This window comes from Manis pentadactyla, chromosome 11 (genome assembly GCF_030020395.1).
Source record: "Manis pentadactyla isolate mManPen7 chromosome 11, mManPen7.hap1, whole genome shotgun sequence".
Classification (NCBI taxonomy): Eukaryota; Metazoa; Chordata; class Mammalia; order Pholidota; family Manidae; genus Manis; species Manis pentadactyla.
Window position 1 is genome coordinate 90,317,864 of NC_080029.1, and position 273,806 is coordinate 90,591,669.

General features: G+C 42.3%; 5 protein-coding genes and 1 long non-coding RNA gene across 8 annotated transcripts; 3 read left to right on the forward strand and 3 right to left on the reverse strand.

The window, feature by feature from the left end:
* Positions 1 to 4,943: 4,943 nt before the first annotated feature.
* On the reverse strand, positions 4,944 to 7,034 carry RHOV (ras homolog family member V). Its single transcript, XM_036923824.2, has 3 exons — positions 6,727 to 7,034; positions 6,507 to 6,565; positions 4,944 to 6,315 (listed from the first exon to the last, which is right to left on the reverse strand). Exons 1-3 carry the CDS (start codon positions 6,932 to 6,934, stop codon positions 5,872 to 5,874), a joined length of 711 nt encoding a protein of 236 aa, XP_036779719.1. The 5' UTR covers positions 6,935 to 7,034; the 3' UTR covers positions 4,944 to 5,871.
* A 3,386-nt stretch (positions 7,035 to 10,420) lies between these two features.
* LOC130679566 (uncharacterized) lies at positions 10,421 to 19,561 on the reverse strand. The gene is made up of 3 exons (XR_008992571.1): positions 19,099 to 19,561; positions 11,906 to 12,505; positions 10,421 to 10,577 (listed from the first exon to the last, which is right to left on the reverse strand). It is a non-coding gene; the product is annotated as an uncharacterized LOC130679566 (long non-coding RNA).
* Positions 19,562 to 19,737: 176 nt separating this feature from the next.
* VPS18 (VPS18 core subunit of CORVET and HOPS complexes) lies at positions 19,738 to 28,388 on the forward strand. 2 transcript variants are annotated; one of them, XM_036923821.2, is made up of 5 exons: positions 19,738 to 20,231; positions 21,303 to 21,444; positions 23,424 to 23,515; positions 23,639 to 25,509; positions 26,285 to 28,388. In XM_036923821.2, exons 1-5 carry the CDS (start codon positions 20,141 to 20,143, stop codon positions 27,008 to 27,010), a joined length of 2,922 nt encoding a protein of 973 aa, XP_036779716.2. In that variant the 5' UTR covers positions 19,738 to 20,140; the 3' UTR covers positions 27,011 to 28,388. The 2 variants fall into 2 exon arrangements, with proteins under 2 accessions (XP_036779716.2, XP_036779717.2); XM_036923822.2 differs by lacking the exon at positions 19,738 to 20,231 and having other exon boundaries at positions 21,327 to 21,444; positions 23,377 to 23,515.
* Positions 28,389 to 48,876: 20,488 nt separating this feature from the next.
* On the forward strand, positions 48,877 to 58,087 carry DLL4 (delta like canonical Notch ligand 4). The gene is made up of 11 exons (XM_036923820.2): positions 48,877 to 49,271; positions 49,375 to 49,644; positions 50,168 to 50,225; positions 51,027 to 51,290; positions 51,701 to 51,761; positions 51,848 to 51,978; positions 53,470 to 53,639; positions 53,803 to 54,022; positions 55,194 to 55,896; positions 56,381 to 56,489; positions 57,012 to 58,087. Exons 1-11 carry the CDS (start codon positions 49,206 to 49,208, stop codon positions 57,015 to 57,017), a joined length of 2,058 nt encoding a protein of 685 aa, XP_036779715.2. The 5' UTR covers positions 48,877 to 49,205; the 3' UTR covers positions 57,018 to 58,087.
* Positions 58,088 to 64,244: 6,157 nt separating this feature from the next.
* Positions 64,245 to 70,623, forward strand: CHAC1 (ChaC glutathione specific gamma-glutamylcyclotransferase 1). The gene is made up of 3 exons (XM_036923817.2): positions 64,245 to 68,725; positions 69,154 to 69,189; positions 69,531 to 70,623. Exons 1-3 carry the CDS (start codon positions 68,057 to 68,059, stop codon positions 69,930 to 69,932), a joined length of 1,107 nt encoding a protein of 368 aa, XP_036779712.2. The 5' UTR covers positions 64,245 to 68,056; the 3' UTR covers positions 69,933 to 70,623.
* A 14,710-nt stretch (positions 70,624 to 85,333) lies between these two features.
* On the reverse strand, positions 85,334 to 222,307 carry INO80 (INO80 complex ATPase subunit). Of its 2 annotated transcripts, none has more exons than XM_057488702.1 (36): positions 220,480 to 222,307; positions 196,728 to 196,913; positions 196,303 to 196,472; positions 196,136 to 196,203; positions 194,158 to 194,400; positions 192,099 to 192,219; positions 190,768 to 190,982; positions 186,115 to 186,168; positions 185,089 to 185,292; positions 182,778 to 182,973; positions 181,817 to 181,884; positions 180,895 to 181,104; positions 180,327 to 180,407; positions 179,387 to 179,482; positions 174,252 to 174,311; positions 169,308 to 169,450; positions 168,111 to 168,195; positions 166,988 to 167,105; positions 165,962 to 166,047; positions 157,250 to 157,417; positions 156,879 to 157,012; positions 153,588 to 153,655; positions 152,836 to 152,929; positions 151,936 to 152,107; positions 138,203 to 138,343; positions 132,797 to 133,022; positions 128,467 to 128,594; positions 116,622 to 116,716; positions 110,791 to 110,863; positions 97,295 to 97,453; positions 96,548 to 96,650; positions 92,618 to 92,706; positions 90,365 to 90,517; positions 89,901 to 90,060; positions 88,972 to 89,187; positions 85,334 to 86,946 (listed from the first exon to the last, which is right to left on the reverse strand). In XM_057488702.1, exons 2-36 carry the CDS (start codon positions 196,868 to 196,870, stop codon positions 86,729 to 86,731), a joined length of 4,758 nt encoding a protein of 1,585 aa, XP_057344685.1. In that variant the 5' UTR covers positions 196,871 to 196,913; positions 220,480 to 222,307; the 3' UTR covers positions 85,334 to 86,728. The 2 variants fall into 2 exon arrangements, with proteins under 2 accessions (XP_057344685.1, XP_036779709.2); XM_036923814.2 differs by having other exon boundaries at positions 90,365 to 90,520; positions 220,480 to 222,306.
* Between the last annotated feature and the right edge of the window lie 51,499 nt (positions 222,308 to 273,806).

The window sequence follows — 273,806 nt, forward strand, 5'->3', positions numbered from 1 at the left end:
CCCTATGCCTACACAGGGACAAAAGGGCCCCTGTTCCTCCTGCCAAGAGGCCCAGGAGTCATCTGGACAACCAAGGGGAGAGGCAGATTGGCAAAGGTGAGGGTCAAGGAGGCAAGGGAGATGGTGACAATGGCTGGCGTGGCAAGGAGGGTGACGATAAGCCAGGGTTGTTAACAGAGCTTCTGTTCAAGCTCAGAAAGGTTTGAATCTGACAGTGACTTCCACGGGTCGTTCCAATCACGGGGCAAGTCCTCTGTCCCATGGAGAAAGCCTGAACTTCCCACAAGGGAGGGAGGTCTGGTTCAGCGCTCTCATCTCTGCTCACTACTTGCCCCAGCCCTGCCTCCCTCTGCCCGACTCCTGACCAAGGACAACCTGTCTGTCCCATCAACTGTGCTTCTCAGTCCTGGCCTCTAAGAGAACCACAGTTAGGGGACAGACCAGAAAGAGGCCTGGACCAGGGGTAGGAAACCCAAGTGGGAGGCTGAGCTCCACCTTCTCCTTGGCCATGTGCCTCTGTGCTTTGGTCTCCTCATCTCAAAACTAGAGCTAATAAGAGCCATCTGGCCTATTCTGAAGTTCAGTTGTAAGAACAGGAGGCAATAATGGAGGGGATAAGGCTGCGTAAGCATTGCTGCATGCAGGGACAGAAAACAGCAGTACCCTGGAACAGCCAGCATGGCCCAGAGTCAGGAAGTCACTCCTTGCTGTTGCCACAGGGTGACTAAGTGACCCCTCAGCTGGCCGAGTTCTGCTCACCAGAGGATCTGGCCTAGACCCAAGGAGGGCGCTGACAGTGCAGCCCTGCTGGGAGCTGGGTTTCCTGGCAGCCAGGCACAGTGGGCAGGTCTGACCTGTGGGAGCCTCGGTTACTGCCTGGGGCCTGGGCTGGTTGCAGAAGGGGCTGGTGCTCCTGACGCAGTCTGCTCTCAGTCTCACTCACTCTCTCGCCTGGTTCCCAGGAGAATGGGGAGCTCGGAGAGGGTGCGTCACCTCTGCCCTGGGCACCACTCTACTCCCATGGGGAAAGCAGGCAAGGCACAGCTCCTTCAGATATGCACCCAGCCACCCACCAGCCCAGGCTCGGCACGCACACCCTGCATAAAGATGCCCCCCACCCCTGACCCAGAGATCCTCACAGAACTGAGCCTAGGCACACACAGACACAGCACACAGCCCTCAAGAAACTCGGCCCAACCTAGATGTGCACACACAGGCACCAAGACCAGCATACACACCCAGATGCACACATAGGGCTGTGTATAATATACACTCCTAAGGGCAGCTATCACATGGATACACAGACATACATGTGCAGAGTTACCCACATCTTACAGAAAGAGAGACACCCACATTTACAAACAGATACACAGACTTGAACATATATGGAATTATTCCAAGTTTTGCACAAAGACAATATCCACTTTAAATATGCAAGAGCAAAAACAGGACACAGAGAAATGTACACGAACACAAATATATAGTGTATATATATATATATATATATACCTCATCATCATTTAGTATTTATCGAACACCCACAGTCTGCTAGTCATGCTCCCACAGAAAGAGCCTACCCCCCAATCACACATACATAGAGATCCAAGGTAATCAGAGCCACTCAGGGTTAGACTGGGCCCCTGGCCTCCAAGCCAAAGATGAACTTTATTTCTGTAGATAGTTACCAACTCATAGTGGAAAACTAATCAACTGTCAATGTAGTCTCATTTATTTTTCTTTATTAAGGTATTACTGATATATACTCTTATGAAGGTTTCACATGAAAAAACGTGATTACTACATTCACTCATATTATCATGTCCCCCCCATACCCCATTGCAGTCACTGCCCATCAGTGTAGTAAGATGCCACAGAGTCACTATTTGCCTTCTCTGTGCTACACTGTCTTCCCCATGATCCCCCCGACATCATGTGTACCCCTCAATCCCCTTCTCCCTCCCTCCCTTTTGGTAACCACCAGTCCCTTCTTAGAGTCTGTGAGTCTGCTGCTGTTTTGTTCCTTCAATTTTGCTTCATCATTATACTCCACAAATGAGGGAAATCATTTGGTACTTGTCTTTCTCCACCTGGCTTCTTTCATTGAGCATAATGTCCCCCAGCGCCATCCATGTTATTGCACATGGTAGGATTTGTTTCTTTCTTATGGCGGAATAGTATTCCATTGTATATATGTACCAATCTTCTTTATATATTCATCAGTGTAGTCTCATTTATAATAGGGGAAAAAAGTTAAAACAAAACAAACAACGGGCCCCCAAATGGGGATCTACTTGAAGAAGTTATGGTCAGAGTGAAACAGTAAGTAAACATACACATCTGGTTACAGCCTCCAGTCAGAGTTTATAACATGAAAAAGCACTTCGAATTTTAAATGAAAAACAAAACAAAATTGTATAAAAATCATGATAAAAAATATCTGGTAAATTTTTTATTTTCTAGTTCTTTGGATTTTCTATTTTTTGTATGAGTATTTATTATGGAAAAAACAAACTTTAAAAAATCAACTAAGGGTTGGTTACACAGACATTAAAAAAACAATTTATAACAATAAAGACATATGTAAGAATATATAAGAAACATACCATTTTATCCAGTTAATATAATCAATATTCCTTTAAATTTAGATTCAAGAGTGGAGAAAGCACGAACAAAGAGGCACAGGAAAGAGAGATAAAGAGATAAAAACAGAAAAGTAGAGAGAGACCATATTACACAGAGAGACAGAAGCAGCGTGAGCCAGTGGGTTTGGAAGCAGAGGTAAATCCCGCTTGTCCTGCGCAGGCTTGGGCCCATCGCCTCTGAGGATATTTCCAGCAAACTATTGCTTAGGCCTCTCTCTAGGCTTCGGAAACACAAAACCTGGAGCTGAACTTTATCCTCAGGGTCCCCTCCATGGCTCACTGGTAGGCTTTTATCTTATGTGCTTAAGAACCAGCAGCAAACACTGCCTGAGCCCGGCCCTGTGGGAACAGTATGCTGAATGTGCTGAATGGAATTTTCTATTCAGCTGGGGAGATGCAGCCTGAGTGAGTGACCAAATTCAGATTGCTCTCAAGGGTTCAGAGAGCAGTGTGCACACTAATACAGGTAAGAGATGCTTCCTGGAGAAGGGAAGTATTGGAAATAGAGAAGAAATAGCCTCTGGGGAGTAGGGGGAGGGAGTACTTTCCAAACTAGAGGATTTGGCAAAAGTGAGGAGATGGATGGAGTCAGAAGTCAAGAAATAATTGGGGATCAGAGAGTGGGGATCACTAGGACAAGCTGGCCTGGTTCAGGTTGGTGTTCAATTTCTGAAGGCCCAGAGTGCTGAAATGAGCTGAGAGTTCACTGACCCAGTGAGAGCTAGAAAGAGTCTGCGTTGGGGAGATGCCCGAGGGAAGGCATCACTGGAGGGACTGGAGTGGGGACGGGGGTGGCAGGGCCGTCAGGGTGAGGCTGACGGAGGTGCTGACCAGGCGCAGTGACCCAGCAGGAGAGGAGACATTGTGACATAGATGTGCTGGTACCAGCACAGTTTGGGAAGAAGGTGGAGGTGGGGGTGCCCAGACATCACCTGATTAGTCTTCTTTCCCCTACCATGGCACCTCTAAGGCGCCTTGAAGAAGTTTCAACACCTCTACTCCAGAGTTCCTGAGTCTTTCATTTTGCAAGTAAGGAAACTAAAGCACAGAGGAGGGATAAGATTTGCCTGAGGTCATGGTTGGTGTCAGAGTCTGAACTTGAACCCAGTGTCTGCCCCAGAAGGGAGTGTGTCGGGCTGGGCTGAGGTACAGGGGGTAGACTTGGGATGTGAGAGCCCTCTGGACCTGGCTGCAACAGTGCAGCTCAGTACCTCTACCTGAGGGGGCGAGGGGACTAAGGGAGATGAGGCTGGAGATCTGGGGATGGGCTCTCATGGGGCAAGAGCCAGTCTTAGCTAAAACCCAACTTGGGGATTATGTGAGGTTTCACTTCGTTAGGATTTCTGTCCCTTAGCCATGTTCTTTCCCACACACAAGCAGAGCTTAACTTCCTGTACAGGGAGCTGGGCTGGGACAGGCTAAGTGCTCACTTGCCTGGCAGGTGTCCCAGGTGTGCCTTAGAAATACCTCTCCATAGGAATAACACCCGAGTACTCAACTCTGGAGTTTGCAAAGTGCTCTTACTGCTACTTGGTGATATTTTCAACTTTTTTCTTTGGGCCTCACTTTCCTTATGGGTAAAATAAAGTGGCTCCCCCTCAAGTTGCCCTTCAAAGTTCCTTCCAGATCCAGTTTCAAGGAGTGTTCTTTAGATCTCTGCTCCTCCAAGCCCTCACCCAATGAACTCTCACTCCCACAGGATTTCTAGGACCAAACATCTATTTAAATTGTTGGCAACCAGCACCTTGACCTTCCCTAGTCATATGTGGGTTTTGAGTGCCAAGACTGAAACCTGGGTCCAATTAACCCAAGTTCAAGAAGTTTGGCTAGTGGCTGAGGATGAGGCTGTATGGGGCCCCTTTGTGCTCAGGCTCTGAGCCAGGGGGCCCCCCAACCTGAAACCTTGGACCCTGTGGTCAGCTGGAAGGAGCAGAAGAGGAGGGGTAGAAGGCTCAGGATTGCCCCAGAGCCCCAGTGCTGAGAGCAGTGCTCTAGAAAGTCTGGGGGGAGGGGCACCACTCACCAGGTGAGGTCATGGGAAAGGAGCTCTGGCGATGACACCTGGGGAAACCCGTTTCCAAGCTGCTTCCCACGCTAGCTCTCCTGAGAACCAGCTAAGCCCCAAGTGGGGAGCCCCACACCTGCCTCCCCAGTCCAGTTCCCATCACTGTCCTGTCTAGTCCAGCCACCACCTTTCAACCTAGCCTCAGTCCCTAGCCTGCCTATCCATGCTGTTGGGCATTAAGGAGGGACAGGAGAGTGATGGGATGGCCACTCCAGGAAATGACGCAGAGACAGCAGTTTCAGAAACTTAAGGCTTTATTTGCAGACTCTGCACTGCCCTGCCTACTAGGCTGTGGCCTTGGAAAAAGTTGTGACGCCCCCCACCCCTCAGCCCCTTCTTCCTTCAGGTTCTAGTTTGCAGCTCCTGCCCCTCCTCCCGCTGGGCTTTGCCTCTCACTTCCTGCCCCACTCCTGGCCCAGCCAGTTTGGGCAGTGCCTAGGGAGCCCTGAGACCCAGTTCTTCCCAGGCACCAGCCCCGCCCTCCCTGGCCTTGGGGGTTGAGGGCAGCCCAGGTGTCAGCCTGGCTTCTCAGCTGCCCCACTCCTCTGCTTTCCTCGTCCTTGCTCTTCCTCCTTCCAGGCCTAGCCCTCTGATCTGCCTCCTCCTTCTTAGCTTGCCTCTAGTCCCAAAACTCTAAGGCCTCACTTTCTGCTCCCTCTTAATCTCTCACTGTCCTGTCTTACCCAGTCCATCCCATACTTCTTTCCAAATCGGAGCTGGACACCTTATAGGCCTCCAAGATGCTCCATTGTTCCTGGATCTCTTTCTTAGCCCTGTGCCGAGGAGGGGGTTGGGACCACCACAAGGGGTCCTAATTCAGCCAGGCTGACCTAAGGGCCTATTATAATAAACTGGGAATTGGATCCCAAACTGCTTGGAGGTGGTTGACACTGTTAGGACTATCCCATAAAATCAAAGTGCTAGAATTTCTCTGTGAGCCTTGAACACAGAAATCCAAGTCAGAACCTTCCCTCTTCTAGGCCCTAGGCTCACCTGGCATGTAAGACTGGGCAGTCAGAGACCCACGTCCTCACAGTGTTCAGAAGGGAACGGTCCCACAGGGTGGCCTGGCCCTGCCAGTAGCCCCTTCTAAGGCCCCGCCATACCCCAGGTTGCAGTAGTCTGTGGCTTTATGCCTGCTACTCCCTGCACTGGCATTGCCATTCAAACAAAGCAGAAGAACTTCTTCCAGCGGCAGCGGGAAAGGGTACGCACACCTTTGGCATTCAGTTTCTTCTCCAGCCGGGCTTTGTGCTCGATGGCACTGAGAATGGCCGAGTCAAACACCTCCTTCAAGTTCTTCTGGGTCAGGGCAGAGCACTCGAGGTAGCAGCAGGCCCGGATCTTCTCTGCCAGACCCTGAGCCTGGGGTTGGGGCACGGGGCCCTCCCGACCCCCCTGGTCCAGCTGAATCAGTACATTGACATCATCCCTCAAGTCGGCCTGGGTGCCCACTAGCAGCACAGGCGCCTGGGGGTTGTGAGTGCGGATCTCTGGCAGCCATTTCTCTGTGATGTTTTGGAAGGAGCTGGGCTGCACCACGCTGAAGCAGGCCAGGAAGACATCAGTATCCGGGTAGCAGAGGGAGCGAAGGCGGTCAAAGTCTTCCTGGAATGGGAAGGCCAGGTCATTAGTGGGGCCGTTCACAGGGGGCAGGAATCCGATTGTCACCTGAGGCTGGAAGCCTGAGACTCATAACCAAGGGCCCAAGGCTTTCTTCATTCCTGATGGATCCAGGTCCTCCCAGCCTCCAGCCCACCTTCCCCCAAGACCAGTAGAGGCCGCTCCCAGATTCTCACCTGTCCTGCCGTGTCCCAGAGCTCAATGCGCACCGGGGCTCCATCCACCAAGACTTGCACTGTGTAGGGTAGGGGGGAAGCCGGGGTTAGGAAGAGCCGTTAGGGCCCCACCAGCGCCACCTCGGAGCCCACGCCCCCCTCCGTCCTACCGGGGGGCCTCCGCACCCGTCGTACACAACCCCATCTCCAGCCACGCGGCCGCCCGGGCCGCTGGGCGTACCAGAGAAGGTGTCCAGTGCTGTCGGCCGGTAGCGCGCGGGGTACCCATTGCAGGTATAGCTGACGATGAGGCTGCTCTTGCCCACGGCGCCGTCGCCCACCAGCACGCACTTGATTCCCAGCTCCGGGGACGCGCTGCCCCGTCGCGGGGGAGGAGTCGGGGCCCGGAGAGGAGACGACTCGGCCTCGCTCAATTCTCGCGGGGGCATGGCCCGCTCCGGGGACAGTCCGGGACCAGGCGCCGCTGTGCTCGGTGAAGCAGGTTCTGCGGCTGCCTCTGAGTCAGCGGGCCTGGCGCGCAGGCCAGCCGGCCGCTACACGTGGGTATATATGGAGACCCCGCCCACCTCATCTACATATCCCCAGCAGCCCCCTGACCCCGCCCACTCCCCTGGCCACCTCCGGGATCTCCCTCTGCAGCGCATCCCACCACGCCTAAAGATCTCTTAACATCGGAGTAAGAGTGCCTGCCTAGCCGAAAACACGCTCAGAGAAGCACACAGGTACAAGGACAAAGAATCACCAAAATGAGGCAGATATAAGTATCTTGGCAGAGAAAGAAATCGAGGATTTATTGTTAGGAGGTTCTGTTGCATGTTCAAATTAAAACAGAAAAACTAGACATATGTTGTATGAGTATATAAAAGCCTGGAAAATAATTTTGTTAATTAAAAAATGGTTTTTTAAAGTATACATATCATGAAGAGGCAGAAGGTAACTCAAGAGTGAGCAGCACAGGCAGGAATGTTTGGTACTCCCCTCCGTGGAAGAGCTTCCTTTAAACTGGGGCCTTTAACACCTTCACTCTGCTCTGCTTAAAGGAGCTCAGAGTGCTGGAGAAGCTAGCTGGGGAAGACCTTCAAGGACAATTCTCCATTTGAATATAATTCACCAAGTCTCTAATATTGTCTTCATCAGCATGGTCAAAAGCACATAGTAATTAACTATTTGCTGGTGTGCTCTGGGCCACCCACTGTTCTTGCCCCAGAAGGAGTTTACAGAGGAGACAAGATATCTCGGGTAGTTCTAGGAAGGTCACCAAGAGAGCCAGGGAAGAGTAGGTAATTTCATCTTTTTGTTGCAGCCACACCAAGTGACGCCAGGCCTGAATTCTTTTACTGACCTCCAAGGAGATCTTTCATCTCAGTCTATACAAAGATCATTGAAAATACTTCTGTTCAAGAGTTGTTGCAGGGAGTGTTGGAAGAGGGAGAGAGCAGTGAGTATTAAAGGAAAGAGATAATCCTATTCTCAAGTAGTTGGTAGTATAAAAATCTGTAAATCCACATCTCTACATCTCTTGGAAAGTCTCAGGACCCCAATTTTTTTTGTTTCCCTCTCTCTCTGCCTCCCTCCTTCCTTCTTCTTCCCTTCCCTTCTTTCTTGTCAAAAGTTGAATAAATAGCTAGTAAGTTGCTGATTTAACCATTAAAATCTTGTCTGTGGAGAAACAGTAGGATCTCCAGTACTCGGTTCTACACCCCAATGTATTCCCTGCATCTGAATGTCTGGGGATGCTAATCACACCTCGATGATAGCCTTAAAGACTTTTCAGACACATCTACATAAGTTTATTCATCTAGCAAGTGAAAGAGGTCCTGAAGTATTGTCTTGCCGTTATATCCCCCAGAAGGCCCAAAAGCTGTTCTTTTTGCTCTCCTAGAAAGACCTGTCCCAATATTCCTAGTTCTTCAGCTCATTAGCCGTGTGACTCCTGAGAAGTCCCTCGAGACATCTCAGCACTGTAAAATGACAGGTGAAGCATGTTTATTGATAAAAGCCCTGTGATGCTAGCAATCTGATTCAGGGAATCTAGGAAGGCTACCCCATCCCAGGTGCCTGGGACAAAGTAACTTCACACACATTCAGGCTCTTCTTCCCAGTGCTCTTGTCCTTTTGCCCAAGTTTTAGTAATAGTATTATTATGGCTGTAAATTTTAGGGTAATCCTGTTTAATCCTTTCTGCAGGCAGGAAGGGTCATAAACAATACACAAATGTGGGGAGGTGTCTGGTGGGCATGGGTAAAAGCCCAAACTTGCCCTGCAACTGGTCGTTTTTGCAGGCCCCATGGGTGGGAACACGTTCTTGACCTAGGGCCCCCTGTCTGAGCTGGTTTAGGGACAGTCTTGTCAGCAAGAGGGGTTGGGAGGAGACAACCTGGGGAGCTGGTGAGTCACCTATTTCTCAGCTAAGGATTTGCAATTCTGGCTGCTACTGCTGGGAAAGTCCCCTCCTAAGGGTGGGTTGAGTCTAATCCTGCCCACCTGACAGACTATCCCAACTTCCAGGCTGACACATATTTGCTAAGATTAAAACTTGGCCCTGACATTCTTCTTGGAGAAATGATTGCTTCGAGGACCCGGGCAGGAAATATAGAAGATGAGCCTGGAGCATTCTGTAGTACAAAAAGTAAGGAAATGCTAAACAAACAAACAAAACAACAGGAAGATGGAAGTACATCAAATGGACACAGCTGCCAAGTTAGTGAGCTTCCAATGGCCAAATCTGGAACAATTTTGAGCAACAAAATAAAGAAATATTGGATTATAACCCAAAATATAAAATAAATATCCACAAATGTATTCTGATATAAATAAATGACTGAATACACTAAATAAGTAGGGGATAACAGACAAATCTCCCATTAGAGAATTACAAATGATGTATGCTGATACTCCACCCTCAAGAAGGAGTGTAAACCCCCATTCCTTAAATGTGCCTTGTGCATAGTGACTTCCTTCCAAAGAGGACAGTATATGAAAAAGATGGGGGAATAAAGAAAGTAACTTTAAGGTGGAGAATTCTGACAAACATTCCTTCAACCAGGTGATCAAGATTAAGATCAACATCAATTAATCAAACTGATAGTCTGTACCTTTGATATGATGTGATGAGAATGGCATTTTACTTCTGTGGTCTTCCTCCCAAGAACCCCAGTCTAATGAGAAAAACATCAAAAAAGTTCCAACCAGAAGACATTCTACAAAATGCCTGCCCAGTACTCCTCAAAACTGTCAAGGTCATTAAAAGCACAAAAGTCTGAAAAACTGCCACAGTCAAGAGAAGGTTAAGGAGACAGAATGACTAAAAGTAATGTCATGTCCTGGACTGGATCTTGTAACAGAAAGAGCATATTAGGCAAAAACTAAGGAATTCTGAATAAAATGTGAACTTTAGTTAATAGCGTATTAATGCCAATTCATGAATTGTGACAACCATATAGTAAGATGTTTATAATAGGGGAATCTGGGTGTAAGGTATATGGAAATTCTCAGTGCTATCATCTCAATATTTCTGTAAATCTAAACTGTTCTAAAATGAAGTTTATTAAAATAAAATACTAAGACATGGCCCTGACATTGACTCATGGCAGTGATAACATTTTGTTTCCAGAATGTCCAATACAGTTGTATAGGGCCTTAACTTGTAGAAGTGCATTAGCTTGCCCTGTTTTTTTGGAACCTGAGTGAGATTGCTGGGGTGGAGTTTCGGGGTGGGGGTTAGTACACAGGGACCCAGACGAGTTACGGTACTTGCCCCAAGATTGAAGAAACTAGTAAGCACCGTCCCAGAACCAGCAGTCCACAGGTTCACCCTCAGGGGTGGTCAAATTCTTAGGCACTCTGTTAATCCCTTATTTTATTTTAAATTACTGCAGACATTGGGATACCTACAGTAAAGGGAGTTAACAAAACAATACCAGTTGTGAGGAGGAATTTACTCAAAGATTTCAGTGCAAAGGCTGTGAGTGAAATGCACCTCATGCGGTCTTTCTTTCCTCACTGCAGTGCCCCCAGATCAGGCTTGCTGTTCAGTCCAAGCCCAGAGGCCCAGATGAGCAGGTCAGAAAGCTTGGAAACAAAAAAGGATGCAAGAAAAAGAATTTTATATTTAACCCTTAATTTCTTTGTCAATCATACCTCAATAAAGCCAGTAAAAAAACACCACTTATTTACCAACACACTAATGATAATAATGATACAATAATTATACTGCACACTTTCCAAGCTTTCCAGTTAATTGGGTTACCAGAGGTTTTTCTCTACTGGGTGTACTGGTGTCCTGGGAGGGAGTTGGTGGCAAACTCAGTGGCCTGAGCAGAGTTGCCCTCTCAGTGCCCCTCTGGAAATGGATCTTTCTTGCTAGCCAGCCGTCTGGTCCCCACAGTCCCAACATCCCCCATCTCATCCCAAGGCTCAGTTCACCTCCTGGGCTTCTGTCCTGTCCTGCCCCCTACCCCATACTTGGCTTCAGCCTCTGCTGCTGCCTTTTTCTCCACCTCCTCTCCATCCCCCTGATGCCAACTGCTTCTGCCCTCTTCAAACCTTTCTCTCCTGCCTGGAGCTTGCACTCAAGCTCTGGCCAGTATTTTTTAAATGCCCTGCAGGAGTAGCCACCTAGTTCGTCTAAAGGACTCTCCTTTCATCAGCTGTGCTGCCCTCCTAACTTCCTGATTTCTGACAATGGTAGCACAATTCTCTCAAGCTAACTGGAAGGAGTTGGAGCTGAAAAGTCTCCGAACCTTGTAATGCACTTGGACTTCTTCCTTTCCTCCCTCCTGTCAGCCCTTTGACACCTTTGACTCCCCTCTTTCTTTTGGCATATTTTGCCGATAATCATCTCCATACCTGCCTCCCTGTCTTCATTGTGTTCATTTCTAATGCACCCAAGATTCCTAAGTCAACAAATCTACTCTGTCACAGTCCTACAGTGAATCTGTTAGCTGCTAAACAGAGCGTCAGAGTCTCTGGCAGGCATTCCTCATTCTCCAATTAGAGAACACTCCCAAGATGGGATCAACAGCCACCGAATATGATTAAGAGAATTTTCAATGGCATGGGAAAATATTAAAAGATAGTGTGAAATGATACAGAATATATAAACAGTTTGAGTCGAAGGATTTTAAAAAATGTGCAGTTAGAATGAAAGACAGTCCTACATGAAGGACATATACCAAAATGTGGTACATCATAACCTCTAGGTAGGAAGCTTCTTTTGCCTGATATGTAATGAGCGATAAGCACATTAACTCATCATCATGTTGCTTATTAGCATTTTCTCCTTTTTCTACAAGGAACATGTTGCTTTTGCACAGAAAAAAGTTACTGAAATTTTAAAAATGTCATTATTGTATATTCAGAAAAAAAGAGGAAAGGCACTAACATGTCAACAAGGTTACCTCTGAAGGGCAGGATTATGAATAGTTTGTTTCCATTCGTTTACTCATTCCAGGAGGTTCTTTGCAAACTCACTCTGGGCCAGCACTGAGAGCTCAGTGGGGAAGATGGAGTTCTTCTGCTCCTCACCCTTGTCTACCTTACTTAACCACCCTTTCTCTGAACTCATTGTCTGTTTCACTAATGTTGAAAACACTTCATGTTTCCTGCGTGCACATATCATGCTTCAGGCGGCTACTGGCCAGCGAAGATCCTTTACAGCTCTGGCTGATAGAGCCTCAGCCCAGTGGCGTCCTGCGCGGTAGGAGCTCATTAACCATTTGTGGAATGAACAGATGAATAGTGAGGCATGGTGCCAAATGGTGAAAAGACTGGTGGGCAGCCCCACCTTCCCTGATGCCACAAGCACTTGTCCAAAAGGCCAAGCCCAGGTCCAGACAAATCCTTAGTTGCTTTTCCCAAACGACTGGCTCAACTGGCCCAAAGCCTCCTCTTAAATGGAAATTGGGGCCCCATCCCATTGAGGTCCACTCTGGCTCGGGTTCATCTGACAGCAGCATCCCGTGATGATGGTCATGATGATGATGAAGAATATCAGCAACCTTAAAAAAGGAGGACCCAATAAACAAGCATTCAATTAATAATCAAATCACTCCATGAATAAAGCTGCTATAAACATTCATGTACAAATCTTCGTGTGTGGATATGTTTTCTTTCTCTTGGGTAAATACCCAGATGGGGAATTTCTGGTTCATACAGTAAAGGCATGCTAAGTGGCTATTAATAATTGCATCATTTTATATTCTCACCAGCAATGAGTTCCATCCCCTTCACAAACCTCACAACACTAAGTATTGGTGGTCTTTTAAAACATTTTGTATTTTATTGTTGTTGTGTTGTTGCTATTGTTTTTAAGACAAAAATCTCATTTTTAAAAGCTTGAAAACAGTTCCTGCAAGAGGCTGTGTAGGTGAGTATCTAGGCAAGTTTAATTCAGAGATATGCAATATGAAGTAGTATGTGTGTGTAAATGTATATAACATGTCAAGTCATGTGTTAATTCAGCAGGCACTTCCTAAGTACTGACAGTGTGTCAGGTCTTATGATCTAAAAGGCTGGAGGCAGGATGAGAGCTGGTTGTTAGATTTTATTGGGTTTCACATTAATCAGAGAAGGCTTCCTGGCTGAGGCATCTTTTGAAATGTATCCTAGACTAAGGGATAGGGATAGATAAGCATAGCAACCGACTCTGAGGCAGTGCCCTGACAATCATTATTCTCTTGGCACTGTCCCCAAATGTCACTAAATGGACTGTGACAAGGGTTCGTCTTTCGGAGAATCACAGAATATTAGAGATGGTCTTCTACCCTCACAGTTTACAGCTGAGGAAAGGAGAGGAGCTCAGAGGGACTAGGTGACTTGTCCAACAGCATCTGGCCAAGTTAGGTTCCATATCCTGAAAAGAAGGGGGACCCGGAGAGCCAACACAGAGGGAGGTGGTAGGAAGAGCACAGGGAAGCCTGGGAGACTCTCCTGAGAGAGGCGGTGCTGGTAGGGAGCATGGGCCCCATACTCCCTAAGACCCCCGTGCTCCTTCAAAGAAGGTAATAACATTATACTGACTACTAGAACTTTTCATCTTAGGACCAAATAGTCAGAAAGGACGTCACTTATAGCATGTGTGAATATTGATGTCTAAATAAAACTATTGCCTCACTCTTAACTGTTGCTTTGGAATCTGAATATCAAAGCGGTTAGATACCCTCCCTTATCCACTGAAAAAAATATGTGAACAAGCTCTACTTTAACAGTTGGAAATGTTACATTATCCATTTTATTTTTCAATGTTTCCAATCTTATTGTAGTGTATGTTACAATTGAAAGTTTTTATTGATACCCTACTCTAATTATTTGTACTTAGTATATATATATATATATATAGAGAGAGAGAGAGAGAACATTATGTTTTATTTCTTTTTACTATAAGCTCTAAGTCTTAATACTGTTTCATTTTGAATCAAGTTATCGTTACAATTACTATTCAACTGCTCAAAACACAGATATATTACATATTTTGATAAAAATAATTACACATAAAAAGTTAAATTTTATTATTTGGTGCCCTGTGCCTCTTGGGAGAGACTGTCATATCCCTAATGACACATGAACCCCAGTTTGAGGACTGCAGATCTGATGCTTTCATTTCATTTTCCAGTTAGACAAGTGAAAAAAGTCTTATTCTCTCCCACCCAGTGGTTTATCTGGGACCACTGGGCCTACAATCCTAGAAGGTCATGGGGTAGAAAGAGGGAAGGCTGGCTCAATACATGCCTTGGGCAGGGCTCTGACATTCACTCAGTAAGAGAAAGGATGACAGTAACTGGAGTAGAAAAAGCTTTTTGAGAACTGAGGTAATTCAGGTAGGTTTGGAAACATCTGGAAGGGTAGTACATAAGAAGAGATTGACAACTTCTTGTAAAGGGTCATGAAGAGGAGCTTTGAGTGGGCAGAGACCCTTCCTTCCTTCAACATATTTTAACAGGAGCCAGCAATGTGCTAGGCCCTGACCCTGGAGGGGGTATGCAAGAGACCTGTCCTTGCCCCCAGGGTCCAGGGAGGGAGAAAGAGGGAGGAGGAGGAGGAAAGGGAGGGAAAGGGAGAGAGATGGGGAGCAGAGAGTAGAAAGAGGGGTTGGGGAGAGAGAGAGAGAGAGAGAAGTTACCCAGGCAGCTGTAATGCAGGGTGATCATCATGTGGGTGATCAGCACAGGGGACTGGGGGAGCACCCAGGAGGGTCCCTGATCCTGGAAAGGGGAAGAGTGTCAGGGAAGCCTTCCCAGAGGTGCACACCCCAAGACCAAATACTCAACTGTCTGGGTGGTGCTTTCTGGGAACGCCCTTAGATCAACACACTGGGACAGTAACAGATAAGTACAGACAGACTGGATGGAGTTTAACTGGGTTCCTTAATAAGTTTTGTAGCTCTATTTAAAAATTGTATACCTATATTATGACGGTTAAAATAAAAGTTAAATTTAAATACAAATTCCTAAATCTCCCATGCAGAAGAATTCCAAATGATGTATACTTCATCCTCAAGGAAGCATCAACCCCCATTCCCTAAGTGCAGGCTATGTGTAGTGCTTTCCTTCCAAAGAAGACAGTATGGTGGGGAAAGAGTAACTTTACAGTGGAGAAACCTGACACTTTCTCAGTCAGACGATCAAGATCACCATCAACAGTGATAAGTCATGTGGATGGTATGTACCCTTGACAGGATGTGAGGAGAATGGTATTTCACCTCCCCAAAACCCATAGCCCCAGTCTAATCATGAAAAAAGATATCAAATTCCAGTAGGAGAGCATCCTACAAAATGCCTGCCCAGTACTCCTCAAAACTGCCAGGGTCATCAAAAACACAGAAAGTCCAAAAAACTGCCATAGTCAAGAAGTGCCTGAGGAGTCACCACGACCTAGTGTAAGGTGATATCCTGGATGGATCCTAGAACCAGAAGAAGATATTTGGTAAAAACTAAGGAAATCTTCCATCAACAGATGGATGGATAAAGAAGATGTGGTACATATACACAATGGAACATTATTCAGCTGTAAAAAGAAAAGAAATCCTACCATTTGCAATAATATGGATGGAGCTAGAGGGTATTATGCTCGGTGAAATAAGCCAGGCGGAGAAAGACAAACACCGTATGATTTAACTTATTTGTGGAGTATAAAAACAAAGCAAAACAGAAGGAACAAAATAGCATTAGACTCACAGACACTGAGAAGTGACTAGTGGTTACCAAGGGGGACGGAGGAGGACTGTTGAACCACTGTAATGTACATTTCATTAAAAAAAGTTCTATGTAGTATCTCATGGAATTAACATCCAACTGATTCATATACTTCTAAATAAATATATTTTTTTCATATCACAAAATCTACACAAGCTTATCATAGGAAAAATAGGCTAGAAACTGCTATTTTACTCTATGTCATTCAAAATGTAAAATGAGATGTTTATTTTTATGACTCACTTTTCACTTAACATTATACATCTTTCCACATTGTTAAATGGCATGACTTTAAATACAATTTGCAACATCATTTCATTGTCTATATAATACTTATTTCATCATTCTCTTATAATGAGCATTAAGATGATTTCTCATTTTTTGCTATTATGATGAAATCTGTGAATACAGTATTCAGTTTATAGGATGTTCTCAATAAAAATGTTATGGAATGAATGAAACAAAAAAACTAAGGAAATCTGAATAAAGTGTAGACTTCAGTTCACAATAGTGTATGAATATTGGTTCATTTGTTTTAACAAATGTACCATACTAATTGTAAGATGTTCATAATGAGGGAAACTAGATCTGAGGTATATGGAAACTGTCTTTTCACTTGTGTACATCTAAAACTGTTCTAAAAAAGAAAGTCTACTTAAAAAAAATTACTCTTTGGTCAATTAATCAATTAAATCACTCCTTTTGGTCTAGGTCTTCATTCAGTCAACAGTTACTACTAATAGTTAATTTGTATTAAGCATTTTCTTGATATGGGCACAGTGCTGAGTGATTTGCATAATATCCTACAACACAGTGCTATAATGTAGACTTTCTCATTTTTACAAATTTAGAAAGCAGAGCATAAGAAAGCTCATTCATGCAATTGTTTAATAAATATTTATTAGTGAATTAGTGACTGCCCCACCACTCTGGGTCTCTTCAAGTAAGTGTCCTGCAGGGGCCTCATGTGCAGCTGTCCGGATTGAGCTCAAGCATGTGACCTCCACTCCACCCCCCCCACCCCCCACCCCCGCCCCAGCTCTTCCTCCTGCTGGACAATGGTGACACTGTACCATCTGCAGGGGCTCCCCAGGAGTCATCCTGCACTCTTCCTGCACTCCCCACATCTAACTTGATGCTAAGTCCAGTGGGTCCTTCCTCAGAAATGTCTCCCCATTCTGCTGTCTTTCCAGGTTGGGCACTAACTGCTTATCCTGTTCTGCCTCAGGTCTCATCCTCTCTGATGTGGACTCCACCCAAGCCACCACCCAAGCCCAAAACCACATCAGATGATCTCATCCCCAACCAAAGCCTTCTGATGGGCCATTCAACAGCTTTCACAGTCTGGTCACAGCTGGTTCCATGTCCTTCACTGCCCTGCTCCCTACTGCTTACTGCTTCAACTTTTCCCCCAAACTTCACACTGCTTGCAGGCCTTTGTTCTTGGTTTTCTTGAGGCTGCTTAATGCCTTCCTGTGGAAATCATACATGCACTTCAAGACTTGGCTCAAATTCACCTGCTTTCATACACTACTCCTCTCTCTTCCTGGACCAGCAGTCAGCTCAGCGCAACCACTACATGGATTCTGAGGTGTAGGAGCTGGCTGGCGGATCTGTATCTCCATCTGTGAGTTCCCTGAGGTGCTTCTGAGTTCCTGTGCTTAGGAATATTTGGGTTATTCCCCACAATCAGCCACATTTACAGTTTATTGAGCACATGCTCTATATTGAACATTATCCTATAGCAACGAGCTTTCACCCAGATCACTTCATTTACTCTTCAGCACAGACTATTGTGTAAATATCATTATATCTACTTCTGTAGAGGAGGAAACTGAAGCTAAGAACATTAAATGTGCACAGTATCACAGCTAGTGAGTGATTGGGCCCAGATAAGAAGGCTGATCTCTGGCTCTGGCTCCAAAGTCCAGCCTAAGGATTGAAGAATGAGAATGTACAGGACTACTGCTGTAATCAACTCAAAAAGATGGATGTACCACATCTGTAGCGAGTGAGACCAGTACCTCCCAGAGTGCTGTGGAACACAAGAGAAAGGCTTTGGGGACAGTTAGGAGTGACTGGAAGGACTCTGTCCCTCAGATGCCCCTCCTGTGCTGACTGGGCTCCATGAAGGGAAGACACTGTCCCTGCATAGCCCAGGCCTAAGGAATCAACTGTGCACCCTTCCCTCAGCTTGCCCTGAGAGTGTGAACAGTGTGGGGGTGAACTCTTCAGCATCCGCTTGGATCTGAATATTGCCTCCTGCTTCAGCATTTCTTGGCTACATAACCTTGGGCAAATGGCTCCATCATTCTGAATTTCAGTTTCTGCTTTTGTAATGTGGGGGAAAGAGCAGTGCTCTTTGCTCCTACTATTTCACAGCATTAGTAGGAGGGTAAAAGGAAATAACAGTGAATATTAGGAATTTAGTGTGGTGCTTGGCACATCGTTGGTGCTCAGTATATGTACCTTTTATGATTATTTGACCTTTGGCTAGACTTACTTGTGTTGCCTTAATGCAGGTGGCAGGTGATCTGGGGTGGAGCACAGAGCAGGGCAGCTCCAGGACTGGGATCACTTTTCCCACGGCAGGAACCTCCTGCTTTCCCGCCCACCTTTGGCACCTTCCCTCCTTCGACCTAGCCTGCGGGGCAGCGCCCCTGCTGGAAGAGTGGCGTCGCCACAGCTGATTTCAGGCGGGAGAAGTGAGACCCGGGCGTGACGGGAAGGTGTTTGTACTGCGTAACCTGTCTCCCCGACTGCGTAACCTGTCTCCCCGTCCGGGGACAGGGCCACTCAGGTTCAGAGGGCCCTCGGTGGGGGCTTAGGAGGGTTCAGTGCTCTGCGCCTGGTACGAACGTTTGGAAAGAGTAGTTTAAGCACACAGTGCACAGTGCAACCCAGGATGCTTTTGCGAGTAAAGGAGGAGCTCTTAGTCATTACCTTCGGGCTACCCTTTAAAGCCGGGACCGCGGTGACCATGGCCAAGAGCCTACCACTTTAGCAAGGTACAGTCCACGGGCCCTAGAAAGGAACAGACTTCTAATCGGTGGGAAAGAGAAAACCTCAGTCGCACTCGAACCCTCGAATTTCCGCAGCTTAAGACTCCCCAGCCGCCTCCAACTTCACTTGTCCCTGGTTCCTGCCTGGCTTTGCAGGTATTTGTTCCCCGCTCCTCAGTGCTTCCAGAGAGCTGTGGCCACGTCCCTGGGAAAGCTGCCATTTGTCCGTGTTGTTCTCTGCCGTATCCCCAGAGCCTGGAACGCTGCCTGGCAGAATGTGCACTCAGATGGAACGAGTAAACTTCTGAACAAATCCATCACTCTACTAGCATTAATGACCTATTTACTGGCCCATCGCCCCTGCTGTATTATGACCTTCAAGGACGGTACTGTACTTACCTGTGACCCCTGCTTCTAACCCAAAGCCTGGCAGAGTACATGCTCAATACCGTTTTGTGGAATGAGTGAATGGAAGCTGCCAGGCCCCCTTCTGCCGCTCCTTCCGACTCCCCCTACACCGAAGAGCCACTGTGGAACAGGTTAGGTAGAACATAGCTTCCCGCACGCATAGGGCCACCTGCTCTGCCACTTCCCGGAAAGTGGTGGCGCTTGAATGCGGCAGAAGCCAGGACTGTTGCCTGTGCCCTGTGAAAGTAGTACCAAGACACAGATAAGACTGAGGAACGGGAGGCTCTCCTGGGGACCTAGGGCAGCGGGCTGTTTAGAGAGGTGAGTGAGGCCGCTGGACAGGCAGGCTACGTCGTCCATCTGAAGGAGAAAAACTTGGGTTTGCCTCCGAAGCTGCGGCTGGACGGCGCTGGGAGGGTCGGCAAGGGGCTAAAAAAGCCGGGATTGCCTCCTAGTGCCAAAGCCTGGAGCTGCAGCAGGGGCCTGGCGGGAGGGGCCGGCTCACCACTCCGCTGGTCACCAGCTCTGACGCGTCCCGGGCTCCGCCCGCAGCCAGCTCGGGCCTTAGAGAGCGGGCTGGGCCTCGGCCCCGCCCTGTCCCCGCAGCCCTCGCCGCGCCTCCCGGTGGCTGGCGGGCCCCGTTCCCGAGCTAGCCGCCGAGGGGACGCTGAGAACCCGGAAGTGACGTTAGAGGCCCGCGTCCCGGGGGCGAGAGTCAGCTGAGCGGCCGCGGTGAGGTTGGGATCGCCTGGGTTCGGCTCCTGAGGGCCGGTGAACCCTTGAGGGCGGGATTGGTGCGCAGGACTGAGCCAGATTCAAGGGGGAGGGCTCCTCTGTCTTCTCGCTCTATAAGGCGAGATCGAGATCTTAAGTCTTTTAAATAAGAGGAGTGGACGGCGGATTGCCAGGATCTGGTAGATTTCTGTGGAAGCTGGGGAGTCGTAGCTTCCAATCCGTGGCGACGGGGATCCCCTGGGGGGAAGCCCTGTTGTAATCCCTGGGCCCGGGACGGAGGGCCCAGAGGCCGGGTACCATGGCGTCCATCCTGGATGAATACGAGGATTCCCTGTCCCGGTCGGCAGTCTTGCAGCCCGGCTGCCCTAGCGTGGGCATTCCCCACTCAGGTAAGGGAGAGGGCTCCGGTGATCCTCTCGGTTCCCCTAGCACCTTTGGAGAAGGAGCAGGGAGGGTGCCTCCAAGAGCTCCGGTTCTCCTCCTAGATGTGCATCCAGGTCTAGGCCCCAGATTCTCCTCGGGCTCTCTTGGCCCCCAGCTGTTGGATGGTCGAAATTTGAAAGAGCAGACCCCGCGTGATCTAGGCAATGTTATAGGGTCCTTCTAAGAGGGAACTGGGACCCAGATAAAGAAGCCACTTGCCTACAGGGCTGCAGTTGGGAGAACTGAGAATAGGCTCCATGCTTCGTCTGGTTCTGTGCTTTCCTCATCAGGTCTCTTTTAGAGGTGGGAGGAAAAGAATGGGCAAAGAAACTGGTGAAAGGGGAATTGTTGTAGGGGAAGGAACTTTGTCACTGAACATGGAAAAACAAGTTCTTTTAAGCCTTTGCCAGAGCTGGGTGCAGCCTGGAGTTGACAGGAAATTTTTGTATAAAGTAGTATAGAGTTGGCAGAGGGGTCTGAAGTGATGGATATTTTGAGCAGTAGTAAAAGAGAAAGTAAAGGCTAGAGAGGAAGCAGCTGCAGTTTGTTAACCAACTGATTGGAACAGTTCCGCAGGGCTCTCGGCCTCATTCTTCTGGAGACTCTGAGCGCATTATTACATGGGCAGTGAGCAGGGGACAGAGTGGAACTACACTAGTTGAGTTGAGATTCCCACAGAGTGGAACTAAACTAGTTGAGTTGGGATTCCTGGGTCAAAGATTGATAAGGGAGAATGCCAACCCTTTCCCCCCATTACCACTGGAGCAGGTACATCATGGTGTAACAGAATCTCAACGGTTCAAAGAATCAATCCCTGACTGCTGTCAGAAGTGTGGGAAGAGCCCAGGACTCCTAATGTAGAAGAGGTGATTAGCAAACTACTTGATATTATTGATATTAACTGTTAAGTAAAAGTCCTGGAGTAGGAATATGTTGGGAAAGTAGAGAGGAGCATTGTTTTTTTTGTTGTTGTTGCCTCTTTTTTCCCTTCCTCCATCTCTTCCATAGCTAACCTTTTCTTTGCTCCTTACCTGTAGGGTATGTGAACGCCCAGCTAGAGAAGGAGGTGCCCATCTTCACAAAGCAGCGCATTGACTTTACCCCATCTGAGCGTATCACCAGTCTTGTTGTCTCCTGCAATCAGCTCTGCATGAGCCTGGGCAAGGATACACTGCTCCGGTAAGCGGGGGCCCAAAAGTTCAGGAGTAGGGAGTGGATTGATGGTGTTTGGGGACTATTAACTGACTGGGGCTTTTCTTCCACCCTAGGCAGATGAAACAGTGGATTTGGAATTTTCAGGAAATACCCCTTCCCAAAGGGAACGAATGAAATATAGTAGAGAATCAGGTAGACCTGGATTCACATCCTAGCTTTCCCATTTACCAGCTATGGAATGTTGAGCAAGTCACCCAGTTTCTCTAAATAAGTCCCTTCATCTATTAAAAATAGTACCACCTACAGGTTAGTCACATAGATCAGTGGAACTGTTTAGTGGATTTAAAATAAATCCACTACAGATGGAAATAACATACCTCAGTAAAACTGGAAATAATTAGGTAAATAAATGGAAGTAATATATGACAAAGGGGTCAGCAAGATTGTTTATCTATTTGAAATAACCATCTAGGATAAAATAGCTAAGCCTCTGTATCACAAAAATGAATTCTAGGTGGAATAATTATTTAAATATAAAAAGTAAACAATCTGACTGTTAAAAGAATATTTACTAAATTTCTATGTTCTTGGGCTGAAGGGAGACTTTCTTACTCAAGCTAGAAAAATTCAGATGCCACAAGGAAAAAGAAAGATATATTTGACTACATAATAATTGCTGTTATGCAAAATAAAAACAAAAGAGCATATGAATCAGGCCAAGACAAAGAATGGTGGGAAAATGTTTTTTCACGTATGACTAAGGATTTACATTGCTGTGCCTCAGAAACCTCTTACAGATTCCCCTCACCCGTCACACAAATTGAAAGTCAGCCCTTAACACAAGGATTTGTGGTTTTTGTTTTTTTTTTTAAGATATAAATTAATAAGAAAAAGACAATTCAGTAGAAAGGGAAGGGCAAAGAATATAAACAAGCAGTTCACATAAGAGGAACTCCAAATTTCTAGTAAACATCTGAAAATTTTTTTCAACCTCTGGGAAATGCAAATTAAAGTAACAGTAAGACACCTTTTTTTTTTAACTTATCAGATTGGCAGAAATTAAAAACATTAATATATGGTGCCGATGAAGATAGACAGAAATAAACTCTCATACATTGCTGCTGAGAGTAAAATTGCCACATCATTTTGAAAAGTAATCTGGCAATGTCTATTAAAACTTAAAATATCTACAACTTTGACCAAGGAATCCCAGGTTGAGGAATACATAACCATAGAAAGAAAAGTACCAGTTTGCAAGGACATAGATACAAGGATATTGATTGCAGCACCACTTGTGATAGGAAAAACTGGACCCAAGCTGAATCTGTTGACCCAGTGGGATATGTTCATTAAATACCACTAAGTGAGAAAAGCAAGTGATAACTTAATATGCATACACACACATATACACACTATGAAGGCATTTTTGTAAAAACAGTGACAAAACCATCCTTTTTTATGTTACATGTGGAGAAAGATGTTAACATCAGTTTTCTCTGTTGGGAATGACAGGTTTGAGAAGAAAACCATTAACTTTTTCTTTATACATATTTATATTGATTATTTAGAATGAGCGTATAATTTGAAAATAATATAATAAAGGAGATGTAATTTAAATAGGAGTGTCCCTCAAGGTTATTGTGAAGATTGACTGAGATAATACTAGATTGGTATGGTGCCTAGTATACCTGCTCAGGAACCATTAGCCACTATTTGTTTTTCCCTTTTTACTCCAGCAATCTGGCACACCCCTGACCATCTTTCCAGATGCACTGCAGATCTGTTGAGGAGAGGGAAAATATTTCTGCTCACTGACTTCTCAAAAGGAGGTCAGGGAATTCTCAGAGCTGAGGTTAAGCAGGACCCTGTATGTGTTTCAGAGTTCCCTTAGGATTATATTCAGAATTTTATGTGTATGTGTAGATTTCAGGGAATAAAGGCCATGTCTTTCATAAGGTGGTAGAGAGGTCCCTGGAGTGATGCTGTGACTCTTGTCCCAACAGCATTGACTTGGGCAAGGCAAATGAGCCCAACCATGTGGAGCTGGGGCGGAAGGATGATGCCAGAGTTCACAAAATGTTCCTGGACCACACTGGTAGGTGGTGAGAGATGTCCGCGGTGTGGGAGGCAGGGAGATCTGAGGGTGGTGGAGGCAAGGTGGAGGCTGAGGGTGGGAATGGCAGCGTCCTCTAGGGTGCCATGCTCTCCCCTACTCCAGGCTCTCACCTGCTGATTGCTCTGAGCAGCACTGAGGTCCTCTATGTGAACCGTAATGGACAGAAGGTACGGCCACTGGCACGCTGGAAGGGGCAGCTGGTGGAGAGTGTGGGCTGGAACAAGGCCCTGGGCACCGAGAGCAGCACAGGCCCCATCCTGGTCGGCACTGCCCAAGGCCAGATCTTCGAAGCAGAGCTCTCAGCCAGCGAGGGTGGGCTTTTCGGCCCTGCCCCGGATCTCTACTTTCGTCCACTGTATGTGCTAAATGAAGAAGGGGGTCCAGCTCCTGTGTGTTCCCTTGAGGCTGAGCGTGGCCTGGATGGGCGTGGCTTCGTAATTGCCACCACTCGGCAACGCCTCTTCCAGTTCATAGGCCGAGCAGCAGAGGGAACTGAGGCCCAGGGCTTCTCGGGGCTCTTTGCTGCCTACGCTGACCACCCACCCCCATTCCGTGAGTTCCCCAGCAGTCTGGGCTATAGCGAGTTGGCTTTCCATACTCCTAAGTTGCGCTCTGCACCCCGGGCCTTTGCCTGGATGATGGGGGATGGCGTGTTGTACGGAGCGTTGGACTGCGGGCGGCCTGACTCCCTCCTAAGTGAGGAGCGAGTCTGGGAGTACCCAGAAGGGGTAGGTCCTGGGGCCAGCCCACCCCTGGCCATCGTCTTGACCCAGTTCCACTTCCTGCTGCTACTGGCAGACCGGGTGGAGGCAGTGTGCACACTGACGGGACAGGTGGTGCTGCGGGATCACTTCCTGGAGAAATTTGGACCACTGAAGCACATGGTAAAGGACTCCTCCACGGGCCACGTGTGGGCCTACACAGAGCGGGCTGTCTTCCGCTACCATGTGCAGCGAGAGGCCCGGGATGTCTGGCGCACTTACCTGGACATGAACCGTTTTGACTTGGCCAAAGAGTATTGTCGAGAGCGGCCTGACTGCCTGGACACTGTCCTTGCCCGGGAGGCTGATTTTTGCTTTCGCCAGCGTCGTTACCTGGAAAGCGCCCGCTGCTATGCCCTTACCCAGAGCTACTTTGAGGAGATTGCCCTCAAGTTCTTGGAGGCCCGACAGGAGGAGGCTCTGGCTGAGTTCTTGCAGCGAAAACTGGCCAGTTTGAAGCCAGCCGAGCGTACCCAGGCCACACTGCTTACCACCTGGCTGACAGAGCTCTATCTGAGCAGGCTCGGAGCTCTGCAGGGTGACCCAGAGGCCCTGAACCTCTACCGGGAAACACGGGAGCGCTTCCGTGCCTTCCTCAGCAGCCCCCGCCACAAGGAGTGGCTCTTTGCCAGTCGGGCCTCCATCCATGAGCTGCTTGCCAGCCACGGGGACACGGAACACATGGTGTACTTTGCTGTGATCATGCAGGACTATGAACGGGTGGTGGCGTACCACTGCCAGCATGAAGCCTATGAGGAGGCCCTGGCTGTTCTTGCCCGCCACCGTGACCCCCAGCTCTTCTACAAGTTTTCACCCATCCTCATCCGTCACATCCCATGTGAGCTGGTGGATGCTTGGATTGAGCTGGGTAGCCGGCTGGATGCTCGGCAGCTCATTCCTGCCCTGGTGAACTATAGTCAGGGGGGTGAGGCCCAGCAGGTGAGCCATGCCATCCGCTACATGGAGTTCTGTGTGAATGTGCTGGGCGAGACTGAGCAGGCTATTCACAATTACCTGCTATCGCTGTATGCTCGAGGCCAGCCAGCCTCATTGCTGGCCTACCTTGAGCAGGCTGGTGCCAGCCCACACCGTGTGCATTATGACCTCAAGTATGCGCTGCGGCTCTGTGCTGAACATGGCCACCACCGTGCTTGTGTCCATGTTTATAAGGTCCTGGAGCTGTATGAGGAGGCTGTGGACTTGGCCTTGCAGGTGAGCCAAAGAACCTTAACACTGTCCAGAAGAGGGGCTTGGAGAGCAGTAGCTTAGATGCCGAAGGAGTGGGCGTGTGGCCAGGGGATGCTACTTCCCTTGCATAGAGGTTAAGAACATGGACTCTGAAGTCAGGTTCTGCCACTTATTAAGTTGTGTGACCTTGGGCTGGTTTCTGCACTTCTCTGTGCCTCAGGTTTTTTAGCTGCAGAATGGGTTAACATAGTACTTACCTCGTAGGGTTGATTAAAGTACCACATCTGAAAAGGACTCAGAACAGTGCTTGGTACATAGGTGAGTTCTACATACATACTAGCTTTGCATTTTATGGGCACAATTGCAAAAGGGAATGGTGCTGAGTTACATTTCTCAAATCATGAATTATCATGATTTGTGTCTTAGGATCGCATGAAGTGCTATTTAAAATGCAAATTCCTGGGTCTGAATTCAGGACTTACTGAATCAAAATGTCTGAGGGTAGGGCCAAAAATACTGTATTTTGAATATGTTTTCAAGGTGATTTTTAAATTCACTAAAATTAAAGCCCTATCATCCTAAATAGCTTTTACTTGGCTGTGACAGAGACAGACCCATTGCTAAGAAAGGTTCCTATTCCAACCTCCAGGAGTCCCATCTCCCTTGATGCTAGGAATGCTAGGAATCCTGTCTTGCAGCCTCTCCTTGGGCCCATGTTCTCCCTGGGCATCTGTCTCTCCCACAGTCTCCATCCTGGGTTATGGGGAGGGGTCTGACCTAACACCTTGTTCCTCCACAGGTGGATGTGGACCTGGCCAAGCAGTGTGCTGACTTGCCTGAGGAAGATGAGGAACTGCGCAAGAAGCTGTGGTTGAAGATTGCCCGGCATGTGGTGCAGGAGGAGGAAGATGTGCAAACAGCCATGGCCTGCCTGGCCAGCTGCCCCCTGCTCAAGATTGAGGATGTCCTGCCCTTCTTTCCTGACTTTGTCACAATAGACCACTTCAAGGAGGCGATCTGCAGCTCACTTAAGGCCTACAACCACCATATCCAGGAGCTACAGCGGGAGATGGAAGAGGCCACAGCCAGTGCCCAGCGCATCCGACGGGACCTGCAGGAGCTGCGGGGCCGCTATGGCACCGTGGAGCCCCAAGACAAATGTGCTACCTGCGACTTCCCCCTGCTCAATCGCCCTTTTTACCTTTTTCTCTGTGGCCACATGTTCCATGCTGACTGTTTGCTGCAGGCTGTGAGGCCTGGTCTGCCGGCCTATAAGCAGGCCCGGCTGGAGGAGCTGCAGCGGAAGCTGGGGGCTGCTCCACCCCCTGCTAAGGGCTCTGCCCGGGCAAAGGAGGCTGAGGGTGGGGCTGCTGCTGGGGGTCCCAGCCGGGAGCAGCTCAAGGCTGACCTAGATGAACTGGTGGCAGCTGAGTGTGTGTACTGTGGGGAACTGATGATCCGCTCTATCGACAGACCCTTCATTGACCCCCAGCGCTACAAGGAGGAGCATCTCAGCTGGCTGTAGGAGGGTATTGTGCCTGACGGGTGGGCAGGCGGTTGGAGGCAGCTACTTGCCCCCTCTTGGGAAGGCTACACCATAGACCGCTGGGCTGTGACTGGGGCATGGGGGGCAGTGGTGGAGTTTTAGCTGTGGCCTGCAAGGTGTTTAGCTGTGAGTGCATCCTGCTAGCTGCCTGTGCTGTTCTTTAGAGATGCTTTAGAGCTGCTGTTTGCCAGACCATCAGCTGCCTCCCATTAGAGGGTGTTAGCCTAAAGAAGTCAATTCTGACCCCATACCATCCCTGCTACATCTGACAGCTCTTTTTTCCTTTTCATTCCCCACACACATCCTGTTCATCTAGAGTGAGCGCACATTCTTTGTTTTTACTCTGGCTCATTTTCCTCAGAGGCAGCCTTCTCTTATGTCTGCCTCTGCGCATCCAGGCACTGGCGGTGGGAAAGGTGCTGGTGGTGGGCATACTCCTGCACACTGCCTGGGGCTCTAGTGTGAGGGACAGAGGGCCTCATGGAGGACAGCAGGGGATGGCGCTGAGGGTGGAGAGCATTAAACTCCCTGCAGTGCTCTGGCGGTGCTGGAGTTGATGGCTTTGTGTTGATGCTGGGCTGAGGGGTCTGTGAGTGATCCAGGAGGGGCTGGGCTGCCAGGGCCTGCATGCTTTCAAGTTTTGGCGCTTACCCCTTCACCTGGAGATGTGATGGGACCATTGCGCCATTTTCTGCTCTCTCCCTTCTCCCTCCCCTCTAACCTCTGACTCCAAGCTTCAGTTGGGAACTCCAGCCCACATCGCTCTCTTGGAGCAGAGACTGTTCTTCCCTTTGGCCAGCAGGTGGTAATGCTTCCCACAGAGTCCTTTACACTCAGGCAGCTGAGTGCTCTAATTTCTCACTTTGTCCATTGTGCTTTCTCAGTCTGTTTTCTCCCTCGTTGACCCAAGAATTTTCTGGGAGTCTGCACTGCCTAACCATGAATTTAAGCCCCTCATTCTTTCTCCCTCTACCAGCCCTTATGCATGCTAGATTTTCTTGCTCCTGTCTTTGCCAGCCTGGATCTCTGCATTCCAGCTTTGGTACCAGCCTTCCACGGTATTTAACCATCATGTTGGGGTCCTGCCTGGAGGTGAGACTGCCACCTTCACCGCCACCATCCCTAGCATTTGGCAGATGTGTTTTCTGCCTGTCTAGCTCCTGGGACCTGCTCCTCCCGCTAGATTACACTTCTTTGGTTGGAGGGTAAGCCCTAGGGAGTCCTGGAACAGGACTTTACTGTGACATCACCTGAGCACCCTTTGCCCCATGGACTGGTGTTCATAGTCCACTGCCTGGCTCTGTGGGTGTGGTCTATCAGCTGCTGACTGAAATAAAATAAGTGAGTGTTCCTGGAATCAGGCTGGGGTCTGGCTACCTGGCCCGTGACTGCAGGCTTCTCTCTATCCCCTACAGCCTTATCCTCTTCAAAGGTATTTATCTCCTTTAGTCCTGGTGGAATCTTACCCTGCTTAGTTCCCCAAATACTAGAATAGGGCCAATTGAGAAGGCTGGAAGTTGCCTGTCTTTGATGAGCCTCAGACTTCCCCATCTTCCCCCGGAAGAAAGAGTGGGAGCAAATGAAGTGGGGTTCCACGTGGGTGGAGAGCATCCTAATCCTGTCCCCTTTCCCTGTTGCAGGAAGATTTGGAGGACTCCTGTTCCCTTTCTCTCCCCTAGTGACCCAAGGCTCTCCTCATACCTAGACTTCCCCAGTAGAGGGCTCAGGAGTACTATTCCCCCGTATTAGGTACAAACCTCAGCCTGCTCCTGGCATGGTCACTTGCCTACTTAGAACAGCTTGGAGCTGCTGTCTTTGCACATAATGGGTGCCTAATACATGTTATTTAAACAAACACTGCCCTATTGCTCCCTCCTCCCAGAGGACTTGGCTAACAGGGCCTGGGACGCCTCTGCCCCTTCTGTCCTCTCTTAAGCCTGCCCATCTGGTCACAGGCTGCTTCCTCCTTTCTGGAAAAAGGCCCTGGGCTTCTCTGGCACTGACAGAATGGGGTTCCGTTGAGTCAGAGCAATGGGAAACCAGCTCTTAGGTCCCTGGAAACCAAGCAAGGCCTAGAATAGAGGGGAGATTGAAGGCCCTCAGGGCCTTGGCCCTAAGCCTGGGTGGGGGGAGGAGCAGCTGTGTGGGTAGAGGCCAAGATGAATGAGCTGCTCCTGGAGAGGTCACTGGAAATAGGAGGAGTGGCCACAGACAGTGACGCTGGGATCAGGGCAGGAGGCCTGTAAACAAGGAAGCCACCTGGGGGAGACACAGGGCGGCCACTAGTCCTGGGGAGCAGGTGCTTCCTGAGGCCCGCCCTTGAGAGGGCCCTAGGGGGCTGGACGGCCAAGCCGGCAGAGGGCACCAGGGGGCGCTGACTACTGGTTTCCTGAGCCCCGGGCTCCGTCCACAGCCACATGGGGTGTGGCTATCGGAGGGTGTGCTAAACCAGCGTCCTGGCCTGCTAGCTGGCCTGGCCACTCTCCCTTCTGTCGCCAAGACAGACTGGCCAACAGCAACAGGCCTTGCAGAGATGGTGCGGGGCTCAGAGCCTGGCCACCCTGGGTGTGAGCTCATTCCCCTGGGGCCACCAATTCTCGAAGTTCCTACCCAAGGGCTTGGGTCGCAGACCGGGCCCTCACCACCTCCACTGGTTGGGAGGGGGCTCCGAAGCCACTAGGCTCCAGGCCGCCATTGGCGCTGCCACCCTGGCTCCAGGGAAAATAAAAGGTTAGGGGGCCCAGAGGGAGTTATCTGGCCCCACCACCACCACCGGGGAAAGGGGGAGGGTCCAAGAGGGGCACACCTCCTTACACTCCCCAAGTTGTGCAGATTCTTCCAGACACTTTCACAGGCGGAAATTCCCAGAGGTCAGAGGAGGGAAATGGTTAATTCCTTTTATTCAATGGGTCCCCCTACACTCCTCCCCCCAACTTCCTCCCTCCACTTCCCGCCCCCCCCTGTGTGAACAGGAAGTGGAGAGGAAAAGGCTCTGAGCAGAGCAGCTGGGAGCAGGAGGCAGGGAGTAGGAGGCAGGCTTGGTGCCAGCCCTGCCCCTCACGGAGGGCCAGACCCACGGAGGCCTGGGAAAGAACCTGCAGCCCCACTGGTGAGTGGCAGCAGAGCCAGGAAACAGCCTAGTGTCCAAGTCCCCTTCCCTTAGCTTACTCCGAAGTGAGAGGCTACTGCCCTGAGGGTGCAGGACAGCCTCTGTCCAAAGACCCAGCTGTCTTTGCCTCTGAAGCCCCACCCCCACTGCAGTCTGGGCATCCCAGGCTGGCGGGCATCTCTTCAGGCAGCCGCCAATCCTGGCACTGGCTAGCTGACCCTGCCAGTTCTTTGAAGCTCATGCAGCACTTCCTGTTTGGGGCAGGCCATGCCAGGGTCCCACCCCCACCATTGTTCTGCAGAGACCATACGTCCATCTGCTGCCCCATGGTGAGGCCCCTCGGCAGTGCCACACGGGAACAGCACCACAAAGGACCCTGCTGGCAGCTTTGCTTATATGGAGCAAGGCTGGGCCCTGCAGCACGTTGAGGGTGATGGGTGGTCAGAGGCAGGCCTGGGGTGGGCAGTGAGATAGAAGGAGGATGCTAGATAGTTCTAGTTCTTGGGCAGCTGGAGCCCTCAGTTTTCTCCACCTGGAGCATGGAGAGGGACACGATTCTTACGCACAGATTCCAAAAGCCTAGATTACCACTGTCAGAAGATCAGAGCAGCAGAGATCTCAGATAAAGGCCATAGAATGCTGTGGGACCTTTGTTCAAATAAAAACCTTCATGGATATCCAATACCTGAAATTGATATGCTGAGCTTCCCTGGTGGAATCTGGGCTGGAGGGTCCACACCTTTATTTACTGTTGATTCCTCTACCATTCCAATCTTTATGGGATGCTAGGATGCCCAGGAACCCAGTTTGAAAACCATTGAGCTGGTAATCCCACTCCTGAATTTGCAGATGGTGAATCTAAGAGGAGAAATCGGTGGCTGACACAAGGCTCCATCCAGGATCCTCTCCCCTTTCCATGAGATTCAGCATCAGTCAACAGTGATCCCGTGCCCACTGGGGCCAAGCCCTTCATTATGCTCGCTGTCCATCTCCAGCCAAAACGAGCTGAGGGACGGGTTGATCTGGAAAGAGCAAGTGCAAGTCTCTGCTCTGCCATTTACTAGCTGTCAGTTTAACCACGCTCTCAGAACCTCAATTTCCTCATCTATAAAATATGAATAATTATAACAGAGGGTATAGCATAGACAAGAGCAGGGCAGCACCTCTGCAAGGTTAGCCCAGGGCCTGACCCCTGAGCAGTTCCTGTTGGCTTGTTTCTCTTCCACTTTACTCCTCCACTCCCCTTACTCCTCTAGGATTGGGACCCTGTGAGCCTATCCTGGCTCTTCCCTCACAAATCCCTCTGATCTCTGGGAATCAGAGTGGAATAGGAAGAAAGAGGCTTACTTAAGGCTTTTCTGGTTTCTGATTCTGGGGAAGAGAGGTTCAGGATGAATACTAGATACAAAGCCCTCTGGCATGCATATAGAATATAGCCACTGAGGGGATAGAAATGCTGCCTTGGGGGACTGGGTCCTGGTTTCCTGGAGGTAAGAGGGCAGGGAATGGATAGGATAGGCTGAGGGGGCTGGATGTGGCTCCACTGCCAGCCTGCCCTCATGGTCCAGCCCAGAGCTTGCACAACAGCCTGGCTGGCTGGCACTCCCCTGGGAGCCTCAGGAAGTTCCCCTTGCCCCCCCTTGACCTTTGACCTTTCAGGCCTGCTGTAGGCCAGAATTCCAGGCAGCTGTCCTCTCTTTTACCTTCTGTTCCTGACCATTTCCCTTTAAGGCTGGAAGTCAGAGACACCCCAACCCCCCACCATATAGCTCATCTTTTCACAAGCTCTTGGGTACAGACCAGCTGGAGCCTTCCCTGGGGCAGCAACTCCCCTGAGCCAGCAGGGAGCCTCAGCCACAGGCCAGCAGGACCCATGGAGTCCTAGCTATCTAAAGGGTCCAAGGCCATACAGGAGAGCCCCCAAAAAGTGCTTCTCAACTCCCAGGTTCCCTGCTCAACTCCATTCCTGTCCCAGAGCCCAGTGGGTGAAGTCAGGAAGAGCACACAGAACTTCTTTCTCTTCCACCATCCTTTGAGCAGTCGGAATGGGGTTCCACGTCAAACCATGCTGCACCTCACAGCATGCAGTTTCACAATCAAATAATTCCCTTTGATTTTCTGGCGGAATTTTTGCTTTTATTTTTTAGGGTTTCTTGGCCTTTTTTTTAAAGCAATCAGTCTAAATTTGTCATCGCACATCCCCCATTTCCGCCCTAAGGGCCTCCTTTTTATCCCCTGGAATCTGGAAACCGTATGTGTGGGCAGAAACCCCCCAGCATCCCCTAGGGCACCCTGGCCCAGCCTGGCCTCCACAGGAGCAGCTCTTTAGCTGGGAAAGAGCCTTCGCTCCAGCCTGGGGCTGGAAAGGGAGTTTCTCTTTGGACCTTCCCAGTTCAAGCCATGGAGAAGACATGTGGTCTAGTGGTTAGGACTGGAACACATGGGTTTTATCCCCAGCAATTGCTTTGACTAACCCCAGCAGCCTGGGAAAGTCCCCTTGGTACTCAAGGGACTCAGTTTCCCCACTGGCTGAGGGGCTTGGAGCTTCATCAGCTAGCTCATCTCCTACTTGCCTTGGTAAAAGGAGTTTTTGATCCAAATTTTTGCTCTGTCCTTTACAAGCTGTGTGACCTTGACAAACATCTTAATCTTTCCTAACCTCAATTTCCTCATCTGTAAATGACTTTAGAGACTATTATTGTACCTTCTTCCTGGTTGTTGTTAGGGTTAAATGAGAAAACATATTCTCAAGGGTCTAGTGCTAGACGTGCTATAAAAGTTCAATAAACAGTAGTTATTGTTAATAAGTAGAAATACACAATGCGGTGGGAGTGTGTTCTTGGCGGGCATTGCTCTGAGGCTCAGCCTGTCTGCCCCTGCCTCTCCTACTTAGGCTGCCCTACCCAGACCTTCCCTCCTCCATCTCTAGAAGGGGCAGGGATGTGTTACCAGTTGTGGATCAGGGCTGAGGCCCTGCTGCTCGTCCCTGTCTCCATGGTGACCCCAGCCCCTCCCCTCCTTCCTTCCTCAGGAGCTTTCTGTTTACTGTAAACAGCTGCCCCAGCTCAGCTCTAGCTGATCCCACCCAGGGCAGCCAGACCCTCTCTGAACTGGGGACTGGCTTTATGTGTGAAGATATGGGCATAGTGTCCTGGGCCTCGACATGGCCTTGAACAGGCTCTTTTTTGCCACCTTGACTGGAGGGGAGGGGATAAGAAGAGGGAAGGGCCTGTCACCTCAGAACAGGGCAGCCAGGGCCTCAGAGACAAGGAGCAGATGGAGCTTAAATGAGGCAGACCACATTGGGGAACCTGGTAGAGAGATCTCTGGTTTGGGCTTAGAGTGACCTGGGTTCAAATCCTGCCCTGGATTTGCTCACTATATGAACCCAAGCTGGTCATTTAACTTCTCTAAGCTTTACTCAGTTTACTGATCTGTAAAATGGAGATAATAACACCTTCCTCAGAAGATTCATTGCTATACAGCTTGGTGATAATACATGTGCATGATCATGGCATGTAGCTAGCCTGCGCTGACAGTGGCTGGATTTATTGTTTCATCTCTCAGAAGCTTGACTGCTCAGGGACTTTGCATGCATCCCTGCTTATTCCTCCACCTGGCATGCCTCCATCACACAGGCCTTTGAGCATGTCTGTGTGCACACACACACATGCACACAGCAAACACATAGAAGCCAGGTAGTGAAATGAAACTTGTAAGGGTAGGAGGCACAGAAGATTCTTCATGAAGGCAGAGGAAGAGTCCAGCTGTTTCCTAAGCCTGTATACCTGGCCTGAGTGGGCCAACATTGGAGCTGGGACATCTGTGATACCACCATCACCAGGTCCCACAACTGCCTACCTCTCCCTCCACTTAGCCCCTCAGATTTTCCCCACCCTTCCTGCCCTGTGGACCACATTGCAGGAATACAGGGAATTCTGTTAGGGGATGGCCCCCCTTTCCTAAGGGCCAGGGTTTCAGGACGAGATGCCTGGGCTGTAAGACTCCTTGTCCAGCTGCCACAGGGCCCATGTGGCTCCTCGGACTCTCCAGCATGCTTGGAAGCGCCAGCCAATTACGGGAGCCCTAGAAGATGAGGTTTAGACCTGCCATTCTCCTTACCATAAGAAGCAGGGCGGGCTGGAGTTAAGCAGGGGCACTCATCAATCTGAGTCATTCCCCACAGGCCCATGAGTAAGTGTGGCTCTGGATTACCAGACCTCCTCCCCACCAAGAAGCCTGTTGGGGTCTTCCAGAGCTGGGTCCCTGTTGGTCTCAGGTGCAGCCCTTGGGCTTAGCTCTCTCTGGAGCAGGCAGTAGCAGCTGGAGGCTTTGTGGGCTTAGCTGACTCTGCTGTCCCCACGCCACCTTGCCAACACTGGGCCTAACTCTGGAGTTTCTGTCATCTCCCCAGCCTGGGCTGCATGAGAAAGGAGAGGAGCCCCTAGTACTAAGGTCAGCCCCGTGGACAGGGCTGGAAATCCCCCACTTCTTACCTTGGCCAGTTGAGGAAACAGCCTCCCGGCAGAGGGCCGCCTCCCGCCAGGGACTTTTCTCCTGGGGGTGACATAGCATACAGGGCAGCTACAGGGACCCCAGCCACACTTTAGCAAGCCTGGGGTGCAGGGAGGGTCACACAGGACCATTCTCTCTGTTGCAGGGAGCATGGGAGCCAAAGGTCCGAGAACCCACCTGGGCTTAAGCAGGCTGGAGAGAGTAGGCTGGGGACAGGGGGCCATGAGGAGTGACGGTGGCCAGGAAGGCCCACACTGCTGCTGAAATCCTGGAGTCCAGCCAGGCCCAAGCAGGTCTGCACCCAGAGCTTGCCATCTCCTCCTCCGGGGCTCCTTTCCGTCACCCAGTGCCCAGTCTGAAACAGGCTTCTGATTGGACATAAAGCCCTCACTAATCTCCCAGAGTGGCGGTCTCCAAACTCTTTTGACTATGAATTTTTATGTATAGATTATACACTACAGTCAAAACACATATTAAATATTCAATTTATTTTTGGATAAAAAATAAGCCAAAATAGGAGTCCTCCTATTTCCTCCCACCCCCAACAGATGGCCTTGCTTGCTCCTGCACAGCCCACGGTGCAGCCCACCACACTGATACGCAAAAGTAGGTGAGCCTCTCGCAGAACAGACTGTCCACCTCACAGGGGAGTACAATGCATGGGGGGCAGCTAGTTTTCTCAATACACTGCACACCACAATTGAGTGACACACATCGGAAGCCCCTCTGTTTGTTACCTGGAAAAGAACCACGGCCGGCACAGGTAAGGCCCACCTGCTGCAGTGGTGGCTATGCTGCAGTTCCCCACCCCAAAGGGCCAGGCACCCTATCCTGAGGACCAAAGCACTCTGATGCAGAAGGTGAGCATTTACCACGGCCTGGGTGTAAAGCCTGTGTAAGGTGTGTTTTGTGTGTGTGCACACACCCAGGGTGTGCCATTCTAACAGAACCTGCTCAGTGACAGCCTCCATTTTCTGGTCTGCTGGTTGTGGAGGGCCGAATGCCAGTCACACGGTACTGAGACACCTGCCACTAACCCTTCTGACCCCAGACCTAAGAACCCCTGACTGAACCAGATACATTATCTCATCTATCCTCACCATGTAACCACTTAGGTAAGTGAGGCAGGTATCAGTATGTCCCTGTCAGAGGCAAGGAGCCCAAGGAACCAGGAGTTAAGGGAAATGCTCTCAGCCTCTCCGCAGTTTGGCACAGCTGGGTCTTCGGTATGCCCCCTGTCATTCCCAGGATGTCTCTCCTCATGACCTGTCACCCTGCAGCTGTGGGGTCACCTACACTCTCTGCCCCACTAGAAGGCAGGCAAGCCCAGGACTCAGTCTCTCCCCATCTTTGGAAGTGTGGCCCAGCCCATAGGTAAACCCCCTTAGCAGGGAGCAGGGCACCCCAGGCAGAAGCTAGGGGTCTGACTTTTCTGCTGAGGCCTGGCTCCAACTGGCCTGGCTGGCTCTGGGGCCAGGCCTTCCGCCCTCACTCAAAAGCTCAGCCCTGTAAGGGTGGCAGAGCAGGAGGGTGAAGGGAGGGCTCAACCTCCAGCCCCCTCCCCCCCCACTGACAGCTGTAATCTGCTTGGGAAAATCTTTTTTTTTTCTGCACAGGAAAAAATATTAGTTGTCCCGATAACAAGGAAAACAAAATCCAGCGCAGGGCATCAGAGACTTCCTGAGGCGGGAAACAATGTCCAGGGAGTTCAGTGGAGAAGCCCGAGCAAGGAGGCTGAGGGGGAGCTGAGAGAGGACACTGGTCCAGGCCTATCCGGCCAGCGGGGGAGGGGGATGACAGATCGAGGAACTTGGAAAAAAGATTTCCCCCAAAAAACCTTGAAGTCTGAGCTGTTGAGCTATATCCGGGAAATGATTCAGGACCCTTTGCACGTCCCTGATTGGGGTCAGGCCCCATCAGCTCAGGTGCTCTAAGTCTACCTCTCTTCCCTCCTGGTCCCCAGCCTGTTCTCCCAGGTGCTGTCTCCCAGCCTGGGGGGCTGGTGGTGAGGCAGGAGGGTCCCTTGGGTGGGCGCCTGGAGAGGCCATGGGCACCCCACGGGCACACCTTCCCTAGGCTTCTTGGCTTGTCTGTCCACAGCTGCTTCCCTGGGTAACTTTCCACTGGAGGGTGTCAAAAAGGGGAGGACTTCTCCAAAGGCCCCACACCCAGGCCTAGGGGCTCTATTGCCCATTTCCCTCAGTCCAGGGCTCTTGTGCTGTTTAGTCCAGCGGGTGTGGCCTTTGAGCACCACGGCCCTTGGGAGAGGCAAGTGAGGTAAAAAAAGGCCCTTGTGCTCCCAGTGAGCAGCAGTTCTCAACCCTGGCTGCACAGCGGATCATTTACGGAGCTTTTAGAGAACACCAGTGCCTCGGTGGCCACATCCCAGACCAAAATTATATCAGCATCTGTAGGGAGCGACTCAGGTGATTCTTGTGCATAGTCAGGGCTGAGAACTCCTGCTCCATGACCCTGTGACCCTTTGGTCACTTACTGGCTGGTCTCCTCCACCTCTATGTCAGCACAGGCCCCTCAGTTCCAGATTGGAACCCCTCAGAAATTACCACCTAGCTGGCATCCCCCAGAGGGACCTGCAGAGTTCCCTGCCCAGCTGGAGGCCAGCTGCCCAACCCAATAGCAGGTTCTGGGTTATCCGCAACTCCTCCCTCTGCTCCTTCCCCTTCCCCCTTGGGCAATGATGCCTGGGGCCTTTGTTCTCAGACAAGAGTATGACCAGAAATCTACCCACAGCTTAATTATAGCCCTATTCACTGGCCACAGGCTGGCCACTGACCACAGTCAACCTGCCCAGCTTTCCTTCTCAGCATCCCCCTTTCCCCCAGGCAACCCACATCTCAGGGCCATCACCAGCTTTGTCAGGAGGACCTGGCAGAGTCTGCTACTGTGACCCTGCTGTGTCATGCCAAATACTAGGTTTACATGGTAAACTCTTTGAAGTCAGAGAGCATTCCTGCCTCATTTTTTATTGTTCATCAGCATGCACCAGTCACCTAAGTACTAGATCTGTGAGGGGATAAACACACGGAGCAAGCCACACAGTTCCTCCTCTCAAAGGCCTTCTCAAGACACAGGAAAGGACTGTAATGAGCTATCACAAGGTAGTACCATTTGAATTTCCCGAAACCTTCCCAGGAACTCCCCAACAGCATAGTGTAGGGAGTACTGCAACTACTACATAAATGTTTGTTGAATGAATATTTGTTTCTTAAGTGGAACATAGTATGTCCCTCCCTTAGCAGTACAAATAAAGGGAGACATCTCAGAGATCAGGGACAAGGTGAGGTTCCAGTTGCATCACATGGGGACAGTGGTGGGGGTCGGGTGGCTGAGGATAGAATGAGCTGGGTCCTGCAGCCTGGCTGAAGAGGACTCACTAGGGTCCCCTTTTGTTCCCAGCTAGGCTTTTACCAACTGAGGGGGTCTGCAAGTCCCTAGAGGATGTCCAGACAGAGGATTACCACCATCAACTGCCCAAATGGTCTTGCCCACTTGAAGAATCACCAGAGATCTTGAGAGGTAGGACCTCACAGCAGGCTTTTCCCTTTTCCTAAGGACGTCTTGTTGGCCTGGGATTCCCAAGGGTCTCCCCATTCTCTCTGAGGAGTCCAACCCAGCTCCCAGCCCCCATCACAGCATTTTCCAAACAGGTGAAGGATGCTGTGGACAAGTGGCCACCTGGCTGCAGGAGAGGGGAAGCCCCAGCACATGTCCCTGGGGCTTCAGTCACTCCAGGGAGAAATGGTGGTTGGCTCAGAAGCCACTGGCTGCTCCCCAGACGCTTAGGCTCTCTACCCCTTGGCCTGGGCAGGGGGCAGCCAGCTTCAGGAGCTTGGGGTGAGGGGTTTAGAAGGGAGCGGCTCCAATCCCAGCTGCCTAGCTCTGGGTACTAACAGGCTATGCTGGGGCAGCCGAGATTGAGGGGGGGGCACCACCACCTGCTTTTCCTTGTTTTGTTTTCAGGGCACTAATTACTGTGCTGAGCTCCGAGCTGCCTAATGAGGCCGTTTGGATTTCCTGTTGTTCTGGCTTCCCAAGACCCTTAAAGGGCCAGCATCACACTAGACTTGTGCCCAGGGGAGACACCAACTGCTCTGGCGAGGGTGAGCACAGAGGGGCTATCCCTAGGCTCAGCCTGAATGAAAAGGGCAGTGGCAAGGGGCTGGTCCAGTGCTCCCTGGCCCACTCTCACCCTCCATGAGGACCTGCTCAGAAGTGCCCGCGACGGAAGCAGGAGCGTCAGAACTATGTAGCCTGGCCAGAGCATGAGGCTGGGGAAGGAGGAGGCAAGGAGACCTGGGCTGAGAGGAAAGGCTGATGATGTCACTAATGCCCAGACTGTGAGAACCACTGCAGCACCAGGCAGGAGGGAAACGCCATGACGTCCTGTCCCCCTCCCCTGCTGGAAAATAAACACTTTGAGTGGCCAGCGCCACTTCCGAAGGAGCAGGCTGGCTGGGCTAGAGCTCCAGAAATGGGCCTGAGCCCAGCTCTGAGCAAAGACCTTTGCCCAAGGTGGATGCAGAAAGGCCTGCGGTCAGGCTGCCCATAACTCAGCCCCTCTATGGCACACCACCCAACGGGGCTTACAGGATGCATTTGTTCCTTCTGTACATTTAGGGCTTTGTCTCTGCACATGGAAGAGCTGAGTATATGGCTGGGGATGCCAGGGAGACCCCTTGTCACAGGCTGCAGATGGACTGGCAGAGCAGGTGGGAGAGCACCCATCTGCCTCCTGAGCCTCCCTCAGATTTGAGGCACAGCTTCAGCCCTAGGACCTGTCCCAAGTACCACTCTGCCTGGGACCCAGAGGGCCTGGCCTACAGCGCCCTTCCCCCGGCCCTCCAAGACGGGGTGACGACATTGTTGTTCTTATACAGGGCCTTCCGCCTAGAGTTCCGGCTCTGCTAAATGGTGGGAATGAGGGTCCCAGGGACAAAGCCAGCCTGGTTCCCGCAGCCACCTCAGAATGGACGGAATCCCCATTGTGTGCGGGCGCCCTGTGCCCACCCTCCCCTTGCCCGCGCCGGACATGCCAACAAACAGCTCATTGAGCCCGGGGGAGGGGCCCGAGAGACAACAATGTTCCCCAGCGGGCCAGGGCAGTGAGCTCAGCTGGGGGTGGGGGCTGCCTGGGAGGCCAGAGGGCGATGATCTCAGCCTGGGGAGGGCTGGCCTCTGCGACAGGCTGACCTGAGCCTGGCCTCCCTGGTGAGGCTGAGAAGGGCTGACCCGGGCTGGCCTCGCCTTGGCCGCCCCACCCCCAGGGCCAAGCTGGGGACCAACCGGTGCTTCTCACGCTTAGAAGGCCCCAGCCCAGCGCATCAAGCTGGCACAGCAGGGGAGCCCACAGGACCCAGCAGAGCCACCTCAGTCCCAAGAGGCTAGTGGACCATTCCTCTGGTGGTGCCATTCCAGAAGCCTCACAGTGATGCCCGGGCCAAATAGAGATTTCCACACCACAGCCCACACTGACCACAGCAGGACTTTCAGATCACCAGAGGTTGGACTTTCTATACCCAGAACCATCTAAAAAAGGCAGGGATCAGTCTGGGGAGGGGTAAGCATCCTGCCCCTTGAGGTAGTCAAGCCTTTGGCTATAGAATAAGAGGTTAGTGTAGGTGGCCTTGAGAACTCACCTCGCCCCGAGCTTCTAGATATCTTTAGGGAATGAGCTGGGGCCCTGTAACTCTGGACATCTTTTGTTGCTTCCAGGCCTGAGGTTGGATGAGATCTTTATCCTTTTCCCAGCAAGTCTGAGTTGCCAGGCAGGGCCTCAGGTTTCTGAGGGAAAAAGGAGGATGGGGGAGGACTGGTTGGGAGGGTGGCACGGCCAAAGCGGCCCCCCACTCTCAGGGTAGAATTCAGGGAGCTCTGATGCTGGCCATGCTTACAGGACTCCAACTGAAAAGCAGGAGAGAGCAGCTACCTGTAACAAAAACGTGGGGCCTGTCGCAGCGGGTCACCAGGGGTCTGGCATTCTTCAGTGCCCAGCCATCTAGGGGCAGGACCCAGGCATCAATGCATGCATGGCTACCAGCCACAGATGTAGAAAGTCTAGCTGCCTCTGGCCTCCCCTTTGCACCTCCCTGCTCCAGACCACTCTGCATACCACTGCCAGGTGGCGGCTGAACAGCCTCCTCTGCTCAAGAACCCACAGGTTCCCTAATGCCTATTAATCAAGTCCAAATTCATCTGGTGGATCTCCATACCCTAGCTATCTAGCCTCACAAGGAACACCCCACATGACCCAGTCATCTCCAGTTCTACCTACTTCATTTCCCCTCGGATCCTTTTCCTCTCTCCATTCCCTTACTAGGAATGCCCTCTCTTCTCTTTATCTAAGTTCTGCTCTTTTCTCCAGGCCCGGTGTAATCCCCCTCCCCCACACAGCCTCCTTTGACCTTTGGGGCCCTAGTCCCTCTCTCAACCCTGGTTCCAAAGGTCACCACATGCCTTTTTCATGGGCCTTACCTTCATCTCCACGTCCCATAGGCGCCCATCAGGAGCTGAATTTAAAGTTCCTTTTGGCCTCACTGACCTTAGCTGAGTGGTAGGCACATGGTAGGTCTCATCCACAACTGGCTGGCCAAGGGGACCAAACCCTGTGTACAACATGTGTGCATACAGAGGCTCCAGAAAAACTGATGGGCTTGCACAGGGCTGCACCTCAGAGGGAATGCATCTTTTGCCTACATTCTTTTTGATGGCAGTTTGATGGACCATCCCAAGTCTCCCAGCTTTCTCCTTACCTGGAGATGGGCTGTGGAAATGGGGGTAGGGGATCAAGCAACTCAGGAGAGGAGGGGAAGCCAGAGATGGGGAACTGGCCACAGGGCAAAACAAGGATCTTGGTGGCAGAATGACTCCAACAAGGGCAGTGTTCATGCTGCCCAAACAGGACTTGTGAGATCGGGATGAGTGGAGAGGGTTGACAGCCTATCTATTTCTAAATTTATAGAGTTAGTGGTGGCTGTTACTGAAAGCCCTGGTTTTGGAGACACTGTGTATTCACCATTGCCTGGAAATTCTCTATGAGCTCCCAGACCTGAAACCCAGCCTGCCCTGTGCTGCAAAGTGCCCGTAGCTGGACAGCTCCATAGGGCTTGTTTTTCCGAGAGTGACAGCCAGAGGGCTGGGGGCAGGAGAGGCAGTGACATTCACTCACAGTGGTCTAGTGTTGTCCAAAATACTCCTTTGGGCAGAGAGGAAGCCCATGTCACCTGGTACCTCCCAGGCCTCCCTGGGGACAGTCTAGACAGAAGGAGAATTATTTAGGCTGGAGGTTCATTGCTATCACAGGCAAGGCAAGTTACTCATTAGCAAGCCTCAACATGGAATTCTCATCAACTCCAGGGGAGAGTTCAACCTGGATTAACAACTGAGATACATAGGATAGACACTGTCACAGGAAGTTCTCCCATATGCCTAACCTCAATCCTTCCTGCCACAACTGAAGCCCATTTCCTCTCATTCTGGTTGTGGTGGGAGAAGGAGACAGCTGGTCACCATCTTCTGCTTAAGACCCATCACCTACTTAACCACTGCAGTCAGATTCCTCCTCAGCCTTCTCCGGGGAGCAGTGATCTGCCTGCTCAGGCAGCTGTTCACAGACTTGGCACCTGTCCCCGATTTCTGTGTATGAGAGTATTTGAGACAAAGCACTTCCTGGTTCAGGCCTGACCTTCCTTTGCAGAGAGGCTGCAGGAGACCATGGCCTCTCTGAGTAACCCTCACTCCCAGGTTCCTGCAGCAGCAGAGAAAGGGAGGTGTACCCCATCCCCCTATCTCTTGCCTGCTTCTAGTCCTGATGGCAGCTGGGATCAGAGATCAGAGGTTGTGTGGAGAAATAAGGAGAGGTCAGAGTTTCTTCCAGATGAGTTGTTGTTCAGCAGAGGAAGATGAAGGGCACACAAGGACCTAGGGACACCAAGAGGTCAGGGATAATACCGGATCTTGATGCTACTGGAAGGCTGGAGCTAGAAGAAAGGAATGAACACTGAGTAGGAGGATGGAGCTAGGGAGAAAGTGCCACCTCTCAAAGTTTACAGAGAAGAGAGGTTTTTGGGACAGGTGAGCTGTACTCTGGGGAGGGGGCAAGAGGAGAGTAGAGGCTGGCACTGACAGGTCGGGGCGAGTGGGTGAGGAGGCTTCTACAGGCGAAGAAAACTTTTGGAGTAGGGAAGCTGGTCCGAGATCTGGGGCGGAAAGGGTGCTGGACCTGTGCCTTCAGCTCAGGCTCTGCTCCCTCATCCCACTCTATCCTTCAGCACAAGTTGGCAGAAGGTTCCCTTTGGACCACATCACTCTCCACAATGCCACTGTCCTATGTCCTCAGTTCTCCAGCCCTGTAAGCCCCCTCTCAGAGTCCTCTGTGCTCTGAGGGACCCAGGCAGGAGGCAAGTGCAGGCTGGGGCCAGGCCTGCAGCCTGAGGGTCACCATGCAGGGGCCTCCCTGAGCCTCCCCTCCTTTCCCCTGTGCCTCTCTGCTCCCTTGCTCGGGTGGGGACAGGAAGGAGCTAGGGAAGGGGAAGCCAGGGGCTCTGGGAAAGTTGCTGTGGAGGCTGCCCAACCCCGGACTCCTCCGTCGCTGGAAATACCCGCTGCGTGGCTCCTGGCCCTAGCTTTCCAGGCATCCCCTGAGTTTGGCAAATGAAGCTGGGGCAACTGCCGGGTCACCACTAGTGAGGGCCCTGCCTCCAGCCAGGAGGCCCCACCATGCCCCTCTTCTCTTTCCTTCTTTCCTCCTGACCAGTACGCAGGAGGCCTGGGGGGAGCTCCCTTCATACACAGTGAAAAGGGGCTTCTCAGGTCAGGGCCCTCAGCTTCTCCTCTCTTGGGCCCATTGTCTCTGCAGGCCAAAGCTGTTCTCATAAAAAAGGAGGGCCTGAAAACAAAAACAAGAAATAGACCCATAAATACTGACAACAGAGTGCTGGTTACCATTGGGAGGGGTATGGAGGGAATGGGTGAAATAGACGAAGGGGGTGAAGAAGCACAAACTGCAAATTATAAAATAAGTTACTCATAGGAATTGAAGTACAACACAGAGAATATAACCAATAATACTGCAATATCTTGGTATGGTAATAGGGTAACTACACTTATGTGGCAAGCATCTGGTAATGTATATAATTATCAATTCACTATGTTATACATCTGAAACCAATATAATATTGTATATCAACTTTATTCCAAAAAGAAAGAAAGAAACAGGGCCTGGTCAACACCAGTTAACCCAGCTCCAGCCACCACCTTCCCTGGTCTTCTGAGAAGGCAAGGGGAGACAGAGAATGGGGCTGGCCTAGGCCCCCAGTGTAGGCCCTGAACCTGGCAGAGAGAAGGTGGGAGAGCTCCTGGTCTCATGAGAAGCAGAGCAGGGACTCTGATTCAAGTTCAATGGTCTCACCCACTGGGGCATCCTTTCCTTGAGACATCTGGGTCAGTGGTCATGAACCGTCAGTCAGCGGACAGTCCAGCCGAATCTGTGTGCCCTCTTGATCACATGAGGAGAGCGGAGTCCTCTGAGCTGCCAGGAGCCTCAATGACCAGGACGGTTCAGCAGTTGGCTTCTCCTTTTGCTTACACGCCTCTGCTCTGAGACACCACTGTGAAGGAAGAGGGGTGCCAGTGGAGACCTACACTTGACCCTGGCTGGAGGATCATCTCTGAAAGGTTAAGGCCATGGGCAATGACTGGTTCTTTCAAGACTTCATCCCTTCTCCAAACCCGTTCTCGGAGCTCGTCTTCCTCTAGTCAAGAACTTTGTCAGGTCCTCTTCCTGCAAAAGCCCTCAGAACAGAGGTTAGCACAGGGTCCATCTTCTTTCCATGCCCCACTTGACTTTCTTCTCTTTTTCCCACCCTCTGCTCTTCTTGCCTCATCCTTTAGAACTATTTGCCTTTGGCTCTCCTTTCCTCCTGGAACTCATTTGCTGTCAGGGATCTTCCCTTTACTCCAAGTCTGCCCCTGACTGTGACCTGAAGGAAAGAAAATTAATATTTATTGGGCTCTGCAAATGCATAATCAGATATAGTCCCTTAGTCATCCTCCCAGATCACTATCATTATTATCCTCATTGCACAGATAAGAAAACTGAGGCATAGAATTAAAGTTAAATTATAAGCCCAAGAACACATGGTTGGGAAGTGCCAAAAGCTACCACCTCCAAGTTACACTGTTCACCAGATTCAGAGTTTGGGGAGAGGCCCCATTCCATCTTGTCCCTACCCAACCCTGTCCTGTAGATTCTTCAGAACTCAGCCTCTCTCGGTGCCCATTCTCAAGGTCCTATTCATTCCTCCTTCTCACTGGGGCTTTTACATCTTATCACCAGCCACTGCATCCTGTTCACCCTAGTGACGTGCCCAAATGAGACCTCAAGGCCACCACCAAGTCAACATCTCCCTCTCACTTCCACCAGCCTCAGGCCTGTCCTATGGGGACTCCACTCTGTCCCGCGGGAAAGACCCGGAGCTGGCAGTTCCTTGTAGGGACTCGAGAGAGAGGTGAATGCGGCCCCGCGGGGCGCCGCCTGCAGAGCGGGAATCCCGGCCCTAACCGCTGGCGCCCCTCGAGGGGAGGGGCGAGGGCGGAGGTAGTTCTGCGGCGGCATCTGTCTCAGACGGGCGGGAAGCTGCTGCATTAAATTGTAAAATCGATTTATTGACCGGCAGGTGCGAGCAGCGGCAGATGGAGAGTAGCGCTGCCGGGCCGCATCTGCGGGGAGCGGCGGCATCGATCCCGGCCCCCCTCCAAAACCCGTCGGTCCTGGTCCTTTCTCGTCGGCTCGCTCCCCAATTGCAGGGCCAAGGTCTGCGAAACTGCGGCGCCTGAGTGGCTGGGGTAACTCGGCCCCCTCCGCCTTACCCCTCCCGACCCCAGGGCCTGGAATACGCCCCCAAGGCTGGCAGGCCCTGCCAGCCCCACTGCCCCAGTTGGCACGCGGCGGGCCGGGCTGACGCGTGGCAGGGCCCTGCGGCAGATGAGGCACGCGCCGGCCTCATTTCAATGTGAATGGATCGACTGGAGCAGCCATGTGGCAGCAACAGTTTGCAAATCTCTCCGCCTTCTGTGCAGCTCCCCGGCCGCCGCTCCCTGCACGTGGCCTCTTCTCCGCAGCGACCGCAGCAGCGCCCCTCAAGGCTTAAGCGCCCCGCCCAAGCCAGGGCTGCTCCCCCGCCCCTGGTCCTCACGACCAGCGCTTGGCCCAGCCCCCACCGCGCTGCTACCTAGGTGCAGTTTGCCCGGTGGAGAACGCTGTCCTAGGGGTGGCGGGGTGGGGTGGGCACACCGGCCCCGGAGGCCTCGGAGCAGCGCCGCCGACTGGGAGGGCGCTTGGTTTACCAAGTCGGGGAGGGATCTTGAGGCTCCACGCTGCCTCCGCCGCACCCCAGTAGCCCAGGGTCAACTTGGGGGCACGGCTGCAAGACAACCTTGGCACCTCCCGGCTCCAAGTGCGGGTTCTGCCCCCTGGGGGGTTATGTGCAGCGGCCCAGCAGAGAGGAAAACACAAGTAGAAGGCCCCTTGGGCGGAGGCTGTGGGCCTTGAGTGAAACTAGGCCTTGACTCTGCTCCGGATCCGGGCGCTGGGCAGTGTTGCGGGTTGCAGGTAGGTCTGTGTGAGGAACCGTGGACCCTCAGAGGGCCCACAGTCAGTCCGCCAAGGCCCTTGCTTGCATCCATGCCTCCTCTCCAGGGCGTAGCGGAGCGACTGCAGAAGGGCAGGGGCAGCAGACGCCCACGGCCACGTGTGTCCAATCCCCCTGTGATTTGCGGCCTCCGATCGCCTCACAAGCCTTCTGCTCCTGGAAGACCCCAGGACAGTGTTGGGTTCTTCTTCCCAAAAGTCACGAGTGGGAGAAAAAGGGAGGAGTCCCAGCTGTAGAGTCATCGCGTTTCGGTTTCCTGCCCGTAGTGCTTCACAACCCTGTCCTGTTTGGCAAATATGGGCAAAGCTGGACCCCCGCAGACTGGAGTACTAGTGGGTACTCAGGGTCTAGGGCTGCGTCCTATTGGCCATAATGAGCTTCTGGGATGGCGCCAGACTCGCAAATAGGTGCTTCATAAATGCCTTTTGGTGATGAGGAAAATTTAACCCTTACCTCCTCAGTCAGATGATTTCTAGGTCTCCAGGATACCTTGCATTTCGTGTGTCTGAGGATAATGATGATACTTTGTTTAGTCCTTGACTGTTTGCAAAGTGCTTTTGGGAACATTAGTCCGGATGTGTATGAGGGTAGAGAGTGTCCAGGTCTACCAATATTAAGTCACATGTCTCCTGTGGGACTGGATGTCTCCCTTGAGGGTTAGGCAAGTGACAGCGCCAGAAAAGGAGAGTTTTTACTCCTCCTATGCCAGAACTTGGGGGTGGAAGCAGACAGCACTAAGTAGGGTGGATGCCAGCCAGCTCAGAGGAGAGTGAGAGCACTCCTTGGCAACCTGGGCAGGTTTAGGGATCCTTAGAGAAAGGGTGGAAAGAGGATGAGGAACCCACTTGTCGGGATTGCTGGAAGGCAAGCCCCAGGCTCCTCCTCCCTCAGGCCTGGGGACTCGCTTGCCCATAACCTACATTAACTCTGGAGCGCAGCCTGGGCCCATCTGCCGGCCCCTGCCCCACCTCGGTTCCCCACGCCAACCCGCTCGCGCCAGATGGTGGCTGGGAGGGGTGACCGTGCGTGGGGGACCCCGGAGCCCGTCTCCTAACCTCCCCCCTCCCCCAACCCACGCTCCCAACCTCTTGTTTCTCATCCTTACCCCCAGCCCTTCACCACCAGCCCCAAGTAAAAAAAATCAGACCATGCTCGGCATAGGCAGGTGTTGGGCTCCGCGCCCCCATCCCCCGCAAGCCTCCCGGGGGCCCGGCGGCGTCCCTGCTCCCCCCGCGCCGATCTTATCGTCCGACGACAGCCATCGCTGTGCGGGCGGGCTGACAGCTGAAGCCACAGGGCCCCCGCTACCCTCAGCGTCGCAGAGAGAGAGCTCCCCGGCACCCCGGAGACTGGGAGAAACCGGCCTTCCCCGTTCTAAGGTCTCCGGGGATCACGCAGGGTTCCGGGAAAGCAGCTGCACTGCCGCAGCTCGGAGAAGTGGGGCCACCCGGGGGAACCGCGTAGGCAGGATGGGTGAAGCAGCCTGAAACTCAAAGCGAGTCCGCTCTCTTCCAATTCCACCCCACATCTCCCCTGTGAGGAGAGGGCCTGGGCCTGCCCGACCTCAGCCCCTCACCTTGGCTCTCTAGTGGCGTGAGCCAGCTCTGGAGCCAGGAGAGTTCCTCTCTGCCCCAAGAGAGCGACGGGATGCGGGCGGGTGCCTGGGGCTGCTGGGGTGGGCACAGAAGCTGGAGCTGAACCCAGGTGAGGGGAGGCGCAGGAGTTGGGGCCAGGTCCTCATTACCATACAGCTGAGGACGCGCCCCCCCTTCTTCCACCTCGGGGACCACGCTCCCCTCCCCCACCGCCCGGATCACGCGTCGAGGGGCTGGCACGCACTGAGCCCTAGCTTGGGGCTGAAGGGAGTTGGCACGCGCTGGACCCGCCCCCTGTCCGCTACTAGGGTGGAGGGAGGGAACCCCTGAGTCTTAGACGCTTGGCCCCGCGCCCTGTCCCGAGTGCCCACAGAGAAGTTAATGCGTCCGCTGGCTTCCCTGCTGCGCCGGGAACGCCTGGTGGGTGGGCTCTCCAGGCTAGGGGCCGAGGAGGCAAGGGCTCCTGAAGCTCTAGGAAAAAGACCTAGTTCGGAGTTCTTTGGTGCTGCTTTCGCTTTCTGGGCTCAAGTTCTTTTTACCTGTTCGAGGGCTGCAGGTAACCAGCGCCGGCTGTGGACACACCACCCTCAGGGACTCTCCAGAGTCTCCACCCCTACGACCATCCGGGAACCACTCGTTCACCTCCCCCCGGCTCTCCCCCTGACCTCCAACTGTCGGGGTCTCTGCTGGTAACCCCGCAATTGCGAAGAACTGGTCACCTCGGCAAGAGCATAGCTGGGGGACCCAGGGGTTGAGAGCGGCACGGAGGGGCGGAGACCTGTGCCTGACTGGCTGGCGGGGACAAGGATGGCGGGGGCGGAGGCCCCCATCGGGCGGCGCTGGGGCTATAGCTGCTAGAGACCCGGAGGGGAGGGGAGAGTGACCATGGGTCTGAGTGACAGGCGGCGAGGAGAGGAGCCAATATATATAAGGAAGGCTCCCCAGCGCACAGGTTTCAGTAGCGGCGCTGAGCGCAGGCTGGGAATAGGAGGCCAAGGGCCGCAGCTCGAGCCGTCTCAGTACAGTGTACCGGAGCATTAGCCTGCTTGAAGCCCCGGGATTGGCCCGAGGACACGTCCTGAGCGCGGCCACCGCCCAGCCGCCCTCACCTGGATTATCTACCGCAGCAGTTGGAGCGGAGCTAGAGAGCAGGCGAGGCCAGAGGAAAGCCCCGAGCAGAGCCTGGCTTTTCAGGGACCCCTCCGCGGGGTGGACGCTCGGGAAAGCGAGGTCCTGAACGGAGCCAGCTTCAGAGCCGGCGGGTGGAGAGAGAGACGCCCTAGGGGATGGCAGCCGCGTCCTGTAGCCCCTCCGGCTGGGCGCTACTGCTGCTGGTGGCACTTTGGCAGCAGGTAACGTCCCGCGCCCCTCCACCCCCTTCCACCGCGCCTCAGCCCCGGGCGTCGGCCAGGCTGACCGCTCCCCTCTCTCCTTCCCTCGGTCCCTGTGAAACAGCGCGCCGCCGGCTCGGGAGTCTTCCAGCTGCAGCTGCAGGAGTTTGCCAACGAGCGAGGCGTATTGGCTAGTGGGCGGCCGTGCGAATCCGGCTGCCGGACCTTCTTCCGCGTCTGCCTTAAGCACTTTCAGGCTGTCGTCTCTCCCGGACCCTGCACCTTCGGCAGTGTTTCTACTCCTGTGCTGGGCACTAACTCCTTCGCCGTCGGGGATAACAGTAGCGGCGGGGGACGCAACCCTCTCCAACTGCCTTTCAATTTTACCTGGCCGGTGAGCACAGCCTGGGCTCACTGGGAGGTCACGAAAGACGAAAGAAGGGGCCCCCTGGGACCAAAGCTCTCGCCTCAGATTTCCTCGCTTCCCTCAAAAAACAAAACAGAACCACCAAACAAAACCAGGGCTCTCTCTTCTGATCCTTTCTTCCCTACTATCTCCTGGGACCTCATCTTCGGGAAGGTTTTCACCAGTGTCCTTCTTCCCAGTTCCACGCCCTCACTTCTCCCAGCTTTTGGGATACAATTTTCATCACCTACCACCCCGGCCCGACCCCCACCTCCGAATGGCCCTCGCATACATTCCCCCATATCTTAACCCTCCTCCTGCCTGGGGTTCTCTTCTCGCCTTCCTGGCTCGCGCGCGATGGCGGCACGCAGACCCGTTATGTTGACCCGGGCGCCGTAACTGTATCCTGCAATTAGATTGATTAAACGGGCTGCCGCAAGGCACCCCCGCCCCCGCGCCTACTCATCTCGCTATCTTCTGTCTTACCCCGGCCCCTCCTTTCGCTTCCCAGGGTACCTTCTCACTCATCATCGAAGCTTGGCACGCGCCAGGAGACGACCTGCGACCAGGTGAGTAGCTCGCTCTGCCGCCACAGGGGGGCGACAGGGCACAGCGCCGAAAGAGTTAACCTGTAAAAGGCGGGGGAAGTGCGGGGTGGGAGGTGGGGGGCGGGGGGCAGGACGCTTAGCTAGGCCTGGAGCTGCGCCCCGCGCTGGACGCTCGGATTCCGCCCGCTGCCTGGACTCTGAGCACAATTGCGTTTCCTGCGGGTTATTTTTGGCGTGGGAACGCGGGGAGCACAGCGGTGAGAAAGGCCGAAGCTGCCAGCGCCGCTGACGGGCCCCTTCCTGTATTTTACACCTTTCGCGAATTCCGCTCCTTTGGAAAGGGAATAATGGCTTTGGGATGTTGTTCTGACACAGAGGAAAAGGATATTTCAGCAGAACAACAATTCTCACTTTGAAAAGGAAAAAAGCATTACCTATCTTCGAGGGAAGAACCCCTGAATGCGCACCAGAGGACCCCTTGCTTTCAGGGTCCCCCCAGGCCCGGAGAGCTTTTCTTTTTCTTTCCCTTTTATTTTATTTTTTCCATTTTGACCTCTTTTCCTCTTCCCCCTGCCTATCTGCCTCCAGAACAGTGGGATATCTTAACATCCTTCTATTGTCCCCTTTTTGAATGGTATCAGGCCCCCTGCACATGCATACGTACAGGGCAACTAACTAGTGGGACCCTTGTGTTCCTCTGGCCTGTACTTGCTGGCAGGGTTGGGGGGTGGTCATGTGGACAACTACCTAGTTTGATCCAGCAGTTGCTAGGACTACTGGGGACTGGCTGCCCTTCCTTGACCTGGACCTCTGCCCCTTTAGAGGCCTTGCCACCAGACGCACTCATCAGCAAGATCGCCATCCAGGGCTCTCTAGCTGTGGGCCAGAATTGGTTACTGGATGAGCAGACCAGCCCCCTCACAAGGCTGCGCTACTCTTACCGGGTCATCTGCAGTGACAACTACTATGGGGACAGCTGCTCACGCCTGTGCAAGAAGCGCAATGACCACTTCGGCCACTACGTATGCCAGCCAGATGGCAGCCTGTCCTGCCTGCCTGGCTGGACTGGGGAGTACTGCGACCAGCGTAAGCAGCCAAGCTCTCACCTGCCTGAAGGGGGGTCCCCTGAGCAAACACAGAGGTGTCTTTTCGGCCACAGCCTGCCTCCCTTACAGCACAGGTCTGGGCTGCCCACTGGTTGGGCCTCAGGACCAGCTGGGAATGCTTACAACAGGCTCAGACTCTACCCTCTCTTTGCTCAGCACTCCTCTCTGTTCTGCCAAAGCCCACAGGACCCCATTACTGCATCCCACCCAGTCTGCATTCTCCTCCCCCGGGCCATTGTTGCCCTTTAAGACACCCAGGGCTCCTATGGAAGGCCAAGAGTGGGAAGTGGGCCCAGGAAAGCTGGGGTACCCCTCAGGCCAGGAGAAGGAGAGTGGGGCTTCTGGGTTGTTGGCATTCCCACCTTACTCAGGCCTGCTTTCTTTCCTCAGCTGTCTGTCTTTCTGGCTGTCATGAGCAGAATGGCTACTGCAGCAAGCCAGCAGAATGCATGTGAGTAGGTGATGGGAAGTGGAGTAGGGGGAGCTGTCCCCTGGCCAGGCCCTCACTTCATCCTCAGCCTCCTTTCTGTTCAACAGCTGCCGCCCAGGCTGGCAGGGCCGCCTCTGCAATGAATGCATCCCCCACAACGGCTGTCGCCATGGTACCTGCAGCACCCCCTGGCAGTGCACCTGTGAGGAGGGCTGGGGAGGCCTGTTCTGTGACCAAGGTGAGTCAGGGCCAAGAGGGGACAGGAGATGGAAGAGATGGACAGACACGGGAACCAGAGTACCCGAGTTGTCACCGGGACGCTTCTTACTTGGTTTCTGCTGAGTTGGTTTTCGCACTAGAACCTTTAAGAGTCATTGTAATTGGCCTAGAGTGCGATAGTGGGTCCTTCTTCCTCAGGTGCTGGGGAGGCAGGGTAGCTGGAGAAGCCAGGAGAGTGACAAATGAGCAGTCTGGAGGTTACATTCACAAATTCCAGCAAGGCCAGAGAGGGATGCCAAGCTCAGTTCCTCTTTCAACTTTGTAGTTACCTATTAACCCCCTAGGTGTTTGCTTACCTGCCAAGGCTGTTTGAGCAGCTCTCCCCTAAACAGCTGTCCTGTAGGGTGTGCCCACCAGCTGCCCGAGGCTGTGGGTGAGCTGGGCCTCTGGGCAAAGTGACATCTAACCGACTCCTCGGTGTGAGCAGAAACGGCCTCCCTTGTTCTTCCCCAGGGCACTTGCCAGGCAGCTGCCTGAGCCCAGCCGGCTCTTCCTGGTGCCTGCGGGGGCGTGGGGGGGCCTGGTCCCTCTTCTGACTATACAGGGGTCTGCCAGTCCTAACCGTGGGGGAGGGAGCCTTTTCTCCTTCCTCCTGGTAGCCAGCTGCAGCATGTGCCTCCCATTTTTCAGGGTCAAATGGAGTGGCTGCTACCATGGAGACAGCAGCACAGACCTGGGGAGGATGGGCAGGGGCTTGCCAGGATAGACAGAACTTGCCTAGGCCCTGACTCACTGGCACAGAGACTTCGAATTCAGCCCCTGTGTGTGAGTGTGTGTGTGTATGATTCTTCCCTCTCCCTTACAAAGACACACACACACCTGGTTCCTGCCCATTCTCTTTCCTCTCCCCACATTTGTTCCCGTGACACAGTCATATATTCATCATATGCAAACACAGCCCTTACAGTGCCTGTATTTGCTCTGTCTGGCTCTCTCTTCTAGTCCTCCCCAAATAAGAAAACAAATACTGACATTCAGAATGCCCTCATAACACATTCCCCTTTAACAAAAATACCTGGTCACTACTTGTGGTGGCTCTCGCCTCCCCTCTGCCATTTCCACCTGTTAAAATATCATCCTGCCTATCAGGCTTATCTCAGCGGCCCCTTCCCCCACAATGGAGACTTTCTGACTTCCTCCTCAACACCTGCCTTGCCATCCACTTCTCTTCTTTACTTTTATTCTACCCTGACTGCCAGTGTTTGTGGGCTGACCTGGCAGGCAGCTGTCCAGCTGTGTTTTTCAACTTCGATTGATTGTACTGGTCAGATGTGGTTCAAGAAGCTTCGATATACATGATTTCACTGGGGAAGAAGGAAGGATATTTGGGTCTAGAAGACTTTGAGTTGAAGCCTCTGGGCCAAACATGGGCAGTGAACTTGCATTACAAGGAGCCTGGATGTAGGAACCATTCTTGGCTCTGCTCAGTGGGTGGTTCCTGTCTCCACAGATCTCAACTACTGCACCCATCACTCCCCGTGCAGGAATGGGGCAACGTGCTCCAACAGTGGGCAGCGGAGCTACACCTGCACCTGTCGCCCAGGCTACACTGGTGTTGACTGTGAGCTGGAGCTCAGCGAGTGTGACAGCAACCCCTGTCGCAATGGAGGCAGCTGTAAGGTGAGGCCCAGGCCAGTGCAGGAAGCTCTAACCAGGCATCCCTACCCCAAGTGGCCAGTGGATGCACAGCCATGGACAGTGAGCAGGTAGGGCCTAGCCACTACCTAGCCCTGCATCTTTTCCTCCAGGGTCTGACTTTGGTCCCTTTCTGGTCTCTCTCCAGGACCAGGACGATGGCTACCGCTGCCTTTGTCCCCCTGGCTACTATGGCCTGCACTGTGAACACAGCACTTTGACCTGTACTGACTCCCCCTGCTTCAATGGTGGCTCCTGCCGGGAGCACAGCCAGGGGGCCAGCTATGCCTGTGAATGCCCCCCCAACTTTACTGGCTCCAACTGTGAGAAGAAAGTAGACAGATGTACCAGCAACCCGTGCGCCAATGGTACGTCCTGTTGCCTTGCTAACCTGGTGGACCAGCCCTGGAGCCAGGAGAGCCTTCTGGTGAGGGAGGGTCAGGAGAGGAGAGGCCTCGTTTGTCACTCTGAGCAGGCTGATGCGGGTTCCCATTCTGCTCTGGACAGTGAAGAGCTTTGCTTGATCAGTTGGACAGCTTTGGGAGAGGAACAGAGTAGCAGTGGGTACAGACCTAGGGAGAAGGGGTGGTGCACACCCTGCATGGCTTCCATTCCTATTCCCATGTCAGAGCCCTGACCTGGCTGGAGTGGCCTCTGATCCTCCCCAGGAAGTCCTGGGCTGGAGAGAGGGATTTTGGAGGTGTTATATCCCTCCTTGAGGGAGGCTGGCACAGTCAGAGCCCTGCTTGTGAAGACGTCACCTTGCCCCATGGCCACGTGGAGCCCACCAAAAGGCATCCAAAATGAATGGACAGCATCTTTTGGGGCACAAAGCATGCTGGCTCTCTTTGTCTCCTTGCTCCCTGGTGACCCCCCATGAGGCAGGCAGAGAGCATTGTGTAGAAGTCTAAGGAGCTGGGGAGGGGTTGGAAGTGCTGAGATGGAGCCTGTTTTCTGGCTAATTTAATTACTTAGTTAACTCATGTTAACTTAGTTAAACCTTGGAGCCAAGGTTTCTTAATCACTGAACAGGAAAATATAATACCTGTCCTCTTTCATGTGGTTGTGAAGATTAAATAAAACACTGATAATTGCATTTATTTAAGAATTTACTAAATACCAGGCATGTGCTCCTGCCTTCATGCATTATCCTACCTAACCATTAGAGATTTCCCATGGAAGGGATAGCATTATACTCCGATTTAACAAATGAGGCTTAAGTATAAGGAAAAGCAACAGGTGCCAGATCCCCAGCTAGAGAGAGCCAGCCAAGATTAAAGCCCAGCACATCTGTCCAGTGCTACCGTAAAGCTCTATAAATGCTCGTACTTTCTACCAGTGAGCCACTGAGGCAAGGGAAGACTAGAGTCACCCTCAGCTCTGGGTCTCCTGACTCTTCAGTGCCCTTTGTAATGAGATCTGCAAATGCTGGCCGTGTTCATGGAGGCAGAAGGACCCGAGCTTGTTCCTGGGCCTCCAGTCCTATGCATCAGGGGGGTTCCCAGGCCACCGCTGACTTGTGCCCGTGTGTAACCACAGGGGGCCAGTGCCTGAATCGAGGTCCTAACCGCTTGTGCCGCTGCCGTCCTGGATTCACGGGCGCCCACTGTGAGCTCCACATTAGTGACTGTGCCCGCAGCCCTTGTGCCCATGGTGGCACTTGCCATGACCTGGAGAATGGGATAGTGTGCACCTGCCCTGCCGGCTTCTCTGGCCGGCGCTGTGAGGTGCGGACACCTAGTGATGCCTGTTCGTCGGGACCCTGCTTGAATGGGGCCACCTGCTACACTGGCCTCTCCCTGGACAACTTCGTCTGCAACTGCCCCTATGGTTTTGTGGGCAGCCGCTGCGAGTTCCCCGTGAGCATGCCGCCCAGCTTCCCCTGGGTGGCTGTCTCCCTGGGCGTGGGGCTGGTGGTGGTACTGGTGTTGCTGGGCATGGTGGCAGTGGCTGTGCGGCAGCTGCGGCTTCGGCGGCCCGACGATGGCAGTAGGGAAGCCATGAACAACTTGTCGGACTTCCAGAAGGACAACCTGATCCCCACCACCCAGCTCAAGAACACAAACCAGAAAAAGGAGCTGGAAGTGGACTGTGGCCTGGATAAGTCCAACTGCGGCAAACAGCAAAACCACACATTGGACTATAATCTGGCCCCAGGATCCCTGGGGCGAGGCACCATGCCAGGGAAGTATCCCCACAGTGACAAGAGCTTAGGGGAGAAGGCGCCACTGCGGTTACACAGGTGAGCGGCACCTGGAGGCCCAGGGCCTGGACCCCAGAGCAGGTGGGAGGCTGGCACCAGGTTCCTGACTGCTTTTAAGCAAATGGGGTTTTGCTACTGACAGGAGGATCCACCCACAAGATTCCTGCCACGGGTCCTCTGGCCCTCCCTTCCACTCATTCATTCATTCATTCACCAATGCAAGTGTCCACCCTGTGTCTCTTGTGACTCCCATCTTTCCACAGCATGGCTTGCCTTTACTAGCAGTGCTGGCTTTTTCTAGACCTGAGGACCCTTTGATAAGGCTGGGGGTCCTGTGGCTCTCTTAGGGGTCTGTTCCTAACTACCCACCCTCCCTGTTAGCATTCAGCACCCCAGTCCCGGTGTCTTCTCCCAGAGCCACGTCTTCCTGCGCCCTTTGGCTCTCCAGGGTCCAGGTTAGCACACCCCCTCCCCCAAGTCCTCTCCCCACCCCCCCTCACTAGCCTGTCTTGTGTTCCCTCAGTGAAAAGCCAGAGTGTCGGATAGCAGCGATATGCTCCCCAAGGGACTCCATGTACCAGTCGGTGTGTTTGATATCAGAGGAGAGGAATGAATGTGTCATTGCCACAGAGGTGAGTGCTGGACTCACCTTCTCTTCCAGCATGTCCCCTCCTGTGTTTTGGGGATGGCAAGTGGTCTTGTTACTCTTGACCCTGGGGCAGCTCCTGAAGGGTGGTGGGTCAGAACCCATCCTGAGCAGGCCAGGTTCAATGGCCCTCAGCTCCCTGCTGGTCTCGTTGCCACAGGGGGTGTGAAACAGGAGCCGTGGTGGTGAGCTGGGCCCGGTCCCTTCCTGCTTAGTATTGGGCTGGGCAGGTGGCTGTGGCACCTGGCCAGCTCCCAGGTGCCGCTTCCCAGCTGCTGGTGGGTGAGGGTGGTTGCCTGGGGCCCTTCTGTCCCCTTTTCTCTGGCTTCCTCCACTGGCCCACCTGAGCTCAGGCTCCCAGGCATGTGCATATATTGGGACAGAAGATCAGGGAGGGCTTCCCCACCTTCCCTTCCCTCCACCTACCCCATTGGCTTCTCCCAGGGAGGCCTGGAGGAGAGCTGTACCCCAGGGTAACCTACCTCCCCATTCTCCACATGCTCCCCAGGTATAAGGCAGGAGCCTTCCCAGGACATACCAGCTTTGCCCCAGCAGCTGGACCTTCCTTCTGCACTGTTTACATTGCATCCTGGATGGGACATTTTTAATATGCAACGTGCTGCTCTCAGGAGGAAGAGGGAATGGCATGAACTGGATAGACTATGAACTTGCCAAGAGATGCAGTTCCCTTCCACACCTTTGGGTGTTTGTCTGGCATCCTATTGGCAGGCACACCAGCCAGGGGAACAGAGGAGAGGTGCCACTTGGACCTACCTTTCCAGCAGCGGCCTTCAGAGGGCTCCTTTTGGGTTCTGGCCTGTTTTCCAGAGGGCGTGACAGTGGTCCTGTGAGGCCTGGAGCTGCTGTGACCTCCACTGGCATCTGTGTTTCCAAAAGTGCCTTTGGCCCAGGCTCCATGGCGACAGCTGGGTCCAAATCAGAGAGGAGAGAGGAAGCCAGTAAGGGCAGAGCCATCTGTGGGCTGGGAGACCATTGGGTGTGGCTCTTGGCAGGAGTTTCCCTGCAGGTGAGGTGAGCACCTGAAATGGGGGAGCACTTTCTGCTCCATGCCTCCAACTACTGCACGTGGGCCATGCTCACAACACCTCTGTGGCCTCTCCTTGGCCCAGGCCCTCTGGGCAAGGATGTTTGCCAAGCCTCCCCTGGCTTCCACCACTTTTGGCCTCACATGCCTCCTGAGGTGAGTCCTCAGTGGGCTCCTGTGAGCAGACAAGCGGAGCATCTGCCTGGGGCACCAGGCCTACCTGGGGAGCTCAGGGCAGTGATGCTGGAAATCCCAGTGAGGGAGAAATCGGGCGCTGTTGCCACCTAGGCCTTCTCCTCCCTCGGGCCCGTTCCTGTGGCCTCGAGCCTGGGCTCTGCCCACACCCACTACTGCCCCAGACCAACCTTGAAGCTGATCTTCAGAAATCAATAATATGAGTTTTTATTTTGTTTTTTGTAGTTTATTTTGGAGTCTAGTATTTCGATAATTTAAGAATCAGAAGCACTGACCTTTCTACATTTTATAACATTATTTTGTATATAACGTGTATTTATAATGTGGAACAGATGTGTACAGGAGTTTACTACTTCATGGGTCCTGTCTTTGTGATGGCAGAGTGGGAATCCTCTCCCCCTCCGCCCGGCTCCCCTTCTCATGCTGCTGCCGCTGCCCCACTGGCACCTGTACGTGCATGCAGACTTGGTCAGCTATGCTCCAGGCCCTACCCCCTTGCAGTGCTTGGCAGACCTGGCCCCCCCATCCAGCCCCCAGCCTTGGCCAGCCTTCCTTGCCTCATGGCTTGAGACTGGCTGCAGCTGCCTTTCCCACCATTCCCTGGGCAATATTACCCTTTTCTCTCCTCAAGCCTGAAAAAGTTTATGGGTTCCCTGGTCAGCCTGGGGGTTACAGGACTTTTGGGGAAGGGCATAATCTGGCCTGTTTTCCTCTTTTCAAAAAGATTCTCTTGTCAGAGATAATGACAAGAGGTCCTGCCATTGTAGGATTTTTAGATGGACTGGTACCCTACTCTTTCCTCAGCCCCAGCAGGGCACTGGTCTTGTGGGGCTGCGAGTGGGTCGCCTTGGATCTGTCCTCCCTGCAGCTGGACAAGAGAACTGAGTCCGACATCTGGTCTGCCCAAAGCTGCAGGAGCTTATTGGACTGCAGGGAGGTTGGGGGTGGAGGAGGTAGCCTTCCCTGAGTCCAGGTTTCTCTGGCTGAGACACTAATGAGGGAGTTCCCAGTCTCTACTTAATGCCTAGCTTCCTCTAAGGCACAGGATGGTTCCTAAGGTGCCATAGTCCTCTTTCAGCAGCCACAGACATCCCCCATGGACAGCAAATGATGAAAAAATGAGCCATTGACAAAAAAGCTGACCAGACTCTCCCAGCTCTCAGCCTGTCCACAGTAAAGCAAATAGACCCCTTGATGCTTACAGTGAAGTCCAAGGATATGCAATGCCACTTGCCCTCCCTCTTCCTCCTTCTCCCAACACATACAAACAGCACACCTGCCCCTGATCTGAGTGCTTATGCCAAAGACACAGGAGCAGGAGTCCCAGGCTCACCCACACGCACCCGCATGCACACGCTCCTTGCCCTGGTCGTTGCTCCTTGCTCCCCTTGCTGCACACACAGGGTATCAAACAGGAAAACATTCAGGGAACTGTTCCCACAGCCCAAGCCGGCAGCAGGGGGAAGAACAACACGACCTCACTCTTCCTGCCCAAAATGAAACAGGAAAGCAGCTCCCGGGCCCTGGGGGCGGGGGAAACTGGGCTGGGACTCGAAGGCAAGATGACGAGGCTCCCATGTGGGGGACAGGTAGGACACCCGCAAGCCTGCACGTCCACACCACCAAGGCCGTGCTAGACTGCATGGGTGGCCAGGCCCTGCAAGAAGGGCCCTGGACAGGAGTTGGCTGGCTTACCCCACTTGTAGGCTCTAATATCCTAGACAGGGAGCTGAGAGAGTCCACCGTGCAGGTTTTCTGGGGAAAGAAGGGATCCATGCATGGACTTGGTCTGGGCAACTCCAAACTGGCTCGTGCCAGGCTCCACCTCTAGTGACATGACAGAAGTTGGGCTGGGCACTTGGAGTGTGAACAGGCCACAGTGGAAGCCCTTCTCTTCCCAGGATTTCCTGGCGGTCACTCCCTGAGGGTTCAGCCCCTTCTCACAGGTCAGGAACCCAAAACTTTCCTGCTGGAGTGGCCAAGTGTATAGCAGTCCCAGACTTGGCAGAAACAAGGGCAGATGATCGCTCTAGATTCACTATGAAGTCCTGTCCACAATTTAGTGAACATCCAAATTTAATCTGCCGAGTACTTCACAAGAGAATTCAGAGGTTAGCAGTTCCTTAAGTGCCTGAATGCAGTGCCCCGCCTAAAGGATAAGTTTTACCTCATGTGACCTCCAGTTCTGAGGACAGCTGCTTTTCCAGGGTCCAGTGGCCAGTAACCACCTGGATATCTCTGCAGGGAGATGAGTCAGGGAGAGGATATGAAGAAGGGAGAAAGGCCTTTATCCTGCTTATTCATCCAGGGTTCATGCTCCTGCCTTAGAGCCAAGGTCAGACTGCTCAGGTTCAGAAAAAAAGGGACGGTGGCTCCTACCTTCCCCATCCCAGGTAGATAAGGCTACTAGACTAAACTCAGGTAGAACTGACACTCCACCTCTGACAAGCCCCGAGGGCTCTCCCTGCTATGCAGCTCTCTCAGCTTTTCCCTGTGGGTCCGCACGATCAGCAGAGCCAACCCTCCGTCCCACGTGGCCAGCTGCATTCCGGGAAGGGGATGGAAATGATTCACTCAGGCAACTGTGACTGTCCCTTCCCGGGGAGAGGATGCGTCTGGGAGGTCCCAGCGGCCTTCCCCGGGCAGCCGCACCCTCCCTCGCGCCCAGAGCGCACGGCCCTGTCCCGTAGCTCCGCCGGATCTCGGCGGGCCAGGAGCCCCGAGCAGCGCCGGAAGAGGCAGGTGCGGCGCGCTGCCCCGCGTCAGCCCTCCACCTGCGGCCGCCGCCGACGCCCCGGTGGTAGGTCCGCGGCTCCGCGGCTCCCTGCCCCCCGCGCTCTTTGTTACAGCCCGACTTCCTGTTTGCGGCCTCCCGACCCCGGCTCACTTCCCGGGCCGGGAAGCCGCCGAAGGCCGCGAGTTTCTCGGAGACTCCCCCGTCCGCTAGGCTCCGTCCCCTGCATCCCCGAATCCCGCCCCGGCCTGGGAGCCCGTGCGGGGCCGGAGCCGGGGCCGCGGCCGCGGGACCCCAGCGTTGCCGGCGTGCCAGTAGGCGGGACGGCCCGGGTCCTGCTCCCCGGCGCCAGAGGGCGCTGCGCGGCGGTCGGGGTGGCGCGCGGAGGGCGGCCTCCGTCCGCCGCCAAGGTTCGGCGCTCAGCCCTGCCGCGTCCTGGGGGCAACAGGTCGCGAGTTTAGTTTTCGTCCTCGTCGGGCAGTGCTGCTTCCAGGCCCTGAGACCCTAAGCCGAAGGACTAAACTGGAGAGAGATCAGCGTGATGCTTTCCCCTAAAGATGCCTCAGGGTGTCCAGAGAAGCAAGGCCCTCCGTTTCCCGTACTCTGAGCCGTCGCAGGCAGCCAGCTCCTTCCCCACCCGGCAGTCCTCAGCTCTCTGCCGCACCACCCGGTTCCCGGAGGGAAGCAGAAAGGCAGGGAACGGGTTTGAATTGGGAGGCTGAAGCTCCCTTCCAGCACCACCTCTCATTGGCTAGTAACCTGGGACGAGTCCATCCACTTCTTCATTCGTTCCACACTGAACATCTTTTATATGCCAAGCATCGGCGATAAAACATGGTCTGTGCCAAGGAGGCTAATCATCTAGTTAATTTATGTTTACCTTCTCAGAGGATGACAATACTTGCACATTACTATGAGGTTGAAATGAGTTGGTGTATGAAAATATTTGTGCGTAACAACTTCCTCCACTGGTGGTTACTCCTTCTCAAGCTCATGCCAGCAAACCACTTTCTGTAGTTTCCACTCTCCCAGCACATAGGATGGGGGTGGACTAAAGAGGAGCTTGGAGCCTGGCTCGATAGTCCCAGCAGTAGCCCTAGGACCAAGGAGGGAGCTGAGAGCCCAGCTTTGCCTCTACCATTGCTTCCCTTTGTGCCTTCTTCAAGAACACCCCTAATGCAGGTCAGTCTCCTTTGATGTAGGGAGTAGCGGTAGGAAGAACCTGACTGTGGAGGGGACAACCAGATCCCAGGTCCTCAAGAGTCTCCCTTCCCCTTGGAGATCTTTCCAAGTGGCTTTTGTCACCTTTTCCCTGGCCTCTGGGGCCCTGCACCCTTTAACACTCTGGCCAAGAGAGGGCTCAGCTGGTTCTCTTCATCACCAGAGATCCTCCAAGACTACAATGCAGGGTCCAAAAAGCCATTTGAGGTTACAGCCCTTCTGCCTCCAGTGATCCCTACCCCACTCAGGCTAGAGGCAAAGCAAGCCCTGGGGTTGGCAATTGGAGGTGTGCCCCTTGGCTTGTCCAAGGACTGCCATTCCTTACCCACAGAGGCAGATGTCTGGGCCACGAGTCCAGGTCAGTTCAGTTTCACCTCCACCCAGTGACTTGCTTCGCTCGGTGCTTCCTCTTCTCTCTCTCTGGTAAAAGATCTAAAGGGTGCTGGACTCTCCTTCCCATTTGTAGTGGCCTTAGGGAATGGTGTCTCAGTGGCTTCCATTTAAAGGGCTTCACTTCCTCGGCTCTCAGTGGGCCTCATTGCACCCACAGTCAGGCCTCTTTGGAGAAGTCAAACTTCTCAGCATGGGCTGTTCTCTTCTAAAGCCAGGTCCTACCGCAGTGCAGCACCTCAGTGGGATCTGATACTCAACTCTGACCCCATGGGTCTCCTCTCTGTATGCAGCCCTGTCACTCCACTGAAATGCTCCCCCCAATGGCAGTTGTCAGTCCTGCATCCAGCCACTTCCTGAACTACACCTTCCTCTCTCCTTGGAATTGGGAGGCCCCACCATCCCAACCATCTGTTGGAGGTTTGGCCTCACCCCTTGCAGGTGGGCTAGGCCTGTGATTAGAATAACTGGAACACTGGCCACCTCAGGGTGTCCAGTCAGCCGTGTCTTCCTCCCTCCCTGCAAGCTAGAAATGGGCAGGGAGCCAGGTGTTCCCACCATCCCATGCACCCTTCTAGGACATGGGTGGGTCCTTATAGTCCCTGCTTTCTGCACACACCAAGCAACATTCCCACCTTGGCCCTGGATTCAGCTGGCATAACCAGCAGGGCAGTTGCCCTCTCCTTTTCTCTCCCCCTGCTGATGTGGATTGTACTGAGGGAGTCAGCTACCCCTTCATCCCATTCTTTTGCCAGGGTTGGGACCTGTATCCTTCTTGCACATGGGACAAGGACCTGAAGACACACTTATCTTTCAGAGGGAGGTATAGCCCCCCAGATTGTGGGTTAATTAATTTTAGCACTCCTTCACCCTCCTTACGAGCATACACAAGCAACTATCCCATTAGTAGTGGGTTGGGGCTGACTACCACCCACTCTGCCCTGTAACGGCACACTCCCTTAGCACCTATTTGTTGAAATAACCTGTGAATTGCATGACAAGAATGGAGGGTGAAATAGTGGAGATTTCTTCCACTGAATCAAAATACTGCCGCATCGCTTTCCTGACCCACTCAATTCTGCATTGTGTCAGATTGAGAGGTAGAGTAAAGGAAAACACTCTTCCTGTGCATCACAGCTGCTCTCAAGACCCTATGACAGCATGATTTTACTTCTGATACCAGACATGTGGGTCTTCCACACATCATGTACTTCTGTAAACCCAGTTGGGCATCCTATAATTTAACTCAATCCTGACACTATCTGCTTGGAGATAGTGTGACATCCCATCGATTAAGGGCTCAGTCCCACAAGACTGCCTCCAACTTCAGATGCCAATTCCAAGTCCAGACGTCTGGGCCATGAGTCTAGGTCAGTTCAGTTTCACCTCCACCCAGTGACTTGCTTCACTTGGTGCTTCTTCTCTCTCTCTGGTAACAGAGATCTAAAGGGCGCTGGACTCTCCTTCCCATTTGCAGTGGCCTTGGGGAATAGTGTCCCAGTGGCTTCCAGTTAAAGGGCTTCACTTCCTTGGCTCTCAGTGGGCCTGTTATCTGTGCTTCTAACTGACAAGCTATAGATTTATGGGTCCCATAATCCCCTCCTTGGGTTCAATTAATTTGCTAGAGTGGATCACACAACTCAGGTAAAAACAAGTTTACTACTAGATTACTGGTTTATTATAAAAGGATGTAATCAGGATCAGCCAAATGGGAAAGATGTGTAGGGTAAGTCATGTGGGAAGGGGCACGGAGCTTCCATGCCCCCTCTGGGCTCCCCACCCTCCCAGCACCTCCATGTGTTCACCTGGAAGGTCTCAGAAACCCTTCATTATGGGGGCATGACTAATTAAATCATTGGCCCTTAGTGATTTAACTCAATCTCCCCTCTCCACTCCCAGAAAGTTCCAACCCTCTGGTCACATGGTTGGTTCCCCTGGCAACCAGCCCCCATCCTTAGGGACTTTCCAAGTAGTCTCCTCATTAACATAAACTCAGGTGTGGTTGACAGGGGCTTAGGAGTAACAAAAGACACTTTTATCAGTCTTATCACTTAGGAAATTCCAACGGTTTTAGGAATTCTGTACCAGGAATAGGGTGAAGACCAAATATGGTATTTCTAATTACAGATCACAATATCACCGTAGACTATGGCTCTATCCCGTATGAAATGGAAAGTGAAAAGTCTGGACTAAAAATTGTATGGAGCCGTACATTGAGTGCTCCGTGTGCTAGGTGCTGGCTAAGGTGTTACTTCTTTCAATTCTCACCAGAACCTACAAGTTAGGTACTATTATTCTCTACTTCACAGTTGAGAAAACTGAGGACCAGAGACAGTGTGCCTGGGTCACCTAGAAGGTAAACGGTGGAGATAGACTCAAATCTGGGCAAACTGAGCTTAGAGCCAAGTCTGGGAAGGTTTTTCATCCCTCTGGAATCAGCAGCTTTATAAAGGAACTTCCCATTTAGCATAATAAATGATCATGATTCCTTACCTCCTAAAACACACCCTCCTTGTTTCAAATAATTGTGCCCACTAACACCAGGACGTCATTGCAGTGACTGGAATGAGAAATGAGAAGGAACAGATCATAAGGAAATGAGAAGTGATGGCCTGAGGGGAACAATAAGGAAAGATTAGTTTGGGAAAGGTCCCAAAAGGAAGCAGCCATGTGCACATCATGTGCAAGCCATGTGTGACTCTGTAAGGTGGAGGGGCTGCTCTCAGGAGCCGGGTACCTCTGCAGGCACATCTGTGGCCCCTTCCTGAGGGGATTTTTGGAGGAAAGATAGGCTGATTGTTGGAGATGTTAAGAGAGGAACCGGCTGAGTGAGGTGATTTACTGCCTGGGAGTGTCCTGGTGGGAGGGCAGGAGACAGATTCTGTTGGCAAGGATATGCAAGGAATGGGAACAGGAAGCAATGTTCCCCAGGAAGATGGCCAAGCCCCCTGGGCCAACTGTTGTGGGGATTCCTATTTTGAGAGGGTCAAGATTGAATTTATGTCTTGCAGGATTCTTCCTTCTCTGAACCCAGGGTGCCCTGGCCTTTTCCAAGGAAGAGCTTCATTGCTACTTACTTTTGTGCAGAACCTTCCACGAGCCAGCACTGTGTTGGTTCCTCTAGTCCTTCAAAGACAAGTCTGCTTTCTGGGACCTCTCAGGTTTGTGGGAGATAGGGTGTCAAATGCTAATCTGCATGGAGGCTCTGGGGTTGGACTACTTGCCTTCAGACTAGGCTGCACAGCTCGCCACTGTGTCACTGTGACGAGGTTGCTTAAACTTTCCTGGGCTCCGGTTTGTTCACCTATGAGATGATATTTACCTCACAAAGTAGTGACGTTTATAATTCAAATGGATGAAAAGCACTTAGCAAACTGCCCAGCTCAGTGTAAGCACCCAAGAAAGGACTGTTTTTTGTTGTCGGCATGGTGGAGAAGACAGACACAGAGGGCGATGACAGTGTGTTTGAAGCAGCACAGGGAGTGCCTAACTCTGTGTGGACCAAGGCTGGTTACCAGTGACCTCACCAAAGAAGTTATTAAACCTGGAGCTTTGGTCAGGGTAGGAGAGGGTCTGGGAATGGGCATTTTGAAAATGTCTCCCAAGTGATTCTGATAGGCTGCTTACCCCTCAGCCACCAAAAAACCCATTAATTACTCTTTAAAAGTTAACTTTTCATTATTAAAAAAAATTACATTTCATAACCCTTGGAAAATAGAGAAAAAAATAACCCATAATCACAATACCCCAGAACATCCATTATTAATATGCATCTTGTTTTTGTTATTTTAATAGCTTTAATCATAGTGCATGTAACAGTTCATATTTTCCATTTTTGTCCATGGAATCACAGGCATTTTTGTACATTGTTTTCGTAATGGATTTTTATTTTTCAACTTTTTTTTTCCTAAATAGAAGTGGTTTATGTTCTCTTAAAAAAATCTTAGACATCTGAATTGGCACAAAAAAGCAAGTGCAAACCTCATGTATTTCTACTACACAGAGGTATAATCACTGAGTATTTTTTTGTGTTCTTCCAGATTTTTTTGTTTATGCAAGTGAACACGTACAGACTTTTTCAGTTTAAAAAGTTATATTACAATTTTTTATAACCTGCTTTTTCACATAGTTATACATCATAGATAGGTTTCTATGTCAATAACTACGGGCATACATAATTGTTTCTAATGACTGAGTAGATTTAATTTTATGTCTATAGTAATTCATCTATTGCTGGATATTCAAGTTGTTTTCTTTGTGTCCACACGAATGGGTTTTTCTCCACTATGTGGACTGACCATAAGTTACTTAAATATTTAGCTATTTTTTGATATATAAGTACTTTTCCTTCTTTTGTTTTTCCTCTAATAAATAACGATGCATTGAGAAATCTACAGGCGTATGGCTCTTTATTTTAAATAATGTCCTGGAGTATTGGGTCAAAGGGCAGGGACATTTTACGATTCTTGGTTTGTGTCACCAAGCTGTCTTTTCAAGCGGTTGTTTGTGCCAATTCAGATATTTCCAGCAATGTCTTCGTACCAGTTTCTTGCCTCCCACCCGACTCCCCGAAGAAGGCAGATGGAAGGACGGCATATTCTCCCTAAGAAGCTAGCTGCAAAGGACTTACTCAAATGAATGAAAGCAGACAGGACAGAGAGCAAAGGAGTAGAGGGGGGAGTAAACATGGAAAATGGAGGGAAAGAGAAAGGACCAGAAACATTTTGCCTGTACTTCTTTTCAGTTGTAAAAGTAATTCATGCTCTTTGTAAAAACCCCAAACTTGTACATAAATGTTTGCATTTAATACTGAAAGCCCTCCTGTAGTGATAGGCTCTGCTAACAGTTTAGGTATATTCTTCCCGATTATTTCTTTGACAAATATTAATGTATAACTTGTTTTGTTTTTAAAGAACTAACTTCAAACTATTCACACCATATATTGCAACATTCCTACTGGAGAGTGTGTCTTAGACACCTTTGCAAAGACTTTACAAGTACAGATAATTTTTAGTTTGGATGCCTTATTAGAATTTAATAATTAGTAATATTGCTCATTTTTCTCTGCCAGAGGGCTCCCCCGGATCTAATCAGCAGTCCCCCTGAGTTCCGCAGTTTCGGAGGCCGGCCTTCTGTTGCCTCCGTTTCCCTTTTACAGCTGGAAACATATCCGGAGGCAGTCCCTTGCCGCTATTTAGGGGGTCAGCCCCAGACGGCCTGAAAATCCTGTCTGGGCCAGAAGGCCCAGAGGCCAGTAACCAAGGGAGAAGGCCGGTAGCTGCTCACAGCCTTCTGGTGGCCTCAGTTGGGCTCTTATTGCCTGCGACTGCTCCCGGAAACTCCCAGAACCTCGGTGCCTAAGGATTAACCCAACCAACCACTCTTGCAAACCTCCTGTCCGCGCAGAACTAAACCCATCGCCTCAGGGCAGGGCTGGCCTGTCTTTATGGCCTCTCTCCGCAGGTCCTGCCACCACTGCAAAAGCGACTCGGCTGTTCCAAGAGCTCTCACTGGCCCTTTCTGGAGCGCACCCGGCTCAGGGGATCCCACACCTGGCCCCGAGGCGGAGCCATCACGTGAGGCCCTCAAGCTCCGGGTGCTCTGCTTGACTCAACCTCGCCGCCTCTGTAGAACCCCTTCCCAGCCCCGTGACTCAGTTTCTCCATTTGCTCACGCGGGCCAACAGCGTGAGGCATCTGTGCGGAATGCTAGGGGTGCCTCAGATGGCTTCTCCAGAGCGCGTGGTCCCAGGCGGAGCCCCAGAGACTGGCATTTACGCCGCCCAGAGCGCTTGTTCTGGACATGCCCTGCACTGGTCCGGGTCATGAGTACGTGCTACCTGGGGAGGGAGCGATTCCGCCAGGTGCATCAGCAGGACTGCTAGGGAGACACCAGCCTGGGCCCCGCCTTCCGTGGTTCCTGAAGGGCCCAGGCCATGAAGAAGCTGCCGTTAAGATGACCACTGCCCATGACCGTGCCCACTGCCCGCCGCCTGACGCAATCCGAGGAGCCCTTGCTGCATGCGGGAGGTAGGGAAACCTCCGGGTGGTTGCATCACTCCTGCCAGGTTTGCTATAGAGGTGGAGCCGAACCAATCAGCGGGTGCACTGGGTCCCGGGCAGGCCTTTCAGTTACCCACTCAGAGGGCGGCGCGGTTAACCGAGCGGTAAAATACGAAGGTGATTGGCCAAAAGGGAACTTTTCCCCGCCCCAATCACCGCGGCAGCTGGCCGGGGTGGGCGGGGCATCCCGGCTGGAGGGTTTAAAGGGCGCCTCCGAAAGGGCAGCGCAGCTGGAGCAACCTAAAGGTGCCAGGCCAGGTGTCCGTGTCCGTCGGTCTTTCCGTGCCCGCGCCGGAGACCAGCCCCGGAGGCCGCCAGGGCCCGTCCCTGTGCCCGGCACCATGAAACAGGAGTCCGCAGCCCAGAACACTCCACCGGCCTCGCCGGCCCCTTCGCCGCCCCCCTCGCTGCACCCCCGGGACGATGGCGACTCCCACGCGCTGTGGATTTTCGGATACGGCTCTCTGGTGTGGAGGCCCGACTTCGCCTACAGTGACAGCCGTGTGGGCTTCGTGCGCGGCTACAGCCGCCGCTTCTGGCAGGGAGACACCTTCCACCGGGGCAGCGACAAGATGGTAAGCATCCGACCATGTCCCAGGCATTGAGGGGGTGGGAGACAGGATAGTGGGAGACAGGATAGTGGGCGCTGATGCTCTGGAATGTCCGGGGCTCTCTGGGCAGACGGTGACTCCGTGCTGATGGGGGAAACGTGTAACCTATGCCTGCGTTTTGTGGCTCAAATTTGTGTGCCCAGTGGGTGCTGTGTAATGGCTTGAATCTGTGATCCTTTGAATCACTGTGTTGATGAATATTTCTGATTAACAGTCTGGGCCACTGCCCTGATCTATTTCTCCTGCATCCATGCATCACTCCCTCCACTTCCCCCTGTATCAGTGGTGCTCTCTGAGGCCTGGGCCAGCAAGGCTGGTAAGGGTTTCCTCTGGTACTGATGGCAGAGCTGACTTCTAATTTGTTTTTATAAAAATCTTTCTTCCCTCCCTAGCCAGGCCGTGTGGTGACCCTCCTTGAAGATCATGAGGTAAGTGCCTGAGTCAGGAGAGAGACCTTGGGGCCCATAGTGGAGGGGTGTAGATGGAGCTCATGGGCCCTTGGCTGTCCTTGACTAGATTATAGATACCTTCTAGCTCTAGCTCAGTGCTCTCCCAAGAATCACCTGCGGATCTTGTTAAAATGCAGGTTTTAATTCAAAAGGGTTACAGTGGGGCCTGAGACAGTCTGGGGCTAGACCATGTCAACTCTTGGTAAGACAAGGAGAATGAGGGCTTGGTATATTGCTACTAGATGGCTTATAGAGCATGGTCCTAGGGTGGGACCAGCAGAGAGCTGTTACAACTGACCGCTGCTCGTGTTTCCTCCTAGGGCTGCACTTGGGGTGTAGCATACCAGGTTCGAGATGAGCAGGTGAGCGAGGCCCTGAAGTACCTGAACGTGCGGGAGGCAGTGCTCGGTGGCTATGATACAAAGGAGGTCACTTTCTACCCCCAAGAGGCCCCTGATCAACCACTCAAGGCATTGGCCTATGTGGCTACCCCACAGAATCCTGGTTACCTGGGCCCGGCACCGGAGGAAGCTATTGCAACGCAGATCCTGGCCTGCCGTGGCTTTTCTGGCCACAACCTTGAGTACTTGCTGCGTTTGGCAGACTTCATGCAGCTCTGTGGGCCTCAGGCACAGGATGATCACCTGGCAGCCATCGTGGATGCTGTGGGCACCATGCTGCCCTGCTTCTGCCCCATGGAGCAGGCTTTGGCACTGGTCTGAGGGGCTGGGCCCCTGCAAGGAGTGCTGACATGGACATGGGGGGCAGGACCCCACTCTGACATGATACAGCTAGAGCCCAGAGAGGACTTGATCAGTGACTGGGGGCTTCTCTCTCCTAAGCCCCTGCCTGTCTGCCAGCCTCCAGCTCTCCTGCCTGACACTAACTTACTACTTGAAACTATTTATTGCACCATGTTGGTGTGGTGGGCAGGGTGGGGGGCCTGCCCGGGACATAGGGGCCCTGCTGAGCAGTGTCCCACCCCAGGCACCTATTGCCTGACCAAATCCCCCCAGTGCTGCTGCTAACCCCGCACCCCCCAGGCCTCCACCCCCCAGGGAGCCTCCAAAGACTTGACCCTCTGCCCCTGCCCTCAGACCAACCATTCTCTAGCCCTGGAAATAATGCTTGCGAAAGGTCCGCCTGCTGGTGAGGGGCAGAAAGAAGCAAGGAGGGGGTCCTACAAGAACTGTGGCCCTTGTCAAATATGCTTATCCCTCAGGTCCCCAGGGCACAGCTGCTTAGGTTGGGCCTGGGTCTCTTACCCATTTGGCTTTATTTCTCTGTCCCTCTGTTACCTTCTGTCACCTTTTATCTGTTGGTTTATTCCTGGGAAGTGCATCACTGTAGGCCCTGGCACCTTCCTAGTCTGTCCCATACTATTATCCATAAACTGATCTCTTATTATCTGTGCTGGAATGTGGTTTTCTTCAGATGGGGGTTTGGGGCAAGTGAGGTGCTAAAGCCCTGCAAGGCTCATGAAAAGGGAAGGAGCTCCCTTTTCATCTTCATCCCTCTCTCCCAGGGAGGGGGCAGCTAAGCAGGCAGGGCTACCAGGCTCCACCACTTCCATGGGCACCATTCACAGCTTTGTGCATGCAAAGAATGCCTCCTGAGTGCAGATCTATGCTCCATGTGGATCCACTTAGCAGTCCTGTGAGCAGTGTCCTTGCCACCAACCAGGTGCCCTGTGTCTCCTCCCAGCTGCCCTGAGGAGGCTGACAGGCTTGGACATCAGACCAAGTCTTCTAGCTGCTACCTCTTCCTGACAGCCAGATTGAACCCCTGACCTCCTGCTAAAAGAGCCTGTGGTTAAGGTAGGGTGATGACAAGTTTTAGGACAATCCTGACTGCAGCGGCCTGGAGGACCTGGTGGCTCTTTGACTTCTGAGATCCAGGTGCTGTGTTGCCTCCTGGGGCTGTGACGTGAACTGTGCCTTCTCTGTTATCCTGGCCTGCCAGGACTCACCATGGATGGAATGAGTTGCCCTGGTGCCCTCTGGGCTCCCACCTGAACCTTGCTGCTACTGGCCAGGTAGAGCCTGGAATGAGTGCTCTCCTCTCATCCAAGCTTCCCTGTGGGGCCTAGCCTCCTTCCCTGAATCTACGGGCTTCCTGTGTATCTGCCCTACCAACACTACCCTAATGCTCACCCTCTCTCCTTGGCTGCTGTGTCAGAATGGAAGAGGAAAGCCAGCCCCATGATCTCAGCCTGGTCCTGGGTTCCTCTACTGGAATTGTCCTTCAGTGGGTTCGGACTCTACTGGACTTGCAGAATGTGTGTCGAGCCCAGATGACAGGCTTTAGCACAAGAATCTGGCTCTAACCCAGCTCCTTCTCTCACTGGCCCAGTGACCTCCAGAAAAGCATTCAGTTCTCTGAGCATCAGTTTACACTGGGACACTGGTATGTGTTGCTGTGGCTCTTGTTGTGGCTGGTCCCCTGGATTGGTCTGGCTGTTCCCGGCAGGGTCAGCTTCTATGAAGCTGGGCAGCTGTTGTGCCTAGGGAGGATGCCCATGTGTTGGAGGCCTCGTGTCTTGGCCATTGACGGGAGACGTGTGGAGTCCAGCCAGGTTCTTCTGGAAGCTGAGTCAGGACAACACTGAAGGCAGTAGACAGGAGCCCTGGGTGGCTGTCTCTGGGGCCTCCTGTGCCAGGGCAGGGCCAGCCAGCCAGTCTTGGTGCTCAGTGCAGAGCCCTGCTCTATACTGGATGGGAGAGGGGAGAGCTGCTTGCCAGCTAGTTGCATATGGACTCTCATTCTTCAAACCATTCATTCAACGAGTATTTACTAAGTTGCTGTATGTCAGGCACTGAACTAGGCACTGGGGATACAGCCATGAAGAGATCTTCCTCCTTAAGGGACTCAGAGACTAGGAACTCTGAATGACCAATTGGCATGGAATGTGTTATTACTGGAGGAAAATGGGACACTCAGCTTACAAAGGGCTCCTAACCTGGAGGGAGACTTTCTAGGGGAGGGAGTGATGAGGCCATGCCCTGAGCCTGAAAAGCTATCTGGTCAACAGAAGTTGGGAACAGGTTGCATCAGAGGGGAAGCAAAGTCGGACCAGCTGGGATAGAGTGGCATGGGCAGCGGACATGAGGCTGGAGGGGTGGCAGGGCCGCATCCCCCTAGCCAGCCTGGTAAGCTGTGCTGTCTTGTGGAGGTGGCTTTCCTCCTGGGTCGGGGCTCCTGTGGATTCGGAGAAGGGAAGAGACTGCTTATAAGAGACACTGAGGTGTGGCAGTGGGAATGGGCCGGAGGACGGATTGGAGAGCGGGTTAGGGGGTGAGGCAGGCAGGATTTGGTGTGGCTGGTTGCTGAGGAGAGTGAGGCAGAGGGAAGAGGGCCAGGGTTCCTGGAAAGGGTGGGGGTGGATGTCTGCTCTGCATTTGAGTGTTTGAATTGGGGATGCATCCCCACTCAGGAGGCAGCTGGAGATGTGGGTCTAGAACTTAGGGGATAAATACAGGCTTGAGTGAGATTTGGGAGCCATACACACTGAGACAGTGCTTGATGCCCTGGAAGTAGACAGAAAAGAGAATAGGGCCCAGGCCCAACATTGAGGACCCCAGCCCTTGTGGCCTGAGTGAAGCAAGAAGAGTTAAGGACAAGCAGCTGGAGAGGTCGGAGAGCCAGGACAGTATTGTGTCCTGAGATCCAGGGTCATGCTGCTTGGTTGTCAAAGAAGGACAGAGGAGTATCCATTGGACAAAATGCCAGGGGGTCCTCTGTGGCCTCAGAGCAATTTCAGGAACAGTGGCAGGAAGCCACATGGCAGGGCTGAGGAGCCAGTGGGAGAGAAGGTAGACAGCTCCCAGGGAATCTAGCTGCTAAGAGGAAAAGCAGAGGGGTAACTGAAGGTAGGGGTATCAGGTCCCTTTTACCAATTAAAAATTGAGGACCCTGAGAGCTTTTGTCTATGTGGGATATAGCAGTTGACATTTAGTGTATCAGAAATTAAAATTGAGAAGTTTAAAATGTATTTATTAATTGAAATAAAAATATAAAGATAAATTCATTGCATGTTAACATATTTTTAAAGAAAAAATGATTCTATTTTCCCAAACAAGCTAAGTTGGTGAAAAGAGTGGCATTATTTTATAGTTTAACGTTGGACTATTAAGTCCATTAAGCAGCAGCTGGGTATCATCTGCTTCTGTATCCAATCTGTTGCAAATACACATATCATATAGCTCTGAAAAATTCCACCATATAGTCATGAGGAAATGTGAGTAAAATGGCAAATAATTTCTTCACATTGCTATGAAAATAGTTTTGATCTTGCAGATCCACTGAGAGGATTCTGAGCCATTTTTGGAGACTCCTGGTAGGGGAGCATTAAGATTTTTTCTTTCCTTAGAGGGATTTAAACGGGGTGATAGGTATGTGCCCAACCCTAGGCTGCAGACTTAAATGCAGAATTGGCAGGCACCTCAGAAATCATCCTTCCATCCCTCAAAGGCATCCTTCTGAAGAACCAGGAGTGAGTAGGAAGGATCAGCCAGTTCAATCGCCATTTATTGAGTTTACAGTAGGCCTTGGGGCCTCTGGACCTCCGGCTGTGGAGACAGACCCGGAATGCCCCTCACAGCTGGTCTGGAACCAGGGTAACTCCAGTAGTTCAAGGGATAGGGCAGAGGCGTCAGGGCTGGAGGGCCTTGAGGACACAGGACTCTACCAGGTAGTGGGGGATTCCAGGTGTGTGGGCATGGGGCCAGCAGAGGAGGAGGTGCACAGACAGTGCCAAGTACCTGTGCCGGGGAAGCCTGAGGGTGCTGGGGACAAGGCTGAGAGCTACTTTGGAGTCAGTTCAGGAGGAAGTGCTAGTCTTTATCTTGTAGGGAAGTTGAGTTCTGTGGTGATATTTTTGTTTTTTCATGTGTTTTCCTCCCATGGAAGGGTCTTTGTTTTTGTTGTTTTGTTTTGTCTGCCTATCAAGCAGACTAGTGTTGTGTTCAGGCCTGGGTGTAAGGAGGCTAGTGCTGGTGGATTGGAGGCCACAAGACCTGGGGAGCAGCCTTTGCAATGTTCCAGGCAGGTGTTGGTGAGGGCTGAACTAAAAACCAGGAACTGGAAATGTGGGGACACCCTGAGAACCAGCTGGAAATGGGGGGCAAGCAGAAGGGAGGAGTTGGGGGATCCCAGGGCTTTGCTGAGGGGGACACAGGCAGTGCAGCTGGACACGGGGTAATACCACTCCGGCCTCTGTGCACCTTCTAGGGCTAGCAGGCTACTAGGGCTCTCCAGGCCACCCCCCACCTGGCCCCAGGAAGGTGCACATTCCTCTAGGAATTGTTCCCCTGAAGACAGTGGTGGCACCTATGTCAGCAGTCAGAGGGCAGAAAGCACGGGGACCTAGAATGGGGGAGACCCTGCCTTCCTCCCTGGGCCTGGCTTTAGAAGGGTTGGGCGCTCCAGGGTGTGGTCTAATAACACCCCGTGGCCAGGCTGGGGGAGGCAGTAGTCACAGACAGTGTCCCTGAGGACCACGTTGGAGCCCAAGAGCCAGCCTTTGGCCCCATGGCCAGGGTGGCCACTATATCCTGGTGTGCTCAGAACAGGCCTAGTTTATACCTGTTCTGGAGTAATTTTTACTTGCACTCACAAATCGTCTAGGTTGGACAATAAATTGCATGGTGGCTGTGGTGGGGCAGAGCAGGGTTGCTCTATCAGGGGGCTGCCAGAGGGGGTTGACCGAAGCCCCTGACCATGCTTGTCCTCTGCCCTCCTCACCCTATCCCTGGCCTCTCAACTTCAGCCCAGCAGTCTGGGGAGCCCCCTCCTCTCTGTCCTTCCCTGGCTGCCCTGGGACAGTCTCCACCATGCCTGTCCTTCCAGGTCAGGCCCAGCCCTGCCCTCGCCCTTGGCCTGGGCACTTCCTTAGACATATCCTGAGGGTTCAGCCAAGAGCTGCTCTCTGGTCGCTGACTCTTACCCTCCAGAAGAGAGAGCATACCGTCTGCGCCCCCTCACCCTCTCCCGTGTGCCGCCCTTCTCCTTAGTCTGGGGACCCTGCACCCACACCTGCCTCTCCCACATGCTCTGTTCTTCCCACTGGCTCTTCAGTCCCAGCCTCTACTCTGGTCTGGATCCTGCCTCTTGCCCTGGGCCCTCCCTGGCCCAATACGGTAGAGCCTGGAATGAGTGCTCTCCTCTCATCCAAGCTTCCCTGTGGGGCCTAGCCTCCTTCCCTGAATCTACGGGCTTCCTGTGTATCTGCCCTACCAACACTACCCTAATGCTCACCCTCTCTCCCTGGACCATTGCCATGACCTCCAAACTGATCCACCTGCCCCAGTTGATGCCTGCCCTGGATATTCATTTACCACTTAATGAAAAATGCAACTCTGGCTACGACCCTCCATACTGACAAACTTCCAGAGCTTTCTGTGGCCTTCAGGATAAACTTCTCTGCAGTCAGGGCTCTTCTCCCCTCCAGCCCCACCCCGCCTCCCCAGCCACTTGCTTGCTGTCTCCTCTCATCTCTTGTGTTTCTGGCCCCAAGTCTTTATTTCCACTGCTTTCCATACCTGACCACTTTACCCAACCCTCTTTTGCCTTCAGAACTCAGTGGCACCATCATGCCTCCAGAAGCTGCCTGACCCTGGCTAGCTGGTGCCCAGCTCCGTCCACCTGTTTTGTACCCAGCATGTTCGTTGTATTGGTGTGATCTGCTTGCAGGTCTATCCTCTAAACCGAGCCCTGCTAGGGCAGGACTGTGTATACTCCTGCATGTAGGACGAGCACCCCTCTGGGGCCCCTCAGGAGCTCAGAGGACTGACGGGGTCTGGGGTTTAATGACACATCTTCTGAACACAATGCCACATGTCCCCTTGGAGGAAAGACCCTGTGGAAAACCTCATTCATAGCCAAGGAAGAGTACCAAGTGGACTCCCTGGGCTAATATTCAGGCTGAACATATATGTGCACAGCACAGTAACTGGGACTGGAACCACAGCACAGGCTGACCAGCCAGCCCGGGAAGCCTCAGCACGCACCTGACTTGGCAACACCGACTCACGCCTGAAGCTACCATCTTGGGCTTCTTTCTTTCTTTTTGTCTGTCTGTCTGTCTCTCTTGGTCTGAGAGGCCAGGCCCTAAACACACACCAAGAAAGGCTGCCTTTTGGCAGGCATATCAGGGTACAGAGGCCATGCCCTTGCAAATCATCCCCATGTTGGGTGCTAAGCTGGAGGGCTGTTTGAGCCTCTCTTGGAGTGTGGCTCCTTGTCCCCACAGGAGGGGAGGGTGATCTTCCTGAGCACAGCCCAGGGTATTGGTGACAGGACAGTAATGTTCCTACCTGTGGCTTCCCTGCACTAGTCAAAGCCTGCAGCCAGGCACAGCCCTCTCAGGAGGGTGGCAGATGGGGACTATCAGAAGTGCCAGGGGCTCTGGCTGGGAAGGACGGTGAGTGCACAGGGTGAAAGCTGATGACCAACTGCTAAGTGGGTGAGGTGCCTGTGTCATCTGACCACAGGAGTAGGCTCTTACTCATAGGGGTTTCTGCAGGAAGGGAGACCCATTTCCTGCTCACAGGACACTTGTAGCCTTAAGAGGCATGATGCACCCTAAGCAGATGGGAGCTGACCTGACAGAAGCCTGCAACATGCATGCAAATGTGCAGGACGCCTTCTTACCTGTCTTGCATCCCCCATTCTCTTATCCTGAAAGTCTCTTCCCTGCCAGCTGTGGCCTGGACAATCTACCACTCAGACTTCAGGGCTCAGTTGAGATGTCACGTTCTTTGGGCAGCCTTCCGTGAACCTCCTCTCCCCCACCACCAAGGCCTGGTTTGAGGGCCCTACCACGTGTGTCTGACACTTGTGCTTTTTCTCTTGCAGCTTTGAACCCTGTTCCTTATTGGCCTCCCCCACTGACTGAGCCCTTGAGGTGCTTCCCAGCAGCTAGCAGAGCCTGCACACAGTAGGTGGTCACACTGAATTTGTTAAATGAAAACCCACTAACTCAGCAAGAGGCAGAGCTGGTGAGGGGAGGATGGGGGTAGGGAAGGGTGCTCTGTATTGTCTCCCCAAAGGGGGCTGTGCCACAGAGGGGTAGGCTGAGTAGGGGTACAGGGGAAGGGAGAGGATGGACCTACCAAGACCACTCCCCACCCCAAATCTTCCAGGCCCTGTACCCTGGTTAGGCTGTTCATATGCAAAGGAAGAAAACTGGACAGGGATCCAGGGTTTCAGTTCCCGCTTGAAGCTGTGTGGCATAGGCAAGGCACTTTTCCTCCATGAGCCTCCATGTATTCAAATGTAAAACGAAGAGCTGTGCCAGAAACCAGTTCCCATCCAGCTCCAGTAGCTCCTCTTCAGGAGCAACATGGGTTTGGGGTCACAGAGGCTGGGTTTGAGTACTGGGGCTCAATGTACCCTGTGAGTCCTTGGCCAGGATATTAGTATCTGTGACATGCAATTTCATCTTTAAAGTGGGACTGATAATCGTAACTGCTTCTCAGATTCTTGGCATTAGATGTGCTATCAGGTAAAAAATACTCCATACACTTTAAAGCACTATGTGAATGTTGGTTATTATTATTTAACACTGTTATTTTTCACCATACCTAGTTATCAGGTTATCTCTAACCTCATTAGAGTGTAAACTCCATGAGGGTTGGAGCTGGCACTTCCTGTTCATTGCTATATCCTTGGTTACCAGAATAGATCTCAGGCCCTCAAAAAATATTTGTTGAACAAATAGATTAATGAGTTGGATGAATGAACTCTACTCATTTGGCAGAGCACTAAAGACACATCAGTTGACTAGGGTGGAGGGAGAAAGGGAAAAGGGCTCGGAGGCAACGTAGGAAGGGAGCATTCCCTGGGCTGCCCTCTGCCCTGTTGGGGATGGTGGGGGAAGGCAAGAGGGGAAATGACAGAAAACTTGTGGCAAGGAGCTGAGGCCACTTCACAATTCTGCCAGGGCTGGGTGCCTTGGCCTCTTCTAACTTTCTCAGCCGCTAGCAAACTGGGGAGAGAACAGAGGGAGGGCTGGCCGAAGCTAGGCCATTTTGGTTTGTTTACCAACAGCATAGTCCTCCTGGGTTATGACCCAGCAGCGGCAGCCTCTGACCCAGCTCTATATACCTCCTCTGCTGGCCGGACCACACAGACGGCCCCTGGAGGCCGGGGACCACCCACTTATCCCTCTGGCTGAGCCCTGTACTGCCTCCTGACCCCAGAGCTCTATGTCCCCAGGGAGCCAATGGCCAATCAGGGTCCAAACCAAATGCAATCACAGGCTGAACCCAGGCAGACAGTTTCATTGGGACCACATCTGAGGACTTAAGCTGGGGAAACCCTAACTGTCCAGTAGTAGGCCAACCACAGAACTCATCTCCCTTCGATGGCATATTTGCAGTCATTGTGAATGTTTAGGAAGAGTATTTGCTGATGTTAAGAAAACATTTTACTCTCTTTACAGTACTCTCTCAGAGGTACTGTATAATGTTAAGTGAAAACAAAGAGAGCATACAAAATTGGATACACAGAATGAATACAATCATGCCTTTTAAAAGGCATAGAAATATGTCTGGGAGGAATCACCAGAAACCGTCAACACAGTTTGCCTCCCAGGAGGGGAACTGGAGCCCAAGTGATGGGATGCGAGAGGGATTTTTTCTACTTATGCCCTTTTTTATGTTTTTGATTTTGACCTGTAAATTTATTACTTATTCAAAAGTAATTCAAATACACCATTAAAAAAAATGCACAGGAAAAGGAAAAGTCCTGTGCACAAAGAGATGCTGGAAATAACCCTCAGAGGTTAGAAGCACCTATTTGGGTGGTGGGCTGTGCAGGGGGGGCTCCCTATTCTACCTTGAAGAAAAACTGGCCCTATGCCCACATAAACCTGAACATCAGCCTTGCAAATTGGAGCAGGGGCCTATCAGTGCTCAGAATCTAATCTGAGGCGTAAAAAAAAGACATAGCACTTTAAAATATGATGTCTGTAATTCCAGTCCATACATATGCCAGAAGTACAGCTTCTCTAAAGTCCCCTCAAAAATATTAAGGTGGGGAAGAAGATTAAGGGGTATTATGATTAGCAGACATAATGTAGGGAGGGCACGGGGAAGGCAGTATAGCACAGAGAAGACAAGTAGTGACTCTACGGCGTCTTACTATATTGATGGACAGTGACTGTAGTGAGGTTTGTGGTGGGGACTTGATAATACGGGAAATGCAGTAATCACAATGTTGCTCATGTGAAAACCTTCATCAGATTGTGTATCAATTATACCTTACAAAAAAAATTAAGGTGGGGAGAGGAGGGTGTTACCATGTTATAATTTTATCACTTGGACTGAACTGAAACAGGGAGTCACACTGTACTTGGACTGTGGGAAGTAGCTTACTTCCTTCTTGCTTTTGAAAGTTATTCTGCATTTTCCTTAAGAACATATACAGTTGACCCTTGAACAACATGGGTATGAACTGTGTGGGTTGTTATATACAGAATTTTTTCAATAAATATAGCATAACCTCACACCAGTTAGAATGGCCACTATCCAAAAGACAAGAAGTAACAAGTGCTGATGAGGATGTGGAGAAAGGGGAGCCCTCCTACACTGCTGGCGGGAATGTCAATTAGTGCAGCCACTGTGAAAAGCAGTATGGAGGTTCCTCAAAAAATTAAAAATGGAAATACCATACGACCCAGTAATCCCACTTCTAGGATTTACCTCAAGAAAACAAAATCCTGGATTTAAAAAGACATAAGAACCCCTATGTTTATCACTACATTATTTATAATAGCCAAGATATGGAAGCAACCTAAGTGTCCATCACAGATGGATGAAGGAAGATGTGGTACATATACACAATGGAATATTACTCAGCCATAAGAAAAAAACAAATCCTACCATTTGCAACAACATGGATGGAGTTTGAGGGTATTCTCAGTGAAATAAGCCAGGCGGAGAAAGACAAGTGCCAAATCACTTCACTCATTTGTGGAGTATAAGAACAAAGTAAAACTGAAGGAACAAAACAGCAGTAGACTCACAGACTCTAAGAAGGGACTAACAATTACCAAAGGGAAGGGGGTAGGGGAGACTGGGTGGGGAGGAAGAGAGAAGGGGATTAAGGGGCACTATAATTAGCACTTACAATATAGGCAGGTGACAGGGAAGGCAGTACAGCACAGAGAAAACAAGTAATGACTCTATAGAATCTTACTACGCTGAAAGTGACTGCAATGGGGTGGGGGAGGACTTGATAATATGGGTGAATGCTGAAACCACAATGTTGTTCATGTGAAACTTTCATCAGATTGTATATCAATGATACTTTAATAAAAAAAAAGAATTAAAAACAAAACCAAACAGACTAAAATAAAATCAACAAACTTTAGTGATCTGGTTCAAACCAGAACATGACTATATAAAACAATTTGCTGATCCAGAAATCAGGTACTGGAGCCCAGTGGAGGGCCAGAGGACAGGCTGGATAGGAGTTACGCATTGGAGCTCAATTATTTTATTCCTAGGAGACCCCGCAATTCTTCTTTCAGAGTACTTTTCATTGGTTCAGAAGTTCTGAATTAGGTAAAATTGTTTCCAAACCCCCAAGAATTTGGAAAAGGTTAAGTTAGAAGAGGGAGGGCTACCACACATTGGCACAAGAACACAGAGGGGGCACAGGTACTATTCAAAGCAGACTTAAGAACCAATGTTGGCATCATTTAGTGCTGGGCACACGGTGTCAGATGGCAGTGCACCTGAGCAGCTGACGCTCACATGACCCAGGTCATCAGGAAAGGTTAAGATATGCTGAGTATGGTCTGTTTAGGGAGTGACATTTATAACATCTCTTAAAGAGAGTTCTAACCAAGATGAATTCCGCCTTCAAAGGCTTGAATGTCAGTTCTCTGAAAGACTTAGAGATTCTGGATACTAGAGTCTATGCTGCCCTTTCCAAATCCACTGGGCTGAGGGCAAACTGAGACCACCAGGTGACCTGCCCACACACTGGATTTGACTGCTTCCCCATCCTTGGACGTTTCCAGGCAGTAGTACCACGACTTCATGGTCTGGGGCACAGGAGCCCCTCTTCTCAGCCAAAGGGCCTGACTCAAGTGGCTGTGGGTAAGGCATTCTGAATGTGCCTGGGCACCCCCCAGGGAGCTGCTCTCAGGGGCCACCAGCTGGACTTGGGGAGCTTCAAATAGCTCCCCGCTGTCTCCTGCAACTTTGGCCCTCTGTGTCCCACTTCCCTTTTCCCTTCAGAGGCTGCTGCAGCCTAATCCCCAGTCTAGGTCAGACGGAGAGATCACCCCAGCCCTTGGGGCCAGGCATTCATTCTTAAGCTGTGGGTTCCCAGAACAACAAAATCCGAAGGGGCAGGACAGCAGAGGCATAGGCCCTTCAGGGGTGCTCACAGAAACACATTCTCCTGCCTTCTGGGAAGGAACTCTTACCTCTCTAAGAGGAGGGAGATAAAAGTTGGGGACCCTCTTCACTCAGGAATCCATTTTTCTCGCCCAAGGTGCCAGGGACTGTAGACCAGGGAGTCTGTGAGACCTGTGAATTCCACCTTGAGCTTTGTAACTCCCTTTATCAAGTTCTGCTTTTACCTGGTGTCCTTGTTTTGACAAGGAAGAAAACCTTGAATATTAAAAAAAGCAAGATGTTCAGTTTTGGCAGTAGCTAGGAGAAAACCAGAAGTACATCCCCAGTGGCTTGCCATGAAGGGGGAAACTGAAATAAGAGAGTGGGTGATGGCAGTTTTAAAAAGGAAAGGAGAGCCAGCAAAGTCCCAGGACTTGAAGCAAGGAAGAAATGGCATAGGAAGAAACCTGGTGATAAGGGAGGCACCCAGTTTCCTCATGGGGACCTCGACACCTGGGAAGCGGGCCTAAGGCATGTCTTCCCTACTCTTCTTTTCTTCTGCCTCCTCACCCAGGGACTGGCATCTCCATAGCCCAGTCCAGGCACTGTCTGCCATAGACACTTCTATGACGACAAAAGGGTGGGTCATTCCTGTGAGGCTGAAATAGCACAAGTGCCTGCCACCTGAGTCCTTAGGATCCTCCAGCACTGCCTCTCCCCTGGACAGATGCCTTTCTTAGCACCATTTGCTACCATACAGCAAGTATCTGAGCAGTTTCCAGAGTTAGAGGCCCTGCTTTCTCTGGACTGGACACTGCCCTCCCTAGGCCCTCCACACCTAAGTGGTATTAATGTGCATCATGGAAGGTGGCTCAATTGGCCAGCTAGCACTGACCACAGCTGCCTCCCCAAAGTGCATGGCTTCACTACACTCCAGCAGCCTCAGAGAAGCATGGGCGAGCAGCCAGATTTCTCCATGCCCCTAAGAAGGGCTGAGGAGTTAGTTGAGAAAGCTGAATGACTCTGAGTAGTCTCGTGGTCAAAAGATGACATGTGAAGCAGAAAATAGTGAGTCCAGGGGTCACAGACCTTCCAGTAAATGCCAGCAATTAAAGAGGCTACATCTTGGCAGAGGCCACACAGGACAGAGGGACAGCAGCAGATAAGACACCTCTCCTACCTATAGGTGCTACCCAGGGTAGAAAGGCAGAGAAAATCATGAATTGACAGTTTTTAAATGAAAAAAACAGAAAACATATATGGGACTGAATTTTCCTGGAAATGCATTTTCTGACATCAGTTTTACTTTCTGCTTGGGGCTTCCTGGCTGGGTGGGGGCATACAAAAGCAGAGATCAGAGTTACTTCTGACTGGCAGGGCTAAAGGGTGCCCTAAGGATTTGTTACTCCAGGTATGGCCTAAAGACTATCAGCATGGTGTTTCAGGTGTCACCCTAGACCTTCTGAAACGGAATCTGCATTTTAAAAAGACCCCATATGATTTGAGACACATTGATTACCTGAAAAGATGATTTAGAGATTTCAAAATTTTTTTTTCTTACAGTTTAACTCCACACAAAATCTTGACCAGGCAGCAAAAGCAAGGCTCTCCTAATTTGGGGGGCCCATGCCCCTTTTGCTCATCATTCACAATAGCCCTTGGGTACACCTGAGGATCTCTGAAACCCCAGGGACCAGCTAAAACCTTCCCATGTTGCTCAGCCTCTTCGCTTAGCATTTAAGTGAGCCAAGGAGATCTGTTTCTAATGACAGGTGGTCTGCTGCAAGGGACACAGAGGAGGGTGTGTGTGCTGTACTTGATCAAGAGCCAGCAGAGCAGACCTACAGAGGGAATACTTGACAGACACCTGGGCAAGGCTGTGCAAAAACACCCAGCTCATTGCCTAGTCCCACTGCCTATCTCCTGCCCAGCCCAATCCTCAGGACCAGACAGATCCAAGCAAATCCAGGGGTGGTTCTCCAGAGTCCTGGGTGCTTCAGCAATCCCCTAGGCATGGACAATGTGACAGTAAGCTCAGTGCAGAGCCTGCACTTCCAGGGCTATTCACACAGACCCACAATCTTAAAATTCACTTACCTATGGCCCCCAGAGCTGGCTCATGTGGCAATGACCTTGGCCAAGGGGACAGCCCTGTGATCCAGCCCAGGCTTGCAGTCTAGGACTGGACTTCTAGGCTTCATGGGGGACACTTCTTTCAGCAAGCAGGAGTACTCCGCAACCTTTTTCTGGCTCCCTGGGTTTATAGTTGAGAGCTAGATAAGTCTTCAGAAAGTGGGTAGACAGGGCATGAGTTAGAACTTTGGGACTCGTTAATAAGCTTGAAACCTTCACTTTTAAGACTTAAGTCCCACTAATCTACCGTCAGGTAAGGGAGGGACAGGTGAGGAGTGACATTAAGGCTGTGAGCATCCCTCAATATGAAATGTTACCTGTTTCTTCAGGGATTGGAGTGAAAATGGATCAAAGGGGAATATGGTAGCATATTTGGGAACAGAAGGGACTGGAGGGCTGACCCAAAACTTAAGACCCTTTTCAGGAAAGGGCACTAGCCTATCTGTATTTGGGTGAAGCTGTACAAGGATCTGAGTTGTCAGGTCTCCTAGAGGGGTGGCCACTGCTGACCTTGGCAAGCCAACAGCAGAAATGTCACTGGGGCCTCGCTGAGTAATGAGAACCTGAGTGGACCCATGCTAGTTGGCTTGTTGACCAGAAGTCACAGCAGTTGATGACAACAGAGCATGGTTAATTGGGTAACTGACATGGTTTGTTTTGTGTGAGACCTTGGTCAAGTTCACCAGCAAGAAAAACAGGGCCCAGTATACGTGATAGTGCAATTGAGATCAATACCATGAAAAGGCTGACCCTTGTGAACCATGAGCAGCAGCTGCTAAGGAGCTAACCCACGCTGACCAAGGGGGTGCAGGATGAGCCAAGGTTCTAGAGGCTACACAGCCAGCACATTGGGAACAGCACGAGCCCTGCTCAAAGGTGACGCAAGAGCATATCGGTGTTTAAGCTCAATCAGAAAACACCAACTGCAAGTCCAGGCTGGGAACTTGCTCTTTTTCCAACTGATCAGAGAGCTCAGTTTTCAAAACCTGGCTGTCTTTAGAATCCCTACTAACATATTTGACCATTTTCTTTCATGATTCTTTTAAGTACAGCTAACTTTGAGACTACTGAGTTCTTTAACAGTTTGTTAGTATTCCTGCTGGCTTAAATGATCCACATACAGGGTTACTGGAACTGCAAATGGGCTTGTTTTTGGAGTTTACATACACATATTTGTACACACATTATAGTTATGAAAATGAGACCATAAAGTTCCTATTATTTGGAGATTTTATCTATTACAATGCCAGGATAATCCCTCACTTTGGTTTTTGGAGAAAGAACATGTCAATATTAAGATCACCACAGTGTAACTGCCTGACGGTGGACCAAGCCAAGTCCCACACAGCTAAGTTCTGGAGTCCAGGTCCTGAGTCACAGCAAGTGCACACCGTGAGGGCCTTAGACTGGCATGCCAGGCACTTGGGCAAACCTCCTCTGATGGCTGGAGGCAAATTCCTAAACCTAAGAATGCCACTGAGGAAGCACCCACAGAGCACTCCTTGGCCCACTGACCACCTGTCCGTCCTGACACAGAAATGCTTGCTGCCTGTGCTTTCCTTTTATCCTGCAACACTCCCTGCCAAAGACCCTACTATGTCCCCAGGGAAAGGCAGCTGCAAAGACCACAGACACCCCTATTTACATAAAATTATCTCACTCAATTTTATTTAAGATTTTTTCTCCAGTTAGTAAAAGAAAGATGTGTCTCTCTTTATACATATGTACAAGTTCAGTTATAAAAATAGACAGCACATTCAAAGAGAAAAAAGGCTTGGCATTTTTCTGATTCCCTCTAAATAGCATCTGTACACAGGAGTCTGGGTCTGGGCAGGGGAATCTTAATGATTTAAATTAAATGATTCCCCTACCACCCCAACTCCAAAAAAAGTTTAAAAAATCAATCTATCTAAACTCAATTCTGTGATTTTCAGGTGTGCAAATTAGAGGCTGACTCACCCAGAAGCACCTGCTCCACAACGGACATGAGGCCAGGGGCAGGGAGAACAGCTCCCATGCAAATACCACCCCTTTGCCTTTCCTGGAGGGAAGCGAGCTCTGGCTGGCGGAGGCAGGGGCTGGGGGGTTGGCGCCAAGCTTGCCCTCTCCTCTCCATCCTCCCCTCCTCGTTCCTGCCACCCTTCCTTTCTCAGTGCAATACAGACAGTGCTTACAGCCAAGCGGGGGTGGGGTGGGGGTGGGGGGAGGGATGAGGGGCAAGGGCAGGGAGACTGTGCATTCAGGAAGGGGAAGGGGAGTCTGTGTGAGGGGCAGTGGGAGGATGTCCTGCTGACTACGGCGGCTCCTGGTCTCTTCACTGGCTTCTGGGAGTCCTGGGCTGGCAGCCACTGCTACTGTTGCTGGTGGGACCTGAAGGTTCTCTGGTGTGAACCACACAGGACAGGGGAGGGGGTGCAGGGAGAACAAGGGCCTCCAGGCATGCTTCCTCTAGCCTTCCGCCATCCTCGCAGCCACCACTCTCTCTTACGCTCGTGCTCTTCTCATGCTGACGCTCTGGGCAGGTGGGGTTTGGAGACCTGGGGAGTTGCCCAAAGACTGAGGACATATGATTTCCTTCCTTCCCAGCCCAAGAGGAAATCGCAGCTCTAAGACAAGTAAGTCCCCACTGTTGAAGGCTCTTCACAGCACTTGCAGAGCCTTTGCAAGGGACAGGGCCAGAGCAGAAGAGTGGAATGGGGATGGAGACTGTGTGCCTGAGCGTCTAAAGGGGGCCTGCGTCAGGCCCTTGGCCAGTACGAGGTTTCAGATGTGGCCATAGTCCGCGTGAGATGCTTGGGGCCTGATGCCTGTCTCCAGGCCTTCTCCCTACCGGCACCCCAGAGCCCTCCTCTTGAGACACAGGTGATGAAAGCGCTCACACCAACCACTGGCCCTTGCTGCCACTGGCCATCTCTGCTCTTTGACCTGGGATGTAAGATGCTGCACTAGGCAAGCCATCCAAAGACCATCTGACCATCTGTAGGCCAGGACTCTAGCCCCTGGTTTGGGTGAAGGAAGCTGGAGGGCCCAGGTGGTTACCGTCCTCCGTGAGGGTTGGTGCCTTTGCCCTGTTTCCGGACCAGGGAGTCTGGGGCTAGGCTGCTGGTCAAGTGGAGACTCTTGGGAGCCCCAGGAACATTATTTCCTTTGCTCAAAGAGGAACTCAAGGGAGAAGAGGCGCTTGAAGGTCCAAAGTCAATAAGGCCAGAAGGCCGAATGAGGGATGTCTGCAGAGGGCTGCTGGCAGAGATTCCTGTGGGGACAGAGAAAGAGAAAAGAAGAGTGTGAGCACCAGCTCTGTCCAAACTGCCTGGGGCCTGACCTTGGTTACTGGTGTCTGGGCCAGAAGTGAGGTTGTGGGGAACCCCTCCCTGCCACTCCTTGCCAACTTCTTCTTAGCATATTTGCTTGATCTTCCTAGCAACTGTCTTTCCAGTAAGAGGGTATGTTTTTAAGAGAAAAATGATTCCTACCCACCCACTCCACCCTACCTAATTCACAGAGAGTAGGGAAACACCTTGGCACTCAAGGACAGAGCACACATTATACAACATGGGGAAGCCAAGGCTGCAGGATGAGCTGTACTTTAATTAGGCACTACATATTTTCTTACAAGTTCCTTTTTCTTTCTTGGGACACCACTTGTGAAAAGCTGCTTACTTCTGAACTTCAGAAGATGTCTTTTACTTCCCAATCCATCTAGCTGGGGACACAAGGCTACCTACTCTATCCTGTATCTATACTCATGAAGTGAGCTTGACTCTCCTTGGGTTGGATGTGGCCACCCCTGCTCTTCAAGCCTGGCTTCTTCAAGAATGTAGTTAAAAATCTACTACCTTCAGTGATGGCTGCCTGGGCAACAACTCTTTTTTCTATATACAAGCCAAATCCACTTATATCTGATAACACACTATCTAATATGATAGTTTGGTTTGATTGCTTCTTGTGTACTGATTTTACTTTCTAAAAAAAAAATTCTAAGTGCTTGCTGGGCAGACACGTCTCTTCTCGTGCACAGTGGAACTGCAGGTAATCTCTGAATGGTCCTTCCTCATTTTCCATTCCTAGCTGCCAAGCATCAATGATTTTTCCTGTGACATAGTATACCCTCTGTTGTCTCCTTAACCCTTCCTGGTCTGCCCCATCCGTGGGTAGGGCACTGCCATGGCAGTCTTGACTGCCGGTATGATTGTTTTCCCAAGATGAAATGTGTTGGCAAAAGGTGAAGAAACACTGGGATAGGTTATTACACTTCATATTTGTTGAATGAACAAATAAATGAAAGTCAAGATTCCTGCAGTAGGAGAAAGGGGAGGTGAACTCTTACTGAGCACTTTCTGCTCAGTAATGCCTTTACTCACCAAAACAACCTTATGAGCTTAAGACTAAGCCCATGTTTTGAATGGTGAGAGAAGTCTATAGAGGGCCCTCCCTTTCTCATCACTCTCAGATGTTCCAACATTCCACTGACACAATTATCGTCTACATGTCATGCTTACAATAGCCACTTCCCTTCTCAAGCTTTCCAGAGCCCCTTGGCATATAACTGATAAGCTCTTGCTCATCAGGTCTTGCCATGTCTTTGACTCCTACTGCCCCTCCAGCACAGCCTGACTGACCTGCTTGGTGGGTGACCCCCCAGTATGTCTTGGTCATTGCCAACTCCCTGTTGCCAGTCCAAATCCGCTATCACCCTTCTTTCTGAATTAGTCAGGCAACTTTGTCATCAGGTACATGGTTTCTCCTCCTAATCTACAACCACAATTAAGGCCTCCCCTCTTTTTTTACATGAGACATATATATTGCCCTGTATTGCTGTCAAACATATTCCAGATACAGCTTCCCCCTATCATTTCTATTATACACTCAAAGAGTGGGGTCCGTGTGTTATACTCCTAGGCACACAGCAGATGCTCAATACCTAAGTGTGGATCACATAGCTATAAATATTTACTATGCTAGTTTGGAATACTGAAATGTGGGTTGTGAAAAAAAATCAGTTCTCAAAGTAGGAAAAATTCATACTGTCTAAAGTGGTAGAGTTCAGAAATTCAGCTCTCGCTTTTCACAGTTAGTTCTACTTGGAAGGTGGCACTGTACTAACTCTCAAGGGCAAGGAGAGTCAGGACTGCTCAGCACAGAAGCAGAACCCAATATGGCCTCTGAGGAGCTTCCTGGCCTGGGGGCATCCTACCTGCTCTACCCAGCAGAACACTCAACAGACCCTAAAGAATGTCCGGGACCAGAATGGAGCCTGCAGCTCCCTGGGCCTCTGCACCTTTAGACACGCTGTACCCGTACGCAGCATAGGCGGCTGCGGAGGCTGCTGCAGCTCCTGCTTTGGCTCCTGCCATTGCGGCAGCACTGCCCGCAGTGGACTTGCGGCTCCGGCCTTTCCCTGCTCCTTTGGCTGTACTTCCTGAACCTTTGGGGCGCCCTCGGCTTCGGGCTGAGTGACCACGTCCTGCAGCTGGCATTTCCTGAATGGAAATTCCTGCGGGAACAAATGGACCAAGAGGGAAAAAAGTCAATCTCTTCATATGTTAACAGAATCTTCCCCTGATAGGGAAGGCTGGCTCTCAGGGTGTTTGTTTTAGGACTCCCAGGGAGGTCTATATCCCCATTTAAGGGCTGGGCCATGGAGTCACAGAGTTAGTGAGATTCTAAACAGCAAAAACAGCCTGACTCCTCAAGCTGCTTTCATTCAAAAGAGCAGTTCATTCTCCTGAATTTCTTCTTCAAGCTAGGTCCTTACTAAATGAACCCCAGGGACTTGCTATCTGCAATTCACCTGCAAATGTCAATGTGCTTGTGCCACAGACTCAACTTTTACTCCCAAATTTTAAGCCTACACCTCCTCAGAAAACAGCAGTGACTGTGGACCCCACAGAACGAAGTGAGGAAAGGCCCAGAAAAGCTAGCTTTAATTAAAAACTACAAAAATAAGGGTGAAATATGACAGACAAGGATAACGAGAAAACAAAGTTTGAAATCTTCATAAAGTTCTAATTTTCCTTTCCCTAAACCTTTTTTCTCACTTTCACTCAAAAAGGCTAATGAAAGAATGAGCCTACAATTCTTTTTGCTCCATTTCACTCTTCTTTAAAGAAAGTTGAAAATGCCATTATCCTAGAAGGAATCAGGACCTCACTCACCAAAAAACCAAAGCCTGGAGGCCCAAGCTTTTGAGACAGCAGCGCCACTTACCATTCACGGTGTCTGAGACAGAGCCTGTTATAGAAGCAGGAGAGTTGGTGGCTCGAGACTGAGGGGCCGAGGAGGCTGGGTCATCCACGATGACCAGCATGTCACTGCTGCTCTCGTCAGGGGGAATGGAGCCAGTATGCAGCTCACTGCTGATGGAGATCTAGACGAGGAAGGGCTGAGATCACCACCGTTCCTAGCGCCCACAGCCCATGGCCCTTGTACCTATGTAAGGAGGTGCTTCTCAGGTCTTGTCATTATTTCCCTCTCCTGCCTGGCTTCACACCTGAGGGTAGATGCCCTGCTTTGCCTCCAGAAAAACCAACCTGTCCCCATCTGCTTTTCTCCTTATGGATTCCATGTGCAACCCCCTTGTACAAGACAGGAGAACTCCAGGAGAAGCAAAGAGTACCAGGTCAGGACGTAGTCCCCACTGCTGTGATGAAGGCATCTAAAAGGAGCCTCACCTCACTGAAAGGGCTGGGCATGGCTGAGTCCACACTAATGAAGGAGTCATCCCCGTCAGCAGAAAGGTTGGAGTTATCAGCCAAGGGAACAAATGGGATTACCAGGTTTACACCCTCCTTTCTCCTTTTCCCATCCAATTCATCTTCCTTTTTCTTCTGGGGACACAATCAAGAAATATGTTAAAAGCGTAAGGACAGGCACCAAAAGAAAAGTGGGGCTGGAGAAGGAAGTTATGACAGAAATTTGGTTCTTTGTAAACTTCTTGGTTTCATTTTTTTCAATTAGCATATTTTTTAGGGAAGAAAAAACTCCTAAGGAATGAGGAAAGGGATGGCGTAGTAAGAGTTTATATATATTTTATCATAAGAACATGGTGTTGAAAGGCAGGCCAGTAACACTGCACCAGAGCTGCATTAAGCCTGAGCCTCATGGGGTGAGGTACATGGTCAGCTTCTGGCATACCCCAGCTTCTGCACCTTTCAGTGGTTGGGGTGATTCACAAGAGGAAGGGCTAATGCCTTTAGTATATTTTCTACACATGTTTTCACTCTGCCTTCTTTTAAATATACATAAAAAGAACAAAGGTTCTTACCATACCCAGGGAATAGTGGGTTGCTTTTACCATTAGTTCCTCAATTTACACGTAAACACTGAAGGGTTGGAGTGACTAAACTCCTCTAAGCAGTTCTGGAACTAAGTTCAGTAAGGCTTTGTCATAGATTAAGGAGCTAGAATCACAGAATGTACTTGGAAAATTCTGGGAATCATATCTACCCACTGCACCAAACTGCATTTGTATCTGTACGTATATTAGGGTTAATATGGTATACATTTGTGTAGTTTATATTATCATTGAGTTATTTATCTGAAACTTCTATGCTCAGGGCAGTGATGATATCTGATGCAAACCTCAGTAAACCCTACAATGTCCTGTATGAGAAAACTATTTTTCTTCTTTGATATTGTTTCTGAATGTTAAAGCTATTTTAGTTCTAGACAGTAGTAAGAATGGGTTAGAGATCTGAGGGTAGAATCATGAAAGAGAACCTGAGGAAACAGATAGAGACAGCAGCCCAAGCTAGGAGGAACATGTTCTCTCATTCCTGGATTTTTCAACTTTGTAAATATAGGGAGTACCAGGGACATCTTTCATGCTAGAAATAGTTCTGCTTAGCAGAAGGTATAATTGAGGGTGTGGATTTTACAACAGAAATAGCTTGTGTATCTACTGGAAGATGATCATATAATATAGACATGCTTCCAGGCTGCTAAGCATCAAGGCCCTATGGCCAAAGGGACAAAAGGCCCAATACATGCTTGGTTAAGAGGAAGAAGCCGACCTCCACTTAAAAGAGAATCAATTCTAACATGTGGTCAGGCAATATGCTTCAGGCATGCCAAGCAGTCCAGGTAAATGAGGCAGGACAATTGTTGGACTTGAGGGCCAGAACCATGGAGATGCCTGAAGCTCAGGCAGCTCTCTTATTCAAGACCTAGGGCCTAACCAGGGCTGGTGAAGATGGACGGGCAGCACAACCCAAAGGTAAGCCAAACCCACAGAAAAAACCAGGAAGCACTTCCTGGAAGGTAGCAAAATGCATCCAAACCAACAGTCCCTCAGCGTAGTAAGTCTGGGAACCTATTCAGAATGAATGCGCTGACTCCTGAAGTAAGACTAAGTCCTGAAGGACTCACTTCCTATTTACATGGCAATAAAGACCAGGAGTATTACTGATATAATCTTTTGGTAGAAACAGAAACAGCAAGACAAGGAGAAATGTAGGGGAACTACATCCCATTTTGTCACTAGCCTGGTGGACTCAAGGAGGAAATGCCAGAAGGGGACAAAAAAACAGCTCGAATTCTCAGCATGAATTGGAGGAGATGAACAGACTGGCCAGTGATTTATTTTTCCAATGGTAGATTTCTGGCTCTGAGAGTCTGTCGAATCTAATTATGTCGGTCACATCCATCTGACCAACATTTAGCCCTATGCTTTGTAATAGACCCAACAAATGTTTTCCATAACTACACATGGCCAAAGGCATGGTGGTTCAGTGTGGGGAGTACAGGTCTACCAAAGCTGCACTTTTCTGATAAAACATTAGTCAGCATTGGGCTCAAAACTGCTACTTACTGCACAAAGCTGGAGGTGGAAACTATCCGTAACCAAGATGACAAGCCAGGTACTTTTGGTAAGCATGGCCCTGGCCCCCACAAGTCCTTGCTGACCACCCCAAGCTGGAAGTTACCTTTTCTGCGTACTTTTCCCGCTTGCGCTTGCGCTCTTTGACTCGGTTGGTTTCCTCCTGCTGCCGTTTCTCTTCTTGCCGCAGTCTCACTATCAAGACAATAAAAAAAAAAAAGCTGATTAAATTGCTGTGCCAATCAAAATCCTCACTCTCTGAAATCAAGGTGACCATATCCTTTAATATTTATGTTTCAAGGTATGACTTATATAGGTCTAAAGCAGACAATTGGTGGTTTTCTAAGTTAGAGAGGATTTTTTTTTAGGGGTAGTATCATTAATATACAATCACATGAGCAACACTGTGGTTACTAGATTCCCCCCATTATCAAGTCCCCACCACATACCTCATTACAGTCACTGTCCATCAGTGTAAGATGCTATAGAGTCACTACTTGTCTCCTCTGTGCTATACTGCCTTCCCTGTGCCCCACCCCCCCAACGTTATGTGTGCTAATTGTAATGCCCCTTATTCCCCTTCTTCTTCCCTTCCCACCCACCCTACCTAGTCCTTTTCCCTTTGGCAACTGTTAGTCTATTCTTCGGTTCTGTGAGTCTAATGCTGTTTATTTTTTATTTTTTATTTTGGTATCATTAATCTACAATTACATGAAGGACATTATGTTTACTAGGCTGCCCCCTTCACCAAGTCCCCCCCACATACCCCTTCATAGTCACTGTCCATCAGCATAGTAACATGCTGTAAAATCACTACTTGTCTTCTCTGTGTTGCACAGCCCTCCCCGTGCCCCACCCCACTATATATGCTAATCATAATGCCCCCTTCCTTTTTCCCAGCCCTTATCCTTCCCTTTACATCCATCCTCCCCAGGCCCTCTCCCTTTGGTAACTGTTAGTCCATTCTTGGGTTCTGTGATTCTGCTGCTGTTTTGTTCCTTCAGTTTTTGCTTTGTTCTTATGCTCCACAGATGACTGACATCATTTGGTACTTGTCTTTCTCTGCCTGGCTTATTTCATTGAGCATAATACCCTCTAGCTCCATCCGTGTTGTTGCAAATGGTAGGATTTTTCTTCTCATGGCTGAGTAATATTCCATTGTGTATATGTACCACATCTTCTTTATCCATTCATCTACTGATGGACACTTAGGTTGCTTCCATTTCTTGGCTATTGTAAACAGTGCTGTGATAAACATAGGAGTGGATATGTCTTTTTTAAACTGGGCTCCTGCATTCTTAGGGTAAATTCCTAGGAGTGGAATTTCTGGGTCAAATGGTATTTCTATTTTGAGTCTTCTGAAGAACCTCCATACTGCTTTCCACAATAGTCGAACTAGTTTACATTCCCATCAGCAGTGTAGGAGGGTTACCCTTTCTCCGCATCCTCATCAGCATTTGTTGTTCCTAGTCTTTTCTATGTTGGCCATCCTAACTGGTGGGAGGTAGTATCTCATTGTGGTTTTAATTTGCATTTCTCTGCTGATTAGCGATGTGGAGCATCTTTTCATGTGCCTGCTGGCCATCTGAATTTCTTCTTTGGAGAAGTGTCTGTTCATATCCTGCACCCATTTTTTAATAGGGTTATTTGCTTTTTGGGTGTTAAGGCATGTGAGTTCTTTATATATTTTGGCTGTTAACCCCTTGTCAGATATGTAATTTACAAATATATTTTCCCATACTGTAGTATGCTTTTTTGTTCTGCTGATGGTGTCCTTTGCTGTACATCTTTTTAGCATGATGTAGTCCCATTTGTTCATTTTTTATTTTGCTTCTCTTGCCTGAGGAGATGCATTCAGGAAAAAGTTGCTCATCTTTATATTTAAGAGATTTTTGCCTATGTTTTCTTCTAAGAGTTTTATGGTTTCATGACTTATATTCAGGCCTTTGATCCATTTTGAGTTTACTTTTGTGTATGGTGTTAGACAATAATCCAGTTTCATTTTCTTGGATGTAGCTGTCTAGTTTTGCCAACACTAGCTGTTGAAGAGGCTGTCATTTCCCCATTGTATATCCATGGTGTTCCTTTATCATATATTAATTGACCATTTATGCTTAGGTTTATATCTGGGCTCTCTAGTCTGTTCCACTGGTCTATGGATCTGTTCTTGTGACAGTACCAAATTGTCCTGATTACTGTGGCTTTGTAGTAGAGCTTGGAGTTGGGAAGCAAACCCCCCCCCCCACTTTATTCTTCCTTCTCAGGATTGCTTTGGCTATTCGGGGTCTTACGTGGTTCTATATGAATTTTAGAACTGTTTGCTCTAGTTCATTGAAGAATGCTGTTGGTATTTTGATGGGGATTGCACTGAATCTGTAGATTGTTTTAGGCAGGATGGCCTTTTTGACAATATTAATTCTTCCTAGCCAAGAGCATGGGATGAGTTTCCATTTGTTAGTGTCCTCCTTAATTTCTCTTAAGAGTGTCTTATAGTTCTCAGGGTATAGGTCTTTCACTTCCTTGGTTAGGTTTATTCCTAGGTATTTTATTCTTTTTGATGCAATTGTGAATGGAATTGTTTTCCTGATTTCTCTTTCTGCTAGTTCATCATTAGTGTATAGGAATGCAACAGATTTCTGTGTATTAATTTTGTTTCCCGCAACTTTACTGAATTCAGATATTAGTTCTAGTAGTTTTGGAGTGGATTCTTTAGGGTTTTTCATGTACAGCATCATGTTATTTGCAAACAGGGACAGTTTATCTTCTTCCTTGCCAATCTGGATGCCTTTCATTTCTTTGTGTTGTCTGATTGCCATGGCTAGGACTTCCAGAACTATGCTGAATAGAAGTGGTGAGAGTGGGCATCCTTGTCTTGTTCCCAATCTTAAAGGAAAGCTTTCAGCTTCTCACTATTAACTATAATGTTGGCTGTGGGTTGTCATATATGGTCTGTATTTGTTGAGGTACTTGCCCTCTATACCCATTTTGTTGAGTGTTTTTATTATGAATGGATGTTGAATTTTGTCAAATGCTTTTCAGGCATCTATGGAGATGATCATGTGGTTTTTGTTCTTTTTGTTGATGTGGTGGATGATATTGATGGATTTTCGAATATTGTACCATCTTTGCATTCCTGGAATAAATCTACTTGATCATGAAGGATGATCTTTTTGATGTATTTTTGAATTCAGTTTGCTAATATTTTGTTAAGTATTTTTGCATCTATGTTCATCAGGGATACTGGTATGTAATTTTCTTTTTTTGCGGTGTCTCTGCCTGGTTTTGGTATTAGAGTGATGCTGGCCTCGTAGAACTGAATTTGGGAGTATTCCTTCCTCTTCCACTTTTTGGAAAACTTTAAGGAGGATGCGTATTAGGTATTCACTAAATGTCTGATAAAATTCAGGAGTTCTTGGATTCTTAACAGTTTTTGGGTTCAAACCATGATTCAGTTTAATTATCATGGGCCTTTCCTCACCTTGTTCTTTTTCCATTTCCTTTCAGCCTTTTAATTCTCTGCATTATACAAACCAAGTATAGCTGTAGAGTTGTGGAAGGTTTTTAGGTGGTGGCGGCAAACACGAGCACCAAAAGAAAGGAGCTTCATCGTATCTTCTGATGTGACTCTGTGGACGTCCTCAGAGGTCACAAAGTAAGCCTGATACCTAGGTGTTCTCAAAAGCCGGAAATACATGGGAGAAGGGTTTGTATGTTACAGTAGCATGCTTCTCCAACTTCTCCTTAAAAACATTTCTTTGGGCAGAACAGAGTAAATTCATTACTGTTGAGGAGTCTAGGGATACAACTTCCCTGGTGCTAATTTACTTAAAATAATTACTTTTAAAATACATGAGAATTTTGCCTTCTACTCCTTGTTTGGGTTTTAATATAAAGTATTGACATAAAAAATGTTTCTCCCCAAATACAGTCTTTGGCACGTGGTGAAGTATCCCTTCCATTTTCAGATGTGTGAGGCCAGAGACACATCTTTTGCAGGGAGGAGAGAAAGCATTAATAAGAGGTTTAGAGTACGTACGTTTTTTCTCCAACTCTTCATCATCTAGAAGAAGACTAACCACCTCCTTGGGTTTCAAGGTATCTGGTTTGAAGTTCCCACCAGAAATCACCATCCGCTGAATCTACACACCAAATCACATCAAAATGTCACCATTAGGCAGGCATCCATTCCCTTATGGCAAATACCAGAAAGAAAGAAGTATCTTTCTCAATCTGCAACTTCAGTAAGACTCCTGGGTTCCCTATTTCTTTCTCATTCACCTGACAGACTCATCCAGATTATTGTTTCAAAAGAAAGGAGAACGAGAACTTCTTTGCTTGGGACTGCTAACTGCTAAGGAAAAGATCCAATAGTACTGAATCAAGATGGAAAAAAACCCCAAATCACCATTTCCTTGGAAACTAGCAATTTGGCATATAATTCAGAGGTTGATTAAGTTGAGAGTACCAGGTGAGAGCTCAAATGTCATTTCTTATTCTCCTGAATGTGTAAGTATGTCACACACACAAGGCCATGAATTTCTACATGAACAACAGCTGAACCTGGACTGTAGGCTTCATTCTGGGAGAAAAGGAGTTGGGAATGGCCAGGGCAGGGCAGTCAAGCCTGATACTGTATGGGGCCCTGATTTTATTTTCTATTCAGAAGAAACTTTACCCCTTCCTGACCACCAAAAGGTAAAAGTCTTAGTTGTAGTGCAGTCAGTGTGGCTGGACTTTCTATTTTCTCTATCTGTGTACATACTTCCTTTGCCTTGCAGCTTACCTCACTCTTCTCTTTGGCTCGCTGCAGAATGCGTTCTTCAATGGTGCCTTTACAGATGAGCCGGTACACAGTAACCTGCTTTGTCTGTCCTAGGCGGTGGGCCCTGTCCATGGCTTGCTGGTCCACAGTGGGGTTCCAGTCACTATCATAAAAAATCACCTGCACAGCAAGACAAGGATACAGCAAAGACTGAGCCACTCTCAGGGCAAGACCAGAAATTCTGGGAGCAACCTAGACACAGATCTGTAATAGTTTGATGTCAGATTTTTTCCCTATGATAGCAGATATCCACTCACAAAACCAGGCCATTCCTTCATTTGCCCTGGGCATTAGAGATATACTCTGGACTTTTTTCAGGGTTTCCATTTAAAAAGATGGAGCAGCAGTAATATTAATGGTTAACACACAGTGCTTACTATATGCCAGTCATTGTTCTTGGTGCTTTATGTGTATTAATTCATTTAAATTCCACAATCACTATGATTTAGATACTATTAAGACCCTCAATTTATAGATGAGGAAACAGAGGAATTAAGAGAATTTATCCAAGACCACATAGATTAAGTAGGCAGTGGGCCTAGGACGTAAGGGATGTGAAAGCCTTCTTTTTAACAGTAGGCCTGCCTTGGTAAGAGGCATGGCTTTCCTAGCATTCTCTGGCTCCCATCAACAGGGTCATTTCCTGTCCCTTGAATGCCAGGGAAAAATGTTTAAAGGGTTCCCTGGAAGCTAATTCTACATTGCTAAACAATAAACACAAACAAACAGAAAATGTACTCCCCTCTCCTCCACCCCCACAAGTGATTCTAAAACCTGCAGACTCCTGGGTGCTCAGTCCTGAGGCTACTGTCGAATACAGTGGACCTGCTGAAAGCAAGCCAGTTCCAAACAGCCCTCCTCTCTCATGTACCCTCCCCTACATTCAATCTAGTCACCAAATCCAGCCAGTGTTTCTTAAGAAACCTATCTTTCTTTACAGTTCCACTACCCCTATCCTGGACAAGGCCCCTCACCACGTGACTTATTAATGCTGTTAGACCAGGAGGCCTCCTAGATCTTGTCCCTTTCTTCTTCAGTCTGCTTTGGGTACCACTCCATCTCTCTGCTGTTTATGCTGGAACACACCAAGTCCAAACTCCCCTCAACATTCAGACTCTGCTTTACTGAGCCAACTTCATTTCTATTCTTTCCTAACATAAACATGCCCCCTCCCTTTGGTTAGACAGGTCTCCGGGGTTCTTCATTTACATTACGCTGGTTTGCACCACTTTTTGCTCAAGCTGTTTTTCTGACCTATAACCCCTCAACTCTTCTCAATACTGTTTTTTTTAAGGTTTGGTTCAAGCTTCACTGCTTTCAGGAAGGACTTCCTGATTTCTCTTACCTATAATAATGTCTTATTTTTACTATTCCTCATGAATTCCTATGACAAATAATATTGGCTAAACATCTACTGAGCACTTACATGTGTCTGGCACTAGTATGTATACATATATTACTAAATTTTCACAAAAATCCTATGTATTTCCTTCATCTTTTATATTAGGAAGAGCCTGGCCTGTGCTCACAGTCCTAACAGCCTCCCTCCACAACCTGCACTATTAGCAATACTTTGCATTGCCTATACTAGTCAAACTTCCCATTTAATCACTATCTTCTATGGGTGTGCAATTATTTCATGTGTGCTATTTAAAAAACCTTCCTGTATAGTCTTAATTTGAGAACAGACACCACCTATCAGTACAAAGAATTCCATAAATGCTAGGTGATTTATACCAGAATCTCTAAAGGGACTGATCAGAACTAGAGAGAGCCTAAAAATGCAAACTGAATAGTAATTCATCTCTCTTGAAACTGTTTCTTTAGTATGCTTTTCCCCTTGCTTAACACTACTCCTAAGTAATTTGTTTTCTCATTTAAAAATGGAGGCAGCTCTTTTGCCACTCTCTGCAGAATTCAGACTTTGGGTGAAGATGGGCCACAGGCATCAGCATTTTCAATGCTCTTGCTCCTATTAAAAAGAACTGCACAGGCTCTTTCTTATGGTGCTTCTTTTGTCTTGCTTTTATGAGGTATAATCCCTCAATTTTTAGCATAGGCTAGAATCCTTGAGGAGAAAATTACAAACTCTTGCCAAAGAACAAAAATCATCATGAAAGCTTATTGTTAATCAACAGTGTCCACAGACTTAAGGTTTGGACATACAGAATGCCTATCACTTGTAGAGGAGCAGAGTAACCTGACCACAGGATATTTTGGACCTTCAAAAGAACATGCAAAAATTTTGGAAAATCCAGTGTAAGCTTTCAGGGAAAACAAAGGAAGAGAAAGTAACATTAATAAAAAGGTCTCGAGGCCTCTGATTGGACTAGGGTGGGGGATATTACTTGTCCAACATAGCTAAAATGACTACATTTGTGGAAAATGAGAGCTGGTGTCAGACCCAAACGATAGTACCTTCGAGTTGTCCAAGCTTGAGGCAATGGTTCAACGTGAATCTACAATGGGGAGTCCTACATTATCAATCATTTCACAGGTGCTTCCTAAACATTTACATTTTTTTCTGGAAACCTCAGTGGCAACAAAACCTGACTCAATTTGGGTTCTTTTGAGCTCATAAAAAGTAAGAAAATTAAAGCCTAAGGAGCGAGGTTTGCAATTAAACTTCAAAAAAGCACCCCAAGTCAGTGGCTATAGATCATTTAATATGAATTTTAAAAGGTAGGGAATTTGGAAGAGAGGGAGAATGAAATAAGATTCTATTTAGAAAAGTAGTTACCCATGGAGAAAGAATATGAAATATGTATAAGCCAGTTAAGTAAAAAGAAGAACAAGAGTGAGAGAATTAAAAATCAAGCTAGATGTATGGTTATTGTCTAACTTGATAATAAAATGAACACTGAAAAACTATAACATGAACTTAGGTGGGACTCAGGTGGGGGGCTAGAGGAGGTACTGGGAGAGGCAATGTTCATCACAGTGGGACAGAGATGACTATCTGTATTTGGTAGTCAGGTTTATGGAACTCAGTGAGACATTGTAGAGAAAAACAAATAATTATAATACTAGAATAACTGACTTAACTAGGAAAGATTAAAGCAAGTCAGTCCACAGAGCATAGCCCAGCAATGACTAAGGGGAAATTATTATTAATAGTCAGCACCTTCATGAAGTTGTAAACACCAAACTGGGTGGGCATGGCGGGTATGTGTGTGAGAGTTGAGATGGGGTGGAGGCCTAGCCTTAGAGGTCAATGAGAGGGAGTTTCAGGGGATGAGGGAGTGAAATGGAAAACAGGAAAATTTGAGGGGAATGACAGGAAGAAGTTGGACCAACACTTGAAGGGTGGAACTCTTTCCCCATCCCCAAGAGAATGGGTGGAAGTTCAGCAGCCCAGGAAGGCTAAAAGCAGTCTCATGAGACACAGGACTTCTCACATTGCTAGCAAGAGACAAAAAGCTCCTCATTCTCTCTCTACACAGAAGCATTTAAAACAGGTCTGACACAGAAACAAAACAAACACTACAGTTTATAATGACCCCTGACTAAATATAGTCATATACAAAGAGATCTCTACTACAGGAAGAATACATAAAGAACACCACAGACAGTAAGGGGCAGCTGCCATTAAATCACATGCTAAAATCATGTTTTTACTAACAGAATGGGCTGGACAGAGTTCCACTGTTTACAAATACATGTTTATATATGCAATCTCAATCATAAGACATTTTTTTACTGACATTTTAGGCTGACTAACCTCTTCCTTGTCCATAATGGTTCTGGGGATCTTCCAAAGCCAAATAAATCTCAGGACAAAGGAAAAAAGCCAGGCAAGCAGTTAAACCTATTGTTTCTTTAATAATATACACACAGGGTATAACTTGATCTCACATAAAACATAACCTAATAATTCATTTCAACCTTGTGGTCTCATTTTTCTGAGTATTTCAAGAGGTTCTAATTTACAAGTGAGTCCCCAAGCCCTCCCCTCAAAATTAAGTGTAAATTATTTTGGGAACTATGATTTTTGGTTCTGTGGCTGACAGAGGAGCTCCTTACCCTGGCAGGGCAAACTGCAATGAGTGGAGGCCTGAGGCAGATCTTGCCCCTTAGATCTTATATTTTTCACCATTGAAGTGAACAACGAGGGGTTATTTCCTTAAGAAACCATAGACCAAACCTGAGATAGGCAGGCTGAGAAGGGGAGAAATATATTTTAATCAAATGAAACTTGCACTAGACCTCCTGAGGTGACTTCATCCAGCCTCATGGTCATAAAATATTGTCTATGACTTGATGGTTCTCCAAAACACATCTTTAGCCCTAGTCTATCTACTGAACTCCAGACCCTGCTGCCTGGGTGACTTTTATACTTAATGTCTGTTGAGGATCTTGAACTTAACACACCCCAAACCAATCTTGATTTCCCCTCTCAGACCTGTTCCTCCTCACATCTTCATCAGTAATTAGGTATCTCCATCATTCCAGTCACTCAGATCAAACACCTTGGAGTTCCCCTTGACACCTCCTGCATGCCCCACATCCAATCTAGCAGCAAACCTCCTTGGTTGTACCTTCAAAATACACACAGATTCCAATTATTTTCCACCACTTCCAGTCCTTGTCCAAGTCACCATTGTCTTATGTCTCACTACTAACTGAACCTCCTACTTCTACCTTTCTCTGTATTGTTTTCCCTATCCCGCCTCCAAAGCCAAGAGTGGCACATTTAAAAACCCAAGGCAAATCATGTTACTACCCGTTCAAATGGCCTCCCATCTCAAAGTCCTTACCACAGCTTACTAAGTCCTATACCATCTGTTTCCGCAGCACTCACCTCCCCACCTCCCCTTCATTCTGTTCCACCTCTAACGGGCTGCTTGCTGGTGCTTGATTATGCCAAGCATGTTCTCACCTCAGGGCTTTACACTGACCTCCTCTACACGGAATGATCTTCTTTCTGCTAGATACATGCTTGGCTTGCTTCCTCATTTTTTTCAGATCTTGGCTCAAATATCACCTTATCAGAGAAGTCATACCAGCCCACATAAAACAGCAACCCCTGATCATGAGTGGGGTTTTGAAGAATAGACAGCAGATTACCTACCAGGTGGTAAGAAGGTAGAAGAAGTGCCCAGGAGGATGATTTCTGCTGAGGGAACAGTTTATGCACTGGTGGGATACAGGTATGTTTTAAGTCAATCATTATTTCTGGAACATAAATTTTGAAAGGGGAAGTAGTCTGGCAATTAGGCTGAAAAGGGGGATAAAGGCCACAAAATGAAGGGTCTTGTATACCACGCAAAGGAGCAGCATGGTTAATTAAAAAAGGGTATAAGCAAACTAACAGAGCTGGTATGGGGCTGGGGGCTGATACTGGAACCCAAAAGATCAGCCAGGAGAAAGTGATGATTCTTCGACTCACATGAAGAATATGACTAAGTTGAGACTGTACTGAATGCTTAAAAAAACAGAACACAGAACCAAGGGGCAAAGAGAAAGCCAAGTTTCTGTGGGTAAGGTACCAGATGAGCCACCACATCAGACAATCCACCACAGAAACCACCACCACCGACAGCCTTCCCTTAAGGTGACTGAGGCCCAGGATGTGCACATTAGATACAGCAGTTACCCTGCTATTCCCCCAGCAGTCAGTCCTAAGACCCTGGAGCCCCATCTCATCCTGGTAACTACTTGAAGAGATTTAGATGCTGAGGAAGGTACAGCTGAGTCCTATGGTTGTTATTCTACTTAGTGACACTATGGAATCTGTTTTTCATTCGTGGAACCAGGCATTTCTACAGTGTCGTTCTTAGTAAGAAAGACTGCACAACATTGCTCTAAGCCATTATTGAATGTGAAATTCCACTCTTCAGCCTAGGAGTGGATACTGAGAAACATGGGATCTAGTTCCACCTCTGCTGCTGTAAGTCTATTCAAGCCAAGTACCCTTGTACTCATTTCTCCATGACCCTCCACAGTTTGCACCCTCCCCATATTTGTGGGGATTTTCATGTTCTGTATTTCTGAGAGGCATCAGAACAGCCACATAAAAATGACATTTTTAGAATCATGCTTTCTGCAAAACAATTTCCCACTTATGCATTTTTATGTCTCAAAATTAGTGAAATTATTATTGAATATATTTGAGTCCTGGGAATAACTCTGAGATTCAAAAGGAATGCTCGTTTCTTCTCTTTTTCAGATGCTGAAGTATTCCTCCAAGGAGACTGGGTATGAAAGGATGGTTAATTTGATGGAGTATCATTTTAATTTAATTTTTAAAATTATCAATTTCAGTGCTCTCCAAGTTTGGGATACACAAGTTTTTTTATGATGGAATAAATGCGTAAGAATAATAAAACAATCCTTTCTGATTTGTTCAGTTATAGCTCCTAGCACAAACCTGGTTGGATTGACTGATTTTTTTCTTTAAGTCTATTTATTCACTGATGTACTCCAAGTGTTTAGAATAGTATCAGATACATAGTAGGCATTCACGAATTGTTTGTTGACACAAAGTTTAAGAAATTTATTCTAAGAGGATGAATAGAAAAGTTCAAAAGGAAAGCTAAAATATTCCAGGCAAAATGCAACTATTGTCTTTTAAAATAACAAGAGGCAGAAGGTGGAGCCAAGATGGCAGCGTGAGTAGAGCAGCGGAAATCTCCTCCCAAAACTATATATATTTTTGAAAATACAACAAATACAACTATTCCTAAAAGAGAGACCAGAAGACACAGGACAACAGCCAGACTACATCTATACCTGTGAGAACCCAGCACCTAGCGAAGGGGATAAGATACAAGCCCCGGCCCGGCGGGACCCGAGCGCCCCTCCCCCCAGCTCCCGGCGGGAGGAGAGGAGTCAGAGCAGGGACGGAGAGGGAGCCCAGGACTGCTAAACACTCAGCCTTGGCCATCCACACTGGGAGCGCAGACACACAGTGCGTGGGGTGCTAGGTACTAAGGAAACGGGACAGTAAAACCTGCGAGTGGGTCCCGGCAGCCAGCGCCCCTAGGACAAAAGAAAAGTGAGTGCCCTTTGAAAATCTTAAAGGGACAGGGGCCTCACTGCTGGATGGAAGCGCCCCAGCACAATCAGCCCAGTAACTGGGAATCCCAGGGAATTCTGGGTGCCCCAACCCCCTGGGCGGCAGCACAGCTCAGAGGCCCCTCTTGGTGATAAACAGCCTCCCACCTGTTCACCCTCCGGTGCAACTCCACCATAGCAGCAGTGGCCACACCCACAGCAACTGGGCAGAGCTTTTTCCACAGTGGTCGGGGAACAACCAGAAACCCTGTCTGCGTGCAGCTGCCCAGCACAAGCTGCTAGGGGTCGATGTTCTCCCAGGAGAGGAAGGCCACAAACTAGCAAGAAGGGACATTTTCCCAGTCAGCACACACAGCACCTCTCCACAACTACCTATATCGCCATGAAAAGGCAGAAGAATTTGATCCAGACCAAAATAACAGAGACAACTCCTGAGAAGGAGATAGACCTAACCAATCTTCCTGAAAAAGAATATAAAATAAAAGTCATAACCATGCTGATGGATCTTCAGAGAAATATGCAAGAGCTAAGGGAAGAAGTCCAGAAGGAGATTACAGAAATGAAACAATCTCTGGAAGGACTTAAGAGCAGACTGGATGAGGTAGGTGCAAGAGGCCATTAATGGAATAGAAATCAGAAAGGGAACAGAGAAGCTGATGCAGAGAGAGATAGAAGGATCTCCAGGAATGAAATAATATTAAGAGAACGGTGTGACCAATCCAAAAGGAACAATATCCGCATTATAGGGGTTCCAGAAGAAGAAGAGAGAAAAAGGGATAGAAAGCGTATTTGAAGAAATAATTGCTGAAAACTTTCCCAAACTGGGGGACAAAATAATCACTCAGACCACGGAAATACACAGAACTCCCAACAGAAGGGACCAAAGGAGGACAACACCAAGACACATAATAATTAAGATGGGAAAGATTAAGGACAAGGACAGAGTATTAAAGGCAGCCAGAGAGAGGAAAAAGGATACCTACAAAGGAAAACCCATCAGGCTATCATCAGACTTCTCAACAGAAACCTTACAGGCCAGAAGAGAATGGCATGATATATTTAATGCAATAAAACAGAAGGGCCTTGAACCAAGGATACTGTATCCAGCACGATTATCATTTACATATGAAGGAGGGATTAAATAATTCCCAGACAAGCAAAAGTTGAGGGAATTTGCCTCCCACAAACCACCTCTACAGGGTATTTTAGAGGGACTGCTCTAGATGGGAGCACTTCTAAGACTAAACAGATGTCACCAGAGAAAATAAAAACACAGCAAAGAAAGCAGACCAACCAAATACTAACTAAAGGCAAAAAATAAAATCAACTACCCACAAAAGTAGTTAAAGGAAACACAAAAGAGCACAGAATAAAACAACCAACATATTAAGAATGGAGGAGGAGGAATAAGAAGGGAGAGAAATAAAGAATCAACAGACAGTGTTTATAATAGCTCAATAAGCGAGTTATGTTAGACAGTAAGGTAGTAAAGAAGCTAACCTTGAACCTTTGGTAACCACAAATCTAAAGCCTGCAATGGCAATAAGTACATATCTTTCAATAATCACCCTAAATGTAAATGGACTGAATGCACCAATCAAAAGACACAGAGTAATAGAATGGATAGAAAAGCAAGACCCATCTATATGCTGCTTACAAGAGACTCACCTCAAACCCAAAGACATGCACAAACTACAAGTCAAGGGATGGAAAGAGATATTTCATGCAAACAACAGGGAGAAGAAAGCAGGTGTTGTAGTATTAGTATCAGACAAAACAGACTTCAAAACAGAGACAAAGAAGGACATTATGTAATGATAAAGGGCTCAGTCCAACAACAGGATATAACCATTATAAATATATATGCACCCAACACAGGAGCACCAGCATATGTGAAACAAGTACTAACAGAACTAAAGGAGGAAACAGAATGCAATGCATTCATTTTAGGGAACTTCAACATGCCACTCACTCCAAAGGACAGATCCACCAGACAGAAAATAAGTAAGGACACAGAGGCACTGAAAAACACACTAGAATAGATGGACCTAATAGACATCTATAGAACTCTACATCCAAAAGGAACAGGATATACATTCTTCTCAAGTGCACATGGAACATTCTCCAGAATAGACCACATACTAGGCCACAAAAAGAGCCTCAGTAAATTCCAAAAGATTGAAATTCTACCAACCAACTTTTCAGACCACAAAGGTATAAAACTAGAAATAAATTGTACAAAGAAAGCAAAAAGGCTCACAAACACATGGAGGCTTAACAACATGCTCCTAAATAATCAATGGATCAACGACCAAATTAAAATGGAGATCAAGCAATATATGGAAACAAATGACAACAACAACACAAAGCCCCAACTTCTGTGGGACGCAGCAAAAGCAGTCTTAAGAGGAAAGTATATAGCAATCCAGGCATACTTAAAGAAGGAAGAACAATCCCAAATGAATAGTCTAATGTCACCATTATCAAAACTGGAAAAAGAAGAACAAATGAGGCCTAAAGTCAGCAGAAGGAGGGACATAATAAAGATCAGAGAAGAAATAGATAAAATTGAGAAGAATAAAACAATAGAAAAAAATCACTGAAACCAAGAGCTGGTTCTTTGAGAAAATAAACAAAATAGATAAGCCTCTAGCCAAACTTATTAAGAGAAAAAGAGAATCAACACACATCAACAGAATCAGAAACGAGAAAGAAAGAATCATGACAGACTGCACATAAATACAAAGAATTATTAGAGAATACTATGAAAACCTATGCTAACAAGCTGGAAAACCTAGGAGAAATGGGCAACTTCCTAGAAAAATACAACCTTCCAAGACTGACCAAGGAAGAAACACAAAAATTAAACAAACCAATTACGAGCAAAGAAATTGAAGCAGTAATAAAAAAAACTACCCAAGAATAAAACCCCCGGGTCAGATGGATTTACCTCAGAATTTTAGCAGACATACAGAGAAGTCATAATACTCATTCTCCTTAAAGATTTCCAAAAAATAGAAGAGGAGGGAATACTCCCAAACTCATTCTATGAAGCCAACATTACCCTAATACTAAAACCAGGCAAAGACCCCACCAAAAAAGAAAATTACAGACCAATATCCCTGATGAATGTAGATGCAAAAATACTCAATAAAATATTAGCAAACCGAATTCAAAAATATATCAAAAGGATCATACACCATGACCAAGTGGGATTCATCCCAGGGATGCAAGGATGGTACAACATTCGAAAATCCATCAACATCATCCACCACATAAACAAAAAGAAGGACAAAAACCACATGATCATCTCCATAGATGCTGAAAAAGCATTTGACAAAATTCAACATCCATTCACGACAAAAACTCTCAGCAAAATGGGTATAGAGGGCAAGTACCTCAACATAATAAAGGCCATATATGATAAACCCACAGCCAACATCATACTGAATAGCGAGAAGCTGAAAGCTTTTCCTCTGAGATTGGGAACAAGACAGGGATGCCCACTCTCCCCACTGTTATTTAACAAGTACTGGAGGTCCTAGCCATGGCAATTAGACAAAAGAAAGAAATACAAGGAATCCAGATTGGTAAAGAAGAAGTTAAACTGTCACTATTTGCAGATGACATGATATTATACATTAAAAACCCTAAAGACTCCATTCCAAAACTACTAGAACTGATATCAGAATACAGCAAAGTTGCAGGATACAAAATTAGCACACAGAAATCTGTGGCTTTCCTATACACTAACAATGAACCATTAGAAAGAGAAATCAGGAAAACAATTCCATTCACAATTACATCAAAAGAATAAAATACCTAGGAATAAACCTAACCAAAGAAGTGAAAGACCTATACCCTGAAAACTGTAAGACACTCTTAAGAGAAATTAAAGAGGACACTAACAAATGGAAACTCATCCCATGCTCTTGGCTAGGAAGAATTAATATCGTCAAAATGGTCATCCTGCCCAAAGCAATATACAGATTTGATGCAATCCCTATCATATTACCGACAGCATTCTTCAACGAACTGGAACAAATAGTTCAAAAATTCATATGGAAACACCAAAGACCCCGAATAGCCACAGCAATCCTGAGAAGGAAGAATAAAGTTGGGGGGATTTTGCTCCCCAACTTCAAGCTCTCCTACAAAGCCACAGTAATCAAGACAATTTAGTACTGGCACAGAAACAGAGCCACAGACCAGTGGAACAGAATAGAGACTCCAGACATTAACCCAAACATATATGGTCAATTAATATATGATAAAGGAGCCATGGGCATACAATGGGGAAAGGACAGTCTCTTCAACAGATGGTGCTGGCAAAATTGGACAGCTACATGTAAGAGAATGAAACTGGATCTCTGTCTAACCCCATACACAAAAGTAAATTCGAAATGGATCGAAGATCTGAATGTAAGTCATGAAACCATAAAACTCTTAGAAAAAAACATAGGCAAAAATCTCTTGGACATAAACATGAGCGACTTCTTCATGAACATATCTCCCTGGGCAAGGGTAACAAAAGCAAAAATGAACAAGTGGGGCTACATCAAGCTGAAAAGTTTCTGTACAGCAAAGGACACCATCAATAGAACAAAAAGGTACCCCACAGTATGGGAGAATATATTCATAAATGACAGATCCGATAAAGGGTTGACATCCAAAATATATAAAGAGCTCACGCACCTCAACAAACAAAAAGCAAATAATCCAATTAAAAAACAGGCAGAGGTGCTGAACAGACAGTTCTCCAAAGAAATTCAGATGGCCAACAGACACATGAAAAGATGCTCCACATCACTAGTTATCAGAGAAATGCAAATTAAAACCACAATGAGATATCACCTCACACCAGTAAGGATGGCTACCATCCAAAAGACAGACAGCAACAAATGTTGGTGAGGTTGTGGAGAAAGGGGAACCCTCCTACACTGCTGGTGGGAATGTAAATTAGTTCAACCACTACGGAAAGCAGTATGGAGGTTCCTCAAAAAGCTCAAAATAGAAATACCATTTGACCCAGGAATTCCACTTTTAGGTATTTACCCTAAGAATGCAGCAGTCCAGTTTGAAAAAGACAGATGCACCCCTATGTTTATCGCAGCACTATTTACAATAGCCAAGAAATGGAAGCAACCTGAGTTTCCATCAGTAGATGAATGCATAAAGAAGATGTGGTACATATACACAATGGAATATTATTCATCCATAAGAAGAAAACAAATCCTACCATTTGCAACAACATGGAAGGAGCTCGAGGGTATTATGCTCAGTGAAATAAGCCAGGCAGAGAAAGACAAAGATGAAATGATTTCACTCATATGTAGAGTATAAGAACAAAGAAAAAACTGAAGGAACAAAACATCAACAGAAACACAGAACCCAAGAATGGACTAACAGTTACTAAAGGGAAAGGGACTGGGGAGGATGAGTGGGGAAGGATAAGGGAGGGAAAAAAGAAAAGGGATATTACGATTAGCATGTATAATATGGGTGGGGCATGGGGAGGGCTGTGCAACACAGAGAAGACAAGTAGTGATTCTACAACATCTTATTACACTGATGGACAGTGACTGTAATGGGTTTTGTGGTGGGGACTTGGTGAAAGGGGGACGCTAGTAAACATAATGTTCTTCATGTAATTGTAGATTAATGGTAACAAAAAAAACCCCCAAAACAAATAAACAAAAAAACAACAAGAGGCAGGAATTTACCCTAAGAATACAGGATCCCAGATTCAAAAGGACATATGCATCCCAATGTTTATTGCAGCACTATTTACAACAGCCAAGAAATGGAAGAAACACCTATGTGTCCATCACTAGATGACTGGATAAAGAAGATGTGGTACATATACACAAAGGAATATTATTCAGCAACAAGAAGAAAAGAAATCCTACCATTTGCAACAACATGGATGGAGCTAGAGGGTATTATGCTCAGTGAAATAAGCCAGGTGGAGAAAGACAAGTACCATATGATTTCACCCATCTGAGGAGTGTAACAACAAAGCAAAAACTGAATCAACCAAACAGCAGCAGACTCATAGAACCAAGAATGGAGTAACAGACACCAAAAGGAAAGGGACTGGAGAGGGTGGGTGGGAAGGGAAGGATAAGAGGATTAAGGGGCATTATGATTAGCACACATAATATAGGGGGGGCACGGGGAAGGAAGTATAGCAGAGAAGTTTACTATGCTGATGGACAGTGACCATAATGGGGTATATGGTGGGGACTTGATAATAGGGGCAATGTAGTAACCACAATGTTGCTCAAGTGAAATCTGAGCATAAAATTGTGTATCCATGATACCTTAATAAAAAAAATAAAATAACAAGAGGCAAAGAAATAAAATGTCACACATGGGAACGGTATATTTACAGCAGAAAACCTGCATATCTGGTATACTGTTGTGCCCTCCTTACTTACTGTATCTGCAGCAGTGAGATTGATACCCAGTCCTCCAGCTCGTGTGCTTAGCAGGAACACAAAGATGTCATTCCTGCAGAAAAAGGGGATATATTAAGAGTAAAAATTGAAAAATAAAAATATCATGTGGCAAAAAAGAGGGATCTCTGAATACAGAACAATGTCTACGGCCAGAAAGAGTTTTTGGTGGTTACCCAGGCCTGATGCACACTTCTTTGATGCATTGTACAAAGATGCTGGATTGCTAAATTCAAGCCACAGTCGTCATCTTCCAATTTGCAGATATGCTTTTGCTGTCTACTAATACTGACTGATTGGCAATATAATTATCAACATGCAGCAAATAACAGAAAAAATATGTTATCATGGAAGCAGAGACCTCTCTTTCTATATAATAGTCATAATTTTAACAAGTCAACCCACTCCTAGTTCATATCGAAGAGACAAATAAATCAGCTTTTCCCGGTGTTTCTCCCTAGGAATCATAACTTCCAATAGTTTGGAAACTGATTATTTTAATTCCAAAGCACTCATTCTTAGATGAAGAACTATAGCTCTAGAAAAATGACCTAAGGTCAGGACTAAGACTCAGGTCCTAACTTTGATGTATTAAGTTGAACTTAGGATCAATGTATAAAGACAGAGTTAGTTGAAAAACTTTGATGAATACCAAGAGAAGCCCTTACACAGAAACAATCCAGTACAGTTTTCTCAGTGTCCCTTTACATCCTACATCTTTTTAAGGAAACCTAGAATTATAAATAAACCAGTAGGTGCCACTGTCACTCATTCAAGCAACAAATATTTACTGAATTATCTTCTAGGAATAAGGCCTATGCCAGATCACAAAGAGCAGGCTTTGAATATAAGATTTATCTATGTTACACACTTACAATTAGGAGATCAGTCTGAACCCAGTTCTTGAAGATAATACATTTTAAGATTATTTTGCACTTTTATGATCCTGGCATCTGAGGTTATTTTCCAGAACATTTCTAAAGGAAAAGGGCTGCATATACTGGTGAGCAAACTTCACAGTCCTCTAAATCAAGCTACTAATCCCTTTTCTTCATGACTAAAATGAGGAATACAACTGAAAGTTCATATAGATCAGTGTTATTCAAACTGCAGGCCACACCTATCAATTATTTGGTGGATTTGGACCTCAATGAAGAAATAAGGCAGACTAGAAAACATTATAATACATCACAAAAGGATCAGTACTGTTTTGTGAAATTTCAGATATGGCATATAGGTAATAAATCCCAATGTAAAATGGATTTTATTCTGTGGGTTCCAGTAAAAAAAAAAAAAAAAAAGGCAACACTGACATGGGGGTGCTCTCATCCCCTGGATGCTGTTCTTCCTGGTGGAGTCACTTGCTGAAGGTCTGCTTTCTGGACTGTAAAATGTGGATGCTCTGAAAGCTGGAGTGACTAACTGATGAAACATCAACAGCAAACATGAATGTCAGTGAAGGAACTCTTTTGAAATAAGCATCCTGGTTAATTACTAAGCTGAGTAGGTCCTAGTAGAAAACTGTCCATTATTTGCATTCAATTAAATATAACTTTCCTAGAGGCAGTCATGGATAACAGCATGTTTGGAGGCTTCTTATAGGGCATGATTCTAAAAGCTCTGTACTTTGATAAAAGTTCTACTCATTAATCCTTGAATTTTACCATGAAGTTTAAACATTTTTATTTATTTAATTTACATCAAGTTATCTTTTGTGGTTAAATCATACAGGGCAAACCAAGATTATTAAAAGTCATCTGTCAACTTACATTTTCCCATAGATATGGGATGACATAAATGGAAGCTTGCTATCTTACAGCCCATAGGAGAATATTTAAACCAAAAAAAGCCTTCAAATAAGAATTGATTGAGCTTTCCAAAACGGAACGAATTTCTATAGAGTGAATCCTTGCAACTCTGGCCCTGAGAAGATTGCTCTTCCCTGTATCTCTCTCTCTCTCCTGGTTTGTTGGGTACAGAGGCAAGGAAGGGGCAAAGTCTTCTCTCAGATACCTGTGTGAGCTGACAGAGTCGCCCAATTGCCAGTATTGTTTTGCCAATTCCTAAAGACGTTCACAGCCTGCATTTAGGGTGGAGGGCAGGGGAACAGATCTGGGACACAGAGAAGTAGAATGCAGTTGGGAACTACAATAGAAGAAAGGGGAGTGAAGATGGGTAATTGCCAGTCTGGAGAGCCAGAGAGACAAGTCCCTAGATGGGGTAATCACAAACAGTGACTACATACAGAAAAATCCAACGGGGACTACAGACAGAAAAAACACTAGCAAAAGGAAACTAGATTAAGTAGCAAAACTGAGAAATATATTTGTGAAAAATGTTTTTTTGGGATATTAATTATGTTGAAGAGGACACCTTTTAATGATGAGGTAGATAGTAAGTAGCAAGATTTAGTTGCATTCAATGTTATTTTATCATATTGTAATGGAAAAAAAGGATTACAGAAACCTTGGGTTGTTAAAACAAATCAGTTCCATCCTGGATCATACTATTGAATCATTTATAAACAAAAACATGTAAATCAAACTGCTGAGAAGTTCCTTTCTACTTAATAAATCTAGTATTTATACTGTGAATTAATGTTTTGGGGGCTCTGACTAAAATAGAAAAAGAATCCCAGAAGGCAATATGATGGTTTGGGTGCCCTCTAGGGGGATGAAAGGGAATCTCAAATCAAGGTCTTTTGGAAACGGCCTTAGAGACAAGGCTTTGCGGGTGTGGGGCTGTGGGGCAGTAGGGGGAGTTTCTGTGAAGGAGCCTAGCCTATGAAATCATGTTGCAAAAGCCTGTCTAGGTCTCACCCTTACTCTTTAGTTAATGATCCATGAGGCTACTTTGCACCAAAATACCCAAATAGTGCTGGCAGGTAGCCTAGCTGACTACAGTAAAGATGTGCTCAATGACTGAAAAAGAGCCAGAATGAAAGATGGCCCTGGAGCTCTACAACACTCCCAACCAAGAAAGAGAAAGCCATACTACACTCATTTTTTTCTGTTTTCCAAAGGGTCACTCTGAGTGAGCAGATAATAGGGGTGAGGGAGGGGGAGGGGTCCATTTTATAAAGGTCGTGGGTAGGAGGAAGGGAAGCAAAGGCCAAGGCACCCCAGAGCAAAGACCTAGTGAATGGCTTCTAGTATCACGCACTGGTCACATGTTCTGAATGTTGTCCAGTCAGGACATCCTGGCCAAACAGTCTTTAGTCTCAGTCAGACTCTTTCCTGGAAGGATCACTCATAAATAAATCTTGTATGAAGGGAATGTAAATGGTTTTTTATAGGAGTTCTTGTTTACTCTGGCTGACCTTTGAGCCACAGGGTTTTCTAGTTGGAACTACAATTTTTTCTTTTGATGTCTTTTCATTAATAATAATGAAAATATTTGGCAAGGCATGCTTCTGATTTCAAAAATACCTGTCTTTTCTTCGCATTGGGCTATTGCAGCCATTCAAATTTCTAGGTTGAGAACTTTCTGCCCATTTGGAAGGGTCTACCAAATAAGCTTCCTGTATGCATAGGCACAGTTCAGATACTATGTATGAGAAGTAGATTATTTCTTAGCTATAATCCCAACTCTAATCACCTAGCTCATAATGTAGGCAGCGAAGTCTGTAGACCTTAGTCTGTTTTTTTTTTCATTTTGCCTAATATTAGGTAATAGGGTGTTAAATGATGGTCACTGAAATGCTGAATATTAGATAATAGGGTGTTAAATGATGGTTACTGAAATGCTGAATCTAAATAAAACCATTCTCTAAGTAATTCGCAGTTGTAGGGTTTGTAAACTCAAGTAAGGTTTCCCAGGAAAACTGTAAAATAAGGTATTTACTAAGCAGATCTAGGACAATTTAGGCTAAGTTTTTCACAATCACTGTGGTACTGCAATTGCCCAGGAACTCTTTCACAAGTTAAATTAAGAATTTTAATAGTAATAAATGAGCTACATCTACTGATTTTTTTAAACTAAAAGGTCACTGTAAAATATACTGGGCCCTGGATCTCACAGTCTAGTTTTGTGGGAATCGTGTTAGCTAGAAGAACAGCTGTAGCTCTACAACTCAAGCCCAAATCATTAGAAGTCAACAGACTATACCCTGATTGGAGTCTAAATCAGTAGAATTTTCTACAAAGAAATGTGATAATATCTTCACTCAGTAATTTTTCTTATTTGTATCTATAGTAAGAAAATCATCTAAAATGGACATTTTAACAGTAGAAAAGTGGTATATATACCCAGTGTAATGGAATATTTATCATTAAAAATAATCATTACAAAGACTTTGTGAAGATGTCTATGACACAATGTTTAGTAGAAGAAATCAGGATACACAATCTTATTTACAGTACAGTTTCAGTGTATAAATATAACCACACACACACACTAAAGACTAGAGGGATACAACTAAGAGCTGGAGATCTTAAGTTGGAGTAGGTATGGACATAGTAAAATATGTTACACTTGATTTCAGAATCAAGAAGAGATAGTCAGCTGGTAAGTTTTTTGGGCTTGGGAGGGAGCACAATATGGTGGGCTAGGAAGTACTCTATTTTTATTATACACCAGTTTAGATAATCAATTTAAGAATCTGCCAATAGCTTCTGCTGAGATGCTAGGTTAGGCCATCTGCATGGTTGCTCCAAAGTAACAAAGTGAAACTGGTCCAAAGCAGATCTTCCCTTCCACTGTTGGTCACAGCCCCTGAATTCAGATGTACTTTCAACTTAGGGGTTATTGGCTTGAGTATACACTGTGAACCAGAACTTCAGGATGTATCTTACCCATGCTCTACTGTAAATAAATGATCATGCAACAGGAAAAATTTTCAATCACAGAGGGCAGTCTATGTTGAACTATGGATTTGTTTTAAGCTAAACTGTTTTACATCTTAAGTAAATGATATTTAAAACTAAAATGAAACCAAAAATTGTGACCTAATTTCAAACGGCTATGTGCTTAATTTTCTTCCCAGGAATTCGAAAGTTAAATATTAACAGATTACACAAGTAAAGGGCAGAAATTCAGAATTGTTCTGAATAACAGAACATTAAGATCTACTCTACTCCCTCATTCTCCACGTCTAAGGAAGAAAACTAATGGTGGAGTTCAGCACTACTAACGGAGCTTGGCTTTCTCCTTGGAGAGGAGCAGTAACCAGACTCTGCTTATTAAAACCTGCACTTAGGATAATTAGGGCTCTGTAAGCCATCAGCATCCAGCAGGCCGTATTTGAAATTCCATAGGCTCATTATCAGGTGGGAGAAGTACTGTAACTGAGAGCTGCAAGCTGAACGGAATGCACACTACTGCAATTTGTCATATTGCATTGTACTACCGCAAGGTTAGAGGGAAGGCAGGAAAAAGGAAGGTGTTTTCTTTAAAAAAATTTATACAAAATGAAACAGGTAAGCAAAAACAAACTAAAATCAACTTTAAGTCAACACCAAGAGATAGCCACTGTTAACATTTGGGCAGAAAGCTTTATGGACTTATTTCTAAATAAGCGGTGATTTTGGTTCATACTCAGAAATCCTTTTCCTTATTGCCAAAAAAATAGGGACTAATTCGGTAAGAAAGCGTATTTTGAATACAAAAATTACCAAGTATTTATTTTCTCTCTCTCTCTCTCTCTCTCTCTCTCACTAAGATCTGAACCACTTCTAGGCAGCTTTAGCTACCTCTTAAAATGGCAGGAACTATATATCATGACCACCTAACAACATGAGATACACCGGCATTACTTTTAATCTCAAGCACAGAGGGAAATCAACAAGAATTTTTGTAATTCCTATTAGCGTTACCTGTTCTGAAAATCAGCAACCATGTCCCGCCTTTCTGAAATCTTGGATGAGCCATCAAGCCTCATGTAGGTATGTTTCCTGTAAACCATATATTCCTGCCAATTAAAGTACAAAAATATAGTAAGTCTGATGCAATTACTGTATATTCTAATTCCTATAAACATCTACCTTCTACTTTCTATCTCATCCACACTGGGATTAAGTGACTGTATCCAGACTGAGGAGAAAACAGTCTCAAAAGTATAGGAATTTAATCTGTAAATGAGCTTGTGTGTGAAAATGAAGGGAAACCTGAAGATTACAACCACCCTCAATTTCAATTTAGAAACTAATTTTATTCCTATAGATTCTTACAGGTTTCATGAAAAACAAAAAAACAAAGTCAAGTAAAATCACCAAATAAAAATGGCTTTTCAGTCACCAGATGTCTCTCACAGCTATGAAATATCCAGTTTTCTTTCAGTAACACTCACCCTAATGTTTCTCTCTAGCAAACTTGCTGACCGAAGTTCTTGAATTTACAACCTAAGCTTCCTTCTCCTAGCACAGCAAGAATTGCTGTTAATGGAGGCCTAAGCATCAGAGTGAACATAAGACAAGGTAACTTTCCATTGCAAAGACTGTTCCTGACATAATCTGTAAGAGGAATTACAACTTTTAAAGAATGGACAAGAGACTTCAAGAGATGCAATGGATATGTGTCTTCATTCTTCAAAGCTGCAACTTCTCTTTAGATGATGTCCAAATGAGCAAGGCTTTCCTTCTTACCCCTGATTATACAGATTATACTTCAGAAAGTCCACTTGTAGAGAATCTATTATTAAAGCTCAACACAGTTGCCTATTTATAAGAAACACAATGAAACAGTTAATTTCAGTTCTAAAATAACTATTCTCTATTGAAAAAGACTAATAATAATTTCTACATTTGGAAGATGTTTGTGTTAATTTTCTGTGGTCTGAAAATTAAATGTATGTTTTATTGCAATACTCTTGTAGCTCTTTTGTCTGGCTGGGTATTTCAGCACACAAGGTTGCTACAGTTTGGTATAGCTGCTGCAGTGTATGTGGCAGCCTACTCTTAGAGCAAAAGAGTGCCAAAAGACCTTCAAAAACCCTCTGTCTCTGGGAAGTGAAGCTGGTCAACAAACTAGACAAGCTCATCAAGACACACATCTTCATTGTGTTCTACATATATATTTACCATTTCTTTCTGTCTTCAGGTGGTTAAAGGCTTTGATAATTAAAAAGGGGCAGAAAATATTCAAAGTGAGCTTCAAGTTCATATTTAGTGGCATAACTCTACAATGAGACTAGGTTAATGGCAGAAGAGTAGGGAGTGTTTTGGATAAGGAGGACTTAAGGAAAGATGAAAAAATGACTGCATGATGATGGTCTGTAGAGGCTCACTATACCTTGACAGCTAATCAGATCAGGGGCTGTTGCCATTCAGAACAACAAAATGACTAGATTACACCCAGAGACATTCGGCAAGTTTGGACTTGAACCAATCATGAGCTTCCTGCACAGGTAATCTTTTGCCTTTTAAACCAAAACTTTTAACCTCAGTGACAACACTGATGCATGAATCTTCTTGTAGATCTTGCTGTTCACATCAGTTATATATTAAGGTCAGCACACACAGATATTAATCCTAGACCATAATCAAACCAATGCTGATTACAGAAAGCCTGTTACTGAGGCAACAGAAGCAAATCTTTTCCTTTAACTGCTTTAAGCTTTTGCTCTGCCACCCAGGGGAGTAGTGGGATTTCAGAAGGCTTAGATGAGTTTAGATCCTATTTCAATAAAGAGCTTCAAAACAAGTAAATGGACATGGAAAAAGCAATTAAAAAGCACAATAGGGGAACGTCTATATTCTCATACCACAGAAACACATCTAAAAGATAAAAACCGAGATAAAGCAATTCAGTATTCCTTTTGTTCACAAATTATGCCAAAGCTCTTTCTTTTAGACGCCTCTCTAAAATTTTAGGCTGTTAGAATAATTTAATCAAACATTCTCCTGGAAAGAAATGTCTAATTTCTTTCAACCATTAATTTTAGTTAACTATGCTGACTTCCATTCTTAATCGAGTTTTCTTATGATTCTAAAAACATCTGACTTAGTATAAAATTCAATCCTATTCTGTTCAAATAAAAACAGAAATTCTAACAACAAATATTTGATAGTACTCATGGAAGTATTAAAAACGTATTCTAAAAACCTCTAAAAAAAACCCCTCTATCACCACTTAATTAATCTCCACATCCAAAGGTTTTCTAAGATTCATCTTAAAAGCCTTGCTGAATACATTCTTTTCAAAGCTAACAGCTCTGACCTGGTTATTTAGAAACTATTCTCTGAGTTTTGAAGTTAGGTATCTTTTTTATTTTTTTAAATTTTGTTATCATTAATCTACAATTACATGAAGAACATCATGTTTACTAGGCTCTCCCCTACCCCAAGTCCCCCCAACAAACCCCATTACAGTCACTGTCCATCAGCATAGTAAGATGTTGTAGAATCACGACTTGTCTTCTGTGTTGCACAGCCCTCCCCTTTCCCCCAAACCCACATTATACATGCTAATCATAATACCCCCTTTCTTCTTCCCTGACCTTATCCTTCCCTACCCTCCCATTCTCCCCAGTCTCTTTCCCTTTGGTAACTGTTAGTCCATTCTTGGGTTCTGTGATTCTGCTGCTGTTTTGTTCCTTCAGTTTTTGCTTTCCACAGATGAGTGAAATCATTTGGTATTTGTCTTTCTCCGCTTGGCTTATTTCACTAAGCATAATACCCTCGAGCTCCATCCATGTTGTTGCAAATGGCAGGATTTGTTTTCTTCTTATGGCTGAATAATATTCCATTGTGTATATGCACCACATCTTCTTTATCCATTCATCTACTGATGGACACTTAGGTTGCTTCCATTTCTTGGCTATTGTAAATAGTGCTGCGATAAACATAGGGGTGCATCCATCTTTTTCAAACTGGACTGCTGCATTCTTAGGGTAAATTCCTAGAAATGGAATTCCTGGGTCAAATGGTAAGTCTATTTTGAGCATTTTGAGAAACCTCCATACTGCTTTCCACAATGGTTGAACTAATTTACATTCCCACCAGCAGTGTAGGAGGGTTCCCCTTTCTCCACAACCTCACCAACATTTGTTGTTGTTTGTCTTTTGGATGGTAGCCATCCTTACTGGTGTGAGGTGATATCTCATTGTGGTTTTAATTTGCATTTCTCTGCTGATTAGCGATGTGGAGCATCTTTTCATGTGCCTGTTGGCCATCTGAATTTCTTCTTTGGAGAACTGTCTGTTCAGCTCCTCTGCCCATTTTTTAACTGGATTATTTGCTTTTTGTTGGTTGAGGTGCGTGAGCTCTTTACATATTTTGGATGTCAACCCTTTATTGGATCTGTCATTTACGAATATATTCTCCCATACTGTAGGGTACCTTTTTGTTTTATTGATGGTGTCCTTTGCTGTACAGAAGCTTTTCAGCTTGATACAGTCCCACTTGTTCATTTTTGCTTTTGTTTCCCTTGCCCGGGGAGATATGTTCATGAAGAAGTCGCTAATGTTTATGTCCAAGAGATTTCTGCCTATGTGTTTTTCTAAGAGTTTTATGGTTTCATGACTTACATTCAGGTCTTTGATCCATTTCGAATTTACTTTTGTGTATGGGGTTAGACAGGGATCCAGTTTCATTCTCTTACATGTAGCTGTCCAGTTTTGCCAGCACCATCTGTTGAAGAGACTGTCCTTTCCCCATTGTATGTCCATGGCTCCTTTATCATATATTAATTGACCATATATGTTTGGGTTAATGTCTGGAGTCTCTAATCTGTTCCACTGGTCTGTGGCTCTGTTCTTGTGCCAGTACCAAATTGTCTTGATTACTATGGCTTTGTAGTAGAGCTTGAAGTTGGGGAGTGAGATCCCCGCCACTTTATTCTTCTTTCTCAGGATTGCTTTGGCTATTCGGGGTCTTTGGTGTTTCCATATGAATTTTTGAACTATTTATTCCAGTTTGTTGAAGAATGTTGTTGGTAATTTGATAGGGATTGCATCAAATCTGTATATTGCTTTGGGCAGGATGGTCATTTTGACGATATTATTTCTTCCTAGGCAAGAGCATGGGATGAGTTTCCATCTGTTAGTGACCTCTTTAATTTCTCTTAAGAGTATCTTGTAGATTTCAGGGTATAGGTCTTTCACTTCCTTGGTTAGGTTTATTCCTAGGTATTTTATTCTTTCTGATGCAATTGCGAATGGAATTGTTTTCCTGATTTCTCTTTCTAATGGTTCATTGTTAGTGTATAGAAAAGCCACAGATTTCTATGTGTTAATTTTGTATCCTGCAACTTTGCTGTATTTCGATATCAGTTCTAGTAGTTTTGGGGTGGAGTCTTTAGGGTTTTTTATGTACAATATCATGTCATCTGCAAATAGTGACAGTTTAACTTCTTCTTTACCAATCTGGATTCCTTGTATTTCTTTGTTTTGTCTTATTGCCATGGCTAGGACCTCCAGTACTATGTTAAATAACAGTGGGGAGAGTGGGCATCCCTGTCTTGTTCCCGATCTCAGAGGAAAAGCTTTCAGCTTCTTGCTGTTCAGTATGATGTTGGCTGTGGGTTTATCATATATGGCCTTTACTATGTTGAGGTACTTGCCCTCTATACCCATTTTGCTGAGAGTTTTTATCATGAATGGATGTTGAATTTTGTCGAATGCTTTTTCAGCATCTATGGAGATGATCATGTGGTTTTTGTCTTTCTTTTTGTTTATGTGGTGGATGATGTTGATGGATTTTCGAATGTTGTACCATCCTTGCTTCCCTGAAGTTAGGTATCTTTTAAAGGTGGCACAACATTCCTAGTCATCCCTGAACTTTCTGTAATTCAACCCCATGTCTGAAAACACTGCTGGATGATTATCACTTACTATGTGGTTTGTAGGGACTGTGTCATACTTACCACTTTTGTGCATTCAAGAGGGCTTATGGTACAGAAAGATCAACCATTACACTAAGGGTATCTCTTATCCAAGTAAACGTTTGTTATTTAGGGAAGACTTAGAAAACTTGATCTACCAATATAATTAAATTTCCTGGAACCTTATAAAGCAAGGATCCCTTTTGCTCCACTTAAAGCAGCAAAGATAAAGAGTAGCCAAGTGTATATCTTTTTTCCCCTCCCTTCAGTATCCCTTTCATTAAACAAATATGAATACCAGTACTCTCAGATGGATTCTTGTGGCTCAGTAACTGCTAACCAAAGTAAGTTCCAATACTGATTGAACTAATAAAATTAAAATTGTGCCTTTTCACAGTGAGGAAGTCTTGAGACCTATACTACAGTTCTAGTAGATACTATTTTTAAAACTTAAGAAGCCAAAGGGGTTATGCACAAGATGTACTCTTGGCATTTGAGTAGTGATTCTCAACCAGGATTAAAAATACATGTGCCTGGAACCACCGCAGGGATTCTGAGTCTGTAGGTTGGGGTGAGGGCAGGAACTGGTTTTTTTTTTGGTATCATTAATATACAATCACATGAGCAACATTGTGGTTACTAGTTTCCCCCCATTATCAAGTTCCCACCACATACCCCATTATAGTCACTGTACATCAGCATAATAAGATGCTATAGAGTCACTACTTGTCTTCTCTGTGCTATACTGCCCTCCCCGTGTCCCCCCCCCAAATTGTGTGTGCTAATCATAATTATTTTTAAAAAACTCGAAGATGATTGCAATATCCTGCGTCTGCAGCTGAGAATAAGTACTACAGGGGAGAGGTAGGGCAAGGTCCTTTAGAAACTTGCTATTTCAGCCTGGCTGGCAGACGAGCAGCACCTGAGGTTTGTTAGAAATGCAGAATTGAGGGGCAAACCCCATCTAGTGAATAGAATTTGCATTTTAACATCTGTGAGTTATAAGCACATTTAAGTTTGAGAAACACTATTGTAGAACCTATGTTTATGTTATTTTTAAAACACTGGAATGCTTTTTTTCAAGCAAAATCTTATATGGAACTCAATAGTAGGAAATAGATTAAAAGCCTTACTATTCTGGTTGATGAAGAAGGATAGGGAGTCCAGAGCCCCACCTGCTTAATCTCTACCTAGGTCTCCCATCCTCTAGCCCACCCATCAGTTTGAAAATTACTGTCTTAGAATACAAGTTGAGAAGACAGGTTAGTTGTGGATCAGTGGCATGCAAACAGAGGTATCAGCATAACTCAGTACCAGTTTCAGCAAGTATCTTTCACTCCTTTCAAGATTACTAAAGAAAAGCAAATATTAACACACCCAAAGATGACTATAAAAGGATTAGGTTCATCTGAAGTAGCAGTGATGATGATGGCTATCATTTCCTGAACATTTACTAAGTGACAATCACTATTGTAAGAATTTACCTGGTTTTGCTTACTTAATGCTCACTACAGTCTTTAAGGTAGGTGTTACTGTCACTTCTATTTTACAGGTGTTAAAGTCTCTGAAGTGATATAGACAGTAGATAATGGAGCTAGGATTGGGACTCAAGTAAAAGACTGTCTCTAGAGCCTTTCTTTGGCTTACTCCTTCTGCTGTTCCCACATGGAACAGAAGCTCACCATCCCTAGGGGAAAAAAAAGGCGTGGGGAGAAGCCCCATGAAGTTCTTTATATATTCTGTCCATAACCCCCATCTATCATCGTCATAAAGACAGGTAACTGGGCACTTGAAAAAGGCAAATGTTTATATATCCCTAACAAGAACCTTCCATTCTGAGTCTTTTTTTTTTAATTTCAAAGTTGCCTCTGATACTCATTTTAACCCAATTTCACTTTTTCATAAAACAATTTGGAGGAAAGACTCAGTATGATCCACAAATCTGAAGAACTGGTATAACTATATTTTCTTGAACATGCTCCTTTCTGTCTCTGAGGTATATCACCATCAAAAAGTAAGGCTCCTCTTAATATCTATTACAACCTCTGTTGCCCAAGCAAATTACAAGCTGCTGACTTGGCAAGTAACACAGCCCAGCTAGGCAGTCATTCTCCCCCTTTCTAAAACAAGCCCTCTGGAGTAAGACCCAAGCATCACCAATCTTGTGTGTAGGTCAACTATAATCTGCCTCCACCCTACTTGTGTTATTCTCTTTTCTACTATACCATAAGCTCCGGTCACATGGAACTGCTCTTCTCCAAAATCTTGTACCTTCCCATCTCTGTGCTTTTCTACATCTAGCTTCCTTAGTAAAGAATGCCCTTGCCCTTTGTGGGTAAAACTGTAATATTTCCAGAATATCTTGCCTGGCTTCAGTATATCTGCATATTAATAGATGTTTAGAGGTGGAAAGAAGTATGGCTTTAGTGCATTAGCAACATTCCTCAAGGGTGGAGAGAAGTTCATCTCCATATCAATGGGTAATTACCTGGGCAACAGAGGGCTTATCTGTACCCGAGAGGAGAAAGGAGGGCCAGTTTTGCTTCCGTGGAATAGGAAAGAGAGAAGGGCCCGGACAGCAGTTTGTAAGCAATAAATGGATTTTAAACTTTATTTTTCCCTTTGACTGATTTTGGTTTTTAGAGGTATTTTGCCCCGGGATTTCCTCTCCACGGACTTACGCCCTTGATGGTTGAAATTTACTGAAGTTCAGTTCAGATGTCACTTTCTATGTGGAGCCTTCCTTAAGGGACCCATTTAGTAATAAATGGATCCATCTTGCTATTGTCAGCTATGTTTATGCTTCATTTTTGGCATTAGTTGTCAGAGTATACTTCATAATCGTGTGTGTGTGTGATACATACCCTTCATTAGATACAGTCTTTGAAGTCAAAGACCACATTTAATTGATATTTACATCTGCCTTGCAAAATGCCTCGCTCACAGGTGGCATGAAAAAGAAATGAACCAAATAGAATAAATACAGAGTGGTTGTAAGCTGACGTATTTCCTTCTATCATTCCTATGATCTAATAAAAATGCTAGACTCATAGACACCGAGAAGTGACTCCCAAGGGGGAGAGGAGTGACCAGGGTTGGGGGCAGCAGGAGAAGGGGGACTCTTGAACCACTGTGATGTACATTTGATAAAATTAAAAAAAAGAAAGCTAGTTAACAGCAATCCCAATTTGCTTTTCACTCCATGAAGCAGTTTAGATTCCCCAGCTTCCCAGTATATTCAGGATCACAGCTCCCAAAGGTAACTTGGATTTCTAAGAGAAGCCAGCTCATAAATGATATAATGTCTGTTCAGGTGAATCCTTCATCAGCAGGTACTTGCTGACTTGGCAAGTAACACTTGCCAGTAGCTCAGATGTCATTAGCTATGGATTATCTGGATTTAATTTTGCATTGCACTATTTTCATATATTGGTGCAGTTCAGATTTGTCTGGTTTTCAGTACTTTTATCGTATTCCATACAGCACTGGCTGACCCCTTCCAAGTACTTTCGCACTGCATAGAAAATACTTGTTTATTTTCTTAAACTACAGACCCAACTGTTTGATTTAACAGGAATGAACCTCAAAAGAGATGATGGAGAGATAAAGTAAGTCATCTGTAGTAAGTTAAAAGCTCTCTGCAACTACCACACAATAACAAGAGGCAGGAGGTGTCCCAAACTAGGGTAAAAATGGTGGTGGTAGGAAAAGTTTTGTCTGGTATCAGCTGACACCACCATCACAACTGCAGAGGGGCCATGTCTGTTTCCACAGTACCTCCACCAGTCAAGACGTAACAGGAGACTTAGCAAACATGAAGTAAAACAACAACATAACATTCAGTGATCTACTATATCCTCCCCTACTTATGTCCTTGACTTCTGCCCATGGCACCCTAAAAATTACTGGCCCTGAAAATTAAGCAAGTCTTCTTTTTGATAAAACATTTGACATATTCACAAGAAATTTAAATTAAAGCCATATCTTCACCTAAGAGAAAGACGCTGTCAATCACTTTTAGAAAATACTGAGCAAATACTAAGCATTCAAAACTAGTATTTCTCACAAAATGAAAACCCAACCATATATGCGAATTTTTACTGTCTTTTAGTTCCTCTGAATCACAGAAACAGACAAACAGATAGTCAATGTAAAGGAACAGAAAAACTCCAAAAGGCTGTTGGATGTAAGAGATGCTGCATGCTCTACAAGTTATACAATGGAGCTTCAATGCCACCTTGAGTTTCTAGCTCCTATTCTACTGTAAACTTTCTTTCCCTCTTTGATACACAGGGTACAAGACGTCAAGGGAAAAAGAGAATCCTGAAAAAATGTTTTTTAAAATCCAAAACACAAACACACACAACATCTTGAGAATGAAAAGCAAGGCGAGGGTCAAGGTATTTTTTTTTTTTTTTAAAGAAAAGGTCATGTGTACTCAAGGAAAAGCATCTATACAGAAGCATCTTTCTATAACATGATCTGTAGGGTTCAGGCACCAGGTCATGTTTTAAACCTGAAACATGGCTCCAGTGACTGTTTACAGTGAAAGCTCCCGTTACAAAAGTGACTGAAAAACTTTTTGAGAAGGTAAAGAGATGTAGACCTAATTCTGCACTACCCAAGATTCACAATACATTTATGTTTCACTAAATGATCAGACATACAATAAACATGGTAGGCTTTAAACTAACTTTATGAGAGCTAATCTCCTAGAATACAGTTCAAGTAAATAATATTAAGTAGATACAAAAATGAACTTTCAGGAAATTTAATGTTGAAGGAAAAAGAATAGCATAGCATTAAGGAAACCAGACAATGGTTTCATTTTAGTTTCTCTGTAAAACATACAAACCAGCTGCAATAATTTCTGGCTTTAGCATCCTAGATGCGTGTTATACATATGGCTAAGGAATGTTAGCACTTGTGGAATTCAGGTTTTAAATCTCTTTTCCCTAATTTAGAATTCCCCATAGAGATGCAACTACATTTAGAGAAGATTCTCCAGCTGCCACGTTTACTAAGCCTACTTACACAGTCCACATCACCCCACCCCTCCAAAAGATCTGATGGATTCAAGAAAGATAGGAAAATGACCCTGGATGGGTAAGGTTTACAGCATTCATCCTGAACAAAATTATCACACTTTGAATTATTAATTTTGGTAATATTTATGAGTATTTGCTTATAAGTACATAGAAGTATGCAATATACAGAATAAGGAACTAAAATGTAGGACTGTATCAGACTTAAACCACACAGACTCACCTACATCTATCAGAATTGGTTCTATGTTGGTGGCTCATCCAGTTTCCCTTAGGAACTTCCCCTTAATATGAACAAACTTTTAAGGCTCTATAATGTACTGATACAGCCTTGGAAAAGAAATATCATCACTTCCCTAACAAAATCCTTAGAATACTATCTTTTTCTGTAATTCTGAGCATTGCAAGATCACTACTTCATCTGTAATTCCCTGACTCTTCCAGACAAAGCAAGTGTACTTATTAGATAGAGTCCCACTGAACAGTTTCGACTGTTGCATCATTTGGTCTGAACAATGTTAAACATGTAAGTAGTCCTTTTATTTTGAATTACTGCTATTAGGATCTTTAACATAATCAAGATTTACATCAAAGACAATGGCTTAATTACCTCTTTTATAGTCACTTATAAGCATTTTTCTATTAGTTAGAAAGAGGTGACCTATTCATAACACAAATCAGAAAGTTTAGCCTGTGAATAGCATTCAAGGGGGTAAACATTATATTAAACATAAGACTTAGTGATTACATTGACCTTGAATATCATTTGTAATGTCTCTTGCTAAAACAGGTTGCTGATTATTAAAAAGAGTCCACCACTGAATTCAGATAAACTCACTGCAAAATTTAGCAAGCCAACCTTGGCTCCCACAGAACCTAAATTCTTCCCTATCACTACCCTTCAATTCCTGCTGTACTGATACAATCTCTACTCCCTCATTCCTAGATAGGACTAATCATGGTCCAATTTCATTTATTTATTACCAACTACTTCTTTGAGTAGCAGGGTTAGACTATGTAGCCTTAGATTTATAAAGCTTATGAAAAAACATGAGAATATTTACACCCTACTGACATCCAAGTGCTTTAGTCTCTCAGTAGCTTTCCAACTTTCTTGTACTAAAGAATTATTACTCTGGTCATTTTTCACTATCTGTCCTCACTTTCACTCTGTTTCTATATCCATGACTTCCTTTCCCTCAAGTAATATGCCACTCACTACTCAAACAACGAGAAAGTAGTGAGAACATCAACATAAAAGGAACTAAAGTAGCAAGGCTGCCCTGCACCAGGATGAATGCTATAAACCTTACCCACGGCTATATCTTTCACCATAATCCAGTGGTTGTCAACTCTGGATATTAGAATCGCCTCAGGAGCTTTTAAATATCCTGATGACTAGGCTTCATCAAAACTTATTAAACAAGAATCTCTGGGGATGGGACCAGACACCAGTATTTGTTAAAGCTCCCCCAGGAGACTGCAATGTATAATCAAGTTGAGAACCACTACATTAACTCAGGTAGAATAGCTGCTCTTGGGTTTTTTATATGAAGAACTAATCCCAAATCTTGTTTTCCACACAAAATTTCAGAGGACTTTTCAAGAAATTCCTAGGCTCTGATCTACTTTAAAATTAGGGAATTTATTCCATAGTAAAGGAGGGGAGTAGGTGGTGCTCTACTTCACAGGTATAGGGAAAGAGACAGAAGTTCTTTGCATACTCTCACATCTGCCAGGAGCTGCTTTTTCTCCCTTTATAGACAGTAAACTCACAAAGATATGAGTTTGGGGTTCCTATTAAGCATTCCTGCAAGTCAAGGTGTCCTAGATCCGCCAAGGTTCCTTCTCCTACCTCCAGCAGGTCTATCATCCTGGTCATCTGGGAGTAGATAAGGACCCTATGTCCTTGAGACTTGAGTCGAGTCAGCAGGACATCAAGGGCATACAGCTTTCCACTGTCAGTGATGAGGCTCTCCTTGCCTAGGGAGAAGAAAAGCAGGGAGGGCAAAACTGTATTTAACTGAAGTAGCAAAATCACTCACTGCAAAGCTGTATGCAGCCAAAATTACTACAATTAGGATGCTTGTCATCATGAAAGGAAATTCTATAGAGAAGTAAGTCCACCCTGTTAAATCATGATCCAGGAAGAAATATCCTGAAAGAGGGAGGTATAGGTTCCCTTCCAACTGACAGTTCGCCATCAGACAGCAGCTAAAGCGTTTGAAAGCTTCCTTGCTGTACATCCTTACACAGTGGATAGAAGGCACACACAGACATCTAAGAGTGATGTCCACATCGTATTTGCTGTATGTAATCTAAGAAATCTGTTTTTTCTTTGTTCATCCTATCTCTAGATACCTGTTTCTCTTGGTTCTGCGGTTAAATGGTTTGCCTCCTGAAAACATGAGAATGCAGAGTAACAAGGACTGTTCCTGCCTATCCCTGGAGCCACTTAAACATCAAGAAATGCAAATAAACATACCCACTCTTGCCTTTTTAAAAAAAACAAAACTCTCTCTCCTGGACGATTTCAAACAGGCTGGCTGGTAAATGTCATTATCCTAAACAGTAATTCAATAAAGGCCTTAGGCTTGTTCAGCTTCTCAGAAAGACTGACTATGGGTTTCTGTGAAATGGAAGCTGCTTTTACTTGTGCTTTCTCCTTTCTCTTTCCATTAAAAAAAAAAGGCATTTCAGCCAGAATTAACTCACAATTTTTCATCCTATCCATTCAGTATCATTCAACTCCCATCATATTTCAGGAAGCAGAGTTTCCTGTTTCCAGACTGGTCCATAAACATGCCCTGAACAACTGCTGCTATTAAGAAGGGGAGAGATGAGGTTTAAGGGACTGGGAGATTTAAAAGTATATAGGGAAGTAGCTATGGGACACAAAAAGGGAAAGGCTAGAGATATTACATAGACAACAGATGGCTAAAAGTAAAAAAGAAAATTGTTAGAAAAACATACTGTCTTATCTCGGTTTCAGGATTTGAACCTATGGTTTTTTCCCCCTGAACTGCAAAGGCTTACTGAGAGGAATCCAATACTTCTCAACAGTTATTTCTCTGTGTTTGCCAGTATTTGCCAAGTGTACAATTATTGTATAAACTGAAGAAGAACGGATGTGCTGACAGCACCATAACAAATCATCAGCCCCTCTGTTTTTGCTACAAAGCCACAGGTCCTGATGTTTACTTCTCTGCACTGCAGCCTGCCTTTTCCCACCTTCGGAACGCTGCCAGGCCACATCTCTCCCTTTACCACCCCCTCCCTGACGCTGTGGCACACACCTTTGTTCAGCCTCTTTGTTTGGTCCTGTTTAGATTATTGAAATGCTCTTCTTTTTGTTGGTCTCCTTACCAACACAATCAAATGACTGCAGCTGGGACAGAACCAACTGCTAAGTCCTCTCCCTGGCACCAGACAAGGAGGCCTGTATAAATTCCAAGTCTGATCAGGCAGCAACACTTTCATAACAACTTCAAGGTTTTCTTCTTGTCACAATTACCCTTCTATTTTAATTGGATTCCCTGGGGTCCCTCAATTTTAATAGCTCCTAAACATCCCCCACAGAGCTACCAACCAACTTTAGACAATAAGTTTCTTTCTTTTCTCATTAAAAGCACAGGAAGGTAAGAAAAAAAAGCAGCCCATATATTTTTCAGTCACTCACTGAGAGTGGGCAAGCTAAACTCATCAGATTTCTGCAGCCTGCTTATCTTCTCTCTCCATTCATACATACTCCCTCAACGCAAACATTTAAGCATATACAAATATGTCTCGTATCTGAATTTTGAAAAGCCTTATCTAAAAATCATTGATGTGATGGTTTTCACACATTCCTGCTTCCAACATCTACTTTATATTGTTAATCAGAATGCATGAACTGATGCTAAGATTAAGAAAGCTCAGAGATGAAGATGTATGTATACTTACAGTAGGGATAGACCTGTGATGTGCCTGAAAGAAGCACTACATGGTACCTGTTGTTAGCTTGTTAATGTGTAGGTGAGGAAGGTGGAAGTGGATGGAATGGATTTCTTTGGATTGCCCTGAAGAAAAAGGCCTAAGAAGAAAGACTTCAGCAATAATCTTCAAACACTTTAAGCAATCAACAGTATTTTTGCTTCTCCGGTGAGCATGCTAGACAGAGGAAGTCAGCCTCCAGGATTTGTCCTTAGGAAGGTATGCAAAAAAAACAAACAAACCAGGTTTTCTTTCTCTGCATACACTGGTGTGTAGGCTCTGCATACTTCTGGGCCTGGCATCCATTACCCCAATTTTCAGGAGATACCAAAGTTGCACTGGACAAGAGCACACCACCTGTTGCTAAGCAGGGCTTAGAGCCAAGAGGAGAGAAATTCTCCAGAAATTAAACTGATTAGGCCAAGTCAAACCCATGCCCAGCTCTTTCTGTAAAAAAGGAGCTCAGAAAATGCTGACCAGACCTATCCTACTTTCTTACAATATTCCCTACAATCCTATGGTACAATCTTACAGTTTTACTTAGATACAAGTTCTTACTGACTGCAGTATAAAATCCTGCTCAGAGACAAAATGAATATATCCCATGGCAGTAAAATTAGGATAACATGAAATTATCTCCTTTTTCTAAGGACAGGAGACTTCTGCAGGGATTGTACATCTTTTTCCTGGTAAAACATGGAGACGCATTCAAGGTGTGTGCAATCTAGACTTTGGTCAGTCTCTTAAGCAGTATGATGGAACTAACCCTTCCCCAGGAAACAGAAAATGTAAAAGCAAGTATAGAGGAAAGAGGGATAAAAAGCAGATTCCAGTGACACCCCCCACCCCAACCCCTCACTGCCCTGCACCAGCCAGTCTACAAAGCACAATGGGGTCAGTGAGGAGCTGGTTGGTTCTCACAGTAAACAGCCAGTGAGGCTGTTGCTTTTTATCGATGCAAAAAGAACTCAGACACTTCCTGCTATTTAAACAAGGCCCATTTTTCTTTCAAAGAACAGGAAAAGCCACAAGAGATTCCCACAGAGCTAGCAATAAGCCTTCTACTCCTGTACTGGGAACTTAGGAGCTAGAATGAAGAAGGGAGAGAAGAAGTAAAGTGTCTTGCTTCTTTCAATACCTGTGCTCATCTTCTGCCTGGGATTCGTGGCCTCCATGCCTGCTAGATTTTATTCCTTTATTCCTTCTACTACTAAGGCCTACTTTATTTACACTTGAGCTTTCCCTTTGCTTTCCAACAATATACCTTCACTCACTGCTTTCATGTGTTCTAAATCAGGTATGAGGCCATATATAAATAATATTGCTCTCATATATGCATAATGGCATCTTCCAGTTCAAAGCACCCTGAAGTTACTATCAGGTTGACCAAAGTCCCTTAACACTTGACAAAAAGTTAACATTAAATGGAAAAATCAGGCCTTAAACCCTGGAATCCAGTTACCTCTTAAAAATAGCAGATTCTCTCTTTTGAATACTTAGCTCTAGTTCGTTTCCATTACATACTAAAAGATGAACATAATCGAAGTATCAGAGATTTTGCACAACCCAAAATAACACAGTAGTTAAGTTACCACTCCAGCTTGCCAGCAGGTGTAAAAGCAAAGCACATAAGCTTATGAACCCTGTGTTTGGTTTCCTTAAAAGTAGTCTCACTAAAGCAAAGATGAAAACCCAATTTCCTTTCAACCCTTGACCTTGACCCTAGGAGGTCTGGGAATCTGCTAGTATTTTGGCACAAAACATACTGTTTTTCTTTTGGTTATCATTCAGATCTCTAGTGCTTCGTGCAGGACACTGTTTATGCTACTTAGGATGGGTCTTTCTATGAGTGATGACATTCTCATTCATTCCATTGGCAATGGCACAAGACAACTACACTCACCCGACCTGGAGCTTTCTGACCAAGTTTATTTCTATGCCACGGACCCCCACCTCCTTCCCCTTTTAAAGACTGGAATTCTTTCTCAGCAATAAGCTTGCCAAAGGAGAACACTTAAGCAACAAATAAAAAATACACTTCTCTCTCAAGTCACAAATTACTTAAGTATTCTTACCTGTAAGTTACCAAGGACAAAAGGAAACAGAAACCCCAAAGAACTCTGAATTCCAAATACCTAAAACAGCCACATGGAGTATACTCTCTGGTCCCTTGCCAAAGCTAGGAACATATCCCAAAAGAATGTAAGACTCACCTGGAATCCTGATGAAAGACCAGCCATTCTGAGGCCTGATGCTCCACAGTCCTCCAGTTGGCTCTGGGAAGAACTGAGATCGCCGATTTAGCCAGTGTGCCGCCAGTTCAGGGGCCCCATTCAACAAACACTGCTTGGCTGCCAGACTCCCTCCTTCCTTCAGCACTCGTTGCTCATGTTCTGCACTTGGGTCATTGCAGTAAGAATCCAATGGCACTGCGGTGACCTGCAGTGAAAAATTCGTACGAGATGATTCTTTCACACTTCATATTCATGAAGCCTTCTGAACCTCAACTTTGAAATCAGACCAATGTGGGTAATTCTTAAGGCTAGTGATTTTAACTTCCCCGTTCTGACAAACTAAGCTGTTCCTAATAACCGACTTAGTGAGCTTTCCCAGGTAAAAGCCCAACCTCTTACATGAACCTGCAACAAACTAAGGATCCAAAGAGCACTTGAGTGTGCGGACAAACTGGGATACTAGGTCAGGAATAATTCTATCACAGATGTATATATATCTGATCAGTCTGCCACCTCCCTTCACGCTAGGTAGTGCTTTCAGTAGAATTCTTTTAGCTATACACAGGATGGTGAGGCAAAGGGAACTGGAGGTAGTTAGTCATCATTAAAGAACTAAAAAGTACTTGCCCGGTACATTTAAAACTATCTTTAACACATCTGTGGCAAAGCTCTCAAGTTTATCATCACTTCTCTTCCCCGACCAGGTTGCCAACTGAAAATTCTAACAGAAGATAAGAGAGCCTTTCTTTTAGGCCATAAGCTGGGAGAGGGTGGGGGTAAAGAAAGCAACTGCTAAAGAGTAGTAGATTCATTTCTTGGCTAAGGCAGAGGCCATACACAGATTCTTACCTCACCACAAGGTACAACACTCAAAAACTTCCCCCCAATGGAATAGAAAGCTCCTGCCAATTTAGAAACTTAGGCTTAATCCTCCTTTAGCAATCTGGGTGTCCCACTCTATTAAGCAGCTGTGTATTCTGATAGCTGTCAAATCATTTGACAAGGAGCTTGAGTTACTTTTAGTTAAAATCTGGAAGCTATGCAGCAGACTCACGGACTCCAAGAAGGGACTAGTGGTTACCAAAGGGGAGGGGTTGGGGAGGATGGGTGGGGAGGGAGAAGGGAATTAAGGGGCACTATAGTTCATAATCACAATATAGGTGGGTCACAGGGAAGGCAGTACAGCATGGAGAAGACAAGCAGTGACTCTACATTGTCTTACTATGCTGATGGATAGTGACTACAATGGTGGGGGGGTAAGGACTTGACAATATGGGTGAATGTTGAAACCACAATGTTGTTCACGTGAAACCTTCATAAGATTATATATCAATACTTTAATAAAAAAAAATTTGGAGGCTGTGGCTATCTGCAAGCCCAGGTTAGTAAAAATGCTTAAGTCCCATTATAAGCAGTACCTTGTTCAGAACAACCTTGGAGCTAAACCAAGAGATAGGGGAGATGGCTATAAGGAGAAAGGGCAGAGGTGTTGGGAGACATCTGAAAATAAAACCCTGCTGTTTCTAGTTAGGGAGTTCTATTGTTTCTGTTATTTCTTGGAAGTTAGACACTTAGGAATATCTATCTTGCTATTAACTTTTCCATTTTCATGCCCATTTTTAAGGCAATGGTTGTCAAGTTTTGGTATGTCTAAGAACTTTCTTAGGAACTTATCTCAGATGCAGATATTGATCTAGGTTTTTGAGAGTACCCCTGCATCTCAGGCCACGCCTTGAGAAATACTGCCTGGGGTACATTAACAGCTCGCTGACTACAGGGCTGCAGGTGCCTCTTGCTGGGGAGTAGAGGATACCAAAACCAGAAAAAGAGCACCATTTACGAATAACCATAGATTCCACTACTCTGACTTGCAGCTGAACTGAATTTGTTAGAGAGCAGTGCCATCTACGGTCCAGATGCAAAGCTACAGAGGGTCACAGCAAGCTGGGCCCCAGGAGCTCCAAAACCCAGGCAGACTCACACACAAACATGTTTACCTACACAGTACCAGGAGCAGGTTTTGGTAATTTCATATCACCTTTACTACCAAAAGGAGTTTGCTCTCTTGCCTCCAAGTTAATTCATTTTTCCTACTAGAGGCTGCGCACAGGCATATAAAAACCGAAATACAGAGCAGATGGATAAAAACTGGGTTTCTCCCTGCTATGGCTTGTTCTGACAGTAGCCCAGTAGATACTAGACTAGAGCTGACATCTACCATATAAGGTATGAGTCCCAGAACCTCACCATCAAAGGTGGCTATATACTGCCATAAAAATGGTTTAAGAAGCAATGGTCTGGTCTGGACTACAGTAGTATGACCAGTTCTATGCATCTCAAACATGAACTGTCTTGCATGAGTAAAGCATACTTAATCTTTTCTTATGATAGACTCATACTGACCAATTTTTATACTCAAAGATAACTGCTCTGATTTTTTTCTTTGTTTATTCTGTGGAAAAGAAGAACTTATACTGGAGTTATATATAAAGTCTCTGGTCCCGTATTCTCAAGATGGGAAATCAAAAGCTAGAAACTGTGCATGAAGGATAGGGGGAGAACAGTGACAAGAGAAAAATGTTTTTCCTGCCTAGAACTCATTTCTAGGCACTCTTATAGTTTAAAAACAAAACAACTTCTTTCAGTTGTAAACTTTCACCTATTTTCCAATTTCATTTTGCTGATCTCCATCCAAGTCTAGGATTGAAAGCTGGGAGGTTTGCAAGGCACAGCTCCTAGTGGAATATTTTTTAATGTTTTGATAAGCTTCTTTGGCAGGAGTCCTGGATCAAGATACATGCAGAATCATAGAATGTCATGTTGTAAGTACGTAAGCAGTGAACTCATGAGATACAAAAGGAGGCAAATAAGTCAATTTCTGCTTAAACTGTGCTTTCCAAGTCAGCTCTTAGACAGCATCCACCAGTTCTGCTAACACCAAGTGGCCTTCCTGATTGCTCAGAAGCAGGGGGAGATGAAGCGTGATATACCATTCTTCCCTCCCCCAAATGGAAATGCATATGCTCTTTAGTTTCACATGAGCTAACCCCGGTTTCTTGCTCCATTAAATTCCTAAACTACAACTACAGTATCATCAGGGGCTGTCTCATCAAGCATTCTGCGCATCCTTCCTGAGGGCATGTATGTTCCTGTTCTAGCTCTAGGAAGCGTGACCACTCCAAGCGCTTCAGTTTTTTGGTAAGATGTATTCCCAGGGTCTTAGTTTATTAACTGCAAAATTTCCTCAGCCAAAGAGAAAATGGCTCCTGTGATTCCTTCCTTAGTGGCATAGTTCTTCCTGAACTGACCCAAAAGTTTTCATAGCATGTGCAAGGAAAATTAATTTGTGTTGACTCAAGGCCAGGGTTGAGACTTCAGAGGAAATTAGTTTCTCCCCACTACAGATGGGTTAGAAATCACCATTATCTCATGAAAGGTGGTCTGATGAGAAAAGAGGTTTTAAGTGTATAAAAAATTTAGACATGTTTAAAACTCCTGTGTCTGTCCTTATAACCATGGTGTAATCAGTCCCATTTTCAGGTTTAGCACATGCTATGTGAAAAACCATGGGGAGAGAGGGACTGAGTAGGAAAGGAGGGTGAAGGGGAGAAGCCCTTCAGGCAAACGATAAAAGTTTTCTCCTGTCCCCTGCTACCACACACCTTTATGCTATCAGAGTCTTCTTCAAGCTACATTTATTATTCTTTACGGAAACTTAAATATTTTTATTCAGGGAAATAGTTTTAGACTTTGGGTTCCATAGAAAACAACACTCAAGTAGTACAAATATAATTACAGTTCAAGGCAGTTCTCTTTTTATTGTCTCTATAAAACACTGGGAAGATGTAAAAATCTCTTGACATACCTCTCTCAGAAATCTGGACTTTTAGATTAGGCCTTTTGATCTGTACATCAGACTGAGAGAATGAGAATGAAGCGAATCACACAACTATGAAGCCTGAAGATTGTTCCCTATGGAAGCACTTGGCTTTAGATGATTCCTAGATAAAGTTGCATTTCTCAGCATTAACTTAAGCTTCAAAAACCATGAATGCTTTAGAAGAACTGGACACTTACAAAAGCCACATACTTTCTCGAGAGCCAACACAAATTAAAGTTGATAGTAGCCAGGGAATCAAGTCCATGTAGCACAGGATCAGCAGAAAGAAATTTAGGCAGGCGGAAGTCAATGGGATTGAGTATTAGCACCTCATTTCTCTTCACTGCCTTTCTTTCGACCCTCTGCCAGACTCTGATCTTTGATAATAAAGGATGCAAGCCAATATGAATGGTAAAAATTCCACTAAGGAAGAAATATAACTGAAAACAGTAGTCTTGCTACTGCAGTCAATGGAGAAAACAAGGTAAAAACACAGACGGATAAGAAATATCAGCCTCTTAGAATATTTTGGCTAACTTAAAGTTGCCCCTTACAGCAAAAGGAAACAACCTGGGAAGACAGAAACTTGTTCTTTGCTCTAATCACAGAATTTGGCCATATCTCTACTCTGCCTCTCTCCTTTCATACACTCCTTCATGGTTTTAAGAAAGTTTTTGTCTGGTTCTGATTGATAAAGACACAAAAGAGAATAAAGGATGTAAGCAACATAAACAACTGCAGTGTGCCAAGGGGAGCCTTTGCAATGATGCTGTTAACAATCACCAGAGTGCCCTGTTTTGATAAACTGGGTATTAGGAAGGATCTAACAGCTGTTCAAAGTTGAAACCACAAAGAAACTACCCCCAATCTGCAAACAAGATTATGACTGCAGAATGTTGAATATGGCACAACAGTTGCTTTTCAGAAGGAACACAGTTGTAAACCACAGTCCAGACAGGGCTGCTGAGGAAAGTGAAAGAAAGCCAACTAGGGAATTTCTTGACGCTGGAGTATTGCTCCCTTTTGTTATCTGGACACAGTACTGCGGTGATTAGTCCAGATCAAATCTCCCTCCCAATCTGGCCCCCTCCTCTGAAAAACCCTCAAAAACCTCAATGCAGGTGGCAATTGGCTCCCTCTCCTTTTCAAATAGTCTACTGTCCCTGACCCGGTTGTTGGGTGATAATCTACCTGACAGATGGCTTGCTCCCATGGTAGATGAAAGCCCCTAACTAAATAAGAGGGACTACAGGGGCGAGACGCGGTCAGGGCAAGAAGCCACTGCTATCTACCATACAACTGTTCTCAAACCAACCCAACTCAAAGCAAGAAGTGCTTTCTTGGGAAAGCCAGGACCATGGATTATCTTCCTAAATACTGAGGATTTATATGCTTCTCAAAGTCCAAACAGCTTAAAACAGTTCTGTTTAAGAAATGGATCCCTTCAAGGTTGATTTACTTCTCAAATACCATCTATTTTGTCTCTTCCCTTCTGTGGTACTTACTCGTGGACTGGCCACACACAAAAAAGATGGCAGCTCAGTAAGCAGGCAGCAACGAAGTGAGGAAGTAGCTGATCTCCGCTGATGGATGACCTGGTCTGAGTAGCCACCTACTGCTTTACAGTGGCTGCTGAAAACCAGAGACTACAAAACAAAAATGCAAATTAGTGCCACTGACAATTATGTTTAATGTCAGTAAACATGTCACATATCAAACACTTGACTTAAAGACATTCTTCCTAGCAAATATTAGGTCTAACAAATAATTAACCACTACTTAGAATCCAATGTGTAATATAGTGAAGAATTCCAATGTCATTTCCAATTCTCTCTCTGGAAGACATACTGTTATTTGTAAACAGTCACAGCATAAGTTTCATTAGACAAACACTATGTGTATATATGGGGGAGTCTGGTTCATTTATTACACCATGGACACAAACTCATGTCTTGAGCTAAAAACCATGCCTCAGTGGCCAACAGTATTTTAAGTCAGATCTGCTTAGCATCATGTGTATATACTAACAAAGTAGTGTGGTTCTATCAAGGTTAGCTGTTTTAATTTACTTGGCAATATCAATGCAAATTGTCAGAAACAGGAAACAATGATCTCTTTAGTTCCCCTATCTGATTACCATTTAAAATTATTCATTTATATTACTGTAATACATTTAAACAGACTCAGAGCTCACGTTAGAGCTTCAGTTTACAGTCACTCACATGAAAGATTTGAATGTATGGACTGTTCACACACAAGAACCTGTCAGTAGGACTTCAGCTCTACACTGCAGCTGCAGTTCTTTCTTTGGTGCAATCTTAGACATTTTATCTTTCAATCTTCATTCTTGACTTGTTTACTATTTGTTTTACTGGTTTCTTAAATAAGGCAGGTTGATAAACTAAATAGCCATATGGACGAAGATGAATGCACAATAGAGTCAAACTGTACATTGTTCTAGGGTCAAGAACACAAACTGCAAGAAGAACAGTAACCAGGACCCTCTGCAGAGAACAGTTGTAATCCCAGTACCAAAAGCTTCCACTACCAAATATCTTCAAGGCTTCTTCCTTTGTTCAGTACTTCTCCTGAAGAAGATAGGTTCTTCAGGATCATAGCTTGAGAGAAGCCATCTCAAGTTGCCTACTAGGACATGTGTATCATAATCTGCTTCCATGAACCAATCAGCAACTTCTAAATAATGGTCATGAACAAACTGAAAGGCTTTAACTGGCTCTAGAAGAGTTGGGTGGTCTTCAGTGGTTTCTACTCACATAATACAGAAGTCTTTACAATTCTTTATCATAGTGCTGGGCCTATATAGCTTTGACACACATTTGACCTTTTTCTCTAGATGTTATTATCCAGAAAAGAATTTTAACTTCCTGGTAGAAATTTTCAGCATTACTGTATTCTCATCTTTATGTTAGCTAGCATCTGCGTTGAAGTTCACCTACCTCTCACGTTTACATTCATAATCATCTGAATGCTAGTGTGAGGACCACTATGAAGATAATTAGACTAGGTATTACCTGTTCTTTCAACACTGAATACTAAACAGCTAAGAATATTACCAAAAATATCTATTGCTAATGCACAGATGAAGGTAAAAAAAAATGTAGTCAATTTTCTTGTTTTCCAAAAGTGCACTTCTGATTAGCAGCAGCAGCTCCCCTTGACCCTCCTGCAGGGTGAGAGAAGGGATGACACAAGTCTAACAACAACAGCTCATGTCATCCAGCTATAGGAGTAATTTAGGGCTGCTGGTTTGGGGTTACAAGGCTACCCCGGTGGCTGAGGTAGCTGCAGTAGCTGACCTAAGAATTTCGAATTCTTTACTAACTTCTAAAGAGCGGTATCTAAACAATGTCTCTGTCAGGGATCTCAGTCACCCTCATTTTAAGTATTCTCAAATGACAAAATCCAAGAGAAGCCTGTTTCTTATTTCATTCCTAGAATATAAAGGTGAAAAATGAAAGAATGAACATTTCCTCAAATTACTTTTTCAACACTGCAGTTATTAAGAAGAAAGGGATACAACATTCACTGTCATTTTAGTACAGTATGTTATTTGAAATACTTTTCTGGAAAAAGTCTAATAATACTTCTATTTCCAGGGCTGGTCATTCCTATATTAGATGTTCACTCATCTTATATGAGCTAGGTTAAGATCTCACTGGAAATAACTATGTCAAGGTGATTTGTAGCTTTCTGATTCCAGATTAAAAAAAAAAACACCTCACTAGCTTAAAATGCTCAACACAAACAGCCTTAACTTTAGAAAAACCCTGACTATTCCCACTATGTATTAGTGAATCTATATTTTTCTAGATTTTTTCATAACATTGGTTCCATCAAATCTTCCATAGAACAGGTTGTCCTTGGTACCACGCTACCCACGTTCCCTTCACATAATGACATGGACTGCTAGACACTGCTAGTTACAGAAGAATTTAATGCTTAATACAGAAGAACACAAAGGACACCGTAAACACCATTGTGTAGGATGTCTTGGCGGGGTAGGGACAGAACAGAAGGTTCATTACTTCTTTAATCTATTCCAGCCTAAAACAAGTTAGAAAAAAGAAAGAGAGTGTTACACTATGAGAGATGTGATTGTTATAATCGGGCCACAGGTTTTGCTACTCTGTTGTCTCTCGTGCTCTTGAATGTCTTGTTACTATGTGGGCACTGGCATCTGTGTGTGTCTTGCTGCCAGCACCACAGTATGTACACAGTAGTGAAGTTAGGCTTTTGTAGTCTTTTAGCACCATGCAAAAGCCTCAAGTGAAAATAACCACAGCAAGATGGTAGGCCACACAGTTATATACTTCTTGTCACAGTGTAGCACAGAAAACACACAGATGTTTTCCCCTCAGATACAAACTTACCCATTTAACAAAGGGCCATACTTTGCTCTTCATGTCTTGGTTAAAATTAGAATAATACTTATTAGTCACATTAGGTTTTCATGACTTAGAAATTTTCTACTTTAATTCTTAAGGAATGTATCGAACTTAAATGTAGAGAAAAGTTCTCATTTTAAATAAAGTTTATAGATCAACTGCTAGACTAAGATTCTATTTTCACAGATATTTTAAGTGATCAAAGAAGGTGAAAATAAAATACACAAAAACCCTGAACACAATGGCTTCCCAGAGCTTTCCATAGCTTTCCATGAGGGTGTAGTCAGCTCTCATCTCAGAAAATGACAACAGATACAATGCTGTAGTTACAAATTAACATAAAGCAGAAGTTTTGAAAACTTCTTGTTTGTGGGATTCTTCATCAATAGCCAGTCAAAGCTAATCATTTAACAGAGAACTGTGTTTAAAACTTAAACACATACCACACTCTCTTCAAAATGGTTATATTTAGATCCTTTTGATTTATTTTAGTTTACTTTAGATTTATTTTAGTTTAAATTGCAAAATCTGAAATGCCCCCAATTTCTATGAGCTAGCTAGTGGCTCAGTAGAACTGTAGTGTTTATAAAGCTTTCACTACATGGCACCTAAGTAGACCATTACTATGACGACAGTTTCACTGAGGTTAAGATAGGAGATGGAATCAGTGCCACTAGAGCTTTCCCCCTGGCTATCTGAAGGTAGAGCATTTCTATGCAACCTTTCCTAAATTACAAACTTTCCTAAGTGAACTGAAGAAACAATTACCATTAATTTATATGGAAAAATTTTGAGCATTTCAATGTTCAAACAATAAGCTCTCTTAGGCTTTTCTGATATCTTAGGACACATCTTGCTAACAGATGCACAAAATAGATCGAGATAAAGCACACATGCTCACAGACATGGTTCACAGCTATGGCAGCTTGAAGCTGAGATGCATAATGCAGTTCCCTGGGAAGGAGCTTGGTGGGGCCCCTCTCCTGCTTGGGTTCACGCTGCTTCTGTATCAACTCACTGCAAAATAAATGCTGAACGCTATTCTCACTTTTCACCTTTCTTTGTAAAAGTGAAAACCGTCTTTGGATTTCTTTCAGTTAGTGGAAGTAGGTACTAATGTAGATCTTTCGTAAAAGCAAAGTGGCATCACGCAAACTTTCAAAAAGAGGGGGATACCTGTACTCTGTTTCTGCTAATCATCTTTAACATGACATTTAACTGGATATGGTATAAAATCTGTTCTGCCTCCCCAAAAGATGAATAAGTGGTTATTTCCTACAGATACACTTCTTGTCACAGTGTAGCACAGAATTTTGTCTTATTCTTCTAAGCAAAACAAGATTAAAATGAAAAAAGAAAGATTTCTATGTGTGAGACTTACATTCTTTAACCCCTGGCAAAACCATACAAGAAAGTTCTGACCAGAGCCCACAGTGGGGGTGTGTGAGAATGAATTCATGAAAATCTTGAATGAAATACTATTCCTTCTTGAAATTCTCACCAGTAAAGCAGGGTGGAGCATAAGGGAATTAAGTACAACACAGGGAATCATGTTGGCTTTTACTACACAAGCATCACAGAGAAGGAAATATCAGACAAGCATTCACGTCAAGTAAGAGATTTTAAAAAGTCTTCAACTTTGTTCAAAACACCCCTGTCATCTGATCTGTGTCATCAGCCAGAGGTCTTGGATCCTTGATGTTTCTGTATCATTCCAAAACCAGTTTATGAAAATGATACTTCCTTGAAGTCTATAATATAGAATTCAAATCAGTATACTACATGAGAGTAAGGATTTTATAGGCACATTGGGAGGAAAAAGAGCTTGTTGTCCAGATTCCTTCACATTCATGGCAGGGAAGGAAGAGAAGAGAATTGGGTAGACTGCTGAATATGACTCAGAGAGGATGTGTTCTGAGACACCTTACCACAGCACGAAAAAGACAACATGTAGCTAAGTCAACACTCATTACTTTTCTTTAGACAGGAAGTTGTATTTAGGGGACAGGCTGGTGGAATAGTACCTACTACTCTTTATAAAACAAATGAAGGTAGAGAAGAGATCAGAATGAAGGATCTTCTACATTAAGAGGACAAAGCTGAATATGGGAAAATTAATTCAAAACTAATTTGGTAGCTACAAAAGAATTTTCTTTGAAATTACTGTTTGAGTAGTACAAGACTCCTAAGAATTTTAGCTTTTCTCCTTGTCTCATCTCTCAGGTCTGTCAATATAAAGGTAAGAATAACCCCAAACTTCACTTTTAAGAATGACCTTAAACATGGAATCTGGATTCAATTCAAATGTTTTTCCATCAAAACTCAGAAACATAATTGCTTAATTGCATATTAAAACAAGGCTATTCCACTTCCTAGTATTACAAGAGATAGCAAAACAAAGAATCGGAGAAACAGCCACTCTTCAGCATATATGTTTACAAATAATCTAAGTTAAATCATCAGAACTATGTTGGCAAATCAAAATTCAAGATACAATAGAACAGAGCTTGGAATAAAACATTTTGCTCATAAAGAACTAGGGCTTATGAGAAATGAATTCCTGTTGAAGATGAAAGCCAGATATTACACCATATTACTATATTTTCCAGCTGACATTTTCTATGGCTAACAGAACTGTGAACAGATGGGTGACATGGAGAGCAGGGAGACATACCTACATCCTTTCTAATTTAAGAACTTTCATGGTATCAGTTAGAATCCATTGCCAAAATCTCCGAACAGGGAATACCAAAACAAGCTTTATAATGAAGTAACTAATGTAAAGGCATCAGCCCAGCAATTAGGGGCTGTGGTTATTTTAAGGTTAGTTCCACAAATTCTTTGATACCTCTCTCTTCAAAGGGTAGGATCTAATTCGCCTCCCCTTGATTGAGGGCTAGACTTAATGACTCCCAAAACCAGGTCCTGAAAGGCATCATGGCTCCTCCTTGCTCTTTCCTGTGAATCACACATTTGGGGAGGCGTCAGGGGGAAGCAAGTACTAGGTCATGAGGACACTCAAGCAGCCCCAAGGAACTGAGTGAGGCCTCTGGCCAACAGCCTGCACCAACTTGCCAGGCATGTGAGTGAGCTGATCCTACAGCTCAAGTCACTCTTTCAGATAACGATAACCCTAGCTGGTTACCTTGATTGCAACTTTGCAAGATTTTCTGAGCCAGAACCACCTACCTAAAACTGCTCCCAAGTTCGTGACCAACAGAAACTGTGAGATTATTATAAACTGTTAGGTCTTGAGTAATATTTTACATAGGTATAGATAACAGTACAGAGGCTAACATTCACAGTTGACCCTTTTTCCAATTACTCTTCAGATTTCTATACATTAGCTGCTCTCTGCTGGTATTCTCAGCCTGCAAGAAATGCTTTCTATGTGTGAGACTTACATTCTTTAACCCCTGGCAAAACGATAAAAGAAAGTTCTGACCAGAGCCCACAGTGGGGGGGTGTGAGAATGAATTCATGGAAGTCTTGAATGAAATATTATTCCTTCTTGAAATTCTCACCAGTAAAGCAGGGTGGAGCATAAGGGAATTAAGTAGAACACAGGGAACCATGTTGGCTTTTACTCCACAAGCATCACAGAGAAGGAAATATCAGACAAACATTCACGTCAAGTTAGAGATTTTAAAAAGCCTTGAATGAAATATTATTCTCTTGAACTCTGGGTTTTCAGCTCAAATGCAGGACAAAAATAACTGACATACAATAAAAATCAATGAATGATCAAACAAGTTACCAATCTTACCCATGTTCCCCAACAGACAAAGAAAAATTAGAACACTTCACAAAATTCTATTTTAAATACTAAGTAAGACTATTATAATTTAATTTTAGACTGGAGGACACTCCCTCAGATGAGAATGCACACAAGTTCCAAAGGGAAAACCAACACTAATACAATCCACTAGCACTCACTAAGTCACTCAGCAAACATTTATTTAACCTTGTAAGTGCAAGGCACCGACACTCCCTAAATAAGAGGAACTATATAAAATGTCCAAACACCTAAGTTGTTTTCTCACTTGGAAGGAAAAGGAATGAAGGGGAAAAAAATGAAACAACTGCTTAATAGCACTTTTTTTTCATGTTAAGCTTAGTTTCAGTTTCTCTGGATACTGTAAAACATTCTTCGGGGTAGAGAAGTAAACTTTCTATCACAGACCTCCTACCAGCATTCACTAGAGTTTTCTACCATATAAAAAAGGACGTTAACCACTTTCGCATCCCCATCAATTATCTCTCTTATGTATTCAATTTCCCTTTGCTGCCTTCTTGCTTTTCAGTCTTCAAATCTGAGTCTCCTCTCTTACAAACTCAACTTTGATTTAAACCCAACTGCCCCTCCTGAAATACTTTCCTATTCTTTTTAACTGACATGTTGCACTTCATTACCCACTCTCTGCAAGTCCTAACCAGAATCTTTTCCCCTCCAAATCCCTGAAGTGGGTCTTCTCTGTTCTATATGCACTCCTAACATCAAAGAGCTCCTTATATCATTCCTAACTGTTCGCTTTAAACTTGATAAACAATTTACCATTCTCTCTGGATCCTCTCTTGAACTCTGGGTTTTGGAAGTGATTCCTCCACTGCCAATGCCCATACATACCCTAATCCATCAGAGTCCCGTGACCCTTTCGGCTATATGGTTGGGGATTGTCTACTGCTTTATGGTCTTTCCACTACTACCATTTCCTGGGTCCTTAGGACTTAGTACTTGGAACTTTTGATTAACATCCTCAACATGGACCCCTGTGTCCCAGCTTTCCTAATGTCATACTCTGAGACTGAACTTCATCAAATACCAATGGCAGAGATTCCCACTGGTGTGCTAAATGACTGAGTGATTTAGCAGTCTTTCTAAAGCCAGCAATCACATTATTCCTTTCCATGGCTTGATAGTAGCCACCAAAACTTTATTCCCCCAGGACTACAACTGTAGCATCTGCTGAAGAAAACAAGCCAAAAAAGGTTGACTCCTGGTTTAATATCTAAACCCTAACAGACTGGTATTGAAAGATTCCCACAACTTATCTTTCTGGCCCTTTTCCTTACTATTGTCCTTTACTTTGGTTTAAATCTTTAACCTAGAATATCTTTCCTTCTATCCAGTTCCCTACCATCAAGATCTTACTTAGACAATACCAGTTCTATGAGGACTCTGTCATTTCAACCAAAAATGATCTCCCATTCTGAACTTTACCACTATCATTTACCTATTCTGGTAGTTAATTATGTCTTCCTTCAACTCTTAAATAAATTTTAAAGTCTTTTTAAGTTTGTATGTGTATTTTTGCTAGATGCATGAATGATTTTTCAAATCAGAAAACAGGAACCATGACTGTTAACACACCTTGTCCGGAGTACATACTGGTTCATGACAAGATTGTAAGCAACACTAATTACATGAGCTTTCTCTCTGCAGGAGTAGACTGACACTGGGAAGAGGCTATTCTGAAGGTAGCCTGGACCAGGAGAAAAAAGCACTACAAAACCCCCAACTATTAAGCCAAGGTCACATTCTAACATTGGAGATTCATCAATCAGTAAACTCTTATGATACACAAATCAATGTGCCATTTATTCAATCCCATTGGGCCTTGGAATGAAACTGAAAATGGCATGTGAGAGAAAGAGAGAAAGGGTGTATGTGTGGGGGAAAAAAGTACTCTCTCTAGTAAACACTAGGTCATCCCCCCATTGCCATTTCATATTATGCTTCTTTTACTGTCCAAATCAGTGGTCTCCAAAGAAAGCACAGGCAAGCTTCGGAATGTACATACGTTTATAATTATAAATTTAAATAATACATATGTATTGGCAGAATGAATTAAGAATGTTTTAAATAACAGGAACACATAATCAAAAAACATTTGGGACCACTGGCCAGCACTATCTACATTAAAGTAAGATTAAAAGCTGATTCTAAAATTTACATGAAAATGAAAAGCCCAAGATCAGTCACATTAACACTTAAGAAAAACAAAGTTAGAGGACCCATATTACCACTTATCAGGGATTATGAAGCCACAGTTAGTAAGACAGAATGGTACCAGTTCAAAAACAGACAGATGGACTAATGGAACAAAAGAATCCAGAAGCACATCTACACATATACAGCCCCTTGCTTGATAAAAGTGATGCCATTGTGCAGTAAAGATGGTCTGTTCAATAAACAGAGCTGGGTCAAAGGGATATGGATATCTATATGTGAAAAAAACAACAACACTTAACACAGACAAAACCCCCAATTCCTTATTGATGTGAACGTGAAAGGTAAATTTAAAAAAACTTTTGGAGAAAAACATGGAGGATTATCTTCATGACCTTGGTACAGGCAAAGATTACTTCAACAGAACTCAAAAAATGCTAATGACTCAATAAGATACCACAGAGCATGAAAAAGTAAGCTACAGAGTACACGACATCTGCAATACATAAAGAATACAAATCACTGAGAAAAACAGAGAGAGCCTAATAGAAATATAAGCAAAGGTCTTGAGTGAGCATTTCATAAAGGAGGTTCTCCAAATGGCCAATAAATTAGAAAAGGTATTCCATATCATTATTCAAAAAAGAAATGTCATTTAAAGCCACAATGAGATACCACCACACAGATGGGCTAAAATGAACAAACATTATCATATTCTTGCAAGGATATGGAGCAACTAGAACCTCTAATACACTGATAATGGGAGTGAGAATTGGTACAAATGCTTAGAAAATTGTTTGGCATTATCTATTAAAGATGACCACACGCATACCCCATGACCCAGCAATTTGACTACTAGGTATATACCACACAAAATGCATGTGAGTTTTAAATAAAAGTTGTGTACAGTAATGGTCATAGCAGCACTAGTTGTAGTAACAAAAATTAAAAACCACTCAAATATTTGCCTACAGTAATTCTTGAGAGGAGGGCATTGGAGGGGAAGAGTGAACGTAAATGGGCACAAAGGTGCTTCTGGAGTTATCAAGCTCTATGTACATTTATGATTTGCACACTTCCCTATATGCACATTAATATCTCTAGAAGGAAAGACAAGGCAACAAGAGAAAAGGCCTAAAACTTTATTATACCTACTACTTCTCCCTGTCTAAAATGTTATGTACAAAACGAAAGTTAATGGTCTTTTCAGAATCAAGTCAGTTGTTTCTTAGAATCATGAGTTCAAATAGTCACTAATTAATTTCATTAGAAAAAAAATTTTTAAACCTCCCTAATAACTCAGGGTACTAGTTATTATTTCCAAGTTTTCTTCCTACCCCCTCAAGCTTTAAAGATGGACCCCAAATTTATACATTGGTCCTTTGCTAATCTCTCAAGGCCTTGTCTTTCCTGAGTTTCTAATGTACCACATGAATTACAGCAAATAACTCTCAGATCACATTTTCAGGATATTTGCTGAAAATAGTCAGTAAGCATAGTTACAAGTCTGTTTTCTGTAAAAATAAAAAAACTTTTCTGATTCCACAATAGTACGATCCCTACTAAAGCAAAGGGGTCTTCCACAGGATTTGTAAATTGTATTAATGCCAGAAGTATTTTTGTAGACTTCAATGGCAACAAAGTCCTATCAGGAATGAATGGCATGAAGCATACAAAGGATTAATTTATCCCACACAAAGCAACCAACAAAAAGAACCCAAGACTGCATTTAAGGTCAGTTGGCAAATTCAAACATTAGCCAACAGATAATCATTACATTTAAGGCTCTGCACTGTTATCCATATTTGATGAGTTACCTTTTTTAAAAAGACTCATTTTTGTTAATTAAAAAAAAAAAAAACAAAACTGGCAGGATCAGAGCAGACCCTGAAATTTGAAAGTGTGATTTTGATGTGCGTATGTATATATATATGTTAAAATATCATGTATCTTAAGTTTTAACACTTAAGTTATACTCTAAATTAATTAATTTTGGAAATCTGTTTTGGAAATCTAAACTATTTTGCTCAAGTTGGAATCAGTTGGCTCTTTCAAAAAAAAATTACTTAACTTTATTTATATTATTCTTTGAATACCAAGGATGTAACGGATACATACCAAAATAGTAATACTAAGACAGAGATGGACCTTGATTGTTGTATCAGGACACCTCTGCAATGAAATGTGCATACTGCTCTCTGAGTGACTTCGGGTCTTCCCTTTTATATTCATGAAGTTTGAGACTATTCTTTAAGTCCCAAACTGTCTAAGTTTCTTTCACTTCTTACTATCATAAAGGATGATCCTACATAAAGAATCACTACATAGTGACTCTCTTTATCTAGTCTTCTTGCTGTTCTAATATTGTGCAGTTATGCTGTATTTTTCAAGTCATGAGTAGTGAAGGTCATGAAATAATTTTTTAGTAGGTTCCAACTAACATTAAAAAAAAAGACCTTAGGATGCACAATATATGAGGGTATGTATTGTTTGTGAATATTTTGTCTTAAAAAATTCATTTATTCATTTATGTGTATGTAATATTTGGTATGTCTGCATACTTACCAGGTAGTGATGTAAAATATTCTTGACTTGAGTCATGGTCACACTTCAAAAGCTACAGATACAATGGACTTTATTATATTTTTATCAACTGTTACACAAGAAGGTTCAACAAAATAGTTCTTTATTCAGAACCTGGGCTAACCTTTAAGGCTAGACTTCATGTAAAGATTACTCTGCTTAGTTGAAAGCAAAGATTCCTTAGGATAGATAGATCAGAAAAACTGGAAAAATACAGTGACTGATTGGCATTTCAATATATGTATGTTGGAGATAAGGATGATGAGACCAAAACCAGACCAGTGTCTCTACACAGACATGATTAGCTTTCAGCTACTTATGTACCCACTAGCTCAGTAACTCAGTGTATTCTAAGTCACTGCAAGAGCAAATGGCTATCCACAACACAAAATACAATCAGAGAGGAAATGGAAATGAATCTAACTTCAATTAAATAAACTTTCAGATTTCACCACCAATTTCTCATAAAGCATATTGCCTACATCTCAATTACTCAGGAAATTCATTAATTGAAATAAGGACCTCACTGAGCAGATGCCCTGAATTCACTACTGTATTTTCAGAAAACAGAAGAATTCAAATAAGTGATACACATCTTTGAGTGCTAAGTAAGATGCAGGTGTCTATATATATATATATATATATAATAAACACTTGGGAGAATGGTACTTGCATACTGAAAGTAAAACTAGTAAAAATTTGTAACTGTAGTTATAATATACATTACCAAATATAAGGGAATTGTTCTACAGGAAGTTAAGCAACTCTTCAGCAGATATAACAGTATTTCACTAATAGGAAGTAATCCTGCCACCACTGACTACATTATTCCCAACAGACTGGAACCCAATTTTATTCTCCTTTTGCATTACTGATCTTATTTCCAAAATCCCAAAAAAGTACATGGCACAGTCTTGAGAAAACAACTGGGAAGAGAAAAGAGAAGGAAATCGTATGGGTTCCTCAGTGCAGGGGGCAAATAACAGATCCAGCCAAAGAACATCCTGCATTTGATAGCAGTTAACCGTAAGACTAATGACCCAATACATTTTCTATAGGATATAAGGAAAATGTCCTCCTTTCTAAACATTTAATCTAGTTGAAGGACCGTAACATATAAACATACACATCTCTTCTCAAAACTCTCCCATTACCCATTTCATTCAGAATAAAATCCAAATCCCTAGCAGTAACCTATGAGGCCCCATATGATCTGGACCTACATGTATAACCTAATTTCCTGTCACTTTCCCCTCACCTACTCTACAATGGCCAACAGCTAACATCATTACTTTACATGGAAATACAATTTAAAATCACAATGATACAACATTACAAATTCCAAAAAATGAACTGACAATACCAGATATAGGTAAGAATGATGAACAACAGCATATCTCTCACATTACTGGTTAGAGTGTAAATTTTGTAAAACCATTTTGGAAAAATGTTTGACAGTGGCTACTAAATCTAAACACACATATATCTGATAATATAGGAATCCTGCTCTTGGATATAAACCTCGAAGAAATTAGTGCTTACATTCATCAAAAGCCATGTACAAGAATGTGTACTGTACTTTTATTCATATCCACCAACAATAGAACAGAATAAATCGTGATCTGTTCAGACAATGGAACACTTCATAGCATTAAAAAAGAATGCTATACAAAGATATACAATGACGCATGCAAAGGGGATGCATAAATCAAACATACTACACTTGTGGTTTTAAGGCATTCTGTGCATCTGAATTAAAAAGGAGTTAAAAAAATGCTGTAATGCAACATGGATTAATCTCATAGACGTAACATGGAGGGAAAGAAGTCAGATACAAAAGAGTATATACTGGATACTTCCATTAACATAAAGTTCAAAAATTGGCAAAAATAATGCATGATAGATTATTAATAGAAGTAGAATAGTGATTTGCTGGCTTATTCTGAACTAGAGGTATTAAATGGGAAGGAGCATAAAGGAGACTTCACAGTGCTGGAAATATTCTATAGTTTAACCTATATAGTTGTTACACAAGTGTATACACACATACAAATTCAGAGTTGTACATTGAAGATCTGTGCACTTTACAGTAATGTATGTAATGCATATATATGTATTCACACATGCACACACAAAATGTCTATGAAGTTATATATAGTTAAGTTATAACTCAATACCCTGCTCCTAGAGGAGAACTTTTTGGCTCCATCAAGCCATCATTTACTTTATTATTTTTATTGATCCAAAAAAAAGGGAAGGGAGTACTACATGAGTAACTGATGCTGAAATAATTGCTTACCTTTAACAAAGGGCAGCTGCAAAGGTTGGGAAAGGAGAGTGGAAAATTAACCCCAAGAAGGAAATCCTTGTTTCTCAGATATCTCTGCTGGCTCTCTTCCTCTGGCTCTCCCCAGGAGCGCAGCTGGTGGAGCCTGTAGGAGGCTTTCAGAGACAGGAAAAGAGCTAACCATCTGAAACAAACCACAGCAGACATGCTTATTCAGTGCTCCATGGAGGTTTGAGGGTAGTTCACAGCAGCAAGGAACCTTGTCTTTCATTGATGTCTCGAGCCTCTTTGAAACAGTTCTTTCCTACTTTCAGATAAAGCCGTTTCATACCTTTGTTCTACATACTCTATCTTTGGCATGACTTGATTTGCTACTATGAAAACTAAAATCCTCTGTAAAGCGCCTCTCAGAATTAAGGAATATTTAGCTCTATCCCAAAACTCTATCATAAAATATCCTCTAATATATTATGGAGGTAGTTTTCCTAAAGCAAAATAATAAGTGAAAGCCATTATTCCAAAGAAAAACAACACAGAACTAAGTTTCCCAGACCACTTAAGGCAGGCAGTGATACAATCACTATTAACTAAAGGAATCATCAGCCATAATTTGCCCTGTAAAAGCAAATAAAAAACAGCAGACTAACTAAAAATAAAGATCTGAAGACTTACTGATAGCTTTTGGGAGAAGAACCTAAATAGTTTTTATTTAAGGCATATCATAAAGCATCACAGAATTATTAAATGATTAAAAGAAAATTATGATTCCCTTACAAAAATTTTTATTCTTAACATTAGAAAAAGAATGAGAGTAAGATGACATAATATAAAATATTTAATTTCACAACATTCAACCTTTGTCCCCTTTTTATTCCCAACTGCTCTCTCATTAAATATGAGCAAACTTCTCACCTGGCCAAAAGTCCCTGAAGCATGAGGTTTGCCATTTCAGCTGGAGATACATCAATAAAACGAAGGAAGGAAAAACAGCTTTCTTCATTAATACCTGTAATAATTGAAGGACAAAGTTAAATCCAACAGAAAGCCAAGAGACAATAGTTAAAGCCTGAACTGCTGAATTTAACTTAAGAATCAAGAGATATTCTAAAGGTTCCAATCCAGCCACTCTGATGAAAGTGGTGTCATTATTTTTTGTACTACATCACAAGTAGAAGCAGGAGACCACTGAGACATAGCATGTATGGGTCACAATAGACTTGGCCATTTAGCTACCTTTGGGGTTTTTGGATCCTTGCCATGAAAAAGAAAAGGACAGAGGTGAAAGATTCTGAGCCCTTGCCTTAATACCTTGAACAATGCTCAAACTTGAGCTTCTTTTCCTTAGACTAAGGAGTGAACTAAGTCACATTAGTAAGAGTCTTCTACCATCTATGTCAAGTTTTAAGGGTGTAAAAAATTAAGAGGTAGGTATAAAATGAAGATGGAAGGTCAATGTGATATTTTTTTTTTTGCTTCCTTTTATAGCCACAAATCATAACATCTATAGATGATGATGACTAATTTACTTAAACCTTATCAAGACTGTATAAATATAGGCCTAGCATCAAAACCCTCTACAAGTTCCAAATCAGTCACTCAGCAAAACAAAGAGCATTCTGGTAAATCCTTGGCACACTTTCCTTCCCAAAGAACAAAACACATACCTTTTCTGTGAAAGAGAGACTGTTGTATATAGTCTGGTGCAAATGGAGAAAGAAGAACTCTTAACCACCTATAAAGTAAGTAAATAAAATAAATCTAAAGCCAAATATAAATACTGGTAAGTTAACTAGACTGGAGGTTCCAAACTAAAGAAAATCTTCTAGGTCTGAAGATGTTTCTATTTTTAAAAAGTTTGCTGTCATATTACTGGGCAAAAATCATGGCAAAATGTTAGAAAATACTAAGTACTTACTAAAGGCATAAGAAGATAACACAAGTTCAAACAATTCTAGCACAGTAAGTTATCATTTACTGTATTAAACAAAAAGCACTACAGTTCTGGTCTGTTTCCCCCACCCATCTTGTTTAGTAGTAGTCTGGAGCTACCACAGACAAAAAATTCTTAAAATTAAACTGAAGAAACATGTCTTAATTTCAGTTTCATTAGGTTAAATATCATTGAAGATTATTTTGGTAATACTGTCTATAGTGTATCTCTACAGAAGGGGCTTTCTAAATCCATGGTTCTCAAATGTGGGTGTGCATAAGAATCCTTTGGGAGCTTGTTAAAAAGTCCAGAAATCAGGGTCACTCTCACTCACAGGTATAAGAATGGATTTACACACCTATTTTCTGAATGAAAGTGGTCTCTAGCATGTTGCCATTGACCAACCACCTCACCTTTACCAGATCTGTCATTGATGACTCTGGGAAGAAGATAGGTTTGATTAATTTGAAACCCAATCCATTCTCCCGTAAGTGTAAAATAAGCCATCACAAAGTGATTTCACTACTGGGGCAGATATATTTGTTGATCTCTCTTGATACAAGTACGTATTTGCACTCTCCCCACTGTTATTTAACATAGTACTGGAGGTCCTAGCCACGGCAATTAGACAAAACAAAGAAATACAAGGAATCCAGATTGGTAAAGAATAAGTTAAACTGTCATTATTTGCAGATGACATGATATTGTACATAAAAAACCCTAAAGACTCCACTCCAAAACTACTAGAACTGTCATCGAAATACAGCAAAGTTGCAGGATACAAAATTAACACCCAGAAATCTGTGGCTTTCCTATACACTAACAATGAACCATTAGAAAGAGAAATCAGGAAAACGATTCCATTTGCAATTGCATCAGAAAGAATAAAATACCTAGGAATAAACCTAACCAAGGAAGTGAAAGACCTATACCCTGAAAACTATAAGACACTCTTAAGAGAAATTAAAGAGGACACTAACAAATGGAAACTCATCCCATGCTCTTGCCTAGGAAGAATTAATATCGTCAAAATGGCCATCCTGCCCAAAGCAATATACAGATCTGATGCAATCCCTATCAAATTACCAACAACATTCTTCAACAAACTGGAACAAACAGTTCAAAAATTCATATGGAAACACCAAAGACCCCAAATAGCCAAAGCAATCCTGAGAAAGAAGAATAAAGTCGGGGGGACCTCACTCCCCAACTTCAAGATCTACTACAAAACCATAGTAATCAAGACAATTTGGTATTGGGACAAGAACAGAGCCACAGACCAGTGGAACAGATTAGAGACTCTAGACATTAACCCAAACATATATGATCAATTAATATTTGATAAAGCAGCCATGGACATACAATGGGGATATGACAGCCTCTTCAACCACTGGTGTTGGCAAAACTGGACAGCTACATGTAAGAGAATGAAACTGGATCTCTGTCTAACCCCATACACAAAAGTAAATTCGAAATGGATCAAAGACCTGAATGTAAGTCATGAAACCATAAAACTCTTAGAAAAAAACATAGGCAGAAATCTCTTGGACATATACATTAGCGACTTCTTCACGAACATATCTCCCCAGGCAAGGAAAACAAAAGCAAAAATGAACAAGTGGGACTATATCAAGCTGAAAAGCTTCTGTACAGCAAAGGACACCATCAATAGAACAAAAAGGTACCCTACAGTATGGGAGAATATATTCGTAAATGACAGATCCGATAAAGGCTTGACATCTAAAATATATAAAGAGCTCAGACACCTCAACAAACAAAAAGCAAATAATCCAATTAAAATTTAAAAATGGGCAGAGGAGCTGAACAGACGGTTCTCCAAAGAAATTCAGATGGCCAACAGACACATGAAAAGATGCTCCACATCGCTAGTTATCAGACAAATGCAAATTAAAACCACAATGAGATATCACCTCACACCAGTAAGGATGGCTACCATCCAAAAGACAAACAACAACAAATGTTGGCAAGGTTGTGGAGAAAGGGGAACCCTCCTACACTGCTGGTGGGAATGTAAATTAGTTCAACCATTGTGGAAAGCAGTATGGAGGTTCCTCAAAATGCTCAAAATAGACTTATCATTTGACCCAGGAATTCACTTCTAGGAATTTACCCTAAGAATGCACCAGTCTAGTGTGAGAAAGACAGATGCACCCCTATGTTTATCGCAGCACTATTTACAATAGCCAAGAAATGGAAGCAACCTAAGTGTCCATCAGTAGATGAATGGATAAAGAAGATATGGTACATATACACAATGGAATATTATTCAGCCATAAGAAGAAAACAAATCCTACCATTTGCAACAACATGGATGGAGCTAGAGGGTATTATGCTCAGTGAAATAAGCCAGGCAGAGAAAGACAAATACCAAATGATTTCACTCATCTGTGGAGTATAAGAACGAAGGAAAAACTGAAGGAACAAAACAGCAGCAGAATAACAGAACCCAAGAATGGACTAACAGTTACCAAAGGGAAAGAGACTGGGGAGGACGGGAGGGTAGGGAGGGATAAGGGCAGGGAAGAAGAAAGGGGGTATTATGATTAGCATGTATAATGTGGGAGGGGAGGAACGGGGAGGGCTGTGCAACACAGAGAAGACAAGTAGTGATTCTACAACATCTTACTATGCTGATGGATAGTGACTGTAACGGGGTTTGATGGGGGGACTTGGGATAGGGGAGAGCCTAGTAAACATAATGTTCTTCATGTAATTGTAGATTAATGATAACAAAATAAAAAAAACCCCTAAAACCCCACATATGTAAACATTCCTCATTCAGAAAGGCAACTGGAAGTGGCTAGGGCTTAAGATCATCCAGTTGAACCTTTCACAGTGTGCATACTCCTACTACAAGATCCCTCAACAAACAGTCATCCATCATTTGCTTAACTACCTCATTGTTAAGGAAATAACACACTCACCACTAAATTTATCTATTAAGACAAAAAGCCCCCCATCCAAAAAACACTCTTAAGAGTAAACAGATATAATATCTGCTCACCTGTCTCGTGAATGGTTGAAGACCCTGATCTGTCCATGACGGTAGATAAACTTTGAAATCTGGTATGGCTTTAGGGAAATATGAAATGGAGACCAAGTTTCTTGTCGTTCAAATAACTCTGGGTGATTACACACCTATGAGGAAGGGAAATGATAAGACGACACTGTCACATGCAGACATCAGTCAGTGAAGTAATGGGGGAATCCCAAACCCCGAGTTTTTACCTTTGTGAATATATACTTCCCCATTTTCATCTCTTTTTTAACAGCCTTTGTTTATTTGGCTGTTATTAGTGCCTTTTTCTTGAAATTATTTAAGAAAGGCAACTGACAGCTTCCCTAAATGACAAAGGAGCTGACCTAAGCTCTTACCTTCCTAAACTGCATGACCAGATTCATGAGGCTGCTGGTGGTGGTCTGTGCTTGCTGGGTAGAGCCCATAGAAGACTGCAATAAATCCTCAATAGAAATTTTGTTCTTTAGGGCCTGATATAGCAGCTTTTGTCGACTGGTCAGTTGGCAATACATTAGAATTTCGATCTAAAAATCAATTAACATTTACATTTTGAAAAACACTTTGTAAGAAAATTTATTAATGTGATGGGTCTAGTAACCATAATGTCATTCATTTAATTATAGATTAATGATACCAAGATAAAAGAGAAAAAATTTATTATCAGCATAAAGTTGAAAACACATACAAACCAGATTATGACTGAAAAACAATTTTATACATATTTCTAGAAACTCACAATCTTTATAAACCTGTGATATAGATAATTATTCTGAACAATGTTTTTCCTTGGCCCTCTTCCCTTGTCACTCACTCTACATGCTGTTCCTGAACAATCTTTTCCATTTCCAATAGCACTACCTACCATCCATCAGAGTGACTTATAAAAATTTATACCCAAACACCTCCAGCCCCTTATTTTCAACTATCTACTATAGCAGCTCCACTCAGTCTCCAGCAATTGCATTATGTGACATACCAGGAAAAAAGTTTTCCACACAACTTACTGAATTGAATAATAGCATTACCATTCACTCAGTTTTCCAAAAAGAAACTTCAGGCAGCTTCAATTTTTCTTTCTCTCTCATACCCCATGTTATATTATTCCCTACTGTTAGGATGGAGGCACCGGAGAGGGGGGTGAACACATCAGACACTGATGACATGCCAAAGTCCCCAGCTGCTGCCCCCTCCCAACCTGAAAAATGTCCCTTAGGCTGGCAAATCCTTGTGCCGCTGTAAATCTAAGCTCTGCCTCCGTCTACCTTCTTTAAAAACTTACTGCCTGCCCTGCTGAGCGCGACTTCTCCAGCCTGTCCCAGTGCAGACTGGTGAACCTCGCCTGGGATTGCGCTCAAATAAACTGCCTGGCCCTTTGTTGCCTCTCGTCGCCTGCTTATTTCGGTTAGAATTTATCTTACATTTGGTGCTGAAAAACCTGGGAAGGAGCACGACCACAGGGCCCCAACCGGCCATCGGCAGCCCTGCCACCTCCTTCCCTGACCCAGGACCTCAGCCTGCTCTCCGCTGCATAGACTATTTTCCGGTGAGTCCCTCAGTTTCCCCCAGTCTGTTTCCCTTCCTAACTCCATTTCACCTGGTCCATCCAAAATCGTAGCTATGTCCAGGTTGGGGCATCCAGCCCCTGGGCATCCGGTCCATCCGCTGTGGGCATCCGGGACACCCGCCCCTGGCCCTGCGGTGTGGGAGACATCCCTCACCCAGGCTCCCAGGCCGTCTCCCCTGACTTGGCGCACTTGGGACACTGGGCGTTCCTCTCAGTGGGATTAGTTAGAGAGTGGCACAGACACGAGGAACCAGCCCTTGAAAGCAGAGGCTCAGACCCCACTGCGGTGTCTCATTTCTAATTTGGCTGCTCTATATTTGTCCCAGGAAGTTGGCAAATGGAAGCTGGTCTTCCTTTGCTCTCAGGCCTGGCCTCAGTATCCCTTGGACAACCAATCTCACTGGCCCCCTGAGGGAACTTTCAATTTTCGCCTCCTCACCGATTTGCCTAATTATTGCCACGGGGGCAGAGAGTGGGGTGAAGTCCATAAGTGCAGGCTTTTTGGACTTTGCGTCCCCGCCCAGACCTTTATGTTAATGCGCTCCTGCCAAGACCTTTATGTTAAGTGTTCAACAACTCAGGTTCTCCTGGCCCGATCTTCAGTTAAGGATTGTCAGCCTCTTACTCTGCCCAGTCCTTCTTACTTTTCAGATCTGCTGGAGAACCTTGGTCTCCCACCTCTCTCAGCTTGCTACCCCCACCCCTCTCCACCACCATCTTTAATAAGTTCTTTGTTCTCCTCCATGTTGCTGCCATCTTTAAGTCCTACATTCTCAACCATGCCATCTTCCTGCTCCTCTCCTCTTCCAGTGGCTGCACCACCCCCTCCCTCTCTCCTTCCACCTTCACCGCCCTCTTCCCCCACCAGAACATGCTTCTCCCGCCCTCCGGTTCCGGAAGCCATGGACAAGACTCCTCTCAGCACAGACCTGCCTCCTTTCTCTCCCGACCCTACACCCCTCCCCACACCCACCGTTTTGTAAGTGGTCTCGCGTGGTTGTTGAGAGTAGGTGAGCTAGGTGTAGCAAGTGAACATCTTAGTGATTGTGTATTGCAGTGTGTGTGCCTGCCTACAGCCTAAAAATTTTTGTAGTAACCTAGAATCTTAAAGTTTTGCTAAGTTAAGTAAACATATGTTGTGCTTAGACACTATGCTGTAAAGCACATGGTGTCAGGAATTATAGTGTGTTCATGAATTTGTTAATCTAAAGAATGCTAGTGCAATAGTTTACAATAACCCACTTCTCAGTGTTCACTGAAAATTAAAGTTCTTAATGGTTTTGAGGTCTAATTAAAGCTATTTAAAGAAGAAAACATCTCTACTTGCTAAAAAGATGTGTGTTTTAATAAGAGAAAGTATAAAGAATGGAAATTTGTTTTGTTGAGAGTAAAAGAAGGAAATTGTTCTAAAGTACAGCTATTTATTTAAGAGGGAGAACACTGAATGTAAAAGGAAAGTTGTAGAAAGCTTGTGGAAGAATTTAATAGTCATGCAACAAAAATTAAAGCAAATGAGTCTCCATATCAAGTACACAGCACAGCAAAATTAGAATTTTGTTTTCAGTTAAAAAGGAAGTTTTCTTAACTGTTAGTCTGCTCTTAATGTTAAAAGATTGCAAAGAGTTCTCTAATTGTTTAATCAAAATAGTTTCTCATGCTTAAAGTCTCAATGAGTTGTCTGAATATTTAAGATAATGAGATCTTAATATGAAAAAACTAAAAGATAAGCTTTGCTAATAACTGTGTAACCTTCTGTATTTGCCTTTAAAATCTTTTGTTATTCTAGTTAAATAGATAAGTATTGTTTCATAGTAACCTATGATTCTATTTAGACAAATGCCTTAAAAAAAAACTTTAACAGCTTCCCAAAATCAAATTCAAAAAGGTGCTTTTACCTCTAGTTAACTCTGATATTTTCCAGAGGGCCCCTGGAACATGTTGGAGGAATTTTTTCTCATTAGAGAAAGTATTTAGCCAATTTAGTTTTTTTCTCATTAGAGAAAGTATTTAGCCAGTTTGGCTTATTTATCTGATATAAAATTACCTGCTTAATTACCTAGAAAGCACTGTCAAAGAAAATAATGCTAAACTTTGTTACTGAATGTTTTGTGTTAAAGAAATGTCCGAACTTCCTTATGTCAACTGTCTTACAGTAAGCTCTCATCAGATCTTTAACCATTGCCATTTGTAAATCTTTTGTCACTTATAGTCACTGTTTTATTACTCCTAAACTAGTAAAGAACTAGATTTCACCAGAACAAGTATTAATTACATAAGACGTAAGTTAAAAAGGCAGAAGAGGGACCTCAAACTCCACTCCGTGACCTGATAACCATGGCCCGTGATAAAGAACATGAGAAGAGGACAGTGTCCCAAACCCGAGCCTTCGCAGAGGCCCTGCGGCTGGCAGGACAGGGGTCTCATTACACCAAAGACTGGTCTGGAGCTCGTGAGCCTCCAAGACCCTGCTTCTGGTGTGGCCAAGAAGGCCACTGGGCAAAGAAATGCCCCAACCCGACCAACAAGCCGACCAAACCCTGCCCAGTTTGCGTTAAGAGAGGTCACTGGAAAGTAGAGTGCCCAGTTGGGGAAAGTCATCCCCCCGCGACAGAGTCTCCTGGGAGGCAGGCCCCCGAGGGACGTGCTGGGCCTACTCGAAGACTGAAGATGCCTAGACTCAAACACCCCTATCACCCTTGCCAAGCCCAGGGCCACACTGTGGGTAGCGGGTAAGTCCATCTCCTTTTTAGCAGACATGGAGGCTGCCTACTGTTTTACCTTCCTTTCACTGGCGTTTACATCCTTCCCAGGTCTTGGTCGTGGGTGTCACGGGAACCCCCTCTAAGCCTCTAGAGACAGGTCTGGTAGCCTACACGTTTGAGAGCCATCCTCTTACCCACTCATTTCTAGTCATCCTGTCCTGTCCCATCCCTTTGTTAGAGAGAAATCTCCTCTCCCTGCCTCTTAGTCATCCCCAACCGAGCTCACTCATCATCTTAGCCAATATAAGTTGTAGCCCTGAGTCCTCCACAGATCCTCCTGTATCACTGACTGGCATTAACCCAATAGTCTGAGACACCTCTACTCCTGTAGTCTCGAGCCATCATGCTCCAGACCTCATCCACCTCAAAGACCCATCCTCCTCTCCTTCTAGACCCCAATTTCCTATTTCCCAAGCCCATTGCAAGGGCATCCTACCTATCATCAACCATCTTCTTTCCCAAAGGCTTTTAGTACCAACTAATTCTCCCTGTAACACTCCAATCCTTCCAGTCAAGAAGCCATCAGGGGGCCTACCAGCTTGTTCAAGATCTGCAGATAATCAATGAAGCTGTAGTCCCTCTTCACCCGGTCGTCCCTAACCCTTATACTCTCTTATCTCAAGTTCCCCTGGACACCTCTCCTACCTACCTTACTTCTCACTCCTAAGAAAGATACCCCCTTGTCCCAATGCTCATCTTTCCATTCTTTCATCCAGGCTGCCTGCTACGAACAAGCCTCAGTCTGTCTGTCATCATTCAGACTACAGTACTAGACGGGGCAAAGCCTGAGTGATCATGCTAGACATATCTGTCCTGGGAGACAAAGACAACATATCTGCTAGAACCTCTGGCCACCAGTAGAGAGGTCGGACAGTAGATGTGCACAAGACCATGTGGGTACATCAGTACTCGCCCCTTCCCTCCAAGCCGCCTCTGGCCTCCCACCAGCCTCAACGCTACCCATGCTACCCCTCCTCAGCCGGAAGTAGTCAGATCGAGTTGGCGCCCATTATAACCAAAAGGCTGGAATGTAAGGTTGGAGGCACTGAAGGGAGGGGTGAGCACGTTGGACACTGATGACATGCCGAAGTCCCTGGCTGTTGCCCCTTCCCAACCTGAAAATTGTGCCTTAGGCTAGCCAATTCTCATGCCGCTCGCTGTAAATCTAAGCTCTGCCTCCCCCTACCTTCTTTAAAAACTTGCTGCCTGCCCTGCTGAACGTGACTTCTCCAGCCTGTCCTGGTGCAGACTGGTGAACCTCGCCCGGGATTGTGCTCAAACAAACTGCCTGGCCCTTTGTTGCTTCTCGTTGTCTGCTTATTTTGGTTAGAATTTATTTTACACCTACGTCTCTCAATTCACCCTGGAATCACCTCTAACCACCTCTTCTAACTATTCCCACTGCCTTACTGCAGATCTCATCATATCTAATCTAAACTGCTATTATTTCGGGGTCTTCCTGCCTCGTGGCTCTCCTGGTTCTAACTAACTTTCCATACAACTCTTATAAGGTAATTCAACTTCTGAAAAACCTTCTTATTACTATATATTACTGCCTATCATAAAATATTAAAAATTCTCCCACAAGCAGAGAAGGCCTCCCATAATCTAACCCAATCGACTGCCCTGTCTCCTCCTCACATATCCTTCTGTATACCTCAGCAACAATGGTCTGACTAGGGTTTGTTAAACATGTTGCATATTTCAATGTTGCTCTACCTTCGTTCACACTGCTAATTGCCCAGTACCCACTTCCCATCATATTTTCCTAGTAAATGCAAACTCATTACAGACCTAGCTCACATGTCATCTCTGCTTTGAAGCTTTCTCTAACCTTCCCTAACAGAACTACGGCCTCATTTATGTTCCCAATATACTCTACACAATCACTGTACCTCTTATGACACAGTATTACAGTTCAGTTATTCATGTATTCATCTCTCTTGGAAAGCTGAATGGAACCTGGAGACTGCATCTTTATGTACCAGTGGCTGGCAAGCAATAAGAGCTAATAAACAAATATATTTAATAACAGATTAAAAACATTACTGATGACAGCATGGAGAAGACAAGTAATGACTCTATAGCATCTTACTATGCTGATGGACAGTGACTGCAATGGAATGGTGGAGGGACTTGATAATATGGGTGAATGCTGAAACCACAATGTTGCTCACGTGAAACCTTCTTAAGATTTTGTATCAATGGCAAAGGACATCATCAACAAAACAAAAAGGCATCCTACAGTATGGGAGAATATATTTGTAAATGACATATCCGACAAGGGGTTAACATCCAAAATATATAAAGAACTTACACACCTCAGCACCCAAAAAGCAAATAACCCAATTAACAAAGGGGCAGAGGATATGAAGAGACAGTTCTCCAAAGAAGAAATTCAGACAGCCAACTGACACATGAAAAGATGCTCCACATAACTAAACATCAGGGAAATGCAAATTAAAACCACAATGTGATATCACCTCACACCAGTAATGATGGCCAGGATCGAAAAGACTAAGAACAACAAATGTTGGTGAGGATGCGGAGAAAGGGGAACCCTCCTACACTGCTGGTGGGAATGTAAGCTAGTTCAACTATTGTGGAAAGCAATATGGAGGTTCCTCAAAAAACTAAAAATAAAAATACCATTTGACCCCGGAATCCCACTCCTTGGAATTTACCCAAAGAATACAACTTCTCAGATTCAAAAAGACTTATGCACCCCTATGTTCATCGCAGCACTTTTTACAATAGCCAAGATATGGAAGCAACCTAAGTGTCCATCTGTAGATGAAGGGATAAAGAAGATGTGGTACATATATACAATGGAATACTATTCAGCCATAAGAAAGAAACAAATCCTACCATTTGTAACAACATGGATGGAGCTGGAGGACATTATGCTCAGTGAAATAAGCCAGGAGGAGAAAGACAAATGCCAAAAGATTTCCCTCATTTGTGGAGTATAACAATGAGGCAAAACTGAAGGAACAAAATGGCAGCAGACTCAGAGACTCCAAGAATGAACTAGTGGTTACCAAAGGGGAGGGGTGTGGGAGGGTGGGTGGGGAAGGAGGGAGAAGGGGATTGAGGGGTATTATGTTTAGTACACATGGTGTGGGGGATCACAGGGAAAACAGGTTATCACAGAGAAGGGACATAGTGGATCTCTGGCAACTTGCTGCACTAACGGACAGTGACTGCTTTGGGGTATGGGTGGGGACTTGACAATATGGGTGAATGTAGTAACCACATTGTTTTTTCATGTTAAACCTTCATAGGAGTGTATATCAATCATACCTTAATAAAAAATTTTACAAAAAAGATTGTGTATCAATACTTTAATAATAAAAAAAATTACTGATGTTTAAGAAAGTTATACCATCACAGTGATTAAGAGTCATACTACATCTTCTGATTACCTCCCTTTTGACCGCTAACAGAAATTATAAAACTGTTATTGTTTTCAAGCCATTTATATATATATATATAAACATCAAGGATCCATTTTTTATAGAGTATTTTACAGGTATATCTGTGTGACAATGCTATTTAGTTAAAATCAGCCATTAGGATTTTTAAAAAAGGAATAAAACAAAGGTATGCTTCTATTCCTCTCTTTGAAGGTGCACATTCTCACCACAGTCTTCAAGAGTTCTAATTTCAAAATGATCCAGACTTCTGGCTGTGATAGAGACAACCTGACATTATCAAGAACCTGGAAAGATGCCTTTTAGGCAGAGAGCAGAATTGTGGGAAATAGCTGTAATTCATGGAAGATGGGATAAAACTCCACAGGGGGAAAAAAGAAGAAGGGAAAATATGGGGAAGAATTTCAGAAGGTAACAGAAAATTACAGAAGACTGGTAAGGATCCAAAAAGATGTTTATAAACCAAGATTAGTGGTTTTGTATGAGAAAAACATTACAACCCAAAGCACATTAAACTTTTAAATCTAACTCTCAGTCTGCAGAAATATGGTAGATAGAGGAACATGTTTAAAAACACTACAATAATGGAATTAGCAAAATCTAGTATGTGGAAAAGTCTACAAGACTAATAAGTCAGTTTTTTCATTAAGAACCACAAAGGAAAAAGAAGGGAGGGATTAAAAAATACTTAAGAGAAATATCACCCACATGCTATATATGTACATTGTCTGGATTCTAATTTTTAAAAATCTAACTCCTTAACAGAGAGAGAGAGAGAGAGAGAGAGAGAGAGAGAGAAAGATACACAAAGATAACAGGGAACATCTGAGCGCAGACTGGATATATGCTACTAGAATGGAATAACGTTTCTTTTTAGTAGGGGTGATGATGTGGTTACATATTGTAAAAAGGATCAAACCTTTTAGAGATATGTATGAAAATATTCATAAATGAAATAAAAGACATCTGGGATTTGTTTTGCAATAATCTAGAAGGGTGGGGATATAGCCATAAATTATCAGTGAAACTGTAAGGTGGTTACAAGAAGGTTCATTATACTATTCTTTCTACTTTGGTAATGTTTCAAATTCTCCATAATAAGAATAAAACAAAAAGAAGAAAAAATATTACATGCCTTGATTATCTCACTTATATATAGTCTTCTTTCTTCCACTCAAGTTTAAAGGTCTTCTCTCAATCAAGCTACCTACCTTCAACTAAACATTTACTAAGGAACTTTTTTTTTAATCCTGAAACCTTACATTGGTCCCTATTAAGGCTTAAACTCACGAGGTCTTCTTTCCTTACCTTGTCAGACAATTCATTTTCCACATCTTTCTTGATTCTCCTAAGCATAAATGGCTTCAAGATCATGTGTAAGCGAGAGAGTTGATCTGAAATTCCAAGACGACCCCCAACAAATAATTAATTTAATACAAACAAAAGAATTACGATTATCTCTTAACTGTTCACCTATTGGCTTAATGATTCTCTTGGAAAAGACTAAACATAATCTTTTTCCCATGTAGGAAACCAACGAGTCTGAATTTTCCATAGCATCTTACTGTAGTCAACTGGGCAAATGTGCTTTGTTCTCTCTCATTTACTCAGTTCAACATAACCACTTTATTTTTATTAGAATTCACCTATAACGTGTTTTACAATCATTTTTTCAATAGTAAGATTTTCAAATACATTTAATGAAAGCTATCTGGGATGCCTAGTGTTACCAAAAAATCATTTTGTCAAAATATGTCGGCAATTAACAACTTGTAGCATAAGAAATTACTTAAGACCTTTTCTAACAGTTAGTAGAAGTCACTTCATGTCTATAAAAACCTCCTTTCTTAAAACGTATCATTCAACAAGGTTCAAAGTACTGATGAACAAAGTTTAAAATGTTCAAACAAACAAATCCTAATATAGATAGAAAATAACAAAAACCACCCCTCTCAAGTTTTCTGTTTTTGTCACAGGAGAAAAGCCTTATCCTATTTCAGAAAGAATATAATTCTGATATGAATTTTTCAGGATCTACATGTAAAATGAAGATTTTGTAAACCAAAATGTGGTACTTTATGAACTCTGCCTATTCTGCCTTAATTAAATAGTCAACACAACAGCAGCATCTCAACTAGTCAGTCCTCTTCCAACTCTTTTAAACATAAACAAAGCACATTATTTGTTTTATGAGAAAAAACCTCCCCAGGTCCTCCTTATATATAAGAAACATACATATATGTACCAGAAGAAAAATTTTTCACATATAAGAAAATATACAATTATGTATGTGCTTACACTGATAGGTAGGAAGAAGAAAATAAAAGTACTCACTCTCATCAATGGCAGATTTGTTTTCGGCGTGGCTCTCAATGTCCTTGGAAAACCATTCATTAAATTCCTCATGTGAATCAAATAATGTTGGCATAATAAAATGCAGCAGAGCCCAGAGCTGGAAACAAAAGAAAAGTGAAATAGCTATAGGGCAATAAAATTACAGTGTGTGAGGATATAACTCCAAACTCCAAAAGAGTTTGAAGATAGAGTAAAAGTTTCAGGGGTGTGTGTGTCTATGTCCAGGTGCATGTGTATTTACTTTACGAGCCAGCAGGAGAGATGGGGTGACTGTGTAAGCATATGCCTAGTCAGCCAACACTAATTTTATAAGGTGCTGTAGCAAACTGTGATTCTTTTTCAATTAATTTCAGATTGAAAGTCTGAAAGAGCAAACCCTGCTCAGATTTTGCAGTGGAATAGTTTTAAAGATCTTATATATACAATGAAAAATCCATTTAACAATTGAATACATTCTAAGGTATCATAACTTGCTAATAACAACTCTAGATCAGGGGTCAGCAAATTATGGCCTGTAGGACCAAGTCTGGTCTACCATCTGTTTTTATAAATGAAATTTATTCGCACATAGACACATCTATTCATTTATGTATCACTTATGGCAGCTTTCACATTACAATGGCAAGGCTGAGTAGTTGTGACTGCAAGTATAGCTTGTAAAATCTAAAATAATTACTATTTGGCTCTTTACAGAAAGTATTCTGCCCCAGTTCTTTCATAAAGATAACTGATCATCTCAGTGTTAGCACCTCATCTTTACCTTCTCTCAGTGTTAAACAGTATTTTCTTTTCATGCCAGCATAAAAACATCAGATGGGTACCATTAATATGGTCACCTATTTATAACATAAATATGAAGGAATAAAGTACTTAGTTTGCCTAAGTACATTAGTAGGAATGATGGCAAAAACAAAGAACAGAGACAACAAACACCACTTTGGGCAAAAGCGATGGTCATGTTTTTACTTCACGTGGGGATTATAATTTGTACAGAGCAGTACCAGCCCACAGGTGGGCATGGGTAAAGAATTCAATTCTGTGTTAAAACCAACCACTGTGTTTAATACAGACACAAAACTGAGGCCTTCACTAGTGCCCTTACCTCGGCCATGGTGTTCTGAATGGGTGTTCCAGTTAACAAAAGCCGGTTCCGACACTGGAACTGCAAGAGGATCTTCCAACGAACGCTGTCCAATAAGATGAATTACAAATTCAAAGTTAGTGATAAATCTTTCTTCACACTATTGAGACCCCATATTTCTAAAAATGGCTTTCCAAAAATATAAATACTCAAAATCAAGTACATGTACACAGTTGAAAAATATTATTCTAAAAACTGAGGACAGGAAACTTCAGAGGAATTGGCTCCTCTACACTGAAAACATGGTATTAGGGTTTAGGAAAAATAGCCCTCAAACAGGCATAGTAGGATTCTTTCTGGCTTGATAAACTCCTCTACTGTCTTTGGTCAGTTTTGTTGACACAAACCATTTAATTATAAGGTACTTCTCTCTACAGGAGAAAACTTAAAAGATACTAATCTGTGTCCTTCCAGTGTGAGTTTGGAGGGAGCAATGGAGACAAGGGAAGGGTGTGAGAAGAAGTGCATTTGCCACAAACTACTCCTCCAAAAGAGTGCAAAATGAAGTAATGCTCTTCAGAGTATGGGAAATTCCAAAGAAAATACCATCCTGCCAGTTAACATGGACCTCAGAGAAAGTCCTATGGCCTCAACCAAGAGTTAATAAAAATGCATCAAACCCAAGTTTAATATCACTGAGCAACATTTTACAGCCAAATGCAAATTTACTATTCAGTTTGGGACCTTACAAGTATTAGAACATTTTAAACATGTAACATGTAACTTCTAATAAAAGCATTCTTGGCAGTTTAATAATCATCCAGGGACTAGGAAAACCTGCACGAAAGAGACAGAACCCACAGTCCACATGATCTAACTCTAGTTCCTACTAAGCCCTTCTGTTTAAAATAATTCCTCAAGAAGGGCAGACACTCCTTCCTCCACAAAAAATTTCCTTGAAGAACAAAGATCCATCAAAATGTCATAATGCTTGAGCAGAGAGAGAAGTAGAGAAAAAACCTTATATCTACATATTAATACTTGTGTTCCATGAAAAATGCAAAGGAAAATTTTACCTTCTGATCAGATACATAACGCATGCAGAGCTCATTACCATGTCATGTTCTGAAACCTCTCTGATCTTTTTTCACACATATGTGTAAATACCATTTAGCGATACATCCTCAGAACTGAGTTTGGTTTCTACATAAATGTTACCTGGAACTACTCTTGAGTGCCTGAGCCTCGTCCAATACCATGTACTGCCATTTCACACGCTGGAAATACTTTACATCCTGCACCACCAATTGGTAGCTGGTGATAACCACATGGAAAGGGGCATCCTGAGTATAGAGGGTCTTCTGTAAATATGAGAGAGAAGGGTGAAAAAAAAAAAGATAACCAATAACCCATAATAAGATAATGAATAAAGGACTGTATTTTCTAAGGCCAAAAGAATTTAAGATACTCTAAAGATATGCTTCTCCCATAAGGTAGTATGTAGTAAATTAAACCACAGCTGGCTTTTTTTTTTAAAATCAGTGTCATTAATATACAATTTTATGTTGGTTTCAAATGTACACCACAGTGGTTCAACAGTCCCTGTGATCAACTTACACTATGACTGCAAATCATTGTGCTTTATCCCCCTTCCCTCCCCACTGCATCCATTGTAACCCCTCCCCCCCTTTGGTAACTACTACTCACTTCTCAGTGTTTAAGAGTTTACTGCCATTTTGTTCCTTCTATTTTGCTTTATTTTCACATATTCCACAAATAAGTGAAATCATATAGAATTTGTCTTTCTCCTCCTGGCTTATTTCACTGAGTATCTAGCTCCATTCTTGTTACACATGGCATGATTTTCTTTTCATGGCTGAATAATATTCCATTGTGTATATGTACCACATCTTCTTTATCCATTCATGTATTGATGGACACTTAGGTTGCTTCCATATCTTGCCTACGGCAAATAGTGTGGTGATAAACATAGAGGTGCATTTATCTTTTTGAATCAGATTTTGTTTTCTTCTGGTAAATTCCTATAAGTAGATTACGGGGTCAAATGGTATTTCTATTTTTAGCTTTCTACGGAACCTCCATACTGCTTTCCAGAGCAGTTACACCGATTTACATGTCCACCAACAGGTAGGAGAGGTCCTATTTCTCCCATCCTTGTCAGCATTTGTTGTTTCTTGTCTTTTGGATAGTGGCCACTCTGATATGAGGTGATGTCTCATGGTGGTTTTAATTTGCATTTCCCTGATGATTAGTGATGTGGAGCATCTTTTCATGTGCCTGTTGGCCTTTTGTATTTCTTCTTTGGAGAACTATCTGTTCAGGTCCTCTGCCCATTTCATAATTGGTTATTTGTTTTTTGGGTGTTGAGGCATACGAGTTCTTCAAGTATCTGGATGTTAACCCCTTATCAGATGAGTCATTTATGAATATACTATCCTGCACTGTAGGATGCCTTTTTGTTCTGCTGATGGTGTCCTTTGCTGTACAGAAGCTTTTTAGTTTGATGTACTCTCATGGTTCATTTTTTTTTTAATCAAAGTATCATTGATATACAATCTTATGATGTTTTCAAATACATCACTTGTTCATTTTTTATGTTGTTTCCCTTGCCTAAAGAGATGTGTCCAGGAAAAAAGTTGCTCATGTTCTTATATTCAAGATATTTTACCTATATTTTCTTCTAAGAGTCTTATGGTTTCATGATTTACATTCAGGTCTTTGATCCATTTTGAGTTTACTTTTGTGTATGGAGTTAGACAATCCAGTTTCATTCTCTTGCATGTACCTGTCCAACTTTGCTAACTCCAGTTATTGAAGACGCTGTCTTTTCTCCATTGTATATTCATGGCTCCTTTATATTAATTGACCATAGATGCATGGGTTTATATCTGGGCTCTCTATTCTATTCCATTGATCCCTATATATCTGTTCTTGCACCAGTACCAAATTGTTTTGATTACTGTGGCTTTGTAATAGAGCTTTAAGTCAGGGAGTATAATACCCCCAGCTTTGTTCTTTCTCAGGACTGCTTTGGCTATTTGGGGACTTCTGTGGTTCCACATGAATTTTAGAACTATTTGTTCTAGTTCATTGAAGAGTGCTGTTAGTATTTTGATAGGGACTGCACTGAATCTGAAAATTGCTCTGGGCAGGATGACCATTTTGACAGTATGAATTCTTTCTATCCATGAGCATGGGATAGATTTCCATTTATTGGTGTCTTCTTTCTTTCTCTCATGGTTCTTGTAGTTTTCAGAGTATACGTCTTTCACCTCCTTGGTTAGCTTTATTCCTAGGTGGTTTATTCCTAGGTATTTTATTCTTTTTGACGCAATTGTAAATGGAGTTGTTTTCCTGATTTCTCTTTCTGCTAGTTCATTGTTAGTATATATGAATGTGATGGGATTTGTTTATTAATTTTGTACCCTGCAATTTCACTGAATTCAGTTATTAGTTCTAGTAGTTTTTTGGTGGATTCTTTAGGGTTTTCTATGTATAATATCATGTCATCTGCAAATAGTGACTGCTTAACTTCTTCCTTACCAATTTGGATGCCTTTTACCTCTTTTTGTTGTCTGATTGCTGTGGCTAAGTCTCCAGTACCATGTTGAATAAAAGTGGTTAGAGTGGGCATCCTTGCCTTGTTCCTGATCTCAGAGGAAAAGCTTTCAGCCTTTAGCTGTTAAGTACAATGTTGGCTATGGGTTTGTCATATATGGCCTTTATATGTTGAGGTATGTACCCAACCATAGCTGTTTTTAAAGTAGTTGCCTTAATAGAAAACTATGTTAAAAACTAGTCTTCAGTGATTGCAGTGGGGTGGGAAGGACTTAATAATATGGGTGAATGTTGAAACCACAATGTTGCTCATGTGAAACCTTTATAAGTTTATATATCAATGATACCTTAATTTTTTAAAAAAATGGATTTACAAATTAAAAACTAGTCTTCGGCTTATTTATTTATTTCTGGTATAATTAATCTACAATTACATGAGGAACATTATGTTTACTAGACTCTCCCCATCACCAAGTCCCCCCAACAAACTCCATTACAGTCACTGTCCATCAGCATAGTAAGATGTTGTAGAATCACTACTTGTCTTCTCTGTGTTGCACAGCCCTCCCCGTTCCTCCCCTCCCACATTATACATGCTAATCATAATACCCCCTTTCTTCTTCCCTGCCCTTATCCCTCCCTACCCTCCCGTCCTCCCCAGTCTCTTTCCCTTTGGTAACTGTTAGTCCATTCTTGGGTTCTGTTATTCTGCTGCTGTTTTGTTCCTTCAGTTTTTCCTTCGTTCTTATACTCCACAGATGAGTGAAATCATTTGGTATTTGTCTTTCTCTGCCTGGCTTATTTCACTGAGCATAATACCCTCTAGCTCCATCCATGTTGTTGCAAATGGTAGGATTTGTTTTCTTCTTATGGCTGAATAATATTCCATTGTGTATATGTACCATATCTTCTTTATCCATTCATCTACTGATGGACACTTAGGTTGCTTCCATTTCTTGGCTATTGTAAATAGTGCTGCGATAAACATAGGGGTGCATCTGTCTTTCTCACACTAGACTGGTGCATTCTTAGGGTAAATTCCTAGAAGTGAATTCCTGGGTCAAATGATAAGTCTATTTTGAGCATTTTGAGGAACCTCCATACTGCTTTCCACAATGGTTGAACTAATTTACATTCCCACCAGCAGTGTAGGAGGGTTCCCCTTTCTCCACAACCTTGCCAACATTTGTTGTTGTTTGTCTTTTGGATGGTAGCCATCCTTACTGGTGTGAGGTGATATCTCATTGTGGTTTTAATTTGCATTTGTCTGATAACTAGCGATGTGGAGCATCTTTTCATGTGTCTGTTGGCCATCTGAATTTCTTTGGAGAACCGTCTGTTCAGCTCCTCTGCCCATTTTTAAATTTTAATTGGATTATTTGCTTTTTGTTTGTTGAGGTGTCTGAGCTCTTTATATATTTTGGATGTCAAGTCCTTAGCGGATATGTCATTTATGAATATATTCTCCCATACTGTAGGATGCCTTTTTGTTCTATTGATGGTGTCCTTTGCTGTACAGAAGCTTTTCACCTTAATATAGTCCCACTTGTTCATTTTTGCTTTTGTTTCCCTTGCCTGGGGAGATATGTTCATGAAGAAGTCGCTCATGTTTATGTCCAGGAGATTTTTGCCTATGTTTTTTTCTAAGAGTTTTATGGTTTCATGACTTACATTCAGGTCTTTGATCCATTTCGAATTTACTTTTGTGTATGGGGTTAGACAATGTTCCAGTTTCATTCTCTTACATGTAGCTGTCCAGTTTTGCCAACACCAGTGGTTGAAGAGGCTGTCATATCCCCATTGTATGTCCATGGCTGCTTTATCATATATTAATTGACTGTATATGTTTGGGTTAATGTCTAGAGTCTCTAATCTGTTCCACTGGTCTGTGGCTCTGTTCTTGTCCCAATACCAAATTGTCTTGATTACTATGGTTTTGTAGTAGATCTTGAAGTTGGGGAGTGAGGTCCCCCCGACTTTATTCTTCTTTCTCAGGATTGCTTTGGCTATTTGGGGTCTTTGGTGTTTCCATATGAATTTTTGAACTGTTTGTTCCAGTTTGTTGAAGAATGTTGTTGGTAATTTGATAGGGATTGCATCAGATCTGTATATTGCTTTGGGCAGGATGGCCATTTTGACGATATTAATTCTTCCTAGGCAAGAGCATGGGATGAGTTTCCATTTGTTAGTGTCCTCTTTAATTTCTCTTAAGAGTGTCTTGTAGTTTTCAGGGTATAGGTCTTTCACTTCCTTGGTTAGGTTTATTCCCAGGTATTTTTTTTTTTTTTATGCAATTGTGAATGGAATCATTTTCTGTCTTCAGCTTATTAAAGAAAAAAGTTTTACTTAGACCTGGACCTCAAGTCCAGCTCTTTGTCTATAATAGGAAAAGCACTCTAAAGGAAAAAAAAAAGTGCACTTGCCTAGTCCAGAAATATGGTAAGATTTTATACATCAGAAATAATTCAAATCAACTGGAGGAGAATGAAAATGAGTGCATATTTTTGTGTGCGTGCATGTGTGTATGTATATATATATATATATATATATATATATATATATGTATAGTAAGCTAAAAGTCACCTGACTCCAGAACCTCCTGATGACTTTTCTATCATGAGGATTTCCCCAGTATGGTAGCACCTGCAAAAGAGAACCAACACAGAGATTATCTCCTATGGATAATCTTAAAAGTATCATCACAAATATGTTATTAAAAATGATTTTACAAGAACCTAATAGAACAAATAGAGGAGTTCCTCTTCTATCATTCATTGCCAGATTAGGTGCTGGACTAGCACTCCTCCTGCTGTCCAAATTAAAACACAAATACCAAACATTTGTTTGGAGGCATGAGAGCTACTGAGCCAGTTGAGAATTATTTAATCAAGAATCAGAAAGAAAGGAAGCCCAGAAAGGAAACCCTGACACCTGTTACATGATTTCCCTGAAGATGCTGACCCTTCCCAAATGTTCTAGTTGAGAGGGTACTGCATCTCCTTAGAAAACAACAACAACAAAACACTGCTCAATGTCTGAAAAAGATGCAGTGCCCACAGAAAGAAAACCATAGTTCAAGGAGAAGGGATCCTAACAACTACACACCTCCCTGGCCTTAAGCTGGGAATCAAAGGACATATACACACTGGTTGTAAAGTTAAAATATACAGTAAAAGTATATAGTCCTGCCTCAACAGGTACTGAACCTCAGCTTTCAATCACTTTAGTTCCTGACTAGCTTAAGGAGACTTTGGATTATTAGTGTCCCAGGAAAAAAGAAACTGCTAGTGGCAAAAACAAAAAAAACAAAACCCAAAACACATACAAATCCTCTGCCTGGAAGAAGAAAACAATATCCAGAGCCACAGTTATCTCTAGAATTTTTCTGGCACACAATTAAAAAAAAAAAAAAAAAAAAAAAAAAGAATCCTGACATATGGAAAGACCAGACCACATGACTGAAAACCAACATGAACAACATAAACAAACCCATAGGAGATCCAGATAATGAAAATATCAGAAACAAACTTTTTTAAAAACCCTAACTTGTTCATGGAATTAAAAGACAATATAGAGAATTTCAGTGGTATACCAGAAATAATTAAAGAACCAAAGGGAATTTTACAACTGAAAAATATAATCAGTAACTAAAATTAAGAATTCAGTGATGGGTTTAATGACAGACTAGATACAGAAGAAAAGAAAAATAGTGAATTAGATGACTGACCCAAAGAAATATCTGTTAGAGAAACAAAACCCAAAATTAGGCACTTTTTCTGTAATGTCTTCTAGATGTGGTTTTCTTTCCTTTTATCCTTATGGGCTGGACTCACAGTGCCTTTTGAATCCACAGCTTAATATCTTTCGTTGTTTTGGAAAATCTCAGCCATATGTTAGTACAGATATGTAGGAAGGAATGAAGATCAATGAAAACAGTGAACATGTGAGTAATATGAAGAAATCTAAATTTAAAATGCGTGAATAATAATAATATGTGTTATGGGATTTAAAAGATAAAATACATACAAAACAACATGTTAAATCTAGAGAAGGGAATATAGTTAAAGTATACTAAGGCCCTTATAGTGTCTGGAAAGGAGTAACAGCATTAATTTATTTTACTTTTTAAAAAGCCAAGGATACATGTTGTAGTCTCCTGGGTATCTACTAAAGAATAAAATGAATATGTAATTAGCAAGCTAAGGGTGGGGCGGGAAGAGTAATAAGAGCTAATCAATCCAACAGGTCACAAGAAAGGAGAGAAAAAGAAAGTTGAACAGAAGAAAAGAAATAGAAAGCAAACAGCAGACAGCAGATTTAAACTCCATATATTAATAATTAATTAAGAGTAAGCATAAATACTTCAAATGAAAGGCAAGAAATACACCTTAAATGTTAAATGTAAAAGGAATAAAAAGATCCATGTAAAATCTAACCAAAAGAACACCAATCTATTCAATACGGTAGAAAACAGATTTTAAGAAGTCTTAAAGAGGAGAATTTCATAACAATAAAAGGTTCAATTTGCCATGAAGATACAATACTTATAAATTTGTATCATCTCACAGTTTCAAAATACATAAAGCAAAGATGGACAGAAGAAAACAGAAATAGATAAATCTGTAAATGTAGTAAATTTTAACACATTTCTTTCAATTAGTAATAGGATAAGACAGACAAAAAATCAGTAAAGATAGAGAGGGACTGAACAAGTTAACAAACTTGACCTAACCAAAACACTGCACTCACCAACTGCAGAATACCTATTATTTTCAAACATATTGAGAACATTTATAAAAACAGACCATATGCTGGGTCATAAAAGGAATGTTCAACAAATTTCAAAGGATTTAAAATAATAAAAAGCATCTTTTCCTTTCATAGTAGATTTAAACTATAAATTAGTAACAAAAAGATACTTAGAAAGTCATTCTTTGTTTGAAAACTAAGAACCACACCTTTAATAACCCATGGATAATATAAGAACTTGCAGTAGAAGCTAGAAATTATTTTGAATTGAAAGATAATGAAAATGTGACACATTGAACGTTTGGATGGCTACAGTCATGCTTAGAAAGCAGTTATACTCTTAAAACACACTTACTACCTAGTAAACATAATGTTTTTCATGTAATTGTAGATTAATGATACCAAAGAAAAAAAAAAACACACTTACTAGAAAAAACTGAAAATCAATCTAAGCTCCACCTCAATATACTAGAGAAAGTTCATTTAAAAAGTAGGCAAGAATAATTTTGAAAAGCAAAAATAAATGAAATAGAAAATATAACAGAATAGCCTGTTTCAGGAATGAAAAGCAGTATGTTGACTATACAAAAAATATAAATTAGATTTTATAGGAAAAAGGAGGAAGTCAGAGGCACTGATCATACTAGAACCATAAAATGACTGTTAACTCTGAAACCTGCCCAATGAACTTTCAGTTATTACTATCATAGATGTAAGTATCTTTTGAGTATAATCTAACTGTAGACTTGGGCACTCTACATCTAACTGTGTGCTGTAGGGAAGTGAGCACACTGCTGACATTTAAAGGAATAATGGCAATAGAAACAATGAATTGGTAAAGCAGAGGTCATTAAACCTTTTTTGTAAGTAGCCAGATAGTAAATATTTTCAGGTTTGCAGGCCATGCAGTCTCTGACACAAAATCTCAACTCTGCTGTTGTAATGGGAATGGAGCCATAAATAATACATGCACAAAAGAACATGCTGCACTCTAATATATGTATTTTAAATTTCATGTTATGAAATATTATTCCTTTTAATCAACAATTTAAAAATGTAAAAACCATCCTTAGCTCACAAGATGTACAAAAAAACAGGTTGTAGATGCCTCAGAAAGTTAAATACGGAATGTCTTATCGATGCCAATCCTAGATATATCCAAAAAAGAACTGAAAACAGGACAGGTTTTCAAACAAAAACTTGTATATGAATGCTCACAGCAGTATTACTAACAATAGACAAAAGGCAGAAATAACCCAGTTGAATGGGTTAACAAAGTATGGTATATTCAGATAATGAAATAACTGTCATAGAAGGGAATGAAGTGTTGATACGTGCTACAACATGGATGAACCCTGAAAATATTTAATGCGAAGTGAAAAAAAGTCAGACATAGAAGGCCATGTACTGTATGATTCCAGTTGTATGAAATATCCCAAATAAGCAAATACATAAAGACAGAAAGCAGTTTTATGGTAGCCAAAGGCTGGACGGAAAGGGGAATAGGGAGTGACTGCTTAAATGGGGAGGTTTCTATTTAGGATGATGAAATAATTCTGCAACCAGACAGCAATTATAGTTGTACCACACTGTAAGCCTATTTAATGCCACTGTAGTGTACACTTTAAATTGGTGCATTTTGTTATGTGTATTTTATCACAATTTTTTTTAATTGGGCAAACAAGTAGCAAATGGAATTGGTCCACAGGTCATATTTTACTGACCCCTAAACTAGAGAATCCAAAGGAAGCTCAACATGCAAACAAAAGCTCAGTTTCAGGTGTAGGTATAAAGTTTAAGAAGCGAGGCTAATGACATCAGTAGTGCTACATTGCCATCTACAGGCCAGTGAAGGAAATACTGAAAACTTAGTAGTTTGGTGGAAAATTTTAAGACAATTTTTCAACTTTCTGTCTTCAACTTTAAGACAGTACAATTTAACATGTACTGAAAACAACAACAAAAGCAGAAAAAAAGATTGGGAGATCCATATTCCATATAGCAAACAACTCCAGATAAAATTTTCAACAAATTGCCTTAGACCTATCTTATCTTTTCCATAGAAAGTTAAAAGTGAGTCAGCCAAGTTAAAAGCTATACACCTAATGTGCCTTGTAAACAGTTTCTCTATCTACATTATTTCAGCCACAAACATGCCCAAAGGGGAGTACCCCAGACACGTCTCTATTCCTTACAAAGCATAAGCCAGAAAAACACCTGCCTCCTACCTCCATCCTATCCTTTGCTAAAGTGCATGGGAACACATGATTATAGAGATCCCAAAATCACAGAGTTCATGTTCATAACTCTTGATACATAATCTCCATAAAAGCCTCCTCACCATGCAACTTCATTATCATTATACCCCCTTTTACCTGCAAACAATATAATAAATTCTACTTACTCTTTTTTACTCTGATAACTTTCCTAATTAAACCTCTGTTTAACCTTGTCCATGTCTTACCAACTTGATGCAACCTATTTCCCTGATGATCACTTCTTACCTCAGACATTATAATTTGGACCAACACTAAAGATCTGGCTTTAGAGTATCAAGAAAATGGATATTTTGTGAATATATTGGGGCGGCAGGGGAGGGGAAGGGAGGAATGGCACAACCATTCCATAAAAGACAGGATATGTATCCCGTTGAAATGATTTGCCAAGATCTACATTAAACCATAAAGGTAGGTGTTTTCTATTATGGCAGTTTGACCAAAAGTGTCAATTCTCGTGGCTGACGCAGCAAATCAAACTGGACTTTGACCTTCTCACTTCTGAAATTAAGGATATAATATGCTCTCTTATTGCTCCTATTTGTAACTTATAGGGTATGTATGCAAGGTATTTTGGGGAAAAATCAAGAAATTAAAAACTGTTACGAGCAATTAAATAAGGATAGCAGCAAAAGAGAAGTCAGAAAGTTTATTTTAAAGAACAACAGAACTTTATATTGGATTAATTTTTACCTTAAATTTAGGAACAAATCTAGTAAACTCCTGGTGCCAATTGTTAAGCGTAGAAGCAGGTGAAATTATTAAGAATGGTCCCCAAATGTTCTCTCTCTGAAACAAAAAAACTGGGTCAGCCAACTGCAAGAAAACTGAAGATATTTCATTCAGAAGTATGACAAAGAAGTTTAAGAACAGGAAATCCATTATAACAGGAGAAATAGTGTCTATTTTCCATATCTGCACACGCAATAATAATATTCTAAGCTAATAATAACACAGGCAAGGAACTGCTCACACACACCTTGAGAAAAAAAAACTAAGCAATTACTCCCTTTCCCTACCTCTTACAAGTCCTACTTTATATCCTTTACACAGTAGTTATGACATACTGACTTGTATATGTTGCTTTCTCCTTTACCAGATGAGCATAATTTTACTATATAATTGGTATAGAGCTTTTGTTTTTCTCAAAATGCTTTTAAACGTATTTTCTCATTTAATTCTCACAAAAATCCCTGTAAGGTAGATGTTCTCCCCACTTTGCAGAAGTGGATACTAAACCTCAGAGAGTTAAAGTGAAGTCAGGTCAACAGAGGTTAAGTGAGTTGCTGAAGTTTACATTGCTAGGAAGCATGAAGTTGAAATGTGAACCCAGATTTTTGGATCTAACTAAATACATATAGTGCGTTTGTCACTGTGCTGGTGGCTCTCCACAGAAGTGCGGAGTGTGTGGAGGGAGCGGGGCTCAAACCGCTCAAGCTCAAAAATTGTCCTAATCTCCCAATCACATTTTACCACACTGTCATTCTCTAAAGGCCTTGAAGGCAAGGAGCAAGTCCTGCTCTACTGTCTTGGTATGCCACAGAGCCCAGCAGATTACTTGATAATGGCTAATTCTCAATAGAAAATGACCCTAGGATCTAGAGAGGAATATGGAAAGACTGCAACTACCCACCTCAGCCAGATGGGCCAGGAGGGCAATGCTCTGGACTGTTTTACCAAGGCCCATTTCATCTGCAAGAATGCCATTAATACCCTGGAAAAAAGATACATACATGGTCAAAACCTCTCGCTTTCTATCACAGTGTTCAACCTACTGTCCCAAACAACTAATAACCAAAATGTCAAACTTGTTCAAACAAAGGTGACTAGAAATACCCATCTTAATAAGCACTATTACCCATTGCAGTAACGATTCCTTTTGCCAGCACCACAGCTACAGTTGTGAATTATAATATATGAAGACAATCAGGCCAAAGCCAGTTTCTCAGCTAATCTAATCCAGCACCAAAGCAAACTAAGACCATCTAATACAAAGTATATATATAAATGATATAAATGTTCTTTCCAATAAAATCTCAGGTTAAAAATAGAGACATCTTTCTGACTCTTCAAAAGATAAAAGTTTTTTTAAAAGGGATACAATCTAAGCCACTGTTTATTTCATAATGCATTGAACCAAATGACTTCAGGAAAACATCAGATAACAAACAGAGTGGGTATGACATATTTCCAAAATTCACCTGTTCATAGAGATTTGCCAACCAATTCATGCCTTTCAGTTGATAACCTTTTAATTTGCCATTAAAAATAGTGGGCTGTGGAATATCTTCACCAGCCCGGATAGATGGGTTTGCTAGGCTGTAACTCTCCCCAAACCCAGTGCCTGACTTATTTGCTGCCCGTAGGGCAGCTGCTCGGCTCTCCTTTGCATCTTCATCAAATGACCTTGTCTAGAAAATAAAAATGTATTAGAAGAAAAAGATTATAATGTAATAAAATATATATATATATCATACATAAAGCAGAATATACTAAAGTATATTACTAATACTACATCAAGACTATGCTTTTGATAGATAGATACTAAGCCATATTACATGATCACTTCATCAATGAATTTATTAAAAATTCGATATAAAATTTGTTGACTAATTGGAGTTGGTGGGAAGAAGGTCAAGCCTGTGTCTTTTTTTGACTTGAACCCTATCAAAGTTACAGAGGCTCCTTTGCAGTATGTTAAACTGTTTTCTTTAATTCAATCTAACTGCAGTTTCTGATTTCATTAAATATCATTCTATGATGAATAAGCAAGTTATTACTAAAGTGAAAGAAGGTACTAACTTAGCAGTTTTCTTAAACTCTCTTACTTAACAAGCAAGTGTGTAGTCTTTCTCGCTGTACAACCATGATGCATTCCATACTGTATTACCCATAATTACTCAAGAGGACCAAAATAAAAAAGCAAACTGTCTGAGATTCAATCAATACCCTTCTAAAGCTTAATCAAGTAAATGCTTGTTTTCCACCCTACTTCAAGTATTCCTACTGTTCTAACATAAATAGAGACAAAGCCACCACCAAACTGCAGTCACATTCACATACAAAGGTTGGAGGGTATTTCCAGGACTCATTATAATTTATCTTTTCATTTTTAAAACTCACCCGAGCTTGATGAATATGGTAAGCATTTTCAGCATTCTTCAGAGCCTGGACTTTGAAATGGTTACTATCTGAAAAGGAAAACTTGTAGATTATCACATCTCATTAAATTATCTTCAAAGATGCAATTCACACTAACATATGTAGATCCCTGACTCTCCCTTTCAATTTATCCCTAGGATTCGAAGGTGAAGGAGCAGAAAGGTTCAAATTACTTAACAGAGGTAAGGACCTGAAAGTGGCACTGAAGGCAGAGGGCTACCATGGTCTCCAGGAGCCAAAGCCAGCTCACTAAAACCACCAGGAAACTAAGCTCCAGTCTACTAATCCTGGGTTTCCTGCATGAAGCAACATCAAAGCCAGGAAAAGCAAGGCAATAAGGATTCCAAATTGTGATACATTTATGCAGGGTGAAACTATTTAAAAAGAAAAAAAGAAAAAAAGACATGTGTAATCCCCCAAATACTCTGAAGCACTCTCACTCTTTTTTCTTAGCTCAACATGATCTTCACCACTATCCTGTGTGCAATTCTTCTCAAACTTCACCCAAGTTCCTTCCTCCCTCATGGTCACAAAAAATACCGAAACTGAACAATCTCTTTCTCATGCTTGACTTGCATCACCAAGAATCTTGTTATGTGAGAGATGAGTTTCTCTGCTGAGACATGTTCACTGAATTCTTCTGATTCAGTACCTTCTATTTCTAATAAAAAAATCAAACCATATAAAATATTCCCAATCTTGCAAAATCATATAACCACACCCTTTCCTCTTAAAATTCTTTTATAAAAGTTACTTTATATGCTTGTTTTATAGAAACAGTCACACTTTCCCTGCTCAATAACCATTTAGTGATTAACATTACCTATTAATCAGGACAAACCTTGCAAGAATAATGCATATAACCCCAGATATGAAAAAATGGAGAGTGCCCACTTCGTCTAACTCCTGATTCAAGACTCACCATAATCCTCCTGTGTGATGTTAACTACCACCCCGCCACCAATGTCAATTTGTCTCTGGGTAGAACTATCTTCCAGTTTCCTTAAGATTTCTTCTTGGATCCCATCATGACCCATATCTCGCTTGCGACTCATGAAATGGGCATACAACTCTGTCTGGGTAATTAAGAAGTTCAGTTTTCGCTGCTGCCTCTTGGCCTAAATGGGAAAGAGGTTGAAAGTGAAAACAGAGCCATATCATCAATCACATACAAGGGGGAGTCAACAGAATTCATTAAACCTATATATAGTTTACATATAATTCCTTTACAAATTCTTTACCTTTAGAAAGACAAAAATTGCTAATGAACAATTTTATTATAACCAAGTCAGTGGTACTAAAAGGAATAACCTTCATATATAGTCTGATACTGACCTATGTTTTGCTCTCCTTTACAATATAAAATCTTTGTTTTTTAGGCTTTTGTCTAAAAAGCTTATTTCTTTACCATATTACTTTTCTACAGTGGCACTGTTACACCAACCAAATTCAAATAACACATTTTATTCATAACCTGGGCAGTATACACATGTGTATAGTCTTTTTATTTTTGAAAATATAAATGTGTCAAGCTCTTTTTTAATCACCAAAGTCAAAGTGATTAGAAACTATAAATTATTCTGAAAGTCAATGGAAGCAGTATCTGAGAATAAGAAGCCAATCAAAGGAGGAAACTGCTCACCAAAAACAACCTATAGTTCACTTGTGATAATAATAGCTACAAAACATGAATATAGACCACATACACACAGAGAAATTTTTTAAATGAGAAAGCTAAATTCAAGATGCCTCTGAAATAACCTCATAAGGAAAATAATTACTGTTAATAAATAATTCTTCAAGATAAACAATAAAGTAAATAACCCCCATCATACTCTGAAGCATCTAAACGACAAATTACATGAATATAGAACATACAACAAATACCAAAAATACTTGACTTATCCTTGATCCACTTCCCCAAAAGAAGATCAATAAAATAAGGAAGGGACATGACAAAGGAAGGGCATAAGTGCCAAAGTATGCTATATAAAACTGTACTTTCTCCTTAAGATTTTTATAGCACTTTCACTAGATTCAAATTAGAAGAAAATCTGAGAGTTTGAGAAAAAACTGAATTATTTTTCATAATGCTTATTCATATTCCAAAGCTATTGTACTGTCAAGAAAACCTTTCCAAATTAAAAGAAAAAAAAAGTAACAACTCCTTTCACCTTAAAGAAGTTTAAAAAAAACCCAAACCTACTACATGTCTAAATGAACAAGGTAAACTAAAGGAACAAAAAAGATCCATCAAAAATAGTTTTATTTCTAAAGTTCAGAGCAAAAGACACATAAATCAATATAGCCACAGATGGAATTTTCATCAGTTAGTTATCAATATAATCCAAAATCTAAGAAATCTTGATCATAAGCCAAGCTACTTGCAAAACTTCAAGATCTGTGATTCTCAAATGCCTCTAAAACTCAGTTAAGTATTCCTGATAGCATCAAATGTTTACTAACTCAATAATATGTTTATATTGCATGCAAAGTTTCAAGTTACCCAGGGTACTGAAGAGACCTGGGCAAAATCCATATTCATCCTCAAAGGCATGATAAAGGAGAAAGACCAAGAACTCAAAAGAGTATCCACAGCTCCACTATGGCAGGAGTACTACATATACCTGAATGAAAACATCATCCAATTCTTGAATTCCCTGCTTTCTCCAGACCTCAACTTTCCTTCCACTAATTTCATTTACTAATGGCAATGCAATACCTTTGTCCTCTTATTCTGTCCTCTTACTTCCCTGAACAATATAGTCAGCCTACATCACCAACATCAGGCCTAGAAGAGTACAGGCTGCAAGTTATAACAGGAAAGCAGGGCTGGAGGATAGGTCTCAGAAAACTGGGCTCGTTGTCCATTATTCCTATCCTAAATTTGGTAACCAGCCCTGCTCTTCCAACAAACTGAAACCACGGCCAGCACCTGGAACCAAGCCAAGCTAAGCTGTAAACTGTTTTTTTTTTCTCTTTCGTTTATTCTTTTCCTTTTTTGGGGGGTTTCTAGAAATATACAGAGGTTAATAAGGCTACAAAAAATAGAGGAAATTAGCATAGAAGAATGGAGGTGAAAGCCAGGGAGAAGACCTTACTAAAAGAATAAAAACAGAATTGTTTATTGGACTAAAATCATATTGGTTAGACTTATAATTTATGAAGTGCAAACCAATCTCTTCCTATGTCTCCAGCAATTAGGATTTTCATACTTTTACATTATTGCCCACCTCCCGCATTTCCTCGTCCAACTTCCGCTGCTCCAAGGCTTCCTTCTCTGCACGCTTGCGATGTTCCTTCTCCACTTTCTCATACTTCTTCCAGTACAGAAGCATCTCCTTGGTGAGGCGGCGGGCACGAGGCAAGGTCTCCTTACAGTTCTTTTGGGCCTGCAAGGCAGCTCGACGCACCTCCTTCATGCACTGGTGGGCGAGCTGCAGACAACATGATCACAATGGAGGAGGACCCAAGACAAGGGCCATTTCTCCCTGAGCTGTAAACCACAGAACTCCCCAATCTTTTCAGTGCACTCAGTCCTTCCATGGCCCTGACCTCTTTCTCACCTGATCTGACTAATGTCTCTGTACAGTATGGCGACCCAGTTGTATACTTGAGATAATATCAGGGATGAGGAATCTATCTACATATTGTCATAGAAGACGAAAATAAAAGAGTATAATGACCTGAGATGTACTGAGAAGTTACAGAGTGTTATCACACACACTAATAATAATAGCTATTAATGCTTATTACATGTTAGGCATCATTCTAAGCTTAACATACATTAAATTAATTTATTCTTCACAAAGACCCTATGAAGTTGGTACCATCACCTTTCTCATTTTATAGATGGAAAAACCAAGGATGAATGACTAACTAGTCCAGGGAAAGACAACTAGTAACATTACCTCGTCTGATCCTCACAACTCTCCAATGAAGCTGTGTTACTTCCCTGTAAGGGAAGGTATCAATATAATCATTTCTTAGATAAAGAGACTGAGTGCAGGTATATTCAGTGATCTGCCCAAGGAATTAGAGCAGGCTATTGGATTATCCAAAAAGGTCCTAATACCAGAAATATGAGGAAGAGCAATTTTACTTACAAAATAGATTGAGAACAGTTAGAAACTCTCTTGGGCACTACTGGATTCATTATCAACAGGTCACAGGAGACAAGTACAGCAAGCATGGATCCAAAGAATAAGAACATATTCCAGTAAAACATAAAAATGGGAACTATAAAATGACCATTTTACCTTTCGGCTATTGGTGAGAAACAGGTTACGAGCGGAAGCTTTCTGCTTGTTGGCCTAAAATATTTAAAAACAGTATTTCATTTAGGATTCCTTTTTTGAAATAAGATTGTGTAGACTAAACAATATCTTTTATTCAACTCCTTAGAGGTCAAAAAAGTAAAATGCCAAGCAAAGCATATTCAAAATACATTACTTTGAAAAGTTATCCAAATGTACTGACTCAGAACCACCCATAAGGCTATTAGCATTAAGAATAAGCTAGTGCTGTGGCTGCCTTAGAGTCTTCTGTATACTTCTGGGAAGAATTTAAGATATATTTAAAGCTTGAAGCAGACTAGGAAAATGCAACATACCCCAATCTTAGCACTTCCCTGGCTGAAACACTACTTTCCAGAGCCGATGTGCAAAGCTGAGATAGCAGAGCACTCAGATACCAGAAATCATTAGGAGAAAGGTAAACTAGCCCCCAGGTTTGTGATTCTAGCCCTACCTCCAGTCAGGGCAAACCTGCCTCCATTATTACTCAATTCTGCTACCACTTAAGCCTCATCTTCTCCAACAAAAAATTTCAAGGCAGACCTAACACAAGATGACTCAGCAGCCCACGACCTAGTCTCAATCTGCTTATTAGGTATTATTACTTCACTTAAAAAGAAAAAAAAAAAAAAAACTCAATAAAGAAGCCTGATTTCCTGTGATGGCCAATTTGACAATTAAGAAGAACAGAGGAGGAGAAAAGGCAGAGGTGAGTGGCTCTCTAATAAAAAGCTCTCCCACTGTTTCTGAAGAAATAATGGGCTCAAAGTTACACAGAGGACCTGAAATCCATTTCAATAATAGTTCCACCTCAGACTCTCTGTTTAAGGGAATTTTTAGGCCTTTTATCAAAAACTTTCTCTTCCTAATTCTAAAGCAGCAATTGACTTTACAGACAAGAATCTCAAATATTCCCACTGAATTCCTTATCAGAAGGAATTCCTTATCAGAAAGAATCAGAATTCCTTATCTGAAGCCTCTTAACTGGGTACAAAGCAGGTTTCCCCATAACTTCTCCCCTTAAGAACATTCATACATAAACACTCTCCAGAAATACTTAATTGCTATGGGAGAAAACTGGTAATTGTACAATAGATAAGCACCACCACACCAACAGATCAAAGCTAATTATCACCAATATTGGGACAGATATGTCATGTGCCTCCTGACTGATATACTGAGAAGGACATGCCACCCCTCTGGTAATGCTCTCAAAACTGTATCACCTAAATCTAATCATAAGGAAGCATCATACAAACCCAAATTCAGAAAAATTCTACAGAATAACAGGCCTATACTCCTTAAAAACAACAATGTCATGAAAGATGATGCTTAAGAACTGTTTCAGATTAAAGGAATTTAAGAGATGTGACAACTGAATCCAACATATAGTCTTAGATTGGATCCTGGACTGAATCAGGGGAAAAAGAGTGCTACAAAGGACATTTTTGTGACAACTGATAAAATCTGAATATGGTCTGTCAATCAGATAATAATTTTTGTAACTGTGATTATACATGAGAGGATATTCTTTTTCTTAGGAAATACCCACTGAATGATTAGGAGTAAGTTCAGCACATTCTCAAACTAACCCTCAAAATGGGTGAGGAAAAAGTACTCATTTATGTAGTAACAAAACCAAACAAGGCAAACAATTGCTAAATGTAAGTAAAGGATACAAGGCAGTTCATTGCATTATTTGTCATGTAGTTTCTACAACTTTTTGTTTTGAACTAATTTTAGACTTACCGAAAAGTTACAAAAAATAGTAGTTCCCTTACATCTCTCCCGCTGCTTTGCCTAATTTTAACATCTTATATAATGAGTACAATTATTAAAAGAGGGTATTAACACTGGTAAAATATCATTAACTAAAATACAGGATCTTATGTGTATGTCAACAATTTTTCCACTAATAATCTTTCCACTAATATCTTTTACTGTTCCAGAATCCTATATAGAATTCTGCCTTGTATTCAGTTGCCTTTCTCCTTACTTTCTTCACATCAAGTTCATGATGTCAGAATTTATATTATCAGTGATGCTTACTTTGACAATTTGGTTAAGGTGCCTTCTGCCAGTTTTCACTACGATAGTTACTATCTTTCCCTTTGTGCTAATATGTACACTGGCATAGATCGAGTCTATAAAAATTCTGTTCTCCTCTAACTTTTGCCTTCTAATTTTAGCATTCACCAACAGAGCCAGTCTGCAACAATTACTGTGTTTGAGTAATGAGGATTCTCTATTTCCTTCTTTATTCCTACACTTATTATATTAGAATTATGTAAGGAAGAGTTGTTCCTTCTACCTCACCTATTTAATTAATTACTTATAACAGTATTGATTTATAAATGCTTTTATTCTCTGGGTTAAAATCCAGTATTATATGTTGTTATTCAAATTATTCTAACTTCTGTCATGAGGAGCTCCTTTAGGTTGGCTCCTATGTTCCTTTGGTAAGCACCCCACACACACAACACTCCCAATCTTCTTTCAAGCACTTCCTTATTTTCTAGTACAAGATTTTTAAGGCTCATCTTGTATCTTCCCAGCTGAGTTCTGGAATAAACTACTTCTCCAAGGAGCCCTGGTCCCTTTTATTAGAGAATAAAAAGTATTCAGAATTCAAGATCAGGACACTAGGTATTCTCATTGTTACTGGGGTGCCACTGCTTCTAGGCCCTCTCAGAGAACAGAGCTAGAAAAAAATACACATACATACACACTAATCCATCTATACACACCCAACTATATTTCTGTATCCATCTGTGTGTGTGTGTGTGTGTGTATAAAAACCATGAATTTATAGTGATATGTCTAATTCCATCAAACTTCACAGGCTTCATTTTAGCTGTCCCCTTTTCCTTATAACTTCTTGTCCAACAGTAAGAAATGGCTATCATCTACAGTGTAGTTATTTACTTATTTGTTCAACCCTAGTATACACATAAAGTTTCAAAATTGCTAACCCATTCCTCTGAGAAACACTTTTTACAGTATCAATCATGGCAATTATGTACAGCTTTTTGGGAAGATCCTGAGAGATCTTCCTCACTCTCTAATGGCAGCATAACAATACAGTGTGTAGATCTACCATAGTTTTAATTCAAGTCCCAATATGGATATTTAGGTTGTTCCCATTATTTTGTAATTACAAATAATGCTGCAGTGAATAATCTTGTTGATATTTTTGTATTATTGGAGGTTTAGCTTTAGGGTAGATTCATAAAATACAAGTGATACTTTGAAAGGTAACTGCATGTAGATTACCGTGTATTGCCAACTTTCCCTCCAGAAGAGCTTCCCACCAGCAATGTATGACAGGCCCATATCCCCACAGCCACCTTAACAGAATGTGTTGTCATATTTAATTTTTGCGATTCTTATAGGTGACAAATAGTGTCTAGGTGTTGAGACTTAGAATCTTTCTAATGTTTGAGGGCCATTTTTAAATCTTCGTGAATGATCTGTTCATATCATTTTCCCATTTGTCTACTGAATCTATGGTCCTTTGTCTCTCAGTATTTAAGAGTTCTAAAGGAATGGCCTTTTGACTGTGGTATACAGCATGTTTGTCAGTTGTCATGCAAAAATTTATTTTTTTATGTAGTCAAATATATTACTGTTTTCTTTTATTGCATCTGGATATTGAGCCATAGTCAGAAACTCTTTTCCTACACAAAGGTTAAATAGGAATGCAGTCATTTTCCTCTAGTATTTGTAAGGTTTATTTTTTACATTGAGATCCCTAAACCATTTGGCACAGATGTGAGATACAGATCTAATTTTACCTTTTTCAAAATGGCTACCTAGCTGTCCCAGCACCACTTATTAAAAAGTCCACCAGTCTACTCTATCCACTGGTCTATTTGCCAATTCATGAGCGAGCAGCACACTTTTAACTATAGAGGTTTTACTGTATGTTTTAATGTTTGGTGGGGCTTTTTCAGTGTTCCCCTAGCATTCTTGCATACTGACTTTTTTCATACTGAATTTAGTATCAATTTTTCTATAGTATCAACTTTTCTAAATTATATTCTTATTAGGACGACACTCAATTTATAATGTAGCTTAGCAAGGTAAAATGCAAGCAACTGGTGAATCTGAGTAAAAGGTACATGGACATTCCATGCACTATTCCTGTAACTTTTAAGTTATCAAAACCGAATTAAAAGAGCCAAAATAATGCTTATACATTGTTTCTTTTTAATCATTCACATTTTCTTCTAATGCCTGTAATTATTCACTAACATCCAAATGTTTAAAAATTCTCTTAAGAAAGGTATCTCCACCATTTTATTTTAATTTTCTCTATCAGTTTTTGCCGTGAAATTTCTACTGCTATGTGTAAGAAAACTGTGTTCCTTCCTCAAAGAGGTTTCCCTCCATTTTTATTTTGGCCAAAGAGCACCACATAACAGCTAACTGTCTTGTGAATTTTGATCAAATTCTAGAAAATCAGTTAACTGAAGAGAGAACTATTCAGCATTCTCTTAATTCCAATAGATTAATTTCCCTTCTGAACTCTGTGAAGATATCTTGCTCTCGCAAGTCCTCTGTAGTAAGCAGGAGAAAATATTCCCTCCTCGTTGTTTACTGAAGGCACTCACTTACCTTTGGTAGTTCCTTTTTCACGATGCTGAGCCATACTTTCCTACGACGAGCATTAAGTTGCTCTATGGATAAGTGCTTCTTCTTGGTGCCAGGAGGGGGTGCATCATGAGAGAACTTGGCAAAGACTTTGGTCTGGTGGTGGTGACAATGAGGAGATTCTTCAGAGGAAAGTTCTTCATCCCTTCGCCGTTTTTTCTTTACCTTTTTCAACTTGGCTGCAAAGGGCACAGACTCTCAGAAAGTTGCATTTCTTCCCTTCCAAAAGACAGTAACAAAGCCACCTCATCACTTTAAGAAAACTTAAGGTTCTGTCCTCATTCCACCTGGGGCTGGCAATGTTTATCCCTTTATCTATTCAGGCCCATGAATATTCCAAGAGGAAGATCTTACTACTTTGGAAAAGAACACTGGGTGTGTGTGGGGAAACACTGGATACTCTCTGTTTACATTAGAGAGAAATACAGATTAAAACCTATGAACTGAATTTCTTTTGAACTCAACAATTGGAAAGAAGGCTTATGAATTATCACTGGCTCAAGTAATTATCAAAAGGAAAAAAACATTTCTAATTGGTGGCAATGTAAGGAGAACAAAGAGAAGTAAAAGAGAAAGAAAAAATGCATTAACTGATATGACAATGAGACCTGTAAAGAGAAAAACTGTACAAGGAACAAAAACCCTTTGAGGGGGAGGGTATGGAGAAAAGAGAAAATACAGAGATAAACAAAGAGGATGTAGGAAAAAGAAAGGAAGAAGGCTGAAAGGAGTCTTTCCAAATAAAGTTCATTCCTTCAGGGTAATAAAATCTGCCTTGTACAGATAATTTAAAACTTTCCCTTCCTATTTCCTTCCTGATTTTCAGCTGCTTAGAGCTCAGTAAGAGAGGAAAGAACATTTCCTGGCAAACATGCAAACAAACATTACACAAGACCATCAGGAGGTGATCTATTTTAAATTACCACATATACCAACAATTATAACTTATTCCAAACACTTCAGGTTATTCTTCATACTTCCCTGTGCATAACCAACTTCTTCATCTCCCAGAATATTTTCAACATTTGCAGAGAGTGTAGAAAAAAAAGGAATAAACTAATTGGCTTAAACATTTGGCTAGGAATTTGTTATGTTTTTGTAATTCTAAAAATGATCATAAACCAATACAAAATAAAGTTAATAATTACTATAAATTAGATAGGGAGACTGGGATTTTTCAGATAAAGCAGATTTCTATTAGAGGGATTATGTTTAAAGTCCAAATGTACCAGCAGGCCACATACAATCTGGAAACTAAGAATGAGTAAATGTGGAAGGCAGCTCAACATGCTCACCTTTAAGTTTTTTTTCCTCCTTGAATTTCTTTTTTTTGGGTCCAAGTAGGTGCCGCTGTTGCTCATAGAAAGGGTCATATGTAGAGAGCAGGCCTGCACTGTAGTACTGGTATTGCTGCAACTGAAGCAGGCAGACAGTCATGCTTAGAAGGGTCTGTCTCTGTGTTCTATAGCACTGCCTTCAAATCATCTTTACTACAGAAAGCTGAGCCAGAAAAAAACCATAGTTCCTAAATACAGTACTCTTCCCACAAACAGACCAATAATGATTTAGTACATCAAAATGAATTATTTCTTTAACTTCAAAACAAAATAGGTTCATAGGCTATGCACATAACAAGTTGCTGGAAAAAACTTAAGAAAGGAACATGTGTATTTAGCCCTGATATATATTTGAGAGATGCAGTTCATTGCAGAGAAGTCTCCTCTTGGAATTAATAAGAAATAAGCCATATTTCTATTACCAGTAAGTCCTCAGATTTACTAAGTTTCTGCTGCCTGCTATTCTGGCTTTTGGTCTTACATTTGATTCAAATAGTCACCAGCCATCCCAATTCTCCAATCCAAGTCTTTTCTCTCATCTCCCATTGAAAGAGTCTGACAATATTATGGATAGTGCCTATGTTGCCAGATTCTACATGAATGATTAACTTTTTTCTGTCCATGGAATAGTTAATCCTTTCAAATACTTCATTTAAATTGACCCACAAAACTCACATTAATTTGTCTCACTTATTACTAATGGATAAATATGAATATAAATTAAAATTAGACAGTCCCTGTTGAATCTTTTTCCTAGATTATAGCCAGGTGAGTTGTCCAAAAACTGAAACTAGGATAGAAGAGTGACATGGAGAACTATACAAGATCCTCTGGGTAAGGTCAGAATTAAATGAGCACTCATTGAGCTGTATACTTAAAATCTGTGGATATTCTCTTGGGTATATTTTACTTCAATTAACAAAACACTAAATATTTAGAGCACCAAGAGCCTTAGCACTGTACTTAAAAGAACGCTTTGCCTACATTACAACAGTCAGATATCTTACTATTCATCACTTCTGCAGGTTTATATCCTTTAGCATAGTATTCAAAGCTTTCTGAACTAACTTTGGACTTTAATTGCTGAGGTTTTAGGTCTTCAAATATGCTATTGCTCATTATGTACAAAGTACCATAAATAGAAGTCTTTGGTAACAGCATTCAAATAGCCACTTAAAACTATCATTAATCTAATGTTAGTATGTGGAGAAAGGGTGTTTTCCCAATATAGGAACACTTGAAGGGGCAACTGTACTGAAAAGCAACCAACGGGATTTAGAATGGTACAGCTATTCTAGAAAACAACCTGGCAGTTTCTCAAAAGGGTAAGCATGGTGCTACCAAATGACCCAACGATTCCTATTCTAGGTATATACCCAAGAGAAATGAAAACTTTACTCTGCACCAAAAACTTGTACACACGTACACACATCTTCATGGCAGCATTATTCATAAAAAAAAAAAAAAAAGTAGAAACAATCCATCTAGTTCATCAACTTATGCATGGATAAATAAAATGCAGTATATCTACACAATGGACTATCATTTGGCAATAAAAAGGAACAGTATTGATACATGCTGTCATGAATGAAAACATACTAAGTGAGAGAAGCCAGACACAGAAGACAACATGTTGTTCCATTTGTGTGAACTATCTAACACAGGCACATTTAAAGAGACAAATGGTGGTCTAGTGGCTAGCTGCATGAGGCTGAGGGGAATGGAGGGAATGAGGGCAACAGCTAAGGGGAATGGGAATTCTTTTTGGGATGAGAAAGTGTTCTGGAATTAGATAGTGATGACAGTTATACAACTCCATGAATATACTAAAAACACTGACCATCCACTTTAAAAGGCTGAACTTTTTTGGTATGTGAAATGTAGTTCAATAAAGCTATTATTAAAACAACCACTATAACCATCTAAATATAAAATTAAAATGATATATCTTCAATGAATATAAACCAGAAGGTAAATACCCAGTGTGAAGTTCTGAGATTTCTCTTTAAACTCTTACCTCTTTGTCTTTACTATACTTATTCTGGTGAAGTTTCTTATATTTGTGTAGCCGCAACATGTTATGAAGTTCTTCTCTGCTGAGATTGAGTTCTTCTCCTCCTCCTCCTCCTCCTCCTCCTTCTTCTTCTTCTTCTGCTTCTACTTCTTCGTCGTCTTCTTCTTCTTCTTCTTCTCCTTCTTCTTCTTCATTGTCTTCACTCTGAGAATCTGCCTCACTGGACTCATCACTTAGCAGAATGCTCTGAAAAAAGAGGGAGGAAATGCAAATGGAACCTCTGCTATGAAGCAATTCCTTTCATAATGCAATCGTAAACAATGACAAAAACAGCTGGAGGACAGTCTTTCCAGTTTCCTTTATACTATTCTTTACCAATTCAACTGAAAACCAAAAGGATACCAATTAAACCTAATGGGCATGAATTAACTAAAACATGGGAAAGGCTATAAATACCAACAAGGCTAGATTTCACCACATACTTACATGCTATATACAGAAGATATTTTAACTAAATGTCAAATACCAAGACAAAAAAAAACTACCTACAGGGTATAAAGGAATATAGAAAGAAAGTTGTGATGGCTAAGAAAGGAGAAACAACTCAAAAATCTATTAATGGATGAATGGAAAAAAAATGTAATACAAAAACGATCCAGACAATTAAGTATTACTCAGCCATAAAAAAGGAATGAAGTATTGTTATGTGCTACAACATGAATCAACTTTGAAAAACTTTATGCTAAGTGAAAGAAGCCACATATTATATGATTCCTTTTATATGAAATGTCCAGAATAGGCAAATCCATATGGAGAGAAAATAGACTAGTGGCTAGGTAAAGCAGGGAATGGGCAGTGACTGCTAATGACTACAATTTCTTTTTGGAGTGATGAAAATGTTCTGGTATTAGACAGGATGGCAACATGAAACTTCATGAACATATTAAAAATTACTACAGTGTACACTTTATAAGGGTATATTTTCTGGCATGTGTATTATATCTCAGTTCTTTAAAAATGTGATGGATAAACATAAAGATTTCTGCATTCCCAATAGCTTAAAGCCTTTGACATTAAGCAAATCAGGCCTTTTACACATGAGCCTTTTAAAGGGCCTACTGATTATAATGAAATCACTTTGAGCTCTTCAAAAGGTAAGTATGAAATAGAGAAATAATTAGTTTCAATAGAAGAAATGTTATCCTTAACTCAGTTTGGCCAATGACAGTAATGCTGTAAGAACGTAAATGAGATTATACCACTCCCTTACTTATAAAGGCTTCTGTGACTTACCACTGTAACTAGAATAAAATACAAACTCCTTAACATGGTGTACAGGCCCTATGTGATCAGGCTATCTAACCTCATCTTCTACCATGCCCTTATTCACTAAGCTACAGCCATACCAGCCTTCTTTCTCCCCACAATATACTGAGTTACTTCCTTTTCAGAACTTTATCCTGAACCTTCACATGGTCTTCTCTGGTCATTCAGAAATCAGTTGAAATGCTATCTCTTTAAAGAAACCGTATTTATTTATGGTGTGTGTGTTTGTTTACAGGCTTAATCACTACCTCCCTCCATTAGAATGTCAGCTACACAGAATAGGAATCCTGTCTATGTACAATATCTAGCATATAGGATGCAGTCAATACCTAGCATATAAGATGCAATAACATTTATTGAATGAATGAACGAATCAGTAACTGATGAAAAGCATAATAATCCTCAGTACAATGTGAGCCAGTGAGAACAAGGACCTTATCTGATACATTTTTATACTCCCTCACTCTGCACAGTGCTTTACATTTAAAATGCTCCATTGGGTCCTCTAGATTCTCGTCTATAATCTCTTCTAAAAACCATACCTCGAATAAAAGATTCAGGTCTAGAAATATACACCAATGTGCCAGGATGAGTCAGTAACTTCCCTATTTTGTAAATTTAGTAGGCTATTTGAACTGTAAACATTCTGCCTTACCTTCAACCACCTTCTGCTTTTCTTCAACTTAGAGAAGTTGTATAAATTCCCTTTGTCACACTTTGATTCTGTGCAAAGAAACAAAGAATTAAAAAAAAAAAAAAAATGAAAGGACAACTGCTCTAAGAGAACTGACAGTCCGAAAAGGGATCTCCAACATCACTGACCTGACTGTAGGATTCCATTTAGCGAGTATGTGTTCAACATTCCAGAATTACTTGCTCCGGAAGTTTCACCAAGCAATGAATTTGGAGTTTCTTGTTTAACTTGTATTAAGGGATCCCCAGACTGGGGCAATAAAGGATTACTGTCATCCAGTCCATCTTCACTTTCATCACTATAAATTGAAGAATGGTGAATCTACAATCACAGCTGACCCAGCAAAACATTACAATTTATGGTTAGTAGACTGAACTACACAGAAATCGATCCTTTGAGTAAGCTGAGTGTGTTATATTTGAAAGTTTTGAAAGAAGAAAAAAAAAATCAGACGTACCAAAAACCGTAAAATACTTTTAACTCTAAAATCTACAGGGATAATGAGAATCAGAAATGTGGTTAGACATTATATTGGGAAGACAGAACAGCATACCTAGAAATATTCCTGTTGAAGACAGCTGACGTTTGTCGCAGGAAGTGGTCCAACCGGAGGGCCCTCTCCAGGTACTGAAGATAGAGGGGCTTTGCCAGCTCAGTGCAGCCGCCATCGTCCCCGGCACCCAACTCTGAGGCCATAGAACAAATCTGTCGTCATGCACAAGGGTCTCTGACTGCACAGCTGCAAAATGGAGATAAATAGTCAAAGATGACATACTTTCCACAAGCTCACTGTTGTATACCTCACAGAGGAGCACTTGTTCTCAGCATCACCTTCAAACAGCTCCTCTCTTTTTCATTTTGTATTTACATTTGTACCTATGTGTGAGGTATTCCAGTAACAAGGGAACAGATACATTGGCAGAGTATTTTACAACCCCTTGTAAACATGCCATAAAGTATAAATTTAGAAATTATTTAGAAAATTGGGGCAAAAAGAATAAAAATGAGGGTGAGAAATATAGGTATAACCTAAGCATTCTCTTTGCTACCTCATGTTGTTAAAGACATTAAAATCAGAATGTCTTTACTAGAAAAACATTAGTATAACAATTTTCCATCTTTTATGTAACATCTTCTGCCTTATACCTTATCTTTAAAAAGTTAAGGAATTAAGTCAGGATTAAATAATGAGAAAACACAGCAATTAGCCCACAATCTAACATACAGTGAGTACTCAATAAGTGGTAATTTTTTTAAAAACTCATATTATCTAACAAAATAAGGTATAAGCTTTAAAAGACACCCATAACATCTTTATCTTGAGTTGTCCTCTTTTTATTGTAGTTTTTTAAAGTTTCCTAATAAAATCTTTCTATTCAGGGGAATGTTAAAAAATTCTTCCCCAATATAGATTCAACACAATCCCTATCAAAATCCCAGCAAACTGTTGATTTTTTTCAGAAGCTGACAAGCTGATTCTTAAATCTACATGGAAACACAAAGAAACAGAGTAGCCAAAATGATTTCGTAAAAGAACAGAGTTGAATGACTTACACACCCTGACTTTTAAAACATTATAAAGCTACTGATTTTAAAACATTATAAAGCTATTACTATCAGGACAGTGTGGTACTGGTGTAAGAATGACCACAGACTAACAGAACAGACCTGAGGATCCAGAAATAAACCCTTACATTTATAGTCAGTTTTCAACAAATGTGTCAAGGAACCTTCAATGGAGGAAAGAACGGTCTTTTCAACAAACTGTGCTGACAAATTGGATATCCACATACAAAAAGATAAATTTAAACCCTTATCTCTCACCCTGCACAAAAATTTAACTAAAAATAGGTCAAAGACCTCAGCGTAAAACCCCAAACTGTTAAACTTCTATGGGACTCAACATAAGAGAAAATCTTCATGACCTTGGTTAAGCAAAAGGTCTTCAGATTTGATATCAAAAGCAAAATCTATTTAAAAGTCTGATAAATCAGACTAGACTGTCAAAATTTAAAGTTCTGCACTTCAAAAGATACCACTAAAAAAATGAAGACAAGTCACAGACTAGGAGAAAATATCTGCAAGTCACCTATCTGATAACGGACTTGTATTCACAATACATAAAGAACTCTTACAACTCAGTAAGAAGACAAGTGATTTAAAAAATGGGCAAAAGACTTTGAACAGACATTTCAACAAAGAAGATACACAAATAAATGGCTAATAGACACATGAAGATGCTCAACACCAAAAATGCAAATAGAACTACAGCAAGATACCACTTAACACCCACTAGAATGGCTGTGATAATGCATAATAACAATTGCTGGGGAAGATGTGGAGAAAGTGAAATCCTTAACATTGCTGGTGAAAATGTAAAATATTATAGCCACTATAGAAAACAGTCTGGCAGTTATTCAAAAATCTGAATATAAAGTAACCATATGGCCTAGCACTTCCCACTCCTAGTCTACTCAGAAAAAATGCCACATGTCCACCGAAAGCTCTTTATGTGACAGCAGTGCTGTTCATAACAACAACCAAAAAGTAAAACCATCCAAATGTCGATCAACTGGTGAATGCGTAAACAAAATGTATTCCATACAATGGAATACTATCCAGCAATAAAAAGAAATGAACAATTGACACATGCAGCAACATGAATGGACCTCAAAAACATTATGCTAAGTAAAAGAAGCCAGACACAAAAGACATATGCATGTCCATTTATAGAAAATATCTAGAAAAGGAAATCTATAGAGACAAATAGTAAATTAGTGATATACTGGGGGTGCAAAGAGGGATTGATTATCAACAGATACAAGAGATTTTTAGGGGTGCTGGAAATGCTCTAAACCCACATTGTGGTGGTGGTTGCACAATTCTCTAAATTTGCTTTAAAAAAAATCACTGAATTATACACACACACACACACACATATAAAATAGAGTGTAAAAAATTGTTGTTGGCTCCCTTCTAAAGTTTTATTTCAAATAATTGATTTCATGCTCTATTTATTTTGGCTGATAATGAAAAAAATGAAAATGGTCCTAATTGAGGAAGTATGAAGGTATGACTACACAGTAATACTACATGATTAGTCTGATTCTCCCAGAATCATCTTTGTAGCATATCAGCTGAAATGACAACCATGATGCACTCCCTTAAGGCTAAAAGGAGGAGGTGCTACAAGCACGAAGTTCCTGGCATGTCTCTGCAAGAAGTCTTACGATGGTATCTTGAAAGTCAAGGAGTATTTTTGAAGTATTTAATTAAATTTGTTTTATTGAGGTAAAATATACATAACATAAAATTTACTATTTTTATTCACCTTTAAGTGTACAGTTCAGTGGCATTAAGTACATTTATACTGTTGTGCCAACCATCCATCCTCAATTACTTCTGTAATCACCTTTAAGACTGATGGCCTCTCTATTCAACACTGATGCCTTGGCTAGTCTGTAAAAAGCTACTACTCAAATACACCTACACTTTCATCACCTGCACTTGTCTTTCTCTCATTCTCTACAAGAAAATTGCAGGGCCATGCTAACCTGACCTACCAGCTGTTATCCATCTTCAACACAACACATGACGTTTCTCAACAACTTTTAACCCATCTCTTATCAATTGTTTCTCATTCTCTACAAGGGCTATTTCAAACATTTTCCCTATTCCTCAAAATTCTGAACTCATTCCCCCTCATGTCGGAGGGCTTGGGAAGGAGCAAATCATTTCATTCTTTTTTACTGCTCCTTAGCTGTTTTTCCCTTATGCTTTGTGGTATTTGAGTCACAAATACAAGTAGCCTTTATCTGTACATTTGTAACTCTTCAGTCAAGGAGATTCTGCATTCTGGTGCAAAGGTATGACCACTTCATTATCTACCTCGGGTCATACCCATTCACACTTTAAAGTGCATATTATATTATTATAAGTCATTTTAAAGATGTTTTCCCAATATATTACAATTAGGTCTATCATATTGCTTTTTACATTTTTATATATACATAAATATATAAAATATTACCTATAAATTTCATTTCAGGAAAGAAAAGGGGATATTAAAATATTTTTTAATAAAAAGGCAGAGTGGTGTCTGAAAGGCTGAAGAGAACTACACTCTCTAATAAATCACTGTTAATCAGAGTGGATAAACAGACCACAATATTAATATTGCTGACCAACTCTTGCTTCTGGATACTCTCGATAACTCTGACAACTTCTCAAACTATTTCCTCTTTACCTTCTTGACTGAAATTTCTTTGTTCTAAATGTGAAGTCCACCAAAGTTCTGTCATCCATCCTTACTTACCCCTTAGAAAATATCATCCACTACCAGGACTTCAATTTAACACTGCAATATGGCTGAATTTCTGGCCTCCACTTTACAAAGTCTACAATCCACATTCTACATGCTTTTCGGATATTCCACCCTTGATACACCACTAGGCCCCACAAACTCGTAACTTCTCATCTGCTGCTATACTAGCTAGTTTATCTGTCTTTCCTATATACACAACAGTTATTCAGACTCAAAGTCTGTGAATCATTTTTTACATTCCCCTCTACTTTCTTCATAGCCAGTCTCAACATCTAGATGATGATTTTAGGGGACAATATCTAGAATCTGTCCTTTCTGTCCTATTACTAACGTTCTCATGTATGTTCTTTTTCTTATCATCTTAACCTAGAATAAATTTTGTTTCCTTAATTGGCTTTCCACGTCCAGGTTTTTCTCACTCTTATTCATCCTTGTAGCTACTGCCAGATTCGTATTCCCAAAGCATCACTCTGATTATGTTGTTACCCCTCAACTTGATAAAGCCTAAATTCCTCAGCCTGAAATTCAAAGACCTTTATCACCTGGCTTCAAGACACCTTTCCAATTTAGTCTTTTACTATCCTACAATCCAAATTAAGAATACCCTGAAAATGTCTTTTAACTCCCTGTCAGACCCACACCCAATTCAAGTTTTTAAAATATAAATTTTTAAAATTCATCTGACCACAAGCTCATATTGCCATTTCAAAGGATGTTAGAACTATTACATATATGTTGTCAGAGCACTTCACTATTGATTGGCCTGGTCTATATCTTTAACTCTGGCTCTTTAACCTGGTTATCCTGCAATTGGACTCTCATCATACACTTCAGCTCCCCTAACTACAGCTTGATATCCATGGTAATGTGTTTGCTTCCAAATCATACTCACTTAGATCAGACCTCCCTAGCCCTGTCCATGTGTAATCCTGGACTGACTGCTTTGCACTCTCTAGTTATACTATACTGTTACGGGTACTGCCTTGCCTCTGTCCTATGAAAAACGTCCTGTAGGAAAAAGTATTTCCAAGTTGAAATAAAATCCTTCAAAGACAAAATGAAATATACTGTCCCAGGAAATACTTTTAGATTATTCCTCACTAAAACTATTCTCTTCTCTGAACTTCTAAATGGTTATTCACAGAAACCATGGACTAACATGATCTTATACACATGCATACTTTATCTCCTCACTAAACTATAAACTATTTGAGCAGAGTCCCTAACTCATCTTTTTGCTTCTGATATTTATAAATGATCACATTAATTTGCTTTTGATGTAGTCTTAAATGTCAAGGCTACAAAATTCTAGTTTTAATGTTACATTCTATATAAAGACCATCTGTAGTCAATGACCATACGGCTGACTCCCATCCTGGACACATGACTTGGGAACAAGTTTAAATAAATCAAAAGATACAAAAGTCAGGTAACAGAAACTTAGGGAGAATAGGTCCAATCATTCATAATCCACCCTTGCTGAACAAGGACAGGAGAAAGCATGAAGTGATTATTTTTCAAGCAACCTTCCATAAAAATTGTCTCTCAGACAAGCTTTAGATAAATATTGGGAGGTAAGAGATCAAAGTATTAATTCTAGAGAAGAACCTGAAGGACACATGCACCAATTGCTAATTCTAACAAAGGATAGGATTTTTATCTTCCTCCAAATGAAAAGCCTAACAATGACACCTACTTGGAGAGAAAGCCACCCTATCTCTGTATGGAAATGAGATAAGAGGCATTGTTAAAATGGTAGTCTGGTCTAAGGGGATATGGTTTAAAAAAAATTTTAAGGGGGACAGGGAGGATCTGATTCTTATTTTCCAACAGCTATGAGTATGATACATATAGACCACCTCATAAAATACTGCAATTATAATGGTGGCCAATAAGTATTTGCCCTAAGATGTACACATTTAGACTGTATACTTTATTTTCACTGCCGATTTCTGCCCAAAATTGGTTTCAGACCAACCATTTAGAGGAGCATTTCCAAAAGTTTGCTTCTCTGAATACCAGTTCAAGATACTAACAAATGTCCGTTAATATAAAAAAATATTAAGGCATTAAAATAAGACTTAAGATTTTTAAATCTTCAATATGCTATGTGCTCTTAGTCTTTCTCCAAGAGGAATCCCAAACTTATTCGACCATTGTTTGGCAAAATACCTATCAAAATATCTCTGAGAAGATCAGACTGGGAATCCCTGATTTAGTCAGATAATCTAAAAGGAGTTCAATCATATCTGCCTTTAGGAATTATTCCTAAATTTAACAAGACCAGTACAGAAGGTTGAATAAAGATACAGCTCTTACCAGAACTACATAGCTTTAAAACATTTAAAGGAGTAAAGACAGTCTGTAGCAGGATATAGGCTGTGGCTTATACAAAAGGCCAACCATTAAGGGAACAAAATAACTGAATTTCCCACTTCTGCTCCCATGTAACTCAGTCATTCTGTAGCCCAAACCAATTATGACTGAGTGTAATCTACTGAATTGGATCCACAGGTTACACTGATAATTTTCAGGGTTATGGAACAAATAGCAGGATCAGATCCAGCCAAATAAATGAACTCCACAGTACTTTATAAATGAATAAAAAGACCAAAAAGAAGTAAGATGTTATTTTTACACAAACACTAGAGTAACATTTCAGTGTAGAAAAAGGTATTTCCTTCAGAGAATTCAGTTTAATAGAGGTTAAGACTTGAACATGAGTAACTACAATAAAAAGCAAACATGGGAAGTCACTAAAGAGATGTACAGCCAAAGTGCCCTAGGAGTTCAAGAACGAATGATTACTTATGGATGCTAGATCATGTTAAATGTTATATAAGAAATTTGTAACTCCTACTGACACATTATTTACAGATACCTGTATCTTTGATGAGGAAACAGCAGTTTAGGATACGGAAGATCCTCTATGTATGTTATGACCAAAAGAATAGAAAATGAAAATCTGATGAATGTGATCATATAAAATTAAATGCTTCCAACATCCTACAAAGAAAATCCCAGCCAAATGGCTCCACTGGTGAAACTCATCACACATTCAAAGTAGAATTAATATTAATCCTTCACAAACTCTCCCAAATATAAAAAGAACACTTGTCATCTCACTCTATGAGGCAGGCATTATAAATTACAAAACCAAGGAAAGACTTCACAAGAAAACTAGATTAAATGTCCCTTATAATACAAAAACAAAACCCTAAGTAAAATATTAATAACTGAATCTAGTAACATAAAAAGGATTATACACCATTACCAGTAGCATGTATCCTAGGAATGCAAGGGTTGTGTAACATTGGCAAATCAATGGATGTACTATACACCACATTAATAGAAGAAAAGATAGCACCCTCTCAATCATCTCAAAAGACACAGAAAAATGTGACAAACCATTTCAAAGTAAAAACTGTCAATGAACTAGGAATAGAACGCCCTCAACCTGATAAAAGTTACCTACAAAAAACTCACAGCTAATACCATACTTAATGGTGAAAGACAAAATGCTATCCCCCTTAAGATCAGGAATAAAACAAGGCTGTCCACTTTCACAACTTCTATGCAAGACTGTACTGAAAGTGCTAGCCAGGGCAATTAGGAGTGAGGGGAAACAAAGGCATCCAGACTGGAAAAAAAGTAAAACCATCTCTATTTATAGGCAACACCCTTTTATATATAGATAGATAATCCTAAAAAATGCACTAAAATATTATTAGAATAAACAAGCTCAATAATCTTGTTGGGTACAAAATCAATATACAAAAATCAATTATATCTTTACACACTAGAAATGAATAACCTGAAAATGAAATCAAGAAAATGACTTCATCTACAAGCACATCAAGAAGAACAAAATGCTAAGGAATAAATCTAAACAAAGAACTGCAAGACTTACATATTGAAAACAACAAGATATTGTTGAAAGAAATTAAAGAATTAAATGAAAAGACATCCCATGGTTCATCAAATGATTTTTAAGATTCTAAATTTCAGACTGCATCTTAAAATTAAAATGTAATACCTAGCTGGCTTTTTTGCAGTAACAGAAGAACTGACCCTAAAATTCATATGGAAATGCAAGGTACCTAGGATAGCCAAAACAATCCTGAAAAGGAAGAACAAAGTTGAAGGACTCCTACTTCCGATTTCAAAACCTACTATATATAGCTTCGGTAGTTAACATGTGTGGTACTGACATAAGGCTAAACATACAGATCAAAAGAAAAGGACCAGAAGTCCAGAAATAAACCCTTATATTTAGAGTCAAATGACTTTCAACAAGGGTGTCAAGAAAATTCAATGGGGAAATTAACAGCCTTTTCAGCAAATGGTGCTGTGACAACCGGCCAGTCATATACTGTAAGAATGAAGTTGGACCTCTTCCTTATATTACACACAAAATTTAACTCAGAAGAGATCACAGATCTAAATTTAAGAGCTAAAACTATAAAACTATGAGAAAATAGGTTAAGTCTTTAAAACCTTGGATAATGCAATGGTTTCTTAGGTATTATACCAATAGCAAAAGAAACAAAAGGAAAAATGAATAAATTGAACGTCATCAAAATTAACTTTAATGTTGTAAATAGTATTATCAAGAAACTGAAAACCCACAAATGGGAGAAAATATTTGCAAATCATATACCTGATAAGTGACTGATATACAGAATATGTTTTCTAAAACTTTAAAAAACTCAGTAATAAAAAGTCACCAAATTTTTAAATGCACAAAGGATATGAACAGACATTTCTCCACAAAAGATATACCAATGGATAATAAGCATATGAAAAGATGCTTTATCATCATTTGTCATCAGGGACATGCAAATCAAAACCACAATGAGGTACTACTTAGCACCCACTAGGATGCTAATAACAGGATTACAATAATAATAAAAAAAAGATAGTAAGTGCTGACAAGGGCAGGGAGAAATTGGAATCCCCATATACTGCTGGTGGGATTGTAAAATAGTGCCACCATTCTAGAAAAGTCTGGTAGTTCCTCAAATGGTTAAACACAAAGTTACCAAATGACCCAACAAGGCCACTTCTAGTTATACCCAAGAGACTGAAAACACAGGTCCACGAAAAAACTTAGACATCAATCTTCATAGCAGTGTTCACAATAGCCAAAAGGTAGGAACAACTCAGAAGTCCATCAACTGATGAATGGATAAATAAAATGAGGTATATCCATACAATGGAGCATTATTTTGCAATAGAAAGGAATGGAATACTGATAGATGCTACAGCAAGGATGAACCTTGAAAACATGATGCTCAGTAAACAATCCGGTCAACAAAAGCCCCATATTGTATAATTCCATTTATATGAAATATTCAGAAAAGGCAACTCCACAGAAACAGAAAATAGTTTAATGGTTGCACAGTAGTGGGGATTGAGAGCGGGGAGGAAAATGGGGAGTGACCACTAATGGGCAAGGGTTTCTTTTTGGGTTGATGAAAATATTCTAAATTTAGACTGGTGATTATGCAACTTTGTAAGTACACTTAAACCAAAGAATATAGAAAAACCAAATATACTTTAAATGGGTCATTTTATAGACTGAGAATTACATTTCAATAAACATGTTAAAAACGTAACATTTCTGCACACACAGAAAAAGTTAAAAAATGATAAATTGTGAAAAATATTTGTAACACTTTACACTTAAATTTCATATAGAGTTCTTATAAAATTCTAGCAGTAGTGTAATACCTCTAGTACACAGAAACCCCCAATAACTTTCTTTATTTTATTTTAGTATCATTAATATACAATCACATGAGCAACATTGTGGTTACTAGATTCCCATTATCAATTCCCCACCACATATCCCATTAGTCACTGTCCATCAGCATAGTAAGATGCTATAGAGTAACTAAGGTAACTACTTGTCTTCTCTGTGCTATACTGCCTACCTCGTGCCCCCCCCCCATGTTATGTGTGTTAATCGTAATGCCCCTTTTCCCCTTCTCCCTCCCTTCCCACCCTGCCCAGTCCCTTTCCTTTTGGCAACTGTTAGTCCGTTCTTGGGTTCTGTGAGTCTGCTGCTATCTTTAGTTTTTGTTTTGTTCTTATGCTCCACAAATGAGGGCAATCATTTGGTACTTGTCTTTCTCTGCCTGACTTATTTCATTGAGCATAATACCCTCTAGCTCCATTCATGTTGCTGCAAATGGTAGGATTTGTTTCTTTCTTACTGATGAATAATATTCCATTGTGTTTATGTACCACATCTTCTTTATCCATTCATCTACTGATGGACACTTAGGTTGCTTCCTTGTCTTGGCTATTGTAAATAGTTCTGCTATAAACATAGGGGTGCATATGTCTTTTTCAAACTGGGATCCTGAATTCTTAGGGTAAATTCCTAGGAGTGGAATTCCTGGGTCAAATGGAATTTCTATTTTTAGTTTTTTGAGGAACCTCCATACTGCTTTCCACAATGGTTGAACTAGTTTACATTCCCACCAGCAGTGGAGGAGGGTTCTCCTTTCTCTGCATCCTCACCAGCATTTGTTGTGCCTAGTCTTTTCTATGTTGGCCATCCTAACTGGTGTGAGGTGTTATCTCACTGTGGTTTTAATTTGCATTTTCCTGATAATTAGTGATGTGGAGCATCTTTTCATGTGCCTGTTGGCCATCTGAATTTCTTTGGAGAAGTGTCTGTTCATACCCTCTGCCCATTTTTTAATAGGGTTATTTGCTTTTTGGGTGTTGAGGCATGTGAGTTCTTTATGTATTTTAGATGTTAACCCCTTGTCAGATTACTGTAGTATGCCTTTTTGTTCTGCTGATGGTGTCGTTTGCTGTACAGAAGCTTTTTTAGCATGATGTAGTAGCATTTGCTCATTTTTTATTTTGTTTCCCTTGTCCACGGAGATGTATTCAGGAAGAAGTCGCTCATGTTTATATTTAAGAGATTTTTGCCTATGTTTTCTTCTAAGAGTTTTATGGTTTCATGACTTACATTCAGGTCTTTGATGATCCATTTTGAGTTTCTTTTTGTGTATGGGGTTAGACAATAATCCAGTTTCATTCTCTTGCATGTAGCTGTCCAGTTTTGCCAACACCAGCTCTTGAAGAGGCTGTCATTTCTCCACTGTATATCCATGGCTCCTTTATTGTATATTAATTTACCAAATATGCTTGGGTTTATATGTGGGCTCTCTAGTCTGTTCCATTGGTCTATTGGTCTAATTTTCTGTTTAAAGAGACTGTTACTATTATCCCACTAACAGGTAAGGAACCCAAAGGCTCATAAATTAAGTAAATTGCTCAAGTCATATAGTTTAATAGGGAATGTGGATTTGAATCCAGATAATCTGACCCCTGAGGATTGACCTTTATCTGCCACACTGTAAGCCTAGAAAATGTCTGGGAAGTTACATCTCAAACAACTGAAGGTGTTTATTTCTGGGAATCAGACTAAGAGAGACCTCTTCTTTCTATTTTTTTATTTCAGTATTTTTCAAAATTCTTACCATGGATGTTATGTTACCATGTTATTTTTCAAATGCAAATAACATGTATTAAATGAATATGTATTAAAATGCACAGGTATTAAATATATAGTTTGATGAGTTTTGACATACGCATATACCTTTAAAATTCACATTCCAATCAAGATATATCAAGAATAGCTCATTACACCCCAGAAAGTTCTCTTTGGATTGTGCTTCTTCCCAGTCAATTCCTTCCACTTCTTGCCCTAGACGTAATCACTGTTCTGATTTCTATCACAGAGAATAATTTTGTATGCTCTAGATATTTACAGAAAGAGAATCATACTTCATGTACATTTTCTTGTCTGGATTCTTTTTTTTTTTTTAGCATGTTTTTGAGATTCATCCATGCTAGTCCATGTATCAGTAGTTCACTCCTTTTTGTTACTGAATTGCATTTCATTATAAGAATGAATATATCCACAATTTGTCTATTTATTCACCTATCGATGGATATTTGGGTTTTCATTTCTCTTTGGGTAAATTCCTGGGAATGGAACTGCTAGGTTATAGTGAGGAATATATTAAGCCTTGTAAGAAACAACAAAACAATTTTCCAAATTGTTTTACTATTTTACACTAACACCAACAATGAATAAGAATCCTAGTTGCTTCCCAATTTTGCCAAAACTTAGTATTATAATGGTATCTCATTGTGGTTTTAATTTGTATATCCCTAATGTCTGATGAAGTTGAGTACCTTTACACATGCTTATTGGCCATTTGTGTAACTTCCTTCGTGAAATGTCGAAGGTTTTTAACCACATTTGAAAAAATTGTGGTCTTTTTATTATTGAGTTATAGGAATCCTTTATATATAATAGATATAATTCCTTTGTCAGATAAAGACGTATTATTACTACTACACTACTACTACTGCTACTACTGCTACTACTACTACTACTACTACTACTACATGTTCACAGACTGGATATTCATTATTATTAAGACATCAATTCTCCCCTACTTTATCTATAGATTCCCAATCAAATTCCAAAAAGGTTTTTGAAGAAACTTACACACTCAGGCTGAAATTATATGGAAATGCAAAGGACCTAGAATAGTCCAAACAAGTTTGAAAAAGATGAACAAAGCTGAAGTTTACACTATCTGATTTCAGGGCTTACTAAAAGTTATAGTAATCCAGATAGTACTGCAATGACATAAGAACAGCCAAATAAGCCAATGGTACAGAAAAGAGTGCAGAATGAGTCCCACACTTACATCACTATACTGATTCTTGACAAAGGCACTAAAACAGTCCAACAGGGAAAGAAAAGTTTTTCATCAAAAGGTGCTGGAACAATCAGAGATCTATATGAGGTGGTGGAGGAGTGGGAGTGAACCTCAAACCCCAACCTCACACCATATACAAAAATGAAGTGAGAGAAGAATCACAGACTTAAATGTAACCTAAAATGATAAAGTTTTTGAAAGAAAACAAAAGAACATATCTTCGTGACCTTGGAGTAGGTAAAAATTTCTCAGGATGCAGAAAGTACTAACCATGAAAGAAAATATTGGTAAACTAACTTCACCAAAATTTAAAATTCCTACATAAACAATTTTTTAAGGTATCCTTGATATACAATCTCATGAAGGTCTCACATGAGCAACGTTGTGGTTACTACATTTACCCATATTATCAAGTCCCCCCCAACACCCCATTGCAGTCACTATCCATCAGGGTAGTAAGACGCTATAGAATCACTACTTGTCTAGTCTGTACTGCCTTCCCTGTGACCCTCCTACATTAAACATAAACAATTTTTAAAATATTTTTTGCTTGGTTTCACTCTATCAGTTTGCAAAGAGATTTAAAATCAGTCTGCACAGGGCATTGACAAATAATAAGCCATTAGGCTACGTGGTCCTCTTTGCAACTCCACACCAAAGGTGCACATTCCCCCGTACACAAATGTCATAATGTTACTGGGATTCTCACAGAAGTAGGATGGGTTCCAAGGCCACCCAGGCTTACTCTAGAAGATCCCTGTATAATTCCTCTTTCACAGTTCAGATTAGGAGTCAATTTCCAGCCATGGCCTTAAAACTATTTTTTGTGCTCCTCCAATACCAGTATAAGGTAGATGCTAAAAGCTCCCATACTATATGCTGTGCTTAACTAGCATCTCTTACTAATAAAATAAACAAGGGTGTCTTCCCTAACTGTCCAATATTTTACAGGAAGCAACAATTTATTGTATACTTAAATAGACAAACTAAAGAATCCCCATTTCTCTTAGTTCTCTTAGTTGGATATATATCATTATAATTTCTCTTTACCCTAAGTCTTTCTATATTACCTTATTATATGTTGTTAAGCTGTTTAATAAGAAACTATATGCAATACCACAATTGGAAGTTTTAGTACCACATACTTCCCTCTGGTTCACAATGTGGATGTTTGTACTAATGCACAAAGTATATGAAAACTGTTTTTCTTTGATTCCTTTTCCTAAAATTCACAAATAATCAAAATTAAGCTGGCAAAACATCAAAAATACAGAGGGAAAAATAATTCCAATAACAAATACACAATTCTACAAAATATAAATACTGATTAGAGACTTCATGAAATTCTCATTTAAATCATTTTTTTCCTAACCATTGAAATTTATTTGTATAATCCACTCAGTTGAAATAAAAGTTACTGGTAACTTCTATATTTTGCTAAATCTAAGCTACTAAAATATCTGTTAATAATTCTGCAAAAAGTAATTGGGGAAAAAAGTTTTTCATGAGTATTTTAAAAAAGAGTAAGAATATTAGGTTTCATAGGGCATTCCTTTCCTGCCCACAATAACCATATAACATCCAAAACAAATTAGCTCAATGGCACTGCTGAAAATTTTTTCTTCATTCACTGAAATGTTTCAGTTAATCCTAACCATAAAAAAAATTTTTTCAAAGCCAGCCTCAGATAGAAGTAAAAACCCTAGCTCAAGTGTAAGGCACTTGTGTGTTCTAAGAGCTTTAATAATTACTAGCTCATTTAATCCCCACAGTAATTCATCTTATTTTAGCTAAATTAAATAACCTCTCCAAGCTAGAACTAGAACTCAGATCTACCATCAGTGACTCCAAAGCCCCAATTATTTACCAGCTGACACTGCTATGATATAACAAAAAGCAAGAAGCCTCATGACTAAGGTGACCGTACTTCCTAGCCGGTTTGCCCAAGACAGTTCCAAGTTATGCCTGCTGTTCCCAGCATAATTACTAATAGTCCTTCTTTCACTTTCAGAAGTATCCACATTTATACAATAAATTTTTGGCCAACCTATACATAGCAAATAAGAGGTAAATAAATCACAAAGTGCTCTATAAAGATTCTAGTTGAACCAAAACTTCCCATCCAGACCATCTAATATTCACTAAGGGGCTACTAAACACATAACAGACACTGAACTAAACATGAGAAGGAAAAGATGTTGCCCTCAAACTGCTCAACTAAAGGGATCCCTACTATAGCATGGGAACAGCCCAGCAATTTAACAAACCCAGAGTTTGCTCAAAGCACAAAGTTTCAGAGAAAAATGACACCTGCATTTTAAATGGAATGAAGAACTCCTGGCTAAAAAAGGATGGCCCTTTCATAAATTTCTGAACAGCAAAGAGAAAATATTTTGGCCTATCTCACAGGAATATTGTGAGAAAGAAAAAAAAAAATGCCTATCCACATTTTCCGTTCCCTAATTTTCTTCCTTAATAAAACTGAAATATCATAACATAATGAAGATGTTACCAAGGATCAAAAAAATAATAATAATAAACCCCACAATTACAGTGCATTTGCTTTTTCTAGGAAAATACCATTTAAACTTCCTAGAGGATTATCTTCACCAAGATAGGGAATAAAAACATCAAAATAATAAAAGAAATAGCCTCACTAGCACAACTGCCTCTGGGAAGTTCTATAATACACACCATAGATTTGATCAAACAAGTTTAGTCCCTGTTTATTAAGCATTTAGGGTCTAAATAATACTAAATTAAAAAAACCCAAAAGGGACGAAATGTTTCCTGAGGTAGCTGGTGGACCTTTCACATGGTAGTTTAAAATAAAATTTTTTCAAATTAGGGCTATGTTAGAGGTCCCTAGGCTATACTGCATAAGCCTTTTGTGAAAAACACCAATCTGAAATAATAACAATTTATCAAATTAAAATTTGTAAACAAAGTTAAAGATCCCTCTTACCAAAGAACCAGTAACTTTCAAAGCTAGATCCATGAAAAGGCGCACCCTTTTCAGGGAATGAGAGCTGCGAAAAAGATGCTCCTCTAGAAGAGATAAAGAACTAAGTTCACAGCCCAAAAAATCTTGAGCAACAACTCAGTTCATTGCTCAGCAAACGGAAGAAGAATTAGCTTATTTTATAGTTACTTGTGAAAAACAGAGATCCCACACACAGAGAGAGCTGGGAAAATTTAATGATCAGCTCCATCCTACATTATTACGTGAATGATGGTGAGAGGTTATTATTGGGAATAAAAAGTAAGACACATTCCATTAACAGCCAATATTCCAAAACTCACATTTGCCTTTAGTTTTCCCATTCTAAAGTCAGTTTTCATTTTGGGAGTGAACACACTTACTGGTGTGGGTGGTAACAGAAGCTGTGTACTACAACTGTGTTCTCCAAAGGAAGCCCTGAGAAATCAAAGTTCAGGTAATTCATCCTAGGCACAAACCATCTGAAAATAAGCATGAGTTGAATCATATACTAAATGGATCTTGCTTTTAATCATGAGATACTTCAGTCCCTTGGATGTGTGATTTTATTAACACCAAATGTATAATTACTTTTTCTTTTCACTATACAGTCTACACAGTCAATCTGAACAGGGCAGATATGTTTATACTAAAATAGGTGCTCAGTAAACACTTGTTAGACTTTTACCTCTAAGAAGTTTGGGGGTAAGGAAGCAGACTCCATTACAAAAATTTCCAAGTAGAGATTCAAATTTTTTGATTTTACTGTATCAAATGCTACTGTATTAAAGTAGGCTATACACAGACATTCTATTGAGAGCTATGTGCCATGCATTTTACATGCATACACACTTTATATATGCATTAACTCATTTAATCCTTTTATGACACAGATATACGACTAAAACCTCCATTTTATAGATAAAAGAGCTTAACTAATCGACCCAACGTCATGTAGCCAGAAATGGAAGAGCCAGGACTGGAATCCAACAATTCTAACTCCAAAGTCCTACATACTTAACTATCCCAATAATGTCTGAAGGATCTCCAGCAAACCAGAGGCTCCCAGAGCACAAAACCATACTAATGGAGTATTGTAAGCAGTATATTCATGGATTCAATCATTTATTTAGATGAATATAGGCTCATAAGTATGACCTTTTGTGTGTACTCCAATTTCTGCTTTATTTTGCTTCTCAAATCATTGCAGTTTTGGCCATTGGGAGCTTTCAGTTGCCTCCTGTGCTCCTTAATATATCCTCATCAATGTGGGTTACAGTGTTGTGGTGGTAGCTGTTAGAGCACCTTCTTACTTTCTGGCATGAAAAGATGCTCTAGGCTCACCGTGTATACTTCCTGCCCCCAGTCCTATAATCAGCCGATTTGCCAAGGAGCTCTAGTTCATGTTACTCTATAATGATATTAGAATCCAATAATATGGGTACTAGGTATGCTCCTGGGATTCTTTAAACCTTCTCAGCTGACAGAGCACAGAAATATATGTGTGTATATAAACCCAAGTATGTACTCATATCTATAAATAATTAAGTATGTATCTAGCTGTACGTGTATTAAACTAAACGTGAGTTCATACTGTCTCCAAATGTAATCCATTAGTACATGGATCATTCTAGACTCCAGTGAGAGAAGCCTGTCTCCCACCATCCATTTACTTAATTGTTCAACTTCAGTACACATATATATCAGTATCAGAATTAACCTGTACCCCCTGGGACACAACTTTATCAATTAGACTACAGTGCTTATGTGCAGTTCCTTTTATCTTAGATTCTACTCATTTCCAAGGTTAATGAGGTCAGCAATCCCCTCCCCTTCTTAGTACGGTTGTTTCACACATTTGTAATATAATTAGATTATCTTGTCACCATCTACATTCCTTCCTGGGAGCCCTCAACCTCCGTTAAGAAGTTTACTCTTTGTGCTACAAAGCCCTATGGATTTTGACAAATGCATCATATTATGTCCTGTATCCACCATTTCGGTATCCAATAAAATACTTTTATCCAGCAGTTATTTTAACTGAATTAAATGGCACTACAATTCTCTATGGAAGCAGTATGGTTAGATAGGAGGAACTGAAGTTAAAAGCTGTGACTTTACACAGACTCCAAGAAGGGACTAGTGGTTACCAAAGGGGAAGGGTGGGGGAGGACTGGTGGGTGGGGAGGGAGAAGGAGATTGAGGGGTATTATGATTGGCACACGTGGTGTGTAGGGCGTCACAGGGAGCACAGAGAAGGCAAATAGTGACTCTGTGGCATCTTACTATGCTGACAGACAGTGACTTAAATGGGGTATGGGGGGACTCGATAATATGGCTGAATGCAGTAACCACATTATTTTTCATGTGAAACCTCCCTAAGAGTGTATATCAATAAAAAAAAAAAAAAGCTGTGAGTTTAATGCTGACAAGGCACAGATAGACTTTAGGACTACCAGCTATCCTCTCAAGAACCCAACAGCCTCATTGTAAAATGAGGGGGTTCAATTAGATGATGATAATATATAGCATTTATTGTATATGATCCAGCATTTTTATATGCCTGGAATAGGATGGAAAATTTCAACTTGAGTTCACTCTGCCATCTTTATTTTATCTCTGCATTCCAATGCCTTGCTCAATAATTCTTGATTGATAAAAAATACATATATAATAATATACAGCATTTATTATTCACTTAACTATGCCAGGGATGGTGCTAAGCACTTCAAGTGGATTCTCATTTATTTCTAACAACTCTCCATATAAAGTAGATACTAGTATCATCCCTATTTAAAAGATGTAACTAGGACTTAATATTATTAACTTGCACAAGACCTAGCCAGAGTTGTAGAGACAAGAATCTAGAGCATGAATTGGGACAACATGGTCTGCATGTTAAATGCAGCCATTGCCCATTTTTGTAAATTCTTACAGGTAAGAATGGGTTTTAACATGTTTAAATAATTGGAGGGAAAAAAATCACTCTTTCATGACAGATGAAAATTATATGAAATTAAAACTGTGCCCATAAATAAAGTTTTATTGTAACATAGCCTCACTCATGTATTTACATATTGACTATGTCTGCTTTCACATTATAACAGCAGAGTTGAGCACTTGCAACAAAGGAAACAGGACCAGCAAAGCTTGATTTATTTGAACCTTTACAGAAAAACTTTCATTAAGTCCTATTCTAGAGCCTAGCTTACTACTATATTCTATGAGTGACTCTAAAAAAGGCAATAGAATAACATCTTGGACAGATATATTTTAGAGTCTGAACTAAAACGTTTAATGTTGTAAAATACCATCTCTTTGAGTTATAGTCTTAAATAGAAAGATATTTCTATTAACATCTGGTATTCATTATGTAATAACACAAAGGTTAATGCATTGTAATTATTTTCTTTATTGATGTATTTTACCCTGCTTTATCAAAAAAGAGATCTGAGATATTTTCTACTTGTAATAAGGTTTCTGATATCAATACTTAATAAACTAAAACTCTAGATTAAACTGATTAAACTGTCAAAGTAAAATGGTACTTACAATAATAACCAACACATATTGAAAGTACTATGTGCAGGTACCATTCTAAGCATTTCTAGGTACTCACACATTTCTCACAGTTATCCTCTATGAAATAGGTACTATTATTATCCTAATTTAACAGATAAAGAAACTGAGGCTTAACGAGCTTCCCAGAGGCCACACAGTTAATAAGTGGGAGAGCTAAAATTTGAACTCAGGTCATCTGGCTCTAGGATCTAAAAGGGTTTCAGCTATGCTACACTGCTACTAGATTACAATCCTTCTATTAAGGCAAATTAAGGTCTTTAAACAAATGAATAAAATGTCTACATTTATTTTTCTAAAAAAACAAAATCTAACTACTAGTATCGTACCACCTCAAAAGAAACATTTAGGTTTATATTCTCAATGGTAGAGTTTGCATAATTGTGTTCATCTTTGCAGAGCTCTTCTGTACTCGGCATACATACACATACAATTGGATTAATTCGCTTGTACACCCTAGAGTCTACCACAGTCCCGTAAGCCAAGAAATGAGGATCAAAAAGCTTCACTAGGTATTCAATAAATATTTACTGAGTGAATAAATGAACAGAAAAAGTTAATTTCATAAACCATTAGGTACAAATATCATTAAATGGTTTGTTGACCTGGAGTGCACTAGGGCTGTATCACAAAAGTCTCTGGCTTTGTAACCCTTAAACTGTCTGGTCTGTTCTTGAGCTTTAACCACCTTCCACGCTAGTAAGTTTCATAAACAAATCACTCATTATACACCCATCAAACAATATTCATCTTTGAAGCTAGCTCTAACGTTCCAGGATTATTATTCATGATTTTCCTAATTCAATACACCTTAAACATCGTTGTCCATCTCAGTCTTCAGCAATCCATTGCAGAGTCAAATTTCTTTCATCTTCTTAAGAAAGCCTCACCACTTATACTGTCATTTTCTGGAAATCTTCCTCCTGCTTAATTTATTCTTCCTTGAGGTGCAACAGTTGGAATACATTTAACGTCTTATGAGCAGATGTATGTTTTGTACTAAGATAATGCAGTTCATTTTTAAACTTTATTTTTCATACCTCCCTCAGGAATGACTAACATTTTGTTGGCCATAAAGGCAACATTCTCAGGGATAAACTGACCACTTGGCTTAGCATTCTTTTTATTGTACTGATGTTCATTAGCTGTTTTTGTGTTCGTGTACAGACACAAAATATTTATCCACAGTTTATCCTACTTAGCTACTACCTTCTTACACAGAAAAACTAGCTGTCACATACAAAAGAGGCAACCTTATTTGTTATTTTAGAAGAAACAAGAATAGGTCTAATATTACCAAAAGGTGAACTCTATACTTGAAGACCTTGAGAAAACCCTATATGCCATACATGCTGGTCCTTCCTACTACATAAAAAATAGTTTCCCCTCTTTCAAATCAGAATTAAATGTACCTCATAATCTCTGGTATGTTTATTTCTTCAAAGACAAAAATAACATTGATCAGTATGCTGTCAGTTAATATGTCAATCTCAGAAGTGAAAATTATTATCCCTTTTACAGATAAGAACTGAAACTCAAAAAAGTGGGACTCAAACTCAAAAATTTTTTTTAAGTCAAAAACAGTATCTTTCCATTATACCATAGCTTTTCCCGTAAGAAGTCATGTTTGCGTTCTTGTGAGCATGAATTTAAATATCAATAATCCTACTTCTTGTTATGGAAACCACTGGTTTGCCACATATAAATAACTTAGCTATGTGTCCAGGACTCCCTAGGGCAGAGGATCCATTAAACTAGGATCCATGAACTTGGACTGGAAAAAATGTATTCTTATTTTCACCAACCTATAATTAAATTAATTAGCATTTCCTTCAATTCTGAATGTAAACACCACACCACAGCAGTATTAGCAAGACTATCCCTGGTTATTATTTAATTCAATAATAAGAAGGAAATTTCCTACATTTAAATTTTTTTAATATGTGACATTTTTAGACACTTTTAAACATTTAAAAATCATATTCTAAGAAAGGGTTCAAAAAAAAGAAGGGGTTCACAGGCTTCTTTAGACTACAAAGGGGTCCAGATGTGTAAAAAATACTAAGAACCCTGCTCCGGAGACCCTCAGGTTATCTGTCAATCCTTGGTAGTTAAGGTATATAAAGGCATGTCACACAATTTACTCATAATCCTCTAGTCTGTTAAAATTATGGATAGCATTTAGTCCCGTTGGATTTTTTTTTTATTTGTCAACTACATTTTCCTTTACTGATCTCTTACTTCTAACCTAACAATGGAAACCTCTATTATGAATTTATTAAGCCCAGGTATTAAGTTTCTTTGTGATCAACTTTTCAACCCTAATCAAACCTTATTAGCAAGTCAATCCAATGCTTCTGCAACTGAATTTCTAACTTAATATACAGCCATGCATTATAATTAGCACACATAATATAGGCAGGTCACGGGGAAGGCAGTAAAGCACAAAGAGAAGGAGTGACTCTATAGCATCTTACTACTCTGATGGACAGTGATTGCAATGGGCGGGAGGGACTTGATAATATGGGTGAATGTTGAAGCCACAATGTTGCTCATGTGAAACCTCCATACGATTGTATATTGATGATACCTTAATAAAAATACATACATATATATATATATATATATATATATATACAACCATGGTCCGAGTATTTGTGCCCTGCCGCCCGCCATTCATATGTTGAAATCCTCACCCAAAAATAATGGGGGATGTATTACGTTGAACCAGAGCCCTCCTGATTAGGCTTAGTGCCCATAAAAGGTGTTCAGTATGTATTGCCAACTATGCTCTTCTCATCCTCTGCATGCTACAGCCTATCACATAAAATTATTATGCTTAGCAATCTACTTTAATACTTGTCATCAACTTCACTTAATTTTCCTACACAAACTCAAGAGTTTGCTACAATCCTGTCCCACTCTGACCACTCTAAAATCCACTGCATCCCAGCCTTTTATTTTGTATTAACTTGTGTGTTCACATGTTAAATCCCCAAGTCAGTTTTAATCTTCTGTGGGTAGGAGAGGTGTCCCATTATTCCTTCCCTAGTCCTATGTCTACACAAGGAAACAGCAAGTCAAAAGTTGTTATATGATACCTTTCCTTGGTAACACTATGACAAACTTTCATTAAGTGAAATTGTAACACCACAGTTCATGGTCTGATGCTTAGACTTAATCACATTTCCACCTTAATGTATTCAAAAATGTTTTTATTAGTCATAAACTTTTCTAATATTTGTGCTCTTTACAGTTATTTCCTATAAAAATTGACAGACCTATAAAAATTGGTTTGAATTCTTTCAAACAAAATGTGGAGGAAAAAGACATAGTAAATTAAAATGGAATTTAATTCTTAAAAACACAGATATATTTTAGAATCAATAGGTATGCAACTTTTACCATAAATAACCTAACCTCAAATTACCATTTTATAGCAAGAGCTTGAGAATTTCAAGCATAAACCACCAGCAGCATTGAATGTTATTTAGCAATAAAAAGGAACAGTCCTAATATATGCTAACAACATGGATAAACTTTGAAAACATGTTAAGTGAAAGACAACAGTCACAAAAGGACACATATTGTATGATCCCGCTTATATGAAATGTCCAGAATAGGCAAATCTACAAAAATTGAAAACAGGTTAATGGCTGCTAGAGGCTGTGGGAAGAGATTTTTTTGGGGTGAACTGTACAACTCTGAGTATGTTAAAAATCAAAACGGTACACTTTAGGAGTTTTTTGGTATGTGAATTATATCTCAACAAAGCTGTTACTTATAAATAAAAAACTGCCACTAGTAAATCACAATGAATCTTCCTTTGGAAAGGAATCATGAAAGTCACTGATTGGACGAGGTCAACCTCCTAATTCCCTCTCCTATTCCTACCAACAAGTACAAAACATGAAAACTAGACAGTGTATGACTCAAGGAAAAATTCGGGAACAGTTAACTTAAACAGTAAGTGCCTTCTTAGGTTCTGTCACTCCTAAACTGTAGGGGGCTTCCACCCTTGGTGATCACGGAAGTAGTAGTTTTCATTAGCGAGCTCAAGAAGGAATGTCAAAATAGGATGACACCTAGACTCCCTAAAAGACCATTAGAGATGTCACCTACAGAATCCTAAGTCTATGCACGTGTTAGGCTGCCCCCACTCAACACCAACAAGCAGCAAGCACCAGTCATCCATACACCAACTTGCTCCCCATAAATTGACACACTATCAAGCCCTTAGATCTCATTTGTTTAAAAGGACAGATAAAGCCCTCATTGGGTTCCCACTCGAGCCCAAACAGCCCCCGCCCTGCCCCATTCCACCCCCAAACCCACACACGTGTTAGACCGACACCGCCCCACCGGGTCCCACGTGCACCTGGTCTAACACACTCCCCACGTGTGGGCGCCCCACGGGCTTCCTCAGCTGGCTGAGGTCACCGGATGACCCCGAGGCATGAGAGGGGAAGGATGAGGCCCAGGTCTCGTAAGTCCCAACCGTGTAGAGTGTCCACACCCATCCTCCCTACTAACCCCAACAAATCCAAGGGCCGGGGGCGACGTCCCCTTTAAGACGCGGCCCAGTAGTCGCCCGCTGAAAGGAGCGCTACGGGGCCTACACCTTCCCCACCTCCGTTCACCCGCCTACGTCTAGTTGCCTCACCTCGGGCCGCCGGGCCCCGCCGCCGCGGCGGCGGCGGAGGGGGGGGCGGGGTGCGGGCGGGGTCCGGAGGGGGAGGTCGCCCCGCCGACCGTGGAGCCGCGGTTCGCTCTCTGAGACCGTGGGACAGTGACTGCGTTGGGCGTGGACGCTCCTAGCTCGCTCCCTCGGCGGCTCCTGGGACCCCAAGATGGCGGCGGCGCTGAGGCGGCTGCGGGCGCTGGGCCGGCGGCGGCGGCGGCCACTTTCACTCACTGAGAGGAGCGGAGCAGGGACACGGGGAGCCATGGCGGGGGGGAGGAGAGGCGCCATAGCCAGGCCAGAACAATCGAGCCGCTACACAGCAGGCTTACCCCCGCCCCGCCCACGTTCACAGCTCGTTGCCAGTCTGTGGTCGCCCGCAGTGCAGCTGCCGTCTGCCTCGTGCAGCTCGCACCCCGCCGCTGCTGCCTGACACCCAACGCAGACCGGGGTTCGGGGGGTAGACCCTGATCCATGCCATCTGAGTGCAGATTGGTCGGGGCTGGGACTGGCGAAGATTGCCGAAAGGCGGCGGGGAGGAGGATAAGGATGTCATCGCTAGAGTGAGCAAGCAGATCTCGCGGGAGCAAATGTCGCGAGACCTTACCAGGCCGCAACCGCCGAAATAAAAAAAATTCCGTTACTTTTCCCGGAAGTAACGTCAATCGAAACCGCCCAGGATCCTGGGAATATTGGTTTCGGCGGGCCGCAGATGCGCGGGTGTTTGTGATTAGTTTGTTAGGGGCTACCGAACACTGGTGAGGTCAAGATTGGCTCGAATGTGATATTTTATCTTGTTTCTGGCCCCTTTGGGCGGGTGTGTACATCGTGGGGGAAGTGCCTGCTGTGTGGAGCCACTCGTACCGCTGTTTGGGGCTCCCCTTTAGACTCAAGGACCAAGACCGCGATGCTGTAGCATAGTAAGACAAGATGCCTAAGTAGAGGCTTTAGGATTGAAGGACTTGGGAACACGCATATCTGTCATCGGAAATGTCTCCCTGTTGTCACAACCACCCAGTGAGCCTCAGAAAAGGAAATAATTGGTATGTCTGTGCCAACTCCGTAGTTTGAGCCTCTGCTACTCAACGTTTCCTAAAGCTAATGCAGCTCAGTGACCAGGGTCTGTCATGAGAAGTACCCAGTTTAGAACCTAACTACAAATAAGAATTAGAACTTCCTGAAAGTTAAATATGCTATTTCAATTCCTCACGTCTCAAGCTTTAATTCATTTCAAGCTGGCCCTTGACATTTCAACACAACAACATTTACTTAAAATCATTAGCCTTGTGCAAAATTCACTGGACTCTAAAAAGTTAATTTTGCTTAAAGGCAAAAGTATATGACTCTGTGTATGAAAAAAGGGGACTTATGAAGATACAAGTATCTGCTCATTTGTGGGAAAAATAGAAAGGATAAACCAGAAATTTAAGTGATTTATGTCTTATATGAGAAAGGTGGGAAGAAAGGGACGGAATGTGAATAAGCAGGATTGGCAAGGAAGAGGCAAATATTTTTGTATAGGACTGACTCTTAGAACCATAGTAGTATTTCACATACCCCCAAAAATAAATAACTAAAACCAACAAAAGATAATATTTGAGTAACACTGAGCTGACTGGAGCATAGACCAAAAGGAACAATAAAGGGAGAAAAGTCAATAAGCTAGAGAGGACTAAGTTGTAGAGTCCTTTAAAGTTCAAATGTAAATTGTCGTACTCATAGAAATGATCACAAACATACTGGTTTAAAGTAACACATTATTTTACAGTTCTGTAGGTCTGAAGTTTGACACAAGTCTCAAACTGGGCTAAAATCAAGGTGTTGGCAGGGCTGCCTTACTTTTTGGAGACCATAGGGAAGAATTAATTTCCTTTTCCAGCTTCCAGAGATGGCTTGCATTCTTTGGCTCCTGGCTGCTGGCCTCCATCTTCAAAGCTACTAGTGGTAGGTTGGGTCCTTCTCACATCATATCTGACCAATTCTTACTGTTTTTGAAAATAATCCTTTTGATTACATCGGGCTCACCCAGATAATCTAGGATAATCTCTATTTTAAAATCAACTGATTAGCCACCTTAAATCCACCTGCAACTTAATTCCCCTTTGCCATGTGACCTAACATATTCACAGGTCTGTGTACATCCTTGGAAGGAGAGCATTATTCTGCTTCCCCCATCTGTCCTAAAACTTCTGATGTATGTTATAACTACATCTTTCATCTCTTTCACACTAGAGTCCAGTTTTTTCCAATCTCTAATAAAGTCTTGTGTTCTTGGTTCTGTTTATCCAAAAGGAGAAGTCTCTTCGGCTTTCTTTAAATATTGTTCACACTCATTAAATATGTAGCATTTTATTAGGGTAATGTTTAAAATACATTAGGAAATACAATACACAAAATATTACTTAATGATCATTTTGATATAACTGATCAACTTAGGATATATATTTTATTTCCAATAATAAAGCAATAAACAAAAAAACCATGTTGTGAAGGGGGAGGGGGCCCAAAAATGAATATAAACACTAAGAAATGAACTTACCTATATTACAAATGAGTAACATAGCCACTGTGCAGTGGGAGGGGAAGAAACAGACTCACCTAAGTAACTGAGGGAAACAGTATATTGACTGGATACCTAAAAATAAAACCAGTTGAATTTACATAAATGCTGTGATCTATATACTATGTTTCTGAATGGTGGGGCTGAGTGGGTGGTGGGGGGTGGGGATAGCAATTTGAAAATTTGACAGTACTATGTATCTGCTAGAATTAAACAAATATATTGCAGTTCACCAGCTGGGTTTCTCATTGTTAGAGAAAAAATTATTAAGGAAAGAGGGAAAGCTAAAACGAAGCCTGTGGTGTTGGATTGGATTCTGAAGTATCAATATAAACTTAATGACTTTTAATGTATGTATATTAGTTACAGAAATACAGATTGTATGTGTGGATTGATACATACATATTCTTAGCTCTATCTGCTGAAAAGTGTGAGTCAGTAGAGAATACCTAGTACCTAGAACTTGATTTCTAAAACACAATTCTCCAAGGAGAACCTTGGAGAAATAATTGATTCCTGGGCTGAGGCAGGGAAAATACAAAGATGAGCCTGGAATATCTTGCACTGCCAGAAAACAATGCTCAAAAAAGAATGTCACAAGAACACAGGAGCCAACCAGAAGGAGTTCCTAGTGGCCAAAGCAACAAAATATTAATAGTATAGCATTATGATCCATAGGCCCACAGATATTTAGTTTTATATTCATGCATTTTTACTGATATAAGTAAATAATTGGTTATTTAAGTGAATAGGGGAAGGGACAGCTCTTATAATTTCAATAAATATAGAAAGAGGGGTAACAAAAATCATCAGGGAAAAAACACAATAATAACGTCCAGACAAGATCCACTGATGGATGCTAAATTAGTGGGTAAAATTTTGAGAAACAGAATTTGTATAATTTCAACAGTTTCACCCAAGATACATTGTAGCACAATGGGAAAGACAGTAACATAATGGTGAAACTAAGCAGAAACCATCTTAACCAAGTGATCAAGGTAAACATCATCAGCAATAAGATATACAGTATGCTGTAGTAAGTTTCCTATGTATGTAAAAGTTGCTTCAGCCCCAAGGGTCTTAACTGGACCAGTGGGTTCTGATAGACAGTCACTGCCCGTACCGTGGGCTTGAAAAGGGGAAGAAGAGATTTCTGAAAAAGGTGGGGTGCTCCTCTGGGTAGCCAAAACAATAAAAGTGTGTCAAATGGAAAAACAAACCCACAAAAGCACTAGAAGAAAGCATAGATTTTTTTTTTCACCTTGGAGTGAAGGATCCCTTCTAAGTCTGCTATAAACTCCAGAACTCATAAAGGAAAAAGCTGCTAAATATAACAAACAATACAACCCAACCCAAAAATCACCAAAAATCACATTAAAAAAACCAACTTCTTTAATATACAAAGAAGTTACATATTTTACATATCACATTTTAAAATTAACAGCAGTATGATTTCCTGTCTCTGGGAGAAACAGATGTAAGCACTATAGAAGAGAAAACAATTTGTTTTCATTTGTTCAATAAGTATTTACTGACTGCTCTATGTATGTAAGGCATGGTTCTCGGCACTGGAGATGTGGCTCTGAAAAAAAAAAAAGGAAAATGCCAAAGGTTAATAAACACATGAAAAGATTCTCAACTTCACTTATAATCAAATAAATACAATTTTTAAAAAAATTGGAATACTATTTTTCACTTACCAAATTGGCAAAGATTAAACTCAGTACAGGCAAATCTGAGGAAATATAGACACCGCTATACACTAATGAAGAAGTCTAAATTGGCAGCATCTTTTTAGAGAACTTTTATTTCTTACTTTAATGTATCTGATTTGCTTGAGTTCTTTTTACAAGTATCTATTATTACTCTCTATAATTTGAAAAAAGATTATATAGTAGTCCCCCCATATCAGTTGTTTAATTTACCTGAGGTCAACTGCAGTCTGGAAGCAGATGATCCTCCTTCTGACATATCCTCAGAAGGTAAATAGTAGCCCAATACTAGGCTACAGTGCATACATCATTCATCTCACTTCATCTCATCATGTAGGCATTTTATCATGTCACACCTTCACAAGATGAAGGGTGAGTCCAGTACAGTAAGATATTTTGAGAGAGAGAAACCGCACTTACCTAACTTTTATTATGGTATATTGTTATAATTGTCCTACTTTATTGTTCATTTTTATTGTCAATCTCTTACTGTATCTAATTTATAAATTAAATTTTATCATAGGTATGCATGTTTAGGAAAAAACTATATAGAGAGTTCGGTACTATTCATGGTTTCAGTCATCCACTGGGGGTCTTGGGACATATCCTCCATGAATAAAAGGGGTCTACTATACTTAAAAATGAAATCATAAAATACACCTATCCTTTTTTAAGGGCCTTTGAAGCTTCCTGGTTTGACAAGTGTGAAGTTACGGGAAGACATTTTGTTTTTCTACAGAGGCGCATTCTTGGCTTAAGTGATCAAAAGTAATTCTAGCTTTGTATTTTTATCTTTCACTCTTTCATTCAGCAAACATATACTGAGCTAATGCCAAGCAGTGTGCTAACCACTATTTAGCCTGTTGAGAGAGACATCAGATTAAATAATCACAGTATAATATAACAAGTGCAACAAAAGATGTATGTACAAAGTACTTTGGAAAGGAGACATTGGTAACTGCCAACAGACGCAGAGAAGACGTTTCTGAAGAGAGAGATTTGAGCCAATTCATGAAAGACAAGGAGTCTTTTTTGCCATAGGCGTACTACCCAAGAAACAAACGGAAATGGAAAGAATTACCTTGACATCAAAGTCATCAGAGAGGTAGTTTAAATAGGGCCTTTAGCACTCTCTGGAAGCATGCCAGAAGATGATCACCAAAAAACCCCAACAAAGATCCACGCACTGCTACAGCTGGAGATGCACTCATCCCACCAGTTCCTGGACTTGCCATGGGAATGAGGAAGGAGATATCTAAGCTGGCCTGTGCATACAGTAAAACAACAAATTTGACTGGATCTATACTGTTGGAACTCAATCAAGATTTAGGAGAAGTGCAAATTGTAGCGCTCCAAAATCTTACAACTACAGACTATTTACTGTTAAAAGAACATAAGGGATGTGAACATTCCCCAGGAATGGGTTGTTTTAATTTGTCTGATTTCTCTCAGACTGTTCAAGTTCAGTTGGACAATATCCACCATATCATAGATAAGTTTTCACAAATGCCTAAGGTGCCTAACTGGTTTTCTTGGATTCACTGGAGATGGCTGGTAATTACAAGTATGCTTTGGTTATGTAACTATACTCCTATTATGTTAATGTGTGTGCGCAATTTAAGTAGTAGCTTAAAACCTATACATGCTGAAGTTACTCTACAAGAAGATATGTCAAAGAAATAATCAATCTTCCCATGTTTTCTTCTGCCTGCTACTTCTATAGCTTTTCTTCTTCCTTCCTAATTACAACCCTTAAATAGAATTCGTGCCTCATATCAAATTTACCGAGTATCATAATTCTTCCAAGTGGTAAAGATACCTCAAGACAAATGCTGGGCATAGAAGCTACAGGGCATAAATATGCAAAGAAATAAAAAGCTAACCATTTCAAACAATAAGGCTTCTCTCTCACTTACCAACTTTACATTTCCCTGTATGGCCCCGGAAGATGACTGGTTAGCCAGAGACGGGTAAGATTCCTCAAGGGAGGAACAACCTAAGACAGGCACAGTCGCAGGGGGGTCATCAGGTGAGAAATTGGGGATCAACAGAGGTGAGGCTTAGAACCTCACCCCCCCGTTCTGAGAGAAATCTTCTGCATACGTGGATGTTTTATTGCCCTTGTCTAGCTTGGATTAGCACATAGTCTACAGGCACACACCTGATCATCTACATTTACTCTCTTACAACACTAAACTATGTTTTCTACCTTTATCTTGTATCTACCTACCACCTCAGCATTTTATTTAAAAAAATAATAATAAAGAGAGAAATGTGGTATCCACATATAAATCAAGTATAAAAATCAAATGAGTATTCATATTTGAACTGACTGTTTATAGTTCATAATGCATGAGCAAAACCGAAGGTTTCTGTGATGGCTGCCCTTGTACTGTTCACCATGTAAGAACTTATTCACTATATAAGAATTTGTTCTCCATGTAAGAACTTGTTTGTTATGCCTCAGAAGATTGGAGACTGACGAAAATTAGGCTTGGGGTGGATTAATGATTGTGCATTGAGCATTGACTCCCCTACACAGAATTTTATTGTTGTTAACAACCATTTGATCAATAAATATGAGAGATGCCCTCACAAACAAAAAAAACAAACAAAAAAAAATACACACTTTCAATGGTAAAATAATAAGTAACCGGGATGTAATGAATATAGTCAAGATATTGTAACAGCTTGGTATGGTGATAGCTGGTACCTAGAATTGTCATGTATATAAATGTTGAATCACTATGTTGTACACCTGAAACCAATGTAATGTAATACTGTGTGTCAACTACCCTTCAATAAAAAATAATTATCTAAAAAAATAAATAAATAAATAAATAGAGCCTTTACCAGTTGAATTACAAATGTGGTGAAATTAAGAAGAGAACCACTGAGAGTTGGAGAAGGAGGATGCTGATGTGGAAGACACCTAGGCCTAGAAAATGAAGGCTGAGCATGAACATGAGATCGTCATCAATATCTCCATCAAGAAATTCAAGACTTTTTAGTGCCCCAGACTTAGGATCCTCACATAAAAACATAATCACAGGAACATTTCAGACTGACATTGCTGCTGATAAAATATCAGGCTAGTATCTCAAGGAATGGGCACACTGATGAGCTTGGAATATCAGTCTGTATTTTTCTTTTCTTGTAATGTCCTTTTCAGGTTTTTATCTCAGGGTAAAGTTGGCCTCACAGAATGACTTGGAAGTGTCTTTTTTTTTTTTGTATGAAAGAGTGGTGTAGTTATTTTTAAAGGCTGTATTTGTTAGAGTTATATACTGAAATATTTACAGGGGAAATGACCACAGAAAAAACTGTGGCCCAGCTTACACCCACACCAGTAAAAGCTGAATGGGGAGCCAAGACTTTCACCCTTTGCAGCCTATCACAAGGTGCCCCAATACCGCGGTAGGGTGGCATCAGAGAAGCCAAGAAGGAAGCCAGGACTTTCATCACTTCTGGGGATAACAAGGACTGTACTCCATGGCATCAGTGGAGATTATGTGTCAATCTGGAACTCCAACTGTAGTGTTGGCTTATGTTGTCTTTTTTTAAAAAGTGAGGTCCATACAATAAAATGCACAAATCTTAGTGTGCAGCTCGACTAATTTTGATATGTGTATACACTCATGTAACTTTCACTAATTTTTTCCCCTTCACCCATTTCACCTATTTCCCTTGTTCTTCACCCACCTTCCCAATGGTAACCATGTCTGTTCTCTGTGTTTTCGAGTCTCTTTCTGTTTTGTTTGTTCATTTGTTTGTTTTATTTATTTATTTTTCTCTAAGGGAATCTCATTTATTTATTTTTCTCTTATAGGGCACACTAACTCAAAATGTGGTCTTCGTATTTTTTTTTTTAATTTCTACCCAACATCAATGGAGTGAAGCTAAAGGAAGAAAACAACAAAAACAAAAAACAAACTAAAATAATCCCCAAACCAAAAACAACTGCCTTTTGAAAGCTGCAAGCCATGGAGGATGTGAATGCTAGAATTTACTTCTCAGGTAAAATGTACTCCTAGACAGCTCTCCTAAGCCCCGTAGTTAAACAAATGTACAGTAAGTGCACAATCATTACTTGTGGGTTAAATACATTTATATTTTAGCCTGAAAAGCCAAGAATCCAGATGGCAATATAAATTTTGCTGAGTGTTTATTTTAATCAGTATCACAATTCTTCAGATTTGTTGCTTCTTTGGGAAAATATTTCCTTCCTTTGTATGGTTTTAATTTTTTTGTATGCATGTGGTGAGGTAGTGTTACTTTTGTTCAGTCTGAGGGATAGGCTGAAATTGGTTCTAGCAGGAATTACTGAGGTTCTTTATAGAATTTTTATAAATAACTATTCTGCAACATGAATAAACAGGTTATACTGTCCGACTAATGTGCTTATGTAAATTGCTTGGACAAAGTGTTTACGATGTATTGCTAAAGCCGTTTTGTGGCTACTATATTGAAGATGGACAGCCAATCTACTGGCCAAAACACACTAAGTAAGACAGTGGGTATGAAATCCACTACAGAAGATAATGGAATTCTTAGAGCAGCGGGGAATAAGCTGTCCCTCTGCACAGCTGGGACTTTACGCCCGTCTTCCCAAGCAGTTTTCATATTCCAGGCAGATCGTTTAATACCTAGTAACTGTTAGAGGTAACCTTGCTCTAGGGGTGGGACAAATAGCTTGTGTCAGGGCTAATTCCTTAAATTTGGATTCAGACACTGTACTGCTGGCTAACCACATATCCTTTCAGAAAGCACTGCATTTCTAAATATGCCTAGACTTAGGTAGTCTTGTCCTTTGAAATACCTTATTAAATGAGTCAACCTGTGGCTCACAAGTGAAGAGGAGCCAAGACAGAAGCCTCTGGGAAGGTCCAGCAACATGACATGATGCTTTAAGAGAGACTGTAAATAGATTTGGACTGGACTTGACACTTCTCAAAGTTTAAAGGACTACTGATGCCTGTAATTACGGTATTAATTAAAACCAAATTATCTGTATGTACTGATATTGGATTATTATGTTCAGATGTAAAGTTCCTGTTGGGTAAGAGGGTAAGCCATATCCAGTGACTTTTGGCTTTTTTCAGAAGGCAGACCTTGCAATTGTCAAACATCCTATACAGTGGCTCACTTTCAAGTGGGAAAACAAAGAATAGGGAGAGAGAAATTAAACTAAACTATTTTTTTTCCTCACGAGTTAAGATGTTCTGCCTAGAACCTGTGTACGAGCATATTAATACTGTCTAATCTTGAGCTTGCTACTTGAAAGTAGCCACCATTTTATAATAACTTTTATTTACCACTGTTCTTTATAATGACATCTATATTATCTGGCAAAAAAAATGTGCTTTACCCCACAAATAACTTTTTAAAATTTAAGTATAATTTACATAACAATAAAACATACAGATTTTAAGAGTGGAGTTCAATAGGTTTTTGACAAATTTATACATCTGTGTTGCCAATACCAGTCAAGGTAAAGGACATTTCCATCAGTCCAGATAGTATCTTCATGCCCTTCTCCCCTCAACACCTCCTGTCCCCTGACCCAGGAAATCACTCTTCTGATGTTTTTCTACCTCAAGTTAATTTGGTCTGGTAGTAGTAATTTGTCTTCACTTAATAGTGACATTTGGAGATAATGCAATGAAGATAATTCCTGGTGTTGAATTGCTTTCTCATATTATTTTCTCACTTCCTTTGATTTGATGTCTCTTGAGGTCTCTGGCCAGCTGCCAGCTGCAGTCCAACACTACCTGCTCATCCTCCATATTACACATTTTCCCCACTGGCAGCACCTCGGCACTGTCCCAGGAGTAGGTCCTGATCTCAGTTGACCTTTTTCTATGAGGTCTTGTCTTTTCCCCAGATGTAGGCAGTCTGTTCTGCTGTCTTCAGGTTGCTTTTTCAGAATTAGTTGTATTTGCTGTATTTTTGTGTTTTATGTGATTTTGGGGGGAGTTTTCTGCCTCCCTTCTCATGCCACCATGTTTTCCCAAACCCCTCATTTGTTTTAATTTTTTAGATTTCACATGTAAATGAAATTATATGGTACTTGTCTTTCTCTGACTTATTTCACTTAACATAATACCCTCTAGTTCCACCCATGTTGTTGCAAATGACAAGATTTCACTATTTTTTATGGCTGAGTGACATGCCATGGTATATATGGACCACATCTTTATTTATTCATCTACCAATGGACACTTAGGTCATCTTTTTTCATTTACTTCAAGATCTTGGTTCTTGGTGATTCTCCATTGAAACCTGGACATTTTCATACTATGTCTTTAAATAGAATTGTGGTTCTTATTTAAACCTATTTTAGGTGGCTTTCTCTGACATTGCACTGAAGGGGGGATGCCAACTTGTTACCAGCACGTAGAGGTAGAAATCCAGGCTCCTCATTTGGTTTTCATTGATGTTTGAATGTTAAAAGTGGCTCCTCATTATTGCTGGCTGTTGGGTATAATAATCTAGCACTATGTCCTGTGAAGCACAAACGGCTTTCATTTTGATAAAGTCCAATTAATACATATTTTTTCTTTTTTTACTTGTGCTTTTGGTGTGATATGTAGGCAACCATTGCCTAATCCAAGGTCACAAAGACCAACTCAATTACAAAAGCAAATCAATAGAAGAAAAGCAGCCTTTTCAACAAATGGTGCTGAAGTAACACACATAGGATGAAAAATGAACCTTGACCTAAGTTTCACACCACATAAAGAATGATCTCGGGAGCCAAGATGGCGGCATGAGTAGAGCAGTGGAAATCTCCTCCCAAAACCACATATATTTTTGAAAATACAACAAAGACAACTCTTCCTAAAAGAGAGACCAGAAGACACAGGACAACATCCAGACCACATCCACACCTGCGAGAACCCAGCACCTCGCAAAGGGGGTAAGATACAAGCCCCGGCCCAGCGGAACCAGAGCGCCCCACATCCCATCTCTGGGCGGGAGGAGAGGAGTCAGAGCGGGGAGGGAGAGGGAGCCCAGGACTGCTAAATAGCCAGCCCTAGTCATCCGCACCAGAGCGCAGACACAGTGCATGCATGGGGTCCTGGATACTAGGGAAACAGGACAGGAAGACCTGTGACCGGGTCTCTGCAGCCGGAGCCCCGGGGACAAAGAAAAGTGAGTGCTTTCTGGAAGTCTTAAAGGGACAGGGACCCCACCGCCAGATGGAAGCATCCTGGGACACTTAGCCCTGCAGCAGGGAATCTGGGGAACTCTGGGCACTCTAACCCCCTGGGCAGCAGGGAGCACGGAGGCACCTCACGGAGATAAATAGCCTCCTGGCCGTTCCCCCTCCAACGTGGCTCCACCATATCAGAGCAGAAGCCCAAGGCAGGCCACGCCCACAGCAACAGCAGAGATAAACTCCATAGCAGCACGGCAAGAATCAGAAGCCCTGTCTGCATGCAGCTACCCACCACAAGCCACTAGAGGTCGCTGTTCTCCCAGGAGAGGAAGGCCACAAACCAACAAGAAGGGAAGTTCTTCCAGCTGTCACTCTGCAAACCATCTCTATCGCCAGCTCTGCAAACTATCTCTATCGCCATGAAAAGGCAAAATTTCAGGCAGACCAAGATAACAGAGACAACACCTGAGAAGGAGACAGACCTTAAAGGGTCTGTCTTCCTGGAAAAGAATTCAAAATAAAAATCATAAACATGCTGATGGAGATGCAGAGAAATATACAAGAGCTACTGGATGAAGTCCAGAGGGAGATTACAGATGGCAGGAGGGAGATTACAGACGTCTGGAAGGAGATTACAGAAGTGAAACAAACTCTGGAAGAATTTATAAGCAGAATGGATAAGATGCAAGAGGCCATTGATGGAATAGAAACCAGAGAACAGGAACGCATAGAAGCTGATGCAGAGAGAGATAAAAGGATCTCCAGGAATGAAACAATATTAAGAGAACTGTGTGACCAATCCAAAAGGAACAAAATCCGTATTATAAGGGTACCAGAAGAAGAAGAGAGAGAAAAAGGGATAGAAAGTGTCTTTGAAGAAATAATTCCTGAAAACTTCCCTAAACTGGGGGAGAAAATAATCGAACAGACCACGGAAATACACAGAACTCCCAACAGAAAGGACCCAAGGAGGACAACACCAAGACACATAATAATTAAAATGGCAAAGATCAAGGACAAGGAAAGAGTTTTAAAGGCAACTAGAGAGAAAAAGGTCACCTATAAAGGGAAACCCATCAGTCTATCATCAGACTTCTCAACAGAAACCTTACAGGCCACAAGAGAATGGCATAATATATTTAATGCAATGAAACAGAAGGGCCTTGAACCAAGGATACTGTATCCACCATGATTATCATTTAAATATGAAGGAGGGATTAAACAATTCCCAGACAAACAAAAGTTGAGGGAATTTGCCTCCCACAAACCACCTCTACAGGGTATTTTAGAGGGACTGTTCTAGATGGGAGCACTCCTAAGACTAAACAGATGTCACCAGAGAAAATAAAACACAGCAAAGAAATCAGACCAACCAAATACTAACTAAAGGCAAAAAATAAAGTCAACTACCCACTAAAAGCAGTTAAAGGAAACACGAAAGAACACAGAATAAAACAACCAACATATAAAGAATGGAGGAGGAGGAATAAGAAGGGAGAGAAGAAAAGAATCTCCAGACAGTGTATATAACAGCTCAATAAGCGAGCTAAGTTAGGCAGTAAGATACTAAAGAAGCTAAACTAGAACCTTTGGTAACCATGAATCTAAAGCCTGCAATGGCAATAAGTACATATCTTTCAATAGTCACCCTAAATGTTAATGGACTGAAAGCACCAATCAAAAGACACAGAGTAATACAATGGATAAAAAAAGCAAGACCCATCTATATGCTGCTTACAAGAAACTCACCTCAAACCCAAAGACATGCACAGACTAAAAGTCAAGGGATAGAAAAACAAATTTCAGGCAAACAGCAGAGAGAAGAAAGCAGGGGCTGCAGTACTAGTATCAGACAAAATAGACTTCAAAACAAAGAAAGTAACAAGAGATAAAGAAGGACAATACATAATGAAAAAGGGCTCAGTTCAACAAGAGGACATAACCCTACTAAATATATATACACCCAACACAGGAGTACCAGCATATGTGAAACAAATACTAAAAGAACTAAAGGGGGAAATAGAATGCAATGCATTCATTCTAGGAGACTTCAACACGCCGCTCACCCCAAAGGATAGATCCACAGGGCAGAAGGACACGGAGGCACTGAACAACACACTAGAACAGATGGACCTAATAGACATCTATAGAACTCTACATCCAAAAGCAACAGCATATACATTCTTCTCAAGTGCACATGGAACATTCTCCAGAATAGACCACATACTAGGCCACAAAAAGAGCCTCAGTAAATTCTAAAAGATTGAAATTCTACCAACCAACTTTTCAGACCAGAAAGGTATAAAACTAGAAATAAATTCTACAAAGAAAACAAAAAGGCTCACAAACACATGGAGGCTTAACAACATGCTCCTAAATAATCAATGGATCAATGACCAAATTAAAATACAGATCAAGGAATATATGGAAACAAATGACAACAACAACACAAAGCCCCAGCTTCTGTGGGACACAGTGAAAGCAGTCTTAAGAGGAAAGTATATAGCAATCCAAGCACACTTAAAGAAGGAAGAACAATCCCAAATGAATAGTCTAACATCACAATTATTGAAACTGGAAAAGAACAACAAATGAGGCCGAAAGTCAGCAGAAGGAGGGACATAATAAAGATCAGAGAAGAAATAAATAAAATTGAAAAGAATAAAACAATAGAAAAAAATCAATGAAACCAAGAGCTGGTTCTTCAAGAAAATAAACAAAATAGATAAGCCTCTAGCCAGACTTATTAAGAAGAAAAGAGAGTCAACACAAATCAACAGTATCAGAAACGAGAAAGGAAAAATTACGACGGACCCCACGGAAATGCAAAGAATTATTAGAGACTACTATGAAAACCTATATGCTAACAAGCTGGAAAACCTAGGAGAAATGGACAACTTCCTAGAAAAATACAACCTTCCAAGACTGACCCAAAAAGAAACAGAAAATCTAAACAGACCAATTACCAGCAACGAAATTGAAGCGGTAATCAAAAAACTACCAAAGAACAAAACCCCCGGGCCAGGTGGATTTACCTCGGAATTTTATCAGACATACAGGGAAGACATAATACCCATTCTCCTTAAAGTTTTCCAAGAAATAGAAGAGGAGGGGATACTCCCAAACTCATTCTATGAAGCTAACATCACCCTAATACCAAAACCAGGCAAAGACACCACCAAAAAAGAAAACTACAGACCAATATCCCTGATGAACGTAGACGCAAAAATACTCAACAAAATTTTAGCAAACCGAATTCAAAAATACATCAAAACCATCGTACACCATGACCAAGTGGGATTCATCCCAGGGATGCAAGGATGGCACAACATTCGAAAGTCCATCAATATCATCCACCACATCAACAAAAAGAAAGACAAAAACCACATGATCATCTCCATAGATGCTGAAAAAGCATTTGACAAAGTTCAACATCCATTCATGATAAAAACTCTCAGCAAAATGGGAATACAGGGCAAGTACCTCAACATAATAAAGGCCATCTATGAAAAACCCACAGCCAACATTATATTGAATAGCGAGAAGCTGAAAGCATTTCCGCTGAGATCGGGAACGAGACAGGGATGCCCACTCTCCCCACTGTTATTTAACATAGTACTGGAGGTCCTAGCCACGGCAATCAGACAAAACAAAAAAATACAAGGAATCCAGATTGGCAAAGAAGAAGTCAAACTGTCACTATTTGCAGATGACATGATACTGTACATAAAAAACCCTAAAGACTCCACCCCAGAACTACTAGAACTGATATCGGAATACAGCAAAGTTGCAGGATACAAAATCAACACACAGAAATCTGTGGCTTTCCTATATACCAACAATGAACCAACAGAAAGAGAAATCAGGAAAACAACTCCATTCACAATTGCATTAAAAAAAATAAAATACCTAGGAATAAACCTAACCAAAGAAGTGAAAGACTTATATTCTGAAAACTACAAGTCACTCTTAAGAGAAATTGAAGGGGACACTAACAGATGGAAACGCATCCCATGCTCATGGCTAGGAAGAATTAATATCGTCAAAATGGCCATCCTGCCCAAAGCAATATACAGATTTGATGCAATCCCTATGAAACTACCAGCAACATTCTTCAATGAACTGGAACAAATAATTCAAAAATTCATATGGAACCACCAAAGACCCCGAATAGCCAAAGCAATCCTGAGGAAGAAGAATAAAGTAGGGGGGATCTCACTCCCCAACTTCAAGCTCTATTATAAAGCCATAGTAATCAAGACAATTTGGTACTGGCACAAGAACAGAGCCACAGACCAATGGAACAAACTAGAGAATCCAGACATTAACCCAGACAAATATGGTCAATTAATATTTGATAAAGGAGCCATGGACATACAATGGCGAAATGACAGTCTCTTCAACAGATGGTGCTGGCAAGACTGGACAGCTACATGTAGGAGAATGAAACTGGACCATTGTCTAACCCCATATACAAAAGTAAACTCAAAATGGATCAAAGACCTGAATGTACGTCACGAAACCATTAAACTCTTGGAAGAAAACATAGGCACAAACCTCTTAAACATAAACATGAGTGACCTCTTCTTGAACATATCTCCCCGGGCAAGGAAAACAACAGCAAAAATGAACAAGTGGGACTATATTAAGCTGAAAAGCTTCTGTACAGCAAAAGACACCATCAATAGAACAAAAAGGAACCCTACAGTATGGGAGAATATATTTGAAAATGACACATCCGATAAAGGCTTGACGTCCAGAATATATAAAGAGCTCACACGCCTCAACAAACAAAAAACAAATAACCCAATTAAAAAATGGGCAAAGGAACTGAACAGACGGTTCTCCAAGAAAGAAATACAGATGGCCAACAGACACATGAAAAGATGCTCCACATCGCTAATTATCAGAGAAATGCAAATTAAAACTACAATGAGGTATCACCTCACACCAGTAAGGATGGCTGCCATCCAAAAGACAAACAACAACAAATGTTGGCAAGGCTGTGGAGAAAGGGGAACCCTCCTACACTGCTGGTGGGAATGTAAACTTGTTCAACCATTGTGGAAAGCAGTATGGAGGTACATCAAAATGCTCAAAACAGACATACCATTTGACCCAGGAATTCCACTCCTAGGAATTTACCCTAAGAATGCAGCAATCAAGTATGAGAAAGACCAATGTACCCCTATGTTTATCGCAGCACTATTTACAATAGCCAAGAATTGGAAGCAACCTAAATGTCCATGGATAGATGAATGGATAAAGAAGATGTGGTACATATACACAATGGAATACTACTCAGCCATAAGAAAAGGGCAAATCCAACCATTTGCAGCAACATGGATGGAGCTGGAGGGTATTATGCTCAGTGAAATAAGCCAAGCAGAGAAAGAGATATACCAAATGATTTCACTCATCTGTGGAATATAAGAACAAAGGAAAAACTGAAGGAACAAAACAGCAACAGAATCACAGAACTCAAGAATGGACTAACAGGTACCAAAGGGAAAGGGACTGGGGAGGATGGGTGAGTAGGGAGGGATAAGGGGGGGCAGAAAAAGAGGGGTATTAAGATTAGCATCCATAGCGGGGTGGGAGAAAGGGGAGGGCTGTACAACACAGAGAAGACAAGTAGTGATTCTACAACAGTTTGCTACGCTGATGGACAGTGACTGTAAAGGAGTATATAGGGGGGACCTGGTATAGGGGAGAGCCTAGTAAACAAAGTATTCATCATGTAAGTGTAGATTAATGATTAAAAAAAAAAAAAAGCAGTTCCTATGTGGTGACCTCTAATGAGTTCTACACAATGATATAAAGGGCATATAAAAGTGTAGGCAAAGGGTCTGTTTGTGTTTATACAGAGGATCAAAGCCTAATTTGGCTACCCCGAAAATGAACTAAGATACGATATGAAAAAGAACTTCCAACATCAGCACTCTCGGGAAGACTCATGACAGAAGATGATCAGCAAAAAAAAAACTCCAACAAAGATCCACGCACTACCACAGGTGTAGATGCACTCATCCCACCAGTTCCTGGACTTGCCATGGGAATGAAGAAGGAGATATCTAAGCTGGCCTGTGCATACAGTAAAACAAAAAATTGGACTGGATCTATCTATACTGTTGGAACTCAACCAAGAATTCGGAGATGTGCAAATTGTAGCACTCCAAAATCTTACAACCACAGACTATTTATCGTTAAAAGAACATATGGGATATGAACAGTCCCCAGGAATGGGTTGTTCTAGTTTATCTGAATACTCTCAGACTGTTTAAGTTCAGTCGGACAATATCCATCATATCATAGATAAGTTTTCACAAATGCCTAAGGTGCCTAACTGGTTTTCTTAGTTTCACTGGAGATGGCTGGTAATTACAGGTATGCTTTGGTTAGGTAACTGTACTCCTATTATGTTAATGTGTGTGCACAATTTAATTTGTAGTTTGAAACCTATCCATGCTGAAGTTACTCTACAAGAAGATATGTCAAAGAAATAATCAATCTTCCCAGGTTTTCTTCTGCCTGCTACTTCTATAGCTTTTCTTCTTCCTACCTAATCACAACCTTTAAATAGAACTCGTGCCACATGTCGAATTTACCGAGTATCATAATTCTTCCAAGTGGTAAAGACACCTCAAGACAAATGCTGGGCATAGAAGCCACAGGGCATAAATATGCAAAGAAGTAAGAAGCTAACCTTTTGAAACAATAAGGCTTCTCTCTCACTTACCAACTTAACATTTCCCTCTATGGCCCCGGAAGATGACTGGTTAGCCAGAGACGGGTAAGATTCCTCAAGGGAGGAACAACCTAAGACAGGAACAGTCGCAGGGGGCCATCTGGTGAGAAAATGGGGAGCAGCAGAGGTGAGGCTTAAAACCTCCCCCCTCATGTTCTGAGAGAAATCTTCTGCATACATGGATATTTATTGCCCTTGTCTAGCTTGGATTAACACATAGTCTACAGGCACACACCTGATCATCTACATTTGCTCTCTTACAACACTAAACTCTGTTTTCTACCTTTATCTCATATCTACCTACCACTTCAGCATTTTATTAAAAATAATAATAATAGAGAAATGTGGTATCCACATATAAATCAAGTTAAAAAATCAAATGAATATTCATATTTGAACTGTGTATAGTTCATAATGCATGAACAAAACCGAAAGCTTCTGTGATGACTGCCCTTGCACTGTTCACCATGTAACTTATTCACTATGTAAGAATTTGTACTCCATGTAAGAATTTGTTCGTTATGCATCAGAAGATTGGAGACTGATGAAAATTAGGCTTGGGGTGGATTAATGATTGTGCATTGAGTATTGACCCCCCTATACAGAAATTTATTGTGGTTAACAACTATTTGATCAATAAATATGAGAGATGCCCTCACAAAATATATATAGATAGATAGATAGATAGATAGATAGATAAATAGATAGATAGATAGATATAAACACACTTCCAATTGTAAAATAAATAAGTAACCAGGATGTAATGTATAGCATAAGGAATATAGTGAAAATATTGTAACAACTTGGTATGGTGATAGCTGGTACCTAGAATTATCATGTATATAAATGTTGAATCACTGTGTTGTACACCTGAAACTAATGTAATGTAATACTGTTGTCAACTACCCTTCAATAAAAAAAAAAAAAAAAGAGGAAAGTATATAGCAATCCAAGCACACTTAAAGAAGGAAGAACAATCCCAAATGAATAGTCTAACATCACAATTATTGAAACTGGAAAAGAACAACAAATGAGGCCGAAAGTCAGCAGAAGGAGGGACATAATAAAGATCAGAGAAGAAATAAATAAAATTGAAAAGAATAAAACAATAGAAAAAATCAATGAAACCAAGAGCTGGTTCTTTGAGAAAATAAACAAAATAGATAAGCCTCTATCCAAACTTATTAAGAGAAAAAGAGAATCAACACACATCAACAGAATCAGAAATGAGAATGGAAAAATCACGACAGACTCCACAGAAATACAAAGAATTATTAAAGACTACTATGAAAACCTATATGCTAACAAGCTGGAAAACCTAGAAGAAATGGACAACTTCCTAGAAAAATACAACCTTCCAAGACTGACCAAGGACAAAACACAAAAGTCAAACAAACCAATTACGAGCAAAGAAATTGAAACGGTAATCAAAAAAATACCCAAGAACAAAATCCCCGGGCCAGACGGATTTACCACGCAATTTTATCAGACATACAGAGAAGACATAATACCCATTCTCCTTAAAGATTTCCAAAAAATAGAAGAGGAGGGAATACTCCCAAACTCATTCTATGAAGCCAACATCACCCTAATACCAAAACCAGGCAAAGACCCCACCAAAAAAGAAAATTACAGACCAATATCCCTGATGAATTTAGATGCAAAAATACTCAATAAAATATTAGCAAACCGAATTCAAAAATATATCAAAAGGATCATACACCATGACCAAGTGCGATTCATCCCAGGAATGCAAGGATGGTAGAAGATTTGAAAATCCATCAACATCATCCATCACATCAACAAAAAGGACAAAAACCACATGATCATCTCCATAGATGCTGAAAAAGCATTTGACAAAATTCAACATCCATTCATGATAAAAACTCTCAACAAAATGGGTATAGAGGGCAAGTACCTCAACATAATAAAGGCCATATATGATAAACCCACAGCCAACATCATACTGAACAGCAAGAAGCTGAAAGCTTTCCCTCTGAGATCAGGAACTAGACAGGGATGCCCACTCTCCCCACTGTTATTTAACATAGTACTGGAGGTCCTAGACACGGCAATTAGACAAAACAAAGAAATACAAGGAATCCAGATTGGTATAGAAGAATTTAAACTGTCACTATTTGCAGATAACGTGATATTGTACATAAAAAACCCTAAAGACTCCACTCCAAAACTACTAGAACTGATATCAGAATACAGCAAAGTTGCAGGATACAAAATTAACACACAGAAATTTGTGACTTTCCTATACACTAATAATGAACCAATAGAAAGAGAAATCAGGAAAACAACTCCATTCACAAGTGCATCAAAAAGAATAAAATACCTAGGAATAAACCTAACCAAAAAAGTGAAAGACCTATACCCTGAAAACTACAAGACACTATTAAGAGAAATTAAAGGGGACACTAACAAATTGAAACTCATCCCATGCTCTTGGCTAGGAAGAATTAATATCGTCAAAATGGCCATCCTGCCCAAAGCAATATACAGATTCAATGCAATCTCTATCAAATTACCAACAACATTCTTCAATGAACTGGAACAAATAATTCAAAAATTCATATGGAAACACCAAAGACCCCGAATAGCCAAAGCAATCCTGAGAAAGAAGAATAAAGTGGTGGGGCTCTCACTCCCCAACTTCAAGCTCTACTACAAAGCCATAGTAATCAAGACTATTTGGCGAACTGGCACAAGAACAGAGCCACAGACCAGTGGAACAGATTAGAGACTCCAGACATTAACCCAAACATATATGGTCAATTAATATATGATAAAGGAGCCATGGACATACAATGGGGAAAGGACAGTCTCTTCAACAGATGGTGCTGGCAAAACTGGACAGCTACATGTAAGAGAATGAAACTGGATCCCTGTCTAACCCCATACACAAAAGTAAATTCGAAATGGATCAAAGACCTGAATGTAAGTCATGAAACCATAAAACTCTTACAAAAAACCATAGGCAAAAATCTCTTCGACATAAAAATGAGTGACCTCTTCTTGAACATATCTCCCCAGGCAAGGAAAACAAAAGCAAAAATGCACAAGTGGGACTATATTAAGCTGAAATCTTCTGTACAGCAAAAGACACCATCAATAGAACAAAAAGGTACCCTACAGTATATGGGAGAATATATTTACAAATGACAGATCCAATAAAGGCTTGACATCCAAAATATATAAAGAGCTCACCCACCTCAACAAACAAAAAACAAATAATCCAATTAAAAAATGGGCAGAGGAACTGAACAGACAGTTCTCCAAAAAAGAAATTCAGATGGCCAACAGACACATGAAAAGATGCTCCACATCGCTAATTATCAGAGAAATGCAAATTAAAACCACAATGAGATATCACCTCACACAAGTAAGGATGGCTATCATCCAAAAAACAAAAACAATAAATGTTGGCAAGGTTGTGGAGAAAGGGGAACCCTCCTACACTGCTGGTGAGAATGTAAATTAGTTCAACCATTGTGGAAGGCAGTATGGAGGTTCCTCAAAATGCTCAAAATAGACTTACCATTTGACCCAGGAATTCCACTTCTAGGAATTTACCCTAAGAATGCAGCACTCCAGTTTGAAAAAGACAGATGCACCCCTATGTTTATCGCAGCACTATTTACAATAGCCAAGAATTGGAAGCAACCTAAGTGTCCATCAGTAGATGAATGGATAAAGAAGAAGTGGTACATATACACAATGGAATATTATTCAGCCATAAGAAGAAAACAAATCCTACCATTTGCAACAACATGGATGGAGCTAGAGGGTATTATGCTCAGTGAAATAAGCCAAGCGGAGAAAGAGAAATACCAAATGATTTCACTCATCTGTGGAGTATAAGAACAAAGGAAAATATTAAAAAAAAAAAAAAAAAAAGAATAAAGCAAAAACTGAAGGAACAAAACAGCAGCAGAATCACAGAACCCAAGGATGGACTAACAGGTACCAAAGGGAAAGGGACTGGGGAGGATGGGTGGGTAGGGAGGAATAAGGGGTGGGGAGACGAAAGGGGGTATTATGATTAGCATGCATAATGTGGGGGGTGGGAGAAAGGGGAGGGCTGTGCAACCCAGAGAAGACAAGTAGTGATTCTACAACATTTTGCTCTGCTGATGGACAGTGACTGTAATGGGGTTTGTGGGGGGGACTTGGTATAGGGGAGAGTCTAGTAAACATAATATTCTTCATGTAATTGTAGATTAATGATAAAAAAAAAAGAGAAAGAAAAGGGGGATTACTCCCTGATAGGATAAAACTAACTGCAAATCAATGATTAATGCATGTTTCACATATCCTTAATTTTGATCTTTTAAAGGGTTTCAGATGATCAGCTATGGAAGTACATTTTTCTGATAATATTCCTTTCTCTTAAAAAAAAAAATGCAGTTCCTGTGTGGTGATCTCCAATAGGTTCTTCACAATGGTATAAAGGTCATATCAAAGTGTGTGCAAATGGTTTGTTTGTGTTTATACAGAGGATCAAAGCCTAATTTGGCTACCCAGAAAACGAATTAAGATACGATATGAAGAAGAACTTCCAACATCAACATCCTTTGGAAGAGTCATTCCAGAAGATGACCATCAAAAAACTTCAACAAAGATCCTGGTGCTGTTGCAGTTGTAGCTGCATTCATCCCACCGGTTCCTGGACTCGCCATTGGAATGAAGAAGGAGTATCTACGCTGGCCTGTGCATACAGTAAAACAACAAATTTGCCTGGATCTATACTGTCAGAACTCAACCAAGAATTAGGAGAAGTGCAAGTTGCAGTGCTCCAAAATCGTGCGACTATAGACTATCTACTGTTAAAAGAACATATGGGATGTGAACAGTTCCCAGGATTGTGTTGTTTTAATTTGTCTGATTTTTCTCAAACTATTCAAATTCAGTTAGACAATATCCATCATATCATTGATAAGTTTTCACAAATACCTAGGGTACCTAACAGGTTTTCTTGGTTTCACTGGATATGGCTGGTAATTGTAGGTCTGCTTTTGTTATGTAGCTGTATTCCTATTATGTTAATGTGTGTATGCAATTTAATTAGTAGTTTAAAACCTGTACATGCTTATGTTACTCTACAAGAAGATGTGTCAAAGAAATAATCAATCTTCCCATGTTTTCTTCTGTCTGCTACTTCTATAGCTTTTCTTCTTCCTTCCTAATTGCAACCCTTTAGTAGAATTCATGCCTCATATCAAAATTACCGAGTATCATAATTCTTCCAAGTGGTAAAGATACCTCAAGACAAATGCTGGGCATAGAAGCCACAGGGCATAAATCTGCAAAGAAGTAAAAAGCTAACCTTTTCAAAGAATATTGCTTCTCTCTCACTTACCAACTTTACATTTCCCTGTATGGCCCTGGAAGGACTGGTTAGCCAGAGATGGGTAAGATTCCTCAAGGGAGGAACAACCTAAGACAGGCACAGTCGCAGGGGGGCCATCAGGTGAGAAATTGGGGATCAACAGAGGTGAGGCTTAGAACCTCACCCCCTGTTTTGAGAGAAATCTTCTGCATCTGTGGATGTTTTGTTGCCCTTATCTAGCTTGGATTAATACTTAGTCTACAGGCACAGACCTGATCATCTACATTTGCCCTCTTACAGCACTAAATTATGTTTTCTACCTTTATCTTGCATCTACCTACCACTTCAGCATTTTATTTTATTTTATTTTTTTTAATAATAATAAGGGAGAAATGTGGGATTCACATATAAATCAAGTATAAAAATCAAATGAATAATCATATCTGACTTGATTGTTTATAGTTCACGATGTGTGATCAAAACCAAAAGTTTCTGTGATATGACTGCCCTTGCACTTTTCACCATGTAAGAACTTATTCACTATGTAAGAACTTGTTCACCATGTAAGAACTTGTTTGTTATGCTTCAGAAGATTGGAGACTGTTGAGAATTAGGCTTGGGGTTGATTAATGATTGTGCATTGAGTCCCCTATACAGAATTTTATTGTTGTTAACAACCATTTGATCAATAAATATGAGAGATGCCCTCTCAAAAAAAGAATATAATACATCACCAAATAGGACTTAAAGGTTGGTTTAATATTAAGAAATCTATTAATATTATATACTGTATTATTAAACCTAAGGGAAAATTTATGATATAGGTGCTGAAAATACATTAAACAAAATTCAACACCTATCTGTTATTTTTTAAAAACCGCAAGAAAATAGGAATTTAGAAATAAACGATTTTATTATTGTGAGAAAAAAAAAGAATGAAAGAATGATCTCAACATGGATTAAATCTAAATTGTAAAACTATGAAACTTTTAGGAAAAAATATAGCAGAAAATCTTTAGAATGTAGGACTTGGCAAAGAGTTTTTATCCTTGAAAACAAAAGCATTATATGCAGAAAAATAAACTGATAAATTTCACTTCATCAACATGAAAACTTTTCCTCTGTGAAAGACCTTCTTAAGAGGATGAAAAGATAAGCTTCAGACTGGAAGAAAATATTTGCAAACCACATATCTGACAAAGAATATTCTATTTCTAGAATATATAAAAACTTCTCAAAACTCAACAATAACCTTTTGCCTTATCTCACCCATGAAAGCAAGATGGATTGCCAACTATTCTACTGAAACCATTCTCAAATAGCCAGCCAAGGTCCTCACTCTTGATGCCTCTGCTCAAACTGGCAGAATCCAATTTGAAAATAAAGCCTCAGTAAGTGCCACCAGTGTTTGCATCAGTATGCAAAGGATATAGGTTTCCTCAGGTTGAACTAAGTGATCTTCCTTGAATGGACCATCCAAGACATCTGCCAGACCAAAGAGACAATGCCAGCTCTTTGTATACTAAGAAACAACAGCAAACTCAACTATAAAAAGGAAGCAATCCAAAAGCAAACAAGCTATGGACAAAAGACATTTCAACACAGAAGAAACACTGCTGGCCAATAAACACATGATAAGACATTCACTGCCATCAGCCAAGGGAAATGCAAAACAAAATCTCAATGAGATACCACCTTACTCTACTCCCACTGCCCAAAATAAAAAATACACACAGTGTATTTTTACTGTGTTACTGAGGATTTGGAGAAACTGGATTACTCATACATTACTGCTGGGAATACAAAATGGTATAGTCACTTTGGAAAACAATCTGGCAGTTTCTTCAAACACTAAACATGTAACTACCACTCGACCCAGGAGCTGTACTCCTGGGCATTTATCCCAGAGAAATAAAGGCTTATGTTCACAGAAAAACCTGTACACAACTGTTTATAGCAGCTTTATTCATGGTAGTGAAAAACTGGAAACAACCCAGATGTCTTTCAACAGGTGAATGGTTAAACAAACTGGGAGATCCATTCCATGGAACACTACTCAGCAAGAGGGAACTACTGATGTATGCAACAACCTAGATAAATCTCCAGAGAACTATGCTGAGTGAAAAAAGCCAATCCAAAAGATTATATACTACATGGTTCTATTTATGTAACTTTTTTTAAATGACAATAGAAATGGATAACATTACGGCTTACCAGGGTTAAGGAGGTAGTAGGAGTGGGAGAGAAATGGGTTGGCTATAAATTATGGACAACATTTAGTCCTTCTGGTGATGGAAATGTTCTGTACCTTGACTGTATCAATGTCACTATCTTGGTTTCGATATTGTGCTATAATTTTGCAAGATGGTGCCAATGGGGCAAATTAGGCAAAGGGTAATAGGATCTCTCTGTAGTATTCCTTATGACTACGTGCAACTCTACAATTATCTCAAAATAAAAGTGTAATTTAAAAATAACCTACCTATATTCTTCAAAAAAATGTCAATGTCATATAAATAAACTTTCAGGAACACCATCCAGAATAAAGAACACTAAAAAGATATGACAACTGAAGGCAAAACATTTTTATGTTTCCTTGGATTTTCTTTTGCTATCAAGGATATTATTAAGACAATTGGCAAAATTTGAACAAAGTCTATAAATTATAAAATGGCAGTGTATCACTCTCAGCTCCTAATTTAATTAAATATATTCTGGTTATATGAAAGAATTTCTTATTATTTCTAGGTAATATATATGGAAATATTCAGGAGCAATGGGGTGTCATGTATGCAACTTGACATGAGTCAGAAAAAAAATGTAGAATGAAAGAGAAAGAATAAAACAAATGGGCATTTGGAGAAGTTCCATGAAGGATATCCAGGAATTCTTTGTACTATTCTTGCAACTTTTCTGTAATCTGAATTATGTCACAATAAAAAACACTGAAACCAAGAAACATAAACTATTGTATAACCATACAATGAGATTCTATTCTTCAACAAAAAGGAACAAACTACATGGAACAACATGGATAAATCTCAAAAACATAATGCTGAGTGAAAAAAGCTTTATACAAAAAAAGTACATGTTGTATGATATGTTTATATGAAGTTCTAGGATAAGCAAAACTAATCTATGATGAAAAAAATCAGAGCAGAGGTTACTTCCAGAAGGTGGGAGTAATGTTTCTGAGAAAAGGCATGAGGGAACTTTCTGGATTGATGTTCAGGAACTTCTGAATCTTGACAGAGGTCTTGGGTGGCATAATTGTGTACATTTATCATAACTAATTGAATGGTACATTTATGATTCTACATAATGTGAATTTTACCTAAAAAAACATGCTGGACACTACTTAATATTATGAGCTCAAGTGTTTGGAGCTAAGTTGTCTCTAACTTACTCTGACAAGCATCAAAAAATAAGATAGCAATTATAGAATCTAGTTGATGGATGTAGTGTTTACTGTAAAATCACTTTTGTGTATGTTTAACATTTTTATGGTAGGATACCAGGAAAAAAATCACTGGAATCAAATGGCATACATTCAGGATTTTTGAAAAATTCTAGGGTTCAACTGCACACAAATTACAATAATATTCAACTCTGTTTCTAGTCCAAGATTTTGATGAATTGCTACATACTTCCAATTCATGAGAAGGGCTCCAGAAGTGACCTTGTTAACTCAGACCAGTAAGTTTCATTTTCCATCCTTAGCATTGATTTTTCAAGCTCTGTTCAAATTCTCACTCTTCCATGAAACTTTTCCTGATTCCCCCTTTTCTCTTGTTAACGCTAGTCAAATGGTATCTACACCTTTCTTATGCAAAGATCATCTTCTTACATGAACTGCTTCCTTCTTGTTCCATTCCCTGCCTCAGACATCCCTAGGCCCTGAGACCCTGCTACCTGCAGATTCTGCTCCACAGTCCCAAACTAATGAGGACCTCAACTGGCACAATTTCTGTTTCTTTTCCTCTAGTGAGGGTGTAGTGTGCTGTGTCTGGCCAGGTATGAACAGTCTTGGATGTCCGCAGGAACACGGAACTGAGGCTTCCTTCCTGTTTGCCCCTCCAGCGTGCACAGTCAGCCTAGACAAAGACCTCCGCTGTGGATCCCTGGTTCTCACAGCAGTTTCCCTCCTGGGTCGCAGCATGGCTCTGGAGCCTGTTTTTCAGTTGAAGCTCTCATCCCTTACAAAACTTCTAACCACTATTTTCTGCAATGTGGCTTGTATCGACTTGTATGGTTCTCTTTATTCTACTTGTTGGCCAGTTTCTGCTGATGAGAAGTCCTGCAACCATGTCCTAACCTCTCACTTAGGGACTTCAGAGATTGACTCCAAAATTATGTTCTTTGGACTCAATGATGGAGCTTCATCTCAGCTTCCTCACTTCATTCTGGTCTCCCCCATCTAACGTCCTTACTAGAAGGTCCTAGCATGTGAATCTGAGGGCCATGTCTTTACAATAATTATTTCCACACATTTAGTTTTTCCAATTATAAGAGCCTTAAACATAAAAGCTATGTCTAATTTATCTTCCCATTTCTCACAATATTTAGTACATTGTTTTCACAGAGTAGATAAATAGCAGACTGGTCAAAATATATAACAAATGAAAGAGTTCTGTCAATATTTTTATAAATTGCTGGTGAAAAAATTCTCATTCCCAGTCAAATTGGACAAGTTGGTATGCCCAAATATACTCTGTGCTTTCTGGGATGGCACCTATTTTTTAACTTCATATATTCTCAGGATTCACCCTAACATCACTGAGTGGCAGTCTCTCAGAGTGGGACCACAAGTCTGTTGCTTGTGGTGGGTTGGGGCTTTTGTTAACATTCAGCTTAGATTCTACCATGAAGTCACCTATTCCAGAGGCCCCCTCACTTTAGGTGCCATCTAGGGAGCACCTCAACGGCAGATTCCTTGATCCTAGCCCCACAAACTGATTCAGAAGGGCTTGAGAGGAGGCCCAGAAATATGCATTATAATTAGCAAACAGTGGTCGTGATGTTGGCAGCCCTGGAACAGACCTTGGAAAACACTGACTTCAGAAATAATCTTTTCACCAGTAGAAATTCCTGTTGTTCCCTCCTGACTGGCATCATCACAGATACAATAGAATAAATAAGTGTAGTAGATATAAAAAATGGAATACCATACAGCAATGAAAATGAATGAGCCATAGACACACATAACATATAGCAACAACAAAATATTATTGAATAAAAAAAAGCTAGATCCAAAATAATATGTGTTCTATGATTTCATGTATATAAAGTTCAAAAACAACTCTCTTGAATATAAACATGAGGAACTTCTTCATGAACATATCTCCCCAGGCAAGGGAGACAAAAGCAAAAATGAACAAATGGGACTACATCAAGCTGAAAAGCTTCTGTACAGCAAAGGACACCATTAGTAGAACAAAAAGGCATCCTACAGTATGAGAGAATATATTCATAAATGACATATCCACTAAGGGGTTGACATCCAAAATATATAAAGAGCTCACGCACCTCAACAAACAAAAAGCCAATAATCCAATTAAAAAATGGGCAGAGGATCTGAACAGACACTTCTCCAAAGAAGAAATTCAGATGGCCAACAGACACATGAAAAGATGTTCCACATCGCTAATCATCAGAGAAATGTAAATTAAAACCACAGTGAGATATCACCTCACACCAGTTAAGATGGCCAACATCCAAAAGACAAACAACAACAAATTCTGGCGAGGATGTGAAGAAAGGGGAACCCTCCTACACTACTGGTGGGAATGTAAATTAGTTCAACAATTGTGGAAAGCTGTATGGAGGTTCTTCAAAAAGCTCAAAATAGAAATACCATTTGACCCAGGAATTCCACTCGTAGGAATTTATCCTAAGAATGCAGCACTCCAGTTTGAAAAAGACAGATGCACCCCTATGTTTATCACAGCACTATTCACAATAGCCAAGAAATGGAAGCAACCTAAGAGTCCATCAGTAGATGAATGGATAAAGAAGATGTGGTACATATACACAATGGAATATTATTCAACCATAATAAGAAAACAAATCCTACCATTTGCAACAACATGGATGGAGCTAGAGGGTATTATGCTCAGTGAAATAAGCCAGATAGAGAAAGACAAGTACCAAATGATTTCCCTCATTTGTGGAGCATAAGAACAAAGCAAAAACTGAAGGAACAAAACAGCAGCAGACTCACAAAATCCAAGAATAGACTAACAGTTACCAAAGGGAAAGGGACTGGGGAGGATGGGTGGGAAGGGAGGGAGAAGGAGAATAAGGGGCATTAGAATTAGCACACATAATGTAGTGGGGAGCATGGGGAAGGCAGTATAGCACAGAGAAGACAAGTAGTGACTCTATAGCATCTTACTACACTGATGGACGGTGGCTTTAATGGGTTATGTGGTGGGGAGTTGATAATGGGGGGAATCTAGTAACCACAATGTTGCTCATGTAACTTTATATTAATGATACCACAATAAAATAAATAAATAAAAAATAAAGTTCAAAAACAGGCAAAGCTACTTGCCTGTTAGGGTATTCATAGGTAGATGATAACATGATAAAAAAAGCAAGAACACAATTGCCATAAAAGTCAGGTTAATGGACATTTCTGGAGGTAGGAAGGCGTAAGGGAGTTGTCATGGAAAATGGATACAAGATAAGATTCCATGGTACTGGCAATGTTCTAGTTCTTGAACTGGGTGTTCACTTTATATTTTTCTTTAAGTGGTGCATTTTCATTATTTAAACTTCTATGTATATTTCACAATAAAAAAGTTAAAAAAATTCCCTGTCATTGCTCATTTGTTCCTCTAAGCCTTCCTTGAAAGTTTCCAGTTACCACTCTCACCTGGAAATCACTATAAATTAATTTCGGAATTGAGATTTCACAAGATGCTAGATCAAAATGCTTTACTGATAGCCCAATCTAAAATATCTAACACTCCTCTTCTTCTCTTGTTCCTGGAATTCATAATCCAAAAACCCCCCAGAATACCATTCACGCCAATCTGGCAAGGTCCACTATTTATAATTCATCACTTCTGTCAGACTTCCTTCATCCTTTAGAGGCTTACACATTTTTTCTCTTTAAATGTTTATTCCACTACTTTATTTAATGTTGAGATCATAGTTGCAAGATGGTGATTTCCAGAAACATTTTTGGAAATTTATTTATTTATTCCTCATTCTTTCCTAATTCCCATGATGTATTCAGCACCTGCAGTATAGATGGAGATGAATGAAAATAATGATGATGTGTTGTTGAGATTTCAGACAAATTATAAAAATAGAGTATTTAGCCAAGTCATATAATGAGAAGCCCTACTAACGGACAATGCTTTGATTTCCCTGTTGTTTTTTAAACATTAGCAATGAGTCATACAATATTACTGGTGTTTGCCTTTCATTATGACTGGGCCTTTTTTTCTTACTGAAGGGAGATTTTCTTTTTTTTTTTTTTTTCAGGTGTACAACATAGTGATTCAACATTTATATACATGATAATTCTAGGTACCAGCTATCACCATACCAAGTTGTTACAATATTTTGACTATATTCCTTATGCTATACATTACATCCCGGTTACTTACTTATTTTACAATTGGAAGTGTGTACTTTTTTTTGTTTGTTTGTTTGTGAGGGCATCTCTCATATTTATTGATCAAATGGTTGTTAACGACAATAAAATTCTGTATAGGGGAGTCAATGCTCAATGCACAATCATTAATCCACCCCAAGCCTAGTTTTCGTCAGTCTCCAATCTTCTGAGGCATAACAAACAAGTTCTTACATGGAGAACAAATTCTTACATAATGAATAAGTTACATAGTGAACAGTACAAGGGCAGTCATCACAGAAACTTTCGGTTTTGCTCATGCATTATGAACTATAAACAGTTCAAATATGAATACTCATTTGGTTTTTATACTTGATTTATATGTGGATACCACATTTCTCTCTTTATTATTATTATTTTTAATAAAATGCTGAAGTGGTAGGTAGATACAAGATAAAGGTAGAAAACATAGTTTAGTGTTGTAAGAGAGCAAATATAGATGATCAGGTGTGTGCCTGTAGACTATGTGTTAATCCAAGCTAGACAAGGGCAATAAAACATCCACGTATGCAGAAGATTTCTCTCAGAACGGGGGGGTGAGGTTCTAAGCCTCACCTCTGTTGATCCCCAATTTCTCACCTGATGACCCCCCTGCGACTGTGCCTGTCTTAGGTTGTTCCTCCCTTGAGGAATCTTACCCGTCTCTGGCTAACCAGTCATCTTCCGGGGCCATACAGGGAAATGTAAAGTTGGTAAGTGAGAGAGAAGCTTTATTGTTTGAAATGGTTAGCTTTTTACTTCTTTGCATATTTATGCCCTGTAGCTTCTATGCCCAGCAGGGAGATTTTCAATGTACATTCAGCTTTTTTTCAGTCTTCTGCCTGACTTTAACTTCCTGATTCATCCTTGGTTATCATGTTTCTTCTAATCGCATTTACAGTATATCACTCCAAAGACCACTTCCTTTCCTATGGTTATAACTCATTAATATGCTGTTTTCCAAAATATTATCATTGTGAGTTTTCCTCATCTAATTCCAACTGCATTTCTGAAAACATGGTTTCTCTTACACATCCAGGCATTACATAGATGGCAGGGCACAGGGAAGAAACGTAAATCTACACAATATAATTTCCTGCCTCTGGGAGAAATCACACAACGACTGTGGTAAGCCTACAGGTACCTTCTTATGATGTATCTCCTGAAATTATGTGGTGTACCCCTAGATCAGTCAGATCTAACCAGGAAAACAGAAAGGACTAAGTATTTTAAACAGGGAATTTAGTGCAGGAAATTACTTACAGAGCTGATGGAGGAGGTGAGAAACCAACAGTTGTTGGTGAGCAGTCCAGAGATTATCAACAGCAGGATGACTTTACTACCCCTAGGCTGGAAAAACAGTGAAAACTAATATTAATGGGGCCAGAGTCACACTACAGAAGCTGAAACCATGGCAAGCCTGGCAGGCTGGTAATGGAGCCAGGGAAGAGATGCCAGTGTTGGAGATACCACCCATAGCAGAAGAGAGTGTGTGTGAGTGTATGTGCATGTGTGCAAAAATCCTGGCTTCTGCCTCCCTCTACCCTTCTACCAGTGCTTCCCACTAGTTGGAACCAGCTGAAAAACAGCAGAAGCAGGGGAACAGAGGAAGAGAAAGAAATGGAGGGACTTGGGAGAAAAGGAAAGTCAGAGAAATCATAATACTTGTCTCCAAATAGTCAAAAGGGTTACCACTTGAGAGAGAAAATGGATTTATTCTCCATGGCACCACAGGAGGATTAACAGATAGAAAATTCAGTAAAATGAGTTTCAACTCAAAAGAAGGAAGAATATTTAAATAAACAGAACTATGTAAAAAAGGGAACAGTTTGCCTTGAAAAGTGGCAATCTTGGAGTCCATAATTCTGTAAACATTCTCAAGTATTACAACCAGGATGTTTTCCTACAAGTTTTAGTAGTATCATTAACAGCCACAGAAAAACATTGATAGAATCTAGTAGGTAGTGGAACCATTTGCAACAACATGGATGGAGCTGGAGGACATTATGCTCAGTGAAACAAACCAGGTGGAGAAAGACAAGTGCCAAATGATTTCCCTCATTTGTGGAGTATAACAATGAAGCAAAACTGAAGGAACAAAATAGCAGCAGACTCAGAGACTCCAAGAAGGAACTAGTGGTTACCAAAAGGGAGGGGTGGGGGAGGGTGGGTGGGGAGGGAGGGAGAAGGGGATTGAGGGGTATTATGTTTAGTACACATGGCGTGGGGGATCACAGGGAGAACAGTGTAGCCCAGAGAAGGCACATTGTGGATCTGTGGCATCTTACTACACTGATGGACAGTGACTGACTGCATTGGGGTATGGGTGGGGATCTGATAATATGGGTAAATGTAGTAACCACATTGTTTTTTCATGTGAAACCTTCATAAGAGTGTATATCACACTTGAAACTAATGTAATGTAATACTGTGCGTCAACCACCCTTCAATAAAAAATAATTATCTAAAAAAAAAAAGTGTATATCAATCATACCTTAATAAAAAATTAAAAAAGAAAAAAGAATCTAGATAGTGGATATATGGATGTTCACAGCAAAATCTTTTGACTTTTTGTAAGTTTCTATAATACAGTGTTAGAAAAACATCACTGAAGTCAAGACATCCAGGCCCACAAAGTGGGATCATCTGTTCATAAGTGTATATGTCATCTGTTACTGGACAACAAATTACCCCAAAATTTAACAGCTTAAAGCAGCAAACATTTATTATCTTACAGTTTCTGAGGTCAGGAATCCAGGATCAGTTCAGCTGAGTAATAATGGTTCAGAATTTCTCATGAAGTTGTGTCAAACTGTTAGCTGGGGCTGCAGTCATCTGACAGCTTGACTGGGGTGGATGTACTTCCAAAGTCACTCATACAGCTGTTGGCAGGACGTAGTCCCTCACAGGCTTTTGCTTGAAGTTCCCAGCTCTTTGCCAGGTTGATCTCTCCATAGGGCTGCCTAAGTGTTCTCCCCACAGGGCGGCTTCCTTGCGTCTGAGCAAGTGATCTGAGAGAGAGAGAAAGAGAGAGAGAGAGATCACCCAAGAAGGAAGCCACAACACTAGACGTTTCAATGAAAATAAGTTACATGCCAAGATTCTGGGAGGATGGCAGCAGTGCAGTGGTTGTGGTGGCAGTTTTTTGATCTTATGAAATTCCCACACAACAGCAGAATAATGAGATAGCAAAACACAAAACCCTTGAATGATATTTACAACAAAACACCGTGACAAAATATCCGTAAGCCTAAAATTACAAGCAGGTGGAGACAAACCATCAAGAGCTGTTGGCATTCATGTAAGAAAAAAACAAAGGGAAACAATGGGACATCTGACAGACCTAAGAAGAAACCCCTAAAAGAGCCAATAGGTATTCACCAGACAGTGTTCAGGGCCAATTTGAGAACAGTGGCTGAAACCAAAAAGGTTTTTCGTACTCCAATAGCAAGTGAGTGTAAAGATCCTACACTATGAAGATCTGCATAGGCTGGAGCAGTCTATACCATGTATTCTAGAAATAACCAACCATGGCTCTCTTCCGGGAAAAGGTTCCACTGGGGAAAAACTTCTGGAAATGGAGTTTAAACTGAGCAGTGAAGGAACAACGAAAAAGAAGAAAACAGAAGTTCCAAATAAAAGTACAGTAGGGAAAGAGAGCCAGAAAATCACAGAAAGCAAACCACCATAATTTTAACACTATACAAAAACAAGAAGAGGGGGAGCTCTGTGAAGTTAAAAAAAAAAAAACTGAACCAAGTCTCCTTGCAAAATTTTAGGAAAACTATTTTCATGTAAATATGGACAATAGGAAAGCATGCCACTCAAATCTCATATGTTTATTATAAGAAAAAAGAGGGGGGCGGAAGATGGCGGCGTGAGTAGAGCAGCGGAAATCTCCTCCCAAAACAACATATATCTATGAAAATATAACAAAGACAACCCTTCCTAGAATAAAGACCAGAGGACACAGGACAATATCCAGACCACATCCACACCTGAGAGAACCCAGCGCCTCGCGAAGGGGGTAAGATACAAGCCCCGGCCCCGCGGGAGCCGAGCGCCCCTCCCCCCAGCTCCCGGCGGGAGAAGAGCAGGCAGAGCGGGAGGGAGACGGAGCCCAGGGCTGCCGAACACCCAGCCCCAGCCATCCGGGCCAGAGTGTAGGGCCCTCGATACTGGGAAAACAGGGCAGCAAGAACAGTGAGCAGGCACTGGAGGCTGGGCGACAGAGGACATAAGAAAAGCGCGCGACCATTTTTTTTTTTTGCTTTTTTGCTGCTTTGTTTTGGCGAGCGCTGTTTGGAAGTCTTAAAGGGACAGGGACCCCAATATTAGGGAAACAGGGCAGAAAGACCGGTGAGCAGAGGCCTGAGGCTGGCACCGGAGAATAAAGAAAAACGAACGACCACCTTTTTTTTTTTAAATAAAAATTTTTTTTTTTTTAATTAAAAAAATTTTTTTTTTTCTTGTTTTTTTTTGTGGTCGTTGTTTTGTTTTGGCGGGTGCTTTTTGGAAGTCTTAAAGGGGCAGGGCGGGCCACTTAATCCAGAGGTAGGGAATCCGGGACCTCTGGGCACCCTAACCCCTGGGCTGCAGGGAGCAGGGAGGCCCCTTACGGAGATAAATAGCCTCCCAGCAGCTCCTGCTCCAACGCGACTCCACCATTTTGGAGTAGCTGCCCGAGCCAGGCCACGCCCACAGCAACAGCGGAGATTAACTCCATAGCAGCCGGGCAGGAAGCAGAAACCCTGTCTGCGCGCAGCTGCGCAGGACAAGCCACTAGAGGCCGCTGTTCTCCCAGGAGAGGAGGGCCACAAACCAAAAAGAAAGGAAGTCCTTCCAGCCGTCACTCGTCCCAGTTCTGCAGACTATTCCTATCACCATGAAAAGGCAAAGCTACAGGCAGACAAAGATCACAGAGACAACACCAGAGAAGGAGACAGACCTAACCAGTCTTCCTGACAAAGAATTCAAAATAAGAATCATAAACATGCTGACAGAGATGCAGAGAAATACGCAAGAAAAATGGGATGAAGTCCGGAAAGAGATCACAGATGCCAGAAAGGAGATCGCAGAAATGAAACAAACTCTGGAAGGGTTTATAAGCAGAATGGATAGAATGCAAGAGGCCATTGATGGAATTGAAATCAGAGAACAGGAACGCATGGAAGCTGACATAGAGAGAGACAAAAGGATCTCCAGGAATGAAACAATATTAAGAGAACTGTGTGACCAATCTAAAAGGAGCAATATCCGTATTATAGGGGTCCCAGAAGAAGAAGAGAGAGGCAAAGAGATGGAAAGTATCTTAGAAGAAATAATTGCTGAAAACTTCCCCACACTGGGGGAGGAAGTAATCAAACAGACCACGGAAATACACAGAACCCCCAACAGAAAGGATCCAAGAAGGGCAACACCAAGACACATAATAATTAAAATGGCAAAGATCAAGGACAAGGAAAGAGTGTTAAAGGCAGCTAGAGAGAAAAAGGTCACCTATAAAGGGAAACCCATCAGGCTAACGTCAGATTTCTCAACAGAAACCCTACAGGCCAGAAGAGAATGGCATGATATATTTAATACAATGAAACAGAAGGGCCTTGAACCAAGGATACTGTATCCAGCACGACTATCATTCAAATATGACGGTGGGATTAAACAATTCCCAGACAAACAAAAGCTGAGGGAATTTGCTTTCCACAAACCACCTCTACAGAACATCTTACAGGGGCTGCTCTAGATGGGAGCACTCCTAGAAGGAGCACAGCACAAAACACCCAACATATGAAGAATCGAGGAGGAGGAACAAGAAGGGAGAGAAGAAAAGAATCTCCAGACAGTGTATATAACAGCTCAATAAGCGAGCTAAGTTAGGCAGTAAGATACTAAAGAGGCTAACCTTGAACCTTTGGTAACCACGAATTTAAAGCCTGCAATGGCAATAAGTACATATCTTTCAATAGCCACCCTAAATGTTAATGGGTTGAATGCACCAATCAAAAGACACAGAGTAACAGAATGGATAAAAAAGCAAGACCCATCTATATGCTGCTTACAAGAAACTCACCTCAAACCCAAAGACACGTACAGACTAAAAGTCAAGGGATGGAAAAACATATTTCAAGCAAACAACAGTGAGAAGAAAGCAGGGGTTGCAGTACTAATATCAGACAAAATAGACTTCAAAACAAAGAAAGTAACAAGAGATAAAGAAGGACACTACATAATGATAAAGGGCTCAGTCAAACAAGAGGATATAACCATTCTAAATATATATGCACCCAACACAGGAGCACCAGCATATGTGAAACAAATACTAACAGAACTAAAGGGGGATATAGACTGCAATGCATTCATCCTAGGAGACTTCAACACACCACTCACCCCAAAGGATAGATCCACTGGGCAGAAAATAAGTAAGGACACGGAAGCACTGAACAACACAGTAGAGCAGATGGACCTAATAGACATCTATAGAACTCTACATCCAAAAGCAGCGGGATATACATTCTTCTCAAGTGCACATGGAACATTCTCCAGAATAGACCACATACTAGGCCACAAAAAGAGCCTCAGAAAATTCCAAAAGATTGAAATCCTACCAACCAACTTTTCAGACCACAAAGGCATAAAACTAGAAATAAACTGTACAAAGAAAGCAAAGAGGCTCACGAACACATGGAGGCTTAACAACATGCTCCTAAATAATCAATGGATCAATGACCAAATCAAAATGGAGATCCAGCAATATATGGAAACAAATGACAACAACAACACTAAGCCCCAACTTCTGTGGGACACAGCAAAAGCAGTCTTAAGAGGAAAGTATATAGCAATCCAAGCATATTTAAAAAAGGAAGAGCAATCCCAAATGAATGGTCTAATGTCACAATTATCGAAATTGGAAAAAGAAGAACAGATGAGGCCTAAGGTCAGCAGAAGGAGGGACATAATAAAGATCAGAGAAGAAATAAATAAAATTGAGAAGAATAAAACAATAGCAAAAATCAATGAAACCAAGAGCTGGTTCTTCGAGAAAATAAACAAAATAGATAAGCCTCTAGCCAGACTTATTAAGAAGAAAAGAGAGTCAACACAAATCAACAGTATCAGAAACGAGAAAGGAAAAATCACGACGGACCCCACGGAAATGCAAAGAATTATTGGAGAATACTATGAAAACCTATATGCTAACAAGCTGGGAAACCTAGGAGAAATGGACAACTTCCTAGAAAAATATAACCTTCCAAGATTGACCCAGGAAGAAACAGAAAATCTAAACAGACCAATTACCAGCAATGAAATTGAAGAGGTAATCAAAAAACTACCAAAGAACAAAACCCCCGGGCCAGATGGATTTACCTCGGAATTTTATCAGACATACAGGGAAGACATAATACCCATTCTCCTTAAAGTCTTCCAAAAAATAGAGGAGGAGGGGATACTCCCAAACTCATTCTATGAAGCTAACATCACCCTAATACCAAAACCAGGCAAAGATCCCACCAAAAAAGAAAACTACAGACCAATATCCCTGATGAACGTAGATGCAAAAATACTCAACAAAATATTAGCAAACCGAATTCAAAAATACATCAAAAGGATCATACACCATGACCAAGTGGGATTCATTCCAGGGATGCAAGGATGGTACAACATTCGAAAGTCCATCAACATCATCCACCACATCAACAAAAAGAAAGACAAAAACCACATGATCATCTCCATAGATGCTGAAAAAGCATTTGACAAAGTTCAACATCCATTCATGTTAAAAACTCTCAGCAAAATGGGAATAGAGGGCAAGTACCTCAACATAATAAAGGCCATCTATGATAAACCCACAGCCAACATTATATTGAACAGCGAGAAGCTGAAAGCATTTCCTCTGAGATCGGGAACTAGACAGGGATGCCCACTCTCTCCACTGTTATTTAACATAGTACTGGAGGTCCTAGCCACGGCAATCAGACAAAATAAAGAAATACAAGGAATCCAGATTGGTAAAGAAGAAGTTAAACTGTCACTATTTGCAGATGACATGATACTGTACATAAAAAACCCGAAAGACTCCACCCCAAAACTACTAGAACTGATATCGGAATACAGCAAAGTTGCAGGATACAAAATCAACACACAGAAATCTGTGGCTTTCCTATATACTAACAATGAACCAACAGAGAGAGAAATCAGGAAAACAACTCCATTCACAATTGCATCAAAAAAAATAAAATACCTAGGAATAAACCTAACCAAAGAAGTGAAAGACTTATACTCTGAAAACTACAAGTCACTCTTAAGAGAAATTAAAGGGGACACTAACAGATGGAAACTCATCCCATGCTCGTGGCTAGGAAGAATTAATATCGTCAAAATGGCCATCCTGCCCAAAGCAATATACAGATTTGATGCAATCCCTATGAAACTACCAGCAACATTCTTCAATGAACTGGAACAAATAATTCAAAAATTCATATGGAAACACCAAAGACCCCGAATAGCCAAAGCAATCCTGAGAAAGAAGAATAAAGTAGGGGGGATCTCACTCCCCAACTTCAAGCTCTACTATAAAGCCATAGTAATCAAGACAATTTGGTACTGGCACAAGAGCAGAGCCACAGACCAATGGAACAGACTAGAGAATCCAGACATTAACCCAGACATATATGGTCAATTAATATTTGATAAAGGAGCCATGGACATACAATGGCGAAATGACAGTCTCTTCAACAGGTGGTGCTGGCAAAACTGGACAGCTACATGTAGGAGAATGAAACTGGACCATTGTCTGACCCCATATACAAAAGTAAACTCAAAATGGATCAAAGACCTGAATGTAAGCCATGAAACCATTAAACTCCTGGAAGAAAACATAGGCGAAAACCTCTTAGACATAAACATGAGTGACCTCTTCTTGAACATATCTCCCCGGGCAAGGAAAACAACAGCAAAAATGAGTAAGTGGGACTATATTAAGCTGAAAAGCTTCTGTACAGCAAAAGACACCATCAATAGAACAAGAAGGATCCCTACAGTATGGGAGAATATATTTGAAAATGACACATCCGATAAAGGCTTGACGTCCAGAATATATAAGGAGCTCTCACGCCTCAACAAACAAAAAACAAATAACCCAATTAAAAAATGGGCAGAGGAACTGAACAGACAGTTCTCCAAAAGAGAAATACAGATGGCCAACAGACACATGAAAAGATGCTCCACATCGCTAATTATCAGAGAAATGCAAATTAAAACTACAATGAGGTATCACCTCACACCAGTAAGGATGGCTGCCATCCAAAAGACAAACAACAACAAATGTTGGCGAGGCTGTGGAGAAAGGGGAACCCTCCTACACTGCTGGTGGGAATGTAAGTTAGTTCAACCATTGTGGAAAGCAGTATGGAGGTACATCAAAATGCTCAAAACAGACTTACCATTTGACCCAGGAATTGCACTCCTAGGAATTTACCCTAAGAATGCAGCAATCAAGTTTGAGAAAGACAGGTGCACCCCTATGTTTATTGCAGCACTATTTACAATAGCCAAGAATTGGAAGCAACCTAAATGTCCATCAATAGATGAATGGATAAAGAAGATGTGGTACATATACACAATGGAATACTACTCAGCTATAAGAAAAGGGCAAATCCAATCATTTGCAGCAACATGGATGGAGCTGGAGGGTATTATGCTCAGTGAAACAAGCCAAGCGGAGAAAGAGAAATACCAAATGATTTCACTTATCTGTGGAATATAAGAACAAAGGAAAAACTGAAGGAACAAAACAGCAGCAGAATCACAGAACTCAAGAATGGACTAACAGGTACCAAAGGGAAAGGGACTGGGGAGGATGGGTGGGTAGGGAGGGATAAGGGGGGGAGAAGTAGGGGGGTATTAAGATTAACATGCATGGGGGGGTAGGAGAAAAGGGAGGGCTGTACAACACAGAGAAGGCAAGTAGTGATTCTACAACATTTTGCTATGCTGATGGACAGTGACTGTAAAGGGGTTTATAGGGGAGACCTGGTATAGGGGAGAGCCTAGTAAACATAATATTCGTCATGTAAGTGTAGATTAGTGATAGCAAAAAAAAAAAAAAAAAAGGGCAGTTCCTGTGTGGTAACCTCCAACGAGTTCTACACAAGGGTATAAAGGGCATATAAAAGTGTAGGCAAAGGGTCTGTTTGTGTTTATACAGAGGATCAAAGCCTAATTGGGCTACCCCGAAAATGAACTAAGATACGATATGAAAAAGAACTTCCAACATCTGCACCCTCTGGAAGACTCATGCCAGAAGATGATCATCAAAAAACCCCAACAAAGATCCACGCACTGCTACAGCTGTAGATGCACTCATCCCACCAGTTCCTGGACCTGCCATGGGAATGAGGAAGGAGATATCTAAGCTGGCCTGTGCATACAGTAAAACAACAAAATTGGACTGGATCTATACTGTTGGAACTCAACCAAGAATTTGGAGAAGTGCAAATTGTAGCGCTCCAAAGTCTTACAACTACAAACTATTTATTGTTAAAAGAACATATGGCATGTGAACAGTCCCCAGGAATGGGTTGTTTTAATTTGTCTGATTTCTCTCAGACTGTTCAAGTTCAGTTGGACAATATCCACCATATCATAGATAAGTTTTCACAAATGCCTAAGGTGCCTAACTGGTTTTCTTGGTTTCACTGCAGATGGCTGGTAATTACAGATATGCTTTGGTTATGTAACTATACTCCTATTATGTTAATGTGTGTGTGCAATTTAAGTAGTAGCTTAAAACCTATACATGCTGAAGTTACTCTACAAGAAGATATATCAAAGAAATAATCAATCTTCCCATGTTTTCTTCCGCCTGCTACTTCTATAGCTTTTCTTCTTCCTTCCTAATTACAACCCTTAAATAGAATTCGTGCCTCATATCAAATTTACCGAGTATCATAATTCTTCCAAGTGGTAAAGATACCTCAAGACAAATGCTGGGCATAGAAGCCACAGGGCATAAATATGCAAAGAACTAAAAAGCTAACTTTTTCAAACAATAAGGCTTCTCTCTCACTTACCAACTTCACATTTCCCTGTATGGCCCCGGAAGATGACTGGTTAGCCAGAGACGGGTAAGATTCCTCAAGGGAGGAACAACCTAAGACAGGCACAGTCGCAGGGGGGCCATCAGGTGAGAAATTGGGGATCAACAGAGGTGAGGCTTAGAACCTCACCCCCCCGTTCTGAGAGAAATCTTCTGCATACGTGGATGTTTTATTGCCCTGGTCTAGCTTGGATTAACACATAGTCTACAGGCACACACCTGATCATCTACATGTGCTCTCTTACAACACTAAACTATGTTTTCTACCTTTATCTTGTATCTACCTACCACTTCAGCATTTTATTAAAAATAATAATAATAAAGAGAGAAATGTGGTATCCACATATAAATCAAGTATAAAAACCAAATGAGTATTCATATTTGAACTGACTGTTTATAGTTCATAATGCATGAGCAAAACCGAAAGTTTCTGTGATGACTGCCCTTGTACTGTTCACTATGTAACTTATTCATTATGTAAGAATTTGTTCTACATGTAAAAACTTGTTTGTTATGCCTCAGAAGATTGGAGACTGACAAAAGTTAGGCTTGGGGTGGAATAATGATTGTGCATTGAGCATTGACTCCCCTATACAGAATTTTATTGTCGTTAACAACCATTTGATCAATAAATATGAGAGATGCCCTCACAAAAAAAAAAAAAAAAAAAAAAAAAAAAAAAGGACAGAGTTCCAATGGTAAAATAAATTAGTAACCGGGATGTAATGTATAGCATAAGGAATATAGTCAAGATATTGTAACAGCCTGGTAGGGTGATAGCTGGAACCTAGAATTATGTATATAAATGTTCTACCACTGTGTTGTACACTTGAAACTCATGTAATGTAATACTGTGTGTCAACTACCCTTCAATAAAAAATAATTATTAAAAAAAAAAAAAAAAAAAAAAAAAAAAAAAAAGAAAAAAGAGTACCAAAAAATTTAAAAAAAGAAAACAAGGAACAGAAAAACATTTAAGGAAATCATGCCAGAAAGACATATTAAAGAAATCGATCAACACTCTAATGTACTATTGCATAACAAGTTAAAAGGCATTAAAAATATTATACAAGATATGAAAGAACAAAAAATTAGAAATATTCAGAAATGGGGTGACAGAACCAAGAAAGAATTAGAAACATAATTTTAAAAAATCATTTGAAAAATAAAGACTAAACTAGAAGCAACAAGAGAACAAATAAACCTGAGTAATGAATTAAGAAAAAGATAATTGTTCTTTAAACAAAAAAGAATTGAAGAAAGTAAAAGGATGTGAGATAAAGTGACAAATACTAAAGACAGGAAAAGAAAATCCAACACATGGATAATAAAAGTCTTTAAAGAATAAAAAGCAAGAAAAGAGAATAAATACGAAGAATATAATTAAGAAAGTGTTCCTAAAATTTTAAAAACAAATGAGTTTAAAATTACATATTGAAAAACCATACTGTGTATCTGAAAATGGTGATCCAGAATGACCAACACCAAGGTATAATCTAATAAAATTATGTGGATACTAAGAAAAAGAAAGAAAACATTTTGGGCATCCAGGAAGAAGGCCACATGACATAAAATTTGAAATAATATTAGATTATTTAGACTTCAATAGCGACACATTTTGCCAGAAGAAAATGGAATAACATAATTAAGAATACAAGGAATGAAAATATGAATCAAGGATTATATATCTAGCAAACTGACCTTAAATATAAAAGGCACAGGTAAATTTTTTACATTGTGCAAGAACTCAGGGAATATTGCTCCAATGAGCCTCTACTAATGATTGTACTGGAGGAAGAGCTTCAGACAATCAAATGACTAGAGAGTCATTGACATAAGCACTAGTGGTAAATATTATATGGTTCTTTTTGAACCAAAGCTAAATAAAATGAAAGGAGATAGATTATAGTATGTACCAGCTACATGATCTGACAATGTAAATATACAATTATTAATAAGTACAGGGAGAATGGGGATAATATAAGCAAAAAAATTTATTTGTAATATGATTTCAGTAATCATAATTTGGTGGTGGTAATGGTACTGTATCATTCTCAGGTAACTTGTACATGAGTAAAGTAGATAAGGCAATGAGTAGTTATAGGATATTTTAATTCTCACACCCCCTGTGTCCTTAAGAAACAGAATCTTTATGTGGAAAAGAGATACAGTTGAAATACGATTGTCAGGAAGACCCTTACTTTTGGATACAAGCTGGGGACCATGATTAAGTTGAGCCATAAGGAGGATCTTCTGAGAGGTCTGGCAAAGTTGTAGTGCATGACCTGGGTGGCTCCCATAAGAGTGTTCACTGTATTTTACTAAGCTATAAAAATGTGTTTCTCCTAAAAATAATTATATATCTAAATTATTGGCTGAAGAAATGTTTGAATTAATTTGTGGTTGATAAATGCAGTTCAAATAGTGCAGTTCCTCAAAGAGTCAAACATATAGCTATCCTATGACCCAGCAATTCCACTCCTAGGTGTATGTACACACAAGAGAAGTGAAAATGGGTCCACATGAAAACTTGTACACAAATGTTTACAGCAGCATCACTCATAATAGCCAAAAAGTGGAAACAATACAAATGTCCATCAACTAATGAATAAATAAAATGTTGTAAGTCTATAGAATACAATGTTTTTTTTAAATTAAACTATCATTGATATACAATCTTATGATGGTTTCACATTAACCACACAGTGGTTTCAACATATAGAATACAATGTTATTCAGCAATAAAAAGGAATGATGTACTGATACATGCTCCATCATGTATTATTCTTGGAAATAGTATGCTAAGCAAAAGAAGCCAGTCAAAATACCACAATGTATAAGATTCCATTTGTATGAAGGTGGTTGCTTAGGTCTGGGGAGAGGTGGGAGATTTGAAGAATGAAAATGAATGGATATGAAGACAAAAAAATGTTCTAAAATTAGACTGTAATAATGGTTGCATAGCCCTGAGAACATACTAAAAACCTCAACTATATACTTTAAATACAATAAATTGCATGGTTTACCAATTATATCTGGGTAAAGTTGTTAAAAATAGTTTATGGATCATATATTCATAAGTATTCTTCAAACCACAAGTGAGTTACCTTCTGATTTACATACTACTATTTTAATTATCTTCATATTTGCTCCTTATAGGTATCTATGTGGTTCTCTTTCTCCTTACCCTTCTTTTAGAATGTAATTGTCATCCCTTTTTCATTGTACTCTGTACTCAAACCCTGATAAATATGGTACATGTCCATGACTTCAAAGGCCATTCATGGTGATATCTTCCAAATCTCTCTACCTCAGATCTTTTTCTTGCTCCATATTCCCATATATGCCTATCATACACCCACTTCAAAATTCCTAAAGTCAATTTGTTTTTGAAGCACTATTCCTCAAACTGCCCTCTCAGTTCATTCTGTCTCTAAATGGCACCAGCTTTCAAATACAGGTGTAAAGCAGAAACTAGGAATCAACCAAGATTCCTCCCACTCCTTTACCACACATATTTAATTGGTCATTTGGGCCAGTCTACTTCTTAAATATCTTTCCTATGTGTTTTCCTCTTGAGCCTACCAACTTCTGTATCCCTATCAAATTCAAGCATTCACCATCTCCCGCCTGAATCAATACAAGAGTATTTGGACAAGTCTCCCTCATACTATTCTTGCCCCTTTCCATTCCATCCTCCAATTTAAAACAATCTAAAACTCTAAAATCTCCTTTTCTGATCATCTTGTTCATAATTCTTCCTATAGTCTATAGAATAAAACCTAAGCTCAATAAGGCATATCCATCAACTCTCCTGTCCTTTGACTGTGTAGTTAAGTTTCTGCTGGGAATCAGCTTTTCCCCACTGCTGACAGTGTTGTTGGTAGGACAATAAATCAAGGTGCCCTAGATGGATGGGGCCATGATATAAAATCAGTTGTACTCTCTCCATATTTTGAATCCTGAGTCAAATTATACAGGGATAGAAAAAAAAATGTATTGGCACTCACTGACAGACCATTGAGTAGTTCCTGCTGCCTAGAGCTCTGCAGCTGCCCTTGATCCTGTTTCCTAGCCTGGTTTTCCAGCTTTCCCGTTTATTCTGTGAGCCACTCATCTTTCCAATAAATTCTCTTTTTGTTTACATTAGCCAAGTCTGTTCTTTTGCGTAAGCCCCAAAAATCCGTAACAGACACGTGAACTCTATTTCCCAGCCATACCTCTCACCATCACACCCTATATGTTTTCCGCTCTTGCAATAGTGAACTCCTTGTAGTTCTCTTACCCAAAATGCACCCCTTCCCCTACCTCTTAAGAAGCCCAATGACGCACATCTCAGTTCCAGGGCAAGTCCTACCTCCTTCCAAGGCTATTCTGCCTCCCCCTCCTCCTCCTCTCCTCAACAGTGTATTGGTACACTTTGAACATAACTGTTATTTCAATTGTAATATTTTGAACGTGTCTCCCACTGGATTCTAAATTCTTTGAGAGTCAGGACTGTGTCTTTTTAATCGCTGATTTCCCAAGCCAGCCCAGTGCCTGGCTCCAAAAAGGGACTCCAAATGTTTGCTAATCAATGCACAAATGAAGCTACCACGTGAGACTGCAGTTTTACAGCCCAGGCTCAGTGTTCTTCACAGGCAAGTATGAGTATGTGCTACTCATACATAAGGTTTTCGCTTACATTTTACTTGTTTTAAATCCATCTTCTCAGAAAGAAGGCTGAGGAAGAGTTTCCTTTTCTCTATCAAGATTTGGCTATTTGAGTGGCTTCTTATAAAGTAAACTATGGATGGCAACCCAACAAGTTACACAATAACCAAGAGAACTTCTTTCTCTTATTTCCCTCATTCCTGGAATTTGCCGTTTTGGCTCTTCCTAAGGAATGTTTTTGTTAGAATTTGTTTTAATTACAAAGTTTTTATTTAAAACATTTAGAGTTAACCATCAGGTGGCTTTCAAGTAATAAACAGTAAAGTACTCTGGGGAATTTGAGAACTTCAGAATGTGGAAGTGTCTCATACAAATGAGGCTACTATTGCAAATAGGCTTAAGTTATTGGCTCTTCTGGTTTGCGTCACAATGCCTTTCATCAACTGTTCCATATCTACCAGACAATGGTCTAGTTCACTGAGGAAAAAGTAGGGAAAATATTAAAATATTAATAGTAAATACATCTTGGGAAGAGTACTCAGGTTGGAAAAAGATGGGGAAAGGAGATATTCATTTTCATTATAAGCCCTTCTGTACATTTATTTTATAACCATGTGCACATATTACTCTTTCTTTTTAAATTTTGTTTAAATTTTATCTATTAACAACACATGTTTGCTGCTTCTTTATTGATATAATTTAACAAAATGTTGTGACCCTGATGATTATTTCTCCTATAGACCAGTGGCTTCCAAATGTTTTTAAAGTAAATTTTATTGAGGCATAATTTACATACAGTAAAATGAATGTACAATTCAATGACTTTTGACAAATCTGTACTCTCATGTAACAACCATAGTCAAAATATAGAACATTTGTGCCCTTGTCTAGCTTGGATTAATACTTAGTCTATAGGCACAGACCTGATCATCTACATTTGCCCTCTTACAGCACTAAATTATGTTTTCTACCTTTATCTTGCATCTACCTACCACTTCAGCATTTTATTTTTAAAAAAAAGGGAGAAATGTGGGATTCACATATAAATCAAGTATAAAAATCAAATGAATAATCATATCTGACTTGATTGTTTATAGTTCATGATGCATGATCAAAACCGAAAGTTTCTGTGATATGACTGCCCTTGCACTGTTCACCATGTAAGAACTTGTTCGTTATGCTTCAGAAGATTGGAGACTGTTGAGAATTAGGCTTGGAGTTGATTAATGGTTGTGCATTGACTCCCCTATACAGAATTTTATTGTTGCTAACAACCATTTGATCAATAAATATGAGAGATGCCCCCTCAAAAAAAAAAAAAATAGAACATTCATATCACCTGAAAAATTCACCTGTGCCTCTTTGCAGTCAATACCCAACTCCTGTCCCTAGCCTCAGTCAAACTCCGATTTGCTTTCTGTCACATTTGTTTTTACTGAAGTTTCATATAGTAGAATCATGCAGTATGTACTCTTTTGCATCTGGCTTCTTTAGCTCTGCAAACTTTTTTGAGAGTTGGCCATGAGTTTGTTGCTTTCTATTGCTGAGCACTAGTCCACTGTATACTACTTTATCTATTCACCTGTTGTTGGAAATTTGGATTCCAGGTAAGGACTATTAAGATAAGGCAGTCATATACACATGGAATATTATTCAGCCATAAGAAGAAAACAAATCCTACCATTTGCAACAACATGGATGGAGCTAGAGGGTATTATGCTCAGTGAAATAAGCCAGGCAGAGAAAGACAGGTACCAAATGATTTCACTCATTTGTGGAGCATAGGAACAAAGCAAAAACTGAAGGAACAAAACAGCAGCAGACTCACAGAACCCAAGAATGGACTAAGAGTTGCCAAAGGGAAAGGAACTGGAGAGGGTGGGTGGAAAGGGAGGGAGAAGGGGAATAAAGGGCATTATGATTAGCACACATATGTGGGGGGGGTGCATGGGGAAGGCAGTAGAGCACAGAGAAGACAAGAAGTTACCTTAGTTACTCTATAGCATCTTACTACGCTGATGGACAGTGACTATAATGGGGTATGTGGTGGGGACTTGATAATGGGGGGACTCTAGTAACCACAATGTTGCTCATGTGATTTTATGTTAATAATACCAAAAAAAAAAGAATAAAACAATCATGAGCATTGTGTCCAACTCTTTGTGTAGATCTATGCTTTCATTACTCTTGGAATAAATCCCTAGGCATGGATTATGGGGTATAAGGATACAATAAAATGGATTATTATCAACTTTTAAATTTTGGTAATTTTATAGGAAACTGTTTTCTAAAATGGTTGTGCATTTTATAGTTCTGGTTGCTCTGCATCTTACAACACTTGCTATTGTCAGTCTTTCCTTTGACTTTAAAAAGAAATCAACTTTATTGATGCATAAATACTGAGGAGTTGAACTTCTGGGTCATTGGTCAATGAATATTGAACTTTGAAGAAATAGCCAGAACTTTTTCCAAGTGGTGCACCATTTTACATTCTCATCAACAGTATATGAGAGTTCTGGTTGCTCTACATTCTCATCTATATTTGGTGGTGTTGGTCTTTTTAATTTTAGCCACTACAGTCAGTGTGTAGTAGTATCACACTGAGTTTTAATTTACATTCTCTGATAATGAATAATACTGAACATCATTTCATGTGCTCACTGGCTATTCTTCTATTGTCTTTTGTGACATTTATATTCAAATCGTTTGCCATTTTTAAATTGGATTGTCTTATTGAGTTTTAAGACTTCTTTATATATACTGGATACAAATCCTTTGTCAGAATATATGAATGAGAAAGGTTTTCTAGCAGTCCATGGCTTGCATCTTCATTTTCTTTGAAGTGTCTTTCAAGGAGCTGAACTTTAAAATTTTGATGATATCTAATTCGTAGTTTTTTTTCTTTAGGTTTTTGCTTTTTATATCATTATACATAACAAATTTTTGTCTTTCTTAGTGTCATGAAGATTTTTTCCTACATTTCCTTTGAAATTTTTTGTAGTTTTGTCTTTTACATTTACATACATTTTGAGTAAATTTTTTGTATGGTGTGAAGTAAAGACTGGCTTCACTGCACATGTGCTTATTGGCCATTCATACATCTTGTTCAGACAAATATCTATTCAAACCATAGCCTACTTTTTAAACAGATTATTTGTTGTTTTGTTAATTTTAGGAGTTATCCATGTATTCTGGACATGAATCCTTTACCTGTATGATTTGCAAATACAGTCTCCCATTCTTCAGGTTGCCTTTTTACTCTTTTAATAGTATCTTCTGATACACAAATTTAAAACTTTTTCACAAAGTCTAATTTGTCTATTTTTTTCTTTTGCTGCCTGCACTTTTGGTATCAGCAATAGTTTTGTTTTTTTTTAAAGACCTTCATTAGGTACAGGATGTCTCCTGCTAATCCTAGTTTATTGAGTTCTTTTTTAACCATGAAGATGTACAATTTTGTGAACATTTTTTTCAGTTAACCATTGAGTTGATCATACTGGAATAAACTCCACTTGGTCATGATGTATTACACTTTTATGTAATTTTAGATTCTATTTCCTAATATTGTTAAGGATTTTTGCATTTATGTTCATGACGGATATTGGTCTATAATTCTCTTTTCTTGCAATTTACCTGGTTTTGGTATCAGGGTAATGCTGGCCTCATAAAATGAGCTGGGAAGTGACCCCCCCTTTTTTATTTCCTGGAAGGATTGGTAATATTGCTTCTTTAGAAATTCACCAATAAAACTGTCTGGGTACAAAATTTGCTTTAGGTAAGGTTTTAAATTGTGAATATGTTTTAATTGATTTGGGGCTTTTCAAGTTTTCTGTTTCTTTTTAAATCAACTTTGGTAATTTGTGTTTCCAAGAGTTTGCCCATTTCAACCAAGTTGTTCAATTTGTGGGCATAGAATTGTTCATAGTAGTCGCTTGTTATCCTTTTAATATATGTAGGATCTGTAATGCTAATCTCTCTTTCATTCTTGGTATTGGTAATTTGTGTTTTTTTTTTCTTGGTCAGTGTGGTTAAAGGTTTATCAATTTTATTGATCTTTTCAAAAATCAGGTTTTGGTTTTATTTATTTCCTCTGTCCACTTCAAATTTTATTGATTACTCTTATCATTTTTTATTTCATCCTTCTACTGACCTGAAGTTTAATTTATTCTAGTTTTTCTAGCTTAAGGTGGAAGCTAAGATCACTGGTTTTAGCTCATTCTTGTTTTATTGTATAAATACTTACAGATACAAATTTCCTCTATGCTTATCTTAAACTGTTTTTTACTGCAACCAAGAGTAAAGCAAACGAACACCAGGCATACAACTGAGAAAAAAAGTGTCACAGAATACTTTCCCTTACTATGCATAGTGCACTATGATATTTTTCTGTTCTACTCCATTGTTTAAGAATCGCTGTTCATGACTGACTAAATTGATGCATAGTCTGGACAATTTTTGGGAGCATTTAATGTTATTTTAAGATCTGGTTGCTGATTAAGCCCTGATTACAATGTGACAGCTCTTCCTGTTTGAAGAGGTCTATTAAATTGTAGAGTCATTGGCTCAAATCCCACAATATGTGGAATAGAATGTATAAAACTTTGTCTTAAGGTGAACCTAGCAACTTAGCTAAGATTCTTGTTTCATGTAACAATAAAACATCATCTTCCATGATATCCTTAATAAGAGTTCTGAAGACATTTCAAAGAGAACTTTTATTATGAGTATATAACTTTGATTTTATGTTAGGGTTTCCACGATTAAAATATTTTAACAATAATATTGATCTTACTTAGATACCAAGGACATTACCAGGATTCAAATATTCTCAATATTTATGTTCCATTAATATTCATAGTATCTAATACAGGTAAGCTATAAAAAATGACAGGAAACCCTTCAGATTTATGGATGAAGAAGTTAGAATTTTGAAAATCAGAAGTATGCCATGCCTCTCTAGAAAAAAATCCAATTCTCTCAATGGTGTATTATTACTTCAAAAACTCATGGTGGGAATATAATTGACTACATTTTTGGAAAGTAACATAGCAAGAGCTGTAAAAAAAATTGTAGAAATGATTCAAAACATGGAGAAAGCTTTGAAAAAGCAGAAAATAAGAAATTGGAAACAACCTAAATATACCAAAATACAGTTAAATAAACTACTATACCCTCTCAGAAATTCTATTATGCAGTCATTAAAAATCTTTACAAATGTTGTATTACAGCATAGGAAACATTCATAAAGCAGGACATACACATATATGTATGATTACAACTATTTAGAGGAAAAGCCTATGCATAAGCACTAGAATTAACAAAAATGTTTCCTGCTTTTTCTGTTAGAGAAACAAGAGTAAAGTTTTTATGTATTTCCCAAATTCTATTTAATAGCATTTCAATTTTTAAAAGGAAACATCTATTAAAAGTGTTGGCTGTTAGGTAAAATACATGATATAACAAGTACAATAAGTATGTTTATGGTATGGTTGTGACTATGCTTTATGTGTGTAAAGAGAGGAAAAATGAGAGAAAACTTAAAAATGCCAAAATGATAGGAAGGGTTGTATAATGTGGGATAATGTTTAAGAGGTTTTTAAATTTATTTTCTAAATTTTCTGTGAGGTTTTATGATAAGTATACTGGGTTTCACACTTTTTCATAAGTATAACTGGCTAACCAACCCCAGACCCTCTAATTTGCCCCAGGCCTCACTTCCACTTACTGTTGGGACTTGCCTTGTGTCCAAACAACGAGAGGCCTATAGAGCATTGAAATTCTATTGTGTTATGACTTCTCAAGCCCACAGCCAAACTGGAGGCAAAGATGCTGCAGTGATCTTTTTCATCCTCTATTTAAAAAAACATTGAATGGACCAAAAAAACAAGTAACACTGGTCCTGTTTCCAATGTTGTATTTTTCTTCAGGTTAGTCATTTAACTCTGTTTCCTAATTCCCAAACTAAAAGGATCCAATCACTTGAAAGAATCTCTAATTATAGGTCATGACAGAAAGGTCAGACCTAAGTAGGACAGACACAGGAAATTAGTGCAGACTGAAGCAAGACCCTCAGAGCTTGGGAAAGCAGGCATTATGGTTTATGAACTCTCAACTAGAAAAATACAAAGTAAAGAATCAGCAATGGGTTTGGCCAGGAAGCCAGGATTCCAAAAATTCTGGGCAAAATTTAGACAAGAAATCTGAATAACGGCACAGAGCACTAGCAACAGGGTTTGAATAAGCCAGGGATTTTTTTACAGTCTGTCTAGCAAAGGACAGACCTTCATGGTAGGGTCCGGCCATACACATGGCATTCAGATAAGTACTGTAGGCTAGAATGAGGATGTGGAAAAAAATGCAGTTCAAGGTTTATGAGGGTTTCACTGAGAAAATACTGTGATGAAACCCCAAAAGCTC

What these genes read in the sequence shown, in the direction of transcription:
- RHOV (XM_036923824.2), bottom strand. Translation starts at nt 6,934, where the DNA reads ATGCCCCCGCGAGAATTGAGCGAGGCCGAGTCGTCTCCTCTCCGGGCC. An exon ending in AGCACTGGACACCTTCTCTG is followed by an intron (nt 6,566 to 6,726) that starts GTACGCCCAGCG and finishes TACCCTACACAG; the next exon opens with TGCAAGTCTTGGTGGATGGA. An exon ending in TCTGGGACACGGCAGGACAG is followed by an intron (nt 6,316 to 6,506) that starts GTGAGAATCTGG and finishes TTCCCATTCCAG; the next exon opens with GAAGACTTTGACCGCCTTCG.
- VPS18 (XM_036923821.2), top strand. Translation starts at nt 20,141, where the DNA reads ATGGCGTCCATCCTGGATGAATACGAGGATTCCCTGTCCCGGTCGGCA. An exon ending in CGTGGGCATTCCCCACTCAG is followed by an intron (nt 20,232 to 21,302) that starts GTAAGGGAGAGG and finishes CCTTACCTGTAG; the next exon opens with GGTATGTGAACGCCCAGCTA. An exon ending in CTGTGGACTTGGCCTTGCAG is followed by an intron (nt 25,510 to 26,284) that starts GTGAGCCAAAGA and finishes GTTCCTCCACAG; the next exon opens with GTGGATGTGGACCTGGCCAA.
- DLL4 (XM_036923820.2), top strand. Translation starts at nt 49,206, where the DNA reads ATGGCAGCCGCGTCCTGTAGCCCCTCCGGCTGGGCGCTACTGCTGCTG. An exon ending in AGGAGACGACCTGCGACCAG is followed by an intron (nt 50,226 to 51,026) that starts GTGAGTAGCTCG and finishes CTGCCCCTTTAG; the next exon opens with AGGCCTTGCCACCAGACGCA. An exon ending in AGGCCTGTTCTGTGACCAAG is followed by an intron (nt 51,979 to 53,469) that starts GTGAGTCAGGGC and finishes CTGTCTCCACAG; the next exon opens with ATCTCAACTACTGCACCCAT.
- CHAC1 (XM_036923817.2), top strand. Translation starts at nt 68,057, where the DNA reads ATGACCGTGCCCACTGCCCGCCGCCTGACGCAATCCGAGGAGCCCTTG. An exon ending in ACCGGGGCAGCGACAAGATG is followed by an intron (nt 68,726 to 69,153) that starts GTAAGCATCCGA and finishes TTCCCTCCCTAG; the next exon opens with CCAGGCCGTGTGGTGACCCT. An exon ending in CCCTCCTTGAAGATCATGAG is followed by an intron (nt 69,190 to 69,530) that starts GTAAGTGCCTGA and finishes GTTTCCTCCTAG; the next exon opens with GGCTGCACTTGGGGTGTAGC.
- INO80 (XM_036923814.2), bottom strand. Translation starts at nt 196,870, where the DNA reads ATGGCCTCAGAGTTGGGTGCCGGGGACGATGGCGGCTGCACTGAGCTG. An exon ending in CTTCAGGGACTTTTGGCCAG is followed by an intron (nt 152,108 to 152,835) that starts GTGAGAAGTTTG and finishes GGTTTGTTTCAG; the next exon opens with ATGGTTAGCTCTTTTCCTGT. An exon ending in TGAAGAGTTGGAGAAAAAAC is followed by an intron (nt 92,707 to 96,547) that starts GTACGTACTCTA and finishes TTGTCTTGATAG; the next exon opens with TGAGACTGCGGCAAGAAGAG.